Below are 288,358 nucleotides of genomic sequence, written 5' to 3'. Positions count from 1 at the left end.
GTCATACAGACTTCTTGCAAGTCCAACTTCCAGTTGGAAGTACTGCGGCACTGGAGCTTATGCTATAGGAACACTTAGGCTGTAAGTTAAGGATTTTTAGCTGTAAGTTGTTCCCTTACTTGGTGTTGTAACTAAGAACCATCTCTGTCCTCAGTGTGCTTTTCATACAGGCCCTTCACACACTGCAAGGTGCTGCAGAATGTTAGGCCATGATCCATAGGCAGTATCCCAGTTTTTGGGGAGGTGAGACATTGAACACTGACCTGCCTGGACTAGTTAAACAGAGCTCTGTTTCATCTGGAGAAGAGATAACAAAAACCTTTGGAAAGCTGACATTGGGATGCCCAGCTGCCCTGGGTGGCAGGCTCAGTGTCCCTGAGTGAGTGGCCATTTGTGTGAGACATCTCCATCCATGGTGTGAGCAGGGAAATAAAATGGGTCATGCAGGGAGGAGTGTGTGCCTGTCTGGCGAGGGTGCTTGGAGGTCAGGCCAGCCTTCACTGCTTCTCTCCTGCAGAAATGTTACACTTGCTCCTTCTTGGGGTTAGCCTGACAGACGGGAGCAGATCACTCCTTGATTATTTATGAGGCATTAATTTTAGATGAATATTGCTGGAGTAACTGACATCATAAGTAGTTTTAGCAGCCAGCAGAAGAGCCTGCTTGCAGATTGGAATATGACAGGCTTCACTTAGGCAGTGTCCTGAGACAAAGTCTGAGTGTTTGAGGGAAGAACAAGGAGTGGAGGCAGCTGTGTCAGCCAGGACTTGGTTTTATGTCTGTGCCACAGAACCCCAACTCAGATCAGTGGAACTGTGGTGTCAAAGCTGAGTTCAGCAAGACAAAACCAGGGTCAGAACAGCAGCAGTGGCAGCCCCTGCCTGCCAGTGTCAGGAAAGACCTTCTGAGAGTTTTTACACTGCCCCAGAGTAACTTCTGTTGTTAAAGAGGCAAATAACAACCCTTGTACACACCTTGAGGTGCTTCCCTTCCTGTACTGGCCACAGTGCAGGTCTGTGAGGCGTTTGTGTTTCCCATTGTTTCTTGGCTTACATTCATTTTGAATTAATGCTCCTGGGAAAGGTCTCTATGAAGAATCTGGTAACAGAACCAAAAAAACTTCCTTTTTTCCCCCCCTTACTTTGTGTCCTTTGCACATTCCAGACACTGGGTTTTGAAAGAGTTGGCTGGTGCTGCTGGTTTTCCTATTATGTTGTTTGCTCTTTTCAGAGGGATGTTGCTGAAAAGAAGATTATATAATCATGCAAATCAGATTGTATAATCCTGAGCAAACTGTCCAGAGGGGGGAGAGGAGGGGACTCACACACACTGAGTACAGTTTGGCTGGCTGGGGGAGCTCTCTCTGAAATCACAGACTGGGCCCTTCTGGGGCTGTGGAAGCTGCAGCCAGCCTGGGAAGTGTTTGTGGATATTTCTGGAGTTCACTGTCTCCGTGCTGAGCTCTGCCAGCAGTGTGTATTTACACAGGAAAAGTGCAAATCAGTGATGTGCTCACCCTGCGGTGCCTGTAGGACAGGGGGAACCTGACAAATCTGCACTAACAGATAGTGCCTACTGATACAGACCTGCTGCTGTGGGTCCCCAGTCAAATTACTGCAGTTGTTCATACTAAAGCACAGCTCAGGAAATGCTCTCTGGGACTGTTGCTCTGTGTTGTGCCCACATCAGATGGCATGGTTTGCTGTTAGCTGCAGATTGCTGTATTATCTGAATGTGGAAGGATTTTGATTTATGCCTCATTTCTCACTGCAGTCCATCTCATGGCCATTTTTGTTGCCCAAAGTTCAGGTCGCTCTCAGGAGCCAAGGCAGAAGTGAACAAACAGAACAGTAAATGTGTGCACAAGGGGTGCATCCCTGGCCTGGGACACAAACTGCATATGGCAAGAACTGTGCAAGCCTTTGGAAGTTTCTGAACTCTTCCCCTTTCTTTTAGTAAGTCTGATTGCTTGCCAGGCTTGACTGCTAGCAGCCAGGGTATTAAATCACCCTTTTATGAATGGGGGCTGATATTAGGCACAGTTTGTAACTATGAAATACCTAATTGCTGTAGATCAAAGTGTTGGACAAAAAACCACTGAGGTCAGGAGCCTTGCTCTGTTTTCCTTTCCAAAGCCATCAGTGGAACTTTTCTCAACAGAAGTTACCAGGTATCTGGAGATGCAGCTTCCACAGTGTCAAACTGAATTATTCTGCTGTGCCAGGATAGCCCAGCCTTGTGCCTGAAGTTAAGTCAAAGTGCAGTTTTCCCCAATACGTAGGCTCAATTTCCCCAAATTCCTTCTCTCCTTTCAGAGGTTCTGTAGTGAATTGTGTCCCCTGGGCTCCCTGCAGCAGCTCCCTGGGGATTTAGGCATTCCAGGTTTGTTTTCACTAAAAGGCATTGTTCCCCAGCAAGTGTGGAGAGAAATGACTACTGAAAACTGAGGAAATGTTCCATTTTTTTAGAAAAGCTGATTTGTCACTTCCCTCATTGACTATGAGCTGAATAGACATCCAACCCTTAAAATACTTTCTCCCCCCTTTTCCTTTTTATTGCCTGGAATCTTAAGAGCTTTATCATTTGCAGTCATAAAATGAAAATATACACCAAACCCTCAAAGGGCAAGTATGAAATTAAATTATATTTGGGCAGCTGTAACCTTTTAAAACGATCAGATTCCAGTTAATGTATTTCTTCCTGTTCTGAATGCTGCCATGGTGTTTGATGGTGGGAAGCAGTCCAAAGGGCATTGGGAGATAATAAATTCACTGGAAATTTCACCCTGAGGCGAGCCTCCATCCACCAAGGCTTCCATTTAGCAGGACTGACCTAAAAATCTTGTCACATCCAAAGGTCACCTAGGTTGGGCTTGGTGTGTCCCATCCATCTCTCGTGGTGCAGAGAGTGACAGCAGAGCTCAGTCACAGCATCAGGGTGTGCAGGACAGGCAGGGCAGAGGGAAGGAAGGAAGGACACTTCTGATGGCAATTTTGGGCCAATTTTGGGAGCAGAGCCCATCTTGGGGGTTCCCTGCTCACTCAGGGCAAGGGGGGACAGCTGACCATGGGCTCTGGGGCAGGGCAGCCCCCAGGTGTGAAAATGCCATGGGATCCTGCTGGGGCACCCTGAACTGGCCCTGAGCATCTCCTGCTTGCTGCCAGCCTGGTCGGGCAAAACAGCTCACAGCTCATGCAGTGCCTTACTTCAGGAGAGGCAGAATCTAAAAAGGTGGCAGTGATGACAATGAGGTACCATCTGTAAGAACAGGGGCTCTAAGGGAACAGTTTGACACTAATTATAATTATAAATATAATTTTATAATTATTTAAACATAAATATATATTATAATATAATATTTATTATAATGTAATATTATAAGCATTATAATATATAATATTATAATACATATTATACTATAATATGTATCTTAGTTATACATATATTCTATAATATAGAATATATAATGTAGAATATATTACTTACAATGTATTATATAGAATATATTATATACAATATGTAATATATAATCCATAATATATAATCCATAAAACATAATATATTATAACATACAATATAAATAAAATATAGTATTATAATAATTATTATATGTAGTAAATCTATATTATAGTATTTATATAATTAGATTATACATTTATAATTATTTATTATTACATATTATTTATAATTATATATTATTTATTGTTATTATAATTACTTCAGTTAATTTGGTAAGATATTTCCAGTAATAATAATTTGGTAAGATACTTCCAATAATAGTAATTTGGTAAGGTATTTCCAATCTCACGAGGAAAATCTGTGCTGTGCATCCTCCAGGACGTTGCTTATCCTAAGCTCATTAGAATCAGTATAATCCCCTCACACAATAAATGAAGGCAAAAGGCCCTTCAGGATGACTGTTGTCTTTCAGTCAAAGTTCCTCCTTCTGCAGGTGAAAGCTCCCTGTGCTTGCAGTATATGAAATATTGAGCTCAGGGCCTGGAGTTGCAGAGCAGAAGTGTGTTTGAAGGACAGAGATCTAACTCACCATAATTGGTCTGCCTTAATTGGGGATGAGCCCTGCAGCATCTGTCCCTCGTGTGCAGGGGGTGTGAATCTCCTTCTCCAAATTCCCTGGAGGAGGATCAGACAGACAGACAGACAGACTGCCAGTCACTGCTGGGCTGAGCAGCCAAGGCTCCCTGTCCCACAGCCTGGCTGGGTGGCGATAGGAACTGTTCAGGGTCCTTCTGCAGAGTGGGACCCCCCCCTGAAAGAAACTGCTGTGTGTGCTGCAAGCACCAGGCTGATTCTCTGGGACACATTAAGGTGAAGATGAAAATGAAAAATGAGTTACTCAATAAATCTCTGTCACCTTGGCCATGCAAAAAAGCCCATCCAATGAAATACACCAGTTCCCAAATTCGCAGGATATTCACCAAGTTAGGTTTGTAACTCCTCCTGGAAATGTGCTGACGTCTCCTCATGAATTTCAGTAAACCAGACCCTTCTGAGGAGGATTGTAAGTTGTGTGTTCCCATGCTTGTTATTTTCAGAAGTGTTTCACACATTCTTACAAACATACTATATTTGAGGCAAACACAGTAAAGAAGGGCAGGATTGGCCAGCTGTCAGTGTTTGTCTTCATTTTCCTTGGGTTCACACTCCACTTTATGTTAACATATATGTTCTCCACACAAAGCCAGAGGAATTTGCAGGCAACTCTGGGGGAGTTGTGTGCCCTTCCCCACATGTTGTGTCTTGAAAATGCAGCTCTGTGCCTTACCCATTGGAGGCTTTGGGGGAGACAAAGCCTCTCTCCATCCGACTTGTACAACAAGAAAAAAGGAAATGTGTGTTTTTTGTGAGATACAGAGAGGACAGACACAGTTCAGTTTAAATTCAGCTGCTGACACAAAATTTTTAACAATTACATAGATGTGCTGAGCACAGATTAGCTACTTTTTCCCTTTTTTTTTTTTAATTCAGGATGGTGGGATGAGAATAACCTTTAGCTGTGGATGCCTAACATGTATAAATCATCTGGCATAACATTGCGAGTTCCATTCCAGTTTTTATACAGCGAGATGAGAGTGATGAGCTCAGACTGTTCCCACTTCATGTCCCTTTTCTGCTGTGTCTCAGGTTCCTTCTTCATTGTCCTAGTAATTCCAGTTAGTAACTAGTAATGGTGGACCATAAGGTCAGAATATTTCTGCCTGTGCAGTTCTGGAGCAGCTGGAATTCGGGAAAGCCACGAAGCAGGGATCAGTGTGGACTCCCAGCTCCCTGTGTCAGTGGGGTTTTCCAACTTTGGGAAGTGTGGATATCTGAGGGCATTGCTTCCCTGTGCTTTCATAGCCATGTTCTTTCCATTGCATGCCTGGTGACTCTGGGCAGTGGTCAGTGACGCTGATGTTAATGTTAACAGAAATATGGATGGAGAGGGTAAGCATTGCATTTCATGGCTGTGATACTGGCAAGTGCTTTTTGCCCTGGTTTTTCCTGTGGTGAATGTGATCACTGAGCAGAGGCCTGTGCTGTGCCACGGTGTGAGCTGGAGATGTCCTGCAGTTGCTGATTTTGGCACAAACAGGGACTGTCCCTGCGTAATGGAGGGCTGCAGTGTTCCTGCCTCATTCCAGCCTCCCACGCTGGGGCCCTGGGCAGTGCTGCTGTTTGTCACAGAAAGTTCCATGGCAGGAATGCTCCAGATGTCAAACGTGGCAGGCACAGACCTTCCCTCTTCTTGTTCTGGATCCCCTGTCCCTGGTCTTTATAGAGGGAAGGACTGTGGGGAGGGCATTGCTGCTCTGTGCAGGGAGGCAGGAGATTCCCTGCTTGCCATTCCGGTTTGGGGTGGAGATAAAATCACCAGTGGCTGGTTGAGGAAACCGTGAGTGCTGCTCACCCTGAGGAGCACCAAGAGGGTCACTCAAACTGTGGAATGGAGATAAATTTACCAGTGGATTGCTGAGGAAGCAATGCCACCCTGAGCAGCCCAAAGAGGGTCACTCAAACAGGCTGCACATCAGCTGAGCGGGCAGATGTTGTTAGAACATCTGCCATGGGCTGCTGTGAGCATGGGCTGGGGCAGAGCAGCCATCAGGGGTGTTTTCTGACCCAGTCACTGGAAATATCCATGTTTTGAGGAGTCTCTGAGCTCAGGAAATGAGAACATGAGCATTCCATCTCTGTTAGACTGGTGGGCAGAATGCTGGGGGTAGCAAAGGAGCAGAAGCATGAGTTCCTCTCTAATACTCCATAATTATAATAGGAGTAAGTCTAGGTATTGTCTGTGCTTTGCCAAAGTCACTCTTAGCCTTGGAATGTGTATTTCACCGGAAAAAAAAAAAAAAAAAAAAGAGTTCCAGACGGAATTAAACACAGAACTGTTAAAATAGCTTCTATTTGAGCAGCGCCCCTAATTCACACCCACTCAGACACCTCCTCACTCATTAACCCCATCCTCAGACCCGAGAAACTCAAGTGAAATGAGAAATTTGGGAATGAGGTAATAAACAAAGATTTCTGGAGGATGTTATTGCTTCATGATAGCATTTATTTCTTGTTGGTGTGACTGCAGTAAAATCTTCTTGGTGTTGCCATTGCAAACTCTTTGGTGCTCCCACCCCTTCTGCTTTGTAGGCAGCTACTCAGCCAGAAGCAATTTAAAATGTGCTTTTACATCAATTTTGACTCATTTTTTTTGGATTGAAAAGAGTTTCATGTTTTGATACTTCATTATAAAACATGAAAATTGCTGGGTTTTTTTCCTCCTAATCCAAATTTCCAGATGAACAATTTAAAGATATGGATTAGCTCTTTTTATAACCTAGCTGTATGATTAACAATTGAAAAATGTCTCCTAAGATGATTTCAGTACTTTACATGGTTTTGTACAAGCAGATCCATCTTTCTGTTACGAATTTCCATACTGGAAATTGGTGTGGAGGGCACTTTTCAAAAAGCACTGTTTTCACTCAGGACTCTATTTCCTTTTTCTTTTCTTTTTTTTCCAGTTTACTCAGTGCCTCAAAAAAAGGTTGTGGAAAACAAATTTAATAAATAATCAGGGGTGGATCTAATGGTTTATAGAGCTTGTTGGTAGTTAATCAGTGGAAATGTAGTTACTGTGGAATTCTTTGGGAGGTAAATAGGAGTTTGTGGCCTTGTGAGGGACGTCAGGACATCTTTTTTGCCTCAATAACCTGAATTCAGAGGGGGGACTTTGTGCATTCACTCTTGTCTAGTCCAGAGAGCAAATGCTGAAGAGTCAGAGCAGAGAGTGGGCGCTTTCTTTAGGGTGCCCTATGGAAACAGGATGGCCCCATGGCAGGGAGGGATGGTGAGGAGGACTCCATGGACATCAGAGGGCTAATTAATAACTTTATTATAATATATATATATATATATATATATATATATATATATATTAGGCAATATATATACAATATATTATACTATATTATTCTATATATACACTATATATATACTATAGACAATATATATATACTACATATTAGACTATATTATTCTATATGTATATTCTATATCACATTACATCTAAACTGAATCTGCCAAGCCCTCAACACACTGCCCAGAATCTCATGACTGTCAGCCCACAGTCCCAACACACACACCCACACCTGGTCCTGACAGGCCAAGGAAACAAACCATCAATTTTTGTAAACAGTCTCCATACTGTATTCTACTTTGCCCCAAACACAGGCACAGAAAATTATAAGAACTGTGTTTTCTTTCTCTGATGTTCAGAGAATGTGAAACCCAGAAGTATTCTTGGGAAGAACTGTGACTTGCTATAGTAGAGGCGGCCTGTGAGTCCCAGTAAAATATCTGTATTGTATTTGAATATCTGTATATAGGCCTTGCCCTGGTAAGCCCTGGTTGTTCTTGATGGGCTGCAGCTGTGGCTAGTGAAGATAACTGGGATAAAAGGGGTGGGTTGGCCAGGCAGGGAGAGCCTGGAAGGAGCCCTGACTAAGAAGGAACAACACATGGAAGAAGGAGTCTGTGCTGTGAAGATCTGCAGCCATAAGAAAACACCAAGAGAAGGTATGGGACTCCAGAAATATAATAACGAGACCTTGCTTTTCTCTATGAGGTGAAGTGTGGTGGCAGTAACCCAGATGGGGCAGTGGGAGAAGCGGCAGTGCAGAAATGTGGAGAAGGCTGGATTTCCCCTGGCTGGACTGATGGTAGGGACAGGACCTGCCCTTGCAGTGGGAACAGGAGGCTCCAGCCATTCCTGGCTGTTGGTAGCACCAGAGCAGAGTTCCAGAGTTCATCTCATGGCTCCTCTTGTGCTTGCACAGCATGAGAGGGATGTGAAAATTAAAGATAAAATTCCCTTTGACTTTCAATCATGTTGTTGTGCCTGCAGCTCCTTAAAGCTCCAGTACAGGCTGTGCCAAAGAGGAGCATTGGGGTGGGATCCAGCTTTCTGTGCATGGGTGGCAGCCTGGCCTTGCAGTGTGACTGGACCTTGCTGGCTGCAGTTCCTGGTGGTGGGAGTCAGGAACTGAGCCCTCAGGGACCTCACATGTTTGCAGAGACCACTTGGAGGGAACAAATTCTCCAAGAATTAAAGACTCAACTTCCGTACATGTCCTAATGGAGTATGGAAAGTGTCACTTTTCCCATTACATCAGTATGAGCATGGAAATAGTGAGATGAACCAAAAAACATCTTCTTATGTTATTTCCTGAGAGGTTTGCCAAAGCTTCACAGAGGTTCCAGGCTCTCTGGAGTTTTATGGGCTCCATTGGAGAGGGAGTTGTACAGAGCACACCCATTTTATCATTAAAATCAACAAATCGAACAGCTATTGGTACTGTTACTTCATTCTGTTAAAGAGGGACTTTCCTATAGTGAAGCAAACTCCATAATAATTACATTGATTGGGGGCTTTCTGCTCTCTCAGCAGTTCTGTGTTCAGATCATGGCACTCCCATACTCTAACATCCCCTGGGTGTAGCCTGTCCCCTCCCAGGCTCAAGCACCCCAATTAACTAACACACATTTGGGGTTCTAAGCATCCAGCCTGTCCCTTCCCAAGCACCCCAATTAACTAACACACATTTGGGGTTCTAAGCATCCAGGTTCCCCAGCTTCCAGCAGTGGGGCTCATTTGAAGTTAGGCACTCCATGAATTCCAGGTTGATGGGATTCCCTGTTGAGAGCATCAGAAGTCTGACCAAAGCCAAACTCAGCTGCTTTCTGCTTTGGAACACAGATTTGCCCTGACACAGTGAGGCTCAAAATATTCTGGTTCAAAATTGGGAATAATCCCGGTCCCAATCTCTTTGCCAGTGATTGGAATTGCAGTTTCCCACAGGTCCAACAGGTTTGATGGACTTTTTCTGCAAGCCTTATCTTTACAGTGCCTAGAACAAAAGAATTCTGTTCAGAAGAGGGGATTCCATGTGGGTAAGGCCAGAGGAAAGGTGGGTGTGAGCTGGAGCTTTCCCTAGTCCTTGTGCAATATTCTGCTTTTATGGAGAGGGATCACAGGTGCTGCTGGGGAGCTGCTGCCCTGGACTGACTCCTCACCTTCACAGCAGGACCTCACAGGATCAGGTGGGACTTGCTGGCCTTCTTGGGGACTTGGGGAAGGAGATTTTAAAGCAATGAACATGGAAAAAATAATACATGAGAGGTAAATTTAGTTTAACGTATTTGAAAATTTTCTGTGCCACAGAAGCTCATAACTGGAAAGGTTACACTGGAGGAGTGACATTCTTCTCCCCAGTATAATAACCTTGTTCTACTTTGTCTACCTCCAGAAGTAAAATTAAAGGAAATAAAATAAAATAACTTACACAGCTGGATAAAGATGCTGTGTCACATTCTATTAGTATTTCTTGCTAAGGAAAATGGGAAACAGAAAAAAAAATCTCTTCAGAATGATTCTAGAAATCAGTTTGGTTTGGTTTAGCTCTCAGAGCAAGTCGATTTTCTTCTGCAGCTCAGATGGTCTGTCCATCCCTGGCCTCTGCCTTTCAATGTTCTTCTCCTATGTGTGGTTCCTCCTTCCTGGGCCCTTCCCAGGGAGAATTGGCATGATGGAGCAGCTCAGACACAGTGCTGAGCTCCCTTCAGGGCACAGACATCACACTCCTCCTCTCTGGAGGAGAGCAGCCCTGTTGGTGATGGGCTGGGCACGTGTCACTCCCTGCCTCCTGGCTTTGGCCACACTGCACAGCTCAGGTCAAAGAGCAAATTAAATTTCTGAGTGAGCTGAGCAGATGTCACTGAACTCCTGGATGTGTCAGAGAAGTGAGGAACAACGTTAATTTGTCCCTCCAAGGACATTGGGTACACCTGTAGGATGCTTCAGGTTCAAAAATGCTCTTAGTGTTGGAATGGAAACAGACAGGAAAGAAAATGTTCCTCATTTGACTGTTGGATATCACAGTTAATACATAAAGACACAGATATAGGGGGGCAAAAGGTATCCAATGTTAGTTTTTACATCTGTTTATTTCCCCCCCCAACAAACTAATTTGGCATTGTTGCTTCTGGTAGGTTATTATCATCTCTTTACTTCATTTACTTTCAATGTACATCATCTTTACTATCATCTCATCTTATTTTGAAGAGGGACTTCAGTATTTTAGGGCTCACTTCTTACCACAGCTTTTCAAGAAGAGGTTTCCAGAGCAGGCTGAGTGCAGAATACCTGTGTCACTGCCTCATGCCTGAAGAAGAGGGACAAGTCAGCAAGGAATCTCAGAATATCATCAATATACAACAACCTGATGCCATATCAGCATTCAAGTCAGCAAATCCGTGTTCTCAAAATAAGAAATGCAGTTGACCTTAATCTTTCCACTACAAGCTCTGCACTTAACTTCAGGAGACACGGAGTATTCAGATTTGGAGTAATTAATTCAGTATCAGTCCTAAAGCAGGCACAGATTTTCCCCGACTTAATTCCCTGTTGAATACAACAACTTAAAATGCAAACAGAAAATCTATAAATAAAAACTGGAGAAAGAGTTGCTTAAGGAAATGTGTGTAAAATAGTGAAATGCCTTAATTATAGCTCGGCAATCTGAAATATATAGAACCTTATTTACAGTAATTCTGCTGGCAGTGCTTGCTTGTTAACTACTCTGGGCACTTAATGGGTAACAATGAATGATTTTGTACAGCACCAGGCAAGTCAAGCAATGCAATATGAAATAAGGGTTTTGCCAAATGGCCAGTTGGAGAATTTTGGTCTCTCAAATGCAAAATTACACTTACTGGAGTCAGGTGCTCTGAGCTAGTTGCCAAAAATCTGGATATATGTATAAAAAAGCAAAGCTCCTGGGAAGTATACCTGTGGTAAACAAATGGGCAGTAGTGGGTTTTTTGCTGTGCAGTGAAATGTCTGGGCCGCTTCAGTGACTTGGAGCTGCTGATTTGGGAGAGCTGTGCTGGAGCAGCAGTGTCCATGTGCAGCACTCACTCAGACACTTCATATTCATAGCAGAGCAGAGCTCTGCACTGTGGGGTAGCTGCTGAGAGAGGCCGTGCAGTTCACAGAGCCCTCCTGGAGCTGCTCCTGCCTGTTGGCACTGCCCACATCACCTCTGGCCATTTGCTGCATCCTCCATGAGCAACAGGCTGTCCAGAGGGTGTCCTTGCTCTGAAGACATTCTTTGGCCATTGTTTCTAGCATCAGAAGGTCCACTGGCATAAAAATAATTAATAATAGTGGCAGCAAGAATACATTACATTCTGGTGCTGCACAGCAAACTAAAGGAATAAATTGTTGCCAGCTTGTTTTGTTTTTTTTTTTTTTAATGTTTTAGAATATGTGCAATATTAATTACTTTCCTTGAAGGGGATGCTTTATCTGCAGCATTTCATCCAACAGGCTTTTTCCAGAAGACATTATCAAATTTCCTCTCCAATTGCACTCCACATAGCCACTCTATTTCAATTAGTGTCACATGGTGTGAACATGGGATGTATGAATATGTGGGCCACTTGGGCAGTTTTCCAGTTAAAATCTCTTCCCTTGTAAGGAGCAGGCAATCCCAAACACACAGTTTGCAGTGATGTTTTATCCCAGAGACTCACAGATCTGGTTGGTGTCTGATAGGAAGTGTCCATTGATAAGTTCCTGCAGTTACATCCTGCGGAGGGATTGTCGTCTTGCTGGGGCTGGGACAGAGGAGCCACCAGGTCTGGGCTCTAATCAGGAGCTTCCTTCACCCTTCCTGTGTCACAGGAGCTGGCAGCTGTGCTGTGGGCGCTGCTTCTCACCTTGCTGATAGTTGAACAGGATTTATCCCCTGGCAGAGTTAAGGGTTGCTTTTCAGGGAAAATTCTCCGCGTTTGAGGGTGTTAGAGTTGGTGTCTTTCCCATAGGAGCTCCTGCAAATACAAACAGAGTTGTGCTTTAGTTAAAATGTGTGTCCTACCCATCAAAGTCACACCAGTTTCTAAGAAAGCTCAGAGCTGCCATGAGTTGCACATGCATGCTTTGCTTTGTTCATGGTTCTAGAGTCAAAGCAAGCATTGTTTGGCTGGTGGCTGCAGTGGGTTATTCTCAGGAGCAGGGCTGCAGCCTGGAACCCTGGAGATCAGAATCCTGTTCTGGGGAGCCCTGTGGTCCCTGGTTCTAGCAGTGATGTTTTTCTAACATGAGAGGGATGGTGGTTGCTGGGGCTGTGCCTGGGTACAAGCGGAGCCTTGTTCTCTTTGTGAATGCTGCACAGTTTTTCTAATGAGAACTTGTTTTCCTCACTGTTTCCTTCTAAGTCTCAGGGCTTTTTTAAGGCTAGAGAGACTATTATGTTGTCTGGTCTGACAGAACAAGATGTAAAATATGACTGAGCACAATAAATCTTGTTTAAAGTTCACCTTCATGGAGCACATCTGATCTGAAACACCATGAGTCAGAATTTCTCTAGGTAGAGAATTCCTCCACATGTCACCAATGCTCTCTCATTAGAAGCAGTACATTAATTATCTATTAACTAGCCCAGTCCCAAATTTCTAATAATTATTATTGTTCCTTGATGTGTGATTTACTTGTCTGTCTTCTTCTCTTTGGCTGGGAATAGCAGGGAATAGCCAGGATGGGAGTTTAAAAGGAAGGCAGCTGGGTTGTGAGGCCATGGCAAGGAGCAGGGCAGTGTTCCAATATTTAGCCTGTTTTCTCTATTCTCTGTGTGGTTCACATTTTGGGGTGAATTGGTGCAGTTTGCTGGTTTTTGCTTGGTGAATAAAGGAAACTTTAGTGCAGACAAGGTCCTTTGCCCCCAGAGTTTGCACTGGGCAGTTCCTTGTGGGAATTGTTTGGGATTAAGGCAGGTGTGAGGTGGAGCAGCAATAACTCTCGGCTGTGCTCAGAACTGGGTGGAACAAACCAAAACAAAATAAGTCCCCAAATAAACCAAAATACTGTTACATGCCTCTCAGGATCCTGAGCTCTATATGTTATTAATAACATATGTTATATGTTATCATTGTCATTATTATTGTTATTATCTGAAATGACCCCAAAGTGGAAGCTAGCAAATTCACCTTGCAATGTGCAAACTCACTCTTTGGTGAGTTTTTAGAGGAGCCTGCTGTCTTTGTGTTCCAATATTATCTTTGTTTTCTGAAAATCTCCCATTGGATGCAAGCAAGGGGCACTTAGAAGCCTTTGCTGAAGTTTGTATGTACAAATTACCTTGTCCCTTTGAAATGTTTGACTAACAATCTTAGAAGGAAACTCAGACAGAAATAAAATCTGGCATTTCAAATATGTAAATAAAGAACTTTTTTGGTAGAATATCTAGCAAGCATTGCTACCAATCACTAATGAGTGCAGCTTTAATTCTAATTTCTGTAGCTTTTATCTATGTTGCCAGTAATTTAAAAAACCTGTCTCACAGTAGGGCGTACATCAAATGTTTGTTTTCAGTGAATTCTTTTTTCCTTTTCAACTAAAAAACCACCTGAGCAGATTCAAAATTAGGCAAAATTGCAAAATTCTTTTTGCCCTAATCTAAGTTTTCATGCCTTATGGAAGCATAAATTTGAGGTAAAGAAAAATGAAATTCATGTATTCTGAGTGAGTTTCATTTTATACCATTCCCCCCTCCCCCTCTGATTATGCAAAAAAAACCCCAAAAACAAAGAGCAAGGCCATTCATGTGTATATTTTTAATGATGGGTCTCGGAATGACAAAGAAATTGAAGTGGTGGATCACTCAACAGTTCAGACACTTGGGGGCTGTGGTTTGTAAATTCATCACTGGGCTATCTTCACTGAAAAACACTTTATCAGAAACAAATTTATTGCAGTCACTGATTCAGTTCCCACCACCTGTCTCTCTCTGTGGTGTTTTTTTTATGAACAGCTCTTAATCTCCACTGCTCACTAATAAAAATATTTTAATAAGAGATAATACTGTAATCCAAACGCCTATAGGTGCTTGAATCAACTATTCCTGCCTGTGTAATTGCTGGCACTTTGTTCAACCCTTCTGAAAATTGCAGTTAAATCTCATTCTCGTTTTCTGTATTAATAGAACGAGAATTCATTCTGAGCGTAGCCTCGGAGCAGTAATGAGCATTGTTAACGTGGAGCAGCAGTGCCCAAGGGGAAGTTTCCAGGGCTGGCCTCACCTCTGGGTTTGCTGCTGGTGAGCTGCAGAGTCACCCAGCCAAGAGCTCCTGCTCCATTCACAGAGTGCAGCTGAATATTTCTGCTCAGTGTGTTGGGAAAACCATAAATGGTTTAGGTGCTGACCTAGGGAGAAAGGGTTTCTTTGGTTGGATACCCTAAAAATAGAGGGGCAGCATTAAAAAATTAACAATACCTCCTGCTTGCTTTAAAGTGTATCAAATTGTGCTCTTGTTCTGATGATTTTGCTTCCTTGCAGGTTTTCACAAGAGGTTAATGAGAAAAGATTAACAAAACATGCAATATTGTTATATTATTATATATATAATATCAATATTATTATTATATATTATAATATAGTATTATAATATATTATAATAAAATACTATTATAATATATTATAATATTATATTATTGTAATGTATTAATATATATTATATTGTATTATATTATATTATATTATATTATAACTTTATTGTTATATAATAGATGTTACTTTTTAATTGCTTTTTTCAGAAGCCCAATTCTGCCTTCCTGAATAAGCATTATATATCTTTTAAAATTCAGACTATTACCCTTATTTGTTATATATAGCAAAAATAAACCTGCCCAAAGTGTAGTGCTTCACTGATTGCAAGGGAATGCCTTGGCCACAATAAAGCAGTCAAGACCCTTTAGATAAAAAAAAGTCCTTAAATCCTACACAGGGTAAAAATTAAGAGGCTCAAACCCGGTATATACCAGTGTGATAGAGAATAACATTGTTTTCCTTGCACTTTTTGAGGTGTTGGTTTCATTACTGTGTAGGATATAGGAACTTTTTATCTGTAGGGTCTTGACTGCTTTACTGTGGCCAAGGCATTCCCTTGTAATCAGTGAAGCACCACAGCTTTGAGCAGGTTTATTTTTGCTATATATAATAAATAAGGGTAATAGTCTGGATTTTAAAAGATACATAATATTTCAAGAAGGCAGAATTGGGCTTCTGAAAAAGCAATTAAAAAGTAACATCTATTGTTTGTTTATAGCTAAATGATTATGGTTCCTCTCCCCTGCCCATGTGCAACATTGCATGTTTTCAGATGTATTTTAGGTGATAGTTGAATATATCTGCAGAGATTTATTGATTGTTCCAAAATCTGATGCCACTAGAGAAGCAGAGATATTCTTTGGTTGGAGTTCAGTTTGTCCATTAAATGAATTACAAATTATTGTCATTTAGCCAAGTTTCACAGCACTTGGTCACACCTCTGCCCTTTCCTTGGGTATAGGCTGGAGATGTCCTGAAGCATTTAAATATGAATAGACAAATTCAATAATACAAAAGGTCAAAAAATAGCGAAACTTTAAGAAAAGTGCTGCATGTTGTGTATTTCTTTCCATTTTTTGAAATAGGAGCAATCTTCCTGGTTAAATAGGTTTCAGACCTTTGCAATTTCATAAACACATTTTTCATTTGAGAGCTGGGCCTGATACTGCTTTTTCTGTAGAATAGTTGGTTTGTGTTGCAGACAGAGACTTTTAAGAGAGGACTCTAACAAGGGAGCTTTTATAAAATTTTATTGAATGTTTGGTTTTAATTCTCAAAATAAATCAAATTGAGGTGAGATGTTGGATCTGATAACAGGAGGACAGAAGGTTTTAAAAAGCATGAATGAAGTCTTTATAGATTTTGTTTCACCCCTCCTTCCAGGTTTCTCCACACCACACTGCGTGTTTCATTCTCTTCAGGTGTGTCCATCCCTGAAGTGAGGGCAAAGCATACATTTGAAATTTCATATATTCCATTTTTTCGCCTGGAAATAAGGCTTTCTTCTGGGCTGTTGCATGAAAAAATCCCTTCCCAGTATTTATTTCATCTTTGCATCTATCTAAGGTTTCTTAGATAGATGCAAAGACCAAATTTACATCTGTCTAAGGTTTCTTAGATTTAACTGGGGCTTCTAATAGTTAATGGACAGCATTTTATTTACATATCAATAGATGTGTATATTTATATTGACTGTAATGGTTCCCCACAATCCCACTGAGAGTGGACTCCTACTGTCATTACTAAATATGATTTTGGCATTCCCTGTCCCAGACACCTTACAGCCTGGGGGAAAACATGAAAAACACAGCAAGTAAAATAAAGAAACAGGGAAAACACAGCAAGTAAAATAAAGAAAAATGAAATGGAAGCACAGAACCTTCTCAGAAGGCTTGAGTTATTATTTTATGATATATATTACATTAGAACTATACAAGAAGAATAGAAGAAAGGATTTCATCAGAAGGCTGGCTAAGAATAGAATAGGAAAGAATGATAACAAAGGTTTGTGGCTCGGCTCTCTGTCTGAGCTAGCTGACTGTGATTGGCCATTAATTAGAAACAACCACACAAGACCAATCCCAGATGCACCTGTTGCATCCCACAGCAGCAGATAACCATTGTTTGCATTTTGTTCCTGAGGCCTCCCAGCTTCTCAGGAGGAAAACTCCTAAGGAAAGGATTTTTTATAAAAGATGTCTGTGACTTTCCTTCAGACACACAAGTGCTAAATAAAAAATGTCCATTGGAGGGAAAACGTTTTCTGTGCCGTGGGAGAAGTTTTGGGAAGATGCTTTATTTATGTTTATGTATCATAAATAAATATTATAAGCATTATTTGTAATTATTTGTCATAAACAACCATGATGGTTTCTGTGCTGTGTTGCTCCCCATCCCACGCTTTCCCCTGTCTGTTTCTGTCTCCCAGCAGTTGTATGCTGCCCAGCTCGCTGCCATGCAGGTGTCTCCAGGAGGAAAGATCCCTGGCATTGCCCAGGGGAGCCTTGGTGCTGCCGTGTCCCCCACCAGCATCCACACAGACAAGAGCACAACCAGCCCTCCTCCCAAGAGCAAGGTACTGTACCCGCCCTGGGCCTCTGGGGATGTCCCCCTGCAATGGGAGAATGTTTGTTCTTGCAGAACATCTGGGAATCATTCAGCTGAGGAATGCGGGGACAGAGCAGCCCTCTGTGGGTGACAGCAGGAGCTGGGTAGAACATGTGTCCTTCCTTTTAGTTTGTGCCCTCCAGCACGCTGTCCGTGTCCTTTATCACGTCAGGAGAGATGCCCTGAACTGACAGCAGTGTCCTGTTTGTACCCCAACAGTAAAGCAGCGCAGATTAAAAATAACCAGACAAATAAATAACACCATTGTCAGCCCAGTGAGATGCATGTTCAGGGAATGAGAGACATGGCTTGAGATCAGGAGCTGCTGTGTTGATGAATCAAGCTATAGGTCGTCTCTTTTCTCTCCTTACTGCAGAGTCTCTGACTTCCTGTGGCTTTTCCTTGGCTTGGCCTCTTAGAGCAAGAAATCACCAAGCTGTGCAATACTTGATTGTAGATTTTTGGGTTTTCTAAAAAGTGTTTGGTAACCCAGTTTGTGCATTTTACAAGAGGGGAAATCTTGTGTGTGGCTGGCAGCTTGCAGATCTCCTGCACTCTTAAGTCTCAGGGTTGAATTTGCTTCTGCTGTGCAGCAGGAGAGTGTCTCAGGAGATCTCAGGGGCACAGTGTGGGTTTTGTGGCAGTTGCAGGATTCCAAGGCCTGCCATGTCTGCTAGTAACATTGAGCATAACCACTTTTACTGGCAGCTGTCGAGATCAGCTCTGTTTTCTCTTTGTTTTATTGCTTTTTCATAATTTCAGGAGTGCAGTGCCTTTGCCTTGCAGCTCCATGGGAGACAAACAGAACTTATTTTTCAAAGGGGAGGGGGGAATAATCTAAAAAAGTGGGCCATAAGGGAAGGAAGGGGGCTCCAAAAGGCTGTAGAACTGTGCAGAGTAAGTCCTGTGCTGCATGCTGTTTTCAATCTGCTGTGTGCCAGTTGGAGGCTGGGAGGGAGCGCGAGGGAAGGAGAAGGGAGAATGCTGAGAAATGATAGAGTGGCTGTGACCTCCCAGCTCTTGCTGGAAATCCCAGACATTGATTTCACTTAGCATTCCTGCTGAGAGAGCCGGGAGTTCAGCTGGGATGAAAGAAGGAGGCTCTGTTCTAATGGTAATGGTGTGTGACAGACACATCCCTCTGTCTGTCCTCAGCAGCAGCAGCGAGGTGGGAGCTGCACTCAGGGCACCTGACCTGCCTGGGCTGCTCTGAGCTCTGAACCCGGCCTGGGAGCACAGCTACTTATCATACTAAACGGCAAAGAAACCCTTCTGGAGCCCACAGCAATTAGAACAAGGCTTACACAATAGTGCAGTGGCCTGGCTCAGAAAACAGTGGCAAATCCATCACAATGGCAGAAACTGAGGCTTATGTGTTGGAGCTAAACACCTTCCTTGGTGTCTGTGTGGACCTTTCTGTGCTTTTTCAAAGCTTGTTTGTGTTCAACAGCCCTAAAAGTTTATTTTCTTTGCTGATTTCTTTATATGTAATTTTTTTCAAACTGTTGTCAGGGAATACGTCTTGAGTTTCGCAGACTTTTTTTGATTTATTTTTTTTTAATCCCCATAAGCAATTTGGCTCCTGAGGTTAGTTTGTGGTGATATTTCTCACTCTTACTGTACAGACCTCCACAGAGGAGTAGTTAATGCCTCAGAATAGCTTTCAGTAGAAGCTGTTTACTGAATCTCTGCTTTGAGCCCACAGTTTACACTGGCACAGCTTTGGTAATACCCTCGAGTGTTTGGAGACAAGGAGACAGCCTCACCTGAGAGTGTGTCAAGCTACTGGCAAACATCTAGGTCACTTCTGAAAAGCTGTGGCATTTTCTCCTGTCGTGTGGTGTTAAAGTTAGTGTGCTGCTCTTTGCAAGGATTCTTCAAAGTCAGCCTCAGCAGCAGATGGAACAACTGTTGGCTCTAGAAACGCTGAGAAGCATCAGGGGGAGCTTGCCAAGGATCATCCTTTAAATCTAGCAAGACTTGAAAACATCCCTGAAACTCCTCTAAGACCTTGGCACCTCCTGTTCTGGCAGGGCTTTTATCAGTGGCCCAGCAGTGTTTGAGCAGGGCTGGCCTGCTCCCCTCGCAGCAGCTGTGACCCGCAGAGCCTGTCCCTTCCCTTTCGGGGAGCCTTTCAGGGCTGTGTTCTGTGTGCTGCACACGTTCTGGCAGCCCTGGTGAGGAGCTGGGGCTGTGCTCCCTTCCAAGGAGGAGCAGAGCCTGCCAGCAGGGCGGAGGGAAGGAGCAGAGCTATGGAGGCTGTCCAAGGAGAGGCGCGCGCGGCCTGCGGAAACGGATTCAGCAATTTGAGCACAGCTTCTCCTGGAGTGCTGAGGGACAGCTGGGGTGCTGAGCACACCCTGCACATCCTGCCTCCTCCTCCTCAGCCCCTGAGAGGCAGCGAGCTCTGGGCTTGCCACGCTGGGCTGCATTTCCAGAGCCTGCCCCTGATGCTGTCGGTGCCCCGTGCTGCCCTGCTCCCAGGTGGAGACGTGCAGGGAAGGACCAGGCAGAACAACTTCCCAGCCCTCCTTGCGGGGCATTTCAAGCCTTGCTTGCAAGTAATTTCTTGCTTATACAGGGCCAGGCACAAGGTAAAATAGAGCAGTGTTGTAGGCACTGTGTTTATCTGAACTGTGACCTGTGCCATGCTGGTAGGCCTCCCACCTGATAGCTCCAGCCCTCAGTGCCTTCAGATCAGGTATTTTGTACCTGCACAAAGACAGCAGCTCCAGCCTTCAGATCAGGTCCTTTACACCCTGCACAAGGACAGCAGCTCCACCTCTCAGTGCCCTCAGATCGGGTGTTTTATACCTGCAGCTTCACCCCCGCCTGTAAATGGTCAGGGCCGTGCTCATTCCTGCCTGTCTGTTTTTTGATGTGGCACGGGTAAATACAGCATCTAGTGCCTGCACACTATGGAGAGGGCCAATATTAAATAATAGCATAAATACAGCATCCAGTGCCTGCACACTGCAATATTCTGGCCCTTTCCATGGAGCCTTTCAGGTGCAGTGGTTCTGGAGTGAGTTTGCAGTGCAGCTTGTAAATGCAGCTAAACATTCCCCCTGTTTAGTGAAGCAGAGTGTATTGTCTGTAGCATCTGCTGTAGAACAGGAGCAGTTCAGTGTGAAATGTGACAGGAGAGAATTCCTGGGCACTTCTCTTTTAACCTTGCCGTGGCCTCAGCCCTAACCCTGCTCCCACTTGTGTCTCCATCAATGACAAGAGCACACAGATTGTCCAAATCAATTTTTTTTGTTCTATTCAAATACCTCTGGCAGTGATGCTCTGCAGCAGCACCTGGGAGTTGTGACAAGGAGAGGAAATGTGTTTCTGACAGGGCAGGAGCAGCACTGAGCAGCTGGATACACACAGTCAGACTCTCCTCAGCTGCAATATTCAGAGAAATATCGATCTGAGTCTTTAACTGAAGAGGGTGCTTTGGTTTCACATTATCTGATCACCAAAGTGAACACTTCTGATGGAATTTCCTTCATGCCACCTATGGGCAGCAATTCCATGGCCTTTGAAAGTTCTGGTGCTTGTGCAGATGGGCCTGGAGGTGGCCCAGAAGGTTCTGGTTCTCTCCAGAAGAGCTTCTTCTGTGGGGAGCTGGCTGTGGATTTTCCTATCCCAGGCAAAACTGATGGTGGGACTGCCTGGTTTTGGTAGGAAAGATTTCTTTATAAAAATATAGTGGAAAAAAGAAAAGGAAATTGCTTTTCCTTGTTTCCTTGTCTGGAGGAAATAAGAAAAAGGCCCTAAAACAGTAAAATCTGTATCATCTCCATGATATTTCTGATTCAAGTCAACAAATTGTTGACTTGAACTTCATTTTCGATGACCACCCTAAGCAGCCCTGTTAAGTTGGGTGCATTTGTCTCCCTTCCTCTCATCTCTCCCTTTCATAATGTGGAATTTTATCCTGGGGAGATCCTGAGGGAAGCGTTAGTCCCCATTCTGTGCATCACTCCCTTGCCACATGACTGATGTGGAGGAGCCTGGTGAAAAGTGGACACATAGACTCCCTGTGCCCTCAGAGATGCTATTTTTGAACGTGCTAATGGAAAGCATCTGATTTAAATTGATAAAATGCCTGTGTGCAGGTCATTGTGTTGCAGGGGGACAAATTCTTCTCCCTGAAGAGCAGAGAAGAGGAAGCTGTGTGGAAGTAACCCACAGCTCAATTAGGCCCCATGTAGTGATGGCAATCCTTGTCCTGTTCAGTGGCTGGAGAGCTCAGAGCTGCTGAATGCCTGAATGCCAAGCAACAGGAAATTCAGGCATTTCTAAAATACTTCAGTATTTTACAGCTAAGGACAGCAGTTCTCACCAAAGCGATGCAAGACACAGCATCCCTGATAAAACACTGGGCTATATTTACACAACTTTTATCTCCAGCATTTGCAAACTCTTCTATTTTTGAGAGTTTCCAGGCTGGACACAATTCTTCATATGCCACTGATTTAAAAAAAAAAAAAAATCCTTGCTAAATTAATCTATTAATCTTTTCAGCACCGGAATAACAATTAGCACCAGAATATTATACATCAGTACATCCAAAACATTCCCAGTGATTGCATTTCCCAATCCCCCTGCCAGAGCATCAAACAGGTCAGAAATAGCTGTGAGATAATCAAGGGAAAGTTTACATACAGAGGCAGCGATGAGCAGGGAGCTGTGTGCTCATCTGTGCTGTGCTCCTTCCTCCAGTCTCCCTGCCCATCTTGTAGGTAATAATCTCTTTACCTGGGAGCCTCTCTCCTTTGCTGCCCGTGCTTTTGATCCTAAATAGTCAAATGGGGAGCTGGTGACAGAATCTTTGAAGTTGTTTTCCTCTCCCTTGCTCCCCTGCCTGTGTCTGACATGCAGGCACATAAACAATGACTTTTTAAACCATTTGCTGGAGCACAGGGAAATGATGAGTATTAATGGAACTTCTTAAGGTGCTTTTCTGAAATAGCAAATGGGCTCCAAACAATACAAGCAATATTAATAGCAGCATCTAAACAGCAGCAGGGCCTTGCACAGCATTCTGCTGCCTAACAGCCCTCCTCACTTTCCTAAAAATAAATCAGATATGTGGAGGGGCTGCTAGGATGCTTTTTCAGATGAGCTGTCCACAGCTCCTCTTCCCTGATCCCTGCCAGCCAATTTAGCCTTGTCAGGCTCAACTGGCACTCCTTACAGTGAAAACTGAGAGTAAAATACAACAAAAAGGGGAAAACACCCTCCAAAATCTCTGATGGCAAAGCAGAAGTGAGATACCCAGCTATCAATCAAGACTGCTTTATTCCTGAGAGAGGTCCTCAAAACCACTCAGGGAGGAGCAGAGGGGTAAAGCAAGGGGTAAAAGCCAGGCACTGTCTCCTTTCTCTGCTGTTCTTGGCTGTTAATGCCTTCTGAACCTGGTATGAATAAATAAAACTGGTGGGAAGGGCAGCAGGCAGTAGCTCTGATCAGTTTTGTATCAGTGAACCCCATTCAGGTTACTCAGAAATACCTGAGCATTAATTCTCAGAAGCTTTCCTGACAGAACTGCCCTTCTTCTGTCAGTTGGAACTAAGAAATGAGAAAGAGCAAGAGGAGACTGCATTGGTCCCAAATAAGAAAACAGTGTCACAGAGTCAAAGGTTTTTAATGCCACTGAGAGCTGTTGAGCTGGTGGTGCCAGTTGTCCACAAAGTCCTAAAAATAGCATTAAAGGGCTTTAGGAGAGCGTGCAATCTGGAGCTGCGTAATGCAACAGAGAAAAAAAAAATTATTTTTCTGGTTGCAGTGGTTTTTGCTGATGCTCCTTGCATTGGGTGGCCTTGGTCTGTGGGGAGGGTTAGAAAATATTTGTCAGGTCTTTATGCTGAAGAAGGGGAACCAGCGATGAGGAGAAATACATGAAGTTCTTTCCTCGCTGTGGGCTGCTGAGTGTGGCAGCCCTGAAAAGATGGGGAGCCAATGTTAGCTCTAAGTCAAATACAGGTAACAAACCAGGGAGTTATGCCGTTATCAGATTAATGCATCGTTTCCTTCAGAGTGGGAAATTCTTGTTAGAGGTCATTCTTTATCCCAGAGATTTATTAGACTCTGGGCTGTTAAGGGTCTCTAAAACATGGGATGTGTTTATCCAGGAGCACAGGCTTGTGCAGGTGATGGCAGTGCAGCAGTGTCCCTGTCTCATGGACTGGGGGGAGCTTCAAATGAAGTAGAGAACTCTCACTCTCCCAGGTAATTCCAGAATGGAAACAGGTACTTCAGGTCCTAGGAAATTAAATCTTAAAAGGGAATTAACTCTTAATTCCCTTTTGCAGCTCCAGACCAAGTGTTTGAGCATCTCCCTGTGTGCCAATGGCCAGAGAAAGGCTGTGTGCCAGGTGTGTGTAGAGGCAGCCGCAGAGCCACCTTTTATCAAATGTACAACTTCTCAGCACAGGAAGGGAATTTCTGAGGTGGAGGAATGGAGTCCCCGTGTGATCAGCCTGACAGGAACTGCTTGTTTTGTCTGCACAAGGGTTTGCATCCACGCTGCATGCTGGATTTGACGGGAGCTCCTCTTGATGTGCTCTGACAGAATGCAGCTCAAAGGAGCAGCAGGGAAATGCCTTGTGCAGGAAGGGCTCCTGAGTGATAATCACCTAACAAGGCAGCTCCAAAAATATTTTAATCTGAAACATTTTAATCTCTAATCCCTGGTAGCTGTGGGTATCTGAAGAAAAGCAAAATTTAGCAGCAGAGTGGAAAAATCAGTTTTCTTCTCAAATTCAACAAGACAGTTTCTTTTGGATTAGTATTAACTTTAGATTTACATGAAGTGCTTGGCAACTTTTCACTCAGGTTTCTCAGAACTGCACATGTGTTGTACAGAATGCCGTTTGAGCTGTTCAGTGTAAAATGAGCTGTTGCAAAAGAGGGATTCAGAGACATTATGTGGAAAGCATCACTTTAGAGTATACATATTTTCCAAAGCAGTGTGGCTTCGTGTTCTGGTTTTATAATGGAGCCTCCTTAAGGTCCAAGGTGCTGAAGTCTTGTGAGTGTGTAAGAATCTCATTTAAACAAAAATCTTCATGTTGTCATGCGTGAAACTTAGAGATTGGTATAAATGTATCTCAAAGGCTTAGGAAGAAGCTAAGAAAATTAATCTGTGAGTTACTTTTTTATTAAAGTGGGATTAATTTTGAGTCTCAAATGATAGAAGATTTCATCTTGACAATTCTGCTAAGACATAAATACCTCACAGCAGAATTAGACTTTCTGGTGTAGAATCTCCCAGTAAAAGTGGCTCCGCAGTACCCAGAGAGAAAATTCAGGAGTATCCAAAGAGAAAATTCAGGGAGTATCCAAAGAACATCAGAGGCTGATGAGACAGGATCTACCATATGAAACTGGTTTAAAATTTCACTCTTGGCCACGTGTCCTCATCCATTAATGCTGTCAGTGTGGATTCCAGTGTGTACGTTTTGTGCTAATGAATGAGTTCAGTTTCTGTTTGCCACATTTTTCCTTGCTGCTTGTAAAGCAAAGATAAGCTATTGCCAGAACTGGTAAAACAAAAAAAAAAACAAAAAAAAAACCCCCAAAAAAAAAAAAAAACAAAAAAAAAAAAACAAAAAAAAAAAAAAAAAAAAAAAAAAAAAAAAACAAAAAAAAAACCCAAAAAAAAAACCAAACAAAAAAAACACCAGAAAACAAAAAAACATTCGGAAAAAAGTGTTTGATTAAAGATTTCTGAGTGTCTTGGAAGGGAAGGCCATGTCTGTGATGGGAGCAGCACAGAGAGAGATTTTCAATTTAGAGTTGTGATGTTGCAAAAGTATTTTATTTTTTGAGGTATTTCATAAGTTTGAGGTATTTCATAAGTAAAGCAGCTTTAATTCAGTGTACAATTAGGAGAAAACCTATGCATGTAGCAGTCCTGGAGAGTGTTTTTGTTGTGTGGTCCTTGTGAATGTCTTTCTTTGCAAAGGTGGCTCTCTCAGGCAGAGCAGTCATTCCAGGTCACTGATTATTTTTATCTTTAGCCATGCTAGGAGCTGTATAGGCTCCAGGTTACAGCTGTAAGTTAATATATTTTGAATCGAGCTTGTTGGTTGCCTCAGTCAATCTTGAGCTCTGCTAATCTAAAATCTTGGCTTTTTTCTGCTTTGCTTGCAGATCAGAGTGACCCCTTTTTGTGCTTATTTCCAATACTCTTAGTTGTCTCTGAAATGATCTTCTTTCCTTTTCTGGGTACTCTCCTCCTGGTTTCACATGTCCACAGGAAATAGAGTCTGCAATTAAAACACTGAAATTAATTAATTTATCTCTATTTGCTTATTATTTGTAGCTTGTATGAATTATATCTCATTTGTATAAATGAGTGGATAGTCTGTACCTTTAACATTTTCTGTAAAGGCCCAGGCCAAATTTGGGGTGAGGAAAGTTCAGCACATGCACACACAGAGACACACAGATGCGTGCTGAGTTAACAATCTCACATTTGCACAGCTCTCAGCAGTGGGACGTCTGCAATCTCAATGGATGTGGTGTGTCCTGCTCCTGCCTTTCCTGTGATGGGGATGGCTCAGTGAGGCTGGAAGGATTCCCATGGTGATCTTTGGGACTCTCTTTGTGAACCCCTCTGGGCTCAGGCAGAGCAAATAATGCTGTGTAAATTCGTGTCATTACTGGTGAGGAGATAAAATTATCTTGTGCTTTTCAAGTGCCCCAGTGTCTTGTCTGGAGGTAATTAACTGGTGACATACACATTGAGTCAGTGCTCTAGGATTTGTGCCCAGAATAAGTCACAGAGACGCAGCAGCTTTAGCATAGGAGAAAAGGTTGAAGGGGGCTTTTTTTTCCTTTTTTTTTTTTTTTTTTCTTCTGGATAAGATATGAAAACTGCCCAGAGCTGGCCCTGTTCACAAAAAGCAAATCAGTCTCTTAGAATTCTTTTTTTTAAGATGTCAACTTCCCTCTTGTACGCTTCTGTGTGGACAAAGAATGTCTTAACATCTGTATGGAAGTCATCATTAAAATAAAAGGAGATCTGTAGGCATCAGCTCTGAACCATCAAGAAATGGCTCGTGGGTAACTCTGACACAGCTGGAGCTCCTGGAGATGAGCCAGGGCTGGATGCTGTGCCCTCAGTGGAGCCAGTGGGTGCACTGGAGGTCCCTTCTCCCTGCCTGTCTCCCTTTCCATCCCTGACACTGTCAGCTCCTGGGAGGTACACTGCCCTGGCTGAGTGATGGAAATGCTCTTGGATGTGTTCTTAAATAGACATTTGTTTTATGCCTGAAAAGAATAGGCTGGTCTTAATGGTGTGGTGCTGGGGGATTTTAAAGGTGTTTTGTGAGGCAGTTGTCAGCATTACAAAAAGTATTTTAACCAATTGTTGAGGCTTGAGGAGCAGCATGGAGTAGCTATTGTGTGTGGTTGCATGCATGTTCTCCAGAATTCACAGGGAAGGGCTAGATAAAAATCTGCCTAATTTGACATAATGGAATTTCAGCTTTCCTGTGATCTGACTTCAAATTCCTGCTGGGTCTCTACAGTGTAACAAAAATACTAGTTTGCTGTTGTTAATTTTAATTTCCAAGACGCAAGGTTTTAAAAGGAGCTGAAAGTATTCAGCATCTCATGGGGACAAACTATGAGTCGTACTAATGAATCCAGCAATTAGTGGTTCATTGTGCCTGCCAGCAATTTGGCCCCAGTTCTGGTCCTGATGGTGATTTCATTTCTGCTGGTGTGAGGCAGGAACAGCATCTGAATCCTTGTGCACCAAGGGGGGCTGAATACTCCTGCAGCACTCTTCTGCATTCAGCAGCAAATAGAGTAAACACAGGTAGGGTCAAGATATATGTATATAGATATATAGATATAGATTATTAGATATAGACAGATATAGATATAAACATAGGATATAGATATAGATATTAGAGAGAGGAAGAGAGAGAATTAAGTATATAGCATCAATAGTAGTTCCTAAACTTAAAGGGCTGCAAGTGTTGGTGTTGCCATGCAGTTTCACAGCCATGCATGGAATAAACCCTTTTCACAGGTGGAAGGTTGTCTCGTCCCCAGTTTTGTGGGAGAGTTGAGGCAAAGGGTGACCCTTTGCTTTCTGAGCCCTGTACAAAGCACTAGGGTTTATATTTGGTGCCATTTTATGGTAACTTCACAGGGATGTTAGTGGCCGTGCACAGAAGGTTAGGTAAGGAGTGGCTCACTCAAATTCACAGAGGAAGTTTGTTGTAAAGTCAGGAGATGTACCTGAGTCTCTTTGGGATGACCCAAGGGATCAACAATTTGTAAAAGGCCTGGCTGCAACAATCCCAACCATTCCCAAAACATTATACAAATAACATTATACATAATATCATTATTATAGTTATTAATAATGTATATTATTCTATATATTATTAATAATGTAACATCATTATTATAATATATAATTATATATCAATTATATATTTTATATTGTTATATGTATTAATTATTATATTAATAATATAATATCATTATTGTAATTATTAATGTTATTCCCAGGAGATGTTCTCCCAAGTGGTTGACGCCACATATGGGATCAGGGATGGGGTACAAGAATTAAACAAATCCTTCTCTGAATGCAGTATTTACTGAGTTGTGTGTTGGCTTTCAGCATTTCCTAGAGTGCCTTAAACTGCCTCCAGTTTCTGCAGCTGCTGGTTGGATTTCATCTTGATGCTAAAAGGAGGTGAAACATAAAGATATCCAGCAGGATGGAGTGTAAATTCATTTTGATTTTAGTGATCTGGGGTGTTTTCAATGGCATGCAAACATTAAGGATAAATGAGCTTTGTATTGATAGCTTTCCTTTGACAAGGTATTAGTTGGAAACACAAATTGTCAAGCAGGTCATGGCTATGGTTGCAAAACACATTTTGCCATTTTTGTAGCACTTGTGTGTATCTGTACATAAATGCAGTGTACATTATCCTTGCACTGCATATTCCTAGGCTGTACTTGCTGCCTCTCCTAGTGAGAAATCTGCCTAGGCTGCATGGAGATACCCAGAGTCACAGAACACACAGGTGTTTCTTGAAAAGGAATTTCTGAGCCCCCTGCCAGTTGTCCAAGCTGTTTGCAATCTCTTTTTCTTTCAAGGTCTTTGGACTCGTTTCTTCTAAAGTTTTCAACAGCTGGGGTGGTTTTTTTTTGGTTTTTTTGGGGGTTTTTTTTTGAGGGGTGGGGGGGGATTGGTTTTGTTTTGTCTTTTTTCCCCCCTGAATCTCAGCAGCTGTGAGCATCCCTGCCTCTCCTGCCTGACCACAGCAGGACGAGGGGTCTGTTGCTAATTTGTTTTGATACGGTTCTCTTTGGTGTGTATTCTTTTTGAAATTAATTCCTTTTGCAGGTGTGGGGTTAGAGGTGGTGGTGTGCTCCCAGCGAAGGTGTCATCCACCACAGAGAGGAGGTGGGAGGCTTTGATCACTGTGGCTTCTGTTTTCTTGTTGTTCATTTAAAATGTACCAGTTTGTAGTGCTGTTTGGCTTTGCAGGTCCTTGTTTTATTTCCTTCCAAGTCTTCCCCATCCTTGCAGGTTTGTTGTTTTTATTGGTGCTCGTTCTGCCTAACGTTTATGGGATGATTCCTTGCAAGGTGGTGACTCCAGGTTCAGTTTAGGCAGCAGCAAATCCAGTCCAATGTCTTATTTCCATTTCTAAACAGCCTTGTTATGGGTGGGAGAGGGCATTAATAAGGACACAACTCCACATGTTCAGAATTATGCAGCAAGGATTTAAAAAACCAAAATTGACTGGGGCCACTACGGTTTCTGCCCAGCACAGCTTCAGGAATAGATAACCACAGATCAAGCTGTCTGACCTCTGTCTGCTGTTCTTGGAGCTTGTTTTGAAGCAGCTGGACACTTTGGGAGGTTCAGTGCAGTATCAGAGGAGCTCCCAAAGGCTGCTCTGAGGAAGAGGGGCTCTGCTCTTCCTCGTGACTCAGCTCTTTACTCACTGTGTGAGGTTAGGCAGATCATACACCCACTTTGTGCCTTATTCTTCCCAGCTGGAAAATAAGGCAAAAGGTGTCAGAGTAATTGTGAGCTCTAATTAATTAATATTTCCTATGGTACACTGGAGAAGTGATTTTTTCCCCCTCCTGTACTTTACTGGTCCCATGTATTTCAGTGGGGGCAGTTTGGGAGAAGCAGTCTTCATGGGAAGAATCCTTTCCCTTCCTTTGCCCCACAATGTTGTGATCCTCTCTAATGATTTTTACTGCATGTGATGTGATTTTCATGGTGAAAATTGTGAAAGATCACTTGTCACCTTCCCCTGCAGATTTGCAGTGTCTGCATCAGTCCCTGCTGACCTGTGCCTAAATCACTCCTCCTGCTTAGCCTCTGACCTGGGCACTTAATGAACAAATAACATTATACATAATAACATTATTATCATTATTAATGTCATTAATAAATGACATTATTTATAAAAACATTATAAATAAACAGGTGGAGCAGTGCTGTGAGAAATTCAGCTGAACAATAGATGCAAAAAGCCAACAGCAGGGCCCAGGTTTGGCATGAAGTGCAAGCAAGGAGAATCCCAAGTGAAGAATAGTGTTTCTACCCTGGTTCCTGTTTTATCCTTACTCAACATGGACCCTTCTCATTTCAGGACCAGCCTGGCAAGGTTTGCTCAGCTTCACTGGGACTTTTCTGTATATGAGGCTGCTGAGTTGAATTTTCACTCACTCAGAGGTGCAGAATGGGAAGGAGGTTTTTCACCATGAGGTGCAAGCAAAGGCTGAAAGCTCTTTGTTCCTGCAGTTTGTTTCCATGCTGCACTGAAAATGCTCTTCCTGGGTCCTCTCAGCAAGGTGCTGAGCAGCTCTCACTTCTGGTTCCAGTCAAACAGAACAGCAAATACCCAGTTAGAAGAGTAATGGTGATAGGACTAAGTAATTTACTTCTGTATGGATGAAACAAATGCTGAAATTTGGGTCTGCATTGGGATAAACATCCACAACTCATCTGGTTTCCCTGGAGGTTGGTGGGACTGCAGACTCATGTTCAAGGAAAATGAGCCTGGAAATCTCCTCCTGGCTGCTCTCCTCAAGCACATTGTGCTATTTGTGTGTGGGGATTGCCAGCAGAGTTCACAAGGATGCTCGGGCATTCTGACAATCCAGAGCCAGCCAGGAGCTGCAGTGTGCTTTGGAGGATTTGTCTCTGCAGATCTGTGAAACCAAACAAGTGAATTTTCAGCAGACACGCAGCAGGCTGTTCATTGTGCTCAGCTGTGTTCTCTTGGCCGCGCAGCCACAGCACCCCAGAGGGCAAGGTCCCAGTGCAGGGTTCCCTGGAGACCTTCAAGGAGCTGGGTCTGTGTGCAGAGGTGTGAGCAGATGCTGCACAAGGGGAAATCCTTTGTCCCAGGACATCCCTGCGCTCAGACTTTGGAGAGCAGTGCTGCAGTTCTCTCCCTGGACATGCTTTTAGCTGGATCATCCCACTCTCCATGGCTGGGCAGCAGCAGGACTGGAGTGATCCCAGAGTTCTGTGGTTTCTGTCTGTTGTTCCAGCCTCTGTGCTCTGTGCCTGACAGGACAGGTGCTGCAGAGTGAGTGCTGTGTGTCACACACAGAGGTGTGGGCTGGAGGGAAGGGGTCTGCCATCTATGAACTGCTCACTCTGCATGCTCCCCTTCTGTCCTTCCTGCGTCTGTTGGGGAGTTCTGCATCCAGCTTTGGGAAACAGCACTGCTAAACACTGCTAAACACAAACCAGCCAGCAGCCCTCTGGTTTTACTGTGACAGTGTGCAAAGCAGGCAAAACCAGAGCCTGGGCTTTGCAGGGCAGCACTTTATGGTGGCTGACTTCTTTCCTGGCAACTCCACTTCCTGTAGAGAAAAAGGAAGAGGGAGGGTGCTAGGGATCTCTCTGAGAGGAGCAAGTCCCAGGATATCCTCACTGAGTCCCTGGTGTTGCAGAAGAACAGTGGGGGAGAACTCCTCTCTGTCCCAGGTGCTACAGAACAGATTCCCTTGCTGTGCTCCTGCACCACTTCTCTCCATGAACAAGGATGGAGGCTGTGCAGCAGTCCTCCCAGTGTGTAAATTGGGGAGTAATTTATTCATTGAGTGGTTCCCTACATGCAGAGCAGAGAACAGAAAGAGTATTTGTCACTAGTGTAGGGCAGCTCAGTTCCCCCTTTGTTTTGAGTCCCATGAATGAGTATTTGGGCAATGGCAGTGAAGTACCAACTTGGGTTGGATAACATGCCCCGGATCCAGAAAGTACAAAAAAAAAAAAAAAAAAAACTGGTCTAGGTATAGAGAAAAATCTGTTGTTCCTCATACCTGCCCTCGTCCTTCTCTTCAGTGCCTTTTCCTTTCTAACCAGAGTCTGGTTCTACTTTTGCTGCTAAAACTTGTGTGCAAGCCTATGATGAAGGGACTTCTCTGAACCTGAAGAATAATTCTGCTGTGTTTATTCCAGTATCATAACCAAGATACCTGGTTTTATGTCTCGTATGTGTTTTTCTACATAGTTAGAGAAATTTCCACCTTTGCAGGAAGGGACACATTATTCTTAATCAAAACCTGAGAATGTGGCAGGAGGAGGTACAGCTGCAGATGAGCATTATCTAATTCACCCATCCTGTCATGTGAACATCCCTGCTTAATTTAATACAATTATTTCATCAGTGAGGATAATATCAGCAGCATGATTCATTTATATGACAAGGTTCACAACTGCCTTTACCTCTTGGCTCCTTATTATCACTGCTCATAGTTGCACCATGAGTGGCTCCAGGAGCAGGGGAGGTGAAGGAAGCTGCTGTGCCTTTGTGTGAGTGTGTGGACAGCTGAGGGACACTGGTTCCAGTGGGTTTTCTTTGCATCTCTGCTGTGGTAGCTCAGTTCCTTGTTTTGGTTAGGCATTTTTGGATAAGCAGGAGCCTGGATAAGCCACTGAGTGGCTGCATTGTTCAGTGGGCAACAATAGCATCATTGTCTTCTGCCCCAGACATGCCAGCAAATGCTCCATATTTTGCATTTCTATTGAAATTAAGATCTCCAGGAAGCAGAACACGGGTGGGGGAATGAGCCTTTGTTTTTGTTGAGGTGGCAGAGGCAATCTTGCAGGAGCCCCCCTCCCTGGCTTCTTATTCCTAATTCATTTGGCTGCAATTTGTACTGCCAAGGTCATTGAAACAGGCAGCAAGACGTGGTGAATGTGTTCCCAGAGGTCATGAAAAGCCTCTTTAGCAGAGCAGGCTGGGCTGTGCTTAAGCCAGGTCATTTAAGCACATTTGTACTGCCAGTCAGATGATACCCAGAGCAGTGGATGGTTTTGTAATAAACCCTGCAACCTGGGCCTGCAGCCTGTGCCACAGTGGGATCCAGCACTCAGCTTTAAAGGACACTACAGTAATTCAGTATTTTAATAGTGTGCTGCCCTTAAAATGTGTGAACAGGAGTGAGATTATCAAACCCTAATGAATTGTCTGGGTTCCTCAGCCCCAGCCCCACCCCCCTTTTCATTCTCTAGACTGCTTCATTCATGTGGGATATCAGCCTTTTATTCAGCTCCTGGTGTTGAAATAGTGCCATTTTTAATAAATGGTTTAGAGGGTTTCTCCAAATCAGATTTTATCCCCTTCTTTTCCCATATCTATTCTCCGTGGAGATGAATTAACCTTTTATCCTAGGAGGAAGTAAATAGAGACAGCATGATGGCAAGATTAGCAAAGACATCATTTCAGCCAGATACTCCAAGGCTGCTGACTGAGAGTCAGAATTCCTGGGTCGGTCTGGAGCTCTGCTGCTGTCCCTGCCTGGCTGTGGCCAAATCCCGTCCTTCTCCCCCTCTTCCACTTTTCCTGCCACGTTAATGAGCACTCTGTGTTAACCTATAGCATTTTACCTTTCAAAGGACCAAGCAAACCTTTAAAAGCAGTGTGATCCCCACTCAGCCTGCCAGCAGCATTTCTGTGTGTGTGGTGTGTCAGGCTCTTGAACTGGAGATTTTCTCTGTCTGAAGTTTGGAGTGTGACAGCTCAGAGTTAAACTAATCCAGGCTGAGTGAAGCTACAAAATACAGCTCTTGGATATTTTACTTACCCCCAAATTCTGGTGTATGTGCAGGGCTCTTTCTTTCCTCGAATACCTAGATACAACCTGGGAAAAAATCTGGAGGAAATCAAGGATTTAAAGTTCCTGAATTCAAGTTTTGGTTAGTGAGTCTCCCAGTCCTGGGAAGCAAATCACTTCTCCCTAAAGCAGCAGCAGCTGTAACCCAGCTGTGATGCAGGGGATGGGAATCTCTTTGCCAGTGCTTTGCTTTCTGTGGGTACATTTTATTATTATTTCTGTGGGTACATTCTATTAGCCCCTCTTCCTGTGTTTTTGCTTATGCTTTGTTCTCTACATTTATTTTGTGCCTGTGTGTATTTTGTTTCGTAAGACAAATGTGCTACTTTTAAAGAGGCATTTCATAACTTTTAATCAAGATCATATTTTATTTTCATCACATTTGTGTTTATATTATTACAAGCCTTTTGGGTTTTAACGTCTTCTACTAGTCTCAGCATTAATGTTTTGGCTGATATATAAATAAATGTTTGACTTTAACTCTTTAAGAAATCCTGGCTTGGGAAAAAACCTTACCTTATCAATGTCATCTTAGAATAGCTGCATTTCAAAAAAAGGCAGGGACCAATCAATGCTTTCTCTAATAAAAACTGAGTGCAGGGAGTAATTCTAGATTCTGTGATCCACTGCATAAAATCAAATCTCCTGGCTGCTGAAAGATACCATCTACCTGAAGGGAAGATGCTACATCTGGGCTTTATCTTTTATGTCTCTTACTTGCCCAAGCAGTCTGGCATAATTGGGAAAACTCTGCTAATCTGTAATGTGGCAGAATGTTAGCTGGGAGATTTTATGGGTAAAAAAGGTGGACTAGCATCTAATTCTTATTGGGGTTACACAGGCTCAGATCATTAATGGAGACAGCACAGTTCTTGGTTTAAGCTGAAAGCGGGGAGGACTCTGAATTGATGGCTGCAGAAAGGGAAAAGAGTAACTTGCTTCATTGGCTGAGGATCCTAACACTCATCTTCACACTTAGCACAATTGTATGTTATTACTTGTCCTCCAGATATTTTTTAGAGTCCTTTGGAATAAATCAGTGTAGTTGCACTATTGTAAAGGAAATGACTGAAGTTATTACCAAATCCTGATGCAACGCAGGATTTTTAATGCATTTGACTTCCAGCGAGGATTTGAGAATGCTCTTGGAAATAACAGAAGTAAAAATGTTATGAAGACCAAACAGTGAAGTAGTATCATTTTGTAAATATATATAATAGCTGAAAATTGTTTACTTATCCTCCTTTATGAGAAGCAGGCTTCTGTGACCTCCGATTAATTTACCATTAGCCTGAGCACACAATGAAAGTGAATGAAGGGGCAATTTGGAATGACATTTATCAGCTCTGGAGCTGTCGGCTTCTATTATTTCCACAAGGCCTTATATTTGTTGGCTTCAGAGAAGGCTGTGCTGACTTGAATGAAGAGGAGCATTCTTACTCCCAGGAATAGTTGCAGCACAAACAGCCTCATTGCTTGATGCCTACAATGGGGAAAAACCAGTGGCATTAAATGAGACAGAGCCACCCTTGAGCAGTGGACATGCACTGGACCTTGCCTTCACACCAGGCTAAGAAAAGGGAACAGAAGAGCTGAGGAAAGGGAGAGGGAGCAAGGGGAGGGAAGGAAACAAGCTTTACAGGGATAGGATGGCTGAGGGACTGAGGATGAGTCTGAAGAGCCTTTCACAATGGGATGTGGGTTGGGACCCACGCTGCCTTTGCCATGGTGAGAGCCATCCCCACCAGGACTTGCTGCTGCTGAGCTGCTGCTGCTGTGTCTCATTTCTCTGGGCAGAGAGCACCTGCCCCTTTCTGCTCCATATCTGACACAGATCAGCCCCTTCTGGTGAGACTTCCAGCAGAGGTCAAGAATCCAACATGCATGGAAACCAAACCGGCTTGGGCTGAGCTGAAACAGGTCTGTGGGCAGCTTTGCTTTGCTGCTCAGGCTGAGTTCCAGATAAATACCTGGCTTGCCTGTTCAGGGATCCTTGTGTGGCGCAGGGTTGCTGTCCTTGGTTGCTTTGTTGGCTCATTTGTACTCAAAACTTTCATGCAACTAACTCAGTACCAATTTCACAACACTATAGTTGGAATGTTGTGAGACTTCTTTATTTTTTAATTGAAATTAGGGGAGCAGCAAAGCAAGTCCCCTTCCATTTGGCTGGTATTTTATTTTATTCTAATTTTATCTTTATCTGTTGTATTCTACTACAATGGATTTGTATTTCTGTAAAGTAACAAATCCCTTCTAAAAATGTCGAATATCAGTTTTACTGGTGACATTTTGAACCCTGCAGCCTAAATCTCCTGGGAGATCAGCAGAACTCTGCCATCTAGGTACATAATTCACTTCTGGGAGTGTAGTATGCAGGCTCCTAAGGCAATTCTATGCACTGATTTTTCCCATTTATTTTATGCACAAGTTGCCTCCAGGATGGCTTCAGCATCACTTTAAGGATGACAGTTTTGTCCACTATGCCTCTGATAATGTTTATCTGCTATGACTGTCACAAAACTGTAGAAATACAACCAAATGTAGAAATATAATCACATATAACAAAGGTGCTTTGCTCAGAGGCAATGGAAAAGTTGCATGACAGAGCTTTGCAGAATTGTCTTTATGTTTGGAGACATCTCCATCGTAGTTCCACGAGCAATAGCAGCTGTAAAATTCCTTCTTTCCTGTGTGGAAAAGAATCACTTTACAGGATTGTTACAGAGATTCAGTGGTAACAGTAAAACACTCAAACACCAAAAAAAAACCCCACAAAAACCAAAAGCTGACTCCATCTCACTCAGCTTTGCATTGTTGTAAGCAAGTCAGGAATAATTCTATAAAACTAGATGTAGGTACAATTTGGGGAGGCCAGAATCAGTTTGCTCAGTGCCTAGAGCTGGAGCCCAGCTGTCCATGAAGCTCCTCATAGCTAAAGGATGACTTCCCTTTGATCTAATATCACATCCATTAGTTCTGCTTATTTAAAAGTCAGTTAAAATCACTTCTAAAATGTTCCCCCTGTTGAAAATCCTTTTCTCCCTTCTCTGTTAGGTTTTTTTTTCTTTTTCTTATTGTATTTTACTTTCATCGAACAAAAACACATTACTTGGCATTTTAATGTTTTTTATAGCACTGTCTGTCACTCTTGTCTGTAATCAAGCCAGGTTTAGGAATAATTCCATTACCCTGCAAAAAATGTCACCCAATTTTTCTATTTTCACATAATAACAATCATTGCTGAAATCTAGAAGTTCAGCTTTGCGCCAGATAAAAACATCTGGGGATGTGTGCAGAATTATCCAGGTTACTGTGTCGGGTTTTGTTGAGGTGGAAGAGAAGTATTTATTTCCTATGCTGTTTTTGTGCTTGAGGTTCTAAGTCTGGGAAGTTCGGGGGAAAATACCAGTTAAAACAAATGAAAAACCAAAGAAAGGCACACCAGAAAAAAAAAACAAAAACCAAACAAACTGAACTCCCATTCACTTGTTTGCCCAGTTTGCCTAGTGGTGGTTGAGTGTTAAGTGAAGATGGTCTTCAGTTTTTACTTCATTAATGACTACAAGATCCAAAATAATGTACAACTGTGAAATTGCTCTTTATTTTCACAACAGAAGCGAATGTCTTGTTGATGGGAGTAATTTCTTCAGAGACAGAGTGGATGATGTTCTCTGACCATGTCACACTAATTTTCCAGTTTATCAGTCACTGCAGTTCCAAGCTGGAGTGACAAGCTGGTATCACATCTGATCTTCCTGTGTGTGATAGCAGCTCTCAGGTTTGGGTCCATGGGAGCTGCAGCAGCCCCTGCCTTGGCTGGGCAGAGCTGTGCCAGCAGCAATTGGGTGATGACATCTCTATCTCCTCTGCCTCCACAGGATGAAGTGGCCCAGCCTCTGAACCTCTCAGCCAAACCCAAGACATCTGATGGCAAATCTCCCACGTCCCCCACCTCTCCTCACATGCCAGCTCTGAGAATAAACAGTGGGGCCAGCTCACTAAAGTCCTCGGTGCCAGCAACACTAGCCAGTCCTTCGGCCAGAGCCAACACAATAGGTGAGCTGAGCCCTGTGTGTCCCACTGAGTGCCCTGTGTGTCCCACTCTGTCCTGTGTGTCCCACTCAGTCCCTGTGTGTGTCCCACTCAGTGCCCTCTGTGTGTGTCCCACTCTGTCCTGTGTGTCCCACTCAGTGCCCTGTGTGTGTCCCACTCTGTCCTGTGTCCCACTCTGTCCTGTGTGTCCCACTCTGTCCTGTGTGTCCCACTCAGTGCCCTGTGTGTGTCCCACTCTGTCCTGTGTGTCCCACTGTGTCCTGTGTGTCCCACTCAGTGCCCTGTTTGTGTCCCACTCTGTCCTGTGTGTCCCACTGAGTGCCCTGTGTGTGTCCCACTCAGTGCCCTGTGTGTGTCCCACTGTGTCCTGTGTCCCACTCAGTGCCCTGTGTGTGTCCCACTCTGTCCTGTGTGTCCCACTCAGTGCCCTGTGTGTGTCCCACTCAGTGCCCTGTGTGTGTCCCACTCTGTCCTGTGTGTCCCACTGTGTCCTGTGTGTCCCACTCAGTGCCCTGTGTGTGTCCCACTCTGCCCTGTGTGTCCCCCCAGCCCCATGTGTCCCCCTCAGAACAAGGGTAGCTCCTGTTGGGAAGGGTTTTTATCAGCCCTGCCCAGGGTGCCCATGATGCTCCAGCTGGTTGGTGTGGGTGCAGAAACTCAAGAGACTTTCCTTTCAGGAGGGGTTTCTTAGCTTTCACAGACTAAGAAAACAAAGTCCCGTGTTACTTCAGATGCTGCTTTAACTTCTGATAAATGCTGGTTTTTAATGGCACACATTAATACAGCATTTATCCACAGTGACCTGCTGATGGTGGGCACTGGAGACCCTTGATATTGTACCCTGTCATCTAATAGTGATGCATGAGCTTTCAGAAACATCTCTTAAAGGTAAAAGTCTACATCTTTCCAAAATTACAAGTTTGATTCTCAGTCCATCCAAATCCTGGATGCAATATTATTTCACCTTGGCGTAATAAGCAAAACAATCACCGGGTTCACTCAAGAAAACCCCAGATTTGTTGTTCTATGTTACAAAGAAAGTCTTGACTGGTTGTTTCTAACATCGTTCCAGAAAATAGTGATAGTTCCTCCTCCTGCCAAAATGATGTCTTTGCCTAAGGACCATCTAAATAGTAACAGTCTTACAGGTAATTTCATGAATCTCATGTGTTATAGGGACTGTCCTCTGTGTGTGTGTAAGGAAAATGTGCACTCACCCCGTTCCTGATCCTTCCAAATGAAATGGTGTATTCCATGCAGGGACTGAGTATAACCTGGATCAAGGTTCCATTATGTAAACCAAGCTCTGTTTTGGGAAATGAGTGAGGCAGATGTACTTCTTCTGCTCTCTCCTGAAGCATCTCCTGCCTGGCCACTTTCAGGGGTAGCACAGAAAAGCCCAAAAGAAGCCCTAGGTCAAACCTGTCAGAAGCTGTGTCTGTGGTACAGCAGTGCTGTGCAGTAATGTTTATTTGGTATGACACATTACAGTCATATAAATATTTTTTAAATATCACATTACTAATTGTTAATATCTGTATTGTTATTAACCCTACATTCTTTGACTGTGATGCACAGTAATGTATTTTATATTCAATTTGCTTGACCCTGCTGCTCTCCATGCACAATGCATTGAATTTCATTTTTTTCACGTTAGATTTTTGTCCTTAAGCAGAGGGAACATTGTATTTCCCTGGGAAGTTAAGCATCTGACTCACATTTCAGTGGCAAGACACCTCTTGTTCTCCCCTCTCCAATCCTCTTTCCCTGCACACCTGCTATTTTCCATAGGTTTGAGACCCCTGCAATTTACTCCTTCTAACAAGGTGCAGATTTTGAAATGCTGTACCTTTAATGAGTGATAATGTAATTGGATAAAAGCTGTGAGGATGAACAGAGCTTTAAAGGTCACTCTTGTAAGAAGAATTAATGTGTTATACCATTAATAAACCATGGAAAACTGTGGAGCAAAAGATAACATATTTAAGTTATTGTTAATGACACAGAGTTCACTGCTGTATATCTCTCTGCTACAAATATAGAAAGTGACTTTTTGAGGTTGCAGAGCAGTATCACTGTGCATGCTGTATGTGTAAGATAAGCTGTCTTTAGCTGGTGCTGGATGGACACTCCTAGCAAAGGTTTATCCTTAATGGAGGACTGCAAGAAGGAAAAGCTCCTGACCTCTCTGCTGGGTCAGATCCAGCCCAATCACAGCACGCAGGGCTCGTGGCCATGGTGAAACTCTGGTGAGCTTGGGTGAAATCCCATGTCACCCAAGCTCACCAGGAGAAACTTTGGTGGTGTTTTTAGCAAAGCTACCAAGGTCCCTGATGTGGCAGGGGAGCTGGATCCCTTTCTCCTGCTGAGGGATAAATCCTCCACAAAGAGCCCTGGGAAGCACCCAGCCCCTCGTCAGACACCTCCAGCTCTGCAGTGATGGAGCTGTCACTGTGACCGTGCTCACAGGGGTCCCAGGAGGAGGGAAGAGACATGGAGGATCTGACTCCATGTTTCAGAAGGCTGATTTATTATTTTATTATATATATTACATTAAAACTATACTAAAAGAATAGAAGAAAGGATTTCATCAGAAGGCCAGCTAAGAATAGAAATCAAAGAATGATAACAAAGGTTTGTGGCTCAGCTCTCTGTCTGAGCCAGCTGACTGTGATTGGCCATTAATTAGAAACAACCACATGAGACCAATCACAGATGCACCTGTTGCATCCCACAGCAGCAGATAACCATTGTTTACATTTTGTTCCTGAGGCCTCCCAGCTTCTCAGGAGGAAAAATCCTAAGGAAAGGATTTTCCATAAAAGATGTCTGAGACATGTCAGCACGAGGCACAGGCCGTCTGTCCTGGGTGTGCACAGCCTTCCTTGCTGCACGCAGCTGGGCTGTCCCTGCTCAGCACCCCTAACTGCAAATTATGTCCCTTGGTACCACCCTAACTGCAAATTAAACTTTCTCTGTGCTCAGGCCCCTTGGCTCCCCTGGCATGGAGAAATGCAGTGTGTTGCTCATCTTTCAGTGGGGACACGAGCCCAGAGCCTCAGGGATTATCAGCAGGGCTGCACTCAGACATTGCAGCTCCTCAGCCCTTTCCTGAGCCATCCCCACAGCACAGAAATGGTGCTACAGACTGAGCAGTCACAAATGTCATGGCTCCATGGATGACTTTAAATCCAAGCTTTTCTTTTTGGGAGCAGGCATATGTCCGTGTACTAAAAACAGAAACAACTTCTCCCTGCTCTTTGCCATTATCTGCAACATCTCTGTGCTAGTTTGGCAATCCTTGGAACTAAGTTCATTTTATGTAATGCAGTTCCCCTCTCTGTCAATAATTCACCACCTACCCTAAACAACAATAATTTACATTCAACTCGCTTCTATATTAATCATTTCCCTGCACACCAGCATCTTGGCAGCTACTGAAAAACATAAGGAGTGCTTGCTTTTATTCACTGTCATGTGCCAAACTGTCTCAAAGATAGCAGTATTCAGGAAAAGCCAAATAGTCTGGAGAAGGGCATGAATTCCAGCTCCTAGGCAAATTTGGCTCTGTTACAGACTGGAAGTATTATACCTAGACAACAGCAAAAGCAGCACTAATACTGCTGTTTGTTTGTTTATGTGCTTCCTTTTTTAATTTATTCTGACTACATGCAAGGTTGATCAGATGCAAAGGTTAACAGATGCAAACTGGGGAAGAAACCAGGCAAGTTGGTAAATGGAGGTTAAAAAAAGGAAAAAAAAGAAAAATCAGCTGTGCTGGTGCAGGCTATATTCTTCCTTATGCTGGGAAAACTGGAATTGCTGGAATTCCATTGGCTGGGAATTACTGAACTGGGTCATTTGATAAAAGCAGTGTGGATCAAGTTGTTTCACACAAAACTCTCAGGGTTCCTGGGGTTTTAGCCAAAAGTTAGCTGTTACTACAATTAGCAGCAGTCAAACTGCACAGGAACTTTTCTCTCTAGCTGCTGTTGTCCAAGGAAGATGGGAGTATCAGTCCCACTGTATCCACAGTCAAGCAAAACCAACAATAAAAGCCCAGACCAAGCTAAAATCCTGACAGCAGCGCAGCACTGAACTAATCTGACATCAGCTCCTTCCCCAGAAATGTTTCAAGCAAGCAGCAAGACAATGTCCTGCGTTTTTGGCAATCAGCAGATCAGATAGAAGAGTCTAGCAATACAACAGGGATGTGTAATCTGACATGATTAGACAAGGCTCTTTAGGAACAGAACATTCATAATTGAGACAAAGAAAGAGTATTAATAACACTTTCCTAACACGGCAGTTAGCCATTTTATATTTCCTTTCTTTAATCTTAGTGTTTTTCAACAAATCATGGGATTTAATAGCGTGTTTTGGCAGATTAGAGGATTTATGGCCCAGATGTTTTTTGTTCTAAAAATGGATTAGGGTGTAAAGTTTGCTGGAATCCATGGAACATGTTGAGGCAAGCCGGTCATTTTGTGTGTGATTAGTGCCTGCCTTCTGTCTCACAGTCCCTCCATCTGTCACAATTCACCAATGGATCTGGTTAGATTTAGCCTCATGTCACAAACAGAAGTCCCTTTTCTGGGCAATTTCATATTACAGATTCATTTTATGCTGTTTTTATGCCCTAGTTAAAAGACAGAAAGAAGTGTGTTTGAGTGTGTGTGTGTGTGTGTGCACACGTGTGGGGATGTGCAGGGGGAGAGGGAGGTCGATAGATATTAGCCTCTACTTTAATATCTGAGAAATAGACTGGGGCTTGGAGTCCCCCATCAGTATTCTACCCTACAAATCACATGCAGATCATAATAAGTATAATCTACGGTACGCTAAAGGAAAAAAAATGACAAAGTGTCACATTTAAAATTAAATAGTATTAGCTGGGCCGGTGATGCTTGTAACATTTTAAAAGGAAATAATTCAGTGACTACTAAGGCTAAGCCCTAGGCTGTGAATTTGCAGCAAAACAGTGGACATTTGACCTACTATTAGCAGCATGAATAGGAGTGGCAGTGTAGGTCCGTGTAGCTGTGGTTCCTTGTACATTTATGAATGACAGGTGGTGGTGGGGAGTGTTCAGTGGATGAGGTTTTTCTTCCCAGCCATTATGCATTTCATATGTATAGCAAACCACCGCCACCTGTGGTTTATTTTAATGTATTCACAAGTTGGAGAAGGGGAAGAATGGAGCGGTCTGTTTTGAAGAGTTTGGGATTGCTGGCATGATCAGAGCTTCCCCAGACTCGTACCCAGCTCCATCCTGCTGCATCCAGAGCACAGGGCCAGCCTCTGCAGTGTCAGGGAAATATTGAGACTGATGGGATCAAATAGCAGCACTGAGCATTTTGGCACTGAGGTTTCCCAAGCTTTGTGTCCAGGTGGCTCTATCATAACAGCGGCACAATTGCAGAGCACACGCAGGTTGGTGGGCATTGCCTTTTAACTCTTTCTCATTAATAATGATAAACTGCATCCCCCTGGTGGGAGCTGAAGTGTTTTGCTGTGACTTTCTGGTTTTTAAGGCACCCTTTCTTGTGTCCGTGCCAGGTTATTTAAATGACCACGACGCTGTCACCAAGGCCATCCAGGAGGCGCGGCAGATGAAGGAGCAGCTACGGAGGGAGCAGCAGGTGCTGGATGGGAAGGTGGCCGTGGTCAACAGCCTGGGTCTCAATAACTGCAGGACAGAAAAAGTGAGTTCCCAGACTCCTTCTGCAAAGGGTCACAGTGCTCTGTTGCCTCTCCCCACAGACACACAGCTTCTTCCTCCCTTCGAGTCCTCCTTATTCTGTTTTTGAAACAGAATAGTTCAAAAAAAGTGAAAAGCCAAAAGATGACATGACAGAGAAACCTGAGACCCCTGGGGGAGAGTGGGGAGGAGGCAGAGATGGTTAAAGCCCTCACGAGAACTTTGGAGACCACTAATTCTCTGTTCCAGCCTGTCAACATGTATTAAGAGAAGGTGATCTTGGAAATCTCTGGGTCTAAGTGGAAATCTTGCTTTATGGAAATGCTTACATGTGTTTGTGAGATGAGCTGGATTTGAAAATATTCAAGCTTCTTTAGAAACATAAGCTTTGCTGATACTCAGGCTCAGCTTCTGGGTATTTAGCCTCGTGAGGTCGTCATAGATGATATTTTGTGACCATTGCAATGTAGCACTGTCACGTCACGTTAGATGACTGAACAGAAATGAAAAGCAGAGAATTGACAGCACAAACTGCACCAAATATTTGCAGTGAAACTTAGAGGCAGCAGAATGTATGGGGCTTACCACTGTCTGCTCTTGGACTGGCCCGTGAAGCTGTGCTGTAACAAAATACCAACACAGTGGGTACTCTCTAGTGAAATTTGTGTGTGCTCCCACTGCTGTGCCTGTCAGTGAGGTTGTGGTTTGCTTCTTTCCTCAGCGAGTGCCTGATGTCTCTGTGTGCACCTTATGGAGGATAAACAGACCTGCCAGTGCTTGCTGCCACATTCCCCGTGAGCTGTCCTTACAATGCTGCCACCCAGCATACACAGCTCAGCTCTGTTCTCATCTCAGTGTGCTTAGCAAGGCTTCCCCTGCTCCTCTCCTTCCCTGCTGTATTTTCTGGGCTGATACGGTACAAGGATCCCCTTGTCACATTTGGTGTCAGCTGCATTTAACTGAGAGCACTTCCACTGCAAGGTCTTGTGCAGTTCGCTGAGACAGGCAGACAAATAGATTGAATAAAAATGATCAGCTATTTAGCAGAAACTTGAAACCCAGTCATCCCGGGAAGCTTGCGAGTCAAACAATATTGTCCAGAACGAGCAGATTGCTGATTTGGATGGCTTTCCATTGTGCCTGGTTTGAGATGGAGTTTGATCAATAAGCTGTGAGAAGCCAGCAGCCTGTGTAATGAATGTTAAGTGTCCGTGTGAGTCTCTCACCGCTGCACTGTTGTTTTCGTCGGCCTGTCCCGGGTGCCAGTGGTGTAGGACTGACTCCAGTTGCATCCCTTTCTGGAGAGGAAGGAGAAAAGAGGTCAGTGTAGTGGGTATCTGGCAGTACCTCCCCTCTGTCTCAGGAGAGCCAGGGTGCTGCTGTGGGGAGAGAGAAAAGAGAGGGCTCTGGAGCATGTTTATGGCGTTCCACAGAGAAGAGCACCAGAAGGGAAAAGGGAAAAGCAGAGTGTCAGATATAAGAAGAAGTGATCACAAGCACAAAGGAATTTATATTCAAATATTTAAGCATTCTTGAAAGGATGCTCGGAGCAGAAATTCCTTTTCTGTGCTCCCCATGTAGAAATGACTTTAACACTCAGGCAGATGCTAATGCAAAGTGACTCCAGCTATTCCTCGCAAGCATAGCTAAATTGCCCTTATTTGTTAAGCGCATTGAATTCAGCTGTGGATACAGCAGTTGGTTGCATTCAGAAAGCATCTGTACCCTTTTTTTCTTTTGCCTTTTTTTTTTTTTTTTTAAATCCTCCAAAGCAGAGACAACTCTACCTATCTCCCCCCTCTCCTCCCTTGTGCTGGCTGGGAATTGTCAAGTGACAACCGACCAAATCCTTTTGGACAGGAAGCCTTCATCCTGAGTTCTATATACTTGCAAAGCAGGCCTTGTGGTTGGATCAGGAAGCCCATTAAAAGCACTTTGATGGTATGGAAATTCATCTTCATGAAGCACCCAGGCCCCTAAGCAGCATGCTGTTTAGCTGTGGTTACAGATCAGTCATTCACATCGGAGGGCAGTAATTGTGCTGACGGCTTGTTCGGCAGTGGAAGCACATAAAATAATCCCAGGCCCTCCACCATGGCATTGCCAGTTAATCTTCTTTAATACAGATCAGCTGTTGTTCTAACACATGACTTTATGCTGGCTCTAGTGACTCTGCACAGCCTTTTGATTAAGTAACAGGAGTGGAACCATCTGCATTCACTTTATTCTGTTACTTTCCTATTCTTGGGATTCTCCTTATTCCTTCTGTTTTCACTTCACACCCTCAACCTCAGCTGAAGTTTATTTTCCTCTCTAATTCATACCTCCTGCTAGGCTCGTGGAGGGCAGACAGGAGTTCTTTTACAAGGTAGCAGGGAGAAAAAATGGTTTGCTCAATAGAGAATTTTTCTAAAGCAGCTGTAGGCTTTGGAGGTTTGGATACAATTAATGCCAGAACTTTATTGGGGCTCACTGATTTGAATTCGATGATCTCAGAAATGTTTTCCAGCCTAATTGATTCTGTGATTTATTTTAATATGTGAAGTTCATATCCAGACAAACAATCCAACTTCTCTAAAGTTTGTGTATTTTTTGCTCTGGGACATTAAGGTTTTCTTACTAAGAGCAAGATTTGAGAGGAAAGTGAGTATTGCCGTTTTAAATTAAACTTTATTCTGGTTCTCTCTGTTTTCAGAGGCAGAGAATGAGATAGTTGGGAATTTGGTTGGCAAGAAACAGGGCTACAGTTTTTTTACAGAGTTTCCCTTTTCAGCAGCTCAAGGTCCCACTGCAGGACTTAGTGGCAGCCCCTGATCTTTGGAGACATCGTGTCTGTCACTTTTGCTTCCTGACCAGAGACTTGGAGATGGGGGTGGTATTAAGATGTAATTATTTTATTTTATCCTAATATATATCTATGTATTCCTGTGCGTATTAGCGCTTAGAAATGCACATTAGTATTTGTAGGTAACAAACACTTGTTGGGGCTATCCCAGATGTTTCTCCCTTCTTTGCTGCAGTGGGTGGGGTACTTTTGGAGGCCTGTGATTCCCTGTCAAGCTTTTTGTGGCAAGAATTGCTTCTGCAGCCTTCCAGTGAGGGGCCTCTGTGCCATTCCCAGCATTTATGGGAGACTCTTTGTGGGGATTTGTCTGCCAGGGGTAGCTGGGCAGGGTTGGGGCTGGAAATCATCTTTGGGAGTCTCTGTTGAAGCTCTTTGGGCTCCTCAGATGTGTCCTGTTTTCTTGCTGATGTTCCCAGAGGGGTTGATCCCTGTGGAGAGCCAGACATGCCAGCTAAGGCAGGAGTCAGACAGGAATTTTTTGGAAGTAGAGAGAAGCTGTATAAAGGGAGTCATACATAAGAAAATACTTTTAAAAATGGCTAAGATGATTTGGGTGAGTCACTTTTTGGGCATCCAACTTGGACCATCGTGACGGCTTTGATTTTCAGAGGATTACAGTAAAAACTTTGAGCATCACTATGAACACGGATTTCACTAAAACCTATTTTAATTGCAAATGCAGTAAAACATATTTTTACATTACTTTTCTTGGAAACACTTCCTTGTATAAATGAGAAGTGCGTGTGTTTTTGTGGTTTCTTGGAAACCCGAGAGCGTAGCTTTATTTGTAATTGTCATCTACAGTTAATTATAGCTTGATGCATCCCATACATAAACAGTGTTACCTGGGGTAAACAGCATGACAGGCAGGGAGCTCTGGCCTCTCTGCTCAGCCCCAGAACAGGCAGGGAGGTGTACACAAGCACAAAGAGCCAGCAGGGTGTGCATGCACTCCCAGCTGAGTGCATCCCAGTACACCCCCCTTCCCTCACTGGGGCTGAACCTGCGCTGCAAGCTCTCCCTGTTACTGCTTGCAGTGTGTCCTTTTAAAAGGCTCTGACATGTACTTGTGTGCTGGCTTGTGACTAAAGAGCTATTTGTACCAATATTTACTGCAGCATTGCGAGCTGAGCCTATTATTCATGCTTGTGGAGCACGGGGTTCAGGATGCCTTTGCTCCCGTTCCCAATCCCCCTCCTCCCTCCATCCTCCCCACTCGCAGCCCCAGCTCTCCCTGCTCCCCTTAAGAAAGTGCCAAACGTGGGCTGACAGTGACCAATGTTGGCTTAATGTGGATGTTTAATAATGAAAGGAGTGTGTCGGTTCCAGCGCTGGTTACAAATGGCAGGAAGTGTATCGGGTGGCAGCCCTGCAATAATTTTACATCCATCATCCCTCTGATGCCTCGCTGCCTGCCTGATGGATGGGGAGAGCCCAGTTAACTCTTAGGACACCACTGTGATCCTCTGAGCTGAAGTGGATTTAGGCCCTGCTCTCCCCTTGGGAAGAAGGGCAATATTGAGAATCTCAAACCAGCAGCTCCTGCTGCCTTTGAGAAATGAAACACTGCAGTTCACTTTACTGAGCACACATGGAGTAGCTGGTTTAACACATGACATTGAAATTTTTCTTGCAGTAGAGAACTTTGCTTCAACAAGTTTTTTTCCTTCTCCTAATGGTTAGATTTCAACCAGAAAGTCAAGAGAAAGTTGCAGGACAGAAGGGCAGGCAGGAGAAGAAAAGAGAAGGGCTGGCACAGCAGATGAACCCTGTGCTTGCTGCAGACACTGAGAGGCCGTGGGTCAGGCTGGGCTGAGGAACTTGGGATGATTGAAACTGGGACCAATATCAAAATTGGTTTTGCCCAACACAAAGCAATAAACACTTTGATTTACTTCACCTGAAAGTTTAACCACTTATTATCTGTCCCCCCCCCACCTTTTTTTTTCTTTTTTGCCATTTGCTTTGTGGAGCTTGTGTATATTTATATTTACAGCCTCTGCATCTAATGGCCACATGCCTTGTTTTCACAGATGGCCAGTGGAAGAACTCCCCTCCCCCTTTTCCTTTAGCAGAGCCTGCCTTTGGTTTTGCTGCTTTTGTCACAGTGCCACTACTCTCAGTTAGCAAGTGCCTACGCATGGGAGGGAGAGATTCTGCAGGGAGAACTTCTTTTATTCCCCCAAAGGTTTTAGCTCTTCATTTTAAAACACTGCTTTTCTTCCCCTCCTGATTGACCCTCATTTATTAAGTGCCCAGATCCATGTTTTAAAGACAAGCTGTGGATATTTCTGGGTGTCCTTGGTGCCTTGTGTTGGCAGGGACGTATGGGCAGGGTTAGCTAATAAAATACAAAGCCTGCAGAGGGAGGGATGGGTTCTGCCAGTGGAGGTGTGTGTGTGAAAGCCCAGCTGAGGTTCAGGAGAGCAGCAGGCAAGGGGAGAACCCTGGGCCCAGGCAGGTGCTGAACTCCAAATGGGGATTCAGGCTGTGTTCACTCCAAGGGGCAGAGATTGGGAATATTCACAGTGTGGGTCAGGGAGCACTGCCACTGTTTATGCTCCTGTGGAAGTTTTATGAATCCCAATAAAGATGCATCAACTTCCTGCTGAAAGTAAAACTATACAAGTGATGGGGAGTCCTTGTTACGACTTTGGAGCTTTTAGAATCCTTGGGTTTAAGTTCTAAGCTCTGCCCTACAGCCATGAGATCTTATTACTTCCTGAGATTTTTTAATTATTTTTATGTGATCACATAAAAATGGGCTTTCAGCTCATTTGTGGACTCAGCATCAGTACGGTACCTCTCTCCAGTCTCATAGAGGCTGGGCCTGGTTCTTCTGTGGGTTGTGTCCATTTGGGCTCCTGAGGGCTCAGCCTGACCTGTTCAGCAGGGCTGGAGGAAGTGCAAGCAGAGGTACAGCAGCCTTCATCATTTGAGTACCTGCAGAGTTTGAATTCCTTCTAGGGAAAAATGGGAAAAAAGTATTCTGCAATGGCTGCATTGGTGCTGTGCAGTTGACTCACCCATTGTTTATGACACAATTGCCAGGAAAGCAGGGTCTGTGTTCTTGCTTTCTCTTTGCCTGCATGCAGACCCTCCTTCCCAGGAAATCCTGTGTGGGTTGAGATTTTCCTCTTGTTTCACTTTAGTGTGCCACCCCTGTCCCCCAGCCGGTGTTTCCTTTCCAGGCTGATCAGCTGTACCAGCTTTAGACTCTCCGGGAAGCCCCCAGTTAACATTTCCATGGCACATTTCATCCAGAGACCTCAGAACTCCTCACAGTGGTGGGAAAGCATCACTGTCTCCATCCTGTGGAGTTCAGGAAATTAAGGTGCAGTGGCTGAACAGTTCACAGAGAGTTACAGGCCATGTCAGCCCAAGGAGCAGTCTGGCTGAGAAACTGGGTCATGGAACTCTTAACCTATTTGCAGTCAGCAGATTACAACTGAATCTGCTTGAGGTCAGTGCCTCTGCCCATGCTCTAACAACTTCGCTGAGAAGGAAATGGCATCTCAGCATTCTGCTTTCACTCCTTTTCCTTTTTATTCCTTCTTTAAAATACTGGGCTGGGCCAGTCCTGCATGCTTCCCGTCTGCTTGTTTCCAGGCCAAATAATGCACTTTATGAATGAAGTTATTCTTTCATTCTTTCTCAAAGAATTAATTAAAAAAAAAAAAAAGAAAAGAAAAAACAAAACACAAAAAAGCTACCTTAGGGTCCTGACCCTTGCTATGTTCTTGAGGATTTTCCTCTTTTTATTTCAGTGGGCTCTGTCATGCCTTAGGTGCTTTTAAAGATACTGACTTGAGAACTCTTAGAAACTGAAGCCCTGTGTCCACAATACACAACAAAGAGAAATGCGTGTGTAAGTTTCAGCAAATTCCCTCTGTGAATTGGTGTCTGTTCCTGAGAGAACAGTAGTTAAATGTCTTCATGGTCATTCTGATCTTTTCCCCATAACTCCCCATGAGGAAGCTCTTCTGTGAGTCTGTATGACCCTTCATGTAGATTGAAGATCAGGGGCAGTGGTTTCTGGGCATTATTGAAGCAATTTGGGTTTTAATAAGTACTGTAAACCAAAAGGTATGGTTCCAACTGATGTAGCCCCAACTTAGACTGTCATAATTGTGAAAGGAGTACCGTAAAATCAGGAAGAGCCACATATAAAGACTGTTCTTTTATTTTTTTGTTTCTAATGCTGCTTTTAGATTCTGTGGGTGGATTATTCCATGAGAAATAGAGATCTTGGATAAGCAAGATTGAAAGAGCTGAGGGGGTGGTGAATGCATTGTTTCTTCTTACTCAACTTTGATGCAACAACAAAAAAATCTCCCAAATGATAACTTGCTGTGACATTATAAATAATCTTTCATCTTCTTTGGTGGTCCACAGAGTTTATGTAATTGGAAGGCTAAAGCCCTTTTTTGTTGTTTCTTGCGTTTTCATTAGTACAGTAGAAGACTATAAAATTGTGCAGCCAGAAGGGGTTTAACAATTACTGAGTCAACATTTGAAAGCCTCACTCTATTTTATCATTTATGCATGTGCTTTTTATGAGTTTTACAGCCCTGCAGGCGTTGCTTAAGCAAGGTCCATTGCAGTGGTGGATCTATAACTGCTTTCTTTTATTTTGCTCTCCTTGGTACCATGTGCCATCAGCAAGAGTCACAATTCCACACTCATAAAGAAATTACAGGCTTGAGATGGTATTTTTTGTGGAAGATTCAGGAGTGCTAATTTCAGTTACTAAAATGTTTATCAGCCTTTCTAAGGAGCCTTTGGCAAGTCCCATAACGTGTGACTCAGTTTCCCTTCTGGTAAGCAGTTACTAATCCTGCCTTTCTTTGTGAAATGTTGTGGGTAATTCAGTAAGGAGTGAAGGACACTTGGTGACACAGTCAAAGCAGAAATTCTCTTGCAGCAGGTAGAGGTGTGGCAGGATCTGGACCATAGCAAGGCTTGGGCAGAAGGCACAGCACGTGTTGTGGAGCACCATCATGTGCAGGAGCAGAGCCTGCAGTGCAAATAGTCCATCCTGGGCAGATAATCCATCCTTGCAAAGCTCTGGGCACAGCTCTCACTGCTGCCTGCTGTTCCCTGAGTTCTCCCAGCTCTCCACCATCCCTCATGCCTGCCTGCCTCGTGTGCTCCACACTTGGTGGGACTCTGGGGAAAAGTTTAGAGCTCAGCCAATTCTGATGTTTGTTACCACAAGAGGCAGAGGGATTGCACACAAAGATTACCTTTACAAAGTCTTCATTTGTGCTAGATAGAACTCTTCAGCTTCTCAGAGAGCTGAGAAAAATACCACAGGGTTGAATGGATAACACCTTGTGCCACCACCTTGTCTAACAATTCAGTAGGTTTTTCTGTCATAAAGTGAACTTTGATTGTGCAGTCATAGCAATTAATCCGGCCGAAACTCTAAGATCTGGTGCATATTGAGCAGGGTATGTGTTGGAAGGGGTGATATTTACAGGCTCTTGCTGGGCTAGGAGATGTGCCTCAGTACCATAAACCCCAGCAGATGCTGTCACTGGTTCTGCTCATCAATCAAAGATAAAAACTACCTCCTGAAAACCCAAATCTATTTGAACATACTGCCTTTAGCATTTAGATATGGGAAATAGCAGGACAAACTGTAGTTGGAAGGGAAGGGAAGAAATGAGGCACACAAAAGGACAGTAGCAGGCAACCATCTGTTTCTTTTCAGTTTATTATCATTGAGCAAAGGTAGCAGGCTGTGTCCATCTGTGTGTGGGGAATTCCTAGGTGGAAGAGGTGATCAACAAGCTTCTCCTTGCAGTCCCTAGGTAACTGTGTTTGGCTCTTTTTGCCTGGCCCTTCAGTTCCCTTGGGATGTGGAAAGCAGGAATGTGAAGTTACAGTCCTGAACCAATGTGTGGTTATGGTCCTGGATGTGAAGTTATGGTCCCGAACTCCTCCTCTGGAACTGGCTCTTTCTCTGCAGGCATCAGAACAGAGAGGAGAAGTGTTCCTGTCAGGGAAAGCAGGGGTAGAGTGAGGAGAGCAGCCCAGGGGAGAGTCCTGCTGCAATGGCAGTGCAGGCCTGGATATGCCATGGGGAAATGGCTCCTGCCAGGGCACTGCAGGGATTGCCAGGCAGCCCAGGCTGGGGGATGGCTCCAGAGGGGGCAGGGAGCCAGGCCTTGTGCCCAGGCCTTGTGCCCAGCTCTCACAAGATGGCTCCAGAAGAAGCAGGGAGCCAGGCCATGTGCCCACCCTCTCAGGATGGCGCCAGAGGGAGCAGGGAGCCAGACCTTGTGCCCAGCTCTCACAAGATGGCTCCAGAGGGAGCAGGGAGCCAGGCCTTGTGCCCAGGCCTTGTGCCCAGCCCTCTAGGATGGCGCCAGAGGGAGCAGGGAGCCAGGCCTTGTGCCCAACCCTCTCAGGATGGCTCCAGGGGGAGCAGGGAGCCAGGCCTTGTGCCCAGCTCTCACAAGATGGCTCCAGAGGGAGCAGGGAGCCAGGCCTTGTGCCCAGGCCTTGTGCCCAGCCCTCTCAGGATGGCTCCAGGGGGAGCAGGGAGCCAGGCCTTGTGCCCAGGTCTCTCAGGATGGCTCCAGAGGAAGCAGGGAGCCAGGCCATGCACCCAGGCCTTGTGCCCAGCCCTCTGAGGGCTGCAGACCCCTTGGATGGAGGTGTGGGATGCTCCCAGTGCCCCCTGAGCGCTGGTGCTGAGGGAGGGCAGAGGCAAAGCCAGCAGGATGTTTTTGTTCCTCAGACCTTCCAAGGGCTTGCTTCACTTTCATCTAGTAGTGGGAGGAGTTCTTGCAAACGAGATCAGGCTGTTCTACATATGTTTTGACTCTTCTTGTTTTATGTTTCTTCCATGAAAGAGACTGCAACCAAGTTCTTGTCATTTTTAGATCAATGTTTTGTTAAACTACGACAGCTATCCATGACAGAGAGCCAAGTAACTTTTGCAGCTGACCACAAAACTGAGTCTGACTTGTGGTGCTTAGTCATTTCTTATATTTTTTTTTTACATGACATACTCCATGTGTGTATGTGTTTTTGCTCTCTTAAATATAATTAGAGCATTTCTAGGAGTTGTGGTACAGATCAGTCTTCTGTGGCAGGTTAATTTCTTTGATTAATAAAGTTTGAGAAACTCCTCATCACGTTGTGGCTGTTGATGAAACCTCTCTGGTTATACTTTGAACAATTGGGCTATTTTGAGATTGCATGCTCTCTACAGTATTCTCTTCTCTGGTTTACCCATTAGAATTTTAAATGATCCAGTCAACAGAGCTCTTGCTGCCCCTCCAGAGAGTGTCTCCTACAATCCAATAGAAATGATGATTAGGAAATCCTTCATAAAGAAATAAAATACTTATAAAATGTCTTTCAGCCTTCTGAGGTCTGATATAAAATTCAGAAATTCGGAATCCCTTCAAGTTTAGCAAGAGATGGCTGTGTTTCATGTTTCTTCTCCTGGAAGGACAGGAGTGCTCCTTGCTGTTTGTTTTTGCTGCTTTCTGCTGTCTAATATTTAGAATTGCTTGTCTCACAAGCTGAGTCAGGCTCTGACCAAGGAACCAAACCTGGGCTAGGTCAGGCTCTCAAAGAGCCATAGCTGGGCTGTGCCTTGCAGGACTCTAGCATTACTAAGTTGACAGTAAATAGATTTTTTTTTTCTGAGGAAAAACCATTGACTTCCATTATATATCTGCAATTAATTTGGAAGAAATACAAATTCAACTTAGTCCTGACTTTTTGACTTCTGACAGGCTGCTTTGGAAATGAGAGCTGAGTTAAAAATGGTGCATCAAAGAGTTGGGTGAAGCTAAATGCCTGGCTAGTTCAGGCGCTTGTTTGAAGGTTCTCCAGCCTTCCTGGAGCTGCTGTGCCTGTAGTGTTATGGAAACCCTTTTCCTTGGATAGACTGAGTGTGCTGCATGAGCTTTTCCTGCAAAAACCGAGAGGATAACTCCTCTTGCGTGGTTTCCATGCTGAAGTGTCAGGGTGGAGACAAAGCACCAGGAGTGTGAAAGGGATTCACAGTGAAAATTAATGTGAGGAATAGGAAAGTTAACCTCGTGTTCCCTAAACTCTGAAAATACAAAGTAGAGCAGGTTAGCCTTGTTTCTAACTGTTCCTGAGAAAATCTTTGTGCAGTGACTTACATGAATTTGAACCATTCTTTGAATTGCAGATACAGGGACATCTCTTTGCAGGAAGCATTTCTGTATTTGCATTGTTCTCTTTTCTGTTTTCCTGTGTAACACATCCCAGTGACATTATTAGGCTACATGAAACAGTTGCCATGTGGAAACTGAAAGTTTTTTTAGTTTATTGATCTTTCACAGCCAACAGGAGTAGAATAGAGCAAGGAAACAGAAATCTTTCCTTTCAGGAAGAAGCTCAAAAGAATTTTTTCGACTGGAGCCACTTCATTATCATGCCACATCATTTCATTTTCTTAGCTTTGCAAAAGGCACAGTGCCTGAGATTTTGAAATGTTAGTATTGCTTCCCTGAAAGATTTATTTTTAAACATATGATTGTCAGGAAGAAAGAGCGCTCATGAGCAGGAGTCATTGGGAAAACAAAAACAGTTGGAAAATGGAACACCTTTGTGTTTGTAGAGTCAAACAATTCTGGGGGAGCGAGGTGTTTTGAAGAGGACATTGGAATGAATTGCCCTAGCATGTTGTTCTGGCAGTCTTTAGACAGATTAATTGGCAGCACACAGCAGCCTGTTGCAATCCAGGGTTCACAGTTAGTTCTGACCACACGAGTGATGGACGGGGTGTTAGCAGGGTTGGACAAAACAGTCTGGACAAGAACACAAACTGCTGCCCAAGGATCATGCTTAATTCAGGCTGAACCTTTCCCAAGGCCTGAGTCAGTTTGAACTGTAGGGTGTTTTTTCTTGCCCTATGGGCTGCTTCCTAAAATACCGCCTTGTAAAAAAGGAACAGAGCAAAGCCATCCATGTCTCTGTGCTGGAATTGCAGGCTAGAAATAGAGTGCTACAGTAAATGCATTGCAAAAGAGCATGTGTCACCTAAACCTCAGGCCAGCTTTGCAGTCCCAGCAACACAGAGTTGAAGTATTCTTCAGATGTGCAGCCAGTTTTATCATGCCTAACTAAGCCAATCTTTTCAACACTATGGAGTTTGCTTATCACTAGCTAATGAGCAAACTTTGAAAAGGACTTCATGGTAGAGTCTGTAACCCTGTCTCTTCCAGAAGAAGCATTGTTATTTATTCTTCATACATAGCTCAGTAATCACTTGTGTATAGTTATCTAGCTTCCCTAAAAACCTCCTAAATAATGTCAAAACTTTGGAGTTACAACATTTAATTGTTTTCCTGTTCCAAATCCTGTCATTCTGCCCATATAGGACAAAACAACACTGGAGACCCTGACCCAGCAGCTGGCAGTAAAGCAGAGTGAAGATGGGAAGTTCAGCCACGCAATGATGGATTTCAACATGAGTGGAGATTCTGATGGTCAGTACCAATGATTTTCCTGATTTCCAGGTTTGTGTGTGTGTGCCAACAGGATCTGAGGGAGAATCCAGTGCTTTGTAGGTTCATGAGGAATACAAGCTGTTAGCAATAAATGGCTGTGAAACAAGGCAGGAGGAAGTGATTCATCGTGGGGTGTTTTTAGTCTGGAGATGATTTTTAACCTTCCCTCTGTCCACTGAAGGTCCCAAGATGGGACTAAAAATGTATTTCTGATAGTAAAAGGGACTAAAGAGGCAAATTTATGTGGGGTAAGTGAGATCACACAGGGAAGCCATGAAGAGTAGGCCTGATCCTCCATAAGTGCTGTGTGCTCTGCATCTGTGTGGGCTTTACTGGTTTGATGAAGCAAGCACAATGTTTATTTGTTTCTCTGCTGTTGCATATATTGTTAAGGAGATGTAAGTGCAAAAACAGGCAAGTATGTAAATTTTGCTAGTTAGAGAATTGCTTAAGAAGAAATGCCCAGTATTGCCATCTATCACACCCTTTCTGTCACAGAAGCGTGTCACTCTGGTTTTTTAACATTTTCTAAGCCTTCTGATGTTGACATTCTTGTAGTTAACTTTCTCACAAATTTTCTGTAAATAACTCATTGTTTTGCATTCCTTTATAGAAGAAGAGAAAGTTGATAGACTGTTGGTTTGACCAGTGTCACTGGAGAGGTGGCACTGTCACCCTCCAGTCCACTGCCACTTTTAGAAAACTATAAATGTTAGAATCAGAAAATAAACTCCCCTTTTCCTTCACGTTGAGAACAGCAGTGTGCGCTGGTGTTTTTCGTGTCCTACAGTGACAGAAACATAGAAGAAAGGTGACACAATATGACCAGCATTTTGTAAGCAAGAAAGGATGAAAATAAAAAGTAAACCTGCTTGATAAGCATAGATTTGGTTTATGTAATTAAGCAGGAAAAGATGGCTTAGAAAAGCTGTGTAATACTTTGTGTTTGAAAGCAATGAAAACTCCTTGTTGGGTGTGTGATACCGAATTAACAGAATAAATAAATGTGGCAATGTAGGATGTATCAGCCATTACCTGTTGTGAATGGTGCCTCACGGGGCGTGCAGCAGCTGAGCTGGGTGCTGCAGCAGGAGTGCAGCCCGTGTGCCTTGCCTTGCAGGGAGCGCGGGGGTGTCGGAGTCGCGGATCTACCGGGAGTCGCGCGGGCGCGGCAGCAACGAGCCGCACATCAAGCGCCCCATGAACGCCTTCATGGTGTGGGCCAAGGACGAGCGCAGGAAGATCCTGCAGGCCTTCCCCGACATGCACAACTCCAACATCAGCAAGATCCTAGGTAAGAGTCAGCTGGAGCAGGCTCTGACCGAGCTCAGCCCAGCGCCTGACCGGACAGAATTGCTGCTTTTCTCTCTTGCCTTTCAGTCACTGCACCAAGAACAGCGATGGGAGCTTCCCCTGCGTGCCCAGCAGTGGGGATTAACCACAGCCTGAAATATTCTTTGTAATTACTGAGGTTGTGGCAGTTTTTCCCAGGAGGAGAGGAGCCTAGAGTTCCCAGTATTTCCTTTTTAGACATGGGGGTTACGTTTCTCCTTTTCCAGAGAGCAATAACTTGACCAGACTGCCAAAGCTTCTCCAATAGTGGTTAGCCAGTTCATCTGTCAGTTCTCTCAGGCCCTGCAGATGCATCTCAGCAGACCCCACAGATTTGTGCACCTGGTTACTCATTCTAGCATTAATTCTCCTATTTAAATATAGGCTAGCCTGTTAATGGGGAGGGAGTCATAAAGTTCTTATATTTCTGTAGTGTAGAGCTTTAACGCACTCTTTGTTGGTGGCTGCTTGAGGGCCCGCAATGTAATTGGGAAATCAGTATTTGTCTACTTGTAGAGATTGTATTCTTTTTTAAAGGAGCTGTACCCCCTTTAAATTGCTTCATTAGGGTTCGTGGGTTTTCCTTGGAGAAGAATTAAGAGTGAACTTAGATTCATTTCACAGGCAACGAGCTATCACCCAAAACTGATCTTCTCCTACATTTGGTGGTTCTTCATTCTTTGTACACTGAAAAGAATTTTTTAAAAACCCTGATTTCCATATTATCTGCTCTTCACGTCCCCATCAATATTTGTCTCGAGCATCATCTGCTGAATCTCATACCAAATTCTTCCAACTGGTCAGTGTTTGAACAGATTCTCAGGACCATGTTCTGTCCAAAGTTACTCCTCTGTGCTGTGCTGGATGGTGCAGTAGGTGACTAGTGAGGCTCACTGAGGCCAGTGAATTACTTCTCAGCAGAAAAATCTGCCACCAAAATACAGAGATTGTATTTTTACCAATAAAAACAGCTGCAAGTCCTAAGCATCCCTCAGGCCAGTGGCTAAGCAGGGAACGTGTTTACCTGTGCTGCAGATCTCGCTGATTTTGCAGGCTGCTCAAGAGATGCAGTGCAGTTCTAATGGCAGCATTAACCAGCTGCAGGGCTGGTAAATATGCCAGGTTTAGACTGGTCAGAGGTTTGAGGCTTCCCTTGATTAGAGTGGTATTATGAAAAGTTAGCAGGGGGCAAGTGGGAACGAGATAAATTGGTTGGAGAAGCAAAATGTATTGCCACGGATGGCAGATGTGATGATATTAACCCATGATTTAAAGGGTGGTACGAGATGATTAGATTAGTTATGGGAACAGGATTAGAAGGCTAAATTGGCTGTGTTGATGGCAATAGAACCTTATACTGGTTAAAAGTGATTATACTGGTCAGAGGTGTATGATGTGATTAGCCGGAGGACAGGGCAGTAATAGTTTTGGTCTGGTTCTAAATTGAGAGTAGACCTGGTTAAACCTGTTTTTAAGTAATCAGCCTCAGAAATCTACAAGATCATTCTGAATGGCCCTTTTCATATAGAAAGTACAAAGGCAGCTTGATGTTTTCCCTCTTAACTGATTGTTTTGGATAACAACCTCCGACAGCACGCTGCTAATTCATTCTGCTTAAAACAGGCGCTTGAGCTGGGCTGACATTTTACGCAGTCTCTGGGGATCCTGGTTGACATTTTAAAGGGCTTCTAAGCATTTTATAATACCCTAAAATCTGGTTTTAATAAGCCATTCTGCTGAAATTGTTAACATAAGGAATCACCTTTTACTATTTGGCGCTAGATCAGGGAGATATGGAGACATCTTTTTCTGATTAGATATACAGTAGTTGGAGTAAAATGTGCAAATTCATTACAGATCCTGTTGAGGTGACAGACAGTATAGCTGACTCCAAACTCTCTGTTTTGCTGCCAGATATGGGGAAAAGCAAGGTCTGAGACAGTGAAAGATGATGTTTCTATTTCTTTACAGCATCACATTTGATTTTTTTTTTCTCATTCTACGTGTGCAATAGAGAGGGATGTCCTGGCATCTTCCTTCTTGACAGAAACATTACAAAGTTCTTCCCTCAGCTGCAAAAGGCCAGGCTTTTGAAGCCAGCAGGGAGCTGTCTGTTAACTGGCACGGGGTGACCAATTAAATCTCACAGTTCAGCCAGATATTAGGGTGTCCTTATTAGAAAGCCACAATTTCTCCTTCCCATTTTTCCAGCAGCACCGCTACAAGTCACAGAGCTTGTTGTCACTCAGAGTAACTTAGATAGAGTTCTACCAATCCAGGGTCATTTTTATAGTAAAATGAGAGGAGGTGCCCTTCCCAGCACTAGAATTCTCTAGGGATTATGTTTGACACTGTGGTATTATGTTTTGAGCATAAAAATGAGATACACGGATTTGTCACTAAATTCATCTGTGCATACGTTTGTCATCCATCTGTTCACTGCAACTTAAACTTGTGGATAATGGTTTTTTTAGTAAATTGTTAAAAAAGTGCTAAAATGGGACTGCTGGACCCTGTCAATTTAATAATGCATTGTTTAGATATTTCAGTAAATATTTTAATTATTTTCACTGAGAAATCTATGTAAAGATTTTAGGAAAAAAAATTAATTACTAGCTTCAGAAATTCTCTTGGAATGTATACATGTGTTTACATGAATGTGTACACATACCTATACATTATACAAGGGTTTGTCTATGTGAGAATGTTTTTAAACATAAAATCAGCCTGATTCAGGTACTCAGATTGAAAAATGTCAGTCTAATGCACTGAAAGTTAGAGAGTATTGCAAACAGCTGAAAAATCTTGTCAGAGAAACGTGGCTTAAAAGCAGCACGTGTGTGCCTGGAGCACAAGTGTCTGGGCAGGGGTGAGGGCATCTCTCTTGTGCCCTGGACTCAAGGATTTGCCCTCTCCAGATGTGCTGCCAGTCACACACAGCTGTGTGGGCACAACTCTGGCTGCCCTGGCTCAGCTGAGGGGCAGGAGCTGAGCAGGTGCTGCAGAGCCTTTGAATTTGGGGTTTTTTCCCTAAATACTCTGGCCACCACATCTTTGCCCCTTCTCAGGACAAAGACGTCGCTGTTCATACACGGCTTATCTCTGGATGTGAGGGCAGCTGGTACCAGTTCTTCTCTCTGGAAGCCCAGACTGCAGCATGGAATAAAGATCCAATGGGGAAATGGTGTCAGTAATCAGAACAGGCCTTTCTAGAGGGAATGAAAGTGTTTTCTTTCCTGGGGAAAGGATAACTGTGCTCCTTCTACTGTGGGTATTGGGGGTACAGTGGGATAAGACCAGCCTGAGGGGTAGCATGAGCTGACCGTAAAAAATGAGGAACAAGAGGAAGTCAAGTATGACATATGGCATTATGAACCCATTAAATTGAGAAACTATTCAAACATTTTTCCAGTGGGAAACTTGACTATTTTCCAATAAAGTTTTCTTTCTAGGCCACAGGTTTCACAGTTTGAACTATTCCTGTTATTTGAAATGTATCTTACCCTGAAGCACTTCTGTATTTAATGGAAAAATAAAATGGGGCAACTGATTCCAGAACTTTTACTTTCTGCTCCCATATTATATCCTTTAAGAAATATTAGTTTATAACTTTCAGTAGGCAGTTGAAAACAACTTTGAAGTCTTTACTGTATCCCTATCTCAAATATCTAGGTTAGCATAGTCAGAAAACAGGGCTGCCAGCAATGAAGCCATAGTGCAGCTCCTGGGAGAGATATGCCAGTGCCCAGTGCTTTTCCCTTCATGACACAGTAAATTCTTTCAGTTGGGGCTGGCAGTGTTTCCCAGGACTTGGTCTTGGAGTTAAAACCCCACTGACACATCTGGGATAGTTTATAGCTTTTAAAGGCATTGCTTTAAGGTCTTTGCAGGCTCTTGTACCTGACTGCAGAGCATTTACAGCCAGTTCCTCTCCTCACTACCAGCCTGGGAGCCAGAAAGACCCAGTGTTTGTCAGAAGGATTAGGCTGTGGACTTGTGCATATCCAGATCTGATGCCTTGACCCAGCTGTGGATCACAGACAGCAGCCCATGGAGTGGGGCCTTCCATGAGCAGGAGCTGTGTGCAGGCATGTGGCCAGGGGAAAGTGTGGGGCCACAGAAGAGCAGACTCTGTGTGTCCATCCCTCCAAAATACACTGCCTCTGTGTGTCCATCCCTCCAAAACACACTGCTTTCTTTCCTGGAACAAAGTGTCAGGGTTGCCATTGTCGGGATCATGGTTTTACTGCCCACCTGAAAGTCTCTGTAAGGCAGATAAATTTCAGTAAAATACAGGGTCAAAATTTCCAGTGCTGCCTCTCTCTGCATCTTGGCCATCCCCTGGAGGTTTATGAGTCAAATACAAACAAGAGCAGAACCCTGTCTAGAAGCTCTGACAGATTCCCAGCCCAAAGCCAAGTGGCCTTGGGTGTCTTCTTCTGGGTGACCTACTTGTTTCCCTGCCTGCCAGCGTTTGGGGACGAGTGGCATCTCATCTCTGTTTTTTCTCATTTTTCTGTGTTCTGGTGGCAGGATCTCGCTGGAAAGCTATGACAAACCTAGAGAAGCAGCCATACTACGAGGAGCAGGCCCGGCTGAGCAAGCAGCACCTGGAGAAGTACCCAGACTACAAGTACAAGCCGCGGCCCAAGCGCACGTGCCTGGTGGACGGCAAGAAGCTGCGCATCGGCGAGTACAAGGCCATCATGCGCAACCGGCGCCAGGAGATGAGGCAGTACTTCAACGTCGGGTAGGGCACCTCCCTCACACCCATCCTTCCAAAAACTAACCAGAATCAGGGGAAATCTTCATTCTTTATCGTAGTTTATTGGAGAGAGCATTAGGTGTTGCTAACCTAGGAAATGAGAGCTGTGCTGCACAGCAAAGTGTTCCAAGAGGAGGTTGGGCAGCTTTAGGAACCCTATTGCTGTCTCTGTTTTACACTCAACACCTCAGCCACTTGTCTCATTTCCACTCTGATCATGAGAAAAAAGGCTTTAAGATTTTCCAATGAAAGTTATTTCTAAAGAAATGTGCCATGTGGGCACAAGCTCTGCTGCCCAGGAGGGTCCCGTAGTGCAGGGGTTTGCAGATGGACACATAGCGGTCGTAGCACATGATGGTCAGGAGAGAAAACTCTGCTGAGATGAAGAACAGAAAGAAAAAGAGCTGTGCAGCACATCCTGTGTAGGAGATGTTCCTGGTGTCCCAGAGGGAATTGTGCATGGCTTTGGGGACAGTGGTGCAGATGGAGCCCAGGTCGCTGAGGGCCAGGTTGAAGAAATAAGTCTTCTAGTAATAAGTCGTCTAGTAAAGCCTTACAACTATTAGGAGGCCTCAGAGAGAATATCTGAAGGAATCTGTGGTAGTGCCTCAGGATCCAAAAGCCAAAAAAAGAAGTTTGTATTCAGTAGGATCTGTGGCAAATGGTCTGCAAAAGACTGCTGAGCACACTGAACTTGAGCTGGAATATGGATGTGACTCAGTTGACTGATGCCAAGCTGTGTTCCCATCAAGTCTGCATTGTTCATTTGTCCTGCCTGGTAGTGTCTTACAGTCCAGCAAGTTAAATGCTTTCTGTTGGGCAGAAATTTTAAGGCCAGTTCTCATAAACAGCTAATAGATCAGTTTGACACGATTAGAATAAAAAAGTCTAGAAGACTAGCATGTATTTTCCTTCTGCAGATATTCCTTGGTGTTGGTTACAGCAGATCAAAAAGAATCCGAAGTAATCAAATATTCCACGATATTTCTGTATTCACGTGTGAAAATTAAAAGCTACTCAGGGATCAAAAAAACCCCCAGCAAAACCAGCAGCAAGAGCAACCCCCTGAAATAATGGAATTTGTGTTGTGTTTCATCTGAGTTTGGAATCCTTTCGGTATTAACTGGGTTGCACATCTTTTCAGTTAATGGCTGGAAGTAGCAATAAAGGAGAGAGCATCTATCCAGTGACTGTTAAGTGTCAGCAGCCTGTGTTTTAAACAGCTACAGTGTGCATTGTTAGAATAAGCTGCTCAGCAGAGAAATTTGAGCTGCTTAACCCTGTGGTGCTGGCAGGTCCAGTGATCCCAGTGGTAAGCACTGAAACAAACACAGGGAAGTCAGCCAACATTTGGCATCAAGAGATTAAAAAAGAGGAGGAGGCCTTATGGAAAAAGAATAGGTGGCAACAAGAGCCCCCCCCAAACGCTGCTTATCTGGTTAATATGCATGCCTCATCATGGGGAAAAATTAACCTTGTAACATTCTGCCTACAGAAATTCAGCTTTCCAAACAGGGCTGACATTGAAATCAAGACATTTCTGGAGGTAATTTGCACTGGGGCAGAACCCAGGGTGAAGTCTTTCTGGCAGCAGCTGGCAGAGTGGCCCGTGGCTGCAGGCACCAGTCACAGCACTGCATTCCTGCTTTAGATGGGTTATTTAGGTGGGTTTGGGTGCACCCACCAGTACAGGTCATTTAGGGCTAAACTCCCAAACACCAGCCCAGCTCCTGCCTGGGCACCACAGAAAGTGCTTGGTTTAGCAGGAGCTGTGGCCCTGCTAGAGGCATCCCAGTGGGAAGGACTGGGAATTTTTTATATTCCCTATTTCAGTGTCCTCATCTGCAGTGGTAGCGTGTCAGGCATGGCCTGCTGAGAGCCCTAATACATTAATGTCTGAGGACTGCTGCAAGATCCTCTGGGCTGGACATCCCATAGAGGTGGGAAAACACTATTCTTAAATTATTTAATATTTGAAAAGCACTCTGAAAAGCACCATTTAAGTGCAAAGTGTTCCTATTGTTAAATATTAAAAGCAATTTAAGTGTGCTGAATCTTGTTGCAGGGATGCTGACTCCAGAAAACAAAAGCCTTCCTCCTGAATTAAGAATAAAATGCAAATTAGATCTGCTCCCTACTTTAAGAGCTGTATCTTCAGCTGAGACAGCTTGGATTGTTTCAGAAACGTGGAAACAGGGGCTCTGTGGAGGGAGGCCTTGCTTGGATGGCAGGCAGGAAGTATCTGAAAATGCAGCAAGCAATTCCAAACAAGTACAAAGCTGCTTGGCAGAGGAGAGCCTTTCAGGATCACTGTGCTGTGTGAGGTTTTCTGTGCAGCCAGGGCACAGGCAGGCAGGGGAACAGGGAAGGGTTTCATTCTTAATTAACAATGTTCATCTCAAGAGACTCTGCCCTGTCTCCTGTGGCAAGGCTTTTCAGTGCAGATGGACACACCGCTGATGACATTACAATGTGCAGCATGTACTGAACAGAATTACTGCAATGGAATTACTTCATGCAGGAAGGCAACAAAAGCAGCATGAATTTTAAACCTCTGGGCTTGTCGGGACTCTGAGGCTTCTCAGGGAAACAAACACTGGTATAACACAGCCAGTGTTCTTGATGCTGAGGGAATTTCTGTGCCCTGGAATAATTCTTCTTTCATTACTGCAGACAGGTTTCCGAGGCTTAGACGCTGTGTAAAGGCATCCTGTAGGAAATTTTCTCAAATGCTCGTGTTGTTTCCTTGCTTTTTATTTATTTTTCAGTAATGCCTGCTTCCGTTTGAAGCCTGCCTTTCCCCAGTTTTACCCACCTTCCTTCAGAGAATCTGCTTTTCACAAGGGCTGCTCCCAGTGGAAACTCTCACCTTCCAGTGGGAGGCCTTTAGTGACCCATTCTGTAAACTCATCCTGGCTCCAGAAAGCCCTCTGTTCCTCTCCCTGGTAATGAGCAGGGCCCTGAAGGAATGTGGAGGAAGCATTGTCTCTGCTTTCTCCTCATCCAGAGGCATTTTCCTGCAGCACCTTCCCAACCCTGTGCAGTCTACCTAGGCCTTGCTGCCTCTCTCCTGTTGGCAGTTTATGGCTAGTTACTGTGACTCTAATGTCCACTCCTGATAGCAGGCTGGATTTTTTAAAAGAAAGCTTTTCAAAATACATGGGTTTTAAGTTGGACCACAGTTGGTTCAATATTTGTTTTTGGGCGGCACCAAGCTGATGCAGAAAAGTTTCCCTCACAAGCAGGCAAGCTGAAGCTGTGTAGCTCAGGTATAGCTAGAGATGGGGTTTTCTTATCAGTGGAGTTGATTTGGGTTTGTTTGTGGAGCATGGCTTGGTGAGTTTCCGATGCTGATGCAAGAATTCCTGTGCATGCCCAGGAGTTCCCGCTGTTGAGCTCACCCTCCTCGTGGTCCATGCAGCATTCCAACCCCCTGCACTCTCTCCTGTTGTTTTTGCTTTTCAAATTTTTTTGATGTTTATAGTTTTGTAATGAAATTTTTTATGTACTTAATGTAAGTAATTTATTGTTTTGAGTTTTTTTATGGAGGAGGAGAAATTTGCGGGATTGTTGGTTAGTTTAGTATCATTGGAGAGGTGGCACTGTCATTTTTCAATTTACTATAACTTTTGGAAATCCATAAATATTGGAGTCAGAAATTAAACTTCCCTCCCTTTTACCGTAGAAAGTCGCGTGTCCAGGTTGTTTTATTTCATATCCTCTAACAGCGCTCTCCTCCCAGCAGGCAACAGGCACAGCTGCCGCTGTTGTGTACTTAATGTAACAATTTATTGTTTTGTGGTTTTTTTATGGTGGGGGAGAAATTTGTTGGATTGTTGGTTAGTTTAGTGTCATTGGAGAGGTTTTGCTGTTGCTTTTGGAAATCCATGAATTATTGAGTCAGAAATTCAAGTTCCCTCTGTTTTACCGTAGGAAGTTGCATGTCCATGTAGTTTTGTTTCGTGTCCTCTAACAGCGCTCTCCTCCCAGCAGGCAACAGGCGCAGCTGCTGCTGTTGTGTCATTGGAGAGGTGTTGTTTTTTAGTTTACTGTCGCTTTTGGAAATCCATGAATATTGGAGTCAGAAATTCAAGTTCCCTCCGTTTTACCATAGGAAGTTGCGTATCCGCGTAGTTCCATTTCCCATGCCCTGACATGTGTCTCTCCCGGCAGGCAACAGGCGCAGCTGCCGCTGTCGTGTCATTGGAGAGGTGTCATTTTTTAGTTTACTGTCGCTTTTGGAAATCCATGAATATTGGAGTCAGAAATTCAAGTTCCCTCTGTTTTACCGTAGGAAGTCGCGTGTCCAGGTTGTTCTGTTTGCCATGCCGTAACAGCGCTCTCTGTCCCGGCAGGCAACAGGCGCAGCTGCCGCTGGCCACGGCGGGCGTGGTGTACCCGGGAGCCATCGCCATGGCGGGCATGCCCTCGCCGCACCTGCCCTCGGAGCACTCGAGCGTGTCCAGCAGCCCCGAGCCCGGCCTGCCCGCGCTGCCCGGCGCCTACGGGCCCAAGGGCGACGAGCCGCTCGTCAAGGAGGAGCTGCAGCCCGACGAGGCCAACGGCGACGTCTATGACGACTACGACGAGGAGGAGGAGGACCCCGATGCAGACTATGGCAGTGACAGTGAAAACCACATGGCGGGCCAGGCCAACTGATCGGGGCCGCCGCTCGCCCGCGGGACTCCAAGGAGGAAAGGAAACGGATCAATCAATAAAGCCCCGTCTGGTTTATCCTTGCCAGTGGCCAAGCACATTAACTTTCTCATACACTGACTGTTACTTTAACTGTTAGTCTTAACTAGTTGGGACATCAGCTGACTAATAGACATCAGCCTGCATCAGAGGAAAAAAGGCTCAGAAGAAAGGAAACGAAGACGACGACGACAACAACAGAATGATATAAGCTATGGGTAAAATAATGCCAGTAATTCAGCTGCTATACCCAAGCACTGAAGTCTTACCCGTTGACCTTTTATTATTATTATTTTTTTTTCAAATAAACTTTATGGCTGTTTGTTCTACAATGTTCTAGAAATTCTCACTCAGGTACACAGTGCCAACAAGTGGCTTGTGAATGTGTTTTGTTGTTTTGTGCTACAGTTTAAAGAGAAATAATTTTTTTTTTTTTGGTAATGCACCTGACAGGAAAAAAAAAAGATAAAATTCCTTTTAACCCCCTCTGTCTCCTCCTCCTCTTCTTCCTCTTCCTCCTCCTCCTCCTCCTCCTCCTCCCTGTCAAATCTGGGTCAGAAGTGTGTGTGTGTGCGTGCCTGTGCGCGTGGCTGGCAAGGAAGGAAGTGGGGAGTCTTTCTGTTAACCCCAACAAGCATTTCCTTTCAAGAGAGGACTTCTCTTCATCAGTTGCACACCATACTGAGTCTTTGAGCAAGTGCCAAATTTGTACTAAAGCGCTGAACTAGTCCAATTTGCTTTTTTTAGGTTGGTCTCTTCTCGTTTTGTTTTTCTTTGGCTTTTCATTTGCTTCTTGCTCTGTCTGAAGTTAGGACAGTGTTATATCTTAGACAATCCCTTGAAGAACCTGATATACCAGCAGCTGGTGAGATTAGACATATATTTTTGCTTTTGCTTTTTAAAGGAAACTGTAGGTGCTGTTCTCAGGTGAAAAAAAAAAGAGAGAGAGAGACATAAGAAATTTAGAGAAAAATATTTTATGGTCTTGGATTTTCATGTGTGCGTGTTTATGGTACTAATAAGAATAATCTTGGACTATCATGAGCAAAAAGCATGTTCCAGAATGAAGTCCTGCACCCTCCAAGGGACTTGGTCTGTAAGAAACCTTTACTTTTAGTTTGCACTTCAAGTGGCAGCATAAACAACATAAAAGGCTTGTCCAAAATGGGGTTTGTTCTGCACGGGACACTGGAAACATTACCAAGTGCTGAGCATAATTAAGCTACCACCACTTGGGCCCAGTCCTGATGAACTCGTCCCTTCAGGGTGGCTGAGTGCTGATTTCTGATTCAAAAGGCAATTTTTTTTTTCACTGACTTCTTTTTCTCCTGTGCACTGGCAGAAATCCCTCTTTCACAAATGCAATGTTTGTGTGGGAAGGAAGGCTGATGGCTGTGAGGAGATTTCCACATTCCAGGTGGGGTTACAGGAACTCGGTGCAGTGCTGAGTTTTCCTCACTGCTGCCTGTCACAGCTGAAATGTCATTCTCTGTGCTGGACTATTCCCATTCTTGTTGTGGAGCACTGCCATGGCTTGGGCAGCTCTGCCCTCCTTGGGCAGCCACAGCGTGAGGAAGGGCCTGGGAGCTGCTCTGGGAGGCCTTGGCATCGTGCTGGGGCAAACCCTCCTCCGAATTGTTTCTTCAGCTGAGGACGGCAGCTCTGTGCGCCTCGCAGTAAACCCCTGTCCCAGAGGGAGCTGCAGTGCTGTTGTCATCCCCTCTGCCCTGTACAGCCAGCCCCGCACCGCTCAGTGGCACCGAGAGCCCAGCCAGGCACCCGCAGAGCCCTGTCAGCGCTGCTTGGCAGCCCTGGCTTCGCAATCAGTCCCTCAGTCAGGCAGATCCAGCCCTTGGTGCCAGGTGCAGGACCATGAACAGGACAGCTAGGAGGGGGGATGCCTTTCTTTGCCTCTGCAATCCCACTTGAAGTGTAACCTGACCTCTGCAGACCTGTGCAAAGCAAAAAGCAAATGCCATCGAACACTTAGGACAATACTCCCATGTTTGGGCATGTGACAGTTGCACCCTGCTACATCTCTTTTCTTTTTCTCTGTTTTCCTCATTTTGATTTCCACCTCTGCTTTGAAAAATTCTTTTCTGTTTTCTCTCTCTCAGAAGATTTGCTCTGAAATTATGCTTGGAGTAGCTGATCATATCCTCCGTGTCAGAGAGGGTTCTTTTCTGTTTGTATTTTATGACTGTGTTGGGGTTTTTTTTTTCAGTTGAACTGCCTCTTCTTGCTAGTGTTGAATGGTAATTATAATAATAATAATAATGGTCAGCTGTTCCCAGATTAGTAAATTATGTATAATTTATTTACATCCCTCCCCTTTTTTAACTTTATTTTATTCTGTTCTAATTTGGCAGTGCAGCAAATGAAGCTGTTAGGCTATTTAAAATGGATACCCCTCCCCACCTTACCTTTTTATATATATATAAATATATATATATATACATATGAAAACAAATCGCTTCTTCTTCTGCTCACACCATTTCTCTTTCTTTTATTTTAATTTTGGCCCCAGCCATGTCAACTTCTGATGTTTATTATGATGGAGTGAATTAATGGGAGTGTTGTTTTCAATCTTAATTAACTTCTGCTCTCTCATCACTCATTTTAGTTATTTAATTACACCAGTCATCTAGAGCCAATTTTTTTGAAGCACTCTGTTTGGATAAGAAGGAAGAAAAAAAAATAGACAATTGTTTTTATATCATTGCTATGTACAATGTGAAAACAGATATTTGCTCCTTTTTATTTTTTTTTTTTTTTTAACTTTCAAATTCGTTCCCTGTCTTTGTGAACAAATGACTTCTGACTCTCGTGGGTTCGCCACACATTTGCTGGATGCTTGATTTCCACCACAGCTGAGCTGAGAGACTCTCTGGTTTAACTGTGTCACTGTGGGCCACTTTGTTTTAGCTCCAGGTAGGTGCCAGCGGGGCTTGCAGCGAGCAAGGGCTCGGTGGGAAGGGGTCCCTGGGCTTCGGTGGGACCAAGCTGCAGCCCTGGATGCCCTGGGAGAGGCTGCTGGGGGCACCAGGGCTGGGCAGTGCCAGCTGTGCCCAGCCTGGTGTGCCCAGCTTGCTGTCCCTGGGCTCCAAGGATGGGCAGGGATGGGCAGTGCCCGCTGTCCCCAGCCCGGTGTCCCCAGCCTGGTGTCTCCATCCTGATGTCCCCAGCCTGGTGTCCTTGGCACAGTGGGACAGTTCCTGCTGTCCCCAGCCTGGTGTCCCCAGCCTGGTGTCCCTGGCACCGTGGTGTCACACAAAGCCCTCCCCATCTCTCCCAGCTGCCCCAGCCAGGGCTGGCAACTCCGTGCGCATTCCCTTGGAGAGGCTGTGCCCAGCCTGCCCTTCCCTGGGGCTGTAGCAGACTGTCCCCCTCCTCCGCCTTTGGGATGTTGAAAACGATGCAGAAAAATGGTAAAAAGTAAAAAAAAAATAAAGAGGCCAAAAGATGAAGACATAGATTTTTCGGAAATGGCTCTGGGGTTCCAAACCAGCAAAATGCTTTTTATGCCCGTGCTAATGTTTTCTGAGGTCCAAGGATGAGCACCCACATGTCCTTCAGCAGTAGAAGATCAGATTTGAAAATAGGGTACTGTCTGTCCCTCTTGACTTTTCTGGGGGAAAAAACGCTAAAAAACAAAAAAGCAAAATATGCATTTATAAAAATTGTCTTGTCTTCTTTCTTTTTTTTTTTTTTTTTCCTGGGCTCTGTGCCCTGGAGCATGTAGAAAAACCAGGTTAGAAGAGATGAGGATTTATTAACCTAGAAGCTCACGGAGGCCCTGATGCCAGGGTGGGCTCTGCTCCCATGTTCCCTGGGAGCTGGAGAGGCAGGAGGGGATCAGGCACCTCCTCCTGGATGGGGGATGCCACCATGCACTCTGGGAGCTTGAGAAAAAGCATCTCCAGCAGTGGGGAAAAGGGGAAAAGGAAGGAAAAAAACTGAGGCACTTGCTTCCAAGCTCAATTAAATAACACAGAGTATATCCTTTTTTCCATTTATTCATGCCTTATATTAGTAAAATAGGATTTTTAAGTGCATTTAACATCTTTATCTAACCGTTCCGCTGTATTAATCAGGCCCCCAGAAAAGAACACTAGCTATTATTATAGCATTTAATTAGTTTTGTAACCAAATCCTCTTATTATGAATGCATATGGAAGAAATTCTTTCTTCGAAGACATTATTTCAAAGATTTGGTTACTGCAGCAGACTGTCTTTAATTAAATCATTTTTTAGAAAGTAAATTGTCTTTAACCTTTTTACAGCACATTTTCAGAGCTTTTTCTTTTTAATCCAAAGAGATGAGCTGTTATTGTCCCCGAAGAAGCCTCTGACACCGCGTTTGTAGCATCAGAAGCAGTGAGACTCCGTGGGGCTGAGCAGGGATCCGTGTGCTGCCAGAGGGGCAGCTGGGGCAGGTGTGGGGCACAGGACCCCTTGGTGACCACTGCTGTAGAACCACCCTCCATCCTGCAGAGAACTCTGCCGTTCACTCAGTGTATCCTCAATTCACAGGGCACGGGCTGTCTGTTTAGCTTGGTTTATATTTACATTTTTTCGACTTTATCTTAACTTGTCAGTTTCCCAGATTGAAGAACGTGTCAAGTTCGTTTTTTCTACTGACTGATTTCTCTACTCCCCAGTGTTTTTTGTCACTGGTTTGCTGAAACAGTATTTATATAGCTCCATTGGCTCTAAAGCTCTTACTCCTTCTAACGTTTTGGATTTTACAAGTGAAATGAAAATAGAAAAGAAATAGAGACAATCAAATGCCTGGAGCTTAAAACAAAGTATGTGCAACCTACCATCTCACTTGAAATTTAATAAAAGAAATAATTATGTAAATATAACATAGAGTTATAGATTTATATTTTGTTCATAACACATAGTGTAATATAAGTTGTATATTTTCATGTTTTGGTTTTATGTTATCATTCATGCCACAATAAATGAAAAAAAAACAGGAGTTGATGTACTCTTTAAAAAAAATACGATGTGGATCGCCACCATCCTGGGATTTTGGTTTTGGTTTTTGGGTTTTTTGTTTCTTTTGCATTCCCCTTTTTCAGTATTACTGCCCTGCAAGGCACCAATAAAACAGCAAATGTGTTCTTTACCTATCCTGTGGTCTGTTTCCCACTTCTTGCAGCACAGGCCGTGCTGGCCAACCTTCCTGCCAGGAGAGCAAAACAGCTGGGCTCCAGCAGCAGAAAATGAGATTTGGACTCAGATTAGCAGGCTGCTCCAGGACTGAAGAATTTCATCAAAGCACAGGGCAGAAATGACCCCACCTTTCAAACCCTGTGTCAGAGCAGAGAGGAGCTGGTCCTGAGCAGAGTGGCCAGGGCAGAGGGCAGGACGATGGGCAGGGTGATGGGCAGGGGTTTGAAACTGCCCAGGCTGGGCTCTCCCTGAGCCTGCTGTGCCCAGGGAATACCCAATGATAAACAGGGACACCGAGCCACAGAAAAAATAGCTCTGCTCAGAGTTAGTCACAATGTCCCAACATGCTGCCTAAACAGTTCATGGAGTTTTGACAGCAGCATATGGCAGCAAGTGGGATGAAATGAATTTGTACCTGGTTTTGACAGTAAGTTATTCTGATGGGTGCTTACTCTCAAGTGCCTACGGCTTGACAGATGCCACTCTGTGGTTCCAGATTTCCTGGAGGGAAAAGGCAATATTTGGGGAAGCAGGAGGAGAGCCTATGAACCTGTCCCCACTGCTGTGCTGTGCCAGGCTGGGCTCTGGGCTCGTCCTGTCACTGAGGTGGCACCTGGAACTCCCAGCAGCAAACCTGGGATCTGCTCTGGCAGCTCCCGAGACAGCCAAGGGCACCTGCAGGGCACCTGCAGTGGGAATGGGATTGAGAGAACAATGTGATGGGGCTCTGGCCAGTGAAGTCAGGATGCTTTAACTCCTCAGAATCCCTTTTTCTGGGACTGTCAGCAACATGTGATAAAAGGAGCCCCTCTCTGCTGCTGCCATGGCCCATGCTGCCCACCTGGATCAGCAGGTGAGATGGAGTGACTTAGAACATTTCTCTTTTTTTTTTCTCCTTTTTTTTTTTTTCAGTTTTCCTTTTTGGTGGGGCTGGTACCAGGCACAAGCAAAAACGTTCCCTACACCTGTGGTGGAAAAATGTCACAGAGAACCTGAGACAATCTGAGCTGAGGATAGATACATCTAAACTGTAGTATGTGTGGCTAAGGCTGGGCTTTGCAAAACCAGGAATGACAGCTAGTTAAACCCTGAGTGTGCAGCTGAAGTGAAATAAAAGTTTTGGTGTCCTTAAGTGATGTGGCCCAGCCTTGGGAGTGGTGCAAGTTCTCTCCCCAGACAAGTTCTGACAGGGTTTTGCTTGGGTTTTTTTTTAATTTTTTTTTTCAAAAACTTCTGAAACCCTGCAGCAATTGCCTGTAGCAGGAAGGAAGAAGATGAGGATAATTATGACATTAGACTATTTTAAAGACAGACGTGTGCCAATTAGCGCGTTGCTCCGCAGAAGGGAGCGAGGCAGGCTCCGTGTGTGGGAGAGTGAGGAGACCCCCCCAGCAGGCAGCAGGGGCTATGGGAGCATGTGTGCCCCCCAGGAGCCCAGCTCTGGGGCTCTGCAGTGCTGGGAGCAGGGCAGGGAGCTCTGGGGATCAATATCCAGCAATGCACAGCAAGGCAACGGGGAACGGAGCAGGCAGCGTCTGTCTGTCGGGCCAGCCAGGGGAGAGCACGGTCTGCAGAGGGACAGACAGTCCTTGAGCAGGTTTATCTCAGGAATCTGCTGCCTGAGAGCAGCCAGAGAGCCGGAGTAGCTCCTTTCAGTCCCTGGGATGCTCCTGTGGTGTTACAGGGGCACAGGGGCACTGCAGTCAGGGACTGTTGCTGACCACAGCCAGGAAGGAGAAGCCAGCCCTGCAGCATCCCTGGCCTGGCTCAGGTGCTGTGGGCAGCCCTGTGAGCCCCAGCTGTGCCCCAGCTGTGCCCCAGCTGCAGTCAGGGACTGTTGCTGACCACAGCCAGGAAGGAGAAGCCAGCCCTGCAGCATCCCTGGCCTGGCTCAGGTGAGATGCTGCTCAGAGCCCTGGATGCCCCACAAACTCAGCAACATAGGGCTGAGGAGGATGTGAGGGGGGTTTCAGAGAGAACTGCTTGACATGAGATTAATAATGGCTTGATTTTGGGGTTGGTTATTTGCAGGTTTAAAGCCATTTGTCTTTTAGGACACTCCTAAACTGGCTGTCAGAGGCAGCATGGAACGTTAGACGAACATCAGGCATGCCCTCCACCCCTTCCTTCGGGAGATTAATAATCTCTGGATTTTGGGGTTGGTTATTTGCAGATTTACAGCCATTTGGAATGTTAGCTAGACCAAAATCAGGCATGCCCTTCACTTCTTCCTTGGGGAGGCCAAACCTTCAGGTTTAAAGGTTTAAAGCCAAATGCAGCCCTCCACAAAAACCTAAAACACTCCAAGCAGGGAGACTCCCAGCAGAGCTGGGCCTAAAGGACAGTGGAATGGTACCCACATCACTGAAAACCTAATTAAAAACAGGAATCAGCACAAACTCTGCCAGCATTGCATGGCAATTCAAGTTTGAAAGGCTTTTTGGAGAGAAGTTGGGCTTGGCTTGAATCCCCACTGGGTGTTCAGTCTGAGCAAGGTCAGAAGGAGGGCCGGTGTGTCCCCAGATGTGTGTGGCCGGGGCACAGCTGTACCACAAGGACCCTTTTTGGTGCAATGAGCACCCCTGGGTGATGCTGCTGTCATTGCAGGCAGTCTCTGTGCCCAGGTGGGTCCCAGCCCTGTGCAGGGCTCACTGGGGCTGCCTGAGGATGGGGCTGAAGCCCAGCCCTGCCCAGCCCCTGCTGTGCCCCCCCAGAGCATCCCCACCCAGGGATTTGTGTCACTTTAGCTCCACATCCCCAGCACAGCTCCCACAGCACTGAGTGCCTCACCCAGCGCGGATAAATCGATGCCTCCCCTTGTATTTAACGGAGATACGGCTTAAATACAGTCAGTAAATCAAAGTAATTATTTAAAATGAAAATGATTTAAGGGAGTTAATCTGGGAGGATGGCAGGGCGGTTGCAGCAGCAGCTGAGATGCAGGACTTGAGCAGCTATTCCTGACTCTGTCAGGGACTTGCTCTACAACTTCAGGAAAATTGCTCAGCCCATCTCTGAGGCTGCTCTAATAATGCCTACTTCAAAGGGGTGTTATGAGGTTTAATTCATTAATGCCTGCAAAGCACTCTGAGATCTTTGGATTAAAGGCACTACAGTGCAAAGTATTATTAGCTACAGGAAAAGCTCTCAGACAAGCATGGCATTAAGTGTCTGCAGTTTAAAAAAATAGGGAGGAAAAAATCCCGAAGATGAGCAAATTGTGGGTGGCTTGGGTTTGTTTTTCTCTCTGTGGCCAGGTTTCCATTAGTCAGATCTGTGCTCTGCTAAACCAGACAGGGATGGGGCAGCTCAGGGTTTCTGATTTCCTTGTCACTTCTAGAGCTCCCATATTTTTAACACAACTGTTTGGATTTGGGGCTTCTTTTAGGGGCTTCATTTTATCAAAACCCAGCTTTTGTGCATCAAAAGCCTATTCAGCTTCTCTCTAAGGATATATTTACCCACTGAGTTAAACAAGAAGAAGAAAATAATTTTCCTTTGTATTGACAACTTCAGGGGTTTTTTAATTCAGTTTGTGCATTTACTTTCCCAATGAAAAGTCTATTCCATTTGATTTTAAAGGGCTAAGATTTTCAATACTGGTAATTATCTGGAATCCAGAGGGATTTTTCTATCACAAAACGGGGCCTGGTTAATTATCTCTGGTGGAGCTGATCCACCTACTGTGAGTGTAATTGCAAACAGACAAATTGGGAGTGACACCCAGAAATGGGCCAAATGGAGGAATTCTGTTTAGTGACTGCCTTGCTCCCAATATGAATTCATTTCTGGTGTTAAGTTTCAGGAGCAAGCAGCCAAATGGAGCAGGTTGTAGGTCCAGGTTTAAATCTTGTCTGATCTCCTCATTCACTCGGTGCCTTAAAGCTGTCACATCTGCCTTGTTACCTGAATTCATATGGATCTTACTTCTTTTTTGTTCTCTATACTTTTGAAACTTTTCAAGTGGAACTTATTGGCTTAAAAATAAACATAACCAACAGCCCACCCTCACCCCCCTTAATGAAAAGACAGCAACACAACAGCTCAGAATTTTAATTTTTTATAAAAAAAGCATTTCTGCCTGCAGTGAGGGAAACCTTTAAACTTCACTTTGTTTCCTGGTCCCATTGAAAGAGAAGACAGAGGAAGTGAAGTATAAGTGATTGTGGCTCCCAGAGACGCTTTGTTTCTCTCCTGATAGAATGTGAAACTTCATGTAGGTGGTGGGTAGAGCCATGGTAACCTGCTTTCTTCTCGCTGAATGGGGAGGGTCAAGATATTATCGTATCAAGGAGGGAGAAATTACATGGGCATTCCCCCCAGACAATACAGACAGCTCTGACAGCACGATCAAAACAACTGGATAACTTTTTTCTTTCCTCACAGACACACCAATGTTTAAATGACAGCTGAAAGCAGATGATGGACTAAACACATTATTCTCTGTTCCATGTACTTTTTTATAATGGAAGTATATCTTGAAGACTATATTCAAGTTGATCAAATAATAAGTCAATTTGTCAATAAAACAGATTAGGCAACCTGTCTGCCGAGATGATATCTGTCAAACAACATATTTTTGTTAACACAATTTGGAAGCAAATGCCTTCACAAAATACAATGCATAAAAAACCCCTCAATGCCACTTTGAAGTTTATTGAAACAGACTTCTGCCTTGTTTCACTTACAGGCATTTAGACTTCCTTAAAGTTTCAGTCGCTAGCTAACAAACCACGCTTTGGAAAGGACTGGAAGCAAGTGCTCCTGGCCTGGTGGGCACTGCCTGCTGCCAGGATCTGGATTTATTCCCAAGGCTCTTGGCAATGTCCGCTCTGTGGGCACCAGCCATCCTCAGGGGGTTGGCGCAAGGCATTCCCATCTTTCATTCCCTGGTTTTGGTGCAGGGCATTCCCATCTCTGCATTCCCTGGTTTTGGTGCAGGCTATTCCCATCTCTCACTCCTGGTTTTGGTGCAGGGCATTCCCTTCTCTCACTCCTGGTGTTGGTGCAGGGCATTCCCATCTCTGCATTCCCTATTTTTGGTGCAGGGCATTCCCATCTCTGCATTCCCTGGTTTGGTGCATTCCCTGGTTTTGGTGCAGGGCATTCCCATCTCTGCATTCCCTGGTGTTGGTGCAGGGCATTCCCATCTCTGCATTCCCTGGTTTTTGGTGCAGGGTATTATATATATATATATATATATATATGCAGGGAAACTTGCCATGTGAACTAATGAACAGGCTGATAGTTCAAATAGAGCTGTTCTGAGTTTGATTTATGTTTTGTTGGTTTTTTGGTATTTTTTCACAGAACTTGGGAAGTATTTTGCTGCTCTGTTACAAAGGGATGCTGAGGGAACCTGGAGCTGCTCTGAAGTGTGAACAGGCAGAACAGGAGGATCAGCTGTGCTGCCTGAAAACCAAGCAAACAAACAAAAGGAGGGATCAAATCCTGACACAGATTTAAGGACTTTCCCACCCAAGCTTGCCTCTGCAGGTTCAGCCTGCTGTTAAGAATTAATGACTAATTTGCCATTGCTCTCAATGTTTCATCAACACCTCATGGGACAGAGGAGCTTCCATTCAGAGAAATCTTTCCAAAATCCCCAGATGTGGAAAGTATATACCGAAAGGTACAGATTGTTAAAAAATAATGAAATTCTGCAGGAGATGCTTAAAGGCAGCAGTGGAAAGGGATGGGTATTAGAAAGAAAAAGTTCAAAAACCCCTGTCAAAAATGGATGTCAAAACATTATTTTTTGCAGTGAAATTATTATAAAAGTCAAAGATCTTCCCATGAAGTCTGCTGAGGAGATCATTCAAGCCCTTGCAGTGGAAATGCCATTCACAGAAGTGACTGGCACACCTGGTAGGAACCTGAGCCCCCCTCCCATTTATTTTTCCAAATCTCTGAGTTTATGTGTTCACATAGTGATGTCAGGAATGCTGAATTATGCACCCAGCCCCACAAACCTTGAAGCAGGAGATAGCCAGCAATCCACTCATTCAGAATAACTCCAAACAGTTTGGCATGTCTCCACGTTGTGAGTAACCAGTGTTACCCCTAGCAATTGCTCTTTAAAGCAAAAACATGTGCAAAATGTCTTCATTCAGCCTAGCAGTATCATATGTCAATCAGATTCAGGATGCAGAACTGGCCAGCAATATCCTAAAAAAAAAAAATAATAAATCATCTCTCTTTTTGAATCACTTTGAATTAACTTGACTCTGTCATGTTACTGGCAAGAATATTCTCTCTTGAGCATCTGATTTCTAATTTTTCCTCTTTTTTTTTTTTTTTTTAGTTTGTTGGTTTTTTAGGTCTTGGTCTTTGGATTTCTCTGCAAGTTCCAAGGATCTGGTTTAAGATTTACAGGACCAGCTTAGCCTGGGGCTCTGGCAAGCAATTGAACATTGGCCACAGTGCACTGGGTTATTGACTCCAGTCAGAACCTCTGCAGGTCTGTAAACCCAGAAATAACAATTTGTGAGTTTATGCAAGCAGAAATGACAGGTATTTATGATAACATTTGTGTGTGTGTGATATACCTATGTGTATATTTAAGTGGCATTAGCTGTTTGCTTTATATCCCAATGGTGGCATTGACACTCATTAAGCTAAAACCAGAGAAAGACAATATGGATTTAAAATCCTATCAGATCCTCAGAATTCCTCTTTTTTAACAAAAAAAGTGAGCTGTTTTTGCTTTTGCCCTTGGCAGCCAGGTCTGCTGCTTCCCTGCTGCACAAGGGAATGGCACTGCTGACACCTGATGCTAACAGGAGGCAAATCCCAAATATCCACAGCACAGCGTTTGGTACCATTTCCTGGGATTTCCCTGAAGAGTTTCTCTGTTCCCAAACCCAGCTCTTTTACTTTTTCTCTGCACTGGATGACTTTGTTAGGATTCACAGATGCACAGAGAATAACACCAATTTTGCAGTGGTTTTCTTCCAGGTTTGTGGAAAAGGATTATCTGGGCAAACTGGGGTGGCACTATTTATATTTAAATATATAAATATAAATTACATTTATATTGGGGTTGCACTATTTATATTTAAATATATACATATAAATTAAGTTATTGAATTTGCTGTACCTCGATGCTGAGCAACTCTTTGTAATGTTACCAAGAGATGACATCACTGAAAACTCATTTTTGTGTCGTTATCCTCGCCCAAGGCAAACATGGAATGTTGTCACGCCTCTGTGTGATGTAAATATGTCATCATAATTTGTCCTTACACATCATAAATATTTTATTGTATGACATTATTACACCTCCAGATATCTTTTTCCATATGAATAGTAATTACTCAAAGTATTTACTGTAATTATGTCACTTGATGAAATTACAGTAATTACATCGAAAAATGATAGCCCATGACTAATGAGTTAAAATAGCATGGAAATTCCCATTTTAAAAAATGCATTTAAAATGTTAAGGATCTGAGGCAAACTTACAAAAGCAAGGAAATTCACAATTAAGAATGTAATCTCTAGTAACATTTCAGTGCACTACAATTTTACCTTACTTGGCAGAAGAAGGAAAGGAGGGAGGAAAAAACCCCAAAAAGAGGCATTGCCTGAATAGGGATAAAGTGGAAAAGTGAACTGTGCAAAGCACAAGCTGTGTATTTTGTACAGGGTGCACAGCAGCACTCAAAAGTGTTTTACCAGGAACAGGGAGCAGAGGCAGGGAAAGAAAAGGAGGGGAAAAAAGGAAACAAGGAAAGGGGAAAAGTGAGAAGGAGAAATTCTGTTTCCAGTTTGAACACCCAGTAATAATTTAATATATGGTGCCATGTTAGAAAATGTGCTATTCATATTTATGAAAGGCTTAATAGATGCAGCTGCATCCTTTAACAAATGATTCTGAGGCCTGGTATGAAAGGCATTAGTAAGAAATGCTGAACAGATGATGCTGTGACAAGCTGTTACAACGCCTGCTACAAGACGTCAATATTATTAAATCTATGGGCTTGCTTAGCACATGAATATAAATAATTCTTATGCATGCTACAAATTGCCATGCTTTATTAATAATGAAGTGTTTATAAATGGAACCTTGCTGGAAAGCATTATTAAACGCAGCTACCCAGAGGACCTTGGAGTAATGCTGTAGTAGAATTACCGTGCTGGGACACAGCCTAGAAAGGCTGCAGCTTTATTTTACTGCCTGACTCCACATGGGCTTTGATCCCTGAAAACCCACGGGGCAAGGGCCACCAGTGGTCACTGGATGAAAGCTGCTGTTGTCACATTCTTTGAGATCCCTCTGGCCTCACCTGGACGGGATTTACACCATGGAGTAACCCCTGATTAACCCTGCTGTAAGGGACACGTGCTGTGGGCACTTTATTTTGCCTCCCAGGTGAGAGCTGGAAGGTGATTGTGTGCTGTAAGGATTCTTCTGGGGGAGAGAAAAAGACAAAAAACCAGCATGTAGGTTTGGAAAGGGACATTCCCTGTGTCTTCTAACAGACACCTTCCAAAGGAACCAAAAATAAACATTTTTCCAGGGCTTTTTACTGCACAAAAATTCTGCTTTTCCAGAAGTGACCATGGCTCAGCAACAGGCAGTGGTGGCTTCATTCATCTGCCCTGAGCATCGTGCAGGAGAGCCCTGCTGGCTGTCACTCCTTTGACCATTTCATGCCTTCATGATTGGTGTTTGGGGCTCCATTCCATCCCCTGGGAATGTCCCCATGCACCTACACACTACAGAAATTGTGCCTTGGTCCATTTAACAAAATGACACTGTGTGATGGCAAACAAAGAAAAAAAGTTTTTTGCATTCTCAGCTGCTTTTCTTTTTTTTTTTCCAGAAGTATTTTAGTTATTGCTTAGAGTGGATTGGTGGGGAGTGGAGTGGTTTTTAATCATCTACTTATTCTACCCTTTAAAGCTAACATTTTTTAAAACAGTTTTTCACAAATCTGTGTTGATGGGCCCTGAAATATAATGAGAATTTGTGTAAATGTTTCAGTGGAGGCAAAACCCCTCAGCTAAGCTGCTGTCATGAACACCTGGGAACAAAGCTGTGCGAGCACCTTGAGCACTGATGGGCAATCCCAGCCCTGCTCCCCAGTGCCAGCACAGGTGGGAGAGCACAGGTGGGGTGATTGGGGTGGGCTGTGCCCAATCATCCCCAATGGGCCCCAGCTGTGCCCCCAGGTGAGCAGCATTAACAGTAACGAGGGCACAGAGGGCACACAGGTGCAGGGCATCAGCAGCAGGGCACAAAAGCCTGGCCTGAGGGACAGGGAGGGCAGATGCTGCAGCCTGCTGGAGTGGAAAGGTGCTACTGTGCATGTGCACTCGACTGAAGCCTTCTGAAAAGGTAAGGCGTTATTGTGTTACTTTATTCTGAAAAAATATGGTGTTACTGGGTTTAGGGTGAAGCTTTCTGAAGTTGGAATGGTGTTATTCTATGTGGGCAGGTGCCTGAAGCCTTCTGAGGAGGTTTGGTGTTCCTGTGTTTGGGGTGAAGCCTTCTGAAGAGATTTAGTGTTATTGGGTTTGGGGTGAAGATTTCTGAGGCGGTTTGGTGTTACTGGGTTTAGGTTGAAGCCTTCTGGAGAGGTTTGGTGTCATTTTACATGTGCATGCGACTGAAACCTTCTGAAGAAATATGGCGTTACTGATTGAAAGATTTATTTATGGCTGTACTTCTGGATGTTTGGTGTCATGTAAGCTTTCTGGAAAGGTTTGGTGTTTATTGTGTTTGGGTTGAAGCTTTCTGAAGCTGTGTGGGGACACTCTGTGTACTTGTGGCTGTCCCAGCTGTGACATGGGCTGTGGCACAAGGGGATGTAGAGCACTTCATGTATCACCTGTTATCACCCAGGAATTGAAAAACAAACCAAAATATTACCTAACTGTGTGAAGCTCATAAATGGTGCAGATGGTTTCATTCTGAGCTCTGGGCAAAAGTTCAAATAGATTTTTTTCAAACAGATACATGCTTATATTGACCAAAGCCTTGGCCTTCCCTTTTTTTTTCTTTCTCACTCCAGTGTTTCATGGCACCCACACAGATGAATGTAACACAGGCATGCTGAGGGACTTGTATTTATCTCTTAGCCTTGATGTGATTGCAATCTTCTTTCTTCATGCAATAGTTTCTGCTCAGTTTACAATTCCTGCTGCCATAATTCATCTCATATCACTTATTTTCTTTGTTTCCCCATCCTTCATCGTTAACTTCTGAGCCAACTTTTCACTTTACTCTGACTCCTACACCCAAAACATTATTATTAACCTTGGATGTGGAGCTGTGTCCAAAACCTTCTCTGAAGTGTAAACAGCTCTGGCATTTCCTTACGAAACTAGCCATTGTGTTCCAAAACTCTCCTCACTGTGAACTTTGGGGTCACTTTCCCCTTTCCTGGGAGGGTTTTCAGCTCCAGGTGTAGATGTGGAAAGCACAGCAGGAATCTCCCCCAGCTCTTCAGGAATCTTTCCCCTCTGGCAGAGGGGCTGTGCCTGGGGCAGTGTGGGATTTCCACATCACCCAGCTGGCCAGGAACAAGGAGAGGGTCTCTGCTTGTGTGGGACCGTGCTCACAGGGCTCCCAGGATGAGGGAGGAGATGGGGATCTGACTCCGTGTTTCAGAAGGCTGATTCATTATTTTATGATATATATTACATTAAAACTATACTAAAAGAATAGAAGAAAGGATTTCATCAGAAGGCTAGCTAAGAATAGAATAGGAAGGAATGATAACAAAGGTTTGTGGCTCAGCTCTCTGTCTGAGCCAGCTGACTGTGATTGGCCATTAATTAGAAACAACCACATGAGACCAACCCATCATCATCCAGCAGCAGATAATCATTGTTTGCATTTTGTTCCTGAGCCTCTCAGCTTCTCAGGAGGAGAAATCCCAAGGAAAGGATTTTCCATGAAACATGTCTGTGACACCTGCCCTCCAAAGCCCTGGCTGCCGCCCTTGCTGCTCCCTGCATCCCAGGGCTCACCTGGAGCATCCTCCCTCCTCTGCCTCTCCTCTGGCTTGTCCCTGCTGTGAGGGACACCTGGGTGACAGCAGGGCTATTCGTGCTCAGCCTGCATTTACACACTCAGCCCCTGCAGCATTTCTGGTTTATACATTTCTCTGCTTAGATGATGTGTGAATTCCTTGTACACTTTTTTTTTTTCCTCAGAGTCATGCAGGGAGTGTTTGTGCATCTGTATTGTGCTCTACTTCTCCTCATGTTCACAGATTTTTATTAAAATGTTTCCATAAAACAGGTTGCTACCAGAAAATACACGAACACATACAAATTAATACATAAAAACAGATGAGTTCTATAGAATATTTACAAACAATGGGAGAGAATTCAAAACTCCTCACAAACACAGCATACAAACAAGCACATACATACCCCGTGTTTACCAGCATTTATTTTAAGGGTTCCTTGGTGGTTCTGAGGTAGGCTTAGGCTGGCAGACAATCTTTTCCTTCCCACTGCAGACTGAGGGGAAAATCAAAAGAGATCTCAGTTAACAGCCAAAGGAAAAGGATCTTATTTTGCGTCCAGCCTGTGTTTCCTCGGGCTGCAGAAAAATATGATATAATATAAGAAAAAACCCAGTGTAAAGCTGGGCTGCAGACAGTGCTGGCATGAGCATGGCTCAGCCCTCACCTGTGGAAAATGGAGCTCAGAGCTCTGAACCCTCTGGGCTGGAGGTCAGGGCTGGTCCCTCATCCTGGCTGCTGGCCCTGCAGCCCTTCTGTCTGTCAGCTAGGACATTGGATGGAGATAAATGTCTTGATGAATGCAAAAGCACTCAGAGAGCAGGGATGCCACCAAGCTCTGCAGAGGGAGAAAGAAAAATCCAGCGCTGATGGGTTTCCTGGCCTTCAGTCCAAAAGGAGAGTTAATGGGAAAAGTTAAGCAATAGGAAGCAATGTTAAGTTAAACAATAGGAAGAAGGGGGTTGAAATGCAATTGTGGCTTTAGTAGATCAGCTCAGGAGAGGCAGAGGAACCAAGTGATTGATTCAAGTCCCTGGTTTGCCCCGGAGCTGAGGAGCCCTGGTGGGGCTGCAGGAGCCCATGGCTGGGGTCACCTCTCCTGCCTGAGGCTCCATCTCCCTTTTCCAGTTTGTTCTGTCCAGGTCTGGCCAGAGCTGGGAGTGGGAAATTGGCTGTTCTGTGCTGCCTGCACCAGCACTGCAGCCTGAAAGTGAAGGCAATTCATTGCAGTTGTTGGCTTAAAGTGCTGTTGAAAGGTACTTCATTTCCCAGCTCTTCCCCCTATAAATAGATCAGGGGTTGCACGAGAGTCAAGTTGTGCTCCTTTGTCCTCCCTCCAGATGGATTTCCCCTGGCTGCTTATCTGTCAGCTCCCCCCTGCCCTTAGCACAATTTGTTTCTCAAATTAATTTATTTAGCTTGCTCGCTCTCATTGCCCCACAGCCTAAAAAATTTGTCTATTCCTTCCAACAAAAAAAAAAACACCCACAAAAATCCAGAAACTAACAAAAAAAACCCAAACCAAAAAAAAAAAAAAAAAAAAAAACCAAAAAAAAAAAAAAAAAAAAAAAAACCTGAAAAGAAAACCCCACCACTTTCTTTGGAACCAATACCGTGAAGAGCTGAGTGTGCCCTCACTGTCAATCCCTCTGTCTGTCCATCTTATTTGGGCATTTTCCTCAGTGTTTCTTCCTCATCTACTGGCTGCATTTCTTTTTCTTGCTTTCTGTTATGACCCAGGAAGGCACCATAAGATCTAAAACAGCAAAGGATAATTTTTTTTTTCTATGGAGGGTTACTTGCAAGAAGGAATATTACCAATAGGATGAGATTTCAAGTGTTCAGCTTGAACATTCCCGCCAGACACACAAGCAGGCTGGTTGATGCTCACTGGTGTGCCTGCAGAAGTTCAGGCTCCATCCTGTGTTTAATGCAGATTAATCAGAGCTTGCCCATGGGCTGCACAAGTCCCCATCCCAGGCCATGAGCACACAGTAAATATCCAACAGGAGGGTTTGGGGACGCTCACATTTCCTGTAGATAAGGACATCTGGGCAAGCATGGATCACTGCTCTGAAGGCAACACTTGTATTTTCCATGGAGTGCATATTTAGCAAAAATGCCTTGATATAAAAATTCTGTGGTTGTCTTGCTGCCACTCACCTGATCTCTGATCTGGAGCTGCAAAATTCATTTACTCCTCACCACAGAACACAGAGCTGAGCAGAATTAGAACAGGTCTGTGTCTTATCTCTGGAAATGCCAAATCCTTATCTGACAATACTGCAGAGCCCTTGACAAAAGGGGAGGAAAACCACCAGTACTTTGCACATCACAGTGAATAGCTGGAGATTTCTAGGTGTGCTTGTCTCTGGGACAATGGTGCTCTGTGGCACAAACAGGAATTTGTGTTTACTCAAGGTACCCAGAATATTCTGGTAACCCAAAATGTAGATGGGTAATTTTTAATTTGTGGTGGTTTTAACTTGTGGAAGGGATGTGCCATTCAGCCAGAGCTATCTCACAGAGGTTTCCTGGGCACACTTTGGTTATTTGTGGTGTTAAAATTAAAGGGTTTCAAAGGGCTGGACCACAACTGTTGCTCCCACTGCCCTGCTGGCTGTCCTGAGGTCTAGGTGGTAAAATACAGATCTTAAATGTTCTTGGAGTCAATCAATAGGAGGTGTACAAGATAGCATGGTTTCGGGCTATTCCTTTTCCTAAACTCTTCAGCTGGGCTGGCAGGAGAATACTGAGCAGCACTCAATGAACAGTGCACCCAGATGTTTGTGACTGTGTGCTCTAAGGGTAAAAACAAACATTTGGTGTGAAGCTGCCCACCAGAGCTATCCATGGAGTACCCTGGTGTCTTTACAGAGAATTATTATACTTTAAAAGGGCATTATCCTTTTGTTCTAAGAACTGAAGTCCAACATGCCAGGCAGCCCAGCACAGATCCCAGTGGATGCTGAGGGTGATAACTGCAGAAAGAAAGTGCAGAGTGGCTTTTAAATAAGGACTCTTCAAGATAAACAAATAAAACTGCCATTTAGCTGTCACATTGCGTGGTTTACATCTCACCCAGTGCTCCTGTAATTGTTGCCAGTGGTTCCACACATGAATTGCATGGTGGGGCACAGAAGATTGTCAAGGTAACAGGTCAGGGTACATCATTGCCACCAGAGGTTTTCAGGAGCTCTCAAGCCCTGCTCAGCACAAGTGTGCATTTAAACGAGGCTCACATTGCATTTCAGAGAAGCCTGCTTAACTCTTGCTGGTTCAGAATCCACACTGCAGAAAGTGGCATCAAAACTGAACAGGCATTTTAAACCTGGTTTGGGTGACCCCCACACTCTTCAGGAGTTTGGTGTGCAAAGTTTCCCCACCCCTTTGCTCCTGTGACTTGGATACTGGTCTATTCTGAAGTGGCTGTTCCTATCTTGCTGCACATGGGTTTAAGAATATTTTTTTGTTATTCATAATTCTTATTTCAGAAAGAGGAGGAATTCCTCCCTGGGAGGGTGGTGATTTGGGGAGGAATTCCTCCTTTGATAGTGATGATTTGGGTTGGATACTGGGGAGGAATTCCTCCCTATGTCTGCCCCATTCCAGGCCGGGTCAGAACCTGATCTTGTGGCAGGTGTCCCAGCCCATGGCAGGCAGGTAGGAACAAGATGGTCTTTAAGGTCTGTAGTGGTTTTGGTTTGTTAATTTAGTATTTATTAAATTTTACAAGTTGTTGGTTAACATATTGATTTTTTTCTGTGATATCTAAAGGGGACAAACATCAGCTTTGCTCCCCTCTCTTTCCTGAGGTTTCAGGACAGCTCCACTGAGATGGGATGGCACTCCCAGGGCTGCATGAAAACAGACCTGGGCTCTCCCAAACTCCTCTCTCCCATGGCATCCCGAGCCCAAATTCATGCACTTCAATGCCAACCAAAGCAAATAATCCTCTTCAGTAAACTTTCACATTTCTCTGTCTCAAAAGGGTTTTTTTACAGCTTTGGTAAATACTGTGTTAGCAAAATCAAGAATTGTTCTTCCTCTGGGCTGCACAAGTGCCATCACAGTGTAAAACATCAATTAATATGGTTTGCATATAGCAAAAAGCATTAACACAATACCAAGTTATATTATGTGATTTTATTAACTGGTATAAGTAAACACAGATTGCATTAAAAGCTGTTCAATTTTTCTTTTTTGAATGTTTATATTTGAAAGAATAGCCCAAACTACAGAAGACAGTTATTTTCTGAGACTACAAAAATTACTGCCTGCAGATCAGCTTAATTTAAAGGCTTTCTGTCTTCTTTGAAAAGGTTAGGGAAGCTGTGGCCAAAGAAGACCCTGTGAACCTACTTATTAAGATTTCAAAAGCTTTTTGACAAGTTCCCATAAGATGAGAGCATGAAATAAAATAATTATGAATCAAATGCTAGAAAAAGCTCATAAAGAAATTAAACCCACTTTAAAGTCAGACAGCCTCACTTTGTTTTAATCATTTTTCTGCCACAGTTACATGTGGCTGCAGCAAAAGAAAAAAAGCAACGACTGTGTGGTGCTGTTTCATCTGGGCTTCAGGCTTTGGTGTGGAAAAGTTAATTCAGAAAGTTTCCAGGCTGTCTTAGGAAAAGAACTAAAAGAGCACAGACTTGCTAATGGAAATGCTTTGGCCAAAAAGAAAACAAAAAAAAAAAGAAAACAAATTTCATTTGAACTTTAGGTTTAGCAGAGTGTCGTGCAGAACACGAATCCCAGGCACTGCTGTCACCCACTGTGAGATGCCTTCATCTGCAGAGCAATGGCACTTGACAGTGTCAGGATTTGGGCTGATAGGAGAAATAATGCCCTGTGCATATGCTGAGACATCCAGAGCCACGGAGGGAACCGCAGAGACAGCACTCATGAAAGATGCTGCGTGTTTGCTGTCAATATGTTGGATGAACATTTGCCCTCTGGACTATATATATTTCAATAGATAATCATCTTTTCCAAGCATTTCCATTCTGCTGTCAGGATTGCACATGACAAGTTTGCATTTTGCTCCTGATGATGGTGGTGCCTCAGTCTGGGCTGCATTTCACAGAGCAAAGTGTCTGCACGGAATGGCTCAGCAAGGACAGACAGACACAGCTCCCACCAGCACAGAAACTCTTTAAAATATCAAGTAGACACTAATACCTCTCTGAAAGGTTTTCACTGTGGGCTTTTTTCATTAATGTTATCTGGGAACAATATAAAGGTACGCAGATATGCACACACACAATTACTCTTCACATAATCACAGTCTCAGTGCAAGGACAATGGCCTTGGTATGGAAATCACCTTGACTAAGACAGATAAATGATTTCTGTGCCTTGAAAAGGCCTCCTTGCTCAGAGAAAATAAAAAGAAGTAATGCCAGCTTTCTGTTTACCAGATAGAGCAATGCATTATCAAACCCCAGAAGCCTTTTCAAAACCAAATTATGTGAGCTTTTCTTTAACCCATGGATGCACACATCGCTGAGCTGGGATAGTTCTTCACACGTGTTAGAAGATAACAGGATAGCATTGCATGCACCAAATCCACATTTTCCACATCTGCACTTTCCCTCAGTATATCACAGGGGATCCCAGAGCTGTCAGAAACATCCAGGCCCAGGGTGATGCTACAAAATTAACCTTAAACCCTACTTTAAACCAAGTGCTTTGCACACCTGTTACAAGCAAAGCCAGGCTTATCCTCCACCCATCCATTTGCATGGCCAGATATGCCAGGACAGCCGGGAGAGGAGATTCCACCCTGCAGTGCCTGTGGCAGCACTGACCACTGGATCCCTGGTGTAGCTGATAACGCTGACAGATAATCACCTGGTGTAGCTGACAACACTGGTACTCACCAGATTCCCTGGTCACTTCATGCTGACAACTTTTTCTCTAAGCATGCCAGCAAGACTTGGCAGCGATTAAATAAGGGAAAGTTCTAGATTTTATACAGTCATAGATGATTTTTATACAGTTATAGAGGTATTAAAATTCCAGGCACTAAACTAATTCCATCTGAACTGGTAAAATTCTGATTCTGACTGCTGTTAAAGCAGTCCCAAATTAAGACACCTCAAAATGGCCAAGAGAGCCCCATGTTGTGATGCTCCAGTGAGGCCTGGAAGCCTGGTTGTGTTATCAGAGCATCCATGGCTGCAACTTTTAATGATTGGTGCAGAGCCCTGCTGGGATGGAGCCTGGCGAGATGGCAGCCAGTGTCACTGTGAGTCAGGGAGGGAACACAGCAAAACAATGTCACTGGATGTCTGCAGAGACACTGTTGTGATCTGAGGAGAGGCAAAATGCTGTCAATGGGAGTCTATATGCTGCAGATAGCATCACCACAGCACGGGAATAAAGGCAAAATGATGTCAGGGCAATACACAATATGTTCAAGACAGAATATATTTAGTCTGAATAGAAAATCTGTCATGTAAAAGAGCTGCATTGATTCCCATCTTCCACAGTGATGTGTTGTCATTCCTTACACTGACTGTCTTTTTTATTTAGATTTACCCTATAGCCCAATCTGAGGGGTTTTTCACATTAGCACTTCCCTTACTTGCCATAAGCAAGCCCACTGCCACTTACTTTTTAACCTGTGGATTATGTTATTCAAAAGAAAAATGGATTTTATCCAAAACCTCGACTAAAAAAAACCAACCCAGCTATATCCACACTAGATTTAGCAGGTCCAGGAATTGGATTGGAGAAATTAAACAAGCTTGCCAATGAAATACATGGCTGCATACACACACGTGCACCCAGACAGAATTCTAACCACCTATAATCAGGGCAAGTAAAGTTATTGAGGGGAAAACAGATTATTTTTTAAAAAATAAATGTATGGTATTTATGCCCAAAAAACTCTGGTCGTAACCTTGCGTGATTCACACCTCTGTACAATTTGGTCTCGTATCCAAATTAGTCTAATTGGTAAAAAATAATTATTTTTCTTAGGTATAAGATTATTAAACTCTGCCTCCAAGTGATTTCTGGTTTTCGCTATGGTCCTTACAATGTCAGTGACACCTCCACGTTCTGAATTGTCAGCTAATTTCTGACAATTAATAATCAGGGCAGGGATGCTTCAGCTGCCACGGGAAATGAAATGTCTCCTGTGTATTTTGGGCCCTGTTCACTGTGGCTCTATTCTGTCTTTCCTGCAAAAAAATTTTATTTTGGTTAGCAGAATTCTTTGGGAAAGATGAATTCTGTATTTGTGCAAAATTCTGTGAATTTTGTATCTGAATTCTGATTATGTGCTGCTCCACCCATATCTTTGCAAGGATGCTCCAGCATGTTGAGTAAAAATACAAATTTAGATCCAGCTCTGATAATCCTGAAGGGTTTGTGTAGACAATCTTAGCCCAGGTTTTTCCTGCTTGTGCTGTTTTGGATTTCAACCTTTACATTGCAGCAGCAATAGTGTTCCCATGTTTAATTTGCCTCTCATCTGGATAATGATAATGAGCTGTTATTGACTGGCATTTCTAGTTCAGTGCTGCAAACATTGGGTAGGATTCATGAAATGCTCCTCTTGTGCCAGCCAGAATTAGTGGTGGTTTTGAGGCAAAAGGCCAGATTCATCAAAAGGATAATGGGCAGATATATTTTTGTTTGGTTTTTTTAGAATTTTAATGACCAAATTGCATTGCTATTCTTTGTTTATCTATTTTTGAATTCTATCAGATAGCTTTGGTGATAGCTACCTAATTTCTGTATTTATAGGAAACTGGCACAAATTGAGAAAACAGAACAATTCCATGTTTATGAAGCATGAATTCTCACAGTAAATGTCAATATAATGTGCATTAATAGGAAAAATTCTACAGTAAATCACATATAGATTTAATATGCAATTCTTGTGCAGGGAGCCTCCAGCTTGGCTGTTTAGTAATGTAGTGCCCATCTGCAATGATGCTATAGAATTTCCCAGAAACCAAGATTTAAAATTAAATCCTGGTTTGAAATATATCATGCACGTGGATATTTGTAAGGTGAGCGTGGTCTGTGCTTGCCAGACTCACAGAAAATAAGGAGTGGAGGTGATTTTGGCAGTTTGAAAGCTCCATTTGTGCTGTGTACATCTTCTGCCAGTGCCCACTTGGATCTCGTGCTTAAATTTAGCATGGGGTTTCCTCTGCTGGTGAATGTCCTGGAAATATGAGAAAATGTGGGGTTGTTTCACACTGAAGTGATTTGGGAAGCAGACCCCAGGGCATGAATTGGGCACAGGAGGGATGTGCTGCCCAGGGGGAGCACAAGGAAAGGGCTCCGGCCTCATACAGGACCAGCCTGTCCTTTGGGGGCTGTAGGGGCATTCAGAAATGTCCTCTTCAAAAAATATATTATAATAAGCTCAGTTAAAATCATCCTTGTAACAGCATCCTGGCATGGAAATCACAGAATCAGAGAATGAGGTTGGAAAAGGCCTCAGGTTGCAGGCCTCAGGCCCGTGATCCAGCACCACCATGTCACCCTGACATGGCCCTGAGTGCCACATCCCCTCTTTCCCAAAGAGCCCCAGGGATGGTGACTGCCCCAGCTCCCTGGCCAGCCCAGTCCATCATCTGACCACCCTTTCTGTGAAGGAACTCCTGCTGATATCCAATCCAAACCCCACCTGGTGCACCTTGGGGCTGTTTATGCTCATCTTGGTTAATGTATTGATTCTTTTTGTCACTTCTCACCTGGAAGTAGAGCCCAGCCCTCACCTGGCTCTTCTTCCAGTACTTGTGGAGAGTGAGAAGGTTGCCCTGAGCCTCCTTTTCTCCAGGCTGAACACCCCCAGCTCCCTCAGCTGCTCCCCACAGGACTGTTCTCCAGACCCTTCCCTATGGTTGATTCAGAACTTGGGCTCCTGCAAGCTGAAGCAAAAATATGAAAAGTAGGTCCCCCAGAGACTTTGAGCTTCAGTTATTCATCCTTTGCCTGGATTCATTAAAGTCAAAGTCTGTTCTTCATGCTTTATGTGAGGCAAGCCCCTGATAACCTATTTGTTCTGCTTCGTGGCAACGTGGCACCTCCAGACTCTTGGTGCTCCAGACAAGAAGACAGAAATTGTGTCTGGATCTCAAAAACCTCCCTGAGAATGTCTGCCCAGGCAGAAGCCTGGCACTTGTAGCTCATAGCACAAATGTGGCTTCTCCTGTCTGGAAATCTGTTGAAATGAAGGCTGTGTCAGGCAGAAAAAATATTCCACCCCTTGGGTGGAGAGATGGCAGAGCACAAGGCACCTCAGAGGAAGAGACAGGAGCTGTGTCACACTCTGCTCCTCCCTGATGTGCTCCTGTGGCTGTCCCTGCTCTCCCCAGACACCAAACTGCTGCTGTCACCAAAGACAGGGACAGAGGGAAGGGTCCTGAGGGAGCTGGGTGACCTCTGGTCCATGTGTGAGTGGTTTTTTAGAGATCATCTGAGATAATCCCTGGGAAAGGTCCTTTGGGTTAATCCCTGTGACCTTGGGTCCTGTTTGCCACAGCAGAAGGTGCTGTGCTGCCTTTGGGGAGGAGGAGTACAGAAGAACAATCTGTGCCTGCCAAAAGTTTACCCTGACCAAAGACCAGCCCCAGGCTGTGGTGTGCAGTCATGGAGCTGCCATGCTGGTCCCAGGATCAGGAACCTTGGAGATGGCTGTGAAAATGCTTCACTGCCTCTTTGGTTTGCTTGTTCCTCAGCCCTGCCATCTGTACAGCACTGTTCATGAATTCTTTACTTCTCCTCTCCTGTTTCTGGGGGTAGCGAGCAAAAATTCCAGGAATCTCAGCACAGCCAACCAGAACTTCTCAATAACTGCAAAAAATCAGGCAAAGCTGATGAAAAGTTCCCCATAGCTGCAGGAGTGCAGTGTGGGTGAACAGTTCAGTCATTGTGGGGAAGGAGATGGGCAGGAGAGGCAGGAGGCTTTGTGAGGTGTGAAATCCTCCTTCCAGCTCCGTCCATCCATCCCAGCTCCATCCATCCATCCACCCACCCATCCATCCCAGCTCCCTGAGCTGCAGGAATGTGGCCCTGCAGAACAAGGCAGTGTGAGCTTTCTAACCCAGAGAGGAGCTCCAGGAAGGCTGCAGAGTCTGAGGAGACACCCAGGAGAACAAAACCCAGCCTGAGAGACAGGAAAGTTGCTGGGCAGGAAAAGGTCATGTTAAACCCAGCAAAATCATTTCTTTAAAAAGATCCACCCCCCTGAACACGTCTGACACTTACAGGGATATCTGTGCTGCTGCAGAGACGTGCAGCCCTGAGCTCATTTCATGGTGGAGCTTCAGGGGGTTCTTTGAGGCTGGTTTTGTAATTAAACCTTGAAAAGAAGGCAAATAGGAAATAAATTCAAAGATTCCTGCCCTCCTGGATGAGGCTTACCTTTCCTTAAATCAGAGTGAGCTCTTCTGCCTTCCTGTGCATAGGGATGTGACTGTGAGGGACACGTCAATCCACACATCCTCCCAAAACAAGGAGCTGCCTTCAGTGCAACCGGGAGTCTGACCCATTTAGGACATTTTCCTACTACTTTTCTATAAAAATAAGTTATTTCAAGATAAAATACTCAGATTACATTTTAAGAAACATGAATGCTTTCCCAAGAATTTGAATAGTAATTGTAGGAAGCAGTTTAGTTGTTTGGTTAATTATCCTTTTTACTCCCAGCTCTTAATGTGATGATGTTGATTTCACTTCTAGAGAAGTGCTAACTGGATATGACTAATAAATGGTGTTAAAAAGATAACAGCTTCAGAAATAAAACCTTCTGAGTGATTTTAACCTCTGTCATGTGTACACAGTAGGTTTTGGCAACTAATTGCTGTCTACTGAGATGTAGATACTGCTCTGACCAAACACCAGGAGTTGTTATCTTGCTTTACTCTGTGTGCAGCACATCCAGGGCTTCGTGGAAAACTTTGGAAAATTTTGCAGATTGATAAGATACTGCCAGAGTGCCAAGTATATTCCTTTCTTTTTTTCCCCAAGTGTTTTGCCCCACACCTGCTGCCTGCTGTGTGAAAATGCTGAAGGTGCCAGCTGCTTTCTGAGCACTTGGTCCTAAACAAGGTCCAGATCCTGACAATAATTATTTTGGTGTACCTTTTGGGTGTGAGAGGTGCCATTCAGAAATGCAGGTTTTAACCTGATTTTTCTTGACAGGGATTAGAGAGATGGTGATGCTAAACAGTTTAATACACCATTTTTCTAGCTGAAAAGAGGCTAAAAGCTATACAGCACAACACAAAAACCTAAACATTAAGTCTCTGAAGTTGTAATTCAGACCTCTCTCAAGTGAATGCATTCATATTGCCCTTATGTATACAATCAGATCCCTATTTTTCTAAATTCCATAGTTCTCCCACTGCACTGTAGGTGCTGAATATTTTCCATGGAGCTGCCCAGCTAAGTGCCTCTTGAAATCTCTCTTATGGCAGGGTAGAAGCAGCACCTAAATCTTGAATTTCCTAATTTTTTCCACTCCAGACCCTACTGGCTTAGAGCTTCAGCAGCCAAAGAGTCCCAATTCTCCCTTAGGCTTTAGTTTTAAATGAGATTTTGGGGCTGGGCACAGACTGACATTTTTCTGGGGGTACAGACAGACCAAAGGGTTCCCTGGATCCCTGAAATCTCTCCTCCAAACCCTAGAGCTTTTGAACAAAGTGCTGGTAAGAATTCTCTCAACTGGCTAAACCGTGGCATTCCTCCTTAATGGCATTTTCAGAACTCTAAAGCTGAAACTTTCCAGAAAATTTTTGCTTGAGACACCTGGCATGGAAAAATTCAGTCTAAGTAATTTAGAGCTGCAAAATTACAAGCAACTAAAAACAAAGTCTTGTAATGGGAAATGTCAGGCAGTTTTGGGTTCTGATGGTGCTAACAGCTCTGTCTGTTACAATGGGACAAGAGGCACAAGAGGAAAAAAAAAGGCAGACAAAATTATAAATTATATTAGGAGAAGGCTTGCTTGCTGGAAGAGGTGGGTTTAGGAGGTTTTTGGATGTGAATGAAAGAACATTTGACAGATGAGGTCATGGAGACTTTAATGTGTGAGGAGGCACCAGGAGTGAAGGCAAAAAGCTGAGGGTGAGCAAGGGGAGGGAAAGAGCAAGATTAGGCTGATGGAGGGTGTTGTGGGAAGTAAATGGAGCACAAAATGTACAATAGTACCAAAAAACCCAAATAATACCAAAAAGCAGAGTTCTACTGTTCATTAAGAACTCTGATCATTAAGAAAACAATCCATGGAGCAGCATCTGGCTCCTCTGGTATCCTCAGAACAGAACCAGGAGTCAGGATGAAACTGCTCCTCCTTAAGAGATATCCTATTTAAATCCAGCTGCTTGTAAACACCAAGGGGAGGCACAGCCTGAGCCCACTTCTCCTAAGTCATTGCTGTTGCTCATTGCTAAATAAAACATTTCCCAAGGTCCTTATTCCTGCTAGCTGCTGACTCCAGTGGAATGCAGCAAGAAGCAGAAAATATCTCAAAGGCAGAATCTGACTTTGAGATTGTTCTTTAGATCCCAGTGCCCAATTCTGAATTCCTTCATTTCTTTGGGACCTTTTGAAGATCTGTGCACTGCAGAGCCCATGCCAGCTGTCACTCTAAACATTTCTTGACTTGGAAGGGTCCAGCTGAGTTTAATGAGTTTAATACATGGTTGTAGTTTTTCTTTTCTACCTAATCATGGTCTAATTCTAGTGGCCATAAGATTTTACACAGCAGAGTATTACTCAGAGCTGCCTATGTATTTCTATCAGTTCTCCTTGTCTATAGGAATACTTTATGGTATAACTATGTCCCCCAGCTCTGGAGAAGTGTCTTTATTCATTCAATAAGTCCTTTTGACCAAGGCCAGTCATGTCTAATTTTGTGACAAAAGGGCTGAAGAACCAGCCCTTATTCTCCTTTGTTTTCCAAATAGAAAAGCTCCAGACTTCACTGAATTTTGTACCTCCTACAAGTTTTCATGGTGGAGGATTGGCTCCTCACTGCTCCCCCTGCACCCCTGGGCCAGGGGTTTTGAGCCACCCATCACCACTCAGGGAAAGCATTTTTCTCCAGGAACATGCTAAGATCATATTTATTTGGGAACTGCTTGGGAATCTGTCATTATGGTGCCTGTGACAGCTTGACAAGGCCTGTTGCCATGGAAAAGATTTGTGATGTTGTATAAATATATTCCTAGGTCAGAAGTTCTGTGTGTTTTTTGGACACGGATGTTAAAGGGAAAAAGAATGACTAAACATTTTAAAAAGCAGAATAATACAAAATAACAACAATAACTAACATTTGATACCACGTTTCTGCCCAGTAATGAAACAAACAATTCCTAAAAGCATTTAATTTATGCTGCAGCAATGAAAGTTCATTTATTTCCTAGGTTCACCCCATCCTTAAAATATTCTTATTCCCAGTGGTGTTGCAGTATTGATGCCTCCTCTATGGACAGAGCAGCAGACAAGGGAGCTGCTATTGCTGCCCTCTCTCTGTTACTCCATTACGTTGGGTGACAGCCCCTGAGTGCTCTGTAACCTATTGTGTGCCCAAGGCACTTGTTTTTGGTGAAAATTGTGACTGGCAGGAAAAGAGACAACAAAGCCATGGAGAGAATTAAGAGAGAAAGCTCAGAATAGGTTTGGCTCCAAAGAGAAGGGGATTTGGCTGGGGCAGTGGTTCTGGCTGGGACATGTAAGAGCCTAAATGAGGGATGCAGGACTCCAGGGGCTCTTCAAAAATGCAGTTTATTGTGTCCAAAATGCAGTTTATTCCATCCAAGGTGTTACAGCAGCCCAGGGTCATGGGTGACAGAGCTGTGCCTACAGTGTCAGCTCCAGCTGCAGGCAGGCCTGGAGACCCTTTGGTTTTGGTTACAATGCATTACATTATATATATGTAATGTATTTTATTATATATAATTGTATATAGTATAATTATATATTGTATAATAATATATAATAGAATATAATTGTATATATAACTGTATATTATATTATATTATATTGCATTTTGCTTACAATGCATTATTTTCTTTGCTGAGCATCTTAATGCAGTAGAAGCGATCTATACCTGAACTTTCATCTATAGCCTATCATAACTACTCTAATTACCATATTCATGTTACTCCAGTCATGAAAAGTTAGTACATTACAGTTTAAGCTAGAAGTTGTTTTTCAGTTCTCCTGCAGTGGAGAATTCTGAGACCTTTTTTCTACTTGCAACATTTGCTGACTTGTTTGCCTGTGCTAACTTTGTGCTTGGTAAAAACATTTTCTTGTTTGGGGTGGGTTTATCCTTTGCTCTAAGGAATAAAAATAAAATAATAATAATAAAGAAATAATTATAAGAATATTATATTTAAAATATAACCATAATAATAATAATAATAAACCCTTCTAACTAACACACCCTGTGCCTCCTTGGTTATCCAGTGAGATTGGCCAGCTCTCCTCACCTGCCCTGGCCAAAGCAGATGGCCCAGAACTCTCTGGGTTCCCTTAGTCATCCCCCAGGACATGAATGGTTTGCAAAAATAGAATTATGGTCTTGAAAAAAAAAGAGAAAAAAATCACGAAGAATCACGAATCCTCCAGATCTGCTCCTATGCACAGACACTGTGATTAGCCAGTTCTTTTCCCACTACAGGAACTCTCTCTGTTCTATTTCTTCCAGAAGGTTTTTGGCTTCTGTTTGGGGTTTTTTTGTTTGTTTCCTTAATTATATCCCATCAAACCCTGAAGCGCTGTTTTTGAGATCCTCAAACATCAAAATACCATATATTTTCATTTAAAGTTCCCTGACACTTTATCCCAATTTTTAAGTTCTAACTTCAAACAAGAGGGAAATGTCTGGAGGCAGAGAAATGAGAATTGATCTATAGTTTGAATGCAAGCCACAAATATGCCATGAGAATATAGACACATGCACATAGTGCCATCAAGAAAAAGATCCCAACCCTCCCACACTTTTTACACATTACAACATATTAAAAATTATTTCTGGACATAGTGAAATATGTTAAAATTAAAAAAAAAACCCCTTAGAAAGTTGCAAGTACCTCCAGAATTTTCTACAGTAGCAGGCACAGAATTAAACATGCTTTTTCCCTCAGAAAAGCTTCCATGACAGTTCAGTGACTTTACCTTGATTTTCAGAGGCTGTGTTCTACCAAAAGGAATGTAAATCAGAGAGGTAGAATCAGCTTCTGCTGCCTGCTCTGGTGGGAAGAGCAGCACACATATAATCAGAATTTAGATATCACTGGGCAAACCAGGTGCACATCAGATGCCTGCGTGCAAAGAGCTAAAGGACCAAATTTTTTTGTGAATATTTTGTCAATTTTGGGGGGAATATTTGGGGAATTCTGGCTTCAAATCCCTCAAAAATTCAGAATTTAATCCAATTTTTTCCATTTTCCCACAGGAATTTCTCCCCATTCCTGGATTTTTTTTTTTTTTTTGGACCTTTGAACCCGAAATTTTTGGGGAATTTTTTGTCAATTTTTTTTTAATATTTTGTGAGTTTTGCTTGCCCATTTTGTGAATTTTGACTGCCCATGCCACAGCTGTGCTGTGCTCACCAGCTCAGGAACACCCCTAGGGGCTGTTTCAAAGTAAAACCAATTGAACCTTGGCTGGGTAGCACCGATGGCCATGACTATGGAATGCTGTCATTAATTAATTAATGAATTCATTAATGTGCGCACACAGGAGCAGAGAGGATGTGGCTCCTGGTCCCGTGGATTCTGCAGCCAGGCAAAGGTCCCAGCCCGCTTTGGAGAGGGGCTGTGGCACACAGCCCTGCTCAGCAGGCACTGCAAACCTCCCCATCTGGAAATTCATCCTTCAGCCTGGGCTCCGTGAAGCCTTTTAAGCACAGGATTCTAAATAAGGAACCAGAAATTGTTGCTGTTTCTCACCATAACTGCAAACTGAAAATAAGCACTTATACAGCCTAGCCCAAATATTTAGTTAAAGAACAGGTTTATAACTAAGGACGCCTTAAAAAGTGTTTGAATTATTATAGACACTGCTTAAACTGTTAAACTGTCAGCTTAGACTTTTGTATATCTGCCTCATTAGCCCACCTCCAGCACCTGTGGTAGGTGCATCTGCATTTTTAAATTTTGTGCTTTCCCATGCTTTATGCATCCTGTAAAACGCCTTGAGAACTTTATGGGGGATGCTGAGTTAAAATGTGTGATTATAAATATGATTTAAATATGTGGAACATTACAGTGATTATTGTTCAATAAGGCAGCATCCATAGCGGGGATGTGCGCAGGCCGTGCTGGGCTGCGCACAGAGCAGGGCCATGAATTGTTCAGAGGGTTTGTGGCTGTTTGTCTCTGCTGCTCCCCACACCCCAGAGGTGCCTGAGATGCTCCAGCCGGGCTCCCATAAATTGCTGAGCCATAAGCAGCCCTGGGGACTCGGGGATGGAGGTGTTAGCATGTCATCCATCTCCAGGAGCTTGATTTAATGGCACGGAGGAGCCTCCCTGGCAGCGCTCAGCACTGCCCTAAACTGCTGCTAAATCAATTACAGGCTGTGGGAAATGGCACTGTGCTCCTGCTCCCCTGGAAGCCCCTGAGCACACCCCTGAGCAAACCCAGCTCCAGGCACAAAACCTCCCCCAGCTGCACAGCTCAGATGCCATTGCGCTGGACTGTGTACCCAAAAACGCCTCCTTTTGTGTCCCTGCTGTGTCATGGAGGGAAACACCAGCAGCTCCCTGGTGCCTCCACAGAGATTGCTGGGGTTTTGTGCTGCTCACTGTCACAGACATCTTTTATGGAAAATCCTTTCCTTAGGGCTTTTCCTCCTGAGAAGCGGGGAGGCCTCAGGAACAAAATGTAAACATTGATTATCTGCTGCTGTGGAATGCAACAGGTGCATCTGGGATTGGTCCCATGTGGTTGTTTCTAATTAATGGCCAATCACAGTCAGCTGGCTCAGACAGAGAGCTGAGCCACAAACCTTTGTTATCCTTCCTTCTTTTCCTATTCTTAGCCAGACTTCTGATGAAATCCTTTCTTCTATTCTTTTAGTACAGTTTTAATGTAATATATACCATAAAATACTAAATCAAGCCTTCTAATACTTATTATTTATATCAGACAGTTTGTCTCTATTTTAAACTAATTTAAAAGTGTTACTATCACAGCAGAAGAAGGGGGATAAGAAGAAGAAGGAGAAAGACAGAACATGCTTAGATTTTTCTATACTGCTTTTTGAACTTTCATTTTAACAACTCTAAAATTTTACATTTTTACTTTGTGACAAATTTACTTCCATTTTATTTAAACTTTTAAAATTTACTATAATTTTATTTAAACTTCTGTCTTGCAGCCTTTGGCACAAAGCTGGTAACTGTTCTTATGGGTTAAAATCGGAGGCACAGGTGGTTTTGACCTTGTGCTGAGGGTTTTGAGCTTTTGTCAAGGTTTTGAGTCTTTTAGAGCAGTCAGAGGAAATTTTGGGTTCAGACAGGAGGGGTCCCAGTGCCAGCCCTGTCCCCATGTCAGTGCTGGTGTTTAACCCCTGGCATTAAGCTGGCCAGGGCAGCCAGCTGTGGCTGTGAATAACAACAGCTGGCACAGACCTGCCTGGTGCTGGCGCTGCCCCTCTGGGGAGACCCAAATCCCTGGGAACCAAATGTTCCAAATGTGGTTCTGCCCCTGTGCTGCCAGTGCAGCTCATGGCACAGAGCCGATTGCCTGGTAACTCTCCTTGGGAATCCCAATGGATAATTGGCCTTTGTTTGTGCTCTGATGTGCCAAGGCTCTGCAGCAAGATAAGGGGAGAAATATCCACAGCAGTGGCCATACAAAAGGCAAAGTTTGCCCATCTTCACTACCCAGTGTTCCAGAGGCATGTCAGCAGCTTTTCCTTCATACCAGGACTGTAGGGGTTCTTTTGGTCTCTCTGTCACTGTGAGGAGTCACAGCAGGCAGACTCACTGCAGAGTCTCTGCACTGGCTCCTTCAGGGGAGGATTCATGTGGAATTTGGTCCCTTGGTACCAAAACTGGGGCCAGTCAGCACCCAGAAAATGGGAACTAAATCCTGTCTAGAAGAATGATGCCTGTTTTCATTGACCTGTGTGGAAAGGATAAGTTATGACTGAAGAACACATTAATTTTTCTTTGTCTGCTTCATCCTCACCAGTCTACTCCTGACAGTAACAGCAGTAACATTCACATCTTCTGTGTCATTCTTCCAGCCTTAGAAAAGTTGCTTTAGATTTGGCTATCATGATAGCATTGACTTTAAAAAAAAAAAAAAAAACAAATGTGAGGACCATTTAATTTTGAATGCTGTTTAAAAAATTTCAAGGAGAACCGTTGTGGAAATATAAAATCCTGAAGTCCTACATATAAAATATGTAGGACAGAAGGAATTAAGATTGAAATTCTCATCAAAAGCAGCACAAGAAATAGAATCTAAACAGCGTGGCACTGAGGGGGTTAGAGTCCCACCATTCTGTCATTCTTGATGGGTCTTTTTCTTTTCTTCTAGTTCATCCTTTCCTCAAAATTGTATGCACATTATTTTTACCTTAGGTGTATCTGCTTCACTTGTTGTACTGTTCAGACAGTTACCTGGCTGAGAGCCAGCACTGCAAAATCAATCCCTGCCATTTATTTTAGGATTTGCTTTTATTATTCTTTCCTGAATTCCGTATTTTTTCATTTCTTATTACTTTATGCCATGCCTCCTTTTTTTTAATTTTTTTTTTCCTTTTCTCTGCTAGCTCTGTTTGGTTTCTGCCACTCGCCGTTGGTAGCTGAGCTATCAGAGCAGAAGGAAAAAGCTGCACAGTAGCTCAAGTTATGGATATATTATATAGATTTTTATTATATTATGTATAATATATATATATATAAAATAATATTATCTATTATATAGATATATAACTGTCACTTCCCCACCACTGAGAAATGCAAGCAGCAAGCGGAAAACCAGGAGTTCTCAGTCAGGTCAGCAATGCAGACTGCAGCTCTTTGAGCTATGCCAAGTCACAAGGAATTTGGGCTTGCAGAGGATACCAGAGGCATTGGGCTTTTTGTAAAAAAATACTCTGTTTATTGGAGCTGAAAGCAATACAATAACAATGAGAATAAGCGTGGACATGATGAAAAGTAAACAAAAGCAGCCCAAGTCTCAGCCTGAGTGTAATATACACATCGATTCTTTTTATTCCTAAAAAGAGCAAACAAGTATTCATAACAGCTGGTCTCAGCCCAAAAGTTTGTTTGGATCACTCAATCATGCCCTCATACTCTTTAGGGCTATACACAGCTGTCACTGGAATGATCCTGGAAAAATCCCCATCCAATGCTAAGATTTATTTATTTTTCCTTGCTGCTAAACGTATTTTGCTGTTAGAGATGGGCAGGGAAACAAAAAACTGGCAGAGAAACAAAGGCCAATCTCCTAAAAATGGACACTTCAAATCAGTTTGTTACCCTTGTTAGAAGCAGCCTGGTTTTTCACCAGAGCTGGGCTTCCAGTGTGATCTGGGGGAGCTGTGAAAACCTGTGGGGGTTTTGTGCTCCCTGGACAGCTGTGTGCCCACATTCCTGCTGCTGCTGCTTGCTCTGTGATGGGAAATCCAAGTTACAGCCACCACTTGGCAGATTCTGTCCCTGCTTTTCCCCTGTCCATCCTCCTTCCTCACAGGACCTGAGCTGGGACAGAGAGCAGCCGAGGAGAATGCAGGGTCCTGGGGAAACAGGGACACCCTTCCCAGCAGGGCTTTGATTGTCTGATATCCTCAAGTTTTCTCCTCAATTTCCCATTATTTTTCTCTTGTTTCTCTCTTTGAAGTGCACAGCAGACCCAGTGCTGCCTTTCAGACCCTGCTCCCAGCCACGCAATTCCCCACTTACACGGAGGCAGGGAAACCCACGGCTGGTGTGACTTTGTTGCTTGGGCCTTTCAACATTCCATTCCTCTCTCTGGGGTAATTTTCCCTTCTCATGAATGCTAGGAGAGCCACTAGCCTGAGCCATGTGCATTGCAGCTTTCCCTGTGTCTGGAGAGAAAGGAAAAGGCAGAGGGTGGCTGGGACAAAAGGGTGGGAGGCAAAGAGCTCCTCCAACCCACCCAAAGAGGCACCTGTAAGGTTTAACAAGGTTTAAAATATGTCTCTGTGTGTGCCATTCCCCTCTCTCCAGGCCACTGACTCATAACTCCCAAAAACAATCTGCCTCTGGGCAGTTCTGTGTGCAGAACAGGACAATGCTCCCTGTCCTGCACGTCCTGACCTTATGTGCCAGTGCAATATGCACAAGTATGTCAAACGCCATTTAATCTTCATAATCCCAGCAGATTATGCTCAGAACTTCACCTCTATCTGCTCACAGCATTATCTCCTTGCAAAAATGCCACATGGCTTTTTTTAGCCAAGATTCACCCTTTGCAGGACTCATTTTAGTGGCCACGTCTCACATCCCACCTGCCCTGGGGCACTGTTTGGATATTTCCACATTTCTTGGGTGCTCTTCTCAAAGTGCAGCATGGCACTGATATTTGCCTGTCTGAAATCTGGGGCAGCCAAAAGCAGCAGTGGGAAAATGGTAGTTAGTGTCCTGATTATTGTTTTCACAAATATTTATTATTGTATTAATGTCCTGATATTTTAATCAGGACACTAATACAATATTAGTGTCCTGATAAAAATTTCAGGACACTACAATATTGGTTTTATTGGGATAGCTGAAAGCAGCACTGGGAAAATGGTAATTATTGTCCTGATTATTGTTTTCACAGAGTAGAAAGTTGATCCCTCCCCTTTTAAAATAGTCGTTTCAGTGGCCTGTCTGAATTAGAGGCACATAACTCCAGAGAGGGGCAGGGAAGCAGCAAAAGCAGGAAGGACAAGGGGTCCCCCTTCAATGCCATCATTTTTTGCAAATTATTGCCAGCCATGCTTGCACAACAAAATTAACAGTCCTGTTTAACCTTTCTGTGGTGTTATAGAAAACTTGTCACTGAGTTCAACTGCAGCAGGCCCAAGTTCTGAAAGCCCTCAAATCCTGTTCCTTTTGGCTGTTCTTGTTCTTGTTCTTGCTGTGAACTGAACAAGGCAATGAACCTACAGAAAATAACAGTTAATAATAAGAAAATAACAGTTAATAATAAGAACAATACACATAATAAATAATAATCACATAATTTCAGAGTGCATTATAGGGTATATTCATTATGAGGGCTAAACTGAAGTTACACACACATCCTTAAATCTGGCATTTCCCAGCTTATTGATGTTTGACTTTGCATCCTTTCTGATGGCCTCTGAATGAAGCTTGCAGTGGTAGCTACTTTAACTAATGGATCATTTGTTATGCTATTATTTCAACTTTCCATTGGTGTCTCATGGAGAATTTCAGAGCTGTGCCCTTTATAAACAATGAGAACAGAAATTTGCCTGTCTGCATATTCAAGCTGCTGAGTTTTCACCAAGATTTTTTAGGGTTCTGATAGCTTAGGACAGCTCTGTCACTGCAATTCTTTCCCTGTGACTCAGGAACAAGCTGCATCACTCACAGTGAGAGCTGGGGAACTAATCTGGGGGACCAAAGCTGCAATAAGCCCTTCCTGAACTTGACTTTTTGTTTTATTTTTTCAGATATTTAATCTGCCTACGCACACTTTTATCTCTTTTCATTGTCACTGCTGTTTGATGGTTCCTTGCACCACAGCCAGGGCTGAAATGCTGAGCTCTGAATCAGTTTAAAACCTGTGCTGTTCTTATGACTAATGATCATTTTAACAAAAAGCTCATGTCTCATTTTCAAAGCACAAGCAGTAACAGGGATTTCAGTGCGGGCATGTTCAGTTCTTGGGGTTTGGGTCTTTGTGTGACACAGAGATCATCCTGGTGACATCAAGGCTTCTAATGGGAAGTCACTCTACATGGAATATTTAGAAATCACATCAAGGGACCCTAATTTGAGAGCACAGCCCTGCCATTCAGTTCTTGACCCCGCAGTGAAAAAGTGCAATATACATTGTTAAAACTCTGCCGTGCAGGATAATGTGGTGCATACATATCATGCATGAAGTAAAATAAAATATCTGACTTACGTAGCTGTTAAATTAAATTTTACTCTCATAAATCTATTGTCTCCTACTCACGCAATTATTGAAAAAAAAAGTCAAAACATCAGGAGAGAGTGTTAAATGCTCATGTCATATTAAGTTACAGCTGTGCTATTTGTAGTTTACAGTAGATAATGTTACAGCAGACAATAATCTCACCACCTGCTGGAGAAAGCAATTAGAGGAAAGGAGCACTCAATAGCTGCTTTTCTTTGCCACACCATTTTCATTGATGTACATTAGGCTGTGAGACAGTTTACTTTGAATGAAATGCAAAATAAACACCCAAATTTCCAATTCCTTTGGTTTCAGGCACAGCAAAATTTGGAGACAGTCCAATTGAACACACTTTGCAGCAGTTCACAGGTTATCTAGCAGAAACTTAAGTCTTGAAATAGGTTAAACATTATTTTAAACTCCTGGTTTCAGTATCTGACTAGCTATACTAGCATTATCCCACCTTTAGGATCATTTGGCCTGTAGACCACCCCCAGTGAGAAAATTGGTTTTCACAGCATTTCCATTATTGCTTGTGAGACAAGTTTCCAGAGGTTTAGAAATTAATTCATAGTAATGTTACTGTAGGTTAGGAATCAGTTTAGAACGTTCCTTTCCTGTGCTCCTTCCTCAGACATTTTTAACATTTAAGTTGATAGTATTGAAAATGAATTGGAGAAATTTTCCGTGGTGCAAGATATGAAAAAAGGAGAGGACAGGAAGGCAAAAGCCCCATCCCTGGCTGACAGCAGTGGCTGTGCCAGCTCTTGGGGGATATGCCCAGGAATACACAACACCAAGGCTCAAACCCAGCCCTCAAAAGCATTGCCAGCAGGAGCTGTAAGGTCATCCGGCAAATACAGATGAATTTTCAATTAAAAAAAGAACTTAAACAAACCCAACATTACTTTTTCCCGAACTAGAAACATCACTGTCTCCTAATTGCACTCTGCAGACAAATGTCTTTAAGAAATCTCTGCTAAATGGGTCCATGAACAAGGCAGGGGACTGTGCTTGCCACGATGCTATGCAATGTAAATTCTAATCATACTTTTGGAAGGAGTCTAGATCCATTTACTTTTACTTAACTCTCCTGTGACTGGTAGTTTACTAGTTGTACCTTTGTTCTTGGTGGCTATCCAGCAATTATACATTTATTACTTATAATATTTATAATATCTATAATATTTATATATATTTATAGTATTTATAATTCATTTTGCGTGAACTTATTGCTCAGAAATATTTTTAAGAAAAATTGAAGTAAAAGGTAATGAAGAAAGAGTGTTTTTACCCTTGACTAAGAACACAAGATGTACTGGAAGGAGTATATATGGTGTAGCATTCACATTCTCTAAACAGAGAGAGACATAATTCTCTCTCTCAGGGTTTTTCCTAGAAAAGCACAGAGAGAAGAAGAAAAACCAATTCTTGTGTCTACTTACTGCTCCTGTTATTTTTACATGTGTAGAATGTGTTTAAAAGACTATTTACCTGAAAGAATTTAATAATTAGATTCTGGTGATGGTTGTTTATATTAATTAACCAACCACTCAAAGCTGTGTCCTGGCTATCCCAAACAGTCACGAGTTTTTCTTTAATCCCTTTTAATATCTCTTTAATATGGTATAATATATATTTATATTTATATATATATATATATATATGTATTTTTATATATAGTATAATGTGTATATATATATAAATATAATAGTGTATATATATGTATATATATGTGTGTATATATATACACACATATATACATATATATAAATAATAATTATATATATAATTATATATATTATATAATAATAATTATATATATATATATATATAAAATAATTATATATAAAAATAATGTTTGTTTCTTTGCATCCTGGTCTCAGTGCTGCTCCATGCCTTGCTAATTGAGGTGGAGCTCGTTTGTGTCCATGGCCCAATCTGCACACACAGGACAGGATGAAGCTCTCTGTGGCAGTGGTGCTGTGCAGAAATTTGGAATTGATCATGTCTTATTTGTCCTCACCAGCTGAAAGCTGTACAGGTCTCATGGGAAATGGAGAACATTTGTTGCACAGCTTATTTCTGCTTTTCCAGCATTTCTTAGCAAGGAATTCAGTAGGGCTTGGCCAGTGATGCCCCCTACCCACATATTTCCTCCTGCTGAATTTTGTGCCCAGCTTTTTTCCCTTTTGTGGAATTTCCCTTTTGTGGAATTTCCTAGGATGTCCTGAAAAGTGCGCGCATTCTGCAGCTTCCCCACTGTCAGGCAGACTAATTACAGGACACGCTCTGCAAGTGTCTTATTAACCAGTCATCCACAGAAATGCAGACAGATGGCCTGAGAATACTTTCAGCACGGTCCGAATTTTATTTTTTATTCTCTGTACCTAAAGTTTCCACGCTTGTTTTTTCATAGTTTTTTTTTCAAATAGCGAGCTCTCAGGAGCAGGACCTGCATGGGCAATCCAGTGCCTGTCCCATCTCCAGTTCTGTGCTGTGAGCAATTTCAGGGTGAGCTCCTGTCTGTTCGGAGGGTTTGTGCCTCTCCTGAGGCCGTAGCAATACCTGTCTGAGCACTGATGCCTGAAATATTCAAAGTTTGTGCTTGGGCATGTGCTCAGAACGTTTCTATGAAGACAAATCATAATTAATGCAGTCTGTGGTGGAAATCAGTGCTCCAGTAAGTGCTATCAGCTGCTGTCAACAGGCTGCACTGCTCTGCAAGGCAGCTGACAGACAGACAGACAGACAGACACAAACCTGTCCAATTAGCACTGCCTGGTGTGTCCAGCTCTCCTCAAGAACAGCAGGCACCCCTCACTGTCTGCTCAGCTCAGTGAACACTGGGTGCCTCAAAGTGCTTCAGTTCAATTGAAATGAGCAAATTTTACTCAGTTTCCCCACTGAAGTACTTACAGACTGCCCTGGTTTGATGGGATATCCCTTCACACCTTTGAATCTGGCTATCTTTATTTTTGTCTCCTCAAGGGTTTAATATACTGGGGATTTTTTTTCCCCAGGTGGTTTTAGGGAACCAGCCTGCACCAAGACCTCTCCACATTTAGGGCAAAGATGGATAAACAAATACAAATACCTAGAAGACTCATAGTACACAAGCAAGGGGACAATCCCATGTGCACAATCAGCATTTCAGGGTGGTGTTGAAGCATTCAAAGGTTGTTTCTGTGTGTGAGCAAGGGAGCATCCAGCCCAGGCTCTCCAAGCACTGCAGTCCTGTGTCCTCCAGCTGACGCTGCTGACTCTCCTGTTGCTCCCTGCTGCCCTTCCAAGCACTCCCAGAGGATTTTCCTGAGAGGAGGAGGAGGATGAAGAGAGGGCAGTGTCCCCTCAGTGCACACTGCAAGGCAGCTCGCCTGGCACACGAGGCACCAGCCCCTTCCTCCCCTGAGCCTGACTCCAGCCTGGGAACAAACAGGGCTGGCTCTGCCTCCTCACTTTGAAATTTGCCATCTCCAAGTCAAATCAGCTCCACATTGCCTCTTAAAGACTGAAAAATAAATAGCAGGGGAATGCGCTCTGCTGGATGGATTCCTTTCAGCAGGTAGCTGCATCAACTAAATCTTGGCAGCAGAACTTCAAGTGAATGAAGTATTATGGCTGATGGGCTTAAGCCTTTCTTCTGCTAATGCTGTGCAGGAAAGATTGTGACTGAAATAGGTATAATTAGTAAACCGTGATTGAATTCTCAGCATCAAGAAGACAACAACTCTTTCACAGTTTCTACTTTGATGTCATCTCTCATCTGTAAAGCTGTTCTACTCAGAACCACTTGAAGGTATTTTTCTTTTGAATTGGCTGCTTTAGACTGTCTTTAGTGCTAGATTATCTGTGTCAGGTTTAACACAAGCTGTCTGGATGCAGGATGATTTTTCTTTTCGTGGTAAAACACAGCATCCTTCTAAACTCTGCTTCCAGTTTATGATGAAGGTGCTTCTCGCTTGAATCTCATGTTGCTGATTTCCAAACACCCAGAATCTGGATCAACAATCTTACAATCTTCTGCATTGCTATTTTTGTTTTATTTACACTTCACAGTAACAACTTGGGTGATAATGACTTGCTACAGTCACTGTCTCTCTGCTGACAAGAGCAGAGATCTGTCATCATCTCCTATCTCGTAGCATTTTGCACTTTTGTATCTGCGTGTAGTGTATTACCAGCACTTCACAAGTCCTGAGTCTCAAGCACTTGTTTTTGGGTGGTTTTTTCTCCTGGAAAAGATACTATTCACATTATATGTTGCTTCCTCCACTTGGAGCTTTTCTTGGTGCCCTCCTAGCAGGGTCTCCTGAAGCAGAGAGCTGTTTTTTTGCTCTTTTGATGTAATAATGCACAAAAGCCTTTTCTTGTAACTGTGCTGCAGAATTGTTGGCAACATAGGTGATATTTCACCAGCATGCAAGTTTCTGCCATAACCACACCTTGAATGTGGAGGAAACTGATTCCATGATTTTGTGTCTTGAAATGTTATATTGGCTCGTTGGTCTAAGTGTTTGAAACACACACTGTGTGTGCTTGGAAAGGTGCTGGCTGGTACCACTTGTTTTCCAGTTCTCTCTGCCTCTGCTTCAGAACTGCAATGAAAACTGCAGAAATTTGTGCTTTATGAACAAAATCTTCAGCAGCATTATGGAAGCAGGAGCACGGGTAGCAGACATACAGAGTAATTGATATTGTGGTACCCAAATTTCATTTCTGCATTCATTCTGGGAAATGCAGAAAACTTACCACAAATGAAAAAATCAGGTACAGCAAAGCATACAAACACACATCCCTCAGTCAGGCTTCAACCCCTCCCTAGTGTAACCCAGCTCAGGGATGAAATTCTTATATTCCAAGTGGATATATGGATTGGAAGCACAGAGTTAACAGGACACATTCCTGTCTGCATCTAAGAAAAAGCATCCACTCATTTTCTGCTGATCATCTTTTAAAGAGAGCTTTGACATCTAATTAGTTATTTTCTTTTTAAATATCATCTTTTGTCTTTGGAGTATTACAATGTCCCTGTGAAATACAAGAAACCTTGTGGGTTTAGGAGCTTTGTGAATGAGGGGAATAATTAAATGAGGTCGCCGTGTTGATGCTTTGTAGCATGACATGGAACTAACACCCACTTCTTGTTTTTTAGAGAACTAAAAAAAAAAAAAATCCTTAATCTAATTAGTTCCTTTTATCTGGCAAGCAAAGATACCTCGTCTCCCTTTCTTGTGAATGCAGCACCTTGAAGATGAGAGGTGTTCCATGAGGGATTGTGTTGGGCTAATTGAGGCAAGGCAGGGCTCAGTCTGTCTCTGCTGCACCAGGGCTTGCACCCCAGCAATGGCAGTGGCACAAGAGCAGCCATAAATGCCATCAGGGGAACATCCCCGAGCACCCCTGAATTAGTTCTGCCCTGAAAAAGGAAATTTACCTGGGCACTGGAACCAGCCAACAGTCAGTGTGCATAAACTAAAGCTCTTTGTCTGTGTAATTTGGTAACATATAAGCAGCAGGGCATTAAAAGGAGAGGGGAAGAGCTGCCTGTGTGAACCCACAGAAAAGCTGAAGGCCAATTTTTGTGGAGTTTAGACAAAATCCTGGCAAACCAGCATTAGGTGTTGCACACACACGTGAAATGAAGCCCCAGTTCTCATTTTCCTTCTCCACACTCCAGGGGCATTGTCACCAGATGGGGAAGAAAGGCACATTTCCCTACCAGTCCCTGCTCTCCCCTCCCCTCCTCTATATATAATACATAAAAAATAATAGGCAATATTATAATATATAAAATAATATGTAATATTATAACATACATCATTATAATTATATAAAGGTCACGAGTCAGACACAGAGACAAAGCCACTCCACTGGACCTCCAAAGACCAAAGCCAAGGGAAGTAGCAAAACTGAGTGAAAATAATACACAATATTATAACATATAATATATAATTCTATATTTATCATTTATTTATATATTTATAATTTTATATTATCATACATATTATAATATCTCTACTATATCATTTTATATATAAATAATACTTAATATGATTTTATCTTTTAATTTTTATATTCATAATTATATATTGTTGGACATATCATAACATAACTAGTGTACTATATCATAATGTATTTATTATATATTTATTATTTATATTTACAATTCATTTCTATATTCATGAAATATTTATATATTGTTACTTTAAAACAATTATATGATATGATATTACATTATATTACATTATATTACATTATATTATATTATATTATATTATATTATATTATATTATATTATATTATATTATATTATATTTATGTAATTATTATATTCTATTATTCTATTATATTTATTTATGTTTATATGTTATTATATTATTTTAAAAATAATATTTTTTTTTATTTCAAATAGATTTATTTTTATTTATTTATTTAAATAATAAATATATTTATTATTTTAAAATATTTATGTTATTATATATAGTATATAAATATTATATCTTTATATATTAGTATTATATATTTTTATTCTATATATAATAATATCATTTTATAATATATAAAATGTGTATATATATTATAATACATTACACACTATATTATAATATATAGTGTGTAAATAATATTTGATATTATGATATACATAATTGTAATATCTCTAAAAATATAAATAATATATGATTATATATATGTATGTATATATATATATATATATAAAATAAATAATGAAAGCAAAGGTTTCCAATTTCCAAGCATCCCCTCCACCTGCCCCATGCCTGGGAGCTCCTGGCAGTGCCATGGGGAGCTGAGGTGCAGCACACACAGACAGACAGACAGACAGACAGAGCCTCACGCCCCTGCCCAGGGAGGGCGGCTGAGCACAGCAGATCCTCCCGCTGCTCCTGTGGCTGGCACATTTCACACCACACCTCTCCTTTCACAGGCACCGGGCTGGATTAGAGGGATTAGGAGCCGCCTGATAAATATGAATGGAGCCGCGGCTTGATGTGGAAAAAGGTTTTCACTGTTTCTTTCTCTGTGAATGAATCATCAACCGAAATTTCTTCAACTGCATTAGAAATTAATTCCTGGACACTCTTTTTTTTTTTTTTTTTTTTTCTCCTCAGGGTGGAAAGCTGAAAACCCAAATTTTGTAACGGGGGAAAAAAGGCATTTTAATTTATCTGAGAATCTCTTGCTTCAAAGCCTAATTTCTAACTGTAATATTCACTACGTAGATTATCCCAATGAAACAGCATAACATTGCAATCTATTTCAACTAAAAGGATCTGCTTATAGGAAAAAAATTCAGATGTGAGAGCAAGTTTTTGCTGTATCAAATGACTCCAGCTGATCAACTCTCCCCAGTGCTGTGCTGCACACTTTCACTGGTCTGAAGCTGAGAAAAAATTGTGCTAAGGAATTTGCCTGCAGTTTTGGGTTTCCTTCTTCTTGGGTTGTTGTTTGGTTGTGGGTTTTTGGTTGGTTTTGTTTTGTTTGAGTTTTTTTGCCAATTCTTTTTTTGCAATAACAGGCTGCTGTGCCAAAGTTTGGAAATGTTGGTTTGCTCTAATCATAAACTCACAGTGGATCTTATGTATGTGGCTATGCACATGCAGACATTCACGGATATATAAATCTAATAGAGATCTAATTTTATATAGGAAGCACCTTAGAAATTCATAGTTGTTTGTGTAGGATGGCCAGGCACTGTAAACATGTTTTGTTGTGGAATTTGTTCATTTTCCTTGCACTGAAGGTGTGCATCAATTCCTGGCTGAAAACAAAAATACCATGAGCACACTCACAAACTTCAGAAAGTCATGTACATGTACAAAGAAACTCACACTTTATAGCAAAATCTGGGGAACTTTTGGTGCCATTTTCTGGGGAAATGGGGATTATCTCATTGTCCCACACAGGGATCTGTTGAGCTGTCTGTCTGCCACCACCCCCACGTCCCTCAATAAGGTGTGAACACGTTTCCTGCTGCCAGCCTGGTCTGCTGGAAGTCTGAAGGATCCTGAGAGGGAGAAATCAGCAGTAAAGAGCCCAGCACTGCCTGTCAGAGCAGTGAACGCTTCTATTTCCAGGCTGTGAGTGCATGGCAGAGCTGGGACACAAAGGGCAGCACACAGGGCAGGCCAGGGGAGCCCCAAACTTGGTGCAGCACCCAGAGTCCTTCCGAGTGATGGGGAAAACACCTGGAGGTGACCATGGACAATATGTGTGCCCAGGGACAGAGAGGGAACTCTCTCCTGTGGCTGGGAGAGCAGAAAGGTCCTTGTGGCACAGGCACAGAGCTTCCAGGAGGGCTGCAGGTGTTGGGATAGTTGGGATAGAGAAGGGAAGACTCCAGGATCTGGGGAGGAATGCAGGAGATGTGCACAAACCTTTATAAAACTGGGTTTGCTATTACTCACAGTATTTTCCTGAAGAGAGGAGAGAGGCCATCTATCCCTTTTAACACCTCTGAGCTCCCCAGCTATAGCAGCTCCAGCTTCAGTGCAAGGAGCTCTCCCTCAGTGTAGTACTGGCTGGGAAGCAGCACCTGTGGGAGCCCCACAAGAAACCCTTCCAGGTGGTACAGCAGCTATGGAAACCCTAAACCAGCTCAGCAGTGGGATTGTGACCATTTCTGACCCATACAGCTGTGGGCTGTGGGCTGGATTCACCTGTGGGATGGATTCACCTGTGGGATGGATTCTCCTGGGGGTTTCAGCAGGGCAGAGCAGCAGAAAGAGGGTCAGAGGAGGAAGAGGAGAGCCCAGCTCAGTGAGCCCAGCTCAGGGGCCTCTCCCATCCCTTCAGGAGCACAGGAGCAGCAGCCAGTGCCAAGGAGAGCAGCACACCCTCATCCTCACCTTCCTCCTTGCAGAGCCTGGGGCTGCACCCCCCCAGAGGAGGAAGGCTCCGTGCAATTAGGGCGTCCATATGGAGAGGCAGTGCAGCATTGCTGTGCTCTGCAAATGCAGAATTAATTATCCTGCAGGCCAGCCACGTGCCAGTGAAACCCAGTTCTGCTGTGTGGAATGTGAGCTCTTGGAGGAAGGCTGGCCCGGAGAAATGGGGGCTGCAGCTACGACTGGCAAGGGAAATACGTTGGTAAGAAATGCAGCTCCATGCCAAGTCACTCGATTCAAAACAATCTGGCTTGGTTTTCAAACCCACTTCCCCCAAGAAATCTTGGGCAAACAAAGTAAAATAATCATAAGAAAGAAAACAAGAAAGAAAGAAATGTCATATTTTGGTTTTCTATAGGAAAAAATAGACTTTTAAAATTAGAATCTAAATTTTAATATGGGAATTTTTTGGTGCATGTGTCTCCTGTAGAAATTGGTTCTTCTGTCAAAATAAGGCTTCTATAGAAATTTTTCATTTGTTTTCAATTTAAAACCTGACTTCTAAAAACCTGTATATGCTATACCTTCACAGAAGTCAACAAGAATGAGCAATCATCTTACACAACATGCTTTGCAGGAATGACAGACTTTTCTTCCTCCCTGGAATCAAAATATTACTGGAATATCTACCTCACTACTGTACCTCTATAGCAAGCATTGTCTTAAAAATTCTTGTGATTTGAAAACTAGGTCAGTCAATTGTCCAAAAGTAATAATAAAAAAAGTAAGAGAGAAGAACTGTATGAAACAAATCCATATTTCAAATTTCAGTTATAGTGCTCTTGAGGCAGTCAGGCTTGGGTACAGTTAATGAACCTTTGAGATGGAGATAGGGTTGTGTGTCTCTTATCTCCTTTCTCTGTGATTTTAGAAAAACATGTGCATGTGTGAGGGCACTTGCTTGTTCCTCTGATGATTTATCAAATCTTTGTGGGATGGTTTTGTTTCCTGCTATGAAATGCAAATGCAGCCTGCAGTGCTCCTGCTGTCTGTATAAAGGTTAAAAAGATATATAGATATACATTTAATGCTATTCCTGCTACTTTGAATTATGATTGTAGCACCATAAAGATTTTTCACTGTCTACATTTCCTGATTTTAGTTAGAGGGCTTTTAATTACCTTTTCTTGAAAGTTTGCAGTTTCAGTTTTGAAAGCACAGCCCAGCTGCAGATAAACCAAGATTGTCTTGGCTGTGACAAAAAGTGGAAGCAAGGTTATGAGTGTTGAAAATCAGATGAAATAGAGGTTTTTATGTATCCTACAACCATCCTGTGGACCAATCTGAGCACAGATTTTTTTTTTGTGCATCATCTGATCATATATATTCAATATTTTTCCCACCCTTTTGCTTGTGGGTTCCATGCCACTGAAAGGGAATTTCATTTTTTTTGGTTGGTTTTCCTTGCTCCAGAGTGGGTTTCATACCAGTCTTGCTCTTGGCCTTCTCAACAGATAAAGATGAAAAATGCTTACCACTTTATTTCTCTTACAAGAAGCCTTCATCATGCATCTGTTCTTTTAGGTCTTTTTTCTCCTCTGACTCATTTTAACACTTACAGCTTCAAGTTCTGGTTCTCCCAAAAATCCTGAGAATGCAGATAAAAATTCCTTTCTCCTAAATCTCAACCCTTTGCTTTCTAACTTGTTGTTAATATAGTTTGGAGCACAGGATAAGCTGGGAAGGAAAATACAATTTCTTAGACTGGCCTGGCCATGTTCTGAGGCTGTTTTTAGCTCACGTGCCAAGGCGTGGCAAAGACAAGCTATAGAAATAAAATCTGGATCCCACATGAACAAAACAATAAAATCCCATCTTTTAAAGCAATTTTTTAGCCATGTTTAAAGTTTAAGCTGAGATAAGAGAAACACATCCATGTGATTCACATGCCAGCAGATTTGGCTCTGGTGAAGCCAGGGGAGTGGATGCACAGAACCACACTGGGTGCTTTCCTCGTGCAGGTTCCAATTCCCCATTTGTCACACACTTAATTCAGGCACACTGGCAGGGTGGGCAGGAATCGCTCCTTCAGCCCTTGCGTTTTTTAAACAGTTGTCATCCTCCAAGACAAAACTCTGTGTAATTCCCTCTGTTTTTGCTGCTGCTACTTCTCAGCAGGGTTTGCTGCCTGTTCTTGCAGGGGGTCAGCCAGACTTTGTCTTTCTCACAGTTTCAGTTTCCTACTGGGATTAAGGGTCTAGCATATTTCTGCAACAAATCAACGGAACCTAAAATAAACAAACCCTCTGAACAACACGCTCTGGTACGTGCCTGCCTTTTTGGAGCCAGCTGAAAGGCTTTTGTGAGGAGTTGCAGAGGGAAACTGAGGCAAACACGTGGTTTTAGTGAATGCTCATCAAAGTTATGGCACATTTTGTGAGGCTTATTTTTTAGGAGGTGAACTGTTTCCTCAGATGTGTTTTTTTCCAGCCATGCACTCTGTGATTCTTCCCAGAAATGGTACTTTGCATTACTTTGAAGACTCCTAGAGTACCCTGCAGACAATGAATAATAATTTGTCACTGCAGATTTACGACAGAAAGCAGCACAGATTGAAAACCCCAGATGTTGATTTTGATGTTGCTTCCTCTTTGGCTGGGGACCCTCCCCACAGGCTGCTGCTCCCTGAATGCTGCTCCGGCTGGGGCTGTGTCCCCACAGTGCCACCAAGGGAGGGGACCAGGGCAGGTTCCACCACACATGTGAATTGCTGCTTCATCAATAAATGGAGAACTGCTGGAGAGGAACAGAAATGTCCCCACAGTGCTGAATGCACTTTAAATGGGAAACAGGGTGAAACTGTCACAGAAATGTGACTAAATAGAGGACTGGTAAGAGAAATCAGGTGTTTGACAGTGAAACACAAAGTTACCACTGGCACTTGGTGGGGAAGATTTGTATTGGTCATCTCTGCTTGCTCCTCATGAGTAATGAAGCCATAAAATGTCCCTGTAATGACAGTCATGGGAAATGTGATGGGTGAGAGAAGCAGCACTGAGGCTCTGTGCTGCAGCAGGTGGGATGGAGCTGCACTCCAGGTGTGCCTGTGCTGGGGTGTGTGTAAGGTTCAGTTCAGGTACTGCCTATGCTGAGAAGATTTGGGGTGCAGAACTTGTTCCTCTCCCATTCAGCCTTTATTTCTTTATATCTATATATAGTACAGAGCATATACTATATTCTCTATATACTGTATATCAAAGGTTATAATAAAGGGCAAATGCACAAGTTTGAGGTGTGACTGGGAGCTGCACTCCAGGTGTGCCTGTGCTGGGATGTGTGTAAGGTTCAGTTCAGGTACTCACTGTGCTGAGGAGCTTTGGGGTGCCGAGCTGGTTCCTCTCCCATTCAGCCTTTATTTCTTTATATCTATATATACTACAGAACATATACTATATTCTATATATACTGTATATCAAAGGTTATAATAAAGGGCAAATGCACAAGTTTGAGGTGTGATTGGGAGCTGCACTCCAGGTGTGCCTGTGCTGGGATGTGTGTAAAGTTCAGGTACTCTCTGTGCTGAGGAGCTTTGGGGTGCAGAATTAGTTCCTCTCCATTCAGGACTTCATTCTCTGGGCAAATGCCCAGGTTTGAGAGCAAAGGTATTAAATTTGTCTCAGATATAACTAGTTCCATAGAAATGTTCTGAATTTGAAAGGTCTTTGAGTGAAGTTCTCGACAAGCCTTCAGATGATCAAGTGTCACAAAAAGGGGTTCCTTTTGATCTCATTAACGAGCTAAGTGAACCATACTCCAAACGCAGAATGGCATTTTCATGATTTAAATTTTTATCAGGCTGTTTCAAATTGAAAGGCTGATTAATTTTAATAGGATTTCCACCATAAATGGGAAAACTGTCCAAATTTTGTTACCAATTCATTTTTCACTGAAACACTCTGGAGTAAAAAGATATTTAATCAGGTAACTAAAGCCAAATCAGGCCAGCCTGCACTGTGAGCTTCTGTCTCACTCATAAGTCTCCCTTAAATTCATTTCCAGGTGTTTATGGACAAGCAGAGATGTTCAACATGGAATGGCAGCTCTTTGTGCAAATTTGTGTAAATACTTCCTTATTCATATCAGCTATAAATTACAGCTAATTTGAAGTCCTGTCTGAAAAACTTTGTTACAAAAGCTGTCAGACATTAGTTTAAAAAAATAGAGAGGAAAAAAACTCTGTTAGAATAATGTCACTGAATTTAATCAAAAATGTCTACTGCTTAATAGAGAGAGACCTGCAGAAGCTGCAGAATTGTAAGACATGATTTCTCACTTTAAAAAGATGAGTTTCTATTGGCCTGACTCTGTAAGGTTCTCCTCAACTAAGCATAATTTTGACCCAAAAAGTTTAAAGGGTTGAAATAAAAATGCAAATCTAAGCGCTGGACTTGCAGCACAAAAGGTTCTTTGGAAGGCAATAGAATACTAAATATCATTTTGTATCTTCTTGTTTCTATTTACTTATTGGGGAGCATTGCTTTTTTTTTCCTGCTTTTCTCCCTTTTCCATTATTTCAGTGTTTCCTTTCACCCTAGAAATTCGCTCTGTGCAGTATGAGACAATAATCCTGCACCTACTTGAAACACAAGGACCTCTCCTAATTAGAAAAGAGTGGTTTGTGTATTATGCTGTGTCCTGCATTTGGATAACAATAGAAAATTAATAACAAGCCAGGAAAGGAAGCTAATAGGTAGCTAATATGCTTTGTTTTATAAGATTATGAAGTTGATCAGCTTTTTTGAAATTAATTTTATCAGTGACATCCTGTAGCAATAAATGATCAGGTCTATTAAACATAATTAGCTATCATTTATTATTGTTTGTAACTCCACAGATAATTTCCTATTCATTGTGAGCTAGGACAGACACTCAGCAGGCAGAATAATCTGCACAGAGTCAGTTTGTAAATGCAGCCACAGCACCAGGGGAGGCTGAGGGGGCTGGAAACCAAAACCCCCAAAGTTTGTTCAATTTGTGGTTGGGTTTCCATGACCCTGGGGGCTGAGGCACACAAAGTGTGCGCCCCATTTTCCTGCTCTGGCTCTGCCAGTGGCACAGCCTGCCTTCCTGAAGGGTTTTCACAGTCCTGCATGAAATTCCAGGGCATTATTACAGTTATAGCTCTCATAGCTGTGCTTTCCCAAGTCTTTGCTAGCTGATAATGCAGTGTGAGCTGCTGCAAATTGAGAACATTTGCTTGCAAATAAAAAGGGTATTTGCTTCAGCAGCCCTACCTCTGCCCATCTTCCTGTTTGCCGTGCTAATGGCAGCTAGGAATGTGCATCTTAGCTGCATTAGAGCAAGAGTTACTTGCCCTCTCCAAAAAAGCAACAGATTATTCTTTAAAGTTAACTGAAGATGGAATATGTTTTCCCCTTTATGTTCTTTTTTAAAATAACGTGTTCTTTTTTATGGTCTTTTGGGAAAACTGTGGGATTGAACATGAACCTGCAGGGTCTGTGGACATGAAATTCAGTGGGGGAGCAGCACAAATGAAACCAGAGGAGACAGAGTTCTCTCCCATGAGCTGGAACCTCACAATGATGCTCCTGCATTTTAGTTGTTTTAAACACAGATTTCTAGAGCAAAGTAAAAGCAAAGATATTTCAAATGGCAAACAGTAAAGAGAAGATCAGATCAGGAAGGCCCACTTTATATACAGAGATGTGCTGGTTGAAAGGTAGAACCATGCCAAATATAATTCCAAAGCAGTGCTGGGACACACAGAGAGGCACAGAAGGGGGCTGGAATGAACCCGAGGTCATCAGCTCCACATCCCCACAGCCAAAACCCAGCATCCCCACAGTCCTGTCTGCAGGGAAGATGTTTGAGGACAGAGACTCTGCACAAACTGTTCCTGTGCTCAGTCACCCACACAGCACAAAAAAGCATCCCCTAATGCTCAGATAGAATCTCCTGTGCATCTCAGAGATTGAGATATATAAAAAAAACCCCTTACTTTTTATCCTCACCACCTTCATAACAGAGCTTTTGTAAAAGCTAGCGGCTTCAGCACAGGTTTTCCTTGAATACCTAAAAACCAAAAAAGGGGCTGGTAGAGGAATGTGAATGATTTAAGAAGGAATGCTTTCATCTCCTGAAACATTTCAAACATGCTGAAAAATAGATTGCAGCACTAAAAAAATAAAGACTTAAAAATATTTAAAATAAGTTCATTTTCTTCTTGCTTGAATTACTCTGTAAAACCTGAGACCTAGAACTCCTCAAGTACTTGCATTGTAATTTCTTGCTTATAAACTTTCAAGAGAAATCCCATTTTCACTTAAAGTGTGTCAAGTAAACATTTATTTATATATTTTAACAGAAGGAACTAGAGCAGGCAGCAAGTAGAATAAAAACACCTGCAAACATTTCAGACTGCTATTCTTACTTAAATTTGAAATATTCACCAAGAACCTGTCAAAATGTCCCATTCAGCATCACTGTCCAGCTCTGCCTCTATTTTAAAGAATAAGATTTTCAACTTTCCTTCTCTTCTTTTGTTTACAGAGGTTATGTCCCATGAAGATTGCAGCATCAGTCAGTCATTCATTGATTTTGTGGCACTACTTTTGCTGTGGAAGGTACATGTTTGATTTTTAATTATTTTTTCATAGATATGGATATTTTTATAAATGTAAATAAGTATGTACACACACTTAGCAGCCACTTTGAATGGTACATGTCTTTTCCCAAGACTCAGAGCAAAATAAATCAGTGAGGGGGCTCCTAAAAGAGGATGGTTAACAACCTCAGCAGACAGGAATTTGGAAAATCAGGATTTTCGGTGGCTCCAGCTCAGACGTTGATTTCTCTGTTGGAGCAGTTTTGGCATGTTTTGATTTTGCTCCGTGCCCCAGAGCGTGCAGGGAAGTGTGGCAGGGAGCTCCTGAGGTGTTGGACAGCAAATGGCAGGTTTGCTCAGAATCAGAACGTGGTAATTGGCCAAGGCACTGGTGACATTTTGCCAGTTTGATTTTAATACCTGCCACAGCTGTGGCATCCCCGAACAGCCTCTAATTTAGCTAAAACATCATAAAGATATTCAGTGTCATAAAAGCACCATTTTATTTAACCTCCCTGTAACAACTTTAAGAACAGTAATCTGTTGGAGTAGGCTGCATGTCTGGCACATGATAGTGGATGAGAATGAGTAATCAAATCTTAAATATGTATTTGTGGCAATATTGCCTCAAAGTTTTTGCAAACATGGCTAAAAAGTATGTGATGGGAAGAAATACAGACAGAGAAAGCAGAATCACATTTCATTGTCCTTAACTGGGAGCTGAAAGCAGAATTTCCCAGTACATCAACAGGTTTTTCATTTGTGGCTGCACATCACTGAAGGCAAGGTAAGCAAAAACAAAGCCACAGCACCCCAAATCTAAGTAAAATCTCATTCAACAAGAATTAGCACACAAGGCTTAAATTGGGGGTAGCTAATTAAATAGGGGGCGGCTAATTGTATTTTATGATTGATTTATTTTTTCCTGGATGTCTGGGGTTTTCTATGTCTTAAATATCTACTTGATATATTCACCTGCAAAGTAAGAAGGAGCAAATTATATCCATGGCTCAATTGTGTAAGTACAGAAGCCCAAAGACAATGAAGAACCTCAGGAGAGGACTTTTTATAGTGTTGAACCCCACACTTTGTGGGTTTCCTGTGTTGAAATCCACACTGTTTGGGTTCTCTGTGTTTCCTCAGTTTCCTCCCATATTGTTCCAACACATCTCAGTGCTGTTAAAAGGATAAAAGGATAAAACTGATGCAGTGAGGAGCTGCTTTAGCCTGAACAATGTTGGGCTGAAACTGAGAGTCTGAGCTCTCAGAGATCATGCACTCCCACTCTGGGCAGGTTTTTGAGGTTTTCCATGGATTTGATGTCCTGCCCTCTCACAGCAGTCACTAACTGAGCCTGAGCACCCCCAGCTTTGTCCCCCTGCTATATACATCCCTTTATGTAATGGTGAGAGAATTAAGGTGGGAAAAATAAGACAAAAGCACTGCATTTTTACATGTGTGAATATGGACCATTCCTCTTTCTCAGACCCATAAAGCAAAGGCAGAATCCTGTCACAGTTTTGAAGGGGGAGAGGAGCTGAGACCTTTTTTGCCCTGTTTTCCTCTAACTGCTCTTGTGCTCAGAAACATTTGGCTGAACCTGCCTGTAAACCTTGCACCATCTGACACTGGCTGCCATGAGGCTGCTCTGTCCCAGTGCTTGGGATTAGATCTCTCCAGACCAAACTGCTGTGCAAAATTAACCCAAAACTCACCCAGGGCTGGCTGCATTTCCCCATGCCATAAAAATGCACGTGACCTGGAATATGGCATTTTCTGGGTTTGAAACAAGGGCCAAGCTCATGGCTGCACGGCCTGGCTGAGGAGAATTTATCCAAGGAGCTGAAGGAGAAAATGTGTTGGTGCTCACAGCAGGGCTGGTGCTCTGCTTTCTCCCCCAGGTGTCTCAGGGACTCACCAGGGTTCCTCTGGCATGCCTAGGTATGTTCCCCTTCATATCTGGGAAATGGAGCTGTGTTTATCCACCTCACACTCTATTTCAACACAAAACCTTTCATATCTGTGCAGTGTAATGTAGTGCACGCCCTTGTGATAATGGGGAATAACCCTGCAATGAGTTGGGGTTTTATTTCAATCAGAAGAAATCCAAAAGAACAATAGTGAATCAAGCCACTTTTAAAATTTACCATTAACTTACTATTAATTTAACTAAGACTAGAATTTGCCCCGGTGTCAGATTGTGGAATATTCATAAATAATGCCATAAATAGCCAGCCCAGAATGAAGCAATTAATGAGCTCTCTTTAGCACATGAAAGGCCCTGCTGCACCCCTTCAGCTCCTGCTAATGAGAGCAGCAGCCAGACTGTCCCACAGGCAGCCTGTCAGCCCTGCCCGGCCAAAACTTGGCTTCACAGTTTAGCAAACTTAGCTAAAAGGCTCAGGTGAGTATATCCTGATTTATCAAACTCAGGTAAAAAACTCCCAGGTTCTTTGGAAACACCAGTTTTTGGTGCTTGATGTCACAGACGTGTTTTATGAAAAATCCTTTCCTTAAGATTTTTTTTTCTCCTGAGAAGCTGAGAGGCCTCAGGAACAAAATGTGAACAATAATTATCTGCTGCTGTGGAATGCAGCAAATAGATCTGTGATTGGTCTCAGGTGCTTGTTTCTAATTAATGGCCAATCACAATCCAGCTGTCTGGACTGTCAGTCAGTCACAAGCCTTTGTTATAATTCTTCTTCTATTCTTGCTAACCTTCTAATGAAATCCTTTCTTCCATTCTTTAATATTAATTATATATCATTAATTATTATATATCAATAATATTAAATAATAATATATATAATAATATACTATTAATTAATATATATAATTATATTAATATAATATATATAATAAAATAATAAATCAGCCTTTCTGAAACACAGAATCAAATTCTCCTCTCGTCCATGTTGAGGGAGCCTGCAAAACTCCCCCAGCTTTAAGTTGAGGTTTTCCTCCTTTGCCACTGAATCCACTTGGTGAGAACAGACTTGAGCAGAAGAAAGCCAATTATCTGCCAACTTAAGAGGTGGGGGGAGTTAAAACACTTGCTAAACAATAATGAAACTAATGTTGAATAGTGTTCAATTAATATTTATAACGTGCAGCAATATTAACAGCAGAATTAACTTATTTTTGTATGTCTGACAGCTCTCTAGTTGATTAAGAATTGCATTATGGTACTTTGCATATTTCCCATGCAAATACAGTATTATTTGCAGAATTATTTTTATCCTTAATTGAGGCTTTGTTTGGAAATCACTGTTTTCTCCTCTGCTGAAGCTCTGTAAATGATTAGGGATGTGATTTTTTTCCCTATCACTTTCTCACACAAATTTATATTAAAAACATTTACATATCATGTATATCTAAAAGTTTTGGGTCAGACTTCCTCGTGCTCCTTCCTGGCCTCAATTTTAAAACCATTTGGTTTAGGAAAGTGGCAGCCAAACCTGAATGAAATCTGGCTGTAATGGCAAGAACAGCTAGGAATAATAACTTACTTCATCCAGAACATCATTTCAGAGGAGGAGTGGGAGCCTCCATGACATCAGTAATTTCAAATTTCCCTGGCAGAAGCCATGAGGCAATAAACAGGCTGAACCCTGCACTGGTTCGGGGTGATGACACCATAAACTCCTCTTCCTCCCACTCCAGGGCTCTGTGCTAAAGGTCTGGGAGAGAAAACACCATAAAGGTGGAGGGAGGCAGAGGGAACAGCCAAGGAGGCACTTTGCTGCTGCTTTTAAATATTTTCCCACCTTTATCATGGCCTTTTCACTCACCGCCAGCCCTGCTTCCAACAAGAAGGAAACAAAAAGGATGAATGTGGCAATGAGAGCTTATCTCTGCCTCTGCTTTCTTACTTTTCTCCCTGGATGAAATTCAGATGCCAGGCTGTGAACAAAAAAAAGAAAAAGAAATAAAAAAGCATCTTCCTGTTGCCAGTTTTCAGGCACTCCAGAGACAGCCAGGGTGGCATGTTTTGGATCTACATCTGTATTTTCATGCTATCTTGGCACTCCTTTTCTTCCAAGTCATTTACATTCTTTTAGATTCTGTAGAAACAGTAACTGCCAAGCTATTTAGAACTTTCTATTAAAGAATATAATCAGATTTTCTATACATCACAGTTGAAAAAAAACTGTAAAGGAGAAAAGGAAGTCAGCTCACCCTGGCAGACAAGTACAAACTCCAAAGAGCTGAATTCCTGCTCTGCTCTGTCAGAAACTCCATTTCTGACACTGGATGGACCACAGCCTGTGTCCATCCCTGCTCCCAGCCTGCAGGGCAGCAATGCTGTGCACATTTCAACGTTTCCCTGCTTGATGCAGTAAGGGCTGGGTGAAGGGAAGCCCTGGGAGCCATAGAGGAAACCATGAACACTTTCTGCAGGACAAAACGAAAACCATGATTAAAAATGCACTCAGAACTGAGAGGCAACAGGAACCTGCTGTAATGCAGACATGGAAGTACCCAATTAAATTGTGGTCTGGGTGTGACAGTCTGTTAAAGCACATTTGAGAGTACAATATCCACAGCCTTGGCTTGGGCCAGGTTTTATTTTTATAATGCTTGATAATTTGCATGTATGCATGGAGTGACTTCTTGTGTGCAAATCCACATGTGTGCAGCTCCCTTTATTCCCCTCCATAAGCATGTAATTTTTTTCTAACATCCTGACATTCAGGCTGTATTCTCATATGTACTCCTATTCTCTGATAGACAGAAACACATGGATAGCACACAGTGCTTCCTGTGAGAGATTCTGCATCATTATTTATTTATTTATTATTATTTTAGTTATTATACATTGTTATTTATTCTGATTTTATTAAAATATTATTAATAATATTTATTTATATAGTTAATATATTATTATAATAATATTAATATTATATCACATAATTTAATAATAATAATAACAATAATAATAATAATAAGTAGTAGGAGTAGTAGGCAGGACCTCTCCTCAGAAGTGGGAGCATGGCCTCAAATCCCCCTAAGAACAATAGAAAAAGAAGTAATATATAAACGATATATAATTAATAATATAATCATAAATAAGATAATATTATATTTATAATTAATAAATTATAATTAATAGTATATTATTAATTAATAATAATTTATTAATATTAATTAATATATAATTAATATTATTAATATTATATTATTGGTAATATATAATTAGTAATATAATTATAAATCATATACTATAGGAACAATAGAATAAGAACAAGAGAAAAGATGTTTCTGGCACCACGACTGAGTGCTGTCATTCCTGAGGGTTTCCTCATCCTGCTGCAGCCTGAAGGCAATGTGGGCTCCTTCCCTCTCCCAAAAGGAGATGCAGGGTGGGGCAGGGTGGCAATGACACTATGTTAGAAATGTTAGCTTGAAGAAATTGAAGAAAGCACTTAGATCCCTCTTTGGGCATGTTTTGAAAGGGAAATGAAAGAGGCAGCCTCCTGATTTAAATTGTTTAAGAAAAAAAGAGAAATAGTAAGAAAAGTGCGCTGTGTATACAAAAAAACCTCTAAAATTTGCCTGAGTGTAAGTATGCAAACGAGCTCAGAGTTCTCCAAATATGGACTCTGTGCTAGTCAGAGGGGCATAAGCCAGGTCTCATGAGTAAACAGAATAAAAGTACCAGAGGGAATGTTTTAATAGCTCCTTTTAATTCCCAGCTCAAACAGATGCCTTGCTTGGTTTGCCCAAGTGCAGCCATGTCACTGGGGCTGCTGTGGGATTGTGCTCCTGAGCACACCAACAGGGCCTGGCCCAGCCTGCACCACTGAGGGCACCCCAAAATTCCAGCAGGGGCACAGGAGCTGCCAGTAACACAAACACTAAACCATTATTGCCAAAGGGCTGCCGTGGGACTGTGTTCCTGAGTGCACAAACAAGGCCTGGCCCAGCCTGCACCACTGAGGGCACCCCAAAATTCCAGCAGGGGCACAGGAGCTGCCAGCAGCACACCGAAACACCAAACCATTATTCCCAAAGGGCTGCTATGGAAATAAACAATTTAACTGCTGGAAAATCACTGTGAAAGCACAAGATTTGAAGTGTTGCTAAGCCCATGCAAATCTTGGATGCTGAACTTTCTCAGAAAAGCACAATAGTCTGTCAGCTAAAGGGGCTGCAAAAAGGAATGCTGGCAAGGTGCTGAGTAGGGATTTGGGGTGCCCATGTTCAGCTGAGCAGGGATTTGGGGTGCCCATGTTTATCTGAGCAGAGATTTGGGGTGCCCATATTTATCTAAGCAGGGTTTTGGGGTGCCCAGGTTTATGTTATCAGGGATTTGGGGTGCCCATGTTCAGCTGAGCAGAGATTTGGGGTGCCCATGTTTATCTGAGCAGAGATTTGGGGTGCCCATGTTTATCTGAGCAGGGTTTTGGGGGTGCCCAGGTTTATGTGATCAGGGATTTGGGGTGCCCATGTTTATCCGAGCAGGGATTTGGGGTGCCTCAGTTTGCACTCTCAGGCACTGGAGGTGATGTGTCTGAGTCCAATCCCTGCAGCTCTGCTCCCAGGAGCAGATTCCAGCATTCCCAGTGAAACCAGGCCCTTCTAGAATCCTCCCTGCTGTTGGATCACCAGATGCCTCTGTTCAGGTCAGGGAACTTTGCTGCTCCCCAGTGCCACCTCCTGCCAGCTGGACACACACCTTGTACCCACTGTGCAGAGCTCCAGCAGCAACAAATTACATTTTCAGAGTCCTTTGGAGGCATTAAGCATTAAAAGTGATCATTGAAATCACCACAAAGAGCCAAAAGTTGACCACGTGCAGCTAAAATCCAAGGTAGCAATTCTCAATCAAATTACTGCCAATTTTCTTAACTAAAATTAACTTTAGTGGCCCAAACCTGACTGAAAAAATATTGCTTGTGAATGGTACAACCACCTATGGTTTTTAAACCTGACACCTCTCTTTTATCCATGCCTGTGTGACTTTCATTTTCATCTAAATTACTCCAGAGAGATCTATTTCTGCCTGGCTCTATGCCTACTGTCCCATTGCACAGAGAGACATTTAGTCAGTAAACTCAGTGCCATTTCTGTGAGGTTTCTGCACAGGGATATGCAGAAAAGAAGAAAAATGTCCCAGTGCCATGAGCTACTGCTCAAATCTCATCAATAATATCTTCACCTGGACCTATAATTTAAGGAGGAAGATGAGCTGTAGCAATGTGAATTATATTTTGCCTCCACCCCACTGTAATATCCTTTGCTCCTCAGAGCCCTTTTTCAGCAGGTGGACAGGCAGGTTTGCAATGGGAGCAGGGCTCTGGCTGGGATCCCAGCTTTACCCTCAGAGCTGGATGGATGTGATCCATTTATCCCTTTCCAGCCCTGTTTGTCTGCTGGCACATCACCAAGCAATTCCCAGCTAGGAAAACGCCACTGTTAGATGATATAGAGGGTGATGTGGAGAGCAGCTCCCCCCTCAACAGAGCTGCAGATGATGTGGTCAGTGATGGGCCTTGAGGTGGAAAATAAAATCCAGCAGCTAGAAGGCAGCTTCCCCCTTGTTTATGCTCCTGGACTGGCACATTTTGTGTGCATGGCCAATGGAAGCTGCTTTAGATGCATTCAAGTCTTGTAGAAGGCAGAGCTTCATTTTGTAATGCATCCTTACACTGAAAATGTCCCTGCCAAGGGGCTCCTGTGTGGGGCCAGCACAGGTGAGTCAGAGCAGCTTTTCCTGGGTATCTGGGGTTTTCTATGTCTAAAATATCTACCTGATCCATTCATCTGCAAAGTAAGAAGGAGCAAATTATACCCATGCCTCAATGGTGTAAGTACAGAAGCCCAAAGACAATGAAGAACCTCGGGAGAGGAGCTTTTATAGTGCTGAAACCCACACTGGGGTCCCTTCACAGTGGGACTCAACCTTGGCATTGATCCCCCTGACCTGTGGGAGCCCTGAGCCCTGACAGCAAACAGAGATCAAAATCTGCTAGGAAAAAAGCATGGCCTTGGGTTCTGCCACCCCTGCAATGACCCTGGTGTTGGGGAAAAGGCACTGTGTGTATGTCAGGGTCAAAAATATACTGGTATATATTCCAGGGTCAAGTGCTGAGGGTGTCAGCTGGGGTGCTCAGCCTGTGGCTGGTCATGCAGGCTCACAGCTGGGCTTGAAATCCCTTGTTTTTAACCCCCTCCTGGCTAAAACCCCCTGATTTCCATCTCCTCCTGGCTGAAACCCCCTTGTTTTCCCTCTGCTCGTGTCTGGAGCCCTCTGGAGCAGCTCCCACTTTGCTGAGGGCACAGATGAGCAGGAGGGAGCGTGCTGGGAGGTTTGCTCAGCTGAGTGGGGAAGGCTGAACTCAGCCACGAGGCTGTTCAACCACGGGCACAAGGGGGGCAAAGGCAGGCAGGTAACACCTCCTGTCTCCCTTTGGAAAGCTCAGAGGGCAATCCTTCCCCCAGCAGGACCTGTGGTTGTGGCTGTGCTCATTTCTTTGCTGCATGACAAATCCAGTCCAGCAAGAACCACTGCATCTGCAGAGGACACTGGAAGAAAGGTGAGCGAATGACATGACCACAAACCAGGAAAAGGAATATTCAGGATGTTTCTGGCAGCAATGGGAAGGAAGAGAAGATCTCAAGAAGCTGGAACTGCTTTTTGCACGGAGCAGAGTTTATATGTCTCCGCTTTCTCTCCTCAATGACTGGACAAAGGGACTTCCACCCCTCAGGCTGCCCAAAGATCCCATCATAGCAAGCTCAGTGGGAGCAGCACCTCATCCCCAGATGGCAGATGTTGCTGAACAAGCACAAAACAAAGCTAGCATGGAGGAGTCATGAGGACATGAGTCACTAATTCCTCTCAGCCCTCCTTCCAATTGCATCCTGCCCCTGAACAGGAAAATATCTACCACAGAGCAAAGGCAGGAACATTCATGGACAGAGAGAAAGCTTGGGATACCACAAATATTATTTAAGAAGCATCTGCTGATTGAAAGAAATTACATATTAGTTCTTGTATATTTGCCTATAGAACATCATAAAGGAAAATTCTATGTCAGCCTGCTAATTCAGCCCAGGGTAACCAGCTCCATTTCCCAGATTTGCAGGGTGTCCCGGCAAATCCTGCAGCGCATTCCTGTTTCCAGAGCCACCCCACGGTGCTGACAAGGGGAGAAATGGTTCTGTGCTGTCCTCACCATGAGGAATCCCTCCCAGGGCTGAGGATTAAACGTGGCTCTTTCAAACAGATTGCCTTCCCTTCACATGGATGTCAGTTAAACAAAGCTATCTTCTCCTATCACAATATTTGTGCTGCTACTGGCTCCTCTCTCTCCAAGTCCCTTGCTAGTGAAAGGTGGTGATCAGGAAGGAGGAAAAGTCTGTGTTCTGAGACTCTTCTATTTATGAAAGAGAATGGAAGAAAGATGAAGTGGCATTAATTCATCTTACAATGTTTTCATAGCAGAAAAAAGAGCTGGCAAAAAGTGCATTATGTAAGCTCAGTCAGCCAGCTCCCAGGGCTGTGCTGCCATTTGCCCTAGGCCAATTATATTTTACATGATCAACACACCCAACAATTAAATAATTAATTGGCTTCTTTTGGAAACCCCATAAAACGTCATGGACCAGAGAGTGTTTATCCTGCCTCTGTGATTCCTGCTGAAGAAACATCTGGTTCTTTTTTTCTGCAATCAGCATGAAACCTGAAGGGGCCCGAATTCAAAAGTAATTATATTTGATGTCATTTATGTGCATTACAGGCTGACAAATTTAACTTGTAGGAGTATGTGATCCCACCCTCCCAGCCCAATTTATGTTGATTGCATTTTCAGACAGCCATGGAAAGAGCTGCTGCAGCCTGATAAAAGCTGTTGATCCATCAACTCCTATAACTTCTCCCCAGAGCTCACAATAACAAAATAGTTGTTCTGACCAAAAAGCTGCTGCTAGGCTCTGCTTCCCTTCTAGAGGGATTCTTGTGAGGGAAAACCCCTGGAAATGTGCTTTACACGTGCCTTGCGGCAGGTCCTTCATGCTCTCAGCCTTCATCCCTTTAGAAAGAGAAATCCATTTCCTTTAAAACAGCTTTCACTTGGCCAGCAGCAGAAGACTTCCCTGGGAAGAGTCCACAGAGGCAGAATTGGGAAATGCTCTCAGTGCACTGTGCTGGGAAGCCTGAAAACATCATGGCAAAGTTCTCAGTGATGCTCACATTTGTGGGTGCAGTGTCAGGCAGGTGCTGCCTTTGGGAAGAGCAGAAAACCAAAGGCACCTCATCTGCTATAGGCATTGTCATGTATGAGAACAGACAAGTTCAGCCTTCCCCATTTCTAACAGCTGATCTAAAAATTCAGAAGAGTTATAACAATAAAAAGAAATTACACGTGTTGGGAGAGCTATGGCTCCACCATCACTTTGCACTTTTCTCCCTGATTTCAAAAATTTATCTGCCTTTAAAAAAAAGGCAGATAATCATTTTTTAAATTTTAAAATTTTTTTTAAAATTTTATCTGCTTTTTAAAAATTTATCAATGGGCTGGGATGTGAAACAATGCAACCAGGGCTTGCCACCTTGTAAAGGAGATGTCTCTGGAGAGAATAGGGAAAAGTCTCTGGGGAGAATTGGGAAAACTACTTTATGAGTCTAGAAGTCAGTTCCAGGATGGATGATTGCATCTGTCAATGTAATTCCCTGGGGAGCTATGGGGTCTGGGTCTCCCATTCCTATGGAGCTCTGGGCTCTGTCCCGTTCCTATGGAGCTGTGGGTCTGTCCCATGCCCTGGCCCCTCTGCAGGGTGCTCACCCTTCCTGCTGAGCTGCCCCAGCCCTTGGACAGGCTGTCCCAGGCAGTTTTGGGGCTGGGACCTGGCCAAGCTTTGGCCGTCCCCACCCACGTGCAGCTGCAGGGCCATACATCAGCCCCAGCACCATATAGCCAGACCACAGAGCTCCTTCTTGCCACTAAAAATACCTCAAATACTTTCCTAATGTTCCTTCTCCACACAAACAGCTTCTGTGGGAGGAGGAAGTGGCTTGCACATTTTTGTCTGGTGGGGTGGTTCACGCTGAGAAAATACTGAAAAACGCCTGGGTGAGACCATGCTGGCAGATGAGCAAAGCAGCTGCCAAATCTGGGCTGAAAAGAAGGAAAATAGGGGAACCCCGAGTGCCTGCTGAAGTTCTGAAAGGTTCTTGAGCTCTACAAACAACCTTTAGGCCAACTGGAAAACTTTCAGGAGAGGTAAGAGCTCACAGAACCATCACCTCTTGGGAGTCCCAGCACCCACTGCTTACAAGCAGGGACTGATGGTGTCTCAAAATCACACCCAAAGCACCTCAAGCTGGTGCTCAAAAAGCAGGAATAATTCCTGCAGTTTTTACTTAAACAAACACCAGTTTCCCAGGCAAGCTTTGCAAGTTCAACCCAAGTGAGGCACCTTTTGTACAGAGAATTTGCAGCAATAGGAACAAAGGCCACTTACCTGGGCAGGTAACTTAGCCAAGCCAGCATTCCTAACTCCTGTGGAATATTCCTCAGCTCACCCTCAGGCCATGTGCTAGAGGCAGCACACATTCAATTATTTGTAGCACCTCAGGAGGGATTCTCAGACCAAACTTCTGAACCACAGTGGCAATTCAGGTGGGGAAACTTGTCCTGGTCATGCCTGCATTTCACCTTTTCTGCACAGAGAACACAAATCCCCACCAAAGACAAGGCTATTCCCAATAAAATATGTCTCCTTCCTTGAACTATATGGTTCATTTTTATCCCCCAAATCATTCTTGTTGCTAAAAGAATCTTGGTGTATTTATTCCAACACCTGTCAAATGTAAAAGACATCAGAAAGATCTCTTATTCTGCTCTGCAAACCAAGAACTTAGATAGAGTGAGGCTCTGGACAAACAGTTTTTTCCTGATTCAGGTGTGTTATAACAAACCCCCCAAACCCAGAAGTTATCACTGGCTGACCAGTTGTTCCCACTTCTTGTGGCTTTTGAGCTCAGCCACGCTATCTGAAACCCTTCTTCAGGTTCTGGGAGCTGAAATCTGCCTGTTCCAAGTTAAGAAGTGCTCACAGAAATTAATGAGGGCAGTAGCACCAAAAAAGAGAAGGAGCAAGCAGGCTAATGATGGCAATCTGTTACAGCACACAGTTGTTCCCTAAATTAATATCTGTCCATGGCATAATGGCACACTCCTGATAGGATTTAGCTGCTTGCATCTTGCCTCATTGCCTCTGTGAATGATGGAGCCTCTACCCCAAGATCTCCTGCTGGCTATAGGTCCTTGCAGCCAAAGGGCACACAGGTTGGCTGTGTTTTCCCAGGAAATCTGCTCTGGACTTTCCTGGGAATCAAGTTTTCACAGCAACAAACAGCCCAGCCTTTATGGGCTGGAGCTCTGGAGGGGCTCTCCTCTCCCTGCAGAGGGGTTTGGGCTAACAGGGCATCTTGGAGCAACTCTCCTGGACCAAGCTTTCTCAAACAATCCTCAGAAAAGCTGAGAACCCTGGCTTTTCCCCAAACACCCATGACTCAGTGGTTAGGGGTATCCACCAAGGCTTTAGCAGGTTCAGGTTTATTTCTCCCCTCTGCTTGGGCAGGTTTGAATCCACACCTTCCACTGAATTCCCTAGCCAGGGGAGGATGTTGTGTGCACAAGGAGGGCTCCTGCTGACTTCTTCTGAAGCCCTTCCAGTGTGCTTGGGCTGAGGAAGCATTCACTAGGCAGAGAGCACAAGTGAGAGAATAAGCATGACTCCATTGCCTGGTGATGAGGGCACTCCCAAAGGGAGGAGACCTCAGCTTTGTTCCTGCTCTAATGGCCATTTAATGTCCTACCATTAGATTATATCATTATATAATAATGATTATATCATCCTGTACCAATACCCTTCATATTGCATGCATGCATTTGTATTCAAGAGAAATGGAAAGCAGCCATTTGAGTGAGACACAGATTTCTTCTCTACCATCCTTCTCACAGGGTGCCATCAGTGCTGCCCTGTGAAGCCATCCTTGTTCTTTCCCTTCCTCTGGACAATCAGCTGTTCACAGGGAGGAGACAAGGATCTGACTCCATGTTTCAGAAGGCTTGATTTATTATTTTATCATATATACTACATTAAAACTGCACTAAAAGAATAGAAGAAAAGGTTTCATCAGAAGGCTAGCTAAGAATACAATAGGAAAGAATGCTAACAAAGACTTGTAGAATCTGAAGAAGGAATAGAGATGGAAGCAAGTTTTGATATAGAAGAAAAGAATTGCTGAGCCAGCCTTACTGGATAACCAAGGAGGCAAAGGGTGTGTTAGTTAGATGGGGTTTTATGGCTTAGAGCAGAAGATAAACCCACCCCAAACAGGAAGATGTTTTTACCAAGCACAAAGAGAGCACAGGCAAACAAGTCAGCAATGCTGCAAGTAGACAAAAGGTCTCAGAATTCTCCACTACAGGAAAACTGAAAAACAACTTCTAGCTTAAACTGTAATGTACTGACTTTTAGTGATTGGAGAACAGTAACATGAATATGGTAATTATAGCAGTTATGATAGGCTATAGATAATAGTTAAGGTATTGATTGGTTCTGCTGTATATTAAGATGCTCAGCAAAGAAAAGTATATAATGCATTGTAACAGAAAAGTATATAATGCCATGTAACCAAAACTAAGGGTCTCCAGGCCTGCCTGCAGCAGGGAGCCTAGCATAGAATTTCAGACACCATTATATGGAATACCTGTTGGATGTTTGTTACCTGAGCCCTCTCCTGCATCCAACTCAAAGCCATTCTCCTAAAGGCCACTCCATTCAGCCCAGCAGAGCCCTAAATTCTGGACCAGACTCCCTCCTTTTCCTTAGATCTCCCAGTATAAGCAGATCTGTGTCTAGCTAATAAGCAGATGGGCGAGTTCAGAGGAAAACTGAAGTGATAATGTTGCTAGGAGTTTCAGAATTATTTCATAGTGGCTGCAATGCTTTAGGGAGGGGTATCTGTAATCATGCAGCTTATGATTCATGGTTGGTATGATGAGGTTGTGGCTGAAAACTGCCCAGTCCTTGCCCTGGCATGGATATTTATAGATGGGTAAGCCAGAAACAGCTGGGTATCAAAGGGAGAGCCCTTTGGACATAGTTATTAAAAGCAGAACAATTATATCAAGCAGTGAGCGTGGCTCTAAAATAAATGCCATGCCATAAACAAAGGCCATGCACATAAAAGTTAGCAGAATAATGGTCATTCTCTGAAAACTTAAAACTCTTGTGCCTCTGGCCACCTGGATGCTTCAACCAGGCATTAGAACTTCCTTTAAAAACTGAGAAAGTGAGATGTGGAGTGAACTGGGAGCAGGGCATGGGCTACTTGTGCTTCCCTCAGCGTTGTACACACATTTTCTATTTCTTTTCTTGGCTTTGTGAGAGCTATGAATCAGCCCTGCCATGGATACAGTCTAACAAAGAGGTGTCTGTGTTTTATTGGGGGGGAACATATGTCTTCCTACATCACTCATGGGTAATGTTAACAAAACTGCCTAATGCCAGTAAAAACCTATACATAGAGACACATAGATATACAGAGACATCTTGGGAAAAAATGGGAAAAAAAATGAAATTTTTAATGTAAAACTTCAACTTAACAAATCCACTGCAAAAAGATCTCCATCCATTGCTCATCATGGATTGCTGCATCTTGCTTATGTGCCAGAATGTAAAAAAGATCTTAAAATATCCAACTATCTCCATGCTTAGGGGATCATACTCTTATTCTCTCAGGCAAATGTTGATTATAGAACATTTATCATTACACATTGGCTGAGTTAGACTGGGTGATGCCTGTAAATCAGAGGAGAGGAGTGCAGGGCTGAGCTGCTCTGACACCTTCTCTGTCCCATTCCCACCTGCTCCTGGGTCACTGTCCCAGCCCTGCTCCCACAGGATCTCAGCTCTGGGCTGAGCAGGGACTGCCCTGGGGTCTGCATCCCTCCATGCACTTCATTTCCAATGGGAAAGATGGATTTTAGTGAGAGCATCATGAACCAAACTCTGCTCTGCTTTGAAAATTACTTTAAAATATCATGCACTAAGAAGGTATTCCCTTTCATCCAATCAATCTATTCATAAAGCAAAACCTCTAGAATGTAGCACCTATATTAAACAGCTATTTTAATTGGGTAGAAAGCAGACCTAAGCTGAATTCACTGTAGCCAGGAGCCTTTCTTTCTGAGGGAGTGCACCCTGGATGAATTTGAGAGGAATTTTACAATTGCCTTCCCTCCTGACCTCTCAGACATGTCTGCATGCAAAATATATACACACACATCTGTCCCCCACCTAATTTTTTTAATGGAGATCTGATGCTGCATCAGGCTACAAGATTCAGAACCACAAAACTTTAAGAAATGGGAGTTGGACATTCTGCCCCCGGACCAGCCTATGGACTTTTTTACTACAGAAAAATGTTACCAGCCCCTCAGCCATAGTAATTTTATGTACACTTTGTTCAAGGCTTTGCTGTGTTTATCTCATGAGCCTGATAAATCCTGGTTTCATGAACTTCCCACTGTTCTGTTGTCTCACTCCTCTGAAAGTCAGCAGTGACATCTCACGGCCCCTCCTCCTGCACTGTGGCCATGTGTGAACAGCCTTTAATTTCTTCATGCAGAAAGGAAAAACACTGGTCTCAAGAACAGCAAGATTCTCGAATGCAGAAACATCTGTCTACCAGAATTTAAATCAAGAACAAAGCTCAATTCTTGTAAGCTTTCCCACCAGCAGCAGCAAGAATACACCGTGTTTCCTGTCATGATGACCTTTGTCTTTGAGTGAGAGAACAGCAAAACAAGAAAGGAACAAATACAAAGTTCCTAGAGGGGAGCACAGCATGTCCTGCCTCTACAGCACATCACAGGACAAGCAAGAATTAAAAACCTTAAAGAAAGACATCACAAAGGCAGATGCCAGCACAAAAGTAGATAAAGCTAAAGGAAGAAAAAACAAATATTCCACCTACCACATCCTCTGGAACACCAGTTTGGGATTTCCAGGGAGTTTAATGCCATTGTTTGTGGTAAACACCAACCTGGGCACAGCTCAGTACCGGGATCTCTTGTTCCAGTGATTGTTGCATTGTTTAGGAAAACAAATGTGGAAGAGGTGAACCAGGTCCTGGCTCTGTGCTGTCCCTGAAACACAAGAGCGTTGCTGAAGGGAGGGAATAAAGGAAAACACAGAGACACACAAAAAACCACCAAACTGCAACAATAATCCAAAGACATTGGCAACAAAAGGAGAAGCAGAGAGGAGCAAAAAGTCTCAAAAATAAATTAACCTCAAATTCAGAATCTTCCTCTTCTTCCACCAATTTTTGGTGGTGCTTTTTCACTGGTAGCATTCTTTCCAGTGGAGAGTGCTCCACATTAAGCCTGACTTTCAGAGTATTGTTTTAATATTGTTCTCTAAAACAGAGAAAAGCACTTCATAACAAAAGCTGTCATTATCTCAGTCAGGAGACAACATATCACCCCTGTGGACAAAAACAAAAGTTTTCAAATGGAAACTGAAACAGAGGCAGGCCCTGCTGTGGTTAATTCTCCTTTAGTCACCAACAGCACAAACCTCTGTGTGCAATGATATACACAATGCACAGAATCTCTACAAGGCCACCTAAACCTACATCAGATTCAACATCTTGAATCAAAGTTTCAAGATTAGAGCTCAAGAGCCAACACTCCTTCATGAACATCCCAAGCTTGTAAAAAGTCAAGCTGAATCTGTCACCAAATCCTCCTATCAGGCCTGTGTAAACTCACTGAAATCTGCTGTGCTTGCAGCAGAACCTGACTTCATTTACCTCCAAAATAATTAACACAAACCTTTTACTGCCTGACTTAATTTATCCCCCAAAACAATTAACACAAACCTTTTACTGCCTGGGGTGGGAGGGCTGTGTGCAAAGCAAGGTCCCCAAGCAAGCTCATTTCCAGGAGCAGCAGCTAGAAATCAGTCTTTGCCGAAAGCTCTTCAGAACTTCTGAAAAAAAAAAAAAGTTTCATTTTTTAGTATTGAATTCTGAATTTCAGACACTCAGTTCAGGGTGCCTTTCTGTTGGACCTTGAGCCAGAGAAATCTGCTGAATTCTCCATCAGTTACCACACTGCAGCCCCTTGGTCTTGTGGAGGCATTTAACTGAAATGTGCAGAATATCTTAAATGTGCAATACAGGGGAATTTAAAATTTTCTCACATTTTGCAGCTAGCTTCACGTGCAGCCAGTGCCTAGGTTTAGGTAGAACAGGTTCCTATGGAAAACTTGAAAGCAACAGATTTACTTTCAGCTGCAGGAAAAAAAGCCCATGTACTGTGATACAGCTCACTTTTCACACCTATTCCATGTCAACACCTGTTTGGCTGTAGGTATTTGAAAAAGCAATGACTTACCCTAACACTTCTGTAGAAGCACTTTTTTTCTATATACATGATTTATTTTAATTTTATTTCAAGTTATTCAACATAAGCTATTTCTAGTATATAACTATAATGCATTGTGTGCAGAAAGAGACTCTCTGATGCACACAGAGCAGTGAGTTCTGGGGAGGCAGATCATTTCCTTCACTTAATAATAGTTTTCTTTCCTCTTGGCTGCAGACTTTCATAACTAGCACCATGCCAAACATTCGGAGGCTGGATTATGGCCTGTCGTACTTGATTATTTTTGTCAGCAGGCTGACCCAGCATGGCCTTTTCTTGTGTTGTTCCTTCTGTTTCCATTTTTCATGTCATCCAGCTTTTCATCTTGTCAATCAGCTTTTGACTTCCTGATTAAAGTGTCTGTCACACGAGCAGCCTGGTCTCCAGTCAGTTGTTTAATTTGTTCCTCATGGCATCCAATTGAGTTATTCATCTGGCCCAGCTGTTCCCAAGTGCTTCCAGCATCACTTTCTCGCGTGTTTGGGTTTAACCTCTAGATCTATGTACAACAGTGTGAATTGTTCCATTCATTCTGTTGACTGTGGGTTGCTCTGCCTCTGTCTGATGCCTTGACACTGCTAGGAAGGCTGCTACTGTATTCTGTGGCTTAACCAGCTGAGGAAAAAGCACTATTTCACCCTGCTGTTATGGTAACAAGTACAACCAAACACACTCCTACCCCAGCGTTAGGCCCAGTCTTTAACAATTAGGAACACGTAATGGAAAACTCTGCTCTCAGGGATCTGAATCCACCCAAAAAATAATGTTGATGACACTTGGCAGGAGGAGAGAAACGCTGCTTTGCCAGGAATTTTTAGCATTCACTTGAAACCAGTTCTCTTCATTATCGTGAGGGCTGTTTGCTCCGTGCCAAGTCTAGGCCTGGTATGAAGCAGCCATAACTCCCAGTGACTTATGTGGGAGTTGCACAAGCTCACAGCAGGGCTAAATTTGGGGATCTGACTGAAGCCACACAGCTCCTGCTGGAACAATGGAATTTAAATCAATTCGGTGTCATCGCAGCAGAACGCTTAAATCTTGTTGTGTTGCGTTAATTGCTGCTTTTCAGCAAGAATTAGGCAAGAAGGATTAGCATTAAATTCTGACTCTAGTCCACGTTTTTTCCCCTCTGGAACAATAACTGCTGTGCCTCAGTTTCCCTACAGGATATAGCAATGCACACATTACATTGGGATGAAGGAATAATGGTTATTAAATAAGTTAAAGATGACAAATGCTGAGTGTCATTATTTAAGATTCATAGAAGCTAACCTAACTGAGGATAACGCTGGATTGGTTTTGAATTGTGTGTTACAGGGGAGGAAGACATTGTCTGATAACAAACTTCCATGTTTTTATGGGGCTCAGGTGAAGTCCATGCCATAGGGCACATGCTGATTTTTTTAGGGTTTAGGAGAATGTCTTCTTCTTCTCAGTTCCTCCATTGTTTCATCCTTTTGCCCTGTCTTCTACTGCATCACAAAGCATTGCCATCTGCTGCTGGCAGGATGACTCAATTACCCTTCTCATACAAGAAATCCTCTGCCTTGGTGTAAATTTATATCACATTTACATAAGATTTATCTGATAAAAGTGTAGAGCGAAAAATTCCGTCTCAAGCTGGGTAGATTTTTGGCAGATTGCAGCTTTTTCCCCATTGTGCTGACACCAGTTTCTCCACAGACACACCAGTATCCAAAGTGCTGATTCCATAGCGCTGTGAGTTTTCAGCAGAGTTTTGTGTACCAGGAGAGCTGTATCAGAGCAGAATTAACTCAGACTTTTTCCTTCTCTTATTCTCTCTCCCTTCTTCTTTTTCCTTGGATAAACACCCTAAAGTTTTGTTTGCTTGTTAAGAAAAATTTCCAATTGTGATTTTGCATTTATTCGGAAAACAAAGACGTGCAAAGGATCAGAAAATATCTCCAGCAGCATTTGGAGCTTGAAGCCATGATGCATCCAAAAGATCCCTGCTTTCCTCTTACTTTGCCTCGGACTCTGTAGAGACACCCAAAGGACCTTTTTGACAGAATGCAACCTGGCTTTAATAGAACTAAATGGCTTCCATTCTACTGGAGGTTTGTTTGAGAAGGACAGGTCCTGAAAAACACTACTGTGAAACTAATAACAATAATAATAATAACAATAATAATAATAATTTAAAATCATTCGTGTGCAAAGTGCATTTTATCTGGTATGAGTTTGTATTTTCTAACTTCTAACTTTTAGGACAGGTTAAAAAATATGGAAGAACAGGGTGAACATGTGCACTCAGCCTAATAATTTTGCACTTTCTGTCAGTATCTGAGTCTCTCCTGGGTGGAAAAGCAGAAGGAGATAGTTATGGTAAACAAGCAGCATCCCTCGGCCACAAGAAATGGATCATTCACAACGGGCTGTGCAGTTTGCTGGTACTGCTGGACTTGCTTGGAAACTTTGCCCTCAGTCCTGAATTTAGTGCCTTGTACATTTTCCATGTAGCTCGACTCCTTCTTGGTTAGTCAAGAAAATAATTGCAGGATGTCTCAGAGCTGCCCTTCCCCCAGCATCTTGTATCACAAAATAACTCCAGGCGCAATATGTTATGCAAGTCTGTGATCATCCCTCTAATTTCTTATAAAAGATATGACCTCGTTATCAATGAAGATATTTTTAAAGCACTGATCATCTGAGTTAAAACTTCATGGAGAGAAATGCAAAATGCATTCTTATCTCTCTTAAAGGCCAACTCCACGCTGGTGGCACTCAATTCAAATTCCATGTGGTTTTCTTTGCAACCAGAGCCAACTACACCACTTGTGGAGATGCACAAGATAGAAGCTGAAATTCTGTGGTGCAGTGAAACTCTTGAGAGGTTATGCTATGGGAGCCGGGGATTCCAACATTCTGCTACAATACTTGTGGGGGTACTGACTTTACTAACACCTGAGAAGGGCATTTGTCTGCCAGGCACATCATTTTCAGGCTAATTCCAATAATTTGAGCAGTATATACTCTAAACCAGGGCAGTTATTCAGCTGCATTTCAGGACCATTTCTGAGTAGGTTATGCAGGAGAATGCAGCTGTCAGATCCTGACACCTTTTGGTTTGTGCATTACCCAGTAATCAGCAAGAAATCCATTTTACTCCCAGTGCTCAATATGGACTGCAATGGGAGTACAATCCATATCTTCCACAGACATTTTACACTTGTTCCCTTTCTTTTTTCCCTCCTTTCCTTTACTTTCAGCCGGAAAGAAAGGTTTCTCCAGGTAAAGGTGAAGCTCTGTGCACACATTTTGCTCTTTCTGCACCTACCAAGAGGGTGTCTGTGCTCTGAGCAGACAGAAGATCTGCAGCCCCCTCATTCCTTTTACCTTTGATGTTCTCAAGCAGTGACTGAAATATCAATATGTTTACTGAGCACAGAGGAAAAGCACTTTGCCCAGGGTGAATAACTGGTTTTAGGATGGCTTACAAGAACCTCCTCTGTGGAAGAGGACGAGCTTCAGGGCACATATAAATATGCAAGCTAGACTGTAGTCATCCTCCCAGCCAGAAGAAATGCCTGTGTTTAACAAGCACATTTCATATGCAACCTGGTTTAGCTTCTGTGCTCTAACGACTCCTGCAATTAAGCTATGCTGGTAGCCAATTAATTCACTTTCTTTTCATATTGAAGGGGCAAACACGGGCAGGTATTTAACCCCTTCTGTGCCCTCAGGCCATCAGCATGCCTAACATGTGGGAGACTGTAATTGTAAACCCTCACAGACATGGTTTTTCTTCTGTTATATTAGGAGGTGACAAAATGAAGCAGCATGATTGAATATTGAAAAGGCTGGAAAACTTTATGGGTATTGCTACTACTAATAGCCACCTTATGTGTAAGTGAAAACTTTGCATGGGAGGATCTAAAAACTTCCCAATATGCATATAAGGATAATTTCACTCATCACTGAACTTCTCTGAGGCAGCCCTAGTGTGCGAAGGGAAGACTCCATCAGACTCACAGGCAGCCCAGCACTCAGTGACAATCCTCAGTGCTCTGTAACCTCACATCAGGACACGTGCTCTGGTGGGGAGGGACACTGTGTGGTCTTCTCCAATTGTAAGCCACTAATTGTCACCAGAGGGGTTATCAAAAGCTATTTTATTCTCCTTTGTTCATCCTGAGTATATGCAGTTGTCAATTTTTCTACAGCTATAAAGAATGGATATTATATACAATATTATTATTGTTGTTATTATTATTAATTTACTTCCAGCTTCAATACATTCAGTTTCAACACATCATCCCATACCTACCTATACTAAACGCTGGACTAGGTGATATTTTCATGCACTCTCATTCCTATTTAAAATCCTGCTGGAAAATTGTGAACTGTCCTTTTTTTAATGTGTGTGAATAGAGCCTTTAATGCTTGAGGTTAAATGAGTGGCATAGTTTTTGGCTAGGTGTCAAAGACCTAACAGAACTTGTACTATAGTCTTCTCACAGGAAAAAACAAATAGTTTTACACTGAGGTATTTGGGAACAGGTGTGCTGAACAATTACAGAATGTCGCAGCTCCTGGAGGCAGCCCTCCAAGAAGTGAGGTCTGAAAATGCATGGCAGCACTACCACACTGATAAAATGCCTGCTGCCAAATCCCAGTGGGCAGGAGGGACCCTGAGTGCAGCACCAGGAGAGGATGGGCTTGCTAGTATGTCAGGGCACGAAGCAGCCAGAGCTGCTGCCAAGAGGTTTGGGAGGAAAACAAAAGGAAATTTCCATTTTGTTCCCACCCCAGAGCAGCAAACCCCCCTGGCCATAGCAATGGGCTGCATGGAGCCATCAGCACCTCTTGGTGCTCTACAAACTGAGCAGCAGCTGCTTCTGCTGGTTCTGCTCTCTCCCAAGCACCCCATCCACATCCCTGGTTTACCTCATCTCCTTCTCCTTCCCATTCTCTGCTGGAAATCCACTCTGCCGTGTTTCTCTTTCCTGGTTATGATCCAAGTCACAACAACTCTTCCATGGAAGTTGCAAAGCCAAGATTTCACTTCCAACTCCTGATTTCTAAAAGATATCCAGAAACAATAGTAAGCATCTCAAAGCTGTTATTTGTCCACAAAAAAACGAGTCCAGCCTTCAAACCATCCCCTGAAATATGCTCCTGCTTTTACAACAATTATTTGTGTCCCCAGGAACATTTGCACAACAGATCTTTACCAGGATCTCTTAACTTCCTTTGCACTTTGGTACTTTGAGAAAAATACTGTCAGAAACTAATTGGTCTTGTTAATCAATTCTGATTCATCTGCTAGCTCGGGACAAGGTGCACCCCACAAATCCCCACTTCACACCTGCACTGCTTCCATGTGGCATACAGGGGAGTTCCTCTCTGACTCTCTCCACGGTCAGGTTATGGCCCCACCATTATTTTATTCCATTTTATTCCTGGCCACAGAATTATTCCTCTCCATTTTCAGATTCAGGGGCTCTGTTTGACTCCGTGCCCTCCAGATCCCAGGGACAATTCCCCGCCTTTGCCAAGGCTGCCAGGGAACGTTTCATGCTGAAGGATGAAAACACATTAGCTGATCTTTGATGCTTAAAGAGAGGGGAGAGACCTCCGGACCTCCCTGCACATTAGACAGGGTAACACATTTGTATGCTCTCAGCAGAGCTGGCGTGTCTCACCAAGGTCAGCTCTGCTCCAGCCTGGCCCAGCAGCCTCCCCAGCCAGGATGCACATCCCAGCTGCCAACCAGGGGCTGAAGTGGGCTGAAGAAATAGAAACAAACCCTAAATCTTGGGCTTGTTTAGAAACAAACCCTAATTCTTTGTCCTGCTGCTGTGTTTCTCTGAAGAGATGAACCTAACAACACCCAGCATGCATGGAGCAGAGAGAGGGGCTGGAAAGGTGTGCCCACGCCCTCCCTCAGCCCCAGAGCTCAGAAATGCACACACACTCACCTAAGGTGGGATGGAGAAGAAGTCATTTCACTTTACAATCTAAGGCTGCATCATCTGCTGCTTGAAACACCTAAGAGAGGGAAAAATAAACATTTCAGAAGTATCCATGATTCTCTTTGGGCTTGCCAAGGGAAAGGATGCTCCCACACCAGGCAGGTGAGATTTCCTGACCTTATTATGGCTTCTAATGGGGCAGAGACTTCCTAATCATTACTTTACACTGTGAATTCTTATCAGATGCTGTTGAAAGAAAAGCATATTTTTCTTGAGGACACTGTCCTTTGTTTCTAAAAGGAACCAAAACATAAGACCACTGCCATTCTATTTTGTGCTAACAGAATGGATTTTAGCATTATATCTTTAAAATAAAAATAATAAAAAAGAAATTTTAGCTCTCTATCAAATGGTACCCAACTACTGTGTTTGGTAGTTCCTCTTTTTGGATCTGCCATTCCAGACAACCTCACATTCAGCTGCAGAAGGGCTCACCGGGTCTAGATTGGCCACGGATTTTGGTGGTAGTGATCACAGAATATTCTGAGCTAGAAGGGACTCACAAGGGACACCAAAGCCCAACTCCTGGCCCTGGGCAGGACAGCCTCAAGGGTCACACCAAGAGATCAATGATTATGTGATGAATTGTTAATTTCTTTTGTGTTACTGGAGGGATGGACCACAAAAATGGAGCCTCAGTACCAACCCCAATGATAAAACATAACTCCCACATGATATTACTGCATTTCAAATGTATAAAATCTATACAAACACACACTCACACACAAGTTCTGTTGCACCAGTTCTTCAGCAATCCTTGTTGTATGTAAATGTAAGTCATTATAATCCCCATACTAAATTAATTACAGTCAGAAATTCCCACATTCCTATTTTCAGAGGGTTACCAGATAGGATTTTAATTTGGCTCTGCTGTCTTTTCAAAATAAAAGCTCTTTCCCTAACATTTATGAGGACTCTAAGATTAATTGCATTCATCTTTATCAAGTCTTGAAACTGGCTGATATATTTAAATGAGCTAAAATTAAAAGGTTTGAGGCAACTGAAGTCTCTTCAATAAACTGAAGAAAATTTTCCAAAAGACTATGGAAGCAGTGTTGACCAAATCTGTAAAGAAGAAAGATTTTAAACTAATGAGTTGCCAAGTGGATCCTTTTCTTAATTATTCTTCCTTCCAATGAATTAGTGAGTGAAAAGCTTAAAGAAGATTAAGAGAAATTGGAATGTTACCCACGGTCTATAAATAAGACTTAAATTAGTCTTTAATTTGGCCCATGATAATTCTATTGTATATCCTGCCATACTCTAATGCCTTTGTCTCACCTTTCTGTGGCTCTGCACTCCCAGGAGATGTGATTTTGACTGCTGGAGGAGACCTAGGATGTGCTTCAGCCTATAAGAAATTATGAAGTACATTGGCACTCTTCTCTGTTTGGTTTTTTTGGGGGGAGTTTGTTTTTGTTTTGGTTTGGTTGGTTGGTTTGGGGAATTTTTATTATTGATCTTGGCTAAATGCTGTAAGTATTTTAAGGTTCACCCTGCAGAGCATCATCCATGGGTCTGGGCAGCTCAGCCCACACCACCTTGGCAGCTCTGGGCTCAGCTTGGGACCACATGAACAATTTGAAATAAATGTAAAACTCTGAGACACTCAGAGCTCCTTTCTGCATTGTCCCAGGCTCTCTCCCAAGTGGATCTAGAGGGCCAGGATGTGCAGGTCTTTATCAACCACGTGTTAGAGGCCAGGAACCAACCTGTGCTTTGTCTCAGAGCTCAGCATTGCTGTTGTGTACCACACAGTGGGGTGATCAATGTCTTATTTTTGCTACAGCCATTTTCACCATTCCAGCCATTTAAAAGATTACCCAGACTTTTCCCAGCTTTGCTAGAAAGAGAGTCCCTGGTCACAAGGCAGAACATAGGAAATTTCAGGCGGATTTGAGGAAGAACTTTTTCAAACTCCAAGCAAACGGCCCAGGAAGTTCAGCTGGTGCCATAGAACCGATGTAAAAATTAACTCCCTTTTAGATCTGTGACAAACTCCCACAGGAGCTGGGTTTGTCTCATGGCTGGGATGAGGAGGTGCAAGCCATGGCAGCTCTAGGCAGATTCTTATTTTGACAGGAGCAGTGACTCACTGCTCGACCACGGACAAATCGTTCAATTTTCTTGTGATTTAGTCAACAAAACTATAAAATTATTAAAGGACAAAAAAAAAAACAAAAAAAAACAAAAAAAAAAAAAACAAAGTCCCCAGATTTTACTGAAAAACAAATCCTCCTCTGAGCTCAGCTGGTGAATAAATGACAAAAACAACAAGATGAAACATGGGTGTAACCCACAGCTTTGCCAAATATACCACAAAAATATGGAGAAGGAGAGAGGAAGAAAAGGCAGAGGGGAAAAAAGAACAGCAGGCACACTGAAATGCCCCAAAGCACATGAAATCATATGAACAGAAACAAGTCCAACAAAAGAGAGTATGGATGCCCACAGGGTGGTGAGTGGGAGGATGCGTTCCAAAGAAAAACAGCAACCAAATGATCTAATGCTCTTTTCATCACAAGGCAGCCTTTAAAACCAGACAGTCTCATCCTTCCATGGGGTGCAGTGTGACCAGCGCTGAACGTGCCTGCAAGCAAGGCCAGGCAGGCCTTACCCCAGGGAACGTGTGGGGTTTGCCCTGCGGGAGCAGCTTGGGCCCCACCGGTGCTGGGCCCCGTTTCCATCTTGTCCAGGATTCCCTGTGGAGGATCCAGGGCAGTTTGGGCACCATCACTGACCAGGGGCCTGGGCAGCAGCAGGAGGAGCTGCCCCAGCTCCGCAGCAGCAGCAGGGCAGGGAGGACATGAAACAGGCAGGGAACAATGAGCAGCAACAGTCAAAGTCAGGCCTGCAGCAGCAGAGAGCCTACAAAGGTATCTTCAAAGGCTTTTCTGGGGGATAAAAAACACGAGCTGGCAGCATACATATTAATGAACCAGAAACAATATTGAAAAACAACCTATTATCCTCACCCAGATCAAAAGAACACGGAGATTAACACCTCAGACATCAGACCCCTGCAACAGGAGAGTGGGTTTAGCAGCAAGCCTGCCTCTCCCATCTTCCTTTGGTTTTGTGGCTGGGACCAGGCAGAGAGGGGCACATTTGTTTTGAGGAGCAAGTGCGACTACAGCTGCATTGCAGAAAGGTAAAGTAAAAAAAGGCATTAAAATGGAGAAAAGACTCAGTAAAATCTGGATGAGCACGGGAGGAAGGCGAAAATGAAAATTATATGGGCTTCAGTGCAAAGGCAAGATGGCCTTTCCTCGCTTGAGGGGAGTGCAAGAGAACTTGGGGATGGATGTGGGATTATTTGCACACCCCTCACTGAACTGCCCAAGGGTTCTGGTGGCTGCCAGGCTCCTCCATGTCCCCCTTCCACCTCAGAGCCCTCCTCTGCTCCAAGCCTGTGGGGCTGTGTCCATTTGCAGGGGAAAGAGAGGCCACACTGCTCGTCCCCACAAAGGCATTTTAGCCTGAAATCAGAGCCACTCTCTGCTGGGGCTGTGTCCATTTGCAATGGGAATGGCCCCATGATCTGACAAGTCTTTTCCACATGCAATTTCTTTGATAGATAAAATAGCAATCTGACCAAATTAGATTTTTCTCTTGACAATTTTCCACAGCACAAACTATTATTTTGGAGCTCCTACCCTTTGCATGGAACTATCCCTGCAGAGTTAGGACATTTGTGATAATGAAACAAGAGCTACTCTAGAAGGGGTTGCAGTAAGGAAATGTACATTTGTGATGGCAACAGAAACAACCATTCTCTGGCACACACTTCATAACAAAAACCCTTCTTTCCAGACACCCAGAATTTGCTAGCAGCTCTCATCTGCTCAGGGCATTGAACTTCACATCTTCTTTCTCATTTTCTGCACTCATTTCCATACGTGCACTGGTGAAGAAATAGGCTCAAAATATAAAGGTAGAATTGAGCACATTCTTCATCACAGCTATGATGCTTCAAGAATCAAACAACCTGAAAACAAACCTAGGTTTGCCACAAGTGGGACTAAAGAAAACTTCCACTGTCCTGAGTCCAGCAGAAGTTTTGCTGCTGATGGCAAAGATTTTAACTTTATTTTCTGTGCAGGATTCATTAGGTAAGAGGCACTCGTCTTACTTTTCCTACAGCCATTTTCATCATTCCAGCCATTTAGAAGATTACCCAGACTTTTCCCAGCTTTGCTAGGAAGAGAGTCCCTGGTCACAAGGCAGAACATAGAAAATTTCAGGCAGATTTGAGGCAGAACTTTTTCAAAATGAAAGCAAACACCCACTGGAGCAACTGTGTGGACTCCATCTCTGTCCTCCCAGCCTGCAGACATGACTGAAGCTCTGTCAAACACTAAGGATGAAGCCAGAGCTGATAAATTCAAGCACTTGCAGGAAGATGCAGAATTTGGTCCAAATTGTTGTTTTGCACAGTAGCAATGCTGTTGTGCTAAAAGACTCGTCATTTAACTGGACCCTCATGTGTTTTACTGAAACTTGGCATAGGTGGTGTGAAACCCACTCCAAACGTTCCTTTTTGCACAACAGCAAGGCCATAACAGGTTTTGGTTTGCCATCAAGAAGGTGGAGCAGGCTCTGGGGTGAGCTCTGCCTCCTTCACCTCAGCAGTGACCAAATTCCACAGTGAGGAGGGACAGGACCTGTTCCAGGGCTCTCCAATCCTGCAAAACTCCTTCCTCTTCACACTGAGTGGGAAATTGGCATGAACAGACTGATGCCTGACATTTCTAATGATTGCTGGTCAGGCCAGATTCGAAATACCAAAGCCTTTTCTGTAGTATTTTTGTATTTCTGTCTCAAATTTTCCCCCTCTCCAGATTTTCTTACCTCCTTTTTCCATACATTCACCCTCTGCCTCACTCCTAAGAAGGTAAGAAAGAAAGAAGGATGTAGGAACTTTCATTACTGTGTAGGTGGGAGGAATTAACAAACAGTTTTTAAAGTTTCCATTCCTGCTGGAATCAGGACTCTTCTAGTTTTATACACAAAATCAGCAGAACCCATTTTCCAGTCTTTCATAGACCAGTAAGAGGGTTTCAGATGCCTCCTGAAAGCCACTCAAAGCTTTCATCAATTAACCAGTCAAAAATTACCATTTATTTGATTATGTTTAATACCAAGCAAAAATATATAGAAAGTGGTTGAGTGTATGATGGGAAATAATGAAAAGAGGTTTAAGCAGATGAGTCAGAAGAGATGATTGTTTCCTAAAGTCTAGACAGATCCCCTTGTGGGCCATGAGGAGCTCCCAGTGGGTCACAGAAGATGAGCACTTCACAATGGGTGTGTATTTAACCATGTGCTCATCTAGCAAGAGAATAATTTTTTTTTTTTTTTTTTTTTATGCAGCAGGGCTTGGTTTCCAAAAGTTTGGGACACAATGTGGAACACCATGGTCTGAGGCAGTGTGATGCTACCAGCCCATGGCACAGGGAATTTCTGTAGGAGTTTCAGGAAATGTTTGTGCCTAATGGAGGCTCCCATGACCACTGAATAACAGGACAAAAACCTGACCCCACTCCTCTGACAAAGTATGCAGTCACTTTCTGAGCTACCTGTGAGCTGAAGAAAAATCCCCAAAACCAACAGAGGTTTGAAAGACAGATGGGAGGGATGATTTCTTCACTCTCTGAATGGAATGGAAATTGTTCCTGCCCTTTGGTCCATGCATCACTCCAGGGATGCAGCTCACTCACCCCTGCTCTGGCTCCAGCTGAGGTTAAATGAGGCAGCCCTCACAGCTGAAACCCAGCAGCTCAGAAATCCCCTTAAGGCTGCCCTCCCTCAGCAGCCCAGAGCCACCATCAGGGCTGTTCTCTGCTGTTATTAGAAGGCACATTGCTCTGCAGTGCAAACTGCAGTTCTGGATAAAATATGTTGTGTCCTTCTGACACTGCCAGGAGTCAGAGCTTTCAGCTGCCTCTTTAGAATGGATTCTTGAGAGCACTTATCCACAAATCAACAAAAAAAGTTATCAGGGTTTCAACACAGCCAAGGAAGCAGTGCAAAGTTTCCTCACAAATAAGAACAAAAGTCTCACAAGGGCTGGGGACAGAAGAGTTCTGATGAAAATTGTGAGCATCAGCCCTGGACAGCCTGGGGCTGCAGTGCATCAGGAATATTCCCCCTTTTGTCTCTCCCATCTATCAGCCTCCAGCCTCACTAGCACTGACCATAAGCTTGAATTTAAAGAATGAAATCCAACAACTACTTACATTTATCAAGTTCTGTGTCAGGTGTGTGTAGGCACTTAGGTGTGACACAGGCTGCGTTCCTCCTCCCACCACAAAAAGACATCCTTCCTTTCTTTATTGTTATCCTAACCCAGGGTAATTTTCAAAGCTCCCAAGCCATTTATGGGCTAGAAAATGTAAAGGCCAAATTGTGTTGGCCATTTATTTCTACAGAGAACAGCTAATCAATTCCTAGTTGAATTTAGTCCAATATAACAGTTGCAAAATATGTTCTATTAGCTGTTAGTGCTCTCTGGGGATCTGCCATGTGCTCCATGTTTTGAGGTTTTTTTCCTTCAGCTGTGAAATACTTCTCTAAAAGTTAACTTTCAATTAAAAAATAGAGACATGTAATTTAGGTCAGGGACTAGACTGAGATTAAGGAGACTGGGGTTTTGTCCTTGGTTGCACAACTGACCTCTTGTGTGGTCTAGGACAAGACACCTTCTCTTTTCTGGCTTATTTTGCTCTGCTTTTGCTGCCTTTTGCCTGCGTGAATAAAGAACCTTCAGTGAGGTAAGGCATGTCTGACCAGCCTGACTGCTGCCTACAGCGAAGTGATGGAACTGTGGAAAAGTACAGAGGAGCAGATGCCATTTACCTTGACTTCAGCCAGACTTTAAGCACTGTACACTTGTGTGCAGGTTGAAATCCCACAGCTAGAAAGACGGACAACTTTTTGACTAAAAAACTGGCTGGATGTTCAAGGCTCAGAAGGTTGTGAGCAGTGTCATACCCTGAGTGCCTGCCATGGGCCCTGTTTAATGACTCTAACAATGTCATGTTGGACTGTGCTGCTTATTGTCGCAGACATCTATTATGGAAAATCCTTTCCTTGGGATTTTTTCCTCCTGAAAGGCTGAGAGGCCTCAGGAACAAAATGTAAACAATGGTTATCTGCTGCTGTGGAATGCAACAGGTGCATCTGGGATTGGTCTATGTGGCTGTTTCTAATTAATGGCCAGTCACAGTCAGCTGGCTCGGACTCTCTGATCAGTCACAAGATTTTATTATCATTCCATTCCTTTCCTTTCAAGCCTTCTGATTAAATCCTTTCTTCTATTCTTTAGTATAGTTATAATATATAACTTTCTTTTAATATAATACATATAATAAAATAATAAATCAGCCTCCTGAAACATGGAGTCAGATTCTCATCTCCTCCCTCATCATGGGACCCCTGTGAACACCAGCACAGGGAGGGACCCTGCCCTCTCCCTCCTGTGCCCTGGGCACAGAGCTGCCTTTTGCCTTTTGCCTCTGCAGACCCTGGATTTCTGTCCCTGTGCCAGGGCACACACTGAGCTGGGGGGTCACTTCCCAAGAGCACACAAATATTCAGCATCCCCCATGGCAGCTGAGAGGTACAAAGCTGTCACCTCTGAAAACCTGGCAGATCCCAGCCCTTTATTTCCTTTCCTTTTCCCTCCCCTCGTGCTTTAAAATGAACATTTTTGTTTTGGATGAAATGGAATGTATGTTTGCATTTTACACTAAATAAATGTTTTCAGATTTCCATTTTGGCAAGAAAAACAAAAAAAACGAAGTTCCATTTGGTTCGACTCTAACTTATTTTTTTTCCTCCCTCTTTTTTGGTTTCGGCACTCTAGCTGAAAAAAATCACAATTATTCTCACAGCCTCAGTCACACGTTTTCCAGGCAGCGCCTGAAATGTTTCCTTTCAAATCTTTGCAAGCATTTTATAGGTTGTCATTTCACTGCTGCCTCAAGAACAAGAGGCTGCGATTCTTCCAAGTGAACAGCTTCGATGGCTTTCCTGACTGATGCAAATGTGTTACTCTGTTGACAAATACTAACCACGGAGATGGCTTGGCGGTAGCTGTTTGCTGGAACTGGTGTTTCCCCTGAAAATCCTCTCCCCACACCCCGTCAAGCAGAGCGTGCTGTTTTAACAAGTTAAAGAAAGGTTTTTTTATGCCTTATCTTTTGTCTAGAGAACTAATAAGGCATTTGTTTACAGGAGTCATGGTTAGTGACTGAAATGGGTATAAATTGGGTATAAATTGAGTGTAAATTTGGTATAAATTGGGTATAGAAGATTGGGTGTAGATTGGGTGTAGATTGGGACTGAATTGGGAGTGAATTGGGTACAAATTGGGTATAGATTGGGCATAGATTGGGTAAAAATTTGGTAGAGATTGGGTATAAATTTGGCATAAATTGGGTATAGATAAGGGGCAGGCACTGAGTGCATGGCAGAGCAGCATTCCCCCTGCCATTAAAGCTCACTGAACCCATGGCCAGGGTGATGTGGGCAGCCCAGCAGTAAATCCACATGTGCTCATTCCAGAGAGGAAGCAGAGGGTGCTGTGGGTGTCCCAAGGCTGACAGGGTTTGAGACTCAGAGTTTGGGCAATGGCATTGGTGTGCTTTAAGCTGAGCAGCCCTGGAGAGGCCAGGCACCCAGAAATGAGGAATATCCAATGCATACTAAATTTATGCCAAATTTATACCCATTGCAGTCACAAACCATGGCTCCTGGTCCTGAACCTGCTCCCTTAAACCACAGGTTAACAGGAAGGTAATGGCAGCAATTTGGTCACTGTGGCTCAGCTGCCACAGTCAGTGCCAACAGGCTTCAAGAGGCAGCAAAGCTGGTGAATCAATCCTAACTCCATGTCCAAAAGCAGTTCTCAGCAGCCACATCAAAATCACTGCGAGGGAAAGAATTAAAACAACAAATAAATTGCTTTTTAGAGCTACTAATCCACATGGATTAACAGCCATAACTCAGTTTTAGAGAGATGACTGGATTTTCATAACACATGCAGACACACACAAAATAGACATCAGGATATTTGGGCTCAGTTAAATATTTAAATAAGATCAAAATAAAATTAAAATAGTTTTTGTATTTCATATTTGTGTTTTTAATTGAGTGGAAAATGGAAATAAGACATTGAAATACTGTGTTAATATCTACGCTATCTCCACTGGCTACACAAAGATTTGCTTCTGATTTTAAAGTTTCTCAGCTCAAGAAGATGTAGATTTTCTTGGCAACAGCTGCTGTGTAAAATATTCTGAGATAGAATTTTTTATCATAATTAATAATAGATGAAAATTTCTGCGTTTTTGATGTTCTAAACTCTATGCTGTTTGATTTACGATGTCTTTATAGTTGTTTTTCTAGTAATTCTCTGCCTCTTTCTGTTGGTATAAGGGTGCTAGTCTCTTTTATTTCCCTAGTGGAGTTGGTAGGGTACTCTTTTCTCCCTTCTCTTGCCTTCTTTTTCTGTAAATATATTTCATCAAGTTCCCCTTTCTTCCGTAATGAGACTCATTCCTACGTTCTCTAAGTTTGTTGCTGTGGAAAATTTTTATGTTTATTTTTTTCCATTTTTTGTTAACCCTGCCCAGAGCAGTGATAAAGCCATGGTGGGGACTATTGCATGAGGGGCACGTTCTGCCCATGCTCTCTGTAATGAATATTTCACACTGAGGGTGGCTGGAGGGCTCCAGTTTGGTTTGAATTTGGGGTTTTAACTTGCATTAGGAGCCTTTCCTTTGGCATTGAGGTTTTAGGGATGTGTGCCTTGCAAAATGTACCAGGTCAGCATTTATGAACAGACCACAAGTAGTATTAATGAGGAGCTGGGTACAGGTGCCCACAGGTGCTGCTGGGTGAGCAGTGACAGTGGGGCTGTCATGGCTGGGCTGCTTCTGACAGCTGCACTTAAAGGAGTAAAAGAGGCTCAGGACGTTTTTCAGGAAATGTTTACGCCTCAAAGGTAAGTGTTTGGAACAAGCCTGACCAGTTGTTGATATGTGAGAATAATTAAAACACAAAGGGATCGGGGATTTTCTTCAGAACTGCATTGATAGGAGAAGTAGTTATGGATTCTAACTTAAAGAGGGGAAATTTAGGTTGAAAATCCTCCCTTTATGAGGGTGTGAGGCCCTGGCAGGGGTGCCCAGGGAAGCTGGGGCTGCCCCTGGATCCCTGGCAGTGCCCCAGGCCAGGCACCTGCGGCAGCTTCACTCCTTGGACAGCTGCTTCTCACTCTATTTCCTTCCAGGAGAACAAGCTCTGCCCCTATACCACTCAGCTCCTGTGCTCAGGGCTCCTTTTGCCCATAAAAGCAGAATATTTCCTATTCTGCAATGTGCCATATGGGTGCACGCAGGGTACTGTGGCTTTTTCTACTGACTGCATTTTATTTGTAACACTGCACTTTCCATAAAGGATTTTGGCAAAGGCAATGGAGAATCACAGTTTAAATATAATAATATTAATTTGCCATCTTTCCTTTCTTCCCGTCCTTTTTTTTTTTTGTTTTCTAATTTTAATTAACAAACAACTGCTAGCACAGAGACACAAATTTCTTCTTCAATAATGCCAGGAGATTTTATTCTGGCATTCCTCGGTAAACTGGGCCCTCTAAAAGCTATGTCTGGGTGGTCCCTGATCACCCTTCTAGAACCAGGCTATTCTCAGGCAGCATTGTTTTCTCTTTAATAAAAAAAAATTGCTAAGAAATAAGTGTCCTTCAAACCAATGCAATTTTCAGTGCTGGTCAGGAAGAGTTAGGCTTATTAAATAACACTCACTCCCATTTCAAAGCGACTGTCACTACTGTCTTGGAGCCTGACAATTGTTACCTGATAGTGTTATTGACACTGCTGATCTGTTAATTTGAGAAATGGTATTAGTGCATTTATACCTGGCATTTATAAAACATTCCTCATCCTGTTTGTGCTACTCAGAGCCTGGCCAGGCACAGACTCATCTCCTAGAACAAACTTGGGGTTTGTGCAGGAACAAAGTGGGTTCCTGCCCTCACTCCAGCATCCTGCAACAAGGTCTGTGTGTAATAGGGAGAGATGAGGAAATCCATCAAATGCACAGTCTGAAGCATCAGGAACTAATTGAGGCAATTAAATACTCCAGGCAAGGATTGGGCCCTTTGTGGCAGTGGAAATACAGTCGTGCATCACAAGAAATTACTGTGTCTGACTGTGGTAAGAGAGAATTTATTTTACACCTGTCACAGCCTCTGGTGTGACAATAGCCCAGTATTTCTGACAGGGATGGCTTTGGAAAAGTCTGATTCAGGCAGGATGATTTAAAAACAGGTACTAAGGATTCCCAACTCTCACAGACCTGCTGCACTGATGCCCAAAACTTCCCACACTCCTTTTTTAGCTTAGCTAAGATGGGAGGAGCAAAGTGGGCTCCAGAGCTCTCTGTGCAGGTGTGTTCAGCCTGCTGGAGAACAACCAGAGCCAAAGCACAGAAAATGATCACCGGGGCAGGAAACACCAGGGATGGAGCAGGTCACACCTGGGACTGCTCCTAAACAGGGCCCCTAACTCACGGGGTAACAGCAGCAGCAACAATAATACACACTAACCATGACAAATTATCTCTTCTATAAAGACAGGGAAAAAAGCAACAAAAATTATATGCATCCTTACACCAAAACACAGCAAAAATTAAGTGTATTAAGCATTTGCTACTGCAGCTGATCACACATTATAGGTGCCTTGCAAAAGCAATTAATTATTTCCTCACAGTCCCATCAATGCAGGAACTTTTTGACACTGGTTCTCAAACCCAAGCAGGCAGTGCACAAGCAATGCGCAGAGCCAGGGGATTCCAGACCTGGCGAATGTGTTTGTCACAGGGAAGCACTCGAGGCATGCAAGGCCTAAAAGTGGCTCACAACACACAAAACTGGTGAGCCTCTGGCTTGGGAGAGCAAGGAGACCAACCCTGCTGAAATTAGAGGAACAAAGCAGAAAAATAATTCCTATAACAGAGCTTGGTCAGGTTAGCAGGATGTCTGTTTGTTAGTGGGATGTCCAAACACCCCATGGTTTTTAATAACCATAGAAAACCAGAAGTTCATTTTGTGTTTTACTTGGAAATGTACCTTCTTGGCAGCTGCAGATCCATTGATATAATTTATTCAGCAAAATATTTGCCTACTACTGATTCAGCAGGCAGGTCAAAGGTTCACTTGGCAATCCTCTGTGAGCATTATCCAACCTCAGCCCTCCCTGGGAATTGCTCCATTTACAAGTTCAGATGAGATAACCACCTACAACAGCGGGAGGGATGCCAGAAGAATTCCAGAGGAATTCCAGAGGTGCTCACTTAGTCATAAATGCTTTGAACATAAATTTTAGTCAGTTAATAATACTGAGAGCATCATTCCAACAGTTTATAGATAAAAATTGCAGGGTTTACCAACAAAAGTGCAAGTTCCATTTGTTCTATTACACCAACTGAGAGCATTTTTCCATGAAATAGATTTCTTTTATGTGTCCATTAACATAAGATTGGGAGGCAGCTCTTGAGTCATCAAGGCCAAACAACAAAAATCACATCCCACTGTCTCTTACACAGAGCTAGAATTAACTGCATTTTACAGACAGCTCCAGTTTTACTCCTGCTGCATCCCAGAAACTCAAAACTTCAATAATAAAATGTTTCAGGACTTGCTTTTGTCTTCTAACTTCCTGAAGCTTTTGTGTCTGGTTAAATGCACCTAATCTTCTATCCTGGCACTGAGTTAACTCCACTGGTTAATTATTTTGATGCTGTAAGTACAGAAATTATAAGAAAGACCACACAGCAAAACATACAGTCTAAAGAGCATCTTATCAGCAGGCATTTTGAAAAAGTTATCTATGTTGCAGGGGAAAGTAGTGTCTCCAAATAGCTATTTTTCCTGGACAAAAATAAGTATTTTTGTAAACTTTTAAAAACACTTTACCTAATTTTTTTTTTGTTTCCTAGTTTAAAGAAATGAAAGAATTTAGAGTTTTAAAGGACAGGAAAAATTAAAATTAAAAAAAAATATATAATTAATTTTTTTCAGCTATTGAAAGATTTTATCCAGGCTTACTGCTACATTAAAATACTGAACAGTCTCTATGGCAATTTTCAGTGTTTCTTGTCACTGAAAAAAATTATAGTAAAAAAAAAGTTGAAAACAAAGTGTTTAAAGAGCAACATTAAGCAGATTACTTCCTTGCCACTAATTAACAGCACAAGTAGTAAATACTTAATAAAGGCAAGCTGGTTATGTAAAAATGTAAAATGTTTTAACATGAATTGGTATATTTTAGGATTATTGATGAAAACTCAACTGACTGGGTAGACTGTGTAATTTTATCCCTTGTTCTTGAATCAAAGTATGGAAGGTACACATGCAGTTGAACACAGATCTGTGTAAATGTATGGTTATATTTAAAACTATGTTAGTCTGGATTTAAAGCCTTCAATTAACAGGAAGTTACAACACCTCTAACTTCATCATTTCAGTGCTCACCACGTAGAATTTGCACTTCCTGAAGAACAGGCACAGAAGGGACACAGCTCTTGCTGGAGAAGAACAAAAATTTTTGTGAAATCAAGCTTCAATGAATTAGCAGCTCTGGTCATAAATCTGGAGGGGAAATTAGCGTGGCAATTCAGAATAAATGAATACTTTTCAAGGCAATGTATTATTTGTACAGTAATTGCAGTCAGGAGAGATATTCTGTGCAAACTGTCAGTGGTAGGAAATCCCTGCTCACGCATCTGGGACACACCAGATTCTCACAACAGAAATTTATGAAACATCCATAACAAAAGGATGAAACATCTTTTGATCACGAGACTTCCGCTTCCTTCTCACCACATCAGAATTTCCTGAAAACATACTGCCTCATATTTATTAACAATAAATCATCAGTGTTACTTCTTTCTCATGCTATGGATGTCATATGCTATTATGTGTATATATAATAATACTTTGTCCTGTCCCACATCCAAACCCTCCTGCTCAATGACAGAGCCATTCAGCAGGATGCCTACTCATTCCTGAAGGAAGACTCAATGAGCTTTTCTCAGCTGTAGTTGCATTTCACAAGAAGTGCTGAACTGTTCTGAACTAGGACATCATTTGGAAACCTATTCCATCCTTTTATAGAAATGTGTTCTTCAGCTAAAGCCACAGCTATATCTATTATACAAGATGAATAAAAAGCACATCTTCACCAAAATGTTCCACGTGTCCCAGTGCCCATACTTGTAACTTGCTGGAAAACAGCAACTCCAACTTTTCCCAAGCCTCATTTATTTAAAAATAAAGGTTACACCCAGGCCCAAGTCCAGCAGTGAAATCAGCAATGTAAACAGGATGGAAAAAGCAGTTCTCCCCACAGATGGAGAGCTATACAAGGTATGTGACATATGGAATCTGTATTTCACTTAGGTCACAGCTCTGCTCTAACACTTCCTTTTACTCTTTGACCTATTAAGAAAGTGGTTTTCAGTCAAGGAGATGGAGATCCAAAAGAAAACCTATTGAGTGCTCAGTCTGAAGCCTTCTCAGGACAGGATGTCTATACCAAGAAAGATGTGGTAAATAACAAATCTGCAGCCTGTGTGGAGGATAAGTGCTTGGATTAAACAGCAAACAAATAAAAACTCAGAAAAAGTTTATTATGGGAAGCTCCAGGTTCTTTCACATTCTGTATATTCATGAGAGAAGGAAAATATGAAAACTAAAATTTTTGTGGGATGGGAAAACTGTTTCCTGCCCATCTCTGACCTCTCAGTGTGGAACTGCTTAGCGCTTTGCTGTGCAGCACAAATATTTCTGGCTATGGTTCCATCTGTTATGTATTAGTGAAATATTTCTGATATTCAGCATTCTTTTAAACAGCACTATTACAATTTCATCCAGAAAGGTTAATGGCTAAGTAATAGTCTGACAGGCTTACAGTGAATGGTATTTCTGGAAAGAGTATTTGCTGTTTAGCATTTCTAAAGGAGAGCTGTTAAAATTTCAACCAAGGCGTTCCTGAAACTTCAAGATGATGTATCATATGTGGGGTGATTACACAGAGTATTACTTTTAAAATGGTTTTTCAAGGAAATTTGACTATTTTAACACTTAAGACTTTTAATGGTAATTTTGAGTTCATCATAGTTAACCATAAAGATAACTTGGTATCAGTTTTTGAAATGCTCCTTCTCTGGGGTACATGTTGATTGAGGGTGTTTATTTGCACAGTAAATTTTATAGTCCTTACAGCAATGGAAGAGATCCTGTAATCCTGAGAAGCCAAAAACCACACAGAACAAGAAAGGAAATGAAAAATCCCAAACTGAAGACCTCCAGGAAATGTCTGCTAAAACAAGCAAATGGGTCTCACTCCCATTCCATTCCAGCTCCTTTCTGCATGGAATTCCTGCACTGCAGCTTTCCCTGCCAGCCTCCCCAGCCCCATCTGCACCAACGCCTGGGCAGCTGTTCTCCCAGATGGGCACAGCTGGAGGAGAGCTGCCCTGGCTCAGGGCTGAGCCACAGACTCAGGCTCCAGAGCCTTTCTCTCAGGATCAGGTCCCAGGGGCTTGCCTCTAGCTGGGCGTTTGTTCTGAGCTCTAATTACAAGATCTTTAAATAAAATTGTAAGATCTTTTATAATAAGATCTTTAAATAAAATTGTAAGATCTTATTATGAGATCTTTGAACAGCTGGCTCCTTGTCATCATCAAGACATGTGAGCTGAGCTCACCTTTTCCAAAGCAGGCTCTGCCAGTGTCCCTGTGTGCCTGGCTGTGCCTTTGGAGTCCCCAGGGGCAGGGAAAAGAGGAGCAGGTGCCAGATGCCTTCTGTCCTGTTTCCTGAGGGTGGCTGAGCCCTGGCACAGGTTGCCCAGGAAGGCTGGGGAGGCTCCAGCCCTGTTTATATCCCAGTTCTGCTGGCCATGGTCCTGGCAAGGCAGAGCTGCAGCCCACCTGAGCAGGAGAATTCAGGAGTGGGACAGGGTGGCTTGCTGAGCTCTGCTGCTTTGCCACAGAGAAGGGAGAAGCAGCTCAGGGGAGCATTTCCCATTCTCCCTCTCCCCAGAAGCACTGCATGGACATGTCAAACCAGGACGGTTTGGGAGAGCAGGAAAGGTCCTGAACACCTCAGCAGCTCTTCTGCTCTGGGGACAGGAGAAGGACTGCCAGGCAGAGCCCCTGGTGGAGCCCTGAGGGTGGCAAAGATGCAGATGCCCTGCACAGCCCTGCCAGAACAGCTCTGTGCCTCCAGGGCCTGGCTGCATCACAGGACTGCTGATGCTGAGATGCCTTTTCCCCTCCAGGGCTGCAAGAGTCCATAGAGCTGCCCCTCACGAGGTCCTCCCCTTCCTCCAGCTGCAGGTTCAGCTGGAAATGAAGCTGCTGCTGCAAGGTTTCCTGAGAAGCTCTGGTTGAGGAGACACCCCCTGCAATCAGAACCATCTTCATGCAAAACTGACTTTCCATAAGCTCCTCAGCAAAATGCTGGCAAGTCTGACAAACAGGAAACCTCACGTGCAAGATTTACACTTTTAAACTAAAGAGAAACCTTGGTTTAAACATGCATCATTTTAAGCTGGAAGAAAATAAGCATTTATGGCACAAAGAGGAGCTCACATACAGACTGCAATGAATAAATCTGCCATACAGAGAAGTTTGTGTGCGATTCTTGCAGCCCGAAGCTGTCAGTCGGGAGGGACTGGGACAAGTGAGGCAGTGCTCTGTGATGTGGACTGCAGCTCACCAGAGACCAACTGATGTGCTCCTGTGACCCAGCACAGATTTGAAATTCCTGTCTCCAGAGGTAAAAGGTTAATGGAATAACCTATTTTTCATCTAGCTCCGTACTGCAGAACACCCTTTTAATTATTGCTATTATTTATTGATTTATGGAGTAACATGCAACATAAGGTACTCAGCAAGGAAATTATGAAGCATATAAAACACAGTTAAAATGATCAAAGAGATGCCTGATCTGAAGAGATCCGTGGTGACAAATATGGAAAGGCACTTCTCCATCTTGGGGGGCAAACACCGACTTCACTGGGTCTGGTTGTGCAGACACAGAAAATACACACACAAAAGAATCCATGTGTAAGTTAATAATAAAAAAAAAAAAAAACAGGGATGTTAAAAACCCTCACTTGTTTAGAAATGTGAAAACTGTCATATTAAGGATCCAGCTATGAAGGAATGGACTTGTAATTCTTAGTAACAGTCAGTGATCCAATTGATCACTGACCCAAACTTCTTTCAGTGTCCCTGAAAATCACTTTGGATGTTTTAAAGCCACAACAGGTGAAGCAGCATTTGCAGCCACAGTACCAAAAAACCAAACCCTGCTGGAGTCACAGGTGATGTCCCAATGCAGCTCTGAGCCACAGCAGGGCTGCCAAAGGGTGCAGAGGGACCAGGAGAAGATGCAGGAGCTGGGAAATACCAGGGATGCTGCTGTGTCCCAGTGCCCAGCAGCAGGAGTGGGAGCAGGGAGAGGATAAAGGACGTCCCTGCTGTGGTCCCTGTGCTGCCCTGGCCCCAGGAATGGGAACAGGAGGGGATAAAGGCCGTCCCTGCTGTGGACAGGGGCACAGGGGGTGCCCCAGGTGCCCTGTGCACACACTCACTCACACTCTCACAACCCCCACACACACTGCAGGGCTGCATTTGCTGCTCCCCAGTGCAGCCTGGAGCCAGCAGCTTCAAAGGAGCACATCAAAGCTCCGTGCACAGCACAGAGCAGCCCGGGAAGCAGGGTGGCATCTCTCCTCTCCCCAGCGAATGTGGAACTTCAGGGGGCTTCCCAAAGGACACATGAGTGATTAAAAAAAGGGAAACTGTCCTTCATATCCTGGGGAAAGAAGGGTAGGGACCCCGTGGAGGCAGATGGAGGAAGAAATGAAAATTTCTGTCTATTAATGCATCTCCAGCATAGCCTGCCATGCTGACAAGGGAGGGGGGATGGAGAAAAAAGAACTAAGTTTCATCTTTGTTTCATTGGTACTTTTAGTTTAATATGAGTCACAAACGCTTAAAATGATGAAATGAGCATGTGCAGCCTGCCTGAGAGGGGAGACAGGCAATTACTGCAGCTCTGGGCCACAACATCAGCTGCCTGCTGACTCCTGCCATTGAATTAAAACAATCGTAGGAACGGCGCAAGGACTTGCCCTTGTCCTGCCTGTCTGCGTGTTTATTTAATTTTCTGTCCAACTGACTCTCAAATAAATTGGGAACAGCTGCCGTGTTCCTGATTCAGTAGCTCCATTACCCCCCAATGACATCATTCTGGGCACGCTCACCAACAATAGGTCATTATGCAGCAATTACTTTATTGATTTATGGAACTTCCTGAGCTCCACCAGGAATATGCACATTCAAGGGAAAAAAGGACTTTTCCTGCTGCACTGCTGGGAGCTGCTGCAGCGGGCAGGAACAGCAATATGGACACAAAACAATTTAGGTTACAAGAGGAAAAGACATTTTCACTATTGCTTACGTGGTCAAAGGAAGGAGAAGATCAGATTTCAGAGGAGGATCCTGCTGTGAGCTGATGTTTAGAAAGCATGATTTCATGTGGCAATGCAAGTAAAAGTGCAAAGTAACAGGCTGGCAGGAGAAACATGCAATATTTGCTATCATGGGCCTTTTTAGGGACTGCAAAAAGCTTTTAGGAATTGTTATCACATGCAAACATTTCCTTTCTTCTGTTCTTACTGGTATATTACATCAGCCACCCCTTGTACTTCAGACTCTACTCTAAGGGAGGAACACAAAAACACTGTAGTGATCAGTGCTATCATCTTTCAGCTCCTAATCATCTCCCTGGTCTGAAACCAAGAAATCTTGAAGATAACCGATGCTACAAATTAAAGCAATTTGTCCTCTTCTGTACTTAAAAAAAACAACCTGTTGGAACACACCAAAAAGGTGTCACTGTGGTTAACAAAATAGGGGTAAATCTTGGATGAATTTACAATATTTTAAAGTAGAATGGACATTGATCTGTATGGAACACAGACAGAAATATCCCTTTCATGAAACTTGCAGAAGGGAGCAAATACCTGCAGAAACTCTGTCTGAATATGTCTTTGAATATAGGAATGAGGTTTATGCTCACACCTCTCAACATTAACTTGTAAAACTTCATTCACCTGCTTTTCTTTGCACTGAAGAACATAAATTTCTTTGCACTGGAATCTAAAAATGGCTCAGTGCGGTCATCAGGAGAATAACTGATGTTATTCTATCTAATTACTGGTGCAGTAATTCTGTGACCTGCAGAACTGGGGCTTGGCTGTGGATTGCCATTGTAAGGGTTCTGACAAGGTATTGGAATTATATTAGTGATTTTTTTCTGTATTTTATAGATGCATTTTGCAATCATTTCATTTGTTGTGATATGGCCAATCATTCTTTCCACATCAAATACATGCTAATGCTTGAAAAGTTGGGTGGTTTTCAGCAAAGTTATCCTGGATGAAAGAAATCTCCTAATTTATAGGAGGTTATGCTTTGAAATGCAAAAAAAACTTAAATAGCTCATTAGATCTGCTGGTACCACATTAGCAAGAACAACAAAAAATGAAGCAGGATATTATGATTAAAATAATAACATACCTGTATTTGATAATATTTTTTGCATTTCATATATTAAATATAATCAAATTATGTGGATGTTCCCATGGCACAAGTTTAACTCCTTTTTATTCTGCTTGTGCCATTTGCACTTTGGTTGGAAAACACGAAGGGATGCGAGATTCCCTCTCCTCAGTCTGATTACTCTTTCCATTTCTGCAATCCAACTGTTGGATTTTACCTGCATCACCACCACGAAGAGTTTGCCATGAAGTCAGGCACGGCTGTTTTAGCAATGCCCTTGTAACAGACGGGAAATGCAAGCCTGGCCTCTGAGATCCCCACAGTGACCAACACTTACACAAGTTTTCTTTTGCTTATACTCTTTACGGCATTCAATACAAATGTGAGATTTCTGTGTGGCCACAACAACCAATTGCATCACTCTGATCTTTCTGCTTTTGTTCACTTTGCCAGACTTCTCCCATTGTAAGATCAACTAATGAGAGAGAATGTCACAGACATCTTTTATGAAAAATCCTTTCCTTAGGAGTTTTCCTCCTGAGAAGCTGAGAGGCCTCAGGAACAAAATGCAAACAATGGTTATCTGCTGCTGTGGAATGTAACAGGGGCATCTGGGATTGGCCTCATGTGGTTGTTTCTAATTAATGGCCAATCACAGTCAGCTGGCTTGGACAGAGAGCCGAGCCACAAACTTTGTTATCATTCTTTCTTTTTCTATTCTTAGCTAACCTTCTGTTGAAATCCTTTCTTCTATTCTTTTAGTATAGTTGTAATATAATATATATCATAAAATAGTAAATCAGCCTTCTGAAACATGGAGTCAGGTCCTCATCTCTTCCCTCATCCCAAGACCCCTGTGAGCACGGTCACAAGAGAACCTCTTGAAGATACAAAATTACTGCAAAATTACTACAAAAATTGGGATTTAATTTATCAAAGTGGCACTCTCAATACCACAGCAATGCAGAGAAGTCAAAAAGCTGCACTAGAGAAAGAGCCACCCCCAGAGACACCAGGGCACCCCAATCTCATTTCTGCTGTGCCCGATCTCCCATGGGCAGCACAGGAGGATTTCCTGCCAGTGGGAGCTGTGGTTAAACCCCAGGTACTGAAATTCACATTTCTCACTCTGGCCAGGAGTGCAGAGGCCAGGGAGCCAAGGCTGAGGCCAGCACAGACAGAGCACCCTGGCAATGCCACCCTGTGTGTCCCCTGCTCTGGCAATGCCACCCCTGTGAGCTTGCAGGGACAGAGACAAATCCACAGAGTACCTGGGCATGGAGATGGGTGCTGCAATTCCCCTCTGGCTGCTGGAAACCCTTCAAAGGCAGAGGCTGGCGTGCCCCCAAAGGCAGCTGCCAGGGCCAGAGCACATTTCCATGGAACATCAAGGGACAGATTTGCAGCCATGCCATAAATAATGCACCTTTTCCTCAGGAGAGGCAAAATGGGGTTCTACAATAGCACTAACTGGATTTGTAGGGGCACAGAAGCTGTTTCAGCCTGTTAAAGTCTCTGTTGGTGACTCCTGGGTTCAAGTTCTGCCTCCTTAGTTTAAGAATTCCACCTGGAATTATTAGCAATGGAAAGGGAATTCCTGCCTCTGCCAGCAGGGGTTACAGCAGTGCCCATTGTGAGCCTCTGCAGGGAGCAGGTTTCTCATGAAATGGACATTCTCCCTCACAGTACTGACTGAGAGAGAACCCCACATTCTGCAGGGCAGGGAACTGGATCTTCATCCCAACCCAAACCTTTCCATGATTTCTACCAACTGATGCAACTACCCTGTGTCAGTGGGAAATGCTAAACCTCCATAAAGCCCTCAACGTCACTTTTCCACCTTGAAACCCTGGGTAAACTGTTCTCTCCATCATTATTGATCCCCAAAAGGCACAGCAGGTAAGAGACACAGTAGTTAAATGAACTGCCCACTGCCACAAAAGATCAGTGCCAGAGGTCGGAGCAGAATCTTCCGACAGAATTTCTCCATGCAATTACATTCACCCCTGGCAGATATTAAAGATATGCATACATTGAAGATGTCAGGAAAAAAACCCTCCTTGAGTAAGGGTATCTGTGCCATCGCTCCCAGAGAAACACACAAAGCTGCAGAGGCAGGCAGCCAGTCAGACAATTACAGACACAGCCAAGGGATGCATTAGCCACAGCAATCCCTGCCTGTGCCCAGCCAGGGAAGATGTACATTTTGCCCCTTGGCCTGGGCAGCCTGGCTTTCACTCCTGTGGGGTTTTTTCTCTCTCTTAGTACAATTTCCAGCCACTCTGGACACTTTCAGCAGCTTTGTGTTGGAACTTCACAGCAAACTGGGGCTGGGCTCAGACACCTCCCTGGAGCCACCCTGGCCCTGTGGCGTCCCTGGGGCCCAGACACCACCAGAAAATCTGATTCCTGCGACTTGGCAAAGAGGGATTTCTGCCTTGAACATGGTTGTGCAGCTGAACTTTGCTGCTGTGTGGAGACACATTTCTGAAAAGTAGAGCTGAGCATAAAATCCCATTATTTAAGTGGCGTGTACGAGGGAGGTATGGCCTCAGAAACCTGGCAGTAACTTACCCTGTTTGTGGCTTCTGCTTTGTTAGACTCTGAGGAGCCATGAATCTATCTTGTCCCTAAAAAACTGAAAGAGGGGGCCTTTAAAATGAACATAATGCCTAATTTATGTGCCACAGGAGCAGCATATCAAGGCCTCGGTGCTGATTAGACCCAGATGTTGGTAACAATGTTAGTGTTATGGACCAACTGCAGGTGAGGGAATAAATCCCTTTCCCTGGGACCCTCAGCAATCAGACCAGTGGTTTCTCCTGGCTCTCAGCTCAGTTTTCAATTAGCACCACAATGGTATTGTTGTTCTCCAGCATTAGATCATATGTCATGTAAATGAAGTTGAATATACTCTTTAACTTGACAAGGTGATTAAGGCCAAGGATACACATGTTCACTATTTTAACACGATCAAGGTTAAAAAATAATAATAATAAAAAATAGCCCTGACGTGCCATAAAGCTGTTATTATTTTGGCTTATCAGTAGATTTTCACATTTTATTTTCATAGAACATAGTGCAAAGCAGGGCTAGAGTAGAATTTGAATAAAAGGCAGACAAAAACATTATATGTGTAAAACTATATGTGTGAGTACAATGCTGAACTATGGACTTGCATGTTTCTATGTGACAGTCTGACATCTGAAAACCTGGATCCCTCTTTACTTCCTTTGCAGTTTTCTGTGCTCTCCCCTTCCCTTTCCCTCTCATGCCAGTGAACAGTGCATGCACCACTGTTTCCACAGGAGAAGGAACAGAAATATTCCTGCAAAGCCATCGATGTTAGAGCAATGAATCCAGCTCATCAGTGCCAGAGCTGCTCTCCCTCTCTCCTTTGGGCTTCATGATATTTAGAACACCACCATGGCTCACTAAAACATCTTAAGGGCTCTGGAAGTAAAGGGGCCACACTCCTCTCCTCACATGCATAATTCCCATTAACGTCAGTGGCCATTACCTCTGCTAAGAGTGCAGCTACCAATATTTTTCTTATATGTTCACCTTCATCAGGTTCTTTCTGCCACAGCTCTGGGACTGGGTATTTTTCAGTGGTAGCAAAACAAAAATAAAAGGGAAAACCTTGTGAAAGTACAGCTAAGGAATGACATAACCAGCCCAGAGACAGGTTCTGATGTATTGTTTGCAGGACAAGATGATTTCTCTTTTCTGGTGCTACAAGGGAGTTGCAGACACAAATCCTTTATGAGGCTGTCAGGTGTTACCAAAGGTTATCAAGCACCAATTACTTGCCCCCATGGGCCATCACAAAACTTGTTCTGGGACTTACTCTGAACTGAGGATAAGTGCACAAGGCTGCTATGCAGCCCCAGTGAACCTCCACACAGAAATCTGCATTTGCTCTCAGGGAGCTGAGCTTAGGGCTTTATTAAAGAAGGAATATCATCACCTTATTGCAAGAAGGAATATCATCTTTGCTTACACCCAGCAGACAACAGTGCAGGTGCTCTGGTGTTCCTGGGCAGGACCCACACAGAAATATCCCTGAATGAGGTGCAGCCTGGTGCATCCCCCATGAATTGCAGGTCTGGGATAACTACACAGGATTCTGTTCCAATCCTTTGTTACTCTGCACATGGAACCTCCTACCTGTCCCTCCTTGCAAGGAAATGGATACAGGAGCTGACAAACAGGAATTGTCCTGATGTACTTTCACTTTTTCAGCAGCCAAAGAAAACTGAAGAGCACAGACCACCAAAATATTCAATTAATAAAAGGAATTCTGTGGATCTTGATCAGCAACAAATATTTTCTGTGTCTTGTTTGATCCCAAATAATTCCAAAACATTCCTGTCCACTTCCTTTAGGTATGTCCCTATGTCTTGCCTTGAACTTTTCCTGTCTTATGAGACAGACTGCAGCTGTGCATCCAAAGGCTGTGACAAGGTAAGGAATGAAGCAGTGACTCTGGTGTCGTTGTTATGTACCTCGCACCACTGGCACTATTCACAGAGCCACCATTTTGTACCCCAGCTTTCGTTTCCAAAGCAGTGACCAACATGTGTTCTACCTATGAAAAGAAATAGTTCAAAATGACCAGAATAAAATAAACCTGGTTAGGGTAGGTTTTGAGAACTGAACATTTCTCTGCTGCACAGGTTTGAAACAAAACCTGAGAACTCAAACATTTCTCTGTGAGGAGCTGCATGTCCTAGGAAGTCTGGGATCCCTGACTTGGGGGAAGATGGGGAGAAAACCAGCACAGAAGTGAGAAAATTAACAATCCAAACAATCCCAGAAAGACAAGCAAGGCAGAATGTCACCTGCTAGGGCTTTGTTAGAATTTACAGCTCAGTCCTGGGAAGCCTTTGAATTTTTAGGAGTTCAGGTGTACTGAAAGAGATGCTGTCTTACCTGTTCCAGCTATCTCTGGTTATAAAAATCAAGAGTAATATTCTACAGTGACGAAATAACCTGGAAACTTGTCTCATGCAGTTTTACCCACCCTGCATTGACTCAGGACACTGAAAAGCCCCAGAACAGGTGATGTGGGAAATAAAAATAAAAACTTAAGCTTTAATGATTGCTCAATGGGGGCCACTGACACGCTCACTCACAGGTGACAGGGCTCACACAAACAATGCCCTGTTTGTGCCTGGCACACAGGAGATGCATTAAAAATCCTTCACCTCTGTTAAAAAGCACTGCCTTGGTAACCATGTCAACATAAATTAACTTCAGCAGAACTGCAACAACAGAAGTTAGTAATGATATGTAAGATTTCGCTCACAGAAGGGCTTCAGAAATTTGTACAGATTTTTGAGGCAGGAAACCATAAACTTAATTGAGGGACAGGGTTCTTTCTTCTGGCTTTGTCTTCTGACCATTCCCTCAAAGGTGTGCCCTGTATGGTTAACAATTCTGCTGAACAACAATTAACCCATGCTGACAAATCTGTCAGATGTATTGGAGCAACTAACTTGAGTGTCAACAGGTTATTCCCAATGTGCCTGAAGAGAGGCCTTGGTGCACCATTTCAGCAGCAAATTCTCATAATCAGAGTGCTCACACTGGTGTTTAAAAATTGCATTAATGACATTTGACTCCTATATAAAAGCTTTAGAGTTCAGAGGCTGCAAAGATTTTCCTCTTCTCTCATGGATATATTCTTTGAACGATGCAGGAATTTCGACACAAGATTTGTCTCCAGCAAAGATGTTCAGAACAGGAGGGCTCCTCCAGGAATTCACTCTACCAACCTCAAGAAAACCTCAAAGTAACACTCAGAGTCAGGGGAGGCAGAACAGAAAGGATCTTCCTCAAGGTCCAATCCATCTCCACTAGCAGGGCCACAGTGAAGACAGGGAAAAATAACCTAGAACTCTGAACATCATTTCTTTTCTTGCTTTTCAGCTGTTCCACTTGCCTTTCACTTGTTATGCAGTCAATTTCCTGGACACCAAGTCACCTTTTCAACTGGTAAAAACAGAGCCCACAAAGGCAAAGGTAAAAGTCAGCTGAGTAAAGCAGCAGCAGTTAACAAGCCAAAGTGGTACCAGCTCTAACTTAGACCAAAGTGTTAGCCCATGTAGTACTATCTCTAACTCACAGCAAACTGATAACCTCATTCAGTATTAGCTCTAACTCACAGCAAACTGTTACCCTTGTGTAGTATCAGCTCCAACTTAGAGCAAACTGATAACCTCATTTAGTACTAGCTCTAACTCACAGCAAACTGGTAACCTCATTTAGTATTAGCTCTAACTTAGAGCAAACTGTTAACCTTGTGTAGTACTATTCCTAACTCACAGCAAACTGATAACATCTTTTAATATCAGCTCTAACTCACAGCAAACTGTAACCTCCTGTAGTACCAGCTCTAACTCACAGGTTTAACACCCTCTCAGCTGCAGTGTCCCTTCTGTCATTGGCATCTCCTGCTCACAGGTGCTGAAAGCCTGAGCCTGAGCTCAGCTATCACACCCCCAGTGCAAATTAACCAGGCCCTGGGTTTATTGCAGTGCAGCCTGCTGGACCTCCTTGGGTTTAGGGTCACTCTCTGCTCCTTTATGAACCCCCTTTATGGAAGTTTGCAGTGCTTTATAGCCCAGCCATTAAATTTTGCTCCAGGCTGAAGCTTCTTACAAAAGGTTTAATTCTAGAAGCTTTTTTTTTTTTTAATGTATTTTCAAAGAGATCTCAGTGGTCATTTTTAAAACATAAAAAAGGTATCCAAAAAAAAAAAGCTAATTGGTTTTAGGCCATCTTTAGGGCTCACCATAATTCAGAAACAACTCAGAGCTGGCTGGTTTTTGTGTTTGAAGCCTGTCTACTGAGTTTGTACTGGCACTTTTTATTGCATTTCTAATATGCATGTCTATAAATAAGTAGTCCTACACCTTTTCATGGTTATTACAGTTTCTGTTTCACCCCCATGGGCTGAAATCCTGCTTGTCTGACTCATGGAGAGTAATCCACACAAACATGATAAGCAGTTCTAGGTCTCCATTTTTAGCAATTAAATTCTAGAGAACTAAATCCTTGCTTCATTTAGTTGTGCTTTTTAGATTTGATATTAACAGAGAATTTCAGTAGCATTAAGTGTGGGAATTCAGTGTTTGTGCTGAAATCAATTCCCCTCCTGGTCACTCTGATGCTTTTAATTCCAGTTTTAGGAAGATGTGTTTGTCAGCAGTGCAGCCTAAAGCTGATCCTGCTCAAACTGCCCAGTTTTGTGCATTTTCTGCTCCTGGAGTCAGGGAAGAGCCCAGTCTGGATGTTTAAAGCCTCTCAAACCCTGTGCACCCTTCCCTCAGCAGCTCCATCAAGGCACCAAACCACATTTACTGCAGAAATCTGCTTCTTAAAAATGCTTCACTTCCTCTGGCAGGACAGGTCCTGCAAGCCCAGAGCTCTGGGAAGGACAGGTCCTGCCAGCCCAAAGCTGGTAGAGTAGAGTAGATAGGAGTAGATAGGAACAGGCATATTGGTTTTTAAATAAAGGGTTCCCTCCATCAGCACTACAGGCTCGCACAAGCAGCTGTTAAATACCAATCTCAGAATTGCTGTGGTGTCCCTGGAACAAAGTGGAACTGAAAAGGGTGATGAAAACTTGTCTCCTAAACTGTTTGACCAGAAAAGGCAGCCAGAGGTTCTGAGTGTGTAAAGGAAAGCATATGCACATGTTCAATTTCAGATGCTCTCAGAAAAAAACTGATTAATCCTCTCTAGTGGATCTTCACTAGCAATCTAGTGAAGCAAGCACACAACCCTGTGAAAAACTACACTGTCAGGGGAAAGGAAGGCAGAGAAGAGGAGTCAGCCTGGCATGGTGAAATTATTTCTCCAGGAACAAGATCTACAGTCAGACTTAGAGAATGACCCAGAATGACTCTGAGTTCCAAAGGAGGAGTTTGGCACTTCCAAGAATGATTCCTAAACACAGCAAATGTGTGATCCCTCTGTACCTGTAATTATTGAATAGTTCTTTACACAGATCCCATGGGTCAGGCTAAGAATCAAAGGCTGTTGGGTTTGTTATTGAGGATATCTTTCCAACATCACTGTCTAAAAAAATACCAAAGCAAACATTACAAGAAGTCAAATAATTGCCTTCCTGCAAACAGATGAGCCAAGCACTGATAATACTGTCACTCTGGGTGTCTGTGTTAAAAACAAAACAAAACAAACAAACAAAAAACAAGAACCCAAACAAAACCGAAAGATCCCAAATCCTAAAACGTTGCTGGTTTGGAAACACCTTGGCACTCCTGTGTTTGGCTGTTTCCTAGATCATGATCACAACTGCTGCTACAATTACAAATACAAATATTTCGATCTAGATCCTTCCAGCTTTTTCAGTATTTCCTTTGAGGAAGGAGAAAAGGTAAACTTGGGCTTTTTCAGTGGTTGAGGCATTTTCTGAGGTGAGGGAATCTTATTTTCCAGTGCAGTTCACCTAGGTCTGTTTGTAGAGACCACCCCTCCAATTATGTGTTTTATATTTTTCTAAGGTTCTCAGGCAATTTGTTTCTGCAGGAAAGTGTATCTTTAAATTGTGAAAACCACTCCATAAATTCTGAGTGAGAACAGCCAAGGTCTGATACCTTATCTGTGCTCTGCCTGTATGGAAGGTCACATCATCAGCATGCAGATGTACAGGATATTTCATGACCTATCCAGCGCTGACAGGTCATTAATAAAGCTGTGAGAGTAAAAGCCCTCTAATTAGCTCCTGAGGTAACTTTGTGTGTAACACTTTCACCCCAGATCCAGCACCATTAAACAGAATGAGCCAGAGAAACATGGCACTGAGTTAAACCCAGCCAAACTGAGGCAAATTCAGAATATTTGTGATTTACTGCAACAAAGGCCACAGTCAGACCAATACAGATAGTCCCACAGAAAAAATCATGATGTGTGTCTGTAATAATATCAAGGTTACCTTGAAAAGGGCAAAGAGGCAGGCCAGAAACACGACTAAAATAGGGTCAGTGCATTCTCTTTAAAGGAACACTCATTAATTTCTGAGCAATTGGGAGAAAACAAAAAGCACAAATAGCTTATAATTAGGGCACTACCAAAGGGTTACTAAAGCAGCATGTCAAATGGCTGGTTATCTCAAATTAGAAAGAAGATATTGCAATAAAGGTGCAGCATGAGGTTTGAGAAGAGCTTCCAGAAAGCATTTGGAGAAACCCAGGTGAGGCTCCCAGTGGTGACCACGCTGACCAGAACTGGGCTGGGAGAAACAAACCTCCTCTTTTATCTGGAATTGGTTTCTGCACTGCATTGCAGATCACTGAAAGCACATTTTCATCAGCAATTTGTGAGGCAAGGGAAGGCCAAGTGTCCAGGTGTACCAGACAGAAGGCAAAATGCCTTTTTTTTAAGGCATTAAAAAAAACCAAAACCCAAACTTTTCATATGAAAGGTGGGAATCCAAGATTGCCTGAGTGAGAGGGGCTAGGTTGAAAAGGAACAAAAAATATATTTCAGCCTATACCCATCTACATAAAATGCTGTCAAATCTACTGCTGACAACAACTGTATTCCATTCTTGCATAAATACCATTGGACAAAAAGAAAATAAAAGTGGTATTTGTTGCTAAATGTCTAGCCTGATTAGGAGCATGGAATTAGGGTACCATAAGAGAAACTCATTAGGATGTTATCCAGATATGATGGAGAAGTTACCTTCCACTATTTCTGAATATGAGAGATACACAGAAATAAATACAAATTATTAGAACCTACCCCTAAGTAAGATATTTGAAGAAGAAAATACTAAAACCACAGGCATTTAAAGTTCAATAATGAAATTATTTCTGCATCATAATGGTATTAGCTTGTTAATCACATTAACAATTTTCTGTTTTGTTTAATAAATGAAAGCCCTATGCTGATTGAGTTGTCAGTGGCAGAATACCAACATAACAGCAGAAAGTCAGTGGATAACTTGAACTTTAAATTGAAAAAAATTATAATTTAATAGTAACTACTTGACATGCTGAAATTGTTGCTCACAAAAGGTGATTTAGGTAGTGACCAATGTAGAGATAGCATCACACCTTTTGGTCAGCCATGCTTTTTGTCTCCAGACTCTCTTAATCTGCACCCAACTCAGCTGGGGGAGAAAGGCTGATAATTTCCAGCCTATCAATCACCCTCACTTCCCCTCATGTTTTGCAGACACGTTTAGATGGTGTTGGTTGCTTGATGAATATGCACAGATATTTACTCCAAAGCTTGCAGCTTGATGTTCTTTGATAGGCACTTCCAGTATTTTCTATTCAAATGAACACAACTCTTCTATAAAAGTAGACTAAATGTCAACTCGCAAGCTGATTAAAAAGAATGTTAAAACAAATTGTAAGTTTTTAGTGCAGAACTAGAGCTATACACCAGGACTTGAGTCTCCTCTACTGAACAGGTTTTATTTTCCTCCTGGAAAACTTCTGTCTCAGCTGGCATTTGTTCCTTTCTTTCCTTTTTTTTCATTATAACTGAAAGCAAAGTATTGCAATTACGGAACACCCAGAGCCAGCTCTTTCTGTCTGGAGGAGCCCAAGTGAAGAAATGCACAAACACAAAACTCCACTCTAATATGCAGAAGAAAACAACATGCTGCTCTCTTCACCCAAATCTAAGCCTTCAGAGAAATCTGATGATCTTATTTAGTCCATAGATTAAGATCTCAACCAGAATGCAATAAAATTACAATAAAGGTTATGTATCAATAAGGTGTCAGTTGTGCACAGGGATGAAGTATTCTAGTCATAATTAAATTTCAAATCTAATTACAATTTGAGGAGTCCTTTTAATTACATTGCAATATTTTGCTTTTGTAGGAAGACGATTGCTATAGCATCTTTTATCTGTAATTTTCTTTTAATTAAAAAATGTAAATAAATCAAAACCAGCTACTTAAAATACTCACATCGTAAATGAAAAACAAACAAAAAAAGCAGGGATTTCACCATCCAGGTCTTATCTAGTGAATCACACCAAGGCACAGTACAGAGGGCAAGGGGGGGTGCCTCTTTCAGTCTGGGTTTGTCTTGGCTGCACAGAACACACAGGAATTTTGTCAGGAGTAAGCAATGCCAGGCAGATTTCCCTCTGCTGTGGCATAATCTATCATCTTCCCGTGATAAAATCTCTTTTACAATGTATTAAGACCAGTTTTACCTGTGCCACAACTTCTCACTCAGGAGGAGCCATCCCCAATTATTTCTAGGTGACCCTGTGTGATTTTGCATTCCTGACTGTAAAATATTCCTGCTGGGGTTTTTCCATCAGAAATTTTCATTGCCACATTCTATACCAAAATTATTCAACCAAATCAGCCCAACATTGGTAGTGGAATTTTATTCTTTAAACTAATGACTCCTTTTCTAAGAAAAACTGCAAATTTTTTGAAAGCTATTAATTTAGTCTGGCTGTTAGAGTTCATGTCAGGATATCACATGAGCCTCGCCAGACAATTTCATTTTTAATCAATATCCTAACATTTCTGTTAATAGTTCTGGGTTGTTGGCTTTTAACTTTAGCATAAACATTTTCTAATTTTCAAATGCAATTTATGTGTCTAATGCAGCATCATAATGTCATTGTGCACCAACAGTCTTGTGTACAACCTGAAGATAATTTTTAAAAGTCCTCAATTGGGACTATTTTGTGTCACAGGCACCTTTTCATGTAAAATCTTTTCTTCAGGATTTTTTTTCCTCCTGAGAAGCTGAGACAGGGACAAAATGCAAACAATGGTTATCTGCTGCTGTGGGATGCAACAGGTGCATCTGTGATTGGTCTCATGTGGTTGTTTCTAATTAATGGCCAATCACAGTCAGCTGGCTCAGACTCTCTGTCTGAGACAAATTTTTGTTATTCGTTCTTTTTTATTTTTAGCTTAACTAGCCTTCTGAGATGAAACCTTTTCTTCTATTCTTTTAGAATAGTTTTAATGTAATACATATCATAAAATAATAAATCAAGCCTTCTGAAATATGGAGTCAAATCTCCATCTCTTCTTTCAACATAAGACTCCTGTGACCACCATCACAATTTTGTAATATGAAAATGATGTATTCACATAGGCAGAATAAGACCAAATATTGGCATTCACGTGCAGTTTGTGCTCTGAAGATGTTTGTGCAGCATTCATGAACAAGAAAGAACTCATGAACGGGTGTTCTTGAGCAGTGAACACAGGAGCAGTGTTTTACACCTGGTGGGACCGTTCCATTGGTAACACAGCTTCCTAAAGGTGCCATCCCTACAGAACTGAGCTTGCTCTCACATATTTTCATTCTGGTTTTATTTCCCCCTCTGGTTGACTCTGATTTCCTTTCCAATGTGCCCATTTGTGGCCAGAGGAGCAGTCAGTGTGGGTGTGCAGCTCAGGCCTGGCCAGGTCCCTGTGTGCTCACAGGCCGTGGTTTTGCTGCACAGCTCCCAGCCCTGAGCCCTCTGGCCCAGCAGCAGCTCAGCATTTCCTGCACTGACAGCACCCCTGCAGCAGCACCAGCCAGCCCTTCCTGCAGACAGTGCACATTTTCCACTCCAGCGTCCATTGCCAAGCTCTCCCACGGAATTTCCTGACAAGACACGCTCACAGCACAACACCAGGGAGAGGCACCAGGGCCGCTCCCACTGCTGGGACAGGGCATTCCTGGGCACACCTGGCCAGGGGGGTGGCACCAGTGTGACCCGGGCAGGGCATGGCACAGTTCCTGAGGAGGAGTGCCAGGGCACAGCTCCAGCAGCAGCAGGGACTGAGCCAGGCCAGGCCAGGCGCCCTGGGGACACCATAGGTGACTCAGAGACACCTCTGCCTCTGGCTCTGCTCCTTGTCCTTCCCACGCCTGCCCTGCTGGGGACAGGGCCAGCCCCAGACAGCAGCGAGCCCCCGCTGGCCCCCGAGGTCACACAGACACGGACAGACGGACAGGGTGTGTGTGCCTAGGCTCCTCTCCTGGAGCCCCTTGAGGTCACACAGACACAGACAGACACACAGACAGGGTGTCTGTACCCAGACCCCTCTCTGGAGCCCCCTGAGGACACACAGACAGGGTGTCTGTACCCACACATCCTCTCTGGAGCCCCCTGCCCACATCTGGGCCTGGCAGTGCTGCAGCCCAGGCCAGCGCAGGGGACACGGCCAAGGGAGAGCCCAGAGCTGCCCAAGCCAAGGGAGCCCTGAGGTAAAATCTGGTCTGGCAGGGGACAGTGGACAGCAGAAACTCTCTTTGCTGCCAGTGGACAGAGAGAGGGACCAGCCAGTGCAGGAGCTTGAGAGAATCATAGTCCTGATGCTGTTTGTGGGGGCTGAGAGCAGCACCCTGCCGGGGCTGCCAATAAAGGGCACAGGCACCGTGAGCCACTGGATCCCCTCATTGTCACTGTAACACAGAGCAAAATCAACAAATAACACCAAGAGCAGGATTCACAAGTTGCATTGTTTTCAATAATTGTTTCAAATTGCATTAGTATTATTAGTATTATTATTGTTTTCCCAAGGAAGCTGGGCAGAGGGGTGACCTGCACCCAGTGAGATGATGCCTGGCACAGACCTGCAGGACCAGGAGGGCTGGTGTGGAGCTGCCACCTCTGCCACGGCCATGGCCAAGCTTAGCTGGCCACCACGAGCCTCTGTGAGCCCAGAACTGAGGGCAGAGACAGGCAGAAACCTACCCAGGAATGGCACAAACCCTGCTGACAATGCTTTTGGTGCTGGGAAACCTCAAGCCCTGAGACCTGGAGCTGCATTTCTGAAAATGCCAAAAGGCTTGCATGCTTAACCTACAAGTATTTTGAAAGGTATGTACAAAAAAGACAAATCCACAAAAATCCCAAGCTAACCAATTCTGTAAACACTCATGACTTCTAAATTGGCCTGGAATTTTTTAGGTGGGTTAGCCAGTGATAGCACACACCAAAACACCTCAGAGAAAGCTGCAGCATGTACTGCACTCACTCTTCTGCCAGTCAAAAATATGAAAACTGTGTTCACTTTTAATCACAGCAGTAAGGAAGAGCTGCCCATCCTGATGGAGGAAATAACTTCACAGCACTGCAATTCTCTCTGCATTCACCCATTTTACTGCATGCTCATCCTGCTCAGGCAGCCCCATTTCCTCTGTCCTCTGCCCCATACACACACTGTTTTCCCCCTTGTCCTCCACCAGCCAAAGATTATCCATATAAAGCAATTTAAAACACACCATTAAAAAGCCTCCTTGCCACAATGTTCCCAGTTATTTTAGTTTTAGGCTTCTATCCTAGATTACTACAATATTTTTTTAAAGTTCATTTTTCCAAGATCAAGTCCAAAAATATCTGATCTGGCAGGCTGTGGTAGGACACTGCAGGAATACCTTCACAAAGTCAGGAGCAGCTGCAGGATTTACAGCTTCTGCGCCCTGTTCAGTTCAGTGTTTGGGAAGGCTGGGACCCGAGCATTTGATCCCAGTGGGTTTTGCTAATTTGATTTTGGCAGAGCTGATGCCTCCTCAGTGCAGAGGACTGGCAGATAGGGACACTTGCAGAAATCAGGTTACTCAGCAGAAGGAAACGCTGAGGGGCAGAGCAGCAGCAGTGTCTGAGGCTGGGCAATGAGCAATTTAAACAGCAGAAACAGCTGAGGGGACAGGGGATGGCAAAGGGAATGCATTGAGATTACACATTGAGATTACACTGGGATTTTATTTTATTCTCAGGAATAAAGCTCGTTTTAGTGAGCAAAATGAGCAAGGTGGAGACACAATGTGATCTCATGAAGGGATTGAAAGAGAAGACAGAGCCCTGGGCAGGTGGCAGCACCTCCGTCTCTGAGCTGTGAGAGACTGTGAGGTCTTAGGAGGGGAGAAGCATTTGCAAAGCCTATCATATATTTTAGTGTCGGGTAACAAAAGCATTAAGCTGCTATTGAGCAATCTCCAGAGTGAAAAGGACCTGGTATCAGGTCATGGCCAGGGATTTTATTGGGCTGCAGGATCACTGAAGAACGTATTTTAAATGTTGATTAATCCTTTAGACCCTAAGTTTGGACTCCATTCCTTTTAGCATATGTGGTTTGCATCTCTGAATGGGTAATATGACATATTTATGTATGGGATTATCAATTACTGTGTGATGAGTGATTAAATTTATATGTTCAAAACCTGATGGACTTTGACTATTTTCCATTTAAAGAAATCCGTGCTTGTATGGAAAGCATAAATCACCAGCCCATTCTCAAAAGGCAATGATTGCAGAATAATCATTTATAATAACAACATTAATATCAATTATTCTGCCTGCAAGAACAATCCCTGCATACACTAAAACATGAATGTGAAAGCCATAGATATGTTCTTTTTCTTCTGACCTACAAAGGCTCCTGCACTGCCCTTCCTGAGAGGGGCAAAATCTTTTATAGTCACATCTAACTGCACTTCTGATGGTGCAAATATCACACACTGTGACATTTTACTGCTGCAAACACTGAACTCAGCAGAGTGTTCATCAGTGCCAGTAACAACCTGGAGCTGGAGCAAGGCTGCAGAGGGAGAGAATCCAACCAGGAGCTCTGAACCAGTCAAGTGATGCAACAGAAGCCCAGATAATAAACTAAATCTCTTATTTCAAGGGCAATAGGTGAAATGGGTGTGTGTATTGATAATTCACTGGGACTTATTGTTCTTGCCAGTAAGGCAGCCTGGGAGATTATAAATTACCCAAACAAAGCCCATGGTCATTATTCAGTCCCTCTCCCATAACGTGGGAAGTGCTGGGCATTAATGGAAGGTATCTGACACGAGAATGTGCCCCCTTGGCTTGTTGTGATCACATCAGACACTGCCTTGGCAAACACGTTCCCAGACTCAAACAGCAAAGCTTCAGCAAAAAAAAGTACAGCCAAGAGCCACGGTGACTTAAGAAATGAGCATGTTCACATAAAGTAAGAGCTGACCTAAACCAGATCATTACATTCTCCGAGGTTTGTAAAATAAGATATAAAAGAAAATGGTTTTGTATGTCTCTGCACTTCAACACCCACTGGAGAGGCTGCAGCTATGGGTTCTTTGGAAATGCAAATGAGACAACAGCGCCTGATTTTGCCTGGCACAAGAAAGGGAAGCGCTAAAATATTTTGTGATGGGTCTGAGCCAGAAGTCTAGAAGCCTGGATTTAAAGCTAGAGGTTTAGATTGATCTTTAAAAGAAAAGCTATTGTCACAGATTTTCTATTCCCACGGAATTCAGGACATACTGAAATCTCCTGAAAACTGATATTCTCCTGAGATTTCCCACCTCCCATTTTCCATCAAGTTTTTACAAAAGCACTACCTCATTTCACGGCTAATTTTGAAAACTTGCCTAAGAAATGTGAGACCAAACCACAAAGTTTGGATAGTGATCTGTACTTTGTGCAAGTTTGGGGGGGAGTATTAGAATCACAACTGCACCATTTTGAATAATTCCCACTAGGTCTGAACTGAAAAATAACACTGGGCTTGTCTCTAAGCCCTGGAACAAACTCTGCTCCAAGTTATGGCCAGCAAAATAACAGGGGGGCGTTGTTGGCCTGGCTCTCTCTTGCTCCTGGGACCACTTAATGGATATATATCTGTTCTACCAGAGAACATTTGCAAATTAATGTCCTTCCATTTTGCAATGCTTCCCCAGCAGTGCCCTGTCCCTGACGTCAGCACGCACATTTCTATTCAAGAGATCATTACTATTATTTTAAAACAGATGGTTTGAACATAATCCACATAAATAGTAGATTGGCAGTGCCAGTCATGATGGCATGTGTAGAAAAGAGCTGGCTGATACAACAATATTTAAAGATTAGCAGTCTGGGACACTAGAAATGACAGTGTCTCTTGCCACTGAACCCAATGCTTGTGTTGTGGCATTCAAAGAAAGGCACAGCAGTCATCGTGCCAAGAGATCTGGTAAACTCACAGATTAAAAAAAAAAAAGTTTGAGTTTTACTGTAGCTCTCTACTGCAAACAGTGGGGAGTGGCACAGAGCCCTTCAGAGAAAGGAGGTTTGAAACTCACACTCCTTCCTGTCCTTGTGCTGGCATCAACAGATGGAGGGCTCACAAAAATCTGTGCCTTGGCCACTTCTGTGAACACGCCAGGCATGGCTCTGACTTTGTCTCTGGGACACCAGGAAATTACCATTCATGTAAAACATGTCATTGTTTAAAATCACCTTCAGTCAGTGTCCAGCAGAACCTGCAAAACCACCGTGTATTTCGGAATACACGTCCCCATGAGTGCCTGTGTGCTCCGCAGCTGAGCCTGCTGCAGCCGTGACCATCGCAGGCTGCAGTGACAGGAGCAGTGAGACATCACCCCCAGGTGTGTCCAGGACACTCCATCCTCAATTCCCATTTCACAGCCCACCTCTGTGCTGCAGGCCAAATTATCCCTGAGCTTGGGGTGCCGGGCTGACTCATCCCCACTCACATGGAATCACAGGATGGTTTGTGCTGGAAGGGGCTCCAAAACCTCCCTGTTCCCACCCCCTGCAAGGGCAGGAGCACTTTCCATCAGACCAGGCTGTTCAGAGCCTCATCCTTGAACCCTTCCAGGGATGGGGCATCCATCCTTCCCTGAGAAACCTGTGCCAGGGCTCAGCACCATCACAAGGAAGAATTCCTTCCCAGTCTCCGCTCCAATCTAACCTCTGTCCTCAGTTTAAAGCCATTCCCCTTTGTCCTGGCTCTTGCTTGCCTCCAGGCCTGTTAGGTCTTCTTGAGCAACCCAGGTTCAGATTTTTCCTACCTACAAGATCAGCTTGCACCTGTCTGGATTTTTCATTAGTGTTTTGACACACACGTCCTCACATTTTAGCTCCAAGGGCAGCATTCTCACTGAGGTCAGGAAGGAGAACTGAGACCCTTGCAGCACCCCATAAATAGCAGGGAACAATAAAACTAGCAAGGCTGTCAGAGTGGTTCCAATTGTTGGGTAAAGGAAGGGATAATGTGCATAAATAGCAGGGAACAATAAAACTAGCAAGGCTGTCAGAGTGGTTCCCATGCAAAAGGGAAGGGATAATGCTGCTTTGAACACCAGAGCTAACAAACGACACATTTTTAATTTCAGTAGCTTATCCAAGGACTGAAAGCTTCAAATGCACAGCAAAGCCTTGGAGGTGCCACACGTGATGCTGTTCACAAGTGGTGCAGGCTGCCCACAGCTCCTGTTTCAGCACATGACACTTGAGTGAGCACCAGCCTCATGCTCAGAGTGCCTCTGCTGCCTCCCCAGCCACTGCTGACATGCCTCAAGGGCATTTACCCAGCATTTATCCAGGGGGGAAAGGAAAGAAAAGATAAATTGGTTGAAAACTTCACTTGCGGGCTCCTAAGAACGTTACAGCATATGTGGAAATGTAAAACAGCTTCTTGTGCAAGCCATAACGCACTAACAGAAAAACCACTTAAAACATCTTCAAACTATCAAAGGCAGAGATAATTTGATAGAACCTCACAAATCCCATAATCTACTGTAAGTAGTAGCTAAGACTTTGGCTTCACCCGTGTGTCTGCCACTGGGGGAGAAGCAGGAGGATCATTTATCCGAGTCTGGGGTAATGAAGTGTTAACAAAAACCATATGAAGTTATTACCACAGCCACAGGTCGCAGAGTGTGGAGGAAGGAGGATCTCAGGAGAGCCACCTATGCTCAATCATCTCCTGCTTCATAGCTCATCCAAGGGTGCTCACCAAAACAGGAGGCAAGCAACAGAAATTAAATGATTCATTAGGCCTAATGAACAATGCTGATCATATCTCCTCTAAAACGCAGTCAGCTGACATTGATATATACATGGTTTAACTCGTTCTTCCCAACTTTATTAGGTACATATGTCTACAGCAGACACAAATGGAACATTCTACAGCTAGGCTCCAAGCCAAAAACTAATTTATTCTTTAATGTGCTAGTGATTACTTGGTGGTTCCTTGAGCAGAGATGACAGGTCTGAGCTAATGGAGTTGTACCGTAAGTTAATATAAATCATGACAGAGCAATTAATTACAGAAACCACTGTAAATCCCTTTGTTAGTTTTCCCCATCACCAGAAGGATTTAATAATGTTCATTTTGCTAAGTTCCAGTGACATTTACAAGTCTTAAAACAATTTTTAATCAAATCAATATCTCTGGCTGCTAAATTTAGTTGTGCTTTGCTAGCAAGTGCTGGAATGCATGGATGGTAATGTTTCCTACCTTCTGTTCAAGTAAATGGTGCTGGAGCCCCACACTTCCTCTGCAGCTCCTTACAATGAGTAATTGGGATTATTTTCTTAATGAGCAGCACAAGAAGTAAGTGCATCCAAAGGAATTAAGAGACAGCGAGCGAGACAGATATAATAATACCAGTGCTTATGATGCATCTCACAGTTCAAAAATTTAACCAAATTTCCCCTAATTAGCAGAAAACTCTGCAAACCAAAGGACTGTGTGGTTTGTTTGGGGAGCAGGGCGCTCCAACAGAGCTCTGAGTAAGTTCACATGGCAAAGACAGGATCCAGGGCACTGTGACCTCTCTGTGTCCCTAAATCCAAAATTGCCTAAATTTGTTTCAGTGTGAGCTGAAGAAATCCCTGAACGCCCCAGGGCTGTGGGTGCTGCTCTCACACATTGCTGGGCAGGGGAGAACCTCTCTCTCTGTCCCTGTAGCTCACATTTATAACCACAATTTAGGATAATCACACTCCCTGTGTTTGTCACACCACTTACATCCTCAATCCTTCAGACAAGGCACAGGATGTCTATGGTCTTTAGTGAAGATTATTAACACAAGGGAGTTGTGAGGCCAACTGCACCACAAGGAAATCAGCAGAATTGGCAGTAACAGTCCTGCAGGGTTATTGCAGGTAGGTTACTGTGCAACACTGAATATTCACAGGCAGTTTGGAGAGTGTCATTACAAGCATCAAGAACAATTAGGTCCAGTCTGTGTTTTCCTAAAAGCTTTTTAGTTTTAAAACTTTTGTAAGAGCAGGATTAAAACTATTATATTTTAGCAGGGCTCTCTTCATTTACATGGGGTTTTATTTAACATTATTGCCATCAGCCCCCCAAAATCAGCTCTTTACTCAATTTTTCAGCAAAGTATCTCTTTAGCAGAGGTACTGCATTTTACTCTGCAAAAACCAGAAATTTACCAGCTCTGGATTGTTGTTTTGCTCTGTCCTTAGCAGCAGCAACAACAACAAAATCTGGGGAGCTCTGGCAGGGCTGCATTTAGATCAGTCCCTCTCCCTTTATCCCTAATGAACACAGGCACGACAATGGCTCTCAGATCTCTGACATCCCCAAGGGACTGCACAGGGTCGTGGACTCTGAGCGCCAGCACATCAGCACAGAATAGCAACAATAATACCAAAAAAAAAAAAAGAAATAAAACTTCAAAGTCACTGCTGGGTGCAGGGTTTCTTCTTTAGAAACCTCGTAGCAAGTTGTACCTTATTTATTTCATTTCAAGTACTTATTTAATTCATTTGGTGGGTTTCAGCACTAATGCAGTAACACAGTTCCTTGCTCTATGACCTGAGTGCTATTCCCCATGGACAGAATGAATTGTTATAGCTTTTTTCCTTATTTTTTTTTTCTTCAAGTGTAAAAACAAAACAAGAAGATCTAAAGAAAGAATGGGAGAGAAAAAAAGAAAAATCCAGACTTTAAAAAAATAATTACTCCTACTGAGGTTCAAAGGATGAGCTGGTACAGAGTTCTTCATCTCCAGTTTCCATTTCTGTTGGGTCTTTGTGTAAATAGCACAGATTGGTAACTAGAGTTCATTTCTTTGTTCTTCCTCTGGACAATTGCTTTCCATTTTACCTCAGATGACACCAAATCATTGTGACAGAGGCCCCCAAGACCTTGCTGTGATTCTGTAATAACTTAAATTCCCCACTTTCCCAGAGTGCACCAAGACACTGGGCTTTTATATCTGGAGCTGCTGCATTAAATCCTAATGGAAAATTTCTCTTCTAACTTAGGAACCACCTTATCCCCCATGAATAAACAATGGCAGCATATGGATCAAGAATGACCTCTGACAGCTCTGTCTTTAATGCCGGAATCACTGTAAAAATTGATTTCCTTTCACCCTCAAGCAACGAGGTCTTCCCTGTGTAGAATTAAACACACACAAAGCAGAAGACGCATTCAAATGCAGGCCTGTGAGTAGAGGCATTTAATTCAATATGCAGCTATGCTGGAGGCTCAGACCAATCTGAGACTCAGTTTGCATTATAATTCTAAAAATAATAATTCTCTAATGAGAATATTTGAGTATATGCAACTGTGCAGACACGAAATTCACTCCAGGAAAAAAACCCAAACAAGCACAACTGATTTTCCATGGGGAGCTTAAAGGAAACCAAAGAAAGTCAAAAACCAGAAAACATAACAACATCAAAAGATCCATACCACCAAAACATAAAGAAAATCAAAAGCTGACCTTTTTTTGCAATGTTCTTAGTTGACTGTGTGCTTTCTGAAGCAAACACTAAAACTCTAAAAGACATCCAAGCAGGAAAAGCTTCCCTTCTGAGGAAGGAAGGACACACAGCACCAGCATGACTGTGCTGATACAGGGATGGGAAATCATGGGTTGGTGAAGGTGCTGGAATTGTAAAGGTGCTGGAATGTGGCAATCCACAAAATCAGAGGGTTTTGGTAAAGCTGCAAAATCACAGAGAGTTCTCAAAATCTCACAGAGATGGTGGATGAAGGTACAGACATGGTCAATGAAGGTACAGGCATGGAAGAAGGTTTTGAATTAAGGCCTTGGAACCGACAAGACTTTTTCAAACAATGACTTGTAACTATTGTCAAGCATAATTTGTACCCTTTCCACTGACTGGACTGTCACAGCATTAAATTGCTGTGTTGTAATACAGCAATGCTCAGTGCAAGCAAAAATATGCTTTAAGCAGGTAAGAAGCAGAAATATTATAGTAAGGCTACGAAATACAAGTAATAAATGACACGATTGTGAAGGTTTCTTTTTAGGTGAACAGGAGGGGAATTGTGGGAATGCACAAAATTAGAGGGTTTTTGGAAAGCTGCAAAAGGCAGGCCCCAGAGACAGCAGAACTGTGAGGAGAGCTAAGCAGCAGCCATGAGATAGGTCAGCAGAAAAATTATTTAAACTGCAGAAAAGCAAGGACAAATAGAACAATGATCTGTGTACTAAAACTTAACTCCCTAAGCTACAGAAAGTTTATCTAGCGAGATATTAGGAAGTTGAAGCTTAATAATGGAGCTCTGTGCATCGCTTTAAGGCTTACAAGCAGGTATTGTATTAGAAATAAGCAAGCATTGTTTTAGTCACAGGTAAGTGTGCTTATGGTGATTGGATAGAACTACTGTCAATGTGCTTTTGCCTTGTGTGATTGGTCCAAAAACTCATAAAGTGAGTTGCAACATTGAATTCTGTGTCTGCTGCCTGGGATGTGAGCTGCTGGCATCTTCCCATTGCCATAACCATGGAATGAGACTGATGCTGTAAAATAAACCAACTCAAGGCACGTTCCAAGCACTCCTGTCCCATTGGTGATTTGTACAGACCCCAGTCAGTGACACTGGAGCTGCTCTCAGCGCCAGGGGCTGCTCCTGTCCCAGCCAGCACTGCACTACACAGGGCACTCATTAACAGAACCAACATTTAGTGTTATTGTTATTGCTGCTGTTTGTCCTTCAGTAAGGAAAACCACAATTCCTTAGAGAAAAGGACAAACCACACCTCTATCCTACATACTAGGAACTGTTAACACACCTCCTCTTTTTTTTTTCTGAATGGAAAATGGACCAAGAAGCAAAACTTACTGTGCCTTCTAAATGTAACCAGTAAATAAAAATGAGCTGAAATATCATGTCCTTCTAAACAATAGCTTTTTCCTTTTAGTGGGATACTGAGCCCCTCCTCCCCCAGTCACAGCCTATCACATTGCAAACACCAACAAAACATTTCCTACCAAATTGTTAGAACACTAACTAGGACTAATATTTTTCTTTCTTCATGCATTTCTAGGATCTGGCCTTCAGAATATTGTGGAGTAAGGTGTCAGCCTACACTATATAAAAAATATAACTTATGCCAACATTCTCTGTGTCTGGCAGTGGCTTCACTTTAAATTCAAAGTTCAGACGTACCTGAGAAGAAGGATGATGGCTAAAAGAAGGAACAGAGACAGAAGCACAGAGAGAAGAAGAGAAAAACAATTCTCATCTCTACTTTTTCTGCTCCTGTTGTTCTGCACCTGTGGAACGTGTTAGGAAGATTGTGTACCTGAAGGGATTTGCCAGTTGGATTCTGCTGGCCAATTGGAAAAAGCCCTGCCCTGACTTTCAGTGGACAGTCACCCGTTTTCTTTAGTATTTTTTGTATTATGATACTTCAACACCTGACAGACAAGTAGATAAGTTTCCCTCCAAATAACGATGCTGCACGCCCGAATAAGTTGCTTGTAATGAGGTTTACATTTTAACCTTGCAACACCTTTTTTAATTCAAATAGTGCTGACCATTCGAGGGAGCTGAGAAACTCACAGATCCTAGAACAGTCTTTGATTAGAAGTGGTTGTTAAATGTGAAGATCAGAGTGATTTCTCCTGCTCCTTGCTCATTTTCCTGCATTCTTGCTTTACAGGAAGCTCATTAACAGATCAGTTTGCCCAGTTTGTCATCTGTTTCATTATGCAAAATACATTGGTTTCATTTACCTTTACTGTGAAAAACTCAGTTATCTTCAGCTAGATAAAATGATTTCTTTGGGTTTCTTTTCAACCCCTGAACATCTCAAAAACCTCTAAAATCTCGACTGGTGGTAAAATAGGAGGGAACCCTGATGTGTGCCAATTGCAATGTAATGATCTTTATGTTCCCTTTTAAGTGGGAAGTGCAATAGCTTCGAAAGCTGACCACTAGGCAAACCTCACATGGACCTGAAAGGAAAATAAAGTAGTTTAAAAGCTCTCTGAACTTTATCAAAAGATCTATTTGACAGGAAAATTAAAGAAGGAATTCCTAAATGGAGCTTTAGTTCCCAACTCTTTGGTTTTACAATATTGATGGGAATTAAGTGCAAGAAGAGTTTTGGTTACTTTTCTTATTTCTTGACCCTTCAAGAAAAGTTCTGGCGTTCTCTTCGCTAAATAGATCAGAAACTCCTAGGCCCATAGATCTGCTTCAGTATTTTTCTAAAATGAAGATCACATCTTTCCAGCCCCAAATAAACACATCAGGACCCTACAGAGATTGATGGAATGTTGTGAATAGTGCTGTTTCTTGGAGATGCACTGCAGATTCAGAAAAATATGGGGGAAATTACATGTTTTTCAACTATAAAAAATTCATAGAATCATAGAATGGCCTGGGTTAGAAGGGGCCTGAACAATCATCTCATTGCCAGCAGTGGGATGAAGCTCAGCCCTTGCAGGGAAACCTGAGGACCTGGTGGCTCTGGGCACCTCAGCACCCACTGAATCCCAGCCAGGCTGCTGAGAGCTCTGTGCTTTAAAGTCTTAGTGATGGCCATGAGTGTGTGTGGAATAAACCCTTGTGCAAACACCCCAAAAAATTCAGTGTTCATTTCCTGCCTGCTTGCAAGACCAGGGAGGAAGGCAATCACTAAAGGCAGGAGAAGACTGAAGTGGGGAAGGACGTTCCTGTCCATGATAACTAATCATCAATACTTAATTATTGACATCTACCAAAAGAGCTCCTGACACCTCTGGAGTGCTTCATTTCAGCATCACCTCAGCTGCCTCAACAATGTGCTCCAGAACTGCACCAAAGAGTGACCCACATGGGGCTTTGAGCACTCACACCCAATTTTGGGAATTTGCTGCTTTGCACACAGTGCTGGAGAGCTCCTGGTTACACAGAGAGAGGGCAAACTAATAATTGTCTTGCTTTTCCTTCTCCCTTTTGCCCCCAGAAAAGCTCAAACAGCAAAGTTAGAGGATGCTAACAGCTATGGGAAGTTTTCTTGCTGTCATGCAACGCAACTATCAGAAATCTGAATTATTTCAACCCATGTCTGCCCCCCAAAGCTTCCTCACCCATTGTAAGGCAGCTCTCTGCACTGCAAGGCTGCAGCTCTGTGGTGAATACTCCAAGGGAATCAAGTCAAGGCAGAGTGTAAAACTCCCATTTTCCACAGAAAAAACAAACTATGTAGGAATCTGCATCTTTCAGCTTTTGGGGGTTTTTCAGAGAGACTTTAAAAATGCATTACAAATAGAATTTTCTGCAGCAAAACCTATTATGATAACTGCTTTGTTTCCATTTTTGCATGCAAAATCAAAGATAACCAGATGAAGAAATTTGCCCCTTCATTTAGTTGTAAATCTTGGTCTTTTACTTAAGCTTGTGTTGCCAAGGTGTTAATAATTCAACCACAGAGATTGCATAAAAATGGAACTCCCAACACATGGAAAAAGCTGAAAAACCAAAAGCTTATTTTTTCCCTTTTTTTCCCCCACAAAGACAGCTCTAGTTTGAAAATTCCAAACTGTTCCCAAGGTAGAACTGTCTGAATATAAATATGCTGCTGGAATTTTGGCTGCTGCCTGCCCAGCTGGCAGGCTGCTCAGCTCTCTGCATTTGGGGAGATGTGGAACCCAGGGAGCAGAGCTCCTGGGAAAACCAGAGGACGGATAACAGGCAGCTCTGGTTTTTATAATTTTCCTGTCCTTGAGTTTTCCTCCCTCTCTTCTTTTAATCCTCTTCTCACAGAACCTTGAATGGTTTCTATGCCCAATGATCTGAATCTTTGCTGTGATAAGTGACAAGGTAGTTATTCCTTTGCCAATGTTACTTGATTATATGTAGTCTGCCAATAAACTTTTTTGTGTTTTTACCTCCTGAGAATATTTGAAGTTTTCTCCTTTGCATCTACCCAGGCAAAAGACCTTGGGTTTGGTGTGAGGTTTGAGTGACTGGAGCCCACCTGGTAACCTGTGGGACTCATCAACAAATCTCTGCCTGAAATTCTGGAGATAAACCATTGGATGGGATGCAGGGCTGCTGGAAAACTTGCTAGCAAAAATTGTGGTGTGGAGAATTGAATGATAAATTCAAAAATGCAACAGCTTGAGTGATGAGGCAGCTCCTGCTTTGAAGCACCAGAATGCAGAGAAGCTCTTCTGACAATGACTTCACAAAAAGCTGCAACATCTCACATTTGCCTGGGGGTGTTTATTATTTATACTTAGGTATGCACAGATCTTGAGCGTGCCATGATCTGTCTTACATCTGCCACCCTCCCAAATTAATTTTTATTGTAGGAATCATTCAGAGTTCATCGCTGCTGGGGAGCCTGTTCATTGAAACTCATTATTGTTCTAATGAATTACACACAAGAGCTGTAAGTGATTACATTATAATAGTCAGAGTCAGCCATTCAATGAAAATTTAATTACAGACTGCAGGGACGTGACAAAAAGGAATCCACGGCTGTGTTCTGGAATGCAGCCTCCCCAGGCACAGCTGGGGATGGAAACTCTGCTTGCACTTGTGCTGTCCCTGATCACAGCCACATTTGGAGCTCCACAGCAGCAGCTGGAGCAGCTGCCCTGCCCTGCCCTCAGAGGCAGCTCTGGCCATCTCCTGGTCAGGTTTGGGGGGCACAGTCTCTGTCAGCAGTGGGGAAAGAACCCTCACCCTGCAGAGAATCAGTGCTTCAGCTCTGAGGGACACTGAGCATCAATCCCAGCCATGGAACACCTTCCCCTGTCCCTGCTCTGAGGGACACTGAGCATCAATCCCAGCCATGGAACACCTTCCCCTGTCCCTGCTCTGAGGGACACTGAGCATCAATCCCAGCCATGGAACACCTTCCCCTGTCCCAGGTGCTCTGAAGGGACACTGAGCATCAATCCCAGCCATGGAACACCTTCCCCTGTCCCTGCTCTGAGGGACACTGAGCATCAATCCCAGCCATGGAACACCTTCCCCTGTCCCTGCTCTGAGGGATACTGAGCATGAAATCCCAGCCATGGAACACCTTCCCCTGTCCCTGCTCTGAGGGACACTGAGCATGAAATCCCAGCCATGGAACACCTTCCCCTGTCCCTGCTCTGAGGGACACTGAGCATGAAATCCCAGCCATGGAACACCTTCCCCTGTCCCTGCTCTGAGGGAACTGAGCATAAATCCCAGCCATGGAACACCTTCCCCTGTCCCTGTGAGGCAGAGCTCATCCCAGCCCTGGAACACTTCCCTGTCCCAGTGCTCAAGGGAATAGCTAATCCGCCATGAACACCCGTCCCTTTGCTAGACACTGAGATCAATCCAGCCATGAACACCCCTGTCCAGTGCTCAGGCCTCTCACAGCAAGGAATATTCCTCCCATATCTAATGCAAACCTGCCCTCTTCCAGATTAAAGCCAAATAAACAGACCCCTCTCTTTCCTTCTGTGAATCATCAACAAGTCTATTTCTTCACTTGCCTTAAACAAAATAGAACTGCACATCAGCTGGAACCATTGCAGAAGTTGTGTTTCAGTGCAATGAGATAACATAAGTGCAAACACGTGCCTGCAGATGATTAAATCCATGTATGCTGCACACTGTGGGGTGCATGTCTGATAGCAGCAGGTCAGTGCTGCTGAGATAAAGGGGTATAACCCACCACACTGGCACCCTTGTGGTTCTCCAGTTTATTCTCCTTCATACAAACACACAATTCATACTGGCTTTGTCTGTGGGCACTTGAACAGAGTATTTGGCATTACATATTCACCTTAGGAACATCTGCCAGAGGTGTATCAATGATGCTCAGCATTAAACCCCTTCTGCCTAAATTACACACCATAATGTGCAAAATGCAAAGACAAAGTTACTCAATTCAAGTCACTTTGGGCTCACCTAAGGAATTGAGCCCTACAGAAAACCACTGTAAGCATGAGTGACAATACAGAAACTGGGAAGGTGCTACTGATGCACCATCATCAGATCCCCTTGGAAAGGAGTTCTGTTTTTTTATTAAATTATCTGAAAACCTGATTTTTGTTTCCACCTGATGTGCAATTATAAATAGCATATTAAAGAACTTTAAATTTCTTTTTATAAGGACCAAATGTCACCAATGAGTTTCCAGGACTTGCTGGTGTCAGGGATAAATTGCCAAAGTCCAGACCAGCCTCACCAAAGTCAGCTAAGACCTGCTTTAAAACAGGCTGAAGGGTTTTGAGGTGGCTGGGCTTCAGCAATCACTTGCAGTTAGGAACTGATTTAGGAAGAGAATTCTTTTTTCCAAGTGAAAATGAAAAGTTTCATGAAAAAAAATTGTAAAAGTCAACATAATGTTTTTGCCTGCAGAAGAAGTTGTTCTGGTCTGGAATATTCCTCAATAAAGGGCTGGGGCCCAGTGATAGCTGACCCCAGATGGATTTTTCACAGAGCTGCTGCTTCATTCCATGACTGCTGCCCAGAGCACCTGCCAAACTACATACATAATATATATAAACCCAAATAATTTTGGGTATCAGAGCTGCCAAACTGGTTACATTTTGGATACCAGAGCACATGCCAAACTGGTTATAATTTGGATTTCTGTTGGCCATGCCAGGTACATGGCAGGCACCATCACAAAAGGCATTTAAATAAGGAGCAAGAGAGACACCAAGAGAGACGAACTTCTAAAACTATGATCTACAAATGGAACACAAAGTACACAGACAATTTCTACCAAGTGATATCACAGCATAAAATGTTTAGAAAAAAAAAATCTTACAAACTACAGAAAAAACTTTTTGTAACAGTAAAACTTAGGAAGTGCCACAACCCTGCAACACTTGGGCAGTCTTTATCCAACTTGGGAGAAAGCAAAGGTATGTGGAGTGTCACAAGAATATTTTCCACCATCATAAGGGAATCCTAAGTTTGGACAATTTTCATACAAATAGGAATTTACAAGTTGGTTGTGATCCAAAATAGAATAAGTGAACTACTTCACTTTGCATATGAGCAATTAATTATCCTTCTAACAAATCTGATTGTACCAAGAGCACATTTTTTCCCCACGGGAAAAAAACCCTACAAAATTTTAACCAATTAAAATCAAGGAACTAATAAAAACCATCAGCAATTAACATTAAAATGTGAATATTATTTGCTCTGATTCTATTTGGAAAAGTAATAGAGAGGAAGCAAGCACTTTGCTGTATCTGGTGGGGAAAGAGACATAAAAGAAATAAAGGAAGGGATGAATGAAAAGGGAGGGGAGTTAATGTAAATTTGATACTGTAGTGATAATTAAGCTTGGTTCTAAGCACACTGGGCAATAAATAGCCTCATAAATGAGCTGGGTAAACTCTGAGGGTGCAGCAAGGAGCCATTTACTGCCTTGTAACCTCAACAGCAAACTAAAATTATCTCCTAAATAACAGGTTTTCTGCTTGCACTGAATCACTGAGAAACAGGGGGACATTAACTTGCCTGCATCTCTCCCCTGGTTACCAGTAAAATGAGCAGTGTGAATTAATTTCAGGTAATGTAAGCTGTCGCTATTTTTAGCAAATTCAACCTTGAAAACTTCTTCAAATCGATGGAAGTGAAAGCCAGGCTGGGTTTGGGGCTCACTGATCCCTTAAAACACAAGGGAACTGCTCCTTCTGGTAACACTCCATTTGAAAACCCACCCAAAACAAAGCTGGTACTCAAACTGTGGGGCTCTGGCTGAAAAAACCAACCTGGATACCCCATGGGATTTCTACCAACTCTTCCTCTCACCTATGTTTGTGTCTCATCTGCAGGAAACACTTTTGAGCTGTGCATATATTGGCATTATAACCAGGAGTTAACTGGCCTTACAAAATTCCATAAATGGCAAAGACCAACAAACAGTGTAAAAGGGTAGAACAAAATGTTCTTTGTCAAATGCAAGTTCAAGTTTGCACTCAGAAATACACAAAGATCCATAACAATAATATTTATGTGTCACTTATCTAGTATCTCAGATATTTTACAATGAAATGAAAAATCATCCCCAAGTTACAAGAGTAAAAGTTAGTATAAAAATACAAGTTGTATAAAAACATAAATAAAATCAAGATACAATGCCAAGAGCTTTCTGGAACAGAGATGTTTTTATTTCATGTTGTGTTGGTTCATAGGTCAAAAAGTCAAATGGGCAAAAATGCTGGCAATGTGTCGAGTGCTCTTGAGTCTGCCAACTGCCCCCTTTCCTTCTCCTTCAGGGGCTGAATATTGATATAAAACCATTTTGTCCCTTTGAGATGCCCTGGCAGCAGAGGGAATGGAAGGTGTCTTTGAACAGGAAGGTAAAATCAAGGAGCAGTGAGTTTCTGGTAAGGGGAACTGGTAAATCAAGGAGCAGTAAAAGCTCCTGGCACTGGAATGAGCACATGGGCTGGAGGGATTGCCAATCCAGGTGTGTTTCCCCAGCTGCCCCCACTGCCATGGGAGCAATCACCATCCCCAGCTTTTTCCAGAGCCTGCCCAGATTCTGGAGCAGAGAAGGGCAGGGCTGGCAGGGTGAGGGCAGGATGCCCAGCCTGAGTGAGGCACTGGCAAAGAGAAAACCTTCAGAGCTGAATGTGCTGCTCCTGCTCAGAGGAGCTGGCTCTTCCCACATTCCAAATACATGGCAATTACCTAAGAAATCACACTGACTGCATGGCACCTGTTGGTCACCCTTTGCCAGACAGAAACCAACTTCCAAAGCTCTGAATTACCTTCACTAACCAGTCTAGGAAGCAAGAGCATAATGCAGTCAGGAAGTACCTAAAATATTAGAAACAAGTCCTTTAAAAGCCTGGAAGTGAAAAGCTGCTGTTTTTAACCCTGAGCTGCAGCTCTGCAGCAGTCTCATGGCAAACTGAGCTTAGCCAAGCCCTTCAGATATGTTCTGAACAAGTAAATGGTCTGTGGGCCTTTGGGTAAGCAGCGGCACAGTCATCCTCCTGGCAGTGGCATTTGCCAAGCAAAGCCACTGGATAAACATAACACCCCCTAAATATGAAACACCTCATCAAGGCAGAAGTTTAGGCATGACATAAGAGATATTCACAGTTATATCAGACGTGCTCTGCCAAAAACTGGGGGAAAGGCACGGACTGTGGCAAGGAGATGGAGGAACACCTTCCCTGGGGGCCCAGCCAGACTGTGCAGGGCCAGTCCCTCTGTGCCACAGCTTCACATGGAAAGTCTGTGTCACACGTGAAAGTCACATAAAAGTACGATAATCTCACAGAATGACAATACATGGTGAGAAGTTCACTCATTGGTAACTTTACCTTTTTGCCATAAAGCAGTTCAGCATGTATGGACGGAAAGAAAAATGTATTTATAAAGAAAAGCAATGTGGTCACTGCCTGTTTCTAGTTATCAGTTGAAATGAAAAAAATTAAGACATTAATACATAAATTTCTCCTGCCAACCAATATAAAATTGCCAAATCCAAAATGCAGATTAGACACTCTTATTGCCAGTCTTTGCCTGTGACATTTTATTTTTTTGTTTTTTTAAATCTCCTCTTCCAACTTTATCTCAAGGTTCACATCTTGTGCCATTTCCTGTCCTTACATTCCCTTTCCTTAGAACAAGGTTTTTAACGCCTTTTTTCCTTCTGTGAAGAGCAGCACTTCCCCTGACCCATTCTGGCCTTTCAGTCGGAGTTAGCTGCTAATTTACAGGTATGGACAATTTCCTTCGCTGATGCTCTGTGTTTTTAGGAGGCTGCCAGAGAGCACTGCAAATGCTGAACCCTTGAGGGCTGCAAGCCCTCCTTGAAAAGCTAATCCGTGATTTTCTTCTAGGGGCTCTCAGGATCTCTGTCATCACCACAGCCCCAGAACTCTGATGCCCTGCAGGGAGAAATAAAAACCCACAAAACTCTGGATCTGAAAATCCCCAGTAAAAAAGAGACCCCCATAAAGGGTGTTGACCAACACGAGCTGGTCTGTATGGGTGGTAATGAGAGTTCTGATTCTGGGATGATGAGAGAGATCTGAAAACATGCATGGGACAGACTCCTGAGAGTCAAACACTCATCCTGATTAAAATCTATTATGAAAAATCAGTATTGCCTTTTCCCTTTCTTCAAAGTTACGTTAATTTGATAAAACACGCGTCAGAATTTTGAATGGTAATCAAAGAAATAACAGTTTCGCTGGACAGGTCTTTAAAATTCTCCCTCTTTTATTTCATAGAGAAGACTGGAGCTGAAAAACACCCTGAAGAAATGTTTTCCTATTATTGCTTAACAAGAAATAGGCAGCTAATCAAAAGAAGATGCAGTGAAAACAAAAATACACAAAGCCCCACATCTGCTATCTCAATAAAAAAATAGCAGAAGTATAAGAAAAATAGTATCAAGAAAAGTATCAGAAAAATCCTCTCTATTTCTGTGTAATGAGACAGAATATTTTAAAATACAGGAGATGCAGGTGTAATAATCCCTGAACATTGTGGAGATTTGCTTTTGGGAGAAGGCAGAGATGGCCAGAGGTGAGCAGCTGGAAAGCACAGAAATCAAAGGAGAGCAGCAACACAGCAATGATTTCCACAGAAAAATGATATGTCAAGAAATTAAAAACAAAGAAAGAGATGATCTGGATTTCTGACCACCTGTAGGAGAATATTCTGGTAGCCTCTTAAAATCCTGTGTGATTTTGTTCTCACAAACACAGTCCTGCATTATTCTGCTTTCAGATCATTCCAGGTAACTCTAAATATTTTCTTCAGTTTGCCTTTTTGAGTGAATTTTATACACTTTAGAATTTTACTTCGAATTTTTATAGAATCACAATAGAAACTCATTTTCCACTTCTGGAAGTTGCCTGGTCCCACTTGGGATTACAGAACCAAAACCATGCAATGCTCTATACCTTGCAAATGCTTTTAATCATTTGGGTTGAGATTCATGACTGCATTGCTATCTGGTTTCATGATTTGTTGTGAAGATATTCCATGTTATAGACAATTATCAGAGTCAAGACAAGGCAGAGGGGTTCTCAAATCCAAAACAATTCTTTTAGAACAAAACTGTTTATCAACTTCTGAATGGTTTTGGAAAACCTTTAATTACTACAGCATAGCAATTTTTACTTTCCTTTCTCTTTTAGATCAGAAAAGCTTAAAGTGGTGGAGGAAAAGTTCTGGGTACATACTTTGGCTAAAGTCAGAACAAAGTGATTGCTCACGTCCAGCCCAGTTTTCTCACCCATGTCTGAGGTACACCAGCCCACTCCCAAAGAGAAGCCAGCCCCAATCCCCAGATCCTAAATAGCAAGCACCAAGTTTTGTTTTCACAGATTAGAAACACGCAAATAAAGGGAAGGTGTCAAAATAACAGCAAACAGAACACTTAAACGTTGGAGTGCCACAAAATTCAAGTGGCAAACAAATATTAAAAGCGGTGCAGAAGCTGCAGCCTTCTCTCCTTCACATAAGGGATGCTAAATCACCACACTGCCCAGTCTCAAAAACTGTTAAATAGAGCTTCAAACTAAAAATAAGGGCTGCCAGAAACACTGAACTTGGGCAATGAAAATGAGTCCAACACGTAAAGACATTTCCAAAGGCGCCCCCAGCTCCAGCCTGCTCTGCAGGAGCTCCCAGGAGTCCTCTGCTCCTGCCCAAGCAGTCTTTGGGTGTAGAGTGAAATCCTCACCACACTAAATGCATTTTTAAAATTGCTGATGACTTCAGCACAACAAATATTTGGCATTTTGCTTTTAAGTTGAACGTTTCAGAGAAATCTTTTTTCCTCCCCCTTCCTGACTAAAGGTTAGGAAGCAAAGTAAAACTTCTGAAAAGATGAGTAAAATTCCATCACTTGCAGTCCACAGTGACTCTGTCAGAGCATGATGGGGTAAGCTCTGATATTCATGTTAAAAATAGGGTCAACAGAAAAAGCAAGCCTTTCCTAACAATGAGGTGGCAGGGTTTGCTTTCCACTAGCATTTTTTGGAGTGATGGGAATAGCATTGATCAGTATATATTGTACTGGTCAGTAACCACCCTGCAGCATTGGGGTGCAAAGTTCATTTTCTTGCTCACAAACAAAACCCCATCCAGCCTTCCAGGGCTCAGCTCATAAAAGGAGTAGGTTCTCCATGCTAATTCTTCTTCTTCAAATGTTTCCATCTGTGCCTCTCTTTGTGGAGAATGCCAGCTATTAATACTGCACTGGCAACTCCAGCTCTAATTCCTGCAATTCCATCTTTTCAATGTTTTCAAGATCAAATTATTAACAGAGAACAATTTACAATTAATAAGTGGCAGGGGAAAAAATTTTAAAAAGCAAAAAAAAGCAAAGCACATGCCTAAAAAGACAATATTTATAAAATAGTGTATACACCATCACGTGGGCATGCTGAGTCCCAAAAGCAGCACAAAGAGACAGTGCTTGTTTTCCTTTTCTTCTGCAAAACTACAATGAAGTGATAATGACCTCAGGAGTGTGAGTGTTTATTCCATCCTTGGCCCATTTGATGTGGTTTTGGCCTATGAAACAGTTAAAGGCTAAATGTATTTTAAGTGGGCTAAACCCAAGATAAACACATGTCCCTGAGGTCATTATTTCCATTATATGACAGCTTGCATAAAACACCAAAAGCATTGTAAAAACAGTGTAAACGTTTAAAACATATTCTTTTGTAGGCCAGCACATCTTTTAGAAAGTGTATACTGTTTCTAGGCAATTGTTTCTCCTATTGTCAAAGTTTCTTCTTCAGGAACAGAGAAAGCAAAGTTTATTTGGACTTTGGCTATACATGAGATAGTCTGGGCTTTGTAAATCCTACCCACGGCACTGGAAAATGTAAACAGCGTATGCAAGCATCCATCATGCTCATAACAACTGTGTACATGGAAATATCTATCAGCTGGGAGATTTGATCTGCATGAAGAACATGGTCAGTGGCTTAAAAGCACACCAAGACCTGATTATGGACACACAAGCAATTGAATGGACAAGAATCCATTCCTGTAACCAAGTAAATCTTGGAGGAAAAACAACACAACCCCCAGAATAATTATTTTTCTCACTTTCTGTTTTAACACCTAATTCTGCATACCCCAAAGTTACCCTGATCCTCTTTGTCTCTGCATTCGGAACATCAAAAAGAAACCCAAAATTTTATATGTTTGCTCAAAAGGGTTCTGCAGATCCAGGAGGAGGACTTGGGAGGCGTTGTGCCCTCAATATATCCTTTGTTCATTTACAGCACCTCTGTCCCAGCCCCCAGAGCAGCAGAAAGTGAAAAGCACGGAGCCTTATCCATGAGCAGGTTACAAGACAAAACCATGGCTGAGTCCAAGTCCACACCTGGGTTTCATCTCTTTTCCTCTGCCTCCTTCTCCTCAGCCCTGATAGACTCTGATGCTGTCCAAAATGTCTCTTTGTTATAGTATCAATTACTGTTGGTTCAGGACAAAGGCAGCCATTTTTTAACCTTTTCTGAGTGATCTACAGCAGACCTTTCCCCATTGGGAGCAAGGGCACAAGGAGAGCAGGCAGGTTCTAATCATAGCAGCACTTTGTTCCAGAGTGGAACTTTTGGAACATTTGTGTTTGTGGAAGCTGAAACCCTTCTGCCCTCCAGACAAAGACCATCCTTTCTCATTGGGGCATCCATCCTTTCAGAGATAATAAAATGCTGCTGAATCATTCTGTTAATAACTTATCTTATGCCAGTTACCAGTGTGTGTTAGTATGTGGATTGATTCCTGTAATGCCTGAAGTGGTTCCATGCAATCAGAAAATACATAAGCATTGCTGTGGGTGAAATAGGGGCTGGATTCCAGAAGGAATTTAAGAAACCAGGTTGAAAAATTGAGAGGTTCAGCCATATGAAAAAACCAGAGTTTACATGACCTTAAAAGGCTTAGAGCAGATTTCAATTCTGGTTTCATCTGCTCCTGCCTAGCCAGGACCTGAGATAACTGCACCTGCCCTGCCACTGCTGCTTGCGATGGTGATAATTTCATTTTTGGGCTTGTTCTGTGGGCAGCTCTGCCATGAAATGTTCCTCCTGTCAGTGAATGGAAGGAACCAACACCTGCCTGCAAGTTATACTGGCAGAGAACAACAGATATTTACTGGAAAGTGCTGGGTGGGGAAAAAAAGGAAAATAATGAAGCAAAGAAAAGAACAAGAAAGAAGTGGTTCAATAGGTAATGTCATGTAGGAGAGGCAGCAAAAAATAGGGCAAAGTGGACAAAGACAATGAAGAGAAAAGGATATTTCATATCTTACACCAGAGAAAGTCCACTGACTTCAGTGGAGTTACTGTGACTTTTGTCCAGGTTACTATTTTGAAAGAAAGCAAAAAGGAGAAATTCATTGTGGGGGAAAAAAAGGTAGGTCAAAGAAAATACAGAGATTTTAGAATAGAAAGGGAAATCCTGATGGAGTATTAAAAAAGAACCCTAGCAACTTGTACACACAGTTTCCCTCTCTCCTGTACTTCTCGAGCGGTTTCTTCAAACTAACATTCAAGCAATTTTTTTCCATCCCCCAACATTCTATAGGCATATTTGTGTATCAAAACATTGCAGCCACAAAAACAACAACTTTCCACTGTAGGAAGTGAAGCAAACAAAGTCCTGGTGCTGCTGTGAGCACACCCTGCCTGCCCAGAGCAGGACAGGGAGCTGACCCTCAGAGCTTTGCAGGCAGTTCCACATTTAGAGGTGTTTGCATCCCCAGGAGTTTGCTTGCTAGGATTCCTGGCCCCCTTCTTCCCCTTCTCCCTGTGCTCCTTTATGAAATGACACTGAAAAGAAGGGAGGAAAAATGGCTTTACAGCTTTGATCTTATTTTGCATTCTCCTCTTTCCATGTCTAGTTCTCCCACTTTTTTCTTTCTGAAATGGTCCCAATCTGTGCCTTTCCAGTGATATCTGTATTTTTTCTTTTATTAGTGGTTTTCTAATCCCACAATTTCTTTTTACTTTCTGATCTCTGTACCATCTTCCTCTGAGTTTTTTCTTTTTGACAATGTATACAATTGTGTTGTGCATACAATTGTGTTTATCTTTTTTTATAAGACTACAGTATACAGGGACAAATAAAAACACCCTGGAATAAAAGGATAATTACACTTATATAACATTACTTTTCCTGTGTTGAATTTGCACGCTGTATCAATAGTTTCCACAATACTCCCAAGAAACAGCGAAGAAAAGAAGAGGGGTGGTCTGTGCCAAGAACATCCCTAAAGAAAAGAAACAGCCATTCTTTTTGAACACTAAGAAAACAGTGTTTTACTGCTCAGAGCCCAGGATATCCTCCCTCAGCAGAGAGATCTCTGCAAGCTGTGAGCTGCCTGCCCTGGCAGAGGATTCCAGAGCACAGCAGCTCCCTGCTCTGTGGATATTGAACCAGCTCACCGCACACCCAGGGCTGGGCTGGGCAGCTGCTGCCTGCCTTACTGCGGTGCCCAGCACTGAGAGATCCTTGGCAGAGCTCCCATCTGCTCCCCTCACCAGCCCTGGAGCATGCACAATTCTAGGATGCTCTCACCAAGCCTTAGGGATCCTCTGCCCTGGGGTGCCTGGTCCCTGGGCGGCTGATGGGATTTCTCCATGCTTCAGGCCAAAATGAATATTAATGCAGGTAGGAGAAAAGTACATGAGAGGAAGAAAGGGCCGAGGAGAACAGCAAAAAAGGTGGATAAATGGCCAATTAAACTTGTGGTGGGCTGAGGAATACATAAGCAGTAACCCCTGATGGAACGTGAGCTGCAGTTTGGCAAGCACCAGGGCTGAACCACAACATCTGCCAGCCTGGGTGTTACTGTTTGTACACAGCACCCACCACATCTGCGTGAGCAGGTCCGGCCAGTGCCCTGCCTGGGGTCAGCTCTGATGCTGGGACAGCAGGAATGCTGCACAGGGCTGATGTTGGGAGAGCAGGAATGCTGCACAGGGCTGGTGATGTTGGGAGAGCAGGAATGCTGCACAGGGCCGATGTTGGGAGAGCAGGAATGCTGCACAGGGCTGGTGATGTTGGGAGAGCAGGAATGCTGCACAGGGCTGGTGCTGGGAGAGCAGGAATGCTGCACAGGGCTGGTGTTGGGAGAGCAGGAATGCTGCACAGGGCTGGTGATGTTGGGAGAGCAGGAATGCTGCACAGGGCTGGTGATGTTGGGAGAGCAGGAATGCTGCACAGGGCTGGTGATGTTGGGACAGCAGGAATGCTGCACAGGGCTGGTGATGTTGGGAGAGCAGGAATGCTGCACAGGGCTGGTGATGTTGGGAGAGCAGGAATGCTGCACAGGGCTGATGATGTTGGGAGAGCAGGAATGCTGCACAGGGCCGATGCTGGGAGAGCAGGAATGCTGCACAGGGCTGGTGATGTTGGGAGAGCAGGAATGCTGCACAGGGCTGATGCTGGGAGAGCAGGAATGCTGCACAGGGCTGGTGATGTTGGGAGAGCAGGAATGCTGCACAGGGCTGATGTTGGGAAAGCAGGAATGCTGCACAGGCTGGTGATGTTGGGAGAGCAGGAATGCTGCACAGGGCTGATGATGTTGGGAGAGCAGGAATGCTGCACAGGGCCGATGCTGGGAGAGCAGGAATGCTGCACAGGGCTGATGTTGGGAGAGCAGGAATGCTGCACAGGGCTGATGATGTTGGGAGAGCAGGAATGCCGCACAGGGCTGGTGATGTTGGGAGAGCAGGAATGCCGCACAGGGCTGGTGATGTTGGGAGAGCAGGAATGCTGCACAGGGCTGGTGATGTTGGGAGAGCAGGAATGCTGCACAGGGCCGGTGCTGGGAGAGCAGGAATGCTGCACAGGGCTGGTGATGTTAGGAGAGCAGGAATGCTGCACAGGGCTGGTGCTGGGAGAGCAGGAATGCTGCACAGGGCTGGTGATGTTGGGAGAGCAGGAATGCTGCACAGGGCTGATGTTGGGAGAGCAGGAATGCTGCACAGGGCTGGTGATGTTGGGAGAGCAGGAATGCTGCACAGGGCTGATGATGTTGGGAGAGCAGGAATGCTGCACAGGGCCGATGCTGGGAGAGCAGGAATGCTGCACAGGGCTGATGTTGGGAAAGCAGGAATGCTGCACAGGGCTGGTGATGTTGGGAGAGCAGGAATGCTGCACAGGGCTGATGATGTTGGGAGAGCAGGAATGCTGCACAGGGCTGATGATGTTGGGAGAGCAGGAATGCTGCACAGGGCTGGTGATGCTGGGAGAGCAGGAATGCTGCACAGGGCTGGTGATGTTGGGAGAGCAGGAATGCTGCACAGGGCTGGTGATGTTGGGAGAGCAGGAATGCTGCACAGGGCTGGTGTTGGGAGAGCAGGAATGCTGCACAGGGCTGATGTTGGGAGAGCAGGAATGCTGCACAGGGCTGGTGATGTTGGGAGAGCAGGAATGCTGCACAGGGCCGATGTTGGGAGAGCAGGAATGCTGCACAGGGCCGATGCTGGGAGAGCAGGAATGCTGCACAGGGCTGATGATGTTGGGAGAGCAGGAATGCTGCACAGGGCTGGTGATGTTGGGAGAGCAGGAATGCTGCACAGGGCTGGTGCTGGGGAAGAGCAGGAATGCTGCACAGGGCTGGTGATGTTGGGAGAGCAGGAATGCTGCACAGGGCTGGTGATGTTGGGAGAGCAGGAATGCTGCACAGGGCCGGTGCTGGGAGAGCAGGAATGCTGCACAGGGCTGATGTTGGGAGAGCAGGAATGCTGCACAGGGCTGATGTTGGGAGAGCAGGAATGCTGCACAGGGCTGGTGTTGGGAGAGCAGGAATGCTGCACAGGGCTGGTGATGTTGGGAGAGCAGGAATGCTGCACAGGGCTCTGCTGAACACCCCCATGTGGAACTCTGGGCAGAGCTCCCTTCCCATGGAGCACAGGCAGGCAATGGGCAGCCACACTGGGATCACAGCAACTTCCACCCACACAGACAGAGCATGGCTTTGCCCCAGTAGTAAAGATTTCTCCTGTTTAAATGAATTATTTGTACAGAGCCAGCAGCTTGGGGTACCAGGGTAGGAGCCCTGGACTGTTGTACATAGACCTTGATGCACATCCCCAATAATATTCCCTTCCTGGCCTCTGTTTGAGTGTACCTAGCTTGGCTGTGTCTGAATTTATTGCCCAAATTTAATTCTAAAATAAATGGCATTACAGAAAAAGGGGCTCATTCCTTCACACGAGGACCACGTCCAACATAAATACCATTCTTCACATTAAGAAGGACAAACAAGGGGATCCGATCTGACCAAATCTCTGCCTTTCTATGATACTGGAAAACACAGAACAGTAAAACCTAAATGTTGCCCTGGCACAAGAATTAGAAGCAGAATACCATTGGTCTCATGCTATAAAAGGTGAAGCATCATATTGCTGGAGTGTCATATTCTGCTTTTGTGTTTCATTGGAACTCATGGTCACATGAAAGGGGGACTTAAAACTGTGCTTTCAGCTCCAGAGCTGAAAAACTCCAGCTGGATCTTTCTGTAAGCCCAGTCGTTTTCTTATTAACCAGAAAGAAAAAGACAGAGCCCATTACCAAGTCCTGGAAAGATTTCATTAATTATGTGGCCACCCACTAGGTTCAGTACATACCAAGTGTCTGTACCAGTAGGAAATGGACAGGGATACTTTGATAAGTTTTAAGCATATTCCTGTACATTTTGCAATTTAGCACTGCAAAACATATTCTAGAACTATCCCTGAGGAAGTCATTGTGAAATACAACACCTATTCTTAAAAACAAAGGGGGAACAACCATGCAGGAGGGTTGGTGCCACCCTGCTCAGGCCAAAATGAAGTGCCAGAAGCCAGCACAGCCAGGTGTCCAGGAGCCAAGCTATTTACATACAGACTATAAAAATCTAAAGTCTATCTTGTTATTTTTTTTTCTGTCGAAAGCTTCTACAGTGCAGACATACATTATTGAAAGAAAGTTTGGTGTCATGTTGGAAATGCAGGGAACACATTTTAAGAGTTTCATTTAATGACGTAAACCACAAGGTTTGCTGTAGCAATTGTATTATTCAGGTACATATTTAATTCAGCACAAAGGAACTGGACCTGAACTTATTTGTGGCTGCCACGGAACTCCCATTTTCCCCCAGGATTCCCCAGGGTGCTGCAGGAACCAGAGGCTCCTGATGCAGAATTCAGATCCAGCACATGGAGCAGTGAAGGGCACACCACGAGCAGGCAGTGAAGTGGGTTTTCCTCCATTTACACTGCATTATTCAAGGTAACAGCGCTGCACACAGCCACACCTGCCCAAATCCAAAACCAGGCCAGTGAACATCATTAAAGACCCTTTAAATTTGAAACACAGCAGCTAAAACCAAGCAAACCTAGAGGGGCCAGAGATGGCTTTCAGCTTTGGACACAGACCAGAAGTGGAGCCATTTACCCAAAACTCACTCACTTTGTTTGAGCTTCCTCCAGCTCTTGATGAATTTTTAATTTCCCTGAAGTTGCTATTGTTGAGAGTCATGGAACAGACTTCCTGAATTAACCATAGGCATGAACAAAGCACTGTGTTTGTCACAAGAGTTTTTCAAGATCTATGAAATGTGCCTGCATTTTGATAGAGATTTACACTAATGACCAATCATTCGCTCTTCTTTCACAGAGTGCAGTTGCAGCCTCCCATGTGCACGTTTTTGCCTTTTTGTTCTCTAACTAAACCTTGGAAAAGGTCTGGAAAAGTGTGTTTATTGCAAGGGGTGACAACTAGGGTTGAATGCCTAGAGTGTACTTTTTGAAAGGAGAGCAAATTTGATTTTTTTCATGATTTGCAACAATAGCAACCTTGGCTAAATGCAAAGAAAGAAAATAGGACAAAACAACATCCCAGTTTTTGTGTTAGTTTGCCTCTGGAAGCAGCAGCAGCAGGAGACTCCTCTCCCTGGGGGAAACGAGGGAAGATCTGAGTGCAGAACTGACCAAAGCTCCCACACCTGTGTCCCTGTGCTGTTGAGGGGAACGAGGGGAAAGGTGTTTGAAAGGTTTATTTCATTCCTCATTATCCTGCTCTGTTAATAATAAATTTATTATTAAAAATTTATTTTTATATTTATTATTAGTCTGTTAAAAATAAACAGACTAATAATAAATATAATATAAATAATATCGTTATGATATTATTACAGTCACTATATCTTATTAAATAATATATATATTTTATATATATTAATAATATATATATTATTAAAACAGTATTAAATTACTGTTAATAATAAATTTACTTTATACCTTTAAGTTTATGCCGGTTTTGCCCTTAGAGCGCTTTCTCCTAATCTTTATCTCAGCTCACGAGCCCTTCATTTTTGGGTTTTCCCCCTCCTCTGCTCAGCTGCAGCAGAAAACAAATGAGTGAATGTTTTTTTGTGGATGCCAGTGTCAAAGCGCAGCAAGAGAGGACTTGTGCCATGGAGTGAAGAGAACCCTTAACTGTGAGAGCCCAAAGAGCTTCAGGCCAGGTAATTTGTGTGAATGTGCCTGGGGATGGAACGGCTTCCAGCACTGGGCTACAAAGGCGCAGGGAGTTCCCTTTGCTCCCTCCCAAATAATGCCATTTCTCAGCAAGGACTCCTGTGGCTGATTTGGGATCCTTCACACACTGAGCACTACAAGTCTGATTTTTGTTGGCTTCAGGGTAGGGTGTGAGCGGACGCATTCATAGAAATTTCACCTTGAATTTTGCCAGTGTCAGTCCATTCCTGTCAAAGGTTTCTGTACATTCTCAGAACATTCCTATTCATGCTTTCAGCCTTCATTCTGCAGGAGATGCTTCATCATACAGAGTTTATCATCTATAAATTATCTACAAATTACTTTTAATTAAGTTATCTATTTCTGTTTTCAGTGGGACAAACAGTTAAAAATACCAAAATATTGCAAGAAATGTGATCATCATTTTGTCATCATCCTGTCCAGGACACAAGATGGAAGGAACCATACAAATCTTTCAAGAACACTGATTTTAACTATTATCTTTTCTTAGAGAAAAGACATGATGGTTTGGACACCTACAAGCAAAACGAAATTATTTTTTGGAGTTAAATTATGCCAACCTCCCCTCCCAGGGTTAAGAGCCCTAGTGAGAAGGGTTACCTGAGGTAATTTAAACTGCTCCTTCACTTAGCACCAGATTGAGCCCCATTTATAAAATATTTCCCAGCAGGTTATTGGGTGTCTGCTCTTTCAGACTTCTTGTGCCAACCAGAAGCTGAGTGATGTGAGCCCAGTGCCATGGCTGGGAGTGGTGGCAAGACCCACCTGGAAACAGATCTCCAGCACAAAACCAAAGCTCTGAGCCACCAAGGCCAAGACTGCAGGAGGGTGCCAACACAGGTTTGAGTCATTAAAGAGCAATTTGGATTCAAATAAAGAGCAGAGTGCATTCCTGTCCTGTCATCTAGGTGCCTCCTCTCAGGCAGGACTGGCACACCTTGGTGGCCCTCACATTTTCATTTTTACATTGCCCAGCTCTGTTTATCTCCAGTTAAAGTGCGCAGGGTGGTCAGGAGTCCTCTCCCAAAAAATGCACTCTCATTTGGCCAACTAAATTAATTTCATGCTGCTACTGAACCCTGCTCAGACACTTTTAATGTTCTGTGTCTTTTCTGACTGGGAGCAGACCTGAACAAACAAAAGGAAAGGACCCATGCTGTTAATAATGAGCCACCTGAGCTGCTAAGTTCCTCATTTTTTTGCACATTTACATTTTTTGGAGACATTGGAGTGATTTAAATAACCTCTCCCTGAGCCCTCCATGCCACACAAGGCACCCCAGACTGAAAGTCAGCCCCTGACCTTTTATTCTCGGGCTGGGGAATGAGACATGCCAGGCTCTCTCAGGATCTGCCCCTGGGCACCATTCTGGGTGAGTTACTTGGACAGCACCTCTGCCAGCTGATCCACAAAGTGCAATCTGCATAAGCTCTTGAAAAGAAACGCTCATTAATATTCCTAGCCAGAGGCAAGTGTGCTGCAGCTCACTGAGAGAAAGGGTCAGGGAAAGGGGGAAAAAAAGGAAAAGGAGGGAAAAGATTGGAAGGCCCCACAGAACAAGTCAGTGCCCCAGACAAATGGAGCCTTTGTTGGGGGAAGAAGAACAGACCATTCTGCTCCAGGAAGAACTATGCAAATAGGCTGGCAACAAGGGGCTATTCTCTCTTCTGTTTTTATCAGTAACCCAAGAGCATCTGAGAGGCTGAGACAGGCCCTTCCCCAAGGATACTGGGGCAGTTTAATGGGACCAAACAAAAGGAACGGGAATTCCACAGAGCATCCTCCTCCAGCCAGCAAGGCAACTGCAACAGCTCCAAGTTCAGCCCAAAACTTTCTAGGGGTACATTCCCTTTGCCCATTGTGCTCTGTTCCCCAGTTTGCCATCTCTGCTCCATCCCTGGAATTAGGCTTCTCCTCAGCTATGGAAATTTCCACCTCACTACAGCAAACAGGGATTTTGCTAGTACAGGGAATCAATAAGAAGGTTGTGACAGAACATATGTTTTTATCTGAAAACAGGAATTGCCTGCCACTCTCCTCCCCCACTTCAAGAAAAAGGAGAAAAATAGAAGAGAGGTGGTTATGTTATAGTTACTAATTTTCTTTTGATCTAAGTGATATATTGCTTTTCCTATTAGGATTTCATTTGCTTTAGCACGAAGAGATCAGCAAGTAAGTTGTTTTAATTAGACAGGTACTAAAGAGTTTGATAGTAATTTGAATACTGACAAGCTGGAGTGCTCACTGGTCCATGAACAGAAAAGACATTATAGTGCTCAACCTGCCTGAAGAGAAAAGCTCCCTTAAATATTTTACAGGCAAGAGAAAAACAGAAAAGAGAGCTGTGCCAAATGGAGAGATGAAGCACAGGCAATAGGGTGCCAAGGCTGACCTGAGAGCCACCTGCAACGCTTGCTCTCTCCCTGTCTGCAGTTGGAGCTCCTTAAACAGGCCTGGTTAAGCAATGTTTGCTGCAGGGAGGGTATAAATAGCTGGATATCCTTAGCAAGAGCCTGGTTTAGCAGCATTTGCTGCAGGTAGAGTACAAATTTGGAGCACAGAGCCTCGAAGGCCGTTTCTCACAAACAGGATTTGGAGCATCACTGTAGATGCGGTGCCCAAAAGGGTGAGTCACAAATGTGCCATAAAAAGCAGCTGCATGCACAGAGAAGGAGAGGCACACAGATGTGGGGCTGGGGCAGGCAGGCTTGCTGCTCCTGGCCACAGAGCAGCCTCTGTGTGCTCCTCTGGGCTGCCCACAGCTGTGGGTTCCTCCTGTCCCACACCATTTCCCAATGGAGCTTTCCCCCAGGAACACATCTGTGACAGCAGGTTATCTCACCCGGACGTGTGCCAGCTTACCAATGACCAATCCCTTAAAATTCCTTAAAAAGGCCACCCAGGAACCTTTTCTGGATTGCAGGATTATCATCCCTTCACTCATGTCTCTTCTATTGCTGCTTTAGGAGGAGCTTCTCTGCCTTTCTTCAGGCAAAGCATCCCTCCAGGAGCAAAGCCCAGCAAGCAAAGGCTCTGCTTTGTCTGAGCTTTCTCTATTCCTGCTGCTCAAAAACCCAGACAAAAAGGAGCACTGATAGCCTGAGTCAAACAAACATAAATATAAATATCTGTATAAATTCACCCATATGCTGACAAGGCAGCTGGATCTCCAGCTCCTGAGCACATGAACATGAGCCCCTGTACACGAGCACATTAGCATGAGTTAATTCTGTGTAATTCTGTCTGCATTGCAGCCACTGCAACCTGGCCTGGACAAAGACTCTGACTCATCATAGATGTCCCCTGCAGGACAGGCTGTTCTCTCCCTGTCACTGTGTGCAGCAGCAGAGAGATTCCCAGTGGCTCCAGCAATGAGATGGGCTAACCTAAAGGTGCAACACCAGTAAAAAAGGAAAGCAAAGCTGCAGTGCAAGTGCTGAACCAATATGAAACACATTGGTTCATGAAAGGTCTCCTCCAAAAATGCCAAATTTTGGAGGCCCTGATGCTCCTCTAGTGGGCAGAAATAGAGGCATGGCTCTGAGAGCCTGGTGTGGCGCCCAGATCCACAAACTCCCCCTCAGCATTTTAAAAGAATAGCACAACTGCTAGCTTTGGGAGGGAGAGCTGGGATTTCAGAGCTGCCAGAGTCTTTTAATTTCTTTGGGTCATGAATGTTTAACTCCTGCAAATTTCTTTGAAAGTCCCATTAAAATATTCAAACGTGGTACTTGTTTGAGGCTACTGCACAGCGTTTGTGAGAGGCAGACTGAAGAGGATTGCAGGGCAATCTCCACTATTCATTTCCATTCAGGACTCTTGCCCAAACTACTGGGCCACCATGGGCAATACACCATTTCCTCAGCTCACACATAGATAAAACAAACATTATTTCCTACTCCTTGAGAATTGTAAGTCTTATTTAGTTACAATAGACATGGTTGTGTGTTTTCCATAAAATCACCTGGAGTTCAGACAGTCACTCTGACGGAGACTTGCATCATCTCATGCTGCTCTAAACTGCAACAATGATTTCTGAATAATTGAGGGCATAGTTTACAAATCCTTAATTTCCCTATACTTTGGATTTAGGTAGAAACTAAAAATAAATTATTGTTGACACAGCTATTTTCTCTCTCTCTTACTTCATGACCTTAGTAAAGTCCTCATGTCCCTTTCTTCAATTTTTATTGAAATGCACTTTGCTTTGAAATTTTTTCTTTACTATTTAGAACTGCTGGCCAGCCAGCTAAAACTCCTCTAGCTAATCCCAGCTTTGTGTCCAAAGCACAAACAGGTTGCACTTAATGGAATCAGGAGAAGGAAAAGCAAATGCTCTGCTCAGACCCCACTGAAACTGAAGTTACAAAAGGATGTGCTGCTGTTTCTGCTGTCATGTGCAGGGCTCTGCAGACGCATTCTGCAAACACACCTCCTAAAAAGCAGCAGGGTTCTGTGCTGGTTGCTGTAACAAGGGTCTGACAAGCTGACATGTCCCTGAAGGGAGACAGGTATTTATTTTCTGGCTCCAGTAATTTGGTGTTGGTCAGGTTTTACAGAACTCATCAAATGCAGGGACAACAGTGACAGCATGCAGGTAGGGCTCTTACAAACACATGCAAAGACATTTAAATCCAGTGAAGGCAGATAAGAACTGACCAATTCACTGAATTATGTGTCAATCATTTTGACTTACATGTTTCTAACACTAATTTTTCAGTCCTGAGTTCCTTTCCTCCTGACTTGCCAAAAACTCCCCTTCTTTTTCCCAGTTCCCTGCTCCTGCTTTTTCATTTGGTGGAATTTCTGTTCCATCTCAACACAACCTACTCTAGGTAAAGTCTCATCTTCCCACTTCCTTCCTTGTCTATGTATTTCTGAAGCTGCCTTCCATGTTGATCTCACTTAGAACCACCTGCCCTTCTCTGCTCTTTTCAGTGTGGAGATTTTGTGATGGAGACCCACAGTTAGAAATCCTCATCCTTGAGCTCTCAGCATTCTCATGTCCTGCCTACCTCACTTGTTTTAGAGTTTGCCACTTGTGCTGCTTTTCCTCTGGCTTTCAGTGCAGGCTGCCCTGCCCTGTGAGACCCCTGGGGAGCTCAGTGTCTGCCCCAGCCTCTCCCCTGCATTTCTGTGCCAGAACCACTCGTCCTGCAGTGCCTGGAGAGCAACTGGCAAACAGCAGAGCACAGGGAGATGGGCAGCATGGATTGCTCAGGGTTTGTGTTTTACACCGCTGCTTTGGTGATTTAGAGCCTCAGGCGGGCTCATCTGCTGTCCCACGCTCTCCCTGGTTTTATTCTCCTGCAAATGTGAGTTTGGAATTGGATGGCAAATACAAACATCCCCACAACTCCTGTATGAAAGTGACTGCAGGAGCTATTCCCACTGCTTAAATCCATCCCAAGATGATAACCCATCTCCATCAGGCTTCACAAGTGACTTGGAATTCAGTGGAGTGTAGATTCTTAAGTGCCTGGATCACTTTTGAAAACAGAATTTAGAAGGAGTTTTTAAAATATTACCCTCTTTAGATTTGGGCTCCTCATTTTTCTGTCTTTAGTCATAGTCAAAGCATAAGTCAGACACCTGTGGTCAGCATTGCAGAGCAAATAATATCAACACTCCTCAGCATTATTTTCCACTCTACAGTATTTAAGATATATGTAAGTCAAACTTCCAAACTGAACTTTTAGCTACACATCTGTCAGACCCAAAGGTTTCTGTCTAGAAATAAAATATTATTGTTAGTCCCTGCACATGTGTATATTAAATAAACTCTCCCTTGATTTCCCAGTGTTGCAGAGTGATGAGTGCTGCTTTAGCTCTGTGAATAGGACATCCAGCCTCAAATGAATCAATCCAAATGTTCTCTAAAAATTACCATTAAAAACAACCAGGCCTGACTGAGGTGCTGTCTGTGAGCAGCTCCCACCCAGCGTGGTGTGCTGCTTTCCCACACCTTCCTGTGTCACTCCTGATGTTCATGTTTCCCCTGAGACCCAGGGATGGAGTTCCCACGACCTCTCCTGCATTGTCCCTCTGCTTTGGTGTAGGTGCACATCATTGCCACATTCCCCCAGTCCTTGTTTTTATGTCTCAGGAGGAAATTAATTCACTTTCCCTTCACAGGTGACATTCCCTGGGCCTCTGGTCACCATCCCTGTTCTCCTCTGCATTTTCTCCAGCCAGTCCACATCTTCCTGACCTGCACCACACAAAAGTAGATACAGCCTTAAAGCTGAGGGATTACAGATGCCAAAAAAGCAGAAAAGTGTCATGGGCCACGCAGGTTATACTGCTGTTGATCCTTTCCAACATGACATTTGCCTTTTTCACAGGAGCACAACACTGTTGGCTTACATTTGGCTTTTGCTCTCCTGTCTCTCTCAGGTCCTGCTCCACAGAGCTTCTATCAAAGGCTTTGCCCCAACTTGAACTTGTGTGAGATGAGCCTGAGTGTGACACTTGTAACTCTTCCTTTAAATTGCATTTATTTTAACAAGGGATACACTTTTTGCTCTAATCTGGTATTCCTGTGTCTCTCGGTCCCTCCCAGCACCATGTCACATGGGAATTCACTGTGTGCTCTCTTTTGCCACCCAAATTGCATCTCAAGTCCTGGCTAGCTCTGCACCCAGGACAGACTCCTGCAAAACACCTTAAATCCACCCTTTTACTGTGACAGCAAACCCCTGATAATTCTCTACATTCAATCTCCTAACTGATTTTATGGGCCCCATAAACAGTAATTTCACCAGTATTATTTATCAAAATGTCAAGACACTGACAAAAGCCTAAAGAAAGTGAAGATATGTCCTCTGCTGCTTTTCCTTTATCCATGGGGTTTGAAGCCTCTCACAAAATGAAGTTAGATCACCTTGACATGATTTTTCTCTTGACAAACCCATTTGGTGGCCATTCACCTTCTTAACTTCTCTCTGCTCACTAAGAATTTTGTTGGTTACTTCTCCCAGAATTTTTCTGGGCCTTAAAGGAAAGGCAGCAGGGCCAAAACACCCCAGCTCCTTCTCCTGAGAGTTTTGTGTCTCAAAGCAAGCAGTGACAGCTTGGAGGGTGTTTCACCCATCCCAAGCAGCAGCTCCTCAAGACCACTGACTTTAAATCATTTAAGTATTTTCAGTCATGTTTTAGCAATGAGAGACAGCAAGAGTGTTCTTCACTTTGAATTATTGATCACCAAATTGCAGGTTTTGCATGGAAGTATCTCCAAGTATTTCCAAGTCCTCCTGACCCAGAGTGTGATCCGGGATCAGGCTGGAAGTCTCAGCCCAGAGGGTGGCCAGTACTCACAAGATCCTGTAATTAAGCCTGTTTAATTGACCCTGTTACAGCTCACTTTTCTCAGCTCTCTTGTGACTCGAGAGATGATATTTTCCTATTTCATGTCTCTGAAAAGCATGTGAGTGGTATTTGTGGTGCTGGGTCATCTCTCTCCTGACTGTGTGAAGACAACAGCCCAGTGTACTTGCACTGAGCTAATATTTTACTGCTTCCAAATGAAAAAAACAGAAACAAACAAACAACAACTCCTTTTGTTTGCTGTCCTTCTTGTCAAGTATCAGATCCATCACAAGATGCCTGCAGTTACCAATAGCAGGGACAATAAAAGCAGACTAATGCCAGCACACCAGTCACATGCCTCCTGCTTCTGCAGGGCCTGATCATGAGTTGCCTCCTGAGAGGATGCAGTTGTGTAGGTGCTTCAGATCTTTCTCTGACTGCTCATCAAAGCTGCTTTGCCCTGAGATTTGTGACCATTACAGGACAGAGATGCTGGCAGCAGTTACTGACTCTGCTCACATGGGAAAAGCCCAGAGGCACTTTTCTACAGTTGGTTTATTTTCCAGCTCTACTTTAATTTGGAAGATGACCAACTAATGGATTAATTTTTGTTCTCTTAAACTCACTGACTTCAGCCAAGCAGCAAAAGGCTAATCTCTTCCTGGAGTTCTCCTCACCCACTACCATTAGGCAATGTTTTGCAAACTTTCTTCAAAGCTTGCCTCACTAAAACACAAAGTCACTGGACTGTGGTGCTGTCCAGCAAACATCAAACCTGGTTTGTGAGATGGGCACTGTCCCTAACTGAGGCAGTCCCACACCTTGCCAGAGATCAGCACAGGACCCTGCACAGGGGATCACTGCCCCTGCCCCTTCCATCTAATTAATAACATCATTTAAGGCCCCAATAAGCCACCAAACCAACAGTAACTGCTCACCTTCGCAAATCCCAAAAGAGGCAATGCCTGCAGACAGCCTGTGTGGTCCTCCACTGCTGGGCTGGTTTCTCCCCATACAAAACACCATTAAAGCAGCTGCACAGTGGCTGTGCCTTGAATTTAGACAGTGAAAGTCTCCCTGTCAGGTTCCCAATGACTCCTTGCTGGATGGTGCCAGCTGAGGACACTGCCAATAAATGTGTCTGCTTTTCTATCTTGTTCAGACACAGGACAAAATTCCAGGTGGTTGCTGCTTGGTAAAAGACACTCAGATGTTGAGAAGAGCAAGTCATTCTGGAATTCCAGCACCAGGGAAGCTGGAAGTCAAACTCCTCATTACTCTAATCCCTAAAGCTTTCTTGGAAATATGATTCTCCATTTTCCATCCTCCCCTGGTCTTGATTCTTTCACATACTTGAATGCACCACTCATTTTGCAGTCAGAAATGACACCCCATTTGCTCTCTGCCTTCCCCTGGATCAGCATAATTTCCCTTTTAGTTCAAAAAGCCAAAGCAGGCTCAGGTTGCAGCCCCTGACAGGCAGCAGCGCTGCATCTCCATCCCTGCATGCGCACCCAGCAAGAGCAGCAGCAGCTGCCACTGGGCCCAGACCTCCTCCCCTCAGCCTGACAACCTGTCTCAATGCTGAAAAACAGTTCAAGGTAGCACTTGAGACCAAACATGCCATTTTTCTTGTCAAAATGAAAGCTGTAAATTTTAAGCCTAATGCTTAATGTATCCAGATATTGAACAGAGGGACTTTTATCCTCAGCTTAATGGTCTGTCTAAAATCATCAAAAAAGATTACTTAAAAATTCAAGGTCCTCAGAGGTCCCATAAAAATTGTGTGAACCATTTTTTTCAGAGCTTTTGGGGAGGCTAAGGGATCTTTTCATATCTTTTTCTTCCCCTTTGCTTTTTTTTTCCAAATGGAAGGGGAAAGTATGTACAGAAAGATTTCTATCTCCTTTTTCCCCGAGCTTGAAAGACTTGCAGAGAGCTGTGACTGCACTGGGGGAGCCAGAGCTCGGGCTGGAGTGGATTATCCCAGCTCCAGCAGTTTGCAAGGAACGAGAGCAATTCACACAGGATGAGCACAGGGATGTGCCCTGGCTGCTCCATCTCTGCAATGAGATCCAGCCCTCTCAGGGACCCCAGACTCGCCCAACCTGCCTGTTTGTGGGGTTTGTCTGTTGTGCTAACCTGGGTGAGGCGGCTGAGGATTTCTGGTGCTGTTAGTTCAGTTTGCAGAGGTTAAATGGGGAGGGTCAGCTGTGATTTCTCACAGGGATTTCAGACAGGGTTTGCACAGTCCCACCCTCAGTCACAAACCCTGGAATTGCTGGCAGAGCACCCAGTGCCAGTGCAAACCCCCCTTTCCCCAGAACAGCAAAGCATCCCCTGGTCCCTGCAGCCCTTCCAGTGCCCAGAGTTGCCTTCCAGGGCTGGGATATTCCCAGGAAAAGGCAAAAAACTCTTAAAACAAGCCTCACAACCCTCAGTTTCCATACACACCTACCCAAAACCTCCCACAGACTGAAAACCTACAGAAATGTACTGGCAAATCTTTCCCCCCACTTCTGCAGCTTCACAGAACTAAAATCCAAGTACACTTTGAATCCATCCCACTAAAAGCTTTTTAAGTGTGTCAACATCTGTCCATACCTACAAGCCACACTGTACTCAAACATTTGTTTGCCTGTAACTTGCAATAAAAAGCATTAATAAAATAACAAGTGTACACAGATTATAGGCTGCATTTTGAAATGTTAGTAAACACAGTGTTTATATGTCAGACCATAATGTTTCCAGACAAGCTGTCGGTAGGAGCCAGCTTTACAAAAACTTTCTAATTGTTTCTTTATTTCTGTTCCCAACTTTCCATCATACTTTCTTTTTACAAAAAAGAGTACACATTGCTCACATTGTGGCAGCCCCTTGGACAAAATATATTCAAATTTAAGGCTGATGTACCATATCTGGAAATGACAGTTCCACAAATAAGTAAAACCCAGAAGATTCCTTGCTCAGTTAGGCTTTTGCAAAAAGCAAAAATGTCAGGCAAGAACTTTGCTTCTTCTGATTTTACACACATGAACTGAAATCTTGCAAGATTTTAGAAAATGGAGATCTGTAAATACCAAAGTTTAAGGGTATCATTTCTTTAATCAAACACAGCAGTAGTGCATACATGCAGCTTCAGTGAAAGGACAGAACATACTCATCTCCCCATGTTCAGCGGCTGTAAAATCACTTTTTCTCCCCAAACTTTGAGCTAAATGAATTTATATAATCTGTGGATCTGTCCCTGCCTCTCCAAAATGGTGCTGCAAACTTTACCAAGATTACAAGTAAGATTTCTAGCACCTCCACTTTCTATTTTTGGTTAACAGTGTCATACAAGCAACCTGATTCTTGTTTTCAAGCCAGTCTTTCAGTCCTTCCGTGTCCAGACTCCTCCAGCACTTTGCTACCAGTTTAAATTGCTAAAGGGATTTGATCTCACTTCAGATCTAGAAAAAGGGCAAAGGTTTGGAAATGTGCTTGTTTGCAATTTGCTGGTTTGGGTTATTTCCCTCTCAAAGGTGTGTGGTTGTCAGGTTTAACAAAGGACACTACACGAGAAAAAAATTTTCCACAGCTTTGGTTCTACAGAAAACGCTATCAAAAACCTAGAAATTTGAGTTTAAAATTAATTGCAACTATTATAACCATTTTGGAAGTTTTTCAACAAGACACAAGATTTTGTAGTTAGTTTTTAAAAAGGAAAATTAACTTGTCATTACAATAACTAGTTCCAGAGAGTGGGAAATATATTCTCATAGTGCCAGATCTCCTGTGCTGGGAAATCAGATAATTCCAGGGGAGGCAAACGTGCTGCTCAGCAATCCCGGGGCAGCCAGGCATGTGTTATTCAAGAGGAGGCAAAGAGAGGTGCGAACTGCTCCTGCATTACCTGCGCCCCTCCCTCCCTGTTCAGCGGAGTACTTTTAAAAAAGCAACTCCAATAAATGCATGCAATAATAGCTGGAATAGCTGCTCTGCGATCTGTCATAGATGGTTTATGGACAACCATCAATTCATGCTGCTCATCACTCTAACAAGTTCAATGTACTGCTCAGAGCAAAGGATGACTATTTATTTAACAGCTTTTGGCAGGAAAATTTGTTGCGTGCCACAACTTTACAAAGAACATTAAAATCAATGACAATTTATAAACCAAAGGCTTGGAATTGTGCTTTGGATTCCCATAATTCATCAGAATAAAGCTGTCAGATACCTTTTATTATAAATTAATAGCATGCTGTCTGGCAGCCCGGCAGCAGAGCCGTTTTGCCAGGTTAGCAGTGACATCTTGTGGCATTTTCACCCATTGCTGCTGCTTTCAGCTTCCCTGGAAATTCTGTGTTATCTCCTCGCAGCACAGAGAGAGTGCAGAACAGAAATGTACCTCATCGTGCACACAACATCAATAAGGTAATAACAAAAAAAGTGACCTTGGCAAGCGTGCTACTAATGTAATCCTGAAATTTGGAATAGAGGAAGCCATTTTTATATATTCCTTTAGCCAGTCATGCTGGATATTTATTGGTCTGATGTTACAGTTACTGACAAATTTACTCATCTCCTAATGCACACTTTGGTACCTTTATAATCAACATTTACTTAGTGTGAAGATGGGCTTTCATGTTATATTGGTTTGGGAAATTCACGTTTTAAAGGCATGATATCTAACCTTCCTAAACTCTTCCATTGTAAAGTATTCTTTTGCCTTTTTCAGATGCCCCCACAAATCCCACACCACTTAAATTTTTCTTTTCTGGATGCACTAAAATCACGTACAGAGGAGTAAAAAAGCATTATTGGATGCTGCAGGATCCAGCATCTTTCCATTAACCACAGAGAGGATCCTGAGGACTCCTTCCTAGATGCTAGAGAACTGAAATTAACTAAATCTTACCTGTATACAGGGAGTTGTATGAAAAGTAAAAGGTAAAAAGAGTGGGGTTTACAAGGAGCCTGAAATAGGCAGCTGCCTGACAGTCACTTGACTGCCAGCCCCCAAACTCACATTTAAATTCCAGCACAACACTTGTACAGCAGACTTACAATGACCTCTAAAAATACCAGCATTCTACTAACCAAAAATACCCCATCAAAGATTAAAACATAATGCATATTCCAGTACAGAGGCATATCCCTGTATTCTTAGCAGGAATCTACACAAGATAAGAGCTTTTAATATTTAAATCTCAGAGCACTTTGAAATATTGCCTGTTCCTGCAACTTTATAACAAATCTTACACAGGGATGTTCATTGTAAACCCCAGGCCTTTTAGCATCCAACAATGCAAAGTTTTTTGGGAGGAAATGGGGGGGACTACTGGAAGGAAAAAAAACCCAAACAATCCCCTTCACACTCCACTGAGAGAATTTTACAATAGGAAGACATTAAATGCACTATGGAACTATGGATACCAATGTTTCAGGTTCAAAGGGCAAGAGAGGAATAGTCCATGCTCTGTAATTCAAAGGATCTCATCTCTGTAATGCAATGTTTTTACACCAACACAGCTGATTTATGATTTTGCTCATACAGCATACAAAAGAGGTCCCAGAGATTGCTTGATTATCATTTCTAACATAGATTAAGATTTCTAGTGCACCCCTCATGGTCACATTGCTCTCCAAGAGCATCTCTCTGCTCTACCTTCCCAGGTTTGTTTACAGCTGCTCACACAGTGTTGGAAGTTATTCCCAAGAATGACAACCCCTCCTTGCCACATTTTCATGAATTATTTTTGCAACTGGCTCAAAGCTTGAGCCCATACCAGTCACAAGAACTCTTTTCTCTCTGCTGCCTTCATTGGTCCTTCACAATCCATCCTGTTTGCCAGCACCAACACCTGAGAGCTGGGTTTGGCCTGGTGCCCAAGGTCTCTGGGAACCTCTGCCACTGCACTGGCAGGGCTCAGGGGGAATGATCCGTGTTCAGGAGCTTGGGAGCAGCTCCCTGCCTTGCTGGGATTGCTGAGTGAAAGTACAGGCTGTTTTAGGAGAGTCCCAGCCCAATAACACACCACTAAATTCACAAACCAAGCTAATGCAGATTAAAATGGGATGGAGTGGCAATAGCCTGCCACAGAGAGGTCACAGCACTGTGTGCTCAGTGTGCACACAAGCCTGGGAAGGGCTGTCACAGCATGTTTTGGCAATTGATGTGGCAGAGGGGGTGAAGGGCACTGCCCTCATTGCCTGTCTGAGCCACCACAGGGCACGGAGCTCTGTCACACCCCACGCAGGGCTGCTCGAGGACAAGGAGCAGCAGCCATCCCACAGCTCTTGGCAGGGTCCAAGGGCCAAATGCAGCAGCAGTAAAGGGTGAAGTGGAACATGCCAGGCCCCTTGGAGCTGTCCATGACCTCTGGCTGCAGGCACACGAAGCCCAGGGCCCTGCAGGGGCACAGGAGGGAGCTGGCAGGGACTCGCTGCCACAGCCCCTGTCAGCGCTCCCTACACACACCCAGCCCCTCTGGCCCACCACAATGCCGGGCAGCCTTCTCTACTTAAACCACTTTCAAGAGCCATGCCTCAGTTCCAATTGGTCCCTTAGGCTTGGGTCAGCTCTGTTATAAATTTAGGAGGTGGCACAAAGGGAATAAACTGGGATCAGCTGGCACTGTAGCTCATGCTACCTTTGGCTTCATTCTCAGCCTAGGATGATCTGGCTGTTTCCACATCTAATTTCAGCCTGGGAGTCAGTCACACTTATCCTAGAGAGCTTTCAATAGCTGATTTTCTCTGGCCTTGTGAACCATGTGTGCGGCCTCACACCTCCCCTCTGGCTCACCACGGCTGGAGGCACCTCAGGGAGTCACCTCAGCAAGGCCCACACGCTGGGGCTGGTGTGGCACAGCACCCAGAGCAAAGCAAGGAAAAGCAAACTCCTGGCTATTCTGCAGAGTGCCCTGCCACGACGGCTACAGACACTCAGGTGTGAAAGCACAGTGAGCAAACAAAGCCTGGTGGTTTCTGCAGCCATCACTCAAGCTAGCAAGAGGAAATGTGGTCTGTGATGGGCAGGACTGACCAACAGTTGGCTCTTTGGGAGCTCCTGCAAATGCCATGAGATTCCCAAATTCCTGTCCTGACATGGTACAATCCAGTGATGGATGGACTGCTGCCCAGGACCAGCCATGAAGGTGTCTTGATTCCTAAATATGCATCTAAAAGCTTAAAGTATGTTCCCAGTATCTGGCCTCTCCAAAAAAAATCACCACAAATACTGCAAATCTTGGTTCCTCTTGAGACTGAGATTCTCTGCACTTCTTGTTCAAGCAGGACTGCAATTACTCTATCACAAAAATAGCTTTATAGTGATAGAGAACAAACTCAAGAGCTTATGAGGTATCACATACACACACATTGCAGAGCTTCAATTCCTGTAATGCCTTACTTTTGAAAAGTCCTGGAAGTGAACATCTCTAATTTTCTGAAACCAGACTGAAGATATCTGAAAAGAGCTGCTCGAAATCAAATGGAGACTTTGCTACCACCATCAGTACTTAATGCAAGACTTGGGCAGTGACAAACTCTGGAAAGCAAATCAATTGTTGAAATTCGGGCAAACTAAGCAGAAAAAAAATATGTAAAGCCTGTTCCCTAAAACCTGGTTTACATCCACTGTTGCTTCCAAGTCCCTGTGTATTAAGCAGGTCATAAAAGCATGCTGGGAAGCTGTTTGAATTCCTCTGGTGAGGAGTGCCAAAAGCTTTCTCCAAGATCAGAACTAGAGCTGGTTAGAAAACAGGAAATGTTTTGCATAACATTTTTGCAAGCCAGGGAGCTGAACATTATCCATGATTAAGACAAACATGAAACAAGGGGGTTTTACCTATAACACAAGCAAATGTTGCATACAGGACTCCACCTTCAGAGCCAGGCTAAGAAGAAAAAGCTCGCTACTGAATACACCTAGTTCCAGCTAAAATAACTTTTTTTTATCTACTCCAGTCCTATCCTTGCTAATAGATATTTTTTTCCTGGGTCTCCAAGTAGTCAGAATGCTCAAGATTTGCTCTCTGTTGTCACCTAAAGAAAGCTGAAAGGGCAAAACTCCAGGGCTTTCTCTGCTGTTGGTTCTGAGCAGCAGCTCTGCCATCTCCATGACTCCCCAGTTCCCCCCATTTCCTGATATAATTTCACATTACAAATCTGCTGCGGAAGGAATAATGACATGGATAACACACCAAAGACTTTATTAAACTAAACACAGCATATGGTGCTCGTTTGCTGGCAACCAGTCACAGCAAGGAAAGGCAGAAATCCCAGCCCCAGCACAGTCCTGTCAGCAAGCCCTGTGACAAGGGAATATTGCAAATACCTGGCTGGGAACAGCAGCCCCACCGCTGCTCCAGAGCTGGGCTAAACACAGGGAGGAAAAGCAGTGCTGGTGTCAAAGCAAAAATGCATCAACTTCAGCAAATAAAGCTACAAAGTGCCAAGGAGAGGCATCCAGTCAGGTTTTCAGCTTTGTAACTTACAGTCCTTTTAGCACAATTGGCACACAACTGTGCTGAGATGCATCCTGAGTTAGCTGAAAATATAGAACAGGTACAAAATACCTGCTCCAAAAACTCTCTGTGCAGAGAAATATTAGCAATCCAGTCTTAAAAATGGCTTTTGGTTTGTATTGGAATCCCTTAGCTGGAGTCTGAACATGCAACATGCAAAACAAAAAGTGACTGGGGAAAAAATGCTAATAACTGAAATTAAGCACCCAAGAGTCTGGGCTTAACTCTACAGGAAAAGGTCTGAGTACTGGTTATGTGAATAAGTGCTGAGTAAATAAAAAAAACAGGTCTCCAATTCAAATAATCTAAGCTTAGCATTATTTAAAACACCATAGGAAAAAAAAATCTTTCATCCTGTAGCAATGAAGCTCAGTGACAATATGCATTGGTTTTAAATGTAAGGAAAGTACATAAGGTGGTAAAAGTTTGAGTGGTGCATGCTGTCTCCACAGGCTGAAATGTTTGTATAAATAAGTATACAAATCAGTATTCATAGGACCCTGAGCAGTTCATAAGTCTGAAGCCTTTCCACCAAATGTGAAGTCATGATAAAAACACTTAAACTGTCTGAGATGCAACAGTCCCTTAGCATGGAGACAGGAAAAAAGGCTCCAATTCACATGTTCAGAACCTGTGCTTGTCCTCTATACTTTGTGTTGCTTCTCATAAATGTGGGTTTTTTTAAAAATAATCACACTTGAGCACAGAGTGTGCTTTGAGCATAGTTTGCAGAAAGATGACAGGGATGGCCTTATCTTGTAAAGAAAAATAGGAAAAAAAGGAAGAGCTAGCACATATTTATTACCATATGGGCTTGGGAGATATTAGTTACAAGACAAGAATTCAACCCTGTAAACAGAGAAAAATAACTGTGGCAAGAGGAGCTGAACTGCTTTAGTCAGGAACAAAAAAGAAATATTGTGCTGCAAATTAGAATCATAAATCCACAGTGAGATTTCACCAAAAAGTAAAATCTTTCATTTAGTTAAAGAACACAAATACTAAAACCCAAAGCGATGGAAGTTACAGGCACAAGAAAATGCCTTTTTTCCTTGTCCCTGGATGCCTCTCACTGGGACAAGTCCACAGGGTGGGTAGGGGATGCTTTAGCTGGTAAATGGCTTTGGTGTTCTTTCACCTGTTATATTCAAATGCTCATTGGTCACAACAGTAAAGCAGAGAAAAATGCAGCCCATCCAAGGTATAATAAATGAGGAAGAATACCTTCAGCAAAGAAGTTCAAATTTCCAATATCTAGACTTTAGTGACTTCAAATTGGGAAAACTTATAGTATTTAGCATTGTACAAGCTATGTATTGAGACTTCAAATGCTATATGTCTATATGTCTCACACAAAATATTGTCTGACAAGCACACAGAAAAGAGAAAAAACTGGACCTAAAAAAAAGGCAAAATTCCCATTGACTTCAGTAGTCAAGACTAGGATTATAGTACATTGTGCTGCTCTCTGTTTCAGGAATTAAAAAAAAAAAAAAAGGCAGACCAAACCAGAGACAGATCCCATACAGAATCCCCCTGCCTAGTCAGAAAAAAACCATTTCATTATAATTAGAGAGCACAACAGCTCACACATGATATGTATACACTAATTGAGGTTAGCTCTCCTAAGCTTTCCTGAGATGTATCTAAGAACACAACTTCAGCTTTTCAAGTTTTAAAGTGTTTAGATGTAACTGGAAGAGGCAAATCACATTCTGCACTCTTAAAGTGTGGAGAAGATGCTTGATTATCTGCATAACTCTGGCATACTTTGCCTGAGCTATGAAAGGATAAATCTTTCCCTCTTCTTTGAAGTCTTTTTTTAAATAGCATCTTAAAGATTTTGCATGTCCCTTCCTCCCCCTGCTTTGTAAAAGAACATAAGTATCCTAGGATTGCTGAGTTTAGAACATGTGAATTATAGAGATCTTTAAGTCTTCACAGCAGCTGTTTTTCAAGCACTGTTCTTAAATCATAAATGATAGAATAAAATGAAAAAAAAAACAAACGGAGCTCTGGGAAGAAAGTGTATTTGATCCTGCAAGACATTTCAGGAAAGCACTTAAGAATCCTCTTAATTAACAGGGATTATTCATTTCTGCAAAAGGAATGCCTAAACACTTAGCTGGGCTAGGCTGGAGGCCTGGAGCTCTGTGATCATGGCATGTCTCTCATTCTGAATGTCCACATCCTGGAGGAGATGCTGCAACTCTCTATCAGAGCACAGCACAGACAGGTTGGGGGTTTTTAATCAGAAAAACTGAAATAAAACAGTTTTCAATTTCTCTCACACAGAAACAGCAGTGTGGGCAGTGCCAAGGAGTCCATCCAGCCCCTGGCCAAGCACTGCTGGTGCCCAGCCATTGAGCCCATCCATTGTGATGCCAGGGGGACAAGGGACACCAGGAGCTCGTGGTGCCTCCAGGTTCTTCTCTGGTGGGCAATGGTGGGCAGGGTTTGTGCCTTGTGCAGCTTTCTGGGGCAGAAAGATGAGCATTTCCATCCCACCCCACGTCTGCAGGCCCTTGGGATTGCCCCCAGCTCATGCCCTGCCCAGCTGAGCGCCCTGTGACACTTCTGCCTTAGGAATAAAACACTGCTTTTCTTATCAAATTGAAGGAAGGAGCTTATCTCCCATAAGAACACATTGAAAAGCTTGAATGCTCTGAATTTGCTCAAGAGAAAAAAAAAATTCAAAGCATACAAATATGACCAAAAGCAATAGCAAGGGTAGTCTTGCAGCATCAAAGATTTATATCTCACTGTGTTGGACCTCAGCCTCCCTCCTTCCTGTTTTCCTGAGTGCCAAGATTTTAGCTTTAGCACTTCATTTCCAGCTTGTGAGGGAGGATATGTGGAATGGGCTTCTCCCCCCTTACAACAAACACAGGGGAAAAGAAGGGTTTTTACTGCTTTTCCTTTGTCCCATAAATGCACCAAGAGCCTAGGGGGCTGGGTGTACCCTGAGGGACAGGAGCACAGGAACAGGGCCGAGGGCTCCTGGAACCCACATTTACCCTTTGTGCCCTCACATTCTGGGGTACCCTGGGGGACAGGAACAGGGCCCAGGCTCCTGGAACCCACATTTACCCTTTGTGCTCTCACATTCTGGGGTGCCCTGAGGGACAGGAGCAGGGCCCAGGGCTCCTGGAACCCACATTTACCCTTTGTGCCCTCACATTCTGGGGTACCCTGGGGGACAGGAACAGGGCCCAGGGCTCCTGGAACCCACATTTACCCTTTGTGCTCTCACATTCTGGGGTGCCCTGAGGGACAGGAACAGGGCACAGGGATCCTGGAACCCACATTCAGCCCTTGTGCTCTCACATTCTGGGGTGCCCTGAGGGACAGGAGCAGGGCACAGGGATCCTGGAGCCCACATTCAGCCCTTGTGCTCTCACATTCTGGGGTACCCTGGGGGACAGGAGCACAGGAACAGGGCACAGAGCTCCCGGAGCCCACATTTACCCTTTGTGCTCTCACATTCTGGGGTGCCCTGAGGGACAGGAACAGGGCACAGGGATCTGGAACCCACATTTACCCTTTGTGCTCTCACATTCTGGGGTGCCCTGAGGGACAGGAACAGGGCACAGGATCTGGAGCCACATCAGCCTGTGCTTCACATCTGGGTCCTGGGGAAGGAGCACAGAGCAGGGCCAGGATCCTGGAGCCCACATTTACCCTTTGTGCTCTCACATTCTGGGGTGCCTGAGGACAGGAACAGGCACAGGATCCTGGAGCCCACATTCAGCCCTTGTGCTCTCACATTCTGGGGTGCCCTGAGGGACAGGAACAGGGCACAGGGATCCTGGAGCCCACATTCAGCCCTTGTGCTCTCACATTCTGGGGTGCCCTGAGGGACAGGAACAGGGCACAGGGATCCTGGAGCCCACATTCAGCCCTTGTGCTCTCACATTCTGGGAGCCAGTACAGCACAAACCAAAGCAGCTGGAGAAAGCTCTTCCTGGACCCTGCCCAAGTGGAGCAGTTGCATGAAGGATTTCAGCAGCTTCCAAGGAAGAAATTCAAAGACATCAAGGCATGTGACAACCCTGGCAAACTGCTACAGTCTCCTTGGTGGAAAATTACATTGAATATTGTTGGAAAAAGTGTCTCTTTCTCTTACCTACAGAAGAAGAAACAATTTATGCCATTGAGTTTAATCACTCAATTCCCTCAAGAAGCCTACTTAAAATACCTCAAGTTATCCTATTTCAAGTTTAAAAACCCTAATAATTTATTTTTATAAAGCAATATCAAGAATCCTTGCACAAATTTAGTGCAAATGAGTGTAAACAGGCACAGCTCCACTGTAGTCAAGGTTACTAAACTGATGTGGAAATGCTCACTGGATAGAAAGCAAAAATATTTGCAGAAGCACACCCTGGAAACCCTACAAACAAAAAGGATCAAATTCTTTTCAGCTGCACAGCTGGACAACAGATAAAACTCACTGACAGCAATGCAAGGGCTGTGATTTGCAGTGAGGTAACAAAGAACTTGGCTCCTGTATTTTTGTGGCTATCATAAAGAAAACAAATTCTTTGGCTAGGCTATAAAAACAACAGAATCTTTAATAGGCATCATCCAAAGGAAGTTGGGAGCATCACTGAGTCAAGGCAGCCAGATCCTCTGCAGATGCACATTCAAAGTGGCTTCACTGGAGAGCATTAGCTGTGCTAATTTACAGCACTTGGAGGCTGAGTGGCCATCTCAGCAATGCTCCTGGGGAGGAAACAGACTGGATTTATAAAGGAATTTTCATCTTCATGGTGTTTTAATAACTAATTCCTTCTGCTGCCTTTTCCAGCCCAGGAATGAAACTCAAGATATTTCAGTATGGGAGGTGATATAAAAGTGGATCTTCATTGAGGGCTTTCAGGGGTTGTTATGGAGAGATGTCCACAAATCTCACCCACACAGGGTGAATACAGTTTTTATACATTTAGCAAATTATTGTCATGGACAAAACAGCACCAGTTAGCAGGATGAGGGCATTGAAAATTACTGGGAAAATTAGCCACTAACTCAATAGGCTATAGAGCTACAGATATATGTGTGAAGAACACAGAGAACAACTTAAAGAAAAGGCAAAAACCAAAATGACATCACTTCAGCCAATACCCCTAAGGTAACCAAACCCCTGGTTGCATTTCCAGTGGTATCTCAGCTTCACATATGACAAGAAGTTGCTGCCAGCCCTGACAAAAATTGAAATATATACATGTATGTATGAATGCACATTAACTCCTCCCTATTCACCAGGAGCAGTATTTCCTGGAATGCACATCCATCACCTGTCCTCTACTGAAACTGCCTGCTCTTTCCTAGAGTTCCAAACCCAATGCCATGTACCTGCCAGACAGAATGTTCTTACAGAAACGGTGTGTGGGACCAAACACCACCACACCCAGAAATTATCAACGAGCTCTTAAAATGCAAATCCAAAAGCCCCTTTTGTATTGCCTGCAGAGCAAACAAAATACAATTCAACTTTCATCTATCCATAACTGAAAATGACAATTGTAAGTTGTTATTGCACAGTGCTGGATTAATGGTCCAGTTATGCAATAACATTCTACGTGCGCCTCAGCTCCCAGTGATGCAACCATTAAAAAACTTTCTATAAAAGTCAGCATAATTAGGCTGACTTCTCCAATTTCTGTTAATTTAATAACCTGGGACTAAGACTGCACATATCTAGCCTGGCCATGTCAGCATGCTCAGAAAAATCACCATAACCAGCAGTACTGGATTTTCTCCTAAAGGTGCTCACACACTGGTTTAGGTGTCCCAAGTAGCTTTGGAATAAACTCAAAGTGGCAGCAAGTTATTTGCTTCATCTCCGCACAATCAGCTCCCTCCACCAGCAAGATCCAGCTTGAGTTTTAAAGAAAACCCAAGGCCACAGGCAGAACCTGGCTACTCTCTTGTGGGTTTGTTTGGTTTTTTCTTTCCCACATCCACAGAAAACCCTCTTAATAGGAAATTTTGCAAGAGCATTGCTTGCTTTGATGCCCAAAGGAATTCAAGGAGCTGAGGAGCTCAAGTACCTTTACTTTGTGCTTGGAAATTGTGAAGGGTTCTTTCAGAAAGTGCCACCAATGCCCAAACTATGTACCAGGTTTTGCATTTGCCATTTGGGATGGCAGGAGGCCTTCTACTCCCTTCTAAACAGATTCTGCTTTTAAAGCACACCAGTCAGGTGGAACATGGCAATATTTTGCCCCAGCCTTTACAATGTCAGTTCAGAACTTAGAAGTGTGAGTAATCAGCAGTGAACTTGCTGTTTTTAGGAGGAAGAAAGTAGAAGTGAAGTGTTTCTCCTCTCACATAAATAATGCTCACAAGTTCCCAAGAGCTCAGAATAACTTGGAGAAGACTCAGAAGGCATTTTTTTGTCCTCTGCTACTGGGAAAAAGTAATTTGCAGCTCTGGATTACAGTTTGTGGGTATGTCCATCACCTGGCAGCACAATTTATTGTGGCTGTGAAGAACAGTTTATTTGGAAGAGAAATTCAATAGAATGTGTCTTTTCTTGAAAAACTGTGCACCATAAGCATTATTTTCTAGTAGTTTATCCACTAAAGTAAGAATTTATGGCAGTTTAATTCCCTGAGTTAAAGGGGAGAGAAATGTAAATGATGCTGCAAAGGTAACTAGGCTACCAAGAAGCAGATGGCTTTAATTACCTATTTACAGGATTGTTTATACTGGGAATGTGAAAGAGACACACAGTTTAGAAACAATACTCATTGTGGGAATACTCTGTACATTTTAATTAAGCTGGATTTTAAACGGGAATAAAATGAGATTATTGAATGCCACCCAGACTCAAATTCAAACCTGAAAATCAGGTGTGCCTTGCACAGGAGCACTGCGTGATGTCAGATGTGCCTGCCAGGACTCACTCTCATTAGTCCTGCCAAGAGGCCAGGCTGGCAGAGGCAGCACCAGCACAGAGCCAGGCTCACACGCGTTTCTGAGCTCAGCAGGGCTGGCTGAGGTTCATTCACGCTCTCCTGCAGGACCTCAGTGAGCTGAGCCTGCCTTGGCAGTGCCCAGACCCAGGCACCTGCAGCCCTGAGCAGGCCAGCGCTGCCGGCCGGGCCCAGCCCTGCTCTGGGTGAAGGCGCCTGGATCTCATAGCAGTGCTGGAGGAGAAGGTTCCGCCCAGACGGGTTCCTGGCCTCTCCCACCTGCTCCCAGACACTTTCCACCTCCCCTCAGTAGGCGGGCTGACCGCGAGGAACGTGCATTGCTAACCAGACACAAAGGGAACTCAGCCAGGATAAAAGGTGTTTCCAGAGGCAGCAGCAGGAGAGGGCAGGAGCAGGCAGCCCTCCCCGCAGAGCAGAAAGCAGAGCTGCTGGCCATGAAACACCGATATCATAGAAATATATTGCACAACAGCTGGAACACCAACGCCCCCCAGGGCTGCCCAGGGCCTTGGTTAAAGGGTGTTTTCATTCAGATCTCCTGTCCCACCCACTCCTCACCCAGTGCTTTCATGGTGCAAACGTGGGCACAGACAACAAAACCAAAACCAGCCAAACCAAACAGCTTGAGGGTGCCCAAACTCTGCACATCCCCTGGCACACCAGATCCCGGGGAAAGGGTTCACTACAGCACTCCAACTCACCTCTCACACCTCTTCACAGATCAGTCTAAAATTACTCCTTAAATTAAGCTGCTTAATCAATGCCAGGCATTGCCTACAATCCATGCCCACAATGAGCACTTTTTTATAATCAAGATCAAACACAAGGAGCATAAACACACTAATAATTTAAGTGAGCAAATTATGTCTGCACAGAAAATACACTTAAGGAAGGGCCCCTCAGCTTCAGTGACTCAGCACAAACACACCCCTGGGGCAAAGAATGATTACAGTACATTGTCTACAAATTCAAATGTATGGCAGAGGCTCTGAGGTGCTTCCAGGTCAGAAGAAGAGAAGACATACTGAAAATTTTGCATATAAGACAGAACAAGAGCAGCAGAAGCCCTACCTCTTTGCATTTCCTGGAAAAACTGAAAATATTCATGACTCCACAGAGAAAAAGCTGAGCCAAGGCATCATTAGAGAGAGAAAAGGTCAGCAGGAATTTCCCTGCCAGCTTTTGGTATAACAACATGCCCTCCACATCTGCTGCCTGACAGGGAGCAGTTCCCTCAGTACCCAGAACAGAGGTGCTCCACCAGAAAGGGATGGCAATTGTTCTTTGGGACTTGACAAATCTGAATTGAAGAATTCTGCTCTTGAAGCTGCTGTTTGTTCTGGAGGCCATTGGGTTAAAATTCATTTCCTTCTGGCTGTGGTCTCAGCAGGACAAGCCCAAACTGAGCACCCATGAGATTTTCTGCCCTTCCAGGCTCCCTGGGCACACCTGTACCTCTGTTAAAGCCCAGGGCAATGAGACCACAGCCAGTCCCTAAAGTGCACCCTGTGAGTGAGGGTCCACTCCAGAGCAGGCTGTCACAACAGCATGGACCAGAGATCACCTGCAAATTCCTCACAAACTGGGAGACTTCCATCTCACATGTAAGCAATCTAACAAAACTAAAAGGGAAACATCAGTCTAGCAGGCATTTGAAGCTTAGCCTGGTATTTTTTTTCCATTGCCAATACAAGCGATTATAGCAACAAGAGGATTGAGTTATTTTCTTTGTCCTGTAAAGTCTGAATGATGCAGCTTGCTCACATTGATATGAAGGAGTACACAAGGTGCAAAGCCTCAGACTGGGTCCATCCCACATTGTTAAACAACATTACAGCTCCATGGAACCCAGAGCTGCAGCAGCCTGTGCCAGCTGGGGCCCACTGCACATGAAAAGCTCCTGGCCAAAAGGTGGAAGTGGCAGAATTTCCACTGCATGCAGCAGGACTGGAGGCTGTCACTGACAGCTCTTCTATTTTTTATCAGTGACCAGGTTCCAAGGCTTATCTTTATCACACTTACAGATTTCAGGTACAGGTTTACTGTCCCTATTTATAAACATTGGTTTTTTATATTTTTTTAATATTTTATTCCCCCTGCCAAAACCATTTTTTGGCATACTGACTGCAGCCTTCTGGACTATCCTAATCCCTGAGAAGGCTGAGACACAGAACTAACTAAAATTGTCTAGTACAGCCAACACTGTGCTTAAAATAGTTTCCCATGCTTTTAATCTATTTTTACTGGCTAGGGCAGGATTTAATCCTTCAGTTACAGGGTTGTGCCTTAGATTTTATTTTTAAATGTGTTAGAAACTTTTAAATATCTGTTTTACTACATGTATTTTCTGATGTGTGTTAGATAACTTCAAACCAATATAAAATTAGGAGACATGAGTTAGTCCTCAGCAAGCAAAGTACCAGAGAACTTGTCTATTCCAGAAGGGTGCCTTACACTGAAAGTCTGATTATCTTCATGTCAGTGCATGGCTGTCCCTGGAGGACATGCATGTTTGCAATGCATGGTCACCATGGTCTCCATTGTGGTTTATTCTTTTATTTTTCCCACAAACCAGTTGCCCACAGTGGCATTTGTATCAGCCTTATGCTACTAGAAAAAACCAAAATAATTATAGTTATTAAATATATATATTAAAAGCTATTTTAAATTGCTCAAAAGTTCGCTCTGGTTTCTTTTGGCTTTCTGTTCAGCTATGGCCATGGGTGGGAGCAAAGACCTGCAGGAATATCTCAGTGGAAGTGTAATCAATTTTAAGATTATCTGGAGGACAGAGCTATCAGAGGGTATTGACAGTGACAGAAGTTATGCCATTTAAAAGTGCAGGCTCATTCTGTCTTTCTCAATCTCCAGAAACTGTTTGCGGTCTTTTGGTTACCAAGCAGTAGCAATATGGAATAATTTATGGAGTTTGCAATTGAATTTGAGTGTTTAACACTTTTCCCTTTTCAAGGCAGACACAGGCTGAAACCCTGGCAATCCTTGAGAGCAGGATCCCACATTTTAAATGCAGTAACAGGACTGGACAGACGCAAGGCTTGCAATGTCCAACCCAACATCCCCAAAACCAGCCCCTGCACCCGTGGCTGGCGCATTTCTGGTGTGTTGGGAGCGTTTTGTAAGTCAGGCCTTGCAGGAGAGAACCTGGACATCAATTACTGGAAACTGAAATAAGAATTTGGAAGGGCTTCCTACAGCCCTGCAGCAGCAGCAAGGGACAAACAGGAGGGGTCAGACCCACCAAGCACAATTATCTTATCCCATATCTACTCTACCCACCCCTGCAGGGCTGTGCCCTTCCCACAGCCCCCATAAATCACAGAAATTCAGCTTTGCAGGCTGCAGAGGGCAAAAGGGCATTTCCTGAGGCACAGAGCACTAAGGGCTGGACAGAGCAAAGCCCTGACATCCTTCCTTCCAGTGAAAGGCACCCAGCAGGCTCAGTTCCCTTCACTGGGGATGGCAAAAGGACAAATTCTGTTCCATTTGGTGCCACATCAGCCTGAGCCTGGCACTGAAGGGTCTCTGGGTCAATTCCTGCTGTAGGGAGGGCAAGAGTCAAGTCTGAGTCTGCTTTTCATGGCTGGAAAACCAGCCCTGATAACAAGGGCTCTTGGCTCACAGGGCTCAGGTTTAAGGTATACTGACATTTGACCTGTAGCAAGTGACAAGTTTGGCCATTCAGAGCCCTGCACACATGAACAGCATTTGTTTGAGAGAGTTGTCCTTAAATAACTTAGCTGTCAGTCCCTCCTCAATGCTGGGCAGGTAATGCCTGCCTCTATCAGAAGTGCAAAAGTGGCATAATTAATTTTTTATAAATTCATTTGAGATGTCAGAAGTACTACTTAAATATCAAAAGCTTAGTAAGAGCTTCTTCTAGCCTATTAAAAGTGGAAAAGTGATTTGCTCCAGATTTGAGGAATCCTCTAGAAGTGATCCATGACTGAAATGATGAGACACCAATGATATCTACACAACTAATAGGCAAGCAAACAAGCCTACAACTTCCATTAAATATTTATTAAGGTTTTATTAATTTACAAGTACATACTCATTAGGAAAACTCCTACATTTCTACCACTTGACAAGCAGTGCCTCTAGCATAACACTGTAACTGGGACCTGTGATCAAAGATAGCTGCCTCAAACATATTGGATCCTAATAATAAAGTTAACCATCAGAAACAATCCCAGTTATTGAAACAGACTTGTAAATTAGTCACTTGGATATCCAAAAGTCACTTACATGTAGCATATGCATGAGTCAAAGATGCCCTTTTGCTGCAGCTCCTTCACATGTAGAAAAAAGCAGGGCTGCTCTGCCAGGCAACTTAAGCAGCTTTCTGCTTTATCACTGTGTGGACCCAACTGTAATCTGACATCTTTTTGGAACTAGAATTGTCTCTTACATCAAATTCTTTCCTGTGAAAAAATGGGGTTTTTTTCAAGGTCAGGGGATGGAGGGAGAGGTGCTTGCTCAATTTTAGAGACACTTTATTTTCTCCTCATGTGTTTTCCATTTTCTTTTTGTAATTGAAAGAGAAGAAAGAGGATTTCAAGAAAGCTTTCTAAAAACAAAATTGCATAAAAACTTAGAGTACTTAATAATTAAAATGAGAATAATAATTTTTCAAAAACTACCAGGAATACTTGCTGTCCTATTTGCAGGTTCCAAAAGTGCCCCAATGGCTGCTGGATTACAGCTTAATCTGTGGGGCAGTTATAGCTAAATATCCTGGCAGGAAGCACTCAAAAACAGCTACTAGTTTCCATTTGTAGTAATGTAAATTTACCTGATTATGGAACAGGAAAGCTACTCACAGAACACAGATCAACCCCTAAAATACAGTTAGTCACTTACTAAAAGCAAATAAAAAGCTGATGCTAACGTTTGTGTGCCCTGGAAATGTAAAACATTGCACACAACTAATGCCAAGTGTAAACTTGACAATATTTGTTAGTTAAAAATGAAATTGCTTTTATTTTTCATACTTTTCTAGGTGAATCTTCTCTCATTGTTTCAGGTTAACATACTGCTTTGCCAAAAAGATAGAATGTAGGTAAGGAAAAAAAACCCCTTCACTTCAACCTTAAAAAATACATCTAAAACATGGTCTCATGGAGGAGAAGTTTCTTCACAGCAGACCAGTAATAGGGGCATGTACCTTACAAGCATGTACACAAAGATTCATTTATTTTATTCCCTCTAAAACATCTGATGGTCCCAGACTAATGCACCCACAATCATCCTCCCTAGAAAATGAGGCTATAATAGTTTTATTGGTAAACTGACTCTGGAACTGTGGCTTCCAGGCTCTCTCTCTTTCCCAGTCCTTAAAGTTCAGAAAAATAATCATGGTTTCTAAAATTAAGAAGATTTTTAAGGCAACTTTTCAAAAACCAGCCTCCCACACACACAAAAAAAAAAAAACAACAAACCATAAAGTGCTTGCTTCCTTGTTGGTTCTAATAAATGCAACACCAAGTTTCTAACAACACACATGTTTAAACCGTGTAACAATCAATACTGCAGAAGGGACTGGCAGCTCAGGTGCACTGACTTCAAGGTGCCCACATGGAGACATCCCCAGCAACTTGGCTTTAATAATGGGGATGTATTTAATCCTTTTTCCCATTGAAAATCTTGGCCCAGGCGTCTCCCAAGTGTCAGTGCAGTAGAAGCTGTGCCCTGATTCCTGCCTGAGACAAGATGCCTTTCTTCCCCTATGCAAGCAGGGGCTCCGTCTCCCTGCTGCTGGAGCACACCTTCATCTCCTTGCCCCCATAATTAAGGCTGACTTATCTTATGTGGGCCATTCACCTCGTATTTAACAGGAGCAGCCTGCTAAAAGAGCTGAGAGGTTTACAGGAAGGAAGCAGTTAAATGATAAAAATGTGAAATGTTATGCAGCAAGCTGTGTACAATTAACTGGAATTCAAATATACACCTTGTTCCAATCCAAGCCATTTATGAGATAAAAATAGTCTGCTAGAAGAATGTCATGATTAATGAGGTGAGACTCCAGCTAATTACTGTTTCCTCCAGAAGTAATTAGGTTGGCATTGCTAATCAAGATGAATGAACACTCTGACCCGCTTTTTTAAATGTAAAACTATGAGCTGCAGCAGCAATAACATCATTTAGTTCAGGCAATGTAGTCTTTATTAGACTTGTAGTTTGATTAAATTCTTTTGTTATACCAGGCTTTCCACACATGAACAGATGAATGCTGTGATGTTCAAAGAGTTTGTCACCCTTAATTAAAGGCTGAAAAGGCTTGTTCAATTCACGGGGCAGTACACAGGACAGCTCTAAATTGATAGCTTTTAAGTGGGGGATAACTTGAGGGAGTCAGAGGGTTTCCCATCTGCAAGAGGATCCCTCCCTCCTCACACAGGTTCCCGTCATAGTAGCTGGAAAATCAGATATTTTTGTATTGATTCCATTAGCCAACTCTCATTTCATCCAACACCTTTTCATACACACCTCCACACTTCACTTTTACAGAATGAATCCATTGTGAGTTCATTTACTGCTGTGTCTGACTGTGGCCCTTTTGTGCCTTGCCCCAGAGCAGCCTCATGTCCCACCATTCCCATCACAACCACACAATTTCACCTGGGAAGGAAGTTGGGAAAGCAACACCTGAATGATATGGAGATACAACATTAACATGTTAACACCTGGTACTTTCCTTTTTTTTTACCTCTTACTAGCAGATAAAGCACCCCCTTGTGTAAAACCAGGATTTATTGCAGCCAAACGTCAGGTCCACATTTTCACCTGGCACTTTTAATTTGCAGCATAAATGAGTGGGTTAGGAAGCGCCCCTCAGCCTGGCCCAGCCTGCTGGATGTGTTTGCTGCTTGAGCAGCAAAGCACGTGAGCAGAAGGACCAGGCCATGGGCACAGGGCAGGACAGGGCTGGTGGCACTGGAGCCCAGGCCTGCCCCAGCAGCAGGGGCAGGTTCCTCCCTTCCCACATGGTAAATTCTGTAAACGTGGAGCACAAAGACCTGCCTGAGCCCCCTGCCACACACACTCCTCTGGGCACAGGCTGTGGGATGAGCTGGTGCCAAGGCTGCCAGCCCAGCCTTGCCCCATGGCACTACTGTGCCTCATCTGAGGGCAGAGCTCCCATCTGAGCACCCCCATGGCACTGCAGCCCATCAGAGCCGGCACACTGTGCCTCAGCTGAGGGCACAGCTCCCACCTGGGCACTGCAGCCCCTCAGGTGAGGGCAGAGCTCCCACCTGGGCCCAGAACACACACAGGCACCATTGCTCTGCCTCGGGCCCAGGCCCAGCACACACGGGCACCATCACCCTGCCTCAGTGAGGCTTCTGCCATCCCTCAGCAGCCCAACAGTCACCCGAGCAGGCAGGAGCTGCTCGCCGCTCCCCACGCCTTCAGCACAGGGTCACCCCCACTAGCCACAGCACCATGGACAGACAGACAGCAGCTCCCTCAGAGATATTTGACTCATTTTCGTTTTACTTAGTGAATCAACTTGCTGGTTACAGATTGCTGCAATGACAAACCCGCTAGGAAACCAGCAGGAGAAACGTCTCCACCATTCCTCAGAGCTCCATTTCCTCTCCCTGCAGTGCCCCTTCATGGTTCTGGGCAGGATGGTGCACAGTCACCCTCTGCCTCCTTAAAGCGCTTGAACAAGTATACAGTATAGAAAGCTACTTTAAAATACCAAACCAGAGAAAGACACTTCCTACAGCTGCACACCTTGTTTGTCAGGCATTCTGAGCTTCCAAATCACAGTCACCTTTAACCCAGCACCACCACACCGGAATCTTAAGTTCCACATCCAGGTATCTTCTGAAAACTCCCCTTGACAGCTGGTTTCGGTGGTTTACCAAAATTACAGTGTAGAAGTTTTTTCTTGTGTCCAACCTAAAGCTCCTCTGGTGCAATTTGAGGCCACTGTCTCTTATTTCCACCTGTTACTTGGCAGAAGAGACTGATTTCCCTCCCCTGCTCCCATTCTTCTTTTTATAGCCTTCTCTGAAGGAGTTGAAGAGAGTCTAAGGGCCCCTTCTGACGCTCCTTTTCTCCTGACTAAACTCAAATTCTCCACCTAAAACCTATGCTCCAGATCCGTTCCCTTCTCTGGACACACTCCAGTACCTTGATGTCTTCCTTGCAGTGAGGCACCCAAACTAAACACAGGATTAAAGGTGCAGCTGTGTCACAGCAAATGGCACAGCACATGTCACAGTTGAGACAGCCACAAGACTCAGAATATCCTCACAGAATTTCTGAAGGCTTCACCCCAAACCCAGTAACACCAGACCTCCTCAGAAGGCTTCACCCCAAACACAGGAACACCAAACCTCCTCAGAAGGCTTCAGGCACCAGCCCACATAGAGTAGCATTCCAACTTCAGAAAGCTTCACCCTAAACCCAGTAACACCATATTTTTTTCAGAATAAAGTAACACAAAAACGCCTTACCTTTTCAGAAGGCTTCAGTCGAGTGCACATGCACAGTACCGCCTTTCCACTCCAGCAGGCTGCAGCATCTGCCCTGCCTGTCCCTCAGGCCAGGCTTTTGTGCCCTGCTGCTGATGCCCTGCACCTGTGTGCCCTCTGTGCCCTCGTTACTGTTAATGCTGCTCACCTGGGGGCACAGCTGGGGCCCATTGGGGATGATTGGGCACAGCTGAGGCCAATTGGGGATGATTGGGCACAGCCCCACCCCAATCACCACTGACTGGGCACACCTGTGCTTTCCTCCCAGCCCAGGGACAGTGTGCAAGGCCAGGTTTCAGACACTGTGCTGACCTGTGTAAGCAAGGCTGAGTGGTTCTTCATTCACACAGTTGGTTCATGTGTTTCTGGCTATCAGCTACACGGGTACATGGTTACCTTACACAGGGTATCATGTACACAGCTTACCAATTGCCTGTGCAACCCCTAAAAGGGAAGAATGTCACTTCTGAGCTGCCACATGCTACTGAAGCCACTCTAGTGATTTACTGATGGAAGTTTCATTGGCCTGCCCTGCTCACTCACTTCTACTGACACATCCCCTTAATTCATGTTTTGAGAAGATGGGTTAACTGACTCCAATTAAAACAGGTGACCCCATAAAGCAAGTGATTTCTACATCCCCTTTCCCTGGTCACAGCTGTGCCACGAAGGTGTTTCCCTTTCTCTCCACACATTATTTCCATGCATTCCTTCCAGGGCTCTCCAAAAGCCCTGTTGCACAGAGCAGGGGCAGCAGCTCTTCTGCTGCTTGAGCGTAGTCATTTCCATCTCCCAGCCTGCTGCTGCCACAGTGCAGGCATGGCATCAGTGCTTCCCTTGGGCTCCTTCAGGAGCATCGCTCTGGGCTGCTTCTTTCCCTGAGAAAGTGTAGTGTATAGGGACTGTTGGATATTTTTTGGTTCTTCCCTTCCCTATATGCCCTCTAAATATGTCACAGTGAGGTGTGATGGCCCCTCAAAGGTCTGCCAGGAAACAAACCTGGATAGACAGGGGGTGTAGAGGATGAACTCTCACTTTGTATGAGATCTAATTGGTTGCTCTTTTTTTAAAGTAATTTTTTATTAGTAGAACTACAAACATCTTTGCCAAAGACTGATCTCTACCCTAGCAGTGTAAGCAAAATTATTCTTAGCTCCCCCTTTTTTTTTGGCTGATAATAAGGCCCAAGGGTAGCCTAAGAAATACTGAGAGAATTAAAATTTTGGATGGCTAAATGAAAACTTCAAGCAAAGAAAGGCAAATGAAGTAAGAATGAATAAGCCCATGAGGTCACTGCTGGTGCTCATGTCAGGGGCAGGGAGCTTGCAGTCATCCAGCTGTCACCCAGCATGCAGAAAGGAGGGTGGAACCACATCCCACATCCCAGTGAGCTCATCTCCATGCTGATCCTGATTCTGGAGCACAACTGCTGCTGTTTGAGCAGGAGCTGAGCTCAGCTCTGCCAGCCAAGGGGCCTGCAGGGTCAGGAATTTCCAGACTCCTCAGCCAGTCCACCCCCAGCAGCTGATGTTGTTTATAAGTCCCTGAACACTCTCTGCTTGAAGAGAATCCACCTACTCTGCACTTCCTGAGCTGCTGATGCACCACAGAGCTGAACTTGGCCAGCCTGGGGATCTGTCCATGCACCAGTAAAATCTGGTTTGCACAGCTTAGGTGTCTGTGGGGGCCTAAACCACAGGGCAAATAAAGAGATCAGTCACATTTCTCAGACTCACAGTGTATTAACCTGAAATGGAGAAATATTTATGGGGTATGCAGGGAGGCTCCCAGTTCTCTCCCCTGCTACCAGCCAGAGCATCGCGTGCAATGTTTAACGTGCACTGCACTCAGTCTGGTTTGGACAGCAGAGAGCAGAGGCAGCTGGTTGTGAAGAAAGAGCTTGTCCCCATGCACAAATGAAGAAGAGCAGCTTTTAATATCAGCAGCAGAGCTGGGTGTACAAAAGCAGGCACAAGGACCATGTAGTTCCCTCTTCCCATGTCGTTTTTAGGGCTGCCTTTTTTGGGGGGAGGAGGTAGAGCTGGATTTTTGGTGGGTTTTTTTGCTCCTTCCAGCAGTTTTCCAGCCTTCAGAGCTTGTCAGGTTTGTAAAAAGAACAGCTGGGATCTGAACAAAATTGTGCTTTTTCAGAGCCCCCTGCTCTTTGTGCTGCTGCAGTGATGGGTGAGAGAGCACAACTGGGCTTGTCTGCTGCAGCTTTCCTTCAGCTAATTCAGGTTCTGCAAGTCTTGACGTGAGTTTTTCTCCCTGAAAGAGTAAAATTGAAAAAGTCACTGATGATTTGTTCTTTGGCTCTATTTTGGTGCCAATGCATCATTTAGCACTACAGCAACCATCAATACCCATTCAGGCACTATCACAAAGCTTTTCCCTAACATTCACTGTGTCATTTAGAAAGTGATAAAAATCCCAGTTAGAACAGTATATTCTTTTGTGGTCCCCTAGTTCCAGCAACCTTTTAAGGTACTGGACAAAATTAGCAACAAATTACTTTATGAATACGGAGTCCTTTTGTTGCAGTGTTCTGAGAGTTTGCAATACTGTCAGATTTGAATTAAATATAACAAAAATTAAGCTACTTTGTGTGGCTGCTTGCTTAGACAGTGAGGTAATTATATATAATAAGGAGATCTGATTAACAATCACTCCTAGTCATGGCAACCTCACACCATTATTGTGCTCAACATGAAGACAGATTGTTATATTGTTTTGGAATGTGGGAAACCAGCAATAGCAGCAGCACACCATCAACTTAATACATAGAGCAGGATTTTTAACATTGCCAGCTGCAGTGAATTAATTGTTACCAATATTTTATTTTTTCAGGGAGCATGGTTTTGCACAAGGGTTAAAGAACTGTAAGATGGCTCAGTAGCTTGTGCACTGTTCCTTCAGCAAAAACACCAAAATGTCCAAGCTTTTGTAGCCCAAAATAAAAACAACTCTATGGGTACTGTTTTTTTCTTGTTTTGAAAGGAGACCACAGCACAAAATAGTCATTGTGCTATCTCAAGGAAATGTGATGGCAGTAGTAACAACAAACATCCTGGAGAAGACATCTTCAGCACTGAGCCCCAGTGCTTTCCTTTGAGCCATGGTGCCATGGGCTAAGATAACTGGAGTGTATGCTACTGTGGATTTACAGTGCCAGGGATTTTCATTTGGGCAGCCTCACAGAAACAGGGAGTTCAGGCACAATATTTCCTTCACACAGGGCTCAAGGGCTTCTGTTCCCTCTGCCTGAGCAGCCCTGAGGGCACACACCCTGTTCACCCTGAAGGAAGGAAAGGGGAATTTTATTAATAATGCATTTTTCCCTGTGTTGGTAAAGTGTCTTGTCCAGGTTAGAATAAGCAGCTCTATTTTGGGACTCTCCTTCACAGGCATGTGGCTTTTTAAACTCAGGGAAGCAGCTGGAAAAGAGAATGTCAGATTCAGTTCTGTTCAGGACTGAGTTTTGGATCTTGGCTAAGCTGATCTTCCATGGGCTGGGGGCTGCAGTGAAGGGCAGCAGGGGGAGATTTGTGGCTCCTTCTCAGTATCTGAGACCTAAGGACATGAAATGAATTATCTTGCAACAGAACTGGAATGAGCGGAGGAAGCACTTTTCCATGTGGCACATAATTAAGCTCAAACACAGATAATTCTGGAAGCCAAAAGTATAATATGGTTGAAAATGTAGTTTGACAAATCCATGGAGGAAAATCGATTACGGGCTGTGCAACACAAAGCCACAAGTCTCCAGCTCAGAAATCCCTGAGCAATGGGGAGGGGAAAGTTCTCTGACACATCAGACCCCTTCCTGCACTCCTTTTTTGATTTTCATAGGAAGCAGCAGATGCTGTCTGCTCTGGCACACTGCTGCCATCCCGGTGCTCCCGAATTAGCTGCCCAGCCTGCTGTCACTGGAGTGTCCCCAGCCCCAGCTGGGTGGCTGGCTGTACCCTGCAGGCTCTGTTGGGAAAACTTCCTGTCTGCTCCCACTCTCCCATGGGCAGGGTGTGCCCTGTGCCTTTTATAGCTCAGCCAGACCGAGGTTCTTCTGCTCCATGAGGAAGATTGCATTATGGAGTGGAATAAAATACTCCTTTCAAAAGCTTGATCAGGGTCACATCCTAAATTAAGTAGAAGGAAGATTCCTGTCCAAATCCTGCAGACGGCTGGGGGTGGCAAGCAGTCTGCCTCAGGTTTCAGTCCTATTTTCTCCTAGAGCACACTGAACTCATCATCTCGCTGAACGAGCTTTAGCAGTGAGCGACTGCAAATAAGCTAAATCCAGAGAAGTCTGCATGGATTGGAGGCAAAATGCAGTGTTCTTCTCCAGGGAGCAGAGCTAGCCATGAAAAGTGTAAAAGTAATCTAGTCCTTCTCAAAAACATACAAGGAAACATAAAACCCTCCTCTTTTCTTTGATCATAGTGATCTTTAAATAATCACCTTTGGGTGCAAGGCTGCCATGGAAAACTCCAGTCCAAAACGTGAAAGTTTGAAACAAGGAAGATGTAGATGGAACCAGGTTTTAACTACCTCAGGCACATGCAATCAGTCTTTTCGTTGAAGGCTGTGAAATCCATTTACTGAGGAGACAGCACAGTGAGGCCAAGCTGGAAAAGCCCTGTCACCCAGGGTATGCAGGGACACCCTGTCTGCCACAGGCTGCTGTGCCCACCCCGCTCTTCATCACATTTCACAGCTGAGGGTCTTACATACAGGTGTAGTCAACATTTCAGAGGGACTGGACTGAAAATGTCCTCTGAGCAACCTTTCACAAGGACAGGTAGTGATATGGGGAAGAGCTTTAAACCTAAAGAGGAGAGATTTGGGTTAGATGTTAGGGAGAAATTCCTTACTCGGAGTGTAGGGAGGTACTCAAAGAGCTTACCCAGACAAGTTATCTAGTTCTGTGAAATGCAGTTTGAAAAGCAAGGCCTGTGTTTTCTTAAGATGAAGGAGCCAGAGAAATGGTACTGTGCATTTACAAACTGCACAGTTTGTCACTAAGCCCATGTACTCTGCTCCCAGCACTGAATGTGCTGCCTTAAACACAAAAATCCAGTCTGTGTCAGAATCTGTAAGCACCTGAATCCAAATCCCATCACTTTTCCTGTTCTAGCAGTGTTCTTTACTGTCTGGGTGCTGTAAGCAAAGCATCTTCCTTATGCAACACTGGCATTAAAGGTCCTTGAAGAAAAGTTGGGTTCTCCATCAAAAACGTGATTTATTGAATTTGTATGGGGGATATAAATAAAGTTTAGTGAAATTCTCTTCCTGAAGCAAAAGAGCATCCAGGTCAGTCATTGCTCCTGTTGCTCTGCAGGGCTAATGACAGAAAATGCAGTAATTTTTTGTCACTTGGGACATGACTCAGAATAAGAGACAGATGATCTACTGATTAGGAGTTGTTAATTTAATTAAGGAGTCACTTCATGAGTTAAAATGGTACTTCAGATCTAAGTCTCTAAGCCTGTAGAAATTTTAGGAACACTGTAAGCTTTTGTGTTTCAAAAGCAGCTTGGGTTAAGATTATTTTTCCTTCAGAGGTGACATCTCAGCTTTGCAGATGGAGAGAGGACTTGGAGTTCTGGAGAGATTAGTCACTGCCAGTAACATCACCACTATACAATAAAGTATATTTTGGGCATAATGGTACTGCTACACAGGGAGAGCAGTTCCACAGTAAAAGTTTGTTATTTTTAATGAAAAATGTTGACATGGCAGGCAATGAAATATTTTTTAAAATTTTCTTTTGTCCAGAATTTCAAATCATAAAGGTTTGGACATGTACAAACTGAAATACTGAAGCTGAAAATAGCATGCCCAATGTTTTAGCCAAATATTTCACCAGGCAGGATGCTTAGTGGCTATTATTAAAGAGTTTTAAAGTTTAACTGTACTTTGGAAACAAAATTTTTCTTTTTAAAGAAAAAACAAATCAACCACTTGCTAAAAAAAATATTTTTGTTGAGAAAACCAAAACAGTAACAGATTTCAGTCTTGGTGGATGATACAGAATTGAAAACAGACATTTTCCCTAGGAATGTCCATTTCATCACATTTTCCACTTTGACCAAGCTGTTGTTTTGCTACACACAAGGTGGGGGAGGAGTTTCACGGCCAGTTTTCTCTTACCTCTGCTATAATGTCTTACTTTCGTATTGTGCCCACTTTAGCCGGGTGACAGAGCTGCTGGCTGCCCCCAGCCCATCAGGGCTGGGCACTTGCTGGAGCCACAGAACAGTTTGTGTTGGAAAGGACCTTAAAGATCCTTCCCAAAGGACCTTAAAGCTCCCGTTCCAAACCTCTGCCAGGGCAGGGACAGCTCCCACCGTGCCAGGCTGCTCAGAGCCCGTCCAGCCTGGCACTGGGCATTCCAGGGAGCCAGGGGCAGCCTCAGCTGCTCATCACTTGCAGAGTGGGTGCTAAACAGATCAAACTTACCTTGTGGGAAATTCAGGGCTGTGGAGAGGAGCTGAAAAGGTTTCCAAATCAGAGCAAAATCTTGTGACTTCAAAATTCAGTAATGGATTAAAATTTGCTTTCAGTTTAATTTAGAACAGTGAGCATATTTCCAATAATTCATTTGGATAATGTTTATCCATCTCATTTGAGCATCTCTTATAATGTGTTAGCTGGTGTATTTAATATGAAACATGTTAAAGATAATTTAATATAGAAAGAAACTAAATGAAAACATGATAAAGTCAAAACAATTTTATCTTATATCAAAAAAATGTTTTGATATTATTAAAATAAATCAAGAAAGTAAAAATGAAATGTTTTGACTTTTCCTTGTTAAAAATATTTGTCAAAATTGACACGTTCTTGCAAAACATTTGGACTTTGACAAACAGAATTCTTTTTACAGAAGAATTGTTTTGCTGAGCTCTAATTAAAAACTGGCTAACTCACAGATCTCAAAAAATAGGTGTCAGTGGTGAATTATTACTGGGAGTCATGATGAAAGGGAACAGCTCATGGGCCAGTGCCACTGAACATTCTGACCCGAGATCCTGAAATAAATGCAAGGACCCTTCTGGAAGGTTTCTGGGTGCAGAGGAGGGCAGCAGGGGGACCAGGGCCATCACAGGGTGGTGGGGTCTCTTTGGGAGACTGCGGCTCAAATATCAGCTGCTCCGAGCCAGGAAAGCCCAGACCCTGCCCCACAAACAGCCCTGCCTTGTCAGGACTGGCCCAAGGGGTTTTCATGGGAAATAATGAGCAGGGAGGGAAAGCTGGGGGAAACAAGCAGGATACTGAGAGAGCAGTGCAGGAAGGTGGAGTCCTGCAAAACTGGGGCAAAAAATGAAGATACTGAGAGAGCAGTGCAGGAAGGTGGAGTCCTGCTCTGACACCAACAGCTTCAACTGGGAGAGGGCAAAAATCACCGAGGAAAGGAGCAGTCAGTCTGTTATTTTGCCCATCAAAGACTGAAAAGTGGTGAGGGAAAATGAGGATAAAAGGTTACTGGGGGCTCTTCAGGGACAGAGTTTCAAAAAGGAGTTTAAAGCAGACAATTACAGAGGGAAAATGAAGACATTCTTTTACTGGTGACAGTAGAAACATGGTAATTATCAACATGATAAATTCATCGTTTCCCGATATCTTTAATTCAAAACTTTACTGAAGGCACAAGTTACTTTGGCTCAGCCCAGGAGGAGAAGGGAGACAATTATCTAACCTGAGTCACAGAAAAGAACAGAATAAGTGTTTTTTAAATATCCACTACATTTATAATCTAGAGGAGTCTATACATCAATTATTTGAACATGGTGAGTAACCTGAAGATAGCCAAGATTTTTTAACTGAATCAAATTATGCCAAAAATCAGGAATTTATTATCAACGCTGTCAACAGTTGTTGGAAGTGGATGATTGGATTAAAAACACTGTCCTGGACATGGTTTCACAAAATTCTTTCTAACTCCAAATTTTGGTACTAAATCTAATGAGACTGAGCTTTTAACCTCTGTTTTAGGAGTAGAAAAAGAGAGCAGACCGAGAATGACTGCCCTGGTGGCAGGGAGACAGAGATGCAAGAGGGACACCTGCTTTCCTTGCTGATCAGAGCTTCCCTGGTGCCCCTTCCACCTCAGGATATTTTCAGCAAACAGAACATTTCTGTAGAAACACTTCACTCTCAGCAAGCACCATTTAATCAGGAGAGAAATTAAAACTTGATCAATATAGTATCAGTGTTTAATTCCTGCTCGTGCTACAAAACTAACTGTGCAGAACTGGGTTTGCAATTCATATTTCTGTTATGTTCTTCTCTACATGCAAAATGGGAATCTGAGCTCCTTCCACCTTTATATCCATGGCTGGAACAGTTTCTCTCTGCCTGTGTGTGTATACTTACAACAAAGCAAGAAGCACATCAGCTCATTTGTAACATAGATGATGCTTGTCCTTCTGCTCTATTTAAAAAATACAGCCAACAGCTAGGAAGTGCAAGTCTGAGATTTTATCTGCTGTCCTTGACTTGAATATTATATAATTCAATAAAATATAGAATTATTTGAAGAAATGAGTTCACTGTATGCCATGTGTTTCTTTGCAGAACAATGTGACAGTGGGATAACATTTTGCAATTTCAGATCGTTTCCCATGGCAAGGAAGTTACATTTGCCAGCCAGCTGGTTTCTGTAACTGCATTTAATGTACACATGGTGGATACTGGGGAGAGTGGGAGACAAGGCCTGCTCGCTCTGGCTAACAGCAAGCACTCTGGGAAAGGTTCAGCTTTCAGAGAACAAGGCACAAAGCAGCTCCTGGAACCACAGCTGGCATCTGCTGGTCACCTCTTCAACATCTCCTGCCCCTCATCTTGGCTGCTCCCTTTCATGCCATGTCCCTGGTTTTAAACCCTCCACTGTCTCCCACGTCAGTGCACCTTTCCATTAATCCCTTTTGTCCACTACCTGTCCCATCAATCTTCCCTTGCCTTTCTCCTCTTCCCAACAGGGAGACACATTCTCCTTTCTGATCCCTGCAAATGAAGATCCCCTGTTTCAATACATGAATATCCCTTGATACTATTGCTAACATTGTTATCTGTGATAAATGAAGAAATTACTTGGCACCCAGTGCTCCAGTTTAGTTGACAAGGTGGTGGTTGGTCAAAGTTTGGTCTTTTCCAGGCTCAATGATTCTGTGGTTCCATGATTTTACTCTTCCCCCTATACAGCTCCTGTTTTAACAACAAACATTAGCATTCACATAGGTCAAGATCAGAATATGACATTTTGTTTGTCTAGTGCATAAGATACAGAAAATAGCTTTTCCTTGTACAGAATTATTAGACAATTTCATTAGTTTTCTTTGGTTAATCTGTTTCTGAAATCTTGCTTCTAGTCACCAAGTGAAGTGAGAGACTCACCTTTGGGTCAGACACAGAGCCACAGAACCGTGAAGGTGGGAAAGGACCCCCAAAACCATGGAGCTCCCTTCTGGCTGAGCTCCTCTTCTCAATAAGCCACAAGTGCTTTGTGGAGTCACTGCCAGAGCCCTTCCAGGAATGGTGACTCCAGCACTGCCCTGGGCAGCCCATCCAGGGCTGGACAAGCCTCTGGTGAATAAACCCTTCCTGTGCCCAAGCTGGGCCTGTCCTGGCTCCCTGGGGCCATGGCTGGACAGCCCTTTGGTGAATAAACCCTTCCTGTGCCCAAGCTGGGCCTGTCCTCCCTCCCTGGGGCCATGGCTGGACAGCCCTTTGGTGAATAAACCCTTCCTGTGTCCAAGCTGGGCCTGTCCTGGCTCCCTGGGGCCAGGGAATTTGTGACAATTTCATTGTTTTCTTTGGCTGAAATCCTTTTGGTGAAAACTCTTCTGTCCCAAGCTGAGTGCAGCTCCGGGGGCACACAGGCGACAGACCTTTGAGGTGAAAGACCCAACCTGGTCCCTCTGGGCCTTCCATAGCCCAAGGGCCTTGTGGACGTCCTGTAAAGAGCCCTTCCTGGAATGGTGCTCGCACTGCCCTGGGGCCATAGGGTGGACAAGCCTTCTGGTGAAAACCTTCCTGTGTCCAAGCTGGGCCTGTCCTGGCTCCATGGGGCCATGGCTGGACAATCCTTTGGTGAATAAACCCTTCCTGTGCCCAAGCTGGGCCTGTCCTGCTGCCCTGGGGCCATGGCTGGACAGCCCTTTGGTGAATAAACCCTTCCTGTGCCCAAGCTGGGCCTGTCCTGGCTCCCTGGGGCCATGGCTGGACAGCCCTTTGGTGAATAAACCCTTCCTGTGCCCAAGCTGGGCCTGTCCTCCCTCCCTGGGGCCGTGGCTCCTGTCCTGTGCCTGCCTGGGAGGAGCTGAGGCTCCCAGGACTCACACCCAGGAAAAGCTTTGGTTTCCTGTACAGCCCTACCAATCTGGCACCTGCACAGCAGCTGAACTTGCAGAGGTGGGTGAACTGAGTCAGCTCTGTTTTATGCAAAGAAGCACCAAGAAGCTTGCAAGAGTTTGGTGCAGGTAAAACACTGCCACTTGCTCAATACCAGAACTGCTCCATCTGGACAGGTGTGCTAGGACAACCAGGAACCCACTGCTCCTCCTGTAGCTTCTCAACACAACCTGTTGCACAACCCAAAAGAGTTAAGACCAGCCAGTAGACCCCTAGACATCATTTTTCCAAACTTATTTTCAAGTTTTACCTTCAAAGCTTCACTGAATTCTGTGCTTGGAGCCAGGGGAGCCCAGAGGATCCACGTGCAGAGGCTGGATCAAGACTGCAGCTCAGAGCAACTTCAGAGCTCTCACAGTGTCACCACAGCCCAGAGAGAATGGAGCAGCAGCTGCTCACAAGCTCAGGCTTCAGCACAACTTCCAGAGACTAGCTGAAGTACTTAAAAGGTCAAATAAAAGTTTTGTGTGTCTCTCTCTCCACTGTCTTTTCTTGTTACTCCACTGATAAAATCTGAGGAGGACATGCTGCTGTTGTTATAGTGCAACAGGATTGGCAAAGCCCCACTTTAGAAAAGTGTAGGTTGTAGCATGCATGACTAATGATTAATGATGCTCATTAAAAAATGAAGTTCTGATGAAATTCATTAATGCTTGGCTTGAGTCTTGCTAACAGTTATGCAACATTAAGAGCAAGGCAATTACAGATCTTGGCTGCAACTCATTGAGAGATAAAAGAATACCCTTTTTCCTGTTTAACTCAATGTATGACATGCTGCACTACAGAAAAGAGCTGTCTTGAAAAAGCCTCTCCAACAATGAGACACAGCCTGCAGCTCCATTGCCACCTGCGGGTAAGTGCTGGAGTCTGTCACCCTGCTTTATTTCCCACTGCACGGGGGGAAAGAACCCACAGAAAAGAAGGATGAGAAGTCAAAGCCGTGCTTCTGACCCACCCTGGGGGTGAGCAGTAAACCCGTGCTTCTGACCCACCCTGGGGATGCGCTGAGGCTGAGGATGAGCAGCAGGCCTCGGCCAGAGCTGCCTCACACCATGCACCCTGGGCAATGTGTGCCTGACACCACCAGTGTGACTGAGCTAAAAATCCATGGCTGACATGCTGGGGCTCTCTGTTTAACACCAAACCCACTGCTTTAGAGCCTTTCACATCACCTGTGCAGTTACCTGCAAGAAACGCAGCATTTCAAGAACCTTTCCCAGCTGACATGAGCAGAGACTTGGCTGTGGGGTATTTTATGGGGTATTTTACGGGAAACTCTCCCAGCCACGCCCTGGTCCCTGTGTTGGCATGTGGGCTATCAGATCCACGAGTTTCTGTGGTAAAATGCAACCCAGCCACTTGGACTTGCTGGTTTGTGCCCATAAACGCTGGGCCCATTTTGGGGTGAGTTCAGAGACCCCGCCTGTGGGTGGAAGCACTGGATGCAGAGCTTACTTCCAGCATCATGGATCAGCCTGTAAAATGGTCCCCCAGAGGTAAAACAGCACTCATGAGGCATAAATTAAACTCCAGTGCAGCCCTAGCTTTGCATGCCTTCCTCCTTTTCCTTGGTGGCAGTGATCCCTCCTGACAGCCATGATCCATCTAAATCCTGTCTCCCATGTTACATTTCAGCAGACAATGACCAAGCCTGTTGAACATACAAAACTGTTAACAAGTCACTTGGTACAAGGCAAATTCTGGCTCAAGATATTTATTTTTAGCTGCACTGTCAATCCCATGGAGAGATACGCATTTGGGCATCTGCCAAAACCCTTTAAGAACTCTTGCCTATTCTGTACCAAGAGTTCCCAAACCTGGGGAAACCAAAATCATCACAATATATACAAACAGTGCCATTAGAAACCAACTTTATTGTTGCACTTTGAAATTATTTACACAATATAAATCTCTTTGAAAGGTACATTACTTCATTTAATCAGTGGTAGAAGGCCTTAGAACAGTTTCAATCACATTTAGCTCAAAAGAAATACAATTCACTCCAATGAATAGATGATGCACCTAAACACCACAACACACACGAGGCAGGGGGACTCTGGGGGATGACAAAGGCTCTTTTACAAACTGACCTCAGTTTACTCACAGGACACGAGTGGACTTGTGTTTAAAAGAACGCTGAAAAACCCGCAGTAACAAAGAAAATGACACACAATGGAAAATATTCCTCCTGTGCTGTGGCCCTGTGTCTGCAAGTGTTCAGAGGGTTTCAGGGGACAAGGGCTCCAACCTGGAGCCACACCTCAAAGGTTGGGCACATCCTCCGTGCTCACACCATCAAAGCATTGTGCACAAACAGCAGCAGTAACTGCCACACTGCGATACAAAATGGAACATGGAAACTTGCTACAAAATAAACTCTTTCACACACTGAAGGCTGGACACATTTTCTGACAACACTTAGGAATTAACACTACCAAAAAATTAGAAACAGATACTTTTTCTCCAGTTCATGCTGTATTTGATCCATTTTATACGGTATTTTTACATTTCTCTTCCAGGGTCTCTTTCATCTTGCATTTTGTATGGGCCTCTATGTGGGGAAAAACCCAAAACCACTGAATAGAGGAAAAACATAATTGCAATGCCACAAAAATAGGCTGGTGCAGCACCTAAAGTTATTTCATCATTTAGCATCAAAGTTTGCTTGTTAGATTTCAAGTAATTTGTTTTCCTTTCAATTCCCATGAAGTTTCCCTCTCTACAAACACCAAACCAAAGACATGGGGAAGTCCATGATCTAAATTCACAGCAGAGGGAACTGTGATAGCAGCTTGACAGCTTCAGAGGGCTGCAGATCAGAGTGTGAAACCTTGAACCAAAACCTTGGTCATCTGGTCAAGTCTGGCCATCTAAGGTCCCAGTGGTCTCCAGGGCCATGCCAGTCAGTTTTCTGACATTTCCCAATAGTAATAAAACCCTTTATGACAGAATCCCGTGCAGAGCACCATCCACACTATTAAATAGACAGAAAAGCCCAAACCGCAATGAATTGCAAACTGATCAGCTACAAAGGTGCTTCCTTTCGTATAATTGATTTTTGGAACAGTCTCTTCCCTCTCTCCACAGGTTGACTGGTTTCCTAATTACATAATCTCTACAGACCAGACCAACTGTAAAAGTCACTTAAAAAGAAAACCATTTTAAAATGAAGCAATGCCTTATCCAGTGTCTCAGCACCTCACTGGGATGGAGCACCTCCTTACAGCCAGCCTGTGCAAACATTTCACACATCTGCCTTCCCACTGAGGGTCTCTAAGCCACGAAGCCTGGTTTGAGCCAACCCATTCCACCTGCAGTGGTGTGATTTCCCACTGCTGAGAGCCCCTTTCCCAAAGCCCCTGTGTCTGGTTAACAGAACATCTACCCTGCACAGGCCCAAGGGCTTGGTTCCTCCTGCCTTTCACAGCCATTGAACACCATCAGTTTGCACTCAGTCATAAAGAGCGAGGAGAAATCATCTGCAAGACTGCTCCACATCACCTGGCATTCCCTCCAGGCCTGAAAAACCCTTTCTGCTCCACTGCCATGACTACAGCCTGCTGGGTGGGCAAGATGACAGGAGAGCTGCCAAGTGCAGCAGCTCAGCAATCTTAACACACAACAAATAACAAAAACCATGAAAACAAGAACACACAAGCACCTGAAGCAGACACTGCAGCGTCGCTGCGGTTTGGAACAAAGCTTCATTTCAGCAGAAAGGTACCCAATTCTAACACTTCTTTTGGTATGAGTAACAAAAGAGTATTTGAAATCTTCTGTTACTTATCAAAGGCTTTAAAAAAATCTGAGCTTCATTCTGAAACAAACTTCACCCTTTGTAATTTACTCTTGTCCTTAAACCATGAGAGTAAACAAGCATATTCAACACCTTGCTACAGCAAAATCTTGAGATTGCAAGTGAGTGATTTCCTTTTACTCACATTTATCAAGCCCATCCCTCCTCTTGACTAGCACTCCTTGGATAAACTCACTTCCCAGGACCTTTGTAACCTCAAGTGTCACCACAGGTAAGGCTGACAGGTTGCACCAACTGCACCAAGGTCGATTTGTCAGATGGAGAGCAAGACTTGCAAACCAGAGTTCTCCAGCTGAGGTATTCCACACACCAGTGAGAAGAAGAAACTAAGAGTTCATACCAGACAGTGAAAGGCAACAGTGATGAAACACAGTCAGGGGATAAACTAACCTTTGTTATGTCTGTGTTTCCAAGGTTAAAGGCCTCTTCAGAAAGGGACTTCTTACACAAAAAATAATTCTGATGAGGTCAGAAGTCATGCACTGACAAAGCAGAATGTAATTTTAGTCCCAAAGGAAATAGTGATAAGCCAAATATGGAAAGGAAGATTTTAGATTCATGTTTATGCTAAAAGAAGTAGGACTGGGGGCACAAGAAGGAAGGGGAAAGGAATCATACACAGGGAAAATATCTCAGCTATAAGTTTTAAATACTCTGAAGGGGTACCAACAGTTCTAATGTTGAGGTAAATCAATTCACAGAACTCTATGAGTGATTTGGGCATTCAGTACAAGCATTCACAAGTTAGTAACTAATCCTATTAGATGGTCACACCCACCAGAAGCACTGGAGGGCCTCTATCACAGCTACCTCAAACAGCTCCCCATGGGAGCACACCTCAGGAGTGCTTCAATCCAACCCCCAGTTTACAAGTCAACAGCATTCAGTAATGTATAAAAAATGCTTGGAGGTTTAAAGAAACAATTTTAACAGCTTTCCCTGTCCCACTGGTACTGCAGACACCTCTGACACATGGTTTGCCCTGTTATTAGAACAGATTTTCTCTTCATCTAAGTACTGTACAGATCTCTTCATTCCCAAGAGCAAGATTTCAAAAAAGCTAATGGGGGGGAAAAGACACTGGGTGTCCAAGGCTATAAATGGATATCTTAACATGAAAGTATTATGCTGCATTATAAATCAATTTAACAAAAGAAGTCCGCACACAGAGTTAGATTTCTTCTTTACAACAAGATTTCTACAAAATAGGAGAGAATACAATGCAATACACAAGTCCATAAATGCAAGATAGAGTACAATTCACACTAATTTACAAATGGTTATTTACACTGTTGTATATACATTACAGTCAGACCTGGTCAATGCAAACTTCACATCCTTTTAAAAAGCAAATCAACAAGTGGCAATGAAGGGATTTAACATTATGTGACAGGAGACTAGTGACCGTTCAGAAAGCTTTAGTGCTTGAGTGACCTAAGAAATTAGGTCTGGATTAGCCAGATCTGACTGCAGAAATGAGAAGGAAAAAAAATCACACTATTCTGCTTTACAAAAGCAACCAGGCCACTACAGTCTATTGACTTGATGCTATTTCTGCAAGAATGCCCAGATTAATGATCCTCTTCATATTTACAATATAGCTCTAACTACAGCAAGAATTATTAATTTTGGCATTCGTGCCCTTAGCTTAACGAAGGCAACAGAGTATCTTCTTGGCAAGTCACAGTCAAAACTACTACAGGATGTTTCTAGAGCTCAGTCATTTTGTGTCCTCCTTCCAGTATTTCATGTTGCTACTACAGAGACCCAGATAAATTAAGTGAACAAGTACATGTTTTCTAGTACCTAACTTACATTCAGAATGTCCTGTATTCACAGTTTCAAGCTACCTTACCATCTGCAATGCAAATTACTGCTTCCAACTGAATGCATCTGCAGATACTCCCCAGGAAAGGAGGATATCCGAGTGCCACTGGCTCAAAGGGATGTGGAACAAGGCTCAAGGCAACGGGCATTGCATTTGGGGAGACGCTTCACAGCATTTCCTCAGAGCTGTCACCAATGGCTGTAAGCTGCACTGCTCTGGAGGGACAGCTGATGCAGAGCAGTGCAGAAGTGAATTCACACGTGCAGGCTGAAAGCCTTGACCAGCACTGCAAGCTGGGACGGTCCTTGTGCTCCTTCAAAGCGGCTCAGCAAGGGCTGGCACTGTTTGCTACCTGCCTCAAAGTGCTTTCACAGGCTCCCTCCACAGGGACAGACTGAGCTGCACTCAGGAAAAGCTTTGGTTCTGCGGAAGCAAACTTCCACTCCTGCAGTTATTGCTACTCGAGCTGTACAAACACAATACTACTGACAAAAACTACAGTAACTCCAAACCTAAGTAGTACTGGTACCTGAAAAGGGAATGTGTTCTGCCATTGGGAAACTTAGGACCTGTCAGCTGTTGGATTTCCCAAGACCAAATGAACTTCACAGCCTTCTTTCAAAGTATTTCATAAATACAAAGCAACATTGTCAGAAATAAAGCCATTGCTTGGAAAAAATAGTAACAGAGTTCAAAAATCTTTAGCAATCTTAGTTCCAGGGACATCTTGCTGAACTTAAAGGAAATACAAGACAGCAGGGTATTATTCATCAAATGTCAGTAAAGTCCATAGGGAGAAAGTACAGAAGATTAAGGACTTCAGTGCCTTCATGAGCTCTAGCAACATCCTTGATAACTGCTACAAAGTAAAAGATAAATGTCTATTTAAGCTATTTGTTTCAAATCAAAGAGAGTTTGTCCAGTATAGTAGCCTCCAGCTAATGAAAACCGTTACCTCACTTCAAGTTACAAAAAAACTCCCAGCTCTCCCATTTGTATAAAGATTTTTAAGGTTTTGACTGAATAAAAATAAAATGAAAACATTCATAGATTAATACAAACAAGAGGAAAAAAATCCTAAACGGTGCTTTTGCAAAACAACAGGATACCATTGGAAATGGTCTTTATTGGTGAAGATTTTTCATTCACATGAGTTGTCTTTGTCCTGCCTCACTCCAAGCTTCTGTAAAGCACACGTGTATGCAGGCGTGTACGTGCTATACACACGTACACACACTGCCATGTGCCATAAAGCAATTCTGAATAAATATCTTTGCTGGAGTCTGTACAACAGACTCCCCAGCTAAGTTTGTGTTTGCATGTGCTCGAGCACACGCCAGACTTTGTACACGTGGGCACTTATGTGACCAAAGTGCAAAGTTTTTCAGAGTATCAGAGTCTGCCTAGCCCCAAACCGCTGGCTGGGCTTGAGCTTCCTGCTGTGGGCTCCTTCCCAGCTCCTGCCCCCAGCCCCACCCTCCCTTGCACAGTTAAAGCCTCTTTTCCACACAAACTTATGCATTGTTAGGTAAACATTTTCTTTTCAGTTAGCATTTTGTAATCCAGACCATTCTTGGTATAATAGCTTTAAGAAATAAAACGTGTGAGATGATCAAAGCCTCACTGCCAAAGTCATACGCTTCCCCATAATGTCCTTCACACTGGAGGCTTTCAAAAGCAATTTGCTGACAGAAAACAAAAAAGAACCACCAGACATACCAGAATTTGCACAAGTACGGGCCAGGCAGTTAAGACTTAAGATCCAAGGTGAGAAGGGACAAAGCAGAAGGCTGTCATCGGTACAGGAGCCGTGAACCTGTCTCGAGGCTCACCAGGAGCTCTGCTCTCCTGTCTCGGGTCCAACAGTCCGTTCTGCCACTGCAGCACGACACACACAGACAGCAGAGTTCACATCCAGGACCAAGTTGCAAAAAGGAGGAGAGATTTGCAATAGTGGTGCTTTGCACTAAGAGTACATGTAATAAACAAGCAGCTTTCCCAGAAGCTGGGCAGGCTGTCCGCCCAACACCAGCGGCGGGTACAATATCCTCAGAGAACCTTGTGGCCACAGAACTTCAACACTTCTACAGCCCAATCCAGACCAAAAAAAATCAAAATGTTATTTATCATTTCAACAAGCTGCTTGATTCTTGTGCAAAAGAAAAGTACCATTCTATGGAAAGCTACCTTTAAAAAAAAGGGGGGAAATAAAGATCATCCTAACCTTTCTCTGCAGCTACACCACACTAGAGATATCACAAGTCTATGTCACTCCTTTTGCTCACAGGCCTCTAAAAGAACAAATGTCTCTGACATGTCTTCTTCTGCATAAGTGAATGCAACTTCAATAAGTTGTTAAATCCTTTGGAACAACTTCACTGTCTGCACCCAACTTTAACACAAACCGATGAAAGCAGCAATGGAATCATGTTAAACGTATAATAAATAATTCACATACAACATATGTTAAATTACAAAGAAGGATGAAATTGCCATTTCTACAACTTTTGATAGATTTAGCAAGTTTCTAATCCGTTTTATATCAACAGCAGTACGTATGTTCTTCATAATAAATTTAACATTGAAGGACTGTCTAGAGGCATTATTTATAAAGCAAGAACCACCAAGTGAGCATTACAGCACTTCAACAAATGTTTAGCTTTTTTCCAGTATCTGTTCTGAGAAAAGATTCAGGGGTTGTCTATCCACTTGGTAAGAGTCCTCCTCTTGGTTACTCGGGAAGAGTTAACGCCATGACCTCCAGTTTCATTTTGAAATACTGGTTAAACCGAACAATTGCATACCTGGTCAAAGGGAGAGAGACATTCCAGGTTAGGAACAGCTAACTCTTCAATGACAACAGCCATGCTAAGCAGGACTAGTCAAAATTCCACTGACCCAGCACCCTGTTTAGAAAATTGACTCTTAGCAGCTGCCAAAGGAAGAAATTAGGAACAGAGCAATGATATTATTGAATACATTCTATAGAATATATTCTTCTCTACTACCCCCCAGTCCCAGCCTGCAAAAGAGATGCAGCTCCAGGATTACCAAGGGTAGAGGTTTAGTGTTTGACTATTGTTAAAGGATTGTCCCCCAGGTGCAGTGCCACAGGAACTGGATCCCCATGGTCACACAGAGGTGCCAAAGCTGACACGAGTTTGGGGCTGTCCCCAGGTGCAGTGCCACAGGAATTTGGATCCCCATGGTCACAGAGAGGTGCCAAAGCTGACACGTGCTCGGGACTATCCCCAGGTGCAGTGCCACAGGAATTTTGGATCCCCATGGTTACACAGAGGTGCCAAAGCTGACAGGAGTTTGGGGCTGTCCCCAGGTGCAGTGCCACAGGAACTGGATCCCCATGGTCACACAGAGGTGCCAAAGCTGACACGAGTTTGGGGCTGTCCCCAGGTGCAGTGCCACAGGAACTGGATCCCCATGGTCACACAGAGGTGCCAAAGCTGACACGTGCTCAGGGCTGTCCCCAGGTGCAGTGCCACAGGAATTTGGATCCTCGATGGTCACACAGAGGTGCCAAAGCTGACACGTGCTCGGGGCTGTCCCCAGGTGCAGTGCCACAGGAACTGGATCCCCATGGTTACACAGAGGTGCCAAAGCTGACACGTGTTCGGGGCTGTCCCCAGGTGCAGGGCCGCAGGAATTTTGGATCCCAATGAAAACACAGGATCTCCCAATCTCCCCAGTGTTTGGGTTATCGCCGGTGTTCTCCCGCCCTCCAGCGGTCACTGCCGGGTACTGCAGCCAGTCGGGGCCCACGTCGGCCCTACCCACAAAATTGACATTATCCAGCCCAGAAAACCCCAGGTGGGACCTCCTGCCAGGTAAAACGATGAACCCTATCACCTGGCTCGGTCCCCAATGGAGAAATTAATTCCTCTGCTTGTTGCCATTTTAAAAAGGCCAGAGACACAGATCATGCAATAAGTAATCAAGCTCTTTTGCACTATACCCTTGACTCTCACTGCTGGAAATGTAGGTCTGGCACCTGACAGCACACCTTACTGACCACCTTGGCATTCATGCCTTTGTCTCCCCAGCAAAAAACACTTGATTCCCAAAAGCATTATGTTCCTTGCCTTGTAAACCACGTGCTTTAGCCCAGGGCACATAATTTAGAGAACTCTCAGCAACAGAAAACGCTGACAGACATGTTTTGCTGCCTTGCTCTCCCTTACAAATGAAGAGTTTTACTGTATGGTCACAAGGTCAGGGGTGTTGCTCTGATCTCAGTTTCTGACAGCTGGGGTGTTGGAATAAATGGCCCCACAAGTCCCTTCCACCCTCTAGTATTCCATGATTGTACACAGCAAGCACACTTACCCTAGAAAATCAAAATCAATGGTGGAATATTTGGCTTGAATTAGAGCCCACAGTCCCCAAAAGAAGTGTGAAGCCTGAAAGAAAAAAAAAACAATAGCAGCAAAAATTAATCTTATCTTAAATCTAACACATTAACATTCTCACAGAGACAAAACTTCATCTATAAGAGAACACTCAAACCCCAATCTTTTCGTCAAGTCATTTAATCTCTCTTTACCAAAGAGATTTATAAGCAGTATTAGAGAATAAATTACTCACAAGCAGACAAGGAAATCCAACTGATTGCTGTTTGTCAAGAGAAACAGTGTTCCATTTATAAACTATGTCACCTATTAACATGGTTGCATGACTATATACACCATGCTAAAAAATGCACAGAAATGTAACCACCACCTCTACTGCTGTAAATTTCTATTACTCCACATGTATTGAGCTCCAGTGCAAACAGGAAATGCCTTATGAATTGTCAATTACACCCTTAGACCTGTACAATTACACTCACTTTCTCTGCTGGCTTGGACAAAGAGAGATTTAACGCTTTAAGAAAAGCTCTATTTCATCAGCATTTACACAAATTTCTCATCTGGTCCAGACTTACTTGCATTAGGAGTCCAGAGAAGCAGCCTGGAGGCCTCTGCTCACTTTCACATTGAAAGTATGGATCATGTTAATGACATGGTGTTAACACACCTCAGAATGAACATGTGATGGCCATAAGCTCAGCAGTGTCCTGTGGAAGACACTTGTGGACAGACCTTGAGCTTCAGCAGATGAACTGCTCATACTAATAACCTAAATGGCTTCCTGAGGCTTGCAAGGAACACTTGGCCAGGAATTTAGCAGCCATGCAGGGACACAGCTGAAAACACCTCAAAACAGCAACTGATCTGTGCCCAAGTGAGTCCTGTACCTCTGGTTCAGACAGCTTGGCCAGAGAGCTGCAGTTCATCACTCTACACCAACATCCATGAACTTGTGTCAAGTTTTCCCTTAGCAAAGCTCCCCACATGACCTGACACAGCAGTCAGGGTGTTTGTGCACAGGTGTTCTACAGGCAAGCCCTGACCTGCTCTCTAAACACAACTCCATCCCCTTAAACATGACTATGGCCACTGTTAGAAACTGACCAAAGAGTGCTATTTATTTTCAAACAGGCCCCCAGCCTGCTAAACTGCAGCTCCAAGTGTCCTAAATGAATGGGCCAGCTGAACTGGACAGTAACAACCAACATTGTGAAAGAACAGCAGCACACAAGCCATTGGTTTTAAAGCTGGTTTAATAATCAGCTTCCTGTGAACTCCTGTTCCTCACTGCAGCCAGGGGCTTGTGCCAGAAAACTCAGGGAATTACAGTAACAGAGGAGTGCTTGAATCAGTAGGAAAGAGGACTAAAATAAGGCCAAAGTGGCTGCTTGAGCCTTACTCCTTCTACAAATGTTATCCTCAGAAGAGAAAACATAAAAGCGCTTTGGCTGAAACATTTCCTGTCACGGCATCTAGGCAAAACAAGATCAGCAAGATTCTAGAGTGACCTACTTATCTGCAAAAGACAAAATGAATTAAATCCATATATTCTACTTTAACAGAACGTTATCATCTTAGCTTTTAAAAAGCTTTTTAAGCTTGTATGTCTTCATGAAGCACTACCGTGTTCTTCTGCCTTGTCACCACTACAAAAATTCAAAGACCCACCATAAGCTGTGGCCAACTTAAACTTGCCAGGCCAACAGAAATCCTCACTCAAAGCTCATCTCCTCATTTTCTGAATGTGCAGTGCTTCCTTCACCAGGAATATTCTACAGAGAATATTTAATAGGCAACAGAGAAGCAAGTTTCCATAGAAGAGCAAAGCTTTATTTCTCATGGAAGTTTTCTTTACATGTCAGTACATTCAAATTCAAGAAAATAGCAACTACATTTCTTCAAAGAATGTCAGGTTTCTCTGCCTCATTTAAAATATTCTAATCAAGTGTTTGTTACTCACCAGTGCAAACTGATTGACTTGGACATACAGAACTTCAACTTCTTTTTCACTGACTTCCGTGCCAAATCCTTTGTATTCTTTGTAGGCCTCCAGGTAAGATCTCAGCCACTGCTCCTGTAATTTTCTGTTGGGATAAAGGCTGTAGTCTACCTCATTTACTCCTAGGAAAAGACAACACTATCAGAACCTTATGTTGCATACAAAGACCATGAGAAACCCTTAGCAGTACCATTAGTACTACCACTAGTAGTCTCATTTCTGTGCCCCTTCCCACCCAACACACAGGCACAGACTGATGTGAACAAACAACCACATTTTCACTTAACCTCACCTTCAATTACATGCTGCCAAGAATGTCCCACATACAAATCAGTGTTCCACATTACAAATTTATGCTTTCAGCCAGAGAGAGTCTGCCTGTATGTTGGGATTCAACACTTTGGACTTTGAGAAAAAGCTTCAGAAAAAGTATTTGCTTTATGAAACAAAACCCTTCACAAATAGATCAAATATGACACATCTTGTAGGAAAAGAGACTTGTATGCCACAACATCCCAAGCCAAATCCAGATGCATCCCCAGTTATCACTGAGCCCACATCTGAAGAAAACTTCCTGTGATTCTGCCTCTCTCCTCCACAGGGCGCTGGTAGGATTAGGAGCCTGTAAATAATTTCTATCCTATTTTTCTTCCTATACTGGAGGTGCTTAGTCACAGGCTGTAGGGAGTCTGCCAGGAGCCCCAAGCCTGGATCACATTTTCCTTCCACTATCACTCTCAGGGAATTCAGGAATTCTCATTAATTTAACTTGCTTTCCAAATCTTTAAATTACCAACTATACAAGTCAAATTACCAAGCACACACTCTGATTTTTTTCTTTTTTTTAAAGTTATCTAAACTGAACATTGTTTTGAAGCAATTGGTAGATTAGGGCTCTTCATTTCACCAGGGTGTGCTTTCCATCTGCTCTGATCATTATGCAGGTTTTCCCTGCTGCCCCATGCTCTGAAATAGTACAGCACACACACGGGGTCATTTCTCCCTTACGGAGTAAGGGGAATGAAGGAGCACTTGCTGTAAAAAATTTGAACTAGTTAATAAATTACTCTAAAAGCACCATATTGCTAAAACCCCACCTTTTCCCTATGACACAGTCTGAGCCTTTACTTCTTGTTTTGGGACAGGGCCAGTAGTTGGTGCACACACTGAAATCCACCCCCAAACACAGCATCCTGCCTTTGGCACTGTGCAATCCCACAGGACACTGTCACCTCTAGAGTGACAGCCACAGCATCTCAGCACAGCGGGCTGTCTGCTGGGCCACCCCACAGGGGGACAGGGTGGAAGCTGTGGGCTCTGAACTCATCTAACTATCAGAACACAGGATGTGATGCTTCCAGCCCTGGCTTACAACACCTGCAAGGGAAGGGCACAGCTGCTCTGCACAATGACACAGCCACACGTCCTGGGCTGACAGCTGTAAGCATGCAACCAGATACACAAACAAAAACAGGAATGAGGTTACTGGGGTTTTTAGTAAAACCAGCCAACTCTCACACCTCAGAAACCAATTCTCACCTGCAAACTCATTGAAGTGATTTCCAATGTCATAAGCCAGGTAGTTGTAGCCAGAGTACTCATAGTCTATGAACTGCACATCACCTGTGTGAGAGACCACAGCAGCAACATCAGAGAACACATCAAATCAAGCACCAGCCCTGATCCTCTGGTGTCCTTTGAAGAGTTTTGGGGAAAACAAACCCTCTTGTACCTGGTTGTGTGCACTCAGACATTTCAGGGTAAGGCTGTGACTTCCACAATATGAGATATTTAAAGGTAAACATTCATTCAGCACAGCTCTTAAATTTAGAGCTCACAATTCTCTATGCCTCGAGTATGAGGAGAATTTCAATTTTAAATTCTACCACATGAGGGCCTCCCTCACTCTCAAAATGAGAAGTACTGGAGCACATTCTTTCTTTAAACTTTATGTAGAAATAGCAGATCAATTTCTCCCTGACTACCAAGTAACAGCCCTGTTTATTCATCACACAACTGTGCAGCCACAGTGCACTAGCACATTGCAACACACTGATGCCTCCTGTTTCCTCTCCACTCCTACAAAGCAAGATTACTCCAAACTTGCTTTTTTTAGGCTGGATTCAACCAGCCCCACAAACCATCAGACTGAGGTTGCCAAAGGTACCAAACTATGCAGCATTGTGCAAACAAGGGCTGATCAAGCAGCAAACACAGCCCCAAATGTTTCCAAATTCTGTTCACCTGCACTGAAGCTGGGGAAAACGCATTGAAGCTGCTCAAGAGTGTCCACAGCACATGGAACAGTCAAAATGTAAATGAGATTGATCAGGTAAAACTAGAGCTCTTGTATTATGAGGGAAACCAACAAAAATACTAAAAAAAACAGGTAATTAAGCAGTGGGTTAACATAAGATCTGTTTGCACTAGAACATTAAAAAGTAAAACCTTAGATTTCTCACTGCTACACTGAAATATGTAATTTTCACTATCACACCCTTCTCTATACTCTTTTTGTTATCACTACCTGCATTATTTAATCAACAAAGCACTCATTCTATTATAATGAACACTCTTTTAATGTGACTTAAAACTCTAGGCTAAAAAGAAAATCATGAACAATGTTGAAATTAAGCACATTATGTATGTATTTCCTAGACTAAGGATTTTAAGTGCCTACTACACTCCCTCCGTAAGATTCAGGAATATTGTACACCTCAAGTAAAATAGTTTCACCAACGTCCTGACCAAGTTAGCACAGAAGAAGTGTGTTAGAAGTTTCTTGCAAAGCCAGTAAAAATCCCAACCCTGGCTAATGTCCTGCTACACAGGTCATCTCCTGAGCCCCTTCTGCCCCCCAGACATTTAATATCACTTGTATTGAGAAGTTTGTTTTCTTCCTTCCTCACCTAAAATCCAAACACAGCAGGTGAACGCTTGCTAGTAAAATATGGACATAAATACTTTCAATTTTTCATTAGCAGATTTCACCTAGAACATCCCTAGGTGCCATTATGAATTTTTAATTACATTTAAACAACTTACTTCCAGATATAAAGAATATTCCACAGAAGCAGAAATTGAAGCTGACAAGGTATGGGTGGGGCTGTTACCAGGCTCTGCCCTCACAAAGGAGGAACAAGGACAAGCCCAGCCCTTGGGTACCAGATGGAGAAAACCTGGCAAACTCCCATTTGATAAGACAAAAGTTCAAAGCAAAAAGCTTTGCATTTGCACTGATCCATTTCAGACTCCTACTACTGTGCAACTCAACCTTTTAAATTAATTTATGCACAATGGCTCAAAATAAATCTGCACAGTTCTTTCTGTAAAACCGAAAGCAAAAACTTTGACATTTGCTGCTTCAAAAATGTGCACTATAGATGTACTTATACATATAAGTACATACACACACATACATCTGCTCTGCTTTAGGAAAAGCAGAAGAAAGTTAGCAGCCATTGTTTAAATAATCAATGTGTTTTTAAAGATTTACTGCAGTTCATAGGAGAAAGCCACTTCTAAGAGCCCTGGCTTACATTACTGGCTTCGCAGCTGTTTCAAGGTTTCCAAAAGATGTACAAATTGTACATCCCGTCAATATTCCTGAGAGCAAGAGACACTGGTCTAAGTGTCTTTGTGCTTTACTGAAATGAGAAAACTTGAAAACAAGCTCTCTGGAGAAGCGACTGCTATTGACAGAAACAGGCATGTCAAGAGTGGGGAATACTTCAAGCTGAAGCACATTTCCTTTTTGCAGGCATCTCCTAGGGCACACAACATGCAATACGCCCCACAAAACCCACAGGGAGATGCAGAATTCACTGGATTCCGTATCCCAGAAATGCACTTTTACATAGACCAAGCAGGAACCAAGAAAGCACCTCTGGATCTCCTCAGGGATCTGACAGGTAGGACACCTCTCTTCCCAGCTGCTTTTCCTTTCCATGGTTCCACAGGGAAAGCATTCCCCTGCCAAGCTGAGGGATGCACCCTGAGCTGTGTCCCATCCTGCTCACTGAGCCCCTGGAAAACAGCTCAAAGTCAAGGATCTGGGCTAGGAACACGCTGGGAAACTCACAAACAGCTCACCCACCCAAAGGATAATTTTAGCTGTAAATGCCCAAAAGAGCTCTGCAAAACAAAACAGATTTTTAGATCAAAAGCAGAAGCCTCCATCTTCAGAAGCACTGAGCACCCACACACTCCTACCAAGGATCACAGAAAACATTGGGTGGGCAGAGGGAATAAACAGAACAAAACTATCCATCTACCTACAAACATCTCCCTGCCAGCTGATTTTCATATGTGCAAAAAGAGCACACAGAAACAGAAAAACCTCTGATGCTGGATCTTGTTGAACAGCAAGTGTCTGAATACTCTTAAAATATCAGGTATTTTTGGAAATTCCCAGGTCACGCTGGGGAAAAAAAACCCCACAACCACAAAAACCAAACAAATGTAGGAGCATCAGAACACAAGGTCTATAAATAAGCAGCACCAAGATTCAAGCATATTTTGAATATTCCTGATGTCAAAACTGCAATAAAAGCAATGTGAAGTGCTGAACTATATCCTTCAAGGGGTAGATGACAGTGATAATTATAAGTTATGTAAAGTACCACTTGCAGATTTCCATATCCTGAGTGACTGAGAATGGACATTAGCAAAACAGCAAGGGGCAGAGTTCTCTCAGCCACAGCAGGAACAAATTCAAATCAGATGAGTGAGGCTCCATTAAATGAAGCTAACACTCAACATGCTCTTCCAGGCTCATAAATAAGGACAGGAGACTGATTTTCCTTAGAAGCAGTATGTGGTATGACTAGGATTTGTCTTGCAACTCTGTAAACTTGATGGGAATTTAATGCAGAGGACAAGGCTAAGGCAAAGCTCAGGTACAAGCCAAAATTATTCACACTGCATTGGACACAAGTCCCAGTACATCCTGATAGTCTGTAGCTTAAACACATCCCCATACATCCCTCCAACCAGTAAATGTGCAAACTAAGCATTCAAAAAAATTGTAAGTACAGTACTACTAAAACAAATAAATTATGTTTCCTTTGTGACAGCTTCTGAAAAGCCAGACAATACTACCAGTTTTGCAGATTTTAGTGAGTAATAAAGAAAAAATATGGTAGTTAATCTAGAAAATCCATTTTCTTTTGTTTACAGTTTAGAGTCACCAAGGTCTTTTGGACACACAGAGGCTTTTCTAGATGGAAGAGTGAATTTAGTAAGAGTATTGCATTCACCAAAAATGTTAACTACCTTCAGACAATTTGATGCCATGCCTAGTGCAGCTCATCTTTGAAAAGATTACATGTTGTGCTCTTTGACAATTTTCTTTTATACCAAGGAAAGCTTTTGCTCTGCTAACCACAATTCCAGTTATACACGTTTCTTTACAGTTAAAGCTGAGCTTCCTGCTGATGCTCTGTAAAAAGTGTGCCATAAAAAACAGCTTCCAAATGACAACCATCCTTTCTACAGATGGTACTGAGGATTGGTTACTATGAGAGTGGTCCCTGCTGTACCCAGATTGCACAAGTTTCACAACACAGCACACGCACAGCGCTCAAACATAAGTTCAATAATATATTTACTTCACATTTCCAAGTGTTTCCTCAGCTGTTTACAGCTTGCTCGAAGCCTCAGTACTTACAAACCTCCCTCTCCCCACCCAGCCTCCAAACCCTGAACACTCACACACTTTTTACTGCAGCATTGCTCACAAGGGATGCACTGCTGGCACTGTTTCTCCCCCTTTCTGCTTACAAAAAGAAAAGCACTCTGCATTTGTTTTTCCAATTAGGAGCTTCAAGCCTATCCACCACAACTGGGAAGTTTCTAAAGGAATTCCTCAGATCCTTTTCTTTTTGTTGCATGCATCTGCTATGAAAAGTGACTCCAAAAATTACTTTTATCTCAGTGGGTCTGCTCTGGGATGCTAAAACCTAAGGTAATTTCAGCACTAAAAAAAGCCACATGGTAAAAAGAGATTTCGTTTTGGTACTACAGTATCACAACTCCAGGTGTGTGAGACCACAAGTCTGCTCTTATGCTTTCCCCCCTTTCTCTGTTTAAGCAGAGCTCCAGTCCATCACTGAAAGTCAGTAAAACCTCTCAAGCTTGGTACTGAACTCACAGAATTCAAAATCTATGTTGCTAGCATTGTTAGGGTGCATATACACATACAGACATATATAACTGAAAGCAATTCCCTTCAAAGGGGGCATTACTCAGAGGGAAACTTGGACACAAATCACCAATATAGTTTATTCCCTCAGTTCACATGGTGATGCAGAATTCACACATGATGCAGAAATGTCTTAGCACATAGAGCAGTTTTCATACTGGAACCAGCAGCAGCTTGGTTTTGTTCCTGTTCTTTAGGAGTTAAGGCACATAACTTACATACCAACAATCCTACTCAGCTGGCACAAAAATATGCAGCTACTAGAAGGAATGCGTCATCCTTATTTCAGGAGAAAGCCTTGTAATCTGATTAGTCACATTCAGCTGAGCTCAGGTATTTGAAATGGGAGGAAAATTGTGTATTTTTACTGCACAGTGGCCATTTTAGCCTCACAAGTTTGCCTTGTTAGGTTTAATTCCTGATGGATTCCCTTAGTAACCGAGCCCCTAACCACTAAAATCAATAAGCTGTGGGTTTATATGGAAGCTTTAACAGCTCTCAATAACATGAACTGTGAGTTACATGTATAGTAATAGAAACACAACTGTAATTCATTTTTGCCAAGATGTGTGCTGCCTACAACTGTTTAAACAAAGCAAGGATCTACAAAAGGAATCTTTCAAGATGTCTGTGTACCTCATGCAGAAAACAAATGGAGCTACTGAATGTAGTAATTAATATCACTAAGATACTTCATTATCAAAGGGTATTCCCCACAACCACACACCAGGACAAAATGTTGCAGGAGACCATTTCCATGTTATTTTCTATACCTGCATGATCTTGTTTTCTTCCTAAAAGCTTTATACACCCAGAAGAGAATTAGCATTCAGTTAAACACTTTGAAGCCCAGGCATACAGGCAAGCTGGGGATTAACAAATTCACAAGGTCATTAAAGAAAAGCAGGAACACTGATTTTCTTCCTCTATACAGTAGCATACAGATGAGAATTAGCTAATTAAGCACAGGTATCACTGCCATTACACTGGGTCTCCAAAGCTCCCACTAGCTCACCCCAACAAGTGAGTAAAACACCACCACTGATGCAGCGCAGCAAGTACAGCACAAAGGCCTCACTACTCACACCTACCTCTCTTCTTGTTGTAAATAATATTCTTACACAACAGGTCGTTGTGGCAGAGCACCACTGGTGATCCTAAATTTGACAGTCTCTCCTTCATCCAGGCCATCTCCTCCTGAAGAACTTGAGGACTCGGAATGTCCCTTAAGAACCTTTCCAGGTGTAAGGAAACAGAGTTAACATTGAGCACTCTGGGCTCCACAGCAAGCATTTGTAATGAAGCACTTGTCTCTACATTCTCCCTGCCAATAGCCCAACAGACCCTCTCCCAAATCAGGGCACTCTTGCCCAAGCCACAACAGCACTCAAATTACGACACTTGTTTTTCTCTGTCCTCCCAGAAAACAATTTTCTGAAGATTATTTGTGCTGTAAACACAACAGCAGCCCAAGAATCAAGAGCAGGACATGAATACACTCCCACACATCTTAAAGGTGCAAAGATTAACAGAATTACTGCATTATTTCATTCACTTTTTGTTCACATTCCAGTACTTACTCCAAGAAGAACACACAACAGCATTAGGTACCATTTCTATCTGTACTGAGGAAATCAGCACTAAGTTTTAGTCTAGTCACAGTATACACTTCAATGGCCATTTTGTCCTCTACATTTCTACTTACCTATTCATGTTCACTCAGTTTTTTAACAATTTGATGTTGTAAAAGAACAAACACTTTGCTAGAGCATTCTTTAATTACAATGCAGCAAGTCCATGATTTCAAAGTCACATGAAGAATATTTTTAAGCTGATGTCTACCTTCTGAGCAACACAAAGTCTGATGATATTGTACAAACACAAATTGCAGCAGAAGGAATGTGAAGTCTGGAAAAAACATGATGAAATACCCACCTTTTATTTACTTCCTCATCTGCAAATTCTGTGGGTATGAGAGAGAAGTATTTCCCCATTTTCAGCCACAAATTGGATTTAGGGATCCATCCATTGTGTGCATGAATAGTATGGATTTTAGCAAGCTGTCTAGCAATGAGTCTAAAAAAAATTAAAATTAAAATTAAATTAATGTTATTTAGGGCAGCACATTTCAAGACTCAGAATTCATTAGGATCACTACCTGTGTGTAGGGAAGGGTTGGAATTCAGTTACAGCACACAAACTTCACCTGCATTTACAGTCTCCTCCTGCTTATTTTTCCAAGTATTGATTTAAATTAGCTGCTATTTTTAGGCAAATACATTTCAGCACACACATGAAAAACTAAAATCTTTCATCATCAGCACTTTCTGCTCACTGCTAACAGATTAAAAATATCACTTCTCAGTGGTATCTATTCACAAAAGGAATGTCTTGGAAACAGCTGGAAATACTTTAAGTCAAGCCCCCTACAACTCCAGCACATTCAATGACCTCTGTAATGGTGATGTGCAAGTGTCACACAATAACCAGACCTTTAACAAGTACAGTGTTCTGCGGAGGCAGCAGGGATCACTGCTCAGCACTCAACTACCAGAACTCAGGCAGTGTGAGCATCAGCTTAGCACAGGCTTACAGAAATGCACATTTTCTGCTCAAACTCCAAGCGCTTCAGGCCAGGCAGAACTCCCTAAACACACAATGAAATGAGATTTCACAGAGTTTGGAGCTCACCTGAAGATGTCAGGGTTGCAGACGTGCTCGGGATCCAGGGCCTCTCCCTGCATGAACTCGTAGCACAGGCCGTTGTTGAAGGTGCAGTAGAGCTGTGGGGCACAGCCGTGGGCCTGCAGCACTCGGAAGCTCTTCACCTCCTCGTCCCTGTCCACCAGCAGCTCCGTCTTGTTCCCGTAGATGCGCACCAGCACCACATCGTCCCGCGTGTCCCCCACGTAGCAGCCGATCAGCTTGTTGGTGATGCCATCGGTGAACAGCTGCAAGGCACACACAAACATCACAGTGAGTGACCCAGCTCTGCATCCCCAGCGAGGAGGGGAGCGCTGAGTTATTGGTGAGCCCACCATGAGCAACTCAGCTCTGCATCCCCAGCAAGGAAGGGAGTGCTGAGTTATTGGTGAGCCCATCAGTGAACAGCTGCAAAGCACACACAGTGCAGAGAGTGACCCAACTCTCCATCCTCAACAAGCACAAAGGAAATGCCGAGTTATCCCTTAGCTCCCCAAACACACGTTTACTACACTGAGCACTAGCAAATAAAATTTTAAAGACAGGAGTATCATGAAGAAAACACTTCAGTATAAATGGGGGGTGGGTTTTGTATTTACAGTCATGGCTCTTCTTCCACTCTGTGCCCTCAAAACCCTAACTCTTAATTCAACCCTCCCACAAAACATCCTCACAGTAAAACAAGCAAAAAGCAGCTTCGAGTTGGATAACAAACATTTTCTAATTGTTAATAGCAGTGAGGTCAGAAAGCCAGCTGAAGAAAGGAAACCAATTTATCAGGATCAGAATACTAAGTGTTGAATGACAACAGTTTGATTTCCTTATTTACTCTTGGCCAGTCATGCACTCTCTGATATGACTTCTGCCTCAAGCCCTAAGTCAGGCCCAGAACAAAAATACTGACAAATGCAGAGATCTGCTGTGTGCCAGACACTACTGTAAGCCATGGTATTTAGTGAAAAACTGCTTCTGCTAAAAACACACCAACAACAGCAAACATGCCTGCAGGCATCATCATTCTTCAGAACCTTGGACAGTTTGGGTGGGGCTCTGTTATGGGCTGGGGGAGGGAGGTGCCTTTTAACATAAACCCAGAATTAATTTGTTTTAAGTGAACTTCATACTTTTTGCAGAAGTGGTTCATGTTGAGCTGCTCAAGTCAAAAAGTCTCTTTGCCATACTTAGATGAAAGCTTCCAAAATGTACTTTAAAGAAAAAAAGGTACTATGAAAAAGACACAGCTCTAAGGTAATCAGAAACAGTGCTACTACAAAAAAAAATGCTCATAGTGCAGGTGCAAAGAAAGAGTAAGGATTTGAGCTGTCATGCTGTTGAACAGAAACTTCTGGGCACATTACACCTTCTGTCATAGGTCTATTATCCCCTTAAAAGAAGTTTCATTAGCACCAATAAAAAGAAATCTGCAACAAGGAAATTGGACTCCCTCAACTGTTAATTTAGGAACTCTACTGATTAGCATCTATTTGTAACATGCTGCTACAAATAATTATTTACACCCAGGAGCACTTTAGCTCTTGCTGTTGAAAAAGGCAGAAGGGTTCACTTACTTTTCTAATAACATAATTCCAAGTAGACAATTTCCATATTCCATCCTAAGAAAACATCTAGTGTTTGCCACCACCAGTAAAAGAACAAAAGTCACTTTACTCTTTTATTCAGAACACCTTTACCATTTAAAGAATCAGCTTAAAAGACCTTGCCCACAAGAATCTGAAATTAGGCAGAGCAACACAGGAGTTCTATAGCCCAGGTGTCAGTTGAGCATGAAAAGCATGAAAAGCAGAGAACAGACTGTGATGATGTGGATAAGATAATCAGCAACGTGTCAAGGCCACGTGGAAGAGGATGGAAGAATCTACAGAATGCAATGAAAGTAGAGAATTCTGGGAGTAAATTAAAAAAAATACAGAGATAACAGAGGTTTAGAACACCATGCAACACACAAAAAACCTCCAGCAGCAAGGTTCTGACACAGCTGCAATCCACAAAAAGTTAATTACTGATATGTATTAAGCTGTGATAAGCACATATTTTCACATGAGCTGATACAAAGGTAAAATTAAACTCAGAAACATTTCTGGAGATTATATTTATACTGCCCACAATCAGATCTAGCCTGAATCCAAGGCTTTCTAGGAAAAAAGAAACTCTTGGATGAAATGCAGACTTAAGGTGAGAAAGCTACAAATAAGCGTAAGCTACTCAAGTCTCAGAGAGCAGCCCATGGTACAAGCAGCACATGAAGCACCTCAGAGACAGCCTACCTACCCTAAAGGCACTGTTATTGGGTTACCAGATTCCTGAAAGGACATATGATGCATCTGCTTCCATCTCATAAGCAGGTGCTCCATGAAAAGCTCCTCTGTAACCCCTTTGTTCCAAGCATTCAGAAGAATGAAATCGAAATTGCAATCACATGTAACAAGAACAAATAGACAGAAATAAAAGTGTCATGGGGCAAAGTAGAAAGTACTTATGACTCAGAAGGGCTGACTTTTCCCTTCCAGACTGAGTTATGACATCCACAGGAGGAGGAACTCAGGAAGCAGTACTGCAGTGCCATAAAAACACAACAGTGATGTGAAACAGAAGCTTAAATCAGCAGGAATTCCCCAGATTCTGCTGCTGAGCCCCAGACTGACTTGAGGATCTCCAGAAAGGAACAGAATTCAATAACATGCTTCTTTATTGCTCACAAACCTTCAACTTTGTATTGTAAATCCAAGTTGATCTATTTTCTGGAAAAGTACAGTCTACACAGGCACATCCACAGGTACGCAGGTCAAGAACGGAATTGTTTGGAACAAGGCCAGTTATTTCTCTCTCTGTAGCTACTGTAGCTGCCTTTCTGTAGCTATTCATAAAAGAAGGACAAAGTACAAGCGCAGGAACTTGCCTTGGGTAAATTCCCACATGACCAGCCTCCTGCAGAGCTCTCCAGGCTCTGGAGCCACATCCTCCATGCCATCTCACTCAGCAGGTGACAGCGGCTGTCTGCAGGATTTAGGGGCTCAGATGATCAGGAGCGGCACCATTTGGTGTTAAAAATACCAGAAACGCAGGAAGGAAGCAAGAGTGCCCCCTCTGTGTGCTAAGGCCAGCAGAGGCTGAGCACAGCTCCTGCTGAGCTCCTGGGGGCTGTGCAGGGCAGCAGGATGGACACAGCAGGGCTGGCAGCAGACGGAGCTGCTGCCCCCTTCACAGGGCTCTCCTGGCCTGCAAACCATGCACTCCTCAGCCTCACCGTGCAGGGTTGTTTGGGTTTTTTTGGGGGAGGGATTGGTTTGGTTTGGGGTTGGGCCTTTTTGTTTGTTTTTGGGGTTTTTTTAATACCAGGGGAAAAAAATAATGAGTTACTTATTTCTCACCCTGTTTCTGAAGAATATTCTTCTACCTGAAAACAGTCAGCATCAGGTAACCAATTAACACTTTGAAAGTGATTAATTGGCTTTGCAGATTTTGTGGTACTGACAAAAAGAGCTACAGGTTTTTAAACAATAATAACAGTTTATAAAGCTAATAGGAAAGTAGCCTAAGACTTTATTCTAAACCAAAGAATGAATTCGCTGTTCCTCCCCCAGAAGATTTTGATGTGCAATGGCTGGCGCTGGGGAGGGAGGGGCAGAGGGACAGAACTGAGCTGTCCTGGACTATTCCTTTCCAATGCTACAATTTCCATCCCAAGCCTGCAGCATAAGTTATCTCCCTTGCCATGGCCCCCTCCAAGTGTGCCCAAACACACATGGATTCCCTGCAATCACAGCCTCAGCCAGCACCAAGCACCCTCTGCCACGCACAGCTGAATTACCTCAGGCACACCACTCACATGAAACACCACCACAGTTCCTGCCCCACAGACACCACACAAACCTTTAGAAACAGGGATGGAGATCAGCAAACCTCATCAGAAGCTGAAACAGACTGGAGGAACCAACCCAGCCTCAAGGACATCCAGTCCTGTGGCACTGTGCTCAAGGCACACCTCACATTACAGCTTTTCCACAAAACACCAGTAATGCAGCCCAGGCTGCAGCTCTGGCTTTTCTTATTCTTCTCCTCACTCACCACTTCTCCATTTGGAGCCATCAGCACTTCTCTGTGGATTCAGCCCTTCCTCTTCATGAGGCAACTGCTGAAGGAAGGGGGTGATGTGCCAAAACCAGCTGAGCAATAAACATCTCGCTTGAAAAATGCTAACAGCACTGAGATACAAAATAAAGTTGGTTTATTTACTTTGTTTCCCAGACACTAACATTTGCAATTATTTCAATGCTTTCAAACCCACGCTCAGTCTGTTTAAATAAACTAACAAATATTCCAACAAGTTCAGAACTCTGAACCAAATGACAGTTTGTTATTGAAAGATCAAGATCAGCACAAGCACATAAATTCGATCAGCAGACAGCAAATACTGCCTGAAGAAAAGCTATTGAGTGCAAGTCAGAATGAAAAATCCAAGGAAAAAAAGACAAAAGCTAAGCTGGTAAACATAGCAGCAGGTGGGTGGCTGTTCCACTGGCAAAAGTACAATTTTTTGTAAGCCTTGGGTCCATCCCATTCACATTTCATAGCTGCAGGAACAAATCTTTGCAAATTATAAAGTGTTGCAGTAGCAAAATCTTGCCAAATATTGAGAAGTGCAAAGGCATGTAAATCCAGGAGAAAAAAAAACCATATTACCAAAAAACAAGGAATGCCCAAATATTTCAGAGAATTAAAAAAAGCAAATGAATCCAACTTATTTGGAGATGATAGCTGCTTGCAGGATTTGCATGGGGAGGTTAAGGAGTGCCTTTATGAAAAATTTACTCCCCTTTGCAAAACAAATTCTTTCCACCTCTGCTCAAGTTTCATCCAGGACAGGAGCAGTGTTTGCCAGCCTAACACTTTCATTATTTTAGATCTTTGAATGATTTCTCAACAAATTTCTTCCCACATATACCATTCTGGTCTACCCAAATAATGGTATAAATTAACACGATTGGCATTGAGCCTTTTCACCAATAAAAAACAGGCAGCCTGTATTCTCAACACTAAATATTATTTCAGAATGGTTAGAAATTCTGATAGAGTGCAGGTTTTTTCTGCAGAGCAGAAATTGTGCATTACCCAACTGAATCCTTCTTTGCCACCAGACGTACAAGGGACAAAAGAATCCTGGATCAGCACTGCTGAAGTGGTAACCAATTCTCCCACACTGTAAGCAAACACTGATCTTCCTTGAACCTCCACAAAAGAGACAAAATAAGGAATTTGTAAGGTGGGCAAAAAAATCCAACCTGTGAGCGCATTTTTACATAGGAAGGGTAATACAACCTCTTTTAACAAGTAAAGAGTAAAGACAATTAAGCTTTCATATTTCATTAAGAATCATGCAGAATATAAAAACTGGAGTGCCCACTGTCAAAATTCAGGCAGTTTACAAAACTCAGAAGGCCTGTTTTGGGCTAGAAAAGCTTTTTAAATTGAAATTAAAAAAAACCAAAACACCTGTTTCTCATGTTCACAAGAGCCAGTTTCTGAATTTAGCAAGCAGTGAGTTTCTCAGCAGAAGTTTGGGAGAGACCTCCAAAGATTCCTTCCAACCAGAACCACTCAACATTGCAATTACTACAAAACAGCCAGTCCAGAACCAAAAGTGTCTACTGCAAAAGGCAGAGAAAGCAAACCTCAATGCTCAGGAGTTAGAAAATCAAGCACCCAGTTCTGTGCAGTTCCTAGGACATTTTCAGCTGACAAGTGTGCAACATACAAGAAGATGAGTGTTTAGGCAGAAAAATTCTGTTTCTCCCTAGCAATGTGGGTTAACTTGAACATTTGTACTGCCCTGTAGGGACAAAACTCACCTATAACTTCATATAAAGGAGATACATTACAGTAGAGCTGCTTCCTTTGCAAAAAGTAACAGGTGATGCTTCTGATGTTATAGCCTTACTGATAAATAATGCAATAAAAATTAATATCTTCAGTGCTTACTTTCATCTTCCATCCTACATTTGTGTTTTATGCTATAGTGCAAAAAAAATAATGCAAATGTTAAAATATATCCCTGACTTCAGGCACTTATAAATCTTGGGGAAAGCAAGGATTAAGCATTAACTTTTACTAACTACAGTCTCAAAGTTGTTTAGCTGACTAAACAAATTATCTCACAACAGTAAATTTTTCCAAGAGAAGTTAATTAACTTTTTCAAATCAAACTCTGGACTCTTCAACTGCTTACTAAGTGTTCTGACCCAAGAATTACTAAGAGCAAAGGTAGCGAATGGCAGAGTCCACCTGAAGAAGCAGCAGTAGCTCATTAAACCCATCACTGTGGTATCATTAAACCTATTCTCTGTGCATTTGCTGTTCCAGATTAGTCAGGCATATTCTCCCGACAGGAGTGCCACCCTCACCTCCCTGCTGAGCACAGCCGTGTGAAGGGAGGGCTCCAGGGCATCCCCCTGCTCACTGACACGGAGCCAAGGCAGTGTGTGCCCCGCAGGTGCCCCTGAATGCGCTCTGGCTGCAAACCACAGCACTGCTGCTCCTGCACAGCACTGCAGCCCCAGCAGCGGCCACAGGGTTAGAAATAACAGCCCACAGCTGAAGGGCTCTGGGAATGGAACGTGAATGGATCGCTGCTCCAAGGGAAAACACCGAGCCGAGAGGCTGTGCTCTCACAGCAACTTGGTAAAAACTGAACTCGGGTATTTTGTAGACAGAAACCTCTAACCACAGACAGTGATCTCCTGCTTTACTTCCGTGGGACCAGACAACAGAGACTCTGTTCCACACCAATGGTACTGGTGGTTTTTATCCTGTCAATTGTTTCTTGCAAAGGGAGTGCCAGAAGGAAGCAACTCTTTTTTTTTTTTTCTTAAAGCTACTACCCCTTTACCCACACAACCCACCCTGCCTAACAAAATGATGCTTTGGTTCCATTTTTCACCAATTCTGAATGAAACACATAAATATGTTTTGCTGAGAACTGCAGTCATCAGAGAACCAAAAGAATAAAACTATTCATAACTTTATGTAGCCCTGCAAGGAGCAGCAAGTTGGATTATGCTTATGGACCCCTCCCAAATCAAGATATTCTATGAGCTTTAACAACCTCGTATGTTGTAAAAAGCTATTTTCATTGCACCTCGAGATGTTGGGACTGTGCATAACTTATGGCCACTACTTGAAACAGATTACTTAGGAAAAGCTCATTAGCTTTATTTTCATGCTAACGGGACTGTCACGCCTCAAGTTCCATTCTTCTTTCAAGACATCAGAAAATTTCAGACCAATTATATACCATTACCTCAGCGTACTCAGCTTTCCTATACAAACTAGTTCGGCAGCTCTCCAAAGAGGAACTTCATTGAAATGAGACACCTCCGCGTAATAACAACTGCTGAATAACACAGCTGAGCATATAATAAAATGCTCGACCAACCACAGGCTGAACCGCTATTTCCGCAGGCAAACGGGCGAGAGTTTGCGAGTCCAGGGGCCATGTTCAGTATATTCTAGAAGCACAAAGCAGCCAATCCTCCGGCAGATGACTCGTCACAAGTCCCAGTGCCTGCTCACCTACAGAGCAGCAGAGACAGCAGCGGCGCTTCTGCCAGGAGCAGCGAGCGCGGGCCTCAGCGGGGCCCAAGCCCAGCCCGGATGCGAGCACAAGGCAGATATTTATTCTGGTTTTTATTGCAGGAAGCACCCGACAGGGCTGCACCGCCCGTGGGAGCGCCCGGGGCGGCGGAGGGGCCTGCTGGGCCGGCCCGTGCCCCGCTGTGCCCCGGCTCACCGGCTCGGGCACGGCGGCCCCCGCTCCGTCCCTCCGCCGGCTCCGGAGAGCTCCCGGCCGCCGGCACGGGCAGCCGAGCTCCCGCGGCAGGGCACGGCACGGCAGGAGGAGGACGGAAGGAGGGAGGGAAGGAAGGAAGGAAGGAAGGCGGCAGCCGGGGATGCTGCGCGCCGCCCCGCCCCGCCGCCGGGCCGCCCAGCAAATGGGGCTCCGCGCAGGGGGCTGCGGCGGCGAGCGGGGGAAGGAGGGAGGGAGAGAGGGGAGGAAACAAGGCGGCAGCTCCCCCGCACAATGGCCGCCCGCCCTCGCCCCTGCCTCGCCCGCCGCTCCCCGCCCTGCCTATCAGCCAAGCGGCCGCGGACCCCCGTACCTGCAGCGTCACCTCCTCGGGTCTCCAGTGCGGGCGCAGCCGGCGCAGCAGCTGCAGGGCGCCCTGGCGGTAGCCGGGCCCGTCCCGCTCGCTGACCGTGATGTCCAGCTTGGGCACCTCCGGCGAGCCGGGCGGGACGTGGATGTAGTTGGACATGACAGCGGGCAGGACACGGCGCGACACGGGGACACGAGAGTAGGCGGCCCTCCCTGGTGCTCCCTCCGCGGTGGAGCCGGCAACTGACGGGGAAATTTCCACTTGGGCTCCCGATAAAGCGGCTCCTCCTCCCCGGCTGCGGCGCGGAGCAGCCTGGGAGAGCGGGCGGAGCCGGAGCCGGGTGGAGCCTGACCCCCGCCCGGCCCCTCAGGGTCCCGCCCGGCCCCTCCGGAGCCCCGCTGTGCCCTCAGGCGCCCGCCCGTGCCCTCCAGGGCCCCCCAGCTGTCCCTCCAGCCCGCGTCCCCTCCAGGTCCGCCGTCCCCTTAGGGTCCTGCCCGTCCCTCCGGAGCCCCGCCGTCCCCTCCAGGGTCCCGCCGTCCCCTCCAGGGTCCTGCCCGTCCCCTCAGGCACCCTGCCCAGGAGGGGATTTACCGATTTTATCCGGGGCTCCTGCGGGACAGCGGCCGTGAAGGAATGCGGGCAGCTCCCGGCTGACCCTCGCCGGCTCGGAGTTACCTGCTGCGGTTCGTTTTTTGTCTTTAATTCTTTAATTTGGTCCCGGCTTTTGGAAGCCGTCACCACGCCTCCCCTCAGGGCGCGCACCTGCTCAGCGCCTTGATCCGTTCTTGCTACACAGCGGCTACGTTCTTTCTTTTTTTTTTTTTTTTCTCGCTTATTTCACGCTGGAAATCTTGTTGCCTTGAAGTTATTTTCGGCGGAAAAAAAAAAATGAAAGAGCTCAGATTACACCTTAGGTTGTGTGGTGGAAAAAAAGGGGGGGAAAAAAGGGGGAGGAAAATCCCATCTTTTTCAGAAATATTTTAATGCTCCCCCTAATAGTCCTAGGAGTATCTGCCTCCTTTCACATTCTGTGATTTTCCCGCAGAGGAAGCACCGACCAAGAAATTCTTCTGTAAGTACAACTGAATTGAGTAGGACGAAGACACAAAAACTATGTAAGAGTAATGGTCGGGCTCTGAAGAGCCCTGAGGAGCTGTTACTCTGAAACAGACCCAGGTCAGCAAATCTTTGATCTTAGTATTCTTTTCCATCTAAACTTTGATTCAGACCAGGTGTTTAAAATCTTCAGAGCCAGGAATCTGTCTGGGAGAGCTCAATAAATAAATTTTCCTTATGCTGTATTTTAAATTAAAATGTAATATTTATGGGTTTATGTTATTAGTGTAAGTATATTATTCTACATTGATAGGATTTTTCTATCAAGCATTGAAGGGGAAAGAACATCGGGATCTGAATCAAATTTCAAATCCCATAAAATTTCACCCATTTCTTCCACTAGCCCATTTCACTTTTTCTTCTATGAAAGGAAGGATATTTTGAAATTTCATTGCTTTGAAAAATACCTTTCTTTTAACACATTCACCTGCATACACTCCTTAGCCCTATAAGTCAATATTGCCATAGAGGTATGATATCACTCTACCAGATCAAACATATGATTCATAGTGGCCTCTGCTTCTGCTTAGGCAGTTTGGTAGATGATAAACTAAGATTTATTTATAGATTAGGTCCAAAGAGATATTTTGTTGAAATAAAAAGGTGGAATGCTCCAGCTTCCAAACGTTAATTTCAACAAGAGCTGGTCTAAACAGAGATTCCACTTTGCTAATGCTGAGAATAATAAATACACCCACCAGAAGGTTTCAGTTATTAACTCTGAGAAGCCTTGTGAATTTACCCAAGTCTGATTAGATTTCCATGAGTTGTTTGTAAGTGTATTTTTAACAGAAAAGGGGGAAGCTGGAGCAGTTCTGGTGCTTAGATTGCTCAGGAATGATGAGAGCTGAACTCCTGCATGCTAACTATGTACAATGGATGTGAAAGAACTTTGAACATTTAGGCAGTGGCACTCTCATCTTTCTGGTCATGTTATAAAGATATATCCTTTTGGCTTGTCCTCATGGTGCATTGGGAATTCTTAATTTCTGGGTTTTTATAAAAAAATTCCTATTTTTCCTAATTCAAGTTATTTTAATCAATAAAAGTTACAGTTAGCTACTCACCTGGTTTCCTTCCCTTTTAACCTTTTGTTTCCCACAAATATTTGCTGTGTCCTGATCAAACCCCAAAGAAATGTGTTTTCTTTTCATGCTTGGTATGTTTGCAGGTACACCCCACCAAACCAAACCCATTCCAAGGCTGGTCAGAGGTGTTCACTACAAGGAACTGGAGAAAACAGGATGTTTTGCTTCTCTCCCAGGCCTGTGCTCTACCAGTCTGACCTGCTTATCCTCCTTTCCTTTTCTGCTATTCAGGAACCAGGTTGTGCCGTTTAATTTATTCCTACACTTTTCACCTTGCCTTTATGTCAGTGCTGGAGGTTTATAAATCCTTAAAAAAAAAAAAAAGGCATAAAGAGCAACATCAGGATGAGAACCAGTTTTAACTTCCCAGGTGCAGTTCACCTGGCTGCTTTCCAGAGCCAGTAATTCAGTAATTGCTTCAGGACTCACTGCATAAAAGTGACCAGAAATAGGACCCCTTCTAGCCATGAGTAATTTTAACAGCATTTTGCAGAGCAGTGTTTCAAAATGCTTTACGTTGTCCCAATCTCATGAGTGAAAAACTGAGTCACCAGAAGGTTTAAATGTGCCATCAGACCAGACAGTGGGCTTGGACATAATTTTCTGACTTCCAGTCCTGTCCTTTGATCCTAGGATTTCTTCAGTGCATTCAAGCATATCATTTCTGTTCATTGTCCCGCGTGTATTACTTGTGTCAGGATGAATCACATCTCTGTACACGTGGCGTAAAACTGTAAGTCAGCTCTTACATATTTATTTATTTATTATATTTTTGAAGTGCCTGGTGGCCTAGCATCCATCCAGCAGCATCCAACAGCATCCTAGCAACAACTCTTGCCACACAAAGTTGATCATTCTGTCATGTTTATTGTGTTCCATAAACAGATTTTGTTTCAGTCTCGGGGAAGATGAGCTTGAAATAGTTTACTTTATAAAATCTTGACAGTTTAAAAATTTCTTAAAGCTGGATACTGTTTGGTATGTTGTTGAAATGGTAGAAAGTCCTCTCTGGTGCAAGTTGCTTGACACAATAATAGGTTATAGCTTTTTCAAGTGTGCTTTGAAGGCCATATGAGACAGAGTAAAAAGCCTCAAGGCTCGTTGCAGTTTCACAGCTGGATTTTCCAGCAGGCTCCCGAGTGTCACTCACGTGGCAGGTTCCATGATAACCCAGCTCCTGACTGTCTGAGAGCCCTTTCCAGCATGGCAGTGGTGTGGGGCACAAGGTAACGTGCTCACAGGGGAGAGGGTTCCAGCTGCCTGCTCAGGGTTTCACAGGGAATCTCAGGAGTTCCTGCAGGAAGGTACTGTGCTCACAGGGGAGAGGGTTCCAGCTGCCTGCTCAGGGTTTCACAGGCAATCTCAGGAGTTCCTGCAGGAAGGCACTGTGCTTACAGGGGAGAGGGTTCCAGCTGCCTGCCCAGGGTTTCACAGCGAATCTCAGGAGTTCCTGCAGGAAGGCACTGTGCTCACAGGGGAGAGGGTTCCAGCTGCCTGCTCAGGGTTTCACAGGGAATCTCAGGAGTTCCTGCAGGAAGGCACTGTGCTCACAGGGGAGAGGGTTCCAGCTGCCTGCTCAGGGTTTCACAGGCAATCTCAGGAGTTCCTGCAGGAAGGTAATGTGTCAAGGGGAGAGGTTCCGCTGCCTGTCAGGTTTCACAGGCATCTCAGAGTTCCTGCAGCAAGCTGACGTCTGTGAATGGCCTGGTTCCGCAGGCTCCCAGTATCCCTCTGTGCTGTCCCTGCTCATGAGCTGGGTGTGAGCTGTGACCCAGTCACACCTCAGCAACCTCAACAAGCCCGGCACCAGTGCCAACAGTGCCCCTGCATTCAGCTCAACAGTGAGACAGACCAGATAAAACCTGCCCAGCTCACAGGAACAGAGACATGCTTGCACTGAAGCAGCTGCTAAATCAAAACAAGCAGCTGAGAAAGGAATTCTGCAGTTCCTCCATTTTCTCCATGCTGTAGGTTTGTTAGGGCTGTTTATGAAAAAATATAGCCACGGCGTTAAAAGAAAGAAGAAAATAAAAATCTTCATTTTAGTTACACTACTCAAAAAATACCTGTACCAAAAAATAGGAATTAAACAGAGCAACACAAAGTCATAATTAAGGCCAGTGCCTGAATTCATTTTAGCAGATTAAGCTGTATTTGAAAAGCAGTTACAAGCTGACTGATCCTTGACTAACTTGAACTCTACATGTGTCCAATGATTTACCCTATGCTGGTGTTTTTCTCAAGGGCAACAAGTACACATCTTGCATAAGTACCCAAAAGAGTCTACTTCAGCACATTTAAAATCTCTTGCATTCAAGAATAAATTCTCCTGCAACAATACAGGAGGAGGAGCTGAATGGCTTTTGTACTTTCTAGAAATTTATGCTTTTCTAACATTTTATTGACTAATCAAACATTCTCCTACAATGAAAAATTACAAACATCAGCAATTTAAAACACTGTCTGTGAAAAGGACAATATCAACTATGCATTTAAATGTCATGCAAGCTGCAAAAGAAGCCTAGAATACTTTTTCCTCTTTCTAAGGTACTACCAGAATGTCATTGTGTATTCTCTGGTGAAATCTCTAATCAATTTTACAGTATAAAGGGGGCAGGGAGGAGATGGCTGCACTAAATTAAAACAATTAAAAACTGTGTAGGGAATTATCTTGAGGGACTGAGAGCATGGTTTTCACACGTAAATGAGTGCCACTCTGCATTCAGCCTGAGTCAGTGAGGAAGGAGAGAGAAACCTCATGGGCTGGGAGCTGGCTGGGGGCAGAGCCCGGGTGCTGGGGACCAGAGTCCCCAAGGTGTCCCCAAGGGCCAGCCTTGCTCAAGCCACTCCCCAGGGGCCTGCCTGGCTGACCATCAGCACCTCTGCTGGTCAAGGGGGCTTCTCCTCCTGTCCTCAGCCTTGCTGAGGCCACCTCGGGGCAGCTGTGACCACTTCTGGGCCCCCCAGGACAAGGAAGGCTGGAAATGCTCGAGACAGCCCAGTGAAGGCTGTGGAGAGCACTGGGAGCTCCAAAGAGGGCTGGGAGAGCTGAACAGACTTCAGCCTGGAGAAGGGATGGCTCAGGGGGGACCTCAGCAACGCCTCTCAAGGACAGAACTGGTGCTCTGGGACAGGAGCAGGGGCAGTGGCACGACAAACACAGGAAATCTGCCTGAAAAAAGGGAAAACTCTGCTTTGGAGGTGACAGGGCCCTGGACAGGCTGCCCAGAGAGGCCGTGGGGTGTCCTTATCTGGAGTTACTCAAAACTCACCTGGACTTGATCCTGTACAGCCTGCTCCAGGTGAGGAGAGAGGTTGGACCAGAGGATCTCCAGAGGCGCCTTCCAACCCCAACCATTTTGTGATTCTGTGAAAGGCAAAGAAAGGTGCCAAAGAGGGGAGATGAGAGACAGAAGGGAAAGAGCAGGAAATTGTTGAAATTCTGTGTCAATGGGAGAAGAAATTGCTACACTGGTTTATGCGTGTTCCTCACAAAACACCATTCCCAGCAACTTTCTTGGTAGTTTCAAGGAGTCAAGGACTACAAAACCAGAAATGATGCAAAAGTTGCACTGCATTCTTGTGCTTATGACCAGCTCCTTTCCATGAAATGGGCAGATGACCAGGAGGACTCTGGCCAGCACCACAACACCCTTTCCATAAGCATTCCAGCTGCTGTGCTGAGGCCCATGTGTCCAGTCTGGATGCTCTTTGGTGCCCCTGTGTGCACCTTCTCTCCAGGTCTCACTCCCCACCTTGTCCAAATCCCATTTCCTACACAATTAAGGTTAATGTGACCAGATTTTGTATCTGCCTTCCATTACTGATTCAAGAAGGAGCAACTTTAGAATTTCACCAGGTCGTTAAATACCAAGGATAGTTTTAAATCCTGTCGTTGGGAATTACTGAACAGGTGGAGCCTACAATCTGTAGGTCATCATCTCAGGCTGCTTTTGAAAGCCCTACAGATTACTATTATTACTGTTTCCAGGATTATTTCATTATTCACCTTAGAGGTTTTATTTACCTCAAGGCATTGGTTCTCAGGGGCTGGCAAAAGGAGTATCGTGGGCACAAGAGAAGAACAGCTCAGAGCAGCCTGATATTTAATCATAGGTTGGAAATATCTTTTACAGACTTGTCTGTTTGCAACTGTCGCTAAGCATAGACAATTACTAAATTAGTCAGCTTCATTTATATTTTTCTTAAGGGAGATCTTGGAACATTAGTTACATTACATTTCAGGTTTAAGGATAATAAAGCTATGTATTCCTCTTGGGAAAGTAAAACAATATTATGATTAAAAAATAAATAAAATATAACAAAATTATTGCAACTATACCAAAGGTAAAGGGCTAAACTTTGCCCAGTTCTCTTCTTCCCTTCCGCAGGGCTCCAGAGCTCTACAGCCACAGGAAGCACTGCTGGGGAGGAGGATTGCTTCCCTGGCTCCCGCAGCTTGGACACCAGCATGAGGCAATCAGGAGGGTAATCAAGGAGAAAGGTATACAGGAATTGCCACAAGAACATTGTGTCTTACTAGGAGTTCCCAGCGCTACTGAAATTCAGAGTCTGTGTTTTCTCAAAACATCTTGAAAGAGAGCTGAAGTCTCAGGCAGTGTAAGCAAACACAGAATCTTTACTGGCTTTCCTAGATTCTGCTTCTTGCTCCTCTTCCCTTAAAATATTTTGGATCGAGTAGCAGATCCAGCTCTGCAGTCTGCACTTGAGGATGTGGCACACTAGCAAGGTTGGTGGCTTTGTGAATCCACCGAGCTTTTAACATGTGAAAGGCAAGGAATATTCATTCCGGCTCCCCCCGGGCACCAGGGGTGTGGAGCCTGCCTCTGATTCTGTCTGGCTCCTGGAATTTTGCATTTCTGTGTCAGCTGGGCCTCCCTGCCCGCACCCCTTGAGGGCTGAGCACAGAAAATCTTGTGCAAGCAGCTGGAGCTGCAGCGTTTTGGTTCTGTGTGATCCAACTGTCTATGGCTTGGGTGTCGTTCTGATAGCTCCATTTTTATCTAGATCTGAAGTTCCTCACTGAGGAGAGTTTTTGTTTGGAAGATACAGATTTCCCTGGTATTTGTTACAACTGGCTGTATTTCGAGTATGTCAGGCGCTTAGTCAGCTGTTCCTGCAACTGAGGCTTGTTTTTCTTCTTTTTATCCCTTTCATGCAGTGGAAAAAGTTTCCTGCTGCTCTCCCTACTGATATTTGATATCCTATCTCCAACTGATGCACATATTTAACTTTTAAAGAACAGCATGTCAGCTAACTCTGCTAAATAAGGCTCTTTCTGGTTTTGAATTGTTTCGTTTTCTTTTGTTGTTTTGTGTTTTTGGTTTTCAGTGAAAGATTATTTTGGAGGTATTATTTCTCAGAGGAATGACTTTTTCTAATCCATCTCCCTCTTCTTAGCAATAATAATTTTTAAAAATCAGCTGCTCATGCTTTGTAGCAATGTATTTATTTAATCTTCAGCATTAAAGGAATGCTTACAGGGAGCAAAGCAGCCAGTCAGCAGCTTTCTTGAATGTCTGCTACAAGTCATTATAATGCAAAAAAGTAGGGAACTTGAGAGATTTGTTTTAGTTTCTCTACAAGTGTTTTACATTCTAACAGCATTCCTGATAATCATCTTTCCTCCTCTTTTTTCTTTATTTTTTTTACAGGAAATAATCTTTCTGGCCCCCACCAGCAACAGCTTACAGTGGGAAGCAACAGTGGGAAGCCATTAAAATGTAGTTATTGATGTTGTTATCAAAATGTATTACTAAGAGAAAGGCTCAAAGCTGTCCACTGATCTTTTTACCATGACACTGTGACAAAAAAGCTTCCAAAGCATTCAGTGAACGCTGACCTCCCTGCTTACCTTGGCAAGTATTTCTTTCCCACTGTCTTTGGGCTCAGGAAGCTCCAAGTGGTAAAAACCAACAGGTACACAGAGGCAGGAGTGCAGAAGGAATGTTGGAAGGGTAGATGGACTGATGCTGTCCTCTGATGGATTCGTTGCCCAGGTTCATGTGTTTATATAAAACCTGCAATGCTGTTCACAGCCCCTCATAGCAGTGGAATTGGTGAGAGAGCAGCTCTGGGCCAAGCACTTCCAGTTCAGTCAATCTTTGCCTTCCTTTGCTTTGCCAAGCTGCACAGAGTCATTGCTTCAAGGTCAGTTTCTGTGTGCTTCATAAAGTGTCCCCAAAGCAGCTCTGACACAGCCTCCGTCAGATCTTTCCTACAGGGCAGCACCACAGTGTGATGAAGGAAGAAACACAAACCCAAATATCCGAACCTTCAGAAGCTACTTTAAGGAAAAAAAAAAAAAGGGAAAAAGAAAAAGAAAAAAGAAAAAAAGAAAAAAAAAAGAAAAAAAAAAACCAAACCACAAAACCAAACATACAAAAAAGTCACCTTTAAAATCCCCTTGATGAATTTCAGGTCACAGCTTATTGGTGGTTGGCTTTGTGCCAGTCAGGGTTTTACATTTCCTCCACCAAGAAGGAAAACCTTTCCACCACCAAAGTTGATGCCAAAACCTAAACCTCTGGCCAAAGCTATTTTCCCTACAATAACATCTCCCTTGCTTACTCTTTTATAAAGCAACTCCTTAACTGCTTTCAGAAATATTCTGGGTATTTGCTTCTCTCTGGTGTATTTTAATTTGCCCTTTTTATCTCTGTGTTGTTTTTCAGCATTCTTTCCTCAGTTAGCTGTTCACAGTTGATCCTCATAATTCCCTGGATGTTTTCATTATAAAAAAAAAAAAGAAATAACGAAAAAAAGAAAAGAAAAAGTGAAAAAAAATCTTCTCTTGGATAGAAAAGATCACAAATAAGAGGTTTTACCTGGTCAAAAGAGCATTGAAAAATCTGAATTTTGTATGGGAAGGGTCACAGAGTAGAACACAAATACAAAACAAAGCAGTTTTGATGCAGTTGCTGAAACTATAACCAAGATCAGAAAAAGGTTAGAAAATGAAATGTAATTAGGACAAGGTTTGGGGGTTTTGAACACTTTTTTGGCAAACACAACCTTAATGGGGCAGGGGGACGGCAGAAAAGCTGCATGGTGGAGAGCCTTAGGCTTGGCTTGGGGAAGCACTGAAACAGCACAGCAGCCCTGGAGAAGCACTTGCCATGTCTGCGACCCTCCTCTGCAAAGCCCAAAGGTAATCCCAGTTTGACACGAGGAAAAGCTGCTCCGTGGGAGCACAGGGTGAGGGAAAGCACTACAGGCATTTAAAAAATGAGATATTTCCACAGGTATAGTCCATGGAAACCTTTTCCAAAAAACAGTCATTACTTCTATGGCCCTTATCAGCAAAACAGGGAATTCATGCAACAAAATTTATGTGAAATGAATTTAGAACAAATTAAAGAAAGGCATTTTTTAGCTGATAGGCACATAGAAAATAGTGCTTCAGGCACTTTAGGTAAATTTTGTGGCTGAATAATTTTAGAGCTGATGGTTATACATGCAGTCACTGCACATACCAAGTTTAGGATAATTAAGATAAGGGTGATTAAATGTCATTCTCATATAGTATAAATTAAATTGTCAAAAGTCAGGAGGTAGTATTTTCCTCCAAAGTTTTTTATTGCACACTGTATATTTTTAGGGAATATTAAAATATGTTCACCTGTTTCTGGAAGCCTCTGCTTCTTGGCTACAGCTGGTAACAGCAGAGTGGGTCACTGATACCATCTGGCATTGGATTACTTTTGGTGTCTGTGGTGCAAACACACCTCCGCAGGAATTTGCAGTGCCACCATATATTGCACGGTGTATATATTCTAAAGAATGCTAAAATACCCACGTAGCCATCTTCAGCACATTGGAAATTTCCTGGTTCGGTGTTGTGTAAGCTCTGGAAGCTTTCCTGCATTGAGTATTCAGAACAAGCGCTGTGAGCATTGGCGGGGAGATCTGAGGGAAGCAGAGTGCTGCCACCAGCCCTTTCTGCTGCCTTAATGAGCTCCCAGCCCTGCACAGGGACAATTCCCTGGGCTTCCCGTGCCCAGGCTGGCACGGCTGGCACCGGCTGCTGCTGCTGTGGGCAGCTCACACAGAGCAGGTTTCACTGCTGTACCTCTGTGCAATGATTGCGCTGTCACCGGGCCCTGCTCTGCTCTGCGGACCCGTGTGCCTCTCTGAGGGGGTGCCCTTGGCAAACAGGGAATGCCAGGTGTGCCAGTGTGGTACCCTTGGCAAACAGGGAATGCCAGGTGTGCCAATGGGGTACCCTTGGCAAACAGGGAATCCCAGGTGTGCCAGTGTGGTACCCTTGGCAAACAGGGAATCCCAGGTGTGCCAATGGGGTACCCTTGGCAAACAGGCACAGGGAATGCCAGGTGTGCCAGTGTGGTACCCTTGGCAAACAGGGAATCCCAGGTGTGCCCATGGGGTACCCTTGGCAAACAGGGAATGCCAGGTGTGCCAGTGTGGCACCCTTAGTGTCTAAAAAGGGAATGCCAGGTGTACCAGTGTGGTACCCTTGGCAAACAGGGAATGCCAGGTGTGCCAGTGTGGTACCCTTGGCAAACAGGGAATGCCAGGTGTGCCAATGGGGTACCCTTGGCAAACAGGGAATGCCAGGTGTGCCAGTGTGGTACCCTTGGCAAACAGGGAATCCAGGTGTGCCAGTGTAGTACCCTTGGCAAACAGGCAATCCCAGGTGTGCCATGTGTACCCTTGGCAAACAGGCAATCCAGGTGTGCCCATGGGGTACCCTTGGCAAACAGGGAATGCCGGTGTGCCAATGGGGTACCCTTGGCAAAAGCACGGGAATGCCAGGTGTGCCAGTGTGGTACCCTTGGCAAACAGGGAATGCCAGGTGTGCCAATGGGGTACCCTTGGCAAACAGGGAATGCCAGGTGTGCCAGTGTGGTACCCTTGGCAAACAGGGAATGCCAGGTGTGCCAGTGTGGTACCCTTGGCAAACAGGGAATGCCAGGTGTGCCAATGGGGTACCCTTGGCAAACAGGGAATGCCAGGTGTGCCAGTGGGGTACCCTTGGCAAACAGGGAATCCCAGGTGTGCCAGTGTGGCACCCTTGGCAAACAGGGAATGCCAGGTGTGCCAGTGTGGTACCCTTGGCAAACAGGGAATCCCAGGTGTGCCAATGGGGTACCCTTGGCAAACAGGGAATCCCAGGTGTGCCAATGGGTACCCTTGGCAAACAGGCGGAATGCCAGGTGTGCCATGTGAGCCCTTGGCAAACAGGGAATGCCAGGTGTGCCAGTGTGGTGCCCTTGGCAAACAGGCAATCCCGGGTGTGCCAGTGTGGTACCCTTGGCAAACAGGGAATGCCAGGTGTGCCAGTGTGGTGCCCTTGGCAAACAGGGAATCCCAGGTGTGCCAGTGTGGTACCCTTGGCAAACAGGGAATCCCAGGTGTGCTGGAAAAGGTGCTCACTGCAGGGGCTACCTGC

General features: G+C 43.6%; 2 protein-coding genes and 2 long non-coding RNA genes across 19 annotated transcripts in view; 2 read left to right on the top strand and 2 right to left on the bottom strand.

Annotated features, from left to right (window-relative positions):
- Positions 1–71,706, top strand: part of SOX5 (SRY-box transcription factor 5) — a 592,640-nt gene extending 520,934 nt beyond the window's left edge. For 12 of the 13 annotated variants that reach the window (XM_064734430.1, XM_064734449.1, XM_064734440.1 and 9 more), the window contains 7 exons: positions 17,374–17,520; positions 37,559–37,736; positions 43,293–43,438; positions 55,656–55,764; positions 56,906–57,079; positions 61,651–61,867; positions 66,238–71,705. In XM_064734430.1, the coding sequence (XP_064590500.1) occupies positions 17,374–17,520; positions 37,559–37,736; positions 43,293–43,438; positions 55,656–55,764; positions 56,906–57,079; positions 61,651–61,867; positions 66,238–66,541 (1,275 nt within the window). In that variant the 3' untranslated portion in view covers positions 66,542–71,705. Of the gene's footprint in view, positions 1–17,373; positions 17,521–37,558; positions 37,737–43,292; positions 43,439–55,655; positions 55,765–56,905; positions 57,080–61,650; positions 61,868–66,237 lie in introns of all 13 variants that reach the window. The other variant, XM_064734473.1, reaches the window with a different exon arrangement.
- Positions 71,707–125,295: 53,589 nt separating this feature from the next.
- Positions 125,296–237,294, bottom strand: LOC135456266 (uncharacterized). 2 transcript variants are annotated; one of them, XR_010442489.1, is made up of 8 exons: positions 237,207–237,266; positions 145,062–145,131; positions 143,727–143,796; positions 142,693–142,826; positions 137,238–137,347; positions 136,398–136,500; positions 131,801–131,999; positions 125,296–125,339 (listed from the first exon to the last, which is right to left on the bottom strand). It is a non-coding gene; the product is annotated as an uncharacterized LOC135456266 (long non-coding RNA). The 2 variants fall into 2 exon arrangements; XR_010442490.1 differs by lacking the exon at positions 145,062–145,131 and having other exon boundaries at positions 237,207–237,294.
- Positions 237,295–238,949: 1,655 nt separating this feature from the next.
- Positions 238,950–277,064, bottom strand: ETNK1 (ethanolamine kinase 1). 2 transcript variants are annotated; one of them, XM_064734389.1, is made up of 8 exons: positions 276,725–277,029; positions 268,539–268,798; positions 267,783–267,923; positions 266,939–267,081; positions 261,185–261,268; positions 259,607–259,767; positions 257,624–257,697; positions 238,950–239,492 (listed from the first exon to the last, which is right to left on the bottom strand). In XM_064734389.1, the coding sequence occupies exons 1-8, from the start codon at positions 276,878–276,880 to the stop codon at positions 239,453–239,455; spliced, it is 1,059 nt and encodes a 352-aa protein (XP_064590459.1). In that variant the 5' UTR covers positions 276,881–277,029; the 3' UTR covers positions 238,950–239,452. The 2 variants fall into 2 exon arrangements, with proteins under 2 accessions (XP_064590459.1, XP_064590450.1); XM_064734380.1 differs by lacking the exon at positions 238,950–239,492 and adding an exon at positions 255,749–256,086 and having other exon boundaries at positions 276,725–277,064.
- A 188-nt stretch (positions 277,065–277,252) lies between these two features.
- On the top strand, positions 277,253–283,529 carry LOC135456257 (uncharacterized). 2 transcript variants are annotated; one of them, XR_010442483.1, is made up of 5 exons: positions 277,253–277,404; positions 277,767–277,793; positions 279,009–279,163; positions 279,559–279,658; positions 283,317–283,529. It is a non-coding gene; the product is annotated as an uncharacterized LOC135456257 (long non-coding RNA). The 2 variants fall into 2 exon arrangements; XR_010442484.1 differs by having other exon boundaries at positions 277,767–277,897.
- Positions 283,530–288,358: the final 4,829 nt, after the last annotated feature.

Source organism: Zonotrichia leucophrys, chromosome 1A, assembly GCF_028769735.1.
Source record: "Zonotrichia leucophrys gambelii isolate GWCS_2022_RI chromosome 1A, RI_Zleu_2.0, whole genome shotgun sequence".
Taxonomy (NCBI): Eukaryota; Metazoa; Chordata; class Aves; order Passeriformes; family Passerellidae; genus Zonotrichia; species Zonotrichia leucophrys.
Note: the sequence above shows the minus strand (reverse complement) of the source record. Positions and strands in the feature narration are given on the sequence as shown.

What these genes read in the sequence shown, in the direction of transcription:
- ETNK1 (XM_064734380.1), bottom strand. Translation starts at nt 276,880, where the DNA reads ATGTCCAACTACATCCACGTCCCGCCCGGCTCGCCGGAGGTGCCCAAG. An exon ending in CCGAGGAGGTGACGCTGCAG is followed by an intron (nt 268,799 to 276,724) that starts GTACGGGGGTCC and finishes TGTGCCTTGCAG; the next exon opens with CTGTTCACCGATGGCATCAC. An exon ending in TATTTACAACAAGAAGAGAG is followed by an intron (nt 261,269 to 266,938) that starts GTAGGTGTGAGT and finishes TCTCTCACACAG; the next exon opens with GTGATGTGCAGTTCATAGAC.